Here is a 279,183-nt window from a genome sequence, read left to right as displayed (position 1 = left end):
GGAATAGTCGAGTTTGATGAGGCAAGGTGGACGGTTACTTAGCTGAAGGCTGCGCGAAGATGGAGAAGGTGCTCTGCGCCCAGTAGTGAGCGTCGAACGGGGACGCGAGCGGCTCTCAAATGTATGTGTATACGCGTGGCTGTGGTCTCATTGTAATGACAACTAGTGGAGCGCGTCGCAAGCTAGATTATAACGCGTACAACGAACGAATATACACATAGGGGATGCCATAGTGCGAGTGCGCTGACGAGCGTGGAGCTGTAATCGAATTAAGCAGTTGCCTAGTTGTGTTTCTTTTGAAAGATTGCAGCGTTATGCAGCGCGCAGTTATGTAAAACGCGGGAATGAAAGCTTACGTAAAAGGGCTGCGGCATTCTAATGAAAATATCTAATTCACGGTCAGTTTTCTGTCGCGTCAAATTGAAAAATACCCAGCAAGCCAAATGCAAATGATCGACGTGCACGTGTCAGTGAGGGCGTCGTCCGCGCAACTACTGATACACGAGAGGCCTCGATCGAGTCTATGTCGGCGATTCGCGGCCCAACTACAATCTAGCGGATTCCGTCGCGGACGTACCGCTAGAGCCCATCAGTCGACGAGGACAATGTCGAAGAATCAAGTTACGCGACAGAATCATATCGATGAATTGTAAGCCAAGCGCGTGTAATGACGGCGTACATTAGTAATACAAGTACGCTGTGCATCTGTCAAGCTCGCAGCTGCCGAGGTAACGCAAAGAGTAAACATTAGCAAGCAACTTGAAGAATCGACCGAGCAGATGTATTGTCGAATGTTGTAGAAAGCGCCTTAATTCGATAACGACATTGACACCTGTGCCTTGTAGCTCGTTGTCTTTACGCGTAACTTGACTCGGCTTCGTATTCAACGTAATTGTATTCGTTAGTCATTGTACTGCCTTCGAATTTCGCCTTATTTCTATCATCCCCTATCAAATGATACAAAGTTATCTAGTAATAATTGCTAACAGTACATACACACACACACACACACACACACACGCGCACACACATTTGTATAATTTTCAAATTATAAACTGTTTTATCGGTCATTTCGTAGTTGAAACTAGCGTATAATTAACAATGCACTGCAAGCGTGTATTTTAAGGAATAATATATATCGAGTTTATTACGAATGTTTATTTTTAAAATGAATAAATCAACTTTACTTTATATTCTACCGGACGAAATGATCTCTCTATTATCCATCCAGCTCCCGAGGCGTACGTCATTATTCGAGCAGTTGGATCCACAACTGCAATTGAGCATTAGGTAACGATAAGACGTCAAATGACAACACAGAAGACGGAAGGAGGCCGCGAGATGTGCTATAGTCATCGCAGCACGAATTTGTAGCGATACATAATGCCTGACAGAAGCAAGATGATAGAAAGAGCAAGTGACTGAACGAGTTGTGAAATTGAAAGAAAAACTCTTGAAGCGAAAAAGATGGTAGTCTACTTTACTCTCTCTCTCTCTCTCTCTAATTTTTTTCTTGGACGACGCGACAGACAAGTCATACGCCAACCGACGACTTAAAACCGTAGCAGATCCTCTTGACCAATATTAATATTAATAATCGGTTCATGAAGTATTTCATGTACTTTGCTAAAAATCATCGTCACAACTTCTTGACTTCATTTTTTTTCTTTTTGGCAATGCGGTTTTGATTTGTGCGTTCATACATTGATCACAGTACATAGGGACACTTGAATGCTGACTGAAAACTTGATTGATATCTCAGAGATAAGCATGAGATTTTCGCCGAAATACTTGTGAAACTGAGAGCAGAGCTTGGTGGTGTAGCTATAGTCATGCACATTTGTATCCTTGGACGAGCACTAAACGAACACTCCGTCAGTGGTGGCATACGAAAGAGGTGGCGTTGTGAGGGCAAATCAGAAACAAGCTGTATCCGAAGGATAACGAAAGTCAGCAGAAGAGAAGTAAGTGGAGTATTTGAGAGGTAGAGGGATGGCGGGCGTTTTCAGACACAGCTCGTAAATTACAGAGCAGAATGATTAAAAAGTCAAAAAGTCGGTAATTAAGGAGTAGACGCGTGCTAAGCAAAAGTCATTATCTGCCGGGAGAGCATCAGCCGCAGTAATTGACGAAAGCGAACTGAGCCAAGAACTGCCAAGCAGAGATGCAAGAATCATTAAGGAGAAGGCAAGCACGAGAAGCAGGCAGGTAATTTTTTAGGCGCAACACCAGCGCGTTTACAGCTCTCGTCTGGTGTTTTATTAAATTAGCCGATGACCGGTTGTGCGCGTCGGCGATCCACAAACGCTCCTTCTGCGCACTCTTTTGTGACCAATCTTGCAATTGCAGCCTTATAGTCTAGAGGCTAGAGCTCTCTCCGTTGCCGATCGAGGAGCCCCCCCCCCTTTAAGCAGTCAACTTTTCTAGACGTGTTTCTGAAAACCTGCCGCCGCATGAAACCATTAAATTCGTCGTCAGAGTACGTTTTTTGACCGTCAACTGCCAGTATATCTTCGGTTTTAACAAATATTTTTGCAGTCTTACATTCCTTAAAAGAGTAGCGAACAAGTCCCGTGCTAATATCTGCTTTTTGTATTCTTAACAGTTATAAATGGTAATTTATCTCGGCTTCAAATTATCTGCTCCGAATATTACATTCGACTACTACAAATGGAGATAATTCACGAGTGATACACGGGCTAATAAATCAAATTACTACAAAGAGTCTCCGAAAATCGTAAAAACGTACATAAAACCGTGCAGACTAGACGCACTGATATTTTAAGACCTACTGTACATTATTATTTTTATAGCGTCTCGTCAAAAGGCAACAAATGCAAAAACACGTTGGAAGCCTTGCGGACGTTGTAGAATAGACTAGTTGATCACTTTATGCCCTCCTATAAGTCTTAAATTCCTTTTCTATAATTTCGTAGAACATCGAATCAATAAATATAATCAGTCTGGAAAATAAATCGTTGTATACCTAGAATATCAAAAATCTAACTTTTATCGTACAGTTCTTATGGTTGAAAAAGATCATCGTGAGAAGCGTCATTCGCCTTGTTTCGGTCAAATAATCTCGGTGAAAATATGTGTATTGATGGAATTTATCTAGATAAACTCTAAATGTACGCTTTCTTTTGTGTGTTTCAGAAATTAACCTTAAATCTATGTTATTTTTTTTGAGAAATGGCTTATTAGTTCTAAGCCGTTGTCATTACAAATTGCTATTCTTAATCCAGTGTTCATTTTATGTTATTTATGAGCGTGACAATCATATTGAGTTTTGTATCTATTCTGTTAATAAGCTTAATCATCATGTTTTCTAATTGTGAGTGACTGTTGTTTTCTGTTGACGGTGTTGACAATTAGTGTTCGGTCCGTTTGGGTTCTTCAATTTTGTGAACACTAACCTTGCTGTGTATGCGTATATAATATTTGGTCTAGTAGTATATTTTCAAGCCTTGGCTTTGTTTTGGTTTAAGTACTGGGAATAATTTTTGCTGGTGAAATTTCCTTGAGTTGCAACCTTTACACTTCTATAGTTGGCTACGAGATTTCCGCCGCAATTGGCACATTTAAGATCTCTTGTGCAATCGTATTCCTGAAATCGCATGATTGGTGGAATATATTACTTTCTTGCGCAGTTCATTGAAAATGATTATTTTCATAAGTTTTTTGATTTCGTATATTTCTTTGTTTTCATTAGTTTTTATTTCCACGACAAAATTGCTAATGGTTGTTTCGTTATTCTGTGTTTTATGTTAGAAATACTTATTACTTTGTGATTACATGATGCATTATCTTGTTTTAAATCACGTACGTTAAGTAAGGGGTGCATGTGTTGGGCAACGGCTTTAAACGGCCTGTATTTTTTTTCTTTATTATTTTTTTCTTTACTGTTGTCAATCAATTCGCATTGTCAAATGTATTATATCAGTAATTGTTTTTATAGCCTGAAAATGGTCGTAGAATTTTTTTTAAGACGATTGAAACGTTATAATTGACCAATAAATATATAGATTAATAGGAAATTCTTAACTTTTCTGTTTTAAATTTTTCTTTTTATAAGGTATAAAAATTTATGCATTTCTTTTCTAGCTCAGCTATTGTATTGGATTGTCGATTTGAATTTTTATTTTCTTATTGCTTAGACTTTTATTATATACTCATTTTTTCCGATTTTATCGAGATCTTCAATGGATTGATATTTAAAACGTCACTTACAAATATCAGCGGTGTTTTCGATAGTTTGAGGGCTACCGGCGTTGCTGGCGTTGTATTTCCATTGCTTTTTTTGTGTTATTCTTTAATTTTTAATACTTTAAATTATTATTGCTTGCTTCAATGATTGCGTAATTAGAAATTGCGAGTCAGTAGTATTTTTTTCTTCTAGGCTATTTGTGTATAATTTTTTTTGTACACCCAGCAGAAAAAAATCACGTGATAAATCGCATAAAATATCACGTAATGTCTCGTGACAAATCACCTTGAAAAAATAATATTCGAAATTACGTGATGTCACAAAAATTTAGAACCTAATTTGAATTATAGAATCGGTACTCTTTTGTTTATTGATAACCTTCATTAAGCGTAGAGTTAGTGTAAATCGCTATCTTTGGGTTCTGAATCGCTATCTTTGGGTAACATATCACGTACTTAGTTTCCAATATTATTTTTCCTATGTGATTTGTCACGTGACTTCACGTTTTTCTACGAAATCATGCGATTCATCACGTGATCTTTTCCAGCTGGCGGCAGTATTCTATATTCTGTATCTTCTTTTCTTTTTTCATCCGTATTTCTTTTTATTATCGGCGATGTCGGCACTGTTTGATTGTTTGCAGCTACATTGTTTGGCGGTTTGACAATATAAAATTTTGAACGGATATAGTGATAATTTTATTTTACACTTCGCGTGAAACTTTTATGACACTTGCTACGTGCTACTCAGATTTTTGGGGAGCGTTTCGTTGCACGTCTTTTGAGGACGAGTGCTGCGAGACGAGTGCTCTTTATTTGAACATTCGAAAAGTCGATGTTAAAATCGTAAATTGAGACTATGAGCAGAATAAAAAATGATAGGTGCGTTTGTTTGATTAACACAGGTGACAGTATGTAGCATTAATTGGCATTTTATTCCGTGGGAGTAAATTGTATATAAAAATTTAGCGAGGTCATAATTAGTATCAAGCCATCGCCAAGGATATCATTGAATTGAAAAGTATATAGTTTCATATTAATTTTTCTAACTTTTCTGAAAAAATTATTGAGTTTAGGGAGTTAATCGTAAGGTTAGTTTTTCGATAAGTTGGGTTACTAGTTCCACATATTCCAACTGTTTCAGTCGTAATGGCGTTTTTCATTTCTTCTGATCATCTTCACGTCGCGTACAGTATAAAATAATGTCAAAATTCATTAATCAAACGACGATTCAAAATGCCAAGATAAAAATGGGAATTCAAGACATGAAATTGTATAAATGACCTAGCTTTTAATTACTGCACAAAATTATTCAGCAAAGATGTAATTTTTTTATAATCTTAAAAAGGTGAATTAGCAAGAATTATCTTTGCAGTCTGCTTAACTTGAGATTGACTAATTCAGAAGGAGATATGGGCGTGATTCACGTTTGTCTTTCAGTGCGTATCGGATATCCTTACGTTTTTAAATCTGTAATGACAGTGCCGCAACCTATCATTAAGGAACAAAGTGTTTAATTGTAAGTTCATTTACCTGTTTGTGAAGTATAGAACACTTTGATACATAGATAGGCCCTATTAACGCACAGAAGAAAATTCAGAGAACAAGTTAATCAACTAAGAGGGCTTTCTCTCCTATCGCTACTTTAACCAACTATTAGGAAGTTGGCCCCTTGAGTGTGGTAGATCGCAGCCTTTAGCTGCACTAGTTGTCCTGTGGAGTGTGAGTACCGTACCGACGGTCGGTAACCATTATCGATCCTTGGTATATCGAATGCACTCTTGTATCCGTGAATAACTAATTATATAGATGACCGCTTTAGGTAAAACCGTTAAATGACAGACTGGATATTTTTTACTCGTTACAGGCGACCAGCCGATTTTTAACAGCCTATTACTTAGTAAACATTTTCATTAAGTGTACTTTACCTTTAAGATTAATTCTATTAATTCCCTACTGGGACAGAATGATTATGGTCCGAATGTCTGAACGGCTGTGGGAGTTAATTCGCGCGTTCGAGGCATGCTGCATTGGCTGCCACCTCAGCGTTACAAAATTGCTAATTGAAATTCTACCAAGTCAGGTATCCTGTGAAATTGGCGATCTCGTAGATCGATGCGGATGGAGCTAAACGATTAGTTTCATGAAGCTTCAGTAATCGCGAAGAATTATGTAAGTGAGTATGATGTGTAGATATATAAGATATACAAGCGGTTGCATGGAGCTGAGTGTGACATCGCGGAGCTGGTGCAGCAGAGATACGCATCGTTGTCCGTGGGCGTGTCCGACTCGACGTCGAGAGTGCCGAAATTTAACAGCAGTAATATTGGAAACGCGCGAAAAAAGCTCAGAGATACATATCGCGCGTAGTAAATTGCCTTCCCCACGCTATAAAATTTATTTTTTATCTCCTTCTTCGACTTAATGTGGCTATTTCATCAGTGCAGCAAAATGTGGATGTGCCTGGTGCACTGAATATAACGCTTAGTGATTATGCCAAAACATTGTTAAGAATGGAGGAATGCAATCTCCTATTGGTTCTCTTGTGGAATGAAGCTGAAATTTTTAATTAGTTTTTCAGTTATATGGAATCGACAATATTTTACTGTGATTGGCCTATCACAAAAGCAATTAGGTTAACAGTTGAAATTTTATTTCGCTTAAACTGGACAATGACGTACGCCGAGGTCGATTCGGGATAAACAATTCAGGCGGAATAATAGAGTGGACTGCAAATAGAAAAAAATGAAGGTATTTTCGCAATGATAACTGTCCTATTTTGTTTAAACCATTCATCAGTATGATACAGTGGCATTTTCAAGCTCAATCATAAAAAGAATATTTCACGCGTAAGCATTTGAGCATTTGACGATGTTTCAAGTGAAATACGCCAACGCACTGAAGCTGTTAATGAAATCAATGAAATTCAAATTGAAACAATGTTATATTTGAAAATGACATTTGATTCGAAGATGTGAACAAGTGCGCCTACAGCCATGACGTAGCTGCTGTATAAAATCAAGAATAGAAAAGCAAAGCGCTCGCCGATCGAACAATCATTAGCCGATGGGTGCACAGCAATGCTTCAGCGTAATATGCTCTCGTGGATGAAAATAGAACGCACAAAAGGGCACAGTGGCTGTCCCATTGGGATTGTCGTGCTGCCGCGGGCGGAAGACTGGCTTATTCCGAGCGTGTGTTGCATTGCGAAACGGCCGACAAACGAGGCGTGCAGTTGCGACAGCTCGCACAGCCAGATAGCAGTTTGCAAAGCAAATCGTTGGTTGGCGTGGGCAAGGCCAGAGAGGATAGGTCGCGGTGGGACGACGCAGGACCGACGGGCAGTTGGTTCGGCTGCGACGGTGCACGGCCCGGCGCCCGCTAGCGGAAGCCGCGCCTAGGAGCAGCGATGGTCGTGGCCGAGCTGGATGGCTGCATTCCTCTCTCGGGGAGGTTACTGGCCGCGCCGAGTGCGCGCTCTGCCTGCTGCTGGCGCGCCAGTCGATCGGTCGTGCCCGAGGGCCCCGAGGCGGCCGCAGCTCGTCCCGCTCACTGCGAGCCCTGGCGCCGCCCGCCTCCGACAGGCCCCGTCGTCGCGCGCGCCCGTAAACGGCAGGCAGAAGGCCGTCGGCCGATCGGCCACGGAGCGGCGAGCAGGCGGAGAGGCACGCCCTCTGCTCTCGTCTCGCTCTACTTTCCGCTGGCCGCTGCTGGTGGACCGGCCGACTGCCTCGGACGCACCACTCGTGCGTCTGCTGTACTCGGCTCGCGCGCAGAAGCTCCAGTTTCCGAGGCGAGCTTGCGAGCAGCCATCGGGCGCGAGTCGAGGGCGACGGTCGAGTCGGGAGGGTTGGCCGGGCCGCAGGGCCGCAGGGCCGCAGGGCCGCAGGGCCACCGGGCCACCGGGCACAGCTGCCGCGCACGGCCGAAGCGACCGAGCAGCCGCCAAGCGAGCGCGAGGCGAGCAATAGTAAAAGGCACTAGCCGCGGCCGAGGCCGCGAGAGGGGGAAGCGACGTTGGCTGGCGGGGGAGCGGTCGGCACTGCAGAAGCGCTACTCCGGGGCCGCCTTCGCCTCCGCTAGTCGCGATTGCGCCTTCGAGCCCACAGCTGGCCCGGCAGCTGACTCTCTCTCACGTAACACACAGGTACGTCGCTCTCGGAGTCAAGTAGGCGCGTCGCGGCGACGCGGCTGGCACCCGCGCTCTCGTCCGGTCTCGCCTCGGCTGCGAGTGCGCGCGAGTGTCGAAGCTCCTCGTCCGGAGCAGAGCGGAGAGCGCGGCTGCGACGGACGCCACCGTCGACCGAGTGCTGGTCGTTCGCTTGGGCGTGCGCCCGTCGGTTACCGCGCGGTGACGCGACCAGCCGGCCGGTGGCCAGGTGTCGCGCGGCCACGAGTGTGGAGGGGCTCGGCCCAGCGGGCGCCAGTTCGGAAAGAAGTGGACACGACAATGGCAAGCGAGCGCCCGAAGTGCGCGCGCGCGCGCGCGCGTGAGAGACCTTGACGAACGGTATTCCGCGATCCGCGGCGCGTTCGCGCGAGCTGCCGCCGCGGCTGCTCGCGAGCTCGGCCGCGCTCCGCCGTAACGGAGCACCGCGAGCGGGCGTAACGCTTGGCGCCGCCGAGTCCGTTGCGTGCCTCTCTCGCGCACGGTGAGCGCATTGCCATTGTTGCGGACACGGCACAAGCGATGCCCGCGGCGAGCGCTGCACGTGAGCGACGGCGCAGGCGGCGCGTATCGCGAGCGCGCTACGGCGAAACCGCGCAGCGCGCGCTCGCGGCCGAGTAATGACTCGAGCGCGAGGCGCGCGCGCGGCACGGCTCTTGCGTCAGTGTCCGCGGGCAGTCGCACGCGTGGGCGCACCGCTTTCTCCGCGAGAACGATCGGCGATGGCGAGGCGAGGCGAGGGGCGCGCAAGCGTGATCCGCGAGGTCAGCCGAGGCGACGTGGCACTCCGGCGACGTGCCACCGCCGCCGCCGCCGCTCCACGGCGTCGGGCCCCTCGAGACGCGAGCAGAGAGCGAAGCCGAGCCGCGGCCGCGCGAGAAGCGAGTTTTCGAAAGCGAGCTGGCCGTAGAGCAGAAATTCACTTTCATCCTTGAGCAGAGCGGGCGCGCGAGTAGAAAGTGGCCGCGTGGGGCTCGGCAAGGCTCCGGCGGCGCTGCACGCCGACAAGCAGCGAAATTTCGAGAGCGCGTGGACGTCGGGCCTTATAAGTCGCACTCGCGCGGCAGCGCTCGTTTGCGCAACGGCTCGCGGCTACCGAGCCACACCGCGGAGGACGTCGCGGAGGACGTCGCGGAGGACGTCGCGGAGGGCGTCGCGGACGGCAGCGCGGAGGGCGCGCCCACATTCGTCCTCTGTTCCCGAACAAAGAGGCGGCAGCGAGGGAGCGCGACGTCGCGGCGTCGCGGCCATTTTGGTGCTAGGCAGCGGTGACGTCAGTGGTGCTCCGCGACTAGTCGTCGCCGCTGCAGCCGTCCGGACTCGCGCGACGCTCTGGCTTGACCATTGTATTGGGTCGGCGCGGCGTGCGCGCGTCAACGAAAGCAGCCCGCGGCCGCGACCAAGCGCGAAAGCGACCGGAGCAGAGCGTGCCATCGCGCGGCCGTCAAGTAAAACAAGTGTAACGAGTGGAGGGGAGGGAAGGTCGCGTAGGTGAGTTCGATCTCGGATCGCAGCCGGGAGGCGATGGCGCAACGGCGTACAGCGCGCTAATATCGCTGCAGTGGCCAGCGGAGCCCGCGACCCGACGCGGATACGCACACGCACGCACACCTATGCATTAGCATTTTTCCGCTCGACCGGTTTCGCAGTCGGTCGCAGTACTCGTTGGCGAGCACGCTCGCTGCGAAATTATGCTTATTACTGCTGTCGAGTTGCTTGCCATCGCCGTCGCCGTCGCAATGCTCTGCGTAGACAGTCGACATTTATGTAGTCGCGTGGGCATAGTTGGACTTAGTGGGCGTAGCTGGGACATCCTGGATTTGCCCAGCGTCTCGTCCAGGTTCGCGGCGCTATTGCGTTAAGCCGATCCGTTGTCAAGCGTAATCTGCGACCTCGATTGTACAATTTGTCGGCTGGTCAGTCAACGGCTCTTGGCGATACTACTCGAAATAATTGCGCTCACTCGCTCGATGCCTGTTGCAGCACTTTCACTGTTGTGTCTCGATTCAAGGGCTTAGGCGATGAACATCGTCAATGGGCAGCGACCACCACTGCCCACACGATAATACTTTCATTATTTCAATTTCTGCAATCAGTCGTGGTCTCAAAATGGCATTCGCTATTATCTGTAAGACCGAACAAGTTGCGCATAGCTTCAATCCCAGAATGTTATCGGCAAACACTTCGATCGACCGGAAAGCTAATGAAGCCAGCTAAAGAAAAACCAGAAGCAATCGTAATATACAGACATGCAATAATTATTGGTCACCACGAGAGCTGAGCGTAGGCTGCTAGCGGCGGAACCTCTGAAGGACGATTTGAGAGTGAGAGAGTGAGAGAGAGAGAGGGAGAGAGAGAGAGAGAGCGAGAGAGAGAGAGAGCGAGAGAGAGAGAGAGAGAGAGGGAGAGCGAGAAAGAGCAAGAGAGAGAGCCTAGACGATTCGTCATTGCAGGATGTTTGAGTAAGCCGAGGCTGACTACGCTACACTTTGTTACTCTGCTCGCTTGGCGCGAGAGATCGACAAAATGTCTGTCGCCACTTCTCGCGAATGAATAATTCGACTTAAAATTCCAACGCGTCGCTGCGTCAACGCTGAGTCTGTATGAGTCAATATTCACCGGGTTGCTTTATTAACATTGCAGGGGAGAGAGAGACAAGGACGGCTGAGGAGCATGCTTCAACCTAAATAGCCAACGTCATTAGATAAGAGCGCTACGATAAGGAGCAGCGTTCATGCCCAGTGTTGAGCAGGTGCGTATTGTGTATTGATTCTTGGGCGATCTATTAGTAATGTGAGAGCTACGTATAGGCGCAAGCAACCTCGTCTGAAATCTCGACAACGTCGAGCCACGTCACTTGCTACTGGCAGCGCGAAAGTAAGTGGCATACGTTTCGTTGTTGAACTTCACGTGCACTGGCGCATCTCCGGGCTTCGCTGAGGTCGGACTCGGGCAAGCGATCGACCAATCATTCCCGAAACGAGTTTGTTCCTAGCGCTGCTTCCGACGAAATCGCTCTACCCGTGAGAGGGAGAGAGAGAGAGAGAGAGAGAGAGAGAGAGAGAGAGAGAGAGAGAGAGAGAGAGAGAGAGAGAGCGTGGCCGCCGACAAAACGGCGATTGTAAATTCAGCCGGGTCTCTCCTCATTCGGATAGGGTCAGTTCGGAACACGGACGAGGTGGGCGCGAGGCCAGCCAGAGCGCGCGTTCGTCTCGACGCGAACTCCGCGGGTAGACTGTTGATCGCGAATCGAGTTGTCCGGAGTGCAGCGCTGCCGATGTGCAGGTGTAGCAGTGGAGACATGCACCCCGCGCGCATGGCGACGGCCAGGCGGCGAGGCGCCGTCGGTCTGCTGGCAGTGATGCTGCTGGGCGCGACGCTGCGACCGAGCCGGGCCGAGTCGCAGGAACACGACCTGAAGGGCGAGGATGCGCCGCCGCGAGAGCAGGGCAACCAGCTGGCGGAGACGGACGCAAAGGGGCTGCCGATTTACACGACGCTCAACGGCTCGGTGACGAACCTCAACGAGATCCTGCCGGCGATACACTTGAACCGCACCAAGGCCTACCTGAACTGCTCGCAGGGCAGCATGCAGGTGCAGCTGGAGTTCAAGGAGCCGTTCTACGGGCTGGCCTACGCCGACTTCGACCGCAACAGCGCCTGCGTGACCAAGGGTCGCGGACTCAACACCGCCTACATCGAGCTGCCACTGAAAGGTAGGCACAGCCGACGCCCGGCCGCCCGAGCGCGCGCTCACCCGTGCGTCTGCGACAGGTTGCGGCACCAAGCAGGACCCGCTGCGAGTCTTCACCAACAACGTGGTGGTGCGCTTCCACCCCGAGTTCGAGATCGACGGCGACGAGGTGATCACGATAGTGTGCCGCTACCCACCCGCCGTAGCGCTCAAGCCCGAGCCGATCTACCTGCCCGCCGCACCGCCGTGAGTATGGCGCGCAGCCGCGCGCGGACGCCCGCGGCCACGGCTCATCGCAGGCTCGCTCGCCGCAGGGTGCCGGTGGCCGGACCCGTGCTCAGCCCCTTCCACATCCTACTGATGATCTGCACGCTGCTGTTCCTGGCGCTGCTGCTCACGGGGCTGGGCTGCTCGTACGTCTGCCTGCGGCGCCGCCCGGTGCGCATCGTCGAGCGGACCCACCTGGCCGGCTCGGAGATCACCAAGATCTCGGGCTCGTCGGCCCTTAGCCGGCTCTCGGTCTTCGACAACTTCCAGATCCCGCGCGTCCACGGCACCCAGCAGATCTACGGCAGCGAGGCGCAGCTGGTGGTCGAGCCGTCCGACACGCTGCCCAGCGACTACCCGAGCGAGAGCCACTCCGAGGTAAGCCAGGCCGCTCGGCCGCGAGCGCCGCCCGACTGATCGCCGCCACGTGCGCAGGTGGAGCAGCGTGCCTCCAGCTCGCTCTACTCGGAGACGATCAACGAACTGGAGAGCGGCCGCGTCGGCCAGGTGCGCCAGCAGCAGCAGCTGCTGCTCTGCGAGACGCTGCAGGCGGCAGCGCCCAAGTTCGAGGTGCAGATGCGCCTGAAGCAACGCGCCCTGGCGGCCCCGAGTCCGCCGCCCTCCGAGTCGGAGGCTAGCCTGGCGCTGGAGCGCAACCTTACGACGATCCTCGAGCGCGAGGAGAGCAGCCGCAGCCTGACCAGCTTCGCCTACGCGCCGGAGCTGCACCAGCCGCCGGCTGCGGCGCCGAGCAGCCGCCAGCAGACGCCGCCGGTCTACTCGCGGATCCTGCGCAAGCAGCAGGCCGAGGCCGCGGAGATGGAGGCAAGCGAGGCCACGCATGCGAGGTACCGCGTGGCAACTATGCTGGCCCCGAGCGGCTCGCCGCCGCCGCTGCCGGCCCAGCCGCAGCCCGCCCTGCTGTCCCACCTGAGCGCCAGTGCCGTCGAGCAGCTGCGCGAGGAGGTGGAACCGTTGGTTGAGCCGGTGGTCGCAGCGAGACGCCCCGAGATCACCACCCACGAGGTAGACGACGTGTTTCTGCGCACCGTCACCGAGAAGAAGACCATCGAGGACATCGAGCGCCATCGCCGCCAAGTCACGGAGTACCGTGCCAGACAGCAACAACAAGCGGAAAACAAGGTTCGCTCGTCTCCCTCGGTCTCGATTCGCTCGATTCTCGGTTAAACATATATTTCATGAATAGCTCACTACTTGTTAGTTTTCATTCCAACGCAGTCGAGTCATCCAATAGCTTGCTCCAATTAAGCGATCGGTCACATTTCCGCAGTTTACAAATGTTAGTTGAACGTGTCGTTCGAAGAAAAATCCATCTCTAACCTTTAAAACTTTTATTTCTCGGGCCATTACGACATATTCGAATACTTTGATACTTGTTATCCTGCAAAGTGAAATGGTTCTTTCTAAGGAAAATTCAAGTTTACTATTCGAGATAATATGAAAAATTGCGAAAGCTGTCAAGTGTTGACGAACGTGCGATTAAGCGATCGTTTATCGTGCTCCGTGCAGCCGGACCCCAAGTGGGACGTGACCATCAGGAACTACCCCAGCCAGCAGCTGCCACCAACCCCGCCCGACTGGGAGAACTTCTCGGACGTGAGCTCCGCCTCGAACCTGACCTTCGGGCAGCCGCTCGAGCCGGCGGCGGCGCAGCTGCAGACGTCACAGCAGCAACAGCAGCAGCAGCAGCAACAGCAGCAGCAGCAGCAGCAGCAGCAACAGCAACAGCAGCAGCAGCAGCAACATCAGCATCATCATCATCAGCAGCAGCAGCAACAGCAGCAGCAGCAGCAGCAGCAGCAGCAGCAGCAGCAGCAGGGACGATCGCGTCAGCGACAGCCCGAGGCGGAACAGCCGCTGGACGACGACCACATCCAGCCCACTTACACCTACGGTAGAACCGAGCTGTCCCGCAGCTCGGCCAGGCTCGACGAGCGCGAGCGGGAACTCGAGTTCGAGGCGGCCGGCCTAGGCGGCAGCGAGACCAGCGGCTGGCAGCACCTCGAGCGCGTTCTCGAGCCGCAGTACGCCGGCGAGCTGACCGACGACGAGCGCTTGAAGTGGAGGGAGATCATCACGACCGAGAGCACGCTGCGCACTCTGCTGACCGAGGCCATCGTCAAGGAGGACTACGAGCTGATCAGGAAGGACGCCAGGTACACCGGCCTCTTCCCGGCGGCCAAGTGGGACGTGATCATCCGCATCATCAGCCCGCCGGGCAGCGGGCCCGCCGCGGGCACCGCGCCCGGCAGGAGCGGCCAGCGCTACAAGCGCGCCAAGGGCTCCGAGTGGGACAACCGCTCGCGCAGGTCCTCGCTGCCGACGCTCTACGAGTACGAGAGCGAGGGCGGCAGCCTCGGCCAGGAGCAGCTGCGCCAGGCGGCCGCGGCCGCGGCCGGCGTGGCGCCGGGCGCGCGCCTCAGGTAAGTCGACCAGCAGACCAACAAGCGCCGTGACAACGCCCCGCAACGCTCGCGCTCGTTTCAGGAGGCTCAGCTCGACGACGAGGGGCGGCAGCGAGGCGGACCTGCGCTCCATGTCCGAGATGACGGTGCGCGACTTCGCGCGCCTCGACAGGGACGATCAGACGAGCTTGTCCTCGTACGAGGGCGAGTCGCTGGTGCGCTCGCTTAGCCAGCCCAGTCTGGCGCGCTCGGGCTCCGAGTTCACGGAGCACTGGGCCGTGCCGGCGCGCAGTCTACCCAACTGGGCCCTCGACGACGAGGCCTGCAGCTCGCCGGAGCCGACGCCCCGGCCGCTGCGCCGCCAGCTGGCGACCGTCTACAGCGAGAGGGAGGTGCGCGTGCAGGCCAGCAGCGGCGGCGCCATCGCCGTCGCCGGCCAGCGGCCCTCCAGCTGGTTCCACGACGACTCCGAGCCCGAGATGCACATCTGAGCGTGCCTGGCCTGCCACTTGCCGCCTGTCGCCTGCCTACCTACCCTCGTCCTCGACAGTCGCTGCTGCTTGCACATATTACCACGCGCCATCTTGTCTGCCACGGCTGCGGAAACGTCTCGTGACAATGAATGCGAGCAGGGTGACGAGCTGCACAGTGCGACTGTTTGATCTCGAGCAACCGTAAATCTCGGACGTGTGCGCGACGCGTTCTCGATTAACGTTCAGCCTTGAATGGGGAATTGAAACGCGTCGAGTCATAAAGTAATTTTTGTACAACGGGTGCGGCTCTCCCCATCTCCCCCCCCCCCCCCGCCCTCCTTCTCTCTTTGCCAAACGCGTTTTCCGTTGTAGTTTCTTGCCCGTTCACCGACGGTGAATTACGACAATACGTACTTGCTGGATTTTCCTGTTGCTACTTGTGCCTTCTGTCTCTGGCGTTTTCATCACACTTACGAACTCTTTCATCCCTTGATGCTTTAAAACGAGTGGAACTGTAGAGTCCAGCGACTCGCAACGTCATTATCATTGCTTTTTCGTACGAGGCTTTCAAGCTAACCCTTTTTGTTTTGAAGCGACGCTGCCCTCGTCGAAACTTGGCTTATTATTCCTAACCGGACAAAGGACACGGCCCGCGACAATACCCGACAAGCGCCACACTTGCCGAAACTGCTCTACTGACGTATCTATTGCAAGCTCACGAGCTGCACAAATCAATGACAAACCAATTGGATCACTAGTCTAAGAATCTTGTAAATATGGCTTTAATGAAAAGAGTACGTTTCTCGAAGCGTTGTCGGGTGACGCTGGTAACCCTCTGTCTTTTCTAAGCGCATTAGTGATAATAGTTACATAAGTTGCGAAAATGAAAAGCAAGTTAATCGTAAAAAGAGAAAAAAAACAGAAAAAAAAAACAGAAACGGTGCTGGGTCTGTGCTTTTTTCGAGCTACATTAATTTTTTTACTCTGTATCACAATGTAACAATGTATACCTCTTGTCCCTAACTCGTAAGAAGTCGACAGATATATTCTTTTACATAGTTGTACGCGAGTAAGCGAGCACAAGCGACTAACGAGCGCATCTAGCGTGGAAAGAGCAACGTACGTGGCGTGCGTGCGACATTGCCTCCGATTTGGTAGGATGTATAGATGGCGGAAAAGGAGTAAAGCAAAGAATGAAGCAACGGCAATACACGGCAATACGGCCGCTCTGTGCAATATTTAAATGTCTAGCAGGCAAAATGAACGCTTGGCAGCCAAGCCAATAACACGAGCAGTTACGTATGCGATAATAACCAATTGCTTAAGAGGCCGTTGTTAATCGCACTAAATGCGCCCGAGGCGCGCTCTTGCCGAATCCCTTGGCAGTATCCTAGCTTGTCTCATCTTATTTTTTATAAAAATGCGCGACAGTCTATCAATTATCGATGTGTGATTGTTAGGTGCTAAATACTGATCTGTAAATACGGACTCTACCGCGATTCACATTCAGTGCCTCTTTATCGAATTTAGAATCGGAGTGCGACTAATCGATCAATTTAACCATTCCATTGTCGTGCTGCGCTCCGCGGCGACTTTCAAACTTTGTCATTGCAACTTCGATATAGAAACTATAGAGAACGACGATATATTACACTGACAAATAAACTGAATAATGCTTTTAAATATTTGCTGCTGTGTGAAGACATTTATTAGCCCACGAACCAAATGCTGCTTTCTAGGCGACAGCTACAGCCGAACCAATAACTAGACCGAATGCGCTTAGCTGCAGCCGGTAATGGTTGAACGCTCAGTGAAAGGTGGCTTCAAGGCTTCGAGGCCTCAAGGCTGCCTTAGGCGATCAGCAGCGCACGTCTAGGATGCTACGGGACGAACGACACCGAGGCGTCAATGCGGCTGCTGAGAGGCTCGATGCTCGGAGCAGCGCCGCTCGTGTTCGCTCTTACGGTGCACTCGGCCTGGCGTGCATCCACCCGTGCAGAGCAGCCTCGTGCCACGCATACTACTCGTTATGAATCGCCATGTCTTAGCGCTTCCATCCTTTCGTCTTTTCTTCTCAAGCACACAGCTCCTCCTGAACAATCCATACAGCTGACACGACAAATTTTTCAATCCTAAAGTTAGCTACGATCAAGACCCGCTCATTTCGTCTATTTACCAAGCTAGTCTCCCCTTCCCTTTCTCCTCATTACAGCTTTCATCATTCAGTAAGTTGACTGTGCGAACGAACTTTAAAAAGACAGTCTGGTGAGATTCAATAAAAACACGAAAAAAACTGCTAGCTACAACTATTCAAGTATTTCTGATATTAAATATACAAATACTCGTGGAGAATTATCAATGTAATTAGTACGAATCAGCGAGGATATGATCGATCTGTCAAGCTTCAACTAACTTGATGAAATTGTCTAGGCTCTCAATTCTTTTATACTTTCCAACACTGTCCTCTCAGTGTACACACTCTCACGATAGCAACACTTTTAGCTAAATACATACACGTACTTTTCGATAAAGGATAAGCTTTGATTGATATAACTTTGACAATAGGCGACAACGCTAAATTTTAACTGACCAAATTAAAAGAACGCTACGCGGAAAGTAAAATATTTCGGATACGTAACCGATGGCTTTGCCTTGGACGGTAAAAGATTTCAATATTAGAAAAATTTGCTGTATTCGAAACAAAGTCCGATTATTTATTCGATGAGCTTTGAGAAACTGATGTAAATGATTGTAGAATGAATTTGAAAAGAAGTCGTGTCTGCGTTCGAGTCAGTCAACAGCAGCACTGCGCTCGGATCGTAGGGATTGCCAAAACTTAGTCAAAGTCGAGCTGAAACTTGCACGTAAATTTGCTTGCGCTTACAGCGTATCCTATGTCCCATTTGTCTCTGTCTCCACCTCTCCACAGCACGCGCGAGCGCACACACACGCTTTTCGCGTCGCTGAGAGGCCACCAACTCGAGAGGGGATGTACTCTTCCACCGGCTGTTGATCGTCGTCACTGTTTTGCTTGCCGTAAGCCGCGCGGTTGATATTCGCGTCAGCTAATATGGACGAGTGTCAGTGAAGAGACGCTAGGCGACAAAGCAGCGTCTAGCATGCTCTGCCTGCCGAAGCGCTGCCAAGATGCTGCAGTGAATCTAAACGCAAGTTTAAAATGTTGAAGTAATCTGGCGAATGGTCGAGCTGCGGCATGCAGAACAAGTCGGACAGTACACAGCTAGTACACTACCAGGCCGCAGGCGTGAATCTTGTAGTGAGGGTTAGTCGCCTTGTATGCTCCATTGACACGTTCCAGGAGCTCTCATTCCAATTCTACCGCTAGGCTTGTCCAAAAGACCGATTCGCCTTGACGTTGACGCGAAGCTTTGCAGAAAGCTATATTTATCGGCTGTTGGATTGATAACGGTAGCATAAAGAACGTCCGTGTGCAAAGAGTAAGGATTGTTATGGAAATGTGGAAACGCGGTAGCTCGAGTTCTTGCAAATAATTATGCAGTGAGACGGAAAGATGAATTTAGCAGGCTTTTGCACATGAGGCATCTGGTGAGCAAGCGGCAAAGCAAGGTGCAGGCATGAGCTCGATAAGGAGGCCGGAGCACAGAGAAGGTATCGCAATGGCGGCCAGCACCGCTGCTGCTCGGTGTAACGCCATCTCCGGAGGTGGCTCAACCAAAACTCTGCAGTCATGTCCACGTTGGCTCGGACTCGAGTTCACCCGTCTAGTCTCTCCGACTGCGATCCAAGTATGAGCTGCGCAGCATCAGCTTCGAGGGCAACAAAGCGCGACCGCGCGTCCTCGGGTGAGATACTTATCTTTCTATACATGTATATGTGTATATATATGTGTGTATATATATATATATATATATATATATATATATATATATATATATATATATATATATATTACAGTTTGCAATGGATTCCAGTTACATACACCACATGGTTTATCAATCCAAAATATACAACTTGGACAAACGTGACATTACTGGTAGAGAGATGCAATTTTTTAGCAATCACGACTTTCAATCCAACGCCTTTCGCCAAAAGTACATAACGTTTCGCTTTTGCAGTTTCCAAATACGAGCTTTGTTTTATTTAGAGAGAGAGGAAATAATTGACTGAGCACTTGGTTGCTCGGAGAAAGAGCCTTGGCTGCGTGTAATCATATCGCGTCAACATTGTTCGTCTGCAGCATGAAAGTCTGCAAGACTCTATGATCGCCGAGAGGAAAGCCAGTCGATGTAGCGATAAAGTGCATTACCATAAGACAAGTCTCGTCGGAAGCACGACACGCCTATATTGCCAAGGTGCGCTTTGCCGATCTAGGCAAGTAACTTAGGCGTACTGGGCGTCGTTCGAACTACATGCTTGGCCGAGTGCACTGCTGCGTCTTGCACTTACGAAGAAAGACCAAGTGGTCGTCGCAAGCCAATAATTTGCTCGCTAATAATGCAGCCTGCCTCGAGCATATCGAACTCGTACGCTCTCAAGCGACGGGAAATTGGCGATGGGCCGCCGATGAGTGTTCCCGATCGAGCGAGCCCGATCCGAATGAAGCGTTCGGCCTTTTCGGGTTATTGCTCCGACAGCCCGGCAGCTCAGTGCCCAAGCAAGTTGCAGCTGCACCGGTCGGCGATCGCAACCTGGCGGCAGCCTTGAGCTAGGCGAGGCGCCCGCTGGTCCGTTTGTCGCGCTAGCCACGCAACGCCGACGCTGACGCGAGGCCTGCTCGTGACTCACAAAGCGGCCTCGGCAGTCTCCAGGGAGCTGGCTGGTCGCGGACCACGCGCCGCGCCCAACGTCAGCTCGATCGCGGGGCTCCGCTGAGATTGCATCACGAAGGGAGGCAGAATAAAGCCACTGGCACCGCGACTCGAGCGCAATCCACGGCCTGCACACTTTTGGCGGTTGTATCGCTTAGTGTCTCGGCTCGCGAGCTATTTGGACAATTGGAGATTGGAGCAGCTGGCGTACAGCCGAGGCTTTTCCGTTCGAGCGCGTATCGCGAGTGTCTTCACCAGTCCAGCGTTTTAATTGGAAACAGTCCAAGAGATTCTTGTAGGGATTGCAGACTTGCATTATTCCTCATACATTATCATACTGCCTGCTGCGTCTACTGAAAAATACAGTATACGAATGCCGAACTAATGTGAACGAGGCTCATTTTGTTCGAAGGAAGCTGCGAATAAGGGACTGGAGAAAGTAAGGAGAAAGTAGCGTTGAAATATGATCGATGCAGTCGCATCAGAAATGAAATGATAGTTGAAAAATAAATAGCGTGTCGTGAGTAGGTCACCGGTACAGACATTCCCTGCTTTACAGCTGTCGACTCACAAACCTCTGGGAAAGTGACTTTATCAACTATCTCTATTTATACAGTACGGGCCTGGCGAGTGGCGACACTTGCTCAAAATTCTGATTAGCCAAAAAAACAATGTCGATTCCGAACGAACAGTTGGTCGTCATCGACGTTGCCGCTGAAAGAATATCTCTCAGATTTCCTAAAAATTTCAAAAATCTATTGCACTACGATAAGTGGAACAATTTCCACATATCTTCCTACATTATATATAGGGATTTTAGTGCATTTTACTCCTCAGCCATGCCCCTTCTTGAGCCTGCCTTGATGTCAATTTCAATGGTGGTCTGGGCAAAAAACATTATCGAAATAATAATTTCAATCAACAGCCGTAATATTCAAAACTATTAAGCAATAATCAAAATAACATAGAGGTTGGCGGCTGATGAGCGAGCATATACTTATATTGTTATATTATTTGAGTAATATAATACTGACTTATTGCAATTAGTATTACTCAAATAACTCTTTTACACGACGTTACATGTTGCTAATAAAAATTGTACGTGTGAGCGTGAATCATGCAATTTGAAACTATGTTTACATCATTGAAATGAGTGCAACGCGAAAAATAGACATTTTTAATGAGAATCCAAAAGTGCCAACGGACGATAATTTATTCTCGCGTTTTGCTTAAACTTTAGTATCCGTAAGTTAGTCGTTCATTACATTGCCATCATTTCACTTGCTAAAAACATATTGGATTGTCATAGTGCAATTGTCAAAGAAAAAAAAATGTCTTTCACTTTTCAAAAATATTCATAAATGCAATGATGTACTTAATCGTGGAGACAAATACAGCATTTATCAATATTTTAACGTACAACTATGGAGTGCGAGTGACAAAAGTTTAATTGTTTCACTTTTATTCATTCGCGAATACACCTTTGTTAAATTCACATCAGCATTCATATATTTTTATAGAAAATATGAATTCAATAAGTAGAGACAATATCATAAATAAAATAAATCTAGTTGATCTCGCGGTGATTATCTTTGTTTTTAGAGTAAAGCATACCGCTCATGTCATTAACCGTTATTCTTATTGTGTTTGTTTATATTATGTTTGATTCCACCACTTGATCACGTTCAACAATTCCTTTATTCGTAAACATAGATATATCACGTTATATTATAGAGAAACTGTTATATATTCAATAAATAAATACTCAAGCTTGTAATGATTTATTGTATAATATGAGAAAGCAAGACATATCAGAAGAAGAGTTAGTAAGCGACTAACTAACGCTACATTCATGATAAACAAGTATGCGTAACGCTATTCAACTATTTAGAATTAATTAAAGAATCATACATTACAGAAACAAAATAAAATAAATAATTAATCTGTTAATAATTACCTTCAAGCCATTTTCTATAAATTTGTCATGTTGTTTACATGTAGGTAAAACGTTTTACTTGAATAATCTATCGAGCAGCAAAAATATCGCGATGACTGAGGAAACACACGTACACATACATCTTTATGAGCGGACTTATAAATAAGCCAACTTTTCCGTCCCCTTACGATGACTTGCATTAAAAACTGTGTTAAAAAGAAGATAAGATGTAAGAGGCAGACCAAGCTCCGCAATAAAATAGTAACGAAAGACCAAATACTGTAAGATGATTAAAAAAATGTCGGTTCGAGCATTTGCTCGTGCGTCGCAAAAACTCGAGCATCGAGCCGTATCGTAGACGGACTGGCGCGTGTTGGCGGAGTAAATGGGTTAATTGACTCGTCGCGTTCAGTAGGCCAGTAGCACACCGCGACTAGGTCTCAAACTTGCGCACCTCGCGCGGCCCAATTCACTGCGACCGGGCTTAAAATGCCAACGCGATGGCGAGCAGAGACTAACAAGCGTTCGGCCACCCCGTCGTATGGCGCTGCTCTCACGGCTGGCTGATTTTCGTGCCCGACTGTCTGCAGCCAGTCGTTGACTCGAAAGCAGTCGGATCGCGAAGCCGATCCGCGCGTTTGCGCACCTCGCGGGCGCGCGAGTAGTAGTGGTCGACGCTCGGGCCGACAGACTCGCATCGACTCGCGGGACTTTGTGCTCTTCAGAGCGGCGTCGAGTGCAGTCGGCCTCGCCAGGCACAGCTGCGATGCATGCAACAGCGCGTGCATGCCGGTGCTCACCTGGCCGCAGCTGCGGCAGCCGTCAGCTGTACGTGCCGTCGCTCTGCGACCGGTTGCCGCGATGCTCGATAGCGCGTGTTCTTTGGGGCTCGGGTACAGCGGTCGGCTGGACTCGCCAAGCTTGGTCGTCGATATGGGCCAATCCGAGGCGCGTGAACAAACAACAAAGCGCGGTAGCTGCCCTCGGCTAACTTGCACTGCTTAACTCGTGGCATTGGCAAATAACTCGTCAGCTGATTCTCTCTTGGTTCTGTTCGGAATGAGGATAGAAGGCTCACCATATCAATGCGACAGCACGCTACACGCCGCTTTTGCTCGTTTAACTCAAAGACTCGTTCGAGTACATGTGCACCAATAGGCTGCTGTGCACTCGTGCTATCTGTAGTTGTTGAAGGCTATCGCCGACAGTCGCCAACAGTGCAATTCGAGAGGTCCGCTGTCGTTAATATTATGCTACCAAGCTCGAATCTCTCGAGCAGTAATTCGTGTGGCTGAGAGAGCTCGGTGAGATTAAGAAGCAGTGCTGTACGGGCCTTGACACACATGCACACAAGCTCACACGAGTTCCGCTATAAGTGCCGAGCAAACAAAACGAATGGCTGCCAGCGTGTTCTCGGACATTCTTTCATTGTAACTTTGACTATTTCACTTGTTCACGAGGTTGCGTTACAACCTTGTCTTGTTTATCTCTCCAAATGTACTGCGAACATTACTAATCGTAAATATGAAAGTAGCGGTGCTGCAATCGATTTGATCGGTAGCTATTGCTGGCGACGCATCGGAATAAAATATATAGTGTTCTCGTAAGCAACCGACCAACTTGTTCTGACCTAGGCCGAAAATCATTGCAAAAGCATGCCCATTCACAAAAGAGGAGCCTAAGAGAATAAAAAATCAGTGATTTCGATTAGGATTGTTTCAAAATTTGGAGATTGAACACGGCATAGATGGCAGTCTTCTGACGCACACTAATTATCATTCATTAAATTGTTACATATTTTTAATATGCTTTTCATCAATTCATTAGAGTAATTAGTTCTTTGTATTGAAATCGGAAAAATCATATTTAATAATAATTTTAATGAAAATAAATCGAGATCAGAGTCTCCCCAGCGGATTTTCATCAGACTTTATTTTGTCGGTTTACGTCAAACCGATGTAAAAATTTATAGTGCTACCACAGCTAGTTTTAGCATGGGTATTATTATCGGGTGAAATGGAGTCCCTCGTTAAATCTCAATAGTTCTCAAGTAAGCAGGTTGCTGGTGGAAAGTTGATATCAAATGTTAAAGCTGAAGAGCAATGTAAAGTTGTTCCACTTTATCGAAGATTTCACTCAAAATCTCTATAAAGGTGGCTTTAGGATTGCCACAGAGCCATTTATTGAAGAGCTATTAAAGTCTAATGAATGTTTCAGGGCTATGAGATGACGCTGAAAGATATAACAAACTAATAAACACACAAGGCAAAACTTTTAGCAATTGAATGACTAGTTGTTGCTCCACTTTCAGCGTGTCAATGTGTATGTGTGTCGGCGGGTCCTCAAAGTTGAACTAGGCATAGGGTCCAGGCAAGCCTTTTTCTATATGCTCAAGTGAATTGAAATGAAAAACAGCCGGACAAAACGAGCATGTTGAAGGAGAAGTGCGTGTTACGTGATTGCTATAGATCGAGCAGTAGCTGCATCGTTGGATGCCGTTGCAGCTCAGGCGCATGTTTAGATAGGTAGAGTTTGGTGGAGAAAGGCTCGGAGAACGAGGACGTCGTGCGCAGGTCTTGCACGGACAGCGTCGGCCCACGCGGCGTCCTATCGCGGAAACTCTAGGGCAGCATGGAGCAGGTAAGCGGCTGATTGTACCTCATCAATGTCGTTAGCCTGAAATGCAGCTGGCGCAAGTTGAGCAGGACGAGCTGGACGGGCAGCCTTCCGATTCCGCCTGGAGAACGGCCACTCGGCCGGCGAGCGGCCGGGAGAGGAGGTAGGTGCGCCCAGTGAGCTGAGCCGCTACTGTGCGCGGATACTGGAGAATCGCGAGTACCAGACGCAGTGGTACTTAAAGTACTTCCCGGGCATCGAGCCCTTCCTGCGAACGCTGGGCCAGCGCGTCGGGCTGCGCGGCCGGGACGCGAAGACCGACACGACCGGCAGCGAGAGCGTCTACACGGCGTACGCCGGCCAGGAAATCATGTACCACGTGTCGACGCTGCTGCCTCACTCGAAGGACGACCCGCAGCAACTGGAGCGCAAGCGCCACATCGGTAACGACGTCGTTAACGTCATCTACAGCGACGACGCCGGCCTGCTCGACAGCTTCGAGCCCAGCTGCATCGGGAGCCGGGTCGCGCGTGAGTGCGCGTCGCCCGCCGACTCGCTGCGCTGCGTAGACGCGTTCGCGCTGGTGAGCGGCGGGGCGCACGAGAACGGCTGGCGCCTGGCCGTCTGCTGCGACGAGAGCGTGCCGCTGTTCGGGCCGAGCCTGCCCTGCCCGCCGCGCTTCCGCGAGTTCCTGCTGGCCAAGCTGATCAACGGCGAGAAGGAGGAGGCGAGATTCTGCGCGTCGGCCGGGCGCCTTCGTCGTCGCCGGGGACCGCGGGCTCGAGCACCGCTTCGAGCTGCACTGGACCGACCTCTGCGGGGACGAGGAGCTCTAGCGAGCGTCCGCGGACGCGCAGCGCTGCGTGCAGACACCTGCCACTTCCAGAAGCTGTCGGACGAGTCCACGGCGCCCACCGAGTTCGACTTTGGCTGGACCTCCGTGCCTGTGGCCGTCGACCGCCTTCAGCACCGACGCCATGGAGATCCGGCTCATGGTCAACGGCAACTTGGTGCACACGATCACCATGCCGAACCAGCGCCTGATCGCGTCCAAGCGGGACGTGCTCTTCGCCTCGAGCTCGTCGGAGCCTCAAGCAGGAGAGCAAGACGAGTGAGTAGCTCCGGCCGACCGGCTGTTGCAGTTGCCACGGGCCCCGTGCGCATCTAGCGCATTCCCCTGCTGCAGCAGCAGCAGCAGCAGCAGCAGCAGCCCGGGCTCCGGCAGCTAAACCTCGCAGCTACTCGCTGGCCGGTTCGTGCTGCTTAGCGCTTTCGCCGCTTGCCTGCAGCGTCGCACTACTTGGTTTTGCGCGCAATGTTCCCTCGGCAGTCCAGTGCACGGAGGCCCAGTTATCGCGAGGCTGAATACATTGCCGGCAGCGGCGCAACAGTCGGCTGCTTCAAGCGAACAAACAAATGGAAATATTGCATTTTCAAGTAGAACTGTTGTCTATTTTTGCAAAATATCAGCCGACATGTGTTAATAAAAGGCAAAACCAGTGCCGTGTGCGTTTATACGGTTTGTTTATCCTGAAAATCTGAAAATCTCCATGTCTCTAAATCTTAATGGTAAACAATGATTCGGAAGGTTCGCTGCACTGTGCAACTGCGTGCTTGAAACTCGAGCCAAGCTTGCCACCGGTCTTTGACACGTTCTAGCTAAGCTAATTGCGATAGTACAAGACATAATACAATCAAAACATTGGATACTGCGAGATCATTATCATGGCTGTGGACGATTAGGAAAGGCTGCAGATTGATTTTCGCTTGTTGGATTTCCGTTTGGAGCCATACTGACGGAACATAAGAAGCGACGATGTCTTGGCCGGCATGCTGTTGTATTTGTGGTTGCACTTGTTCAGACCTGTGTCCAACATAAACAATCGATTGATGTGGTGTAGTGCGTGTGGATGGTCGCTCAAAAGTCGTATTTAATTGCAAGTTGATAAAATCGTCATGTTAGTTAGGATTGTGATTCCGAATCGCTTGTGAAATATCAACGAAGCCGTAAGAGGAAAGTAACGCTGACATACCGTCCGAAGCTCATTGCAGCTAGTAGCGCGCATATAAGGTGTATCCACAGACTGTCAAAATTAGTGGTAATCATTGATGAAATAGTGATAAATCGTACTTACTCGCAAGCTGTTGAAAAGCAGCTGGTCGTGAGAGCAACAATCGAACAATCGAACAAACAAACGAACAAACGAACAAACGAACAAACGAACAAACGAACAAACGAACAAACGAACAAACGAACAAACGAACAAACAAGCAAACAAACAAACAAACGCAGGATCAATAAAGCACCGCGCAAGTACAGAGTGCCTTTCCCACAAGACGTACTGGCGTAAAAACTGAAAGTATTAGACGAGGGTTACAGAAAAAATATATAAGTCGAGTTGATTTCTCTTGACTTACAATAAACTTTATTCCAATAATAACAATTAGTTGTTGCCGATGCTGCGCTGCTGTTTCTTGAAGGCACGGTGATTTTACAAGAGATAGACAAACATAGGGAAAACTGTTAAAAAATAGTGGACTCCGCCTTGGACGAAGTATTGTTCTGTAAAACACGCACTGGTTCAGAATACTTCTCGTTCATGCAAGTGTAGTGCCTGCACCTACGACATTGGTCATATCGTTCAAGTAGGAATCAGCCCAGGATCAATGCGTGAATCGTGCACAATTTTCAACGGTCTGACAGCAGTATAAACAATTTCGAACTTCTCGTCAGATCGTCGGACTGGCTCGCAAAACATTGATTGCTCTTGACTTTCTGATATTGCAACAAGGCATATTTCGTTTCTTGGACCGACACACGTGCAAGCATTCGACGATATCGACGACACATCATGGAAACGCATTGTTATTTACAGCTTCAACATTCACTCGATTGCCCAGCACATTTTTACAAAGCGTGCGTTCGCGTCCTTGCAGATCAAGCCTTTAAGCTCAGTGAAAATTTCGAGTTTCCTTGACTAGCGCTACGCTAGCGCTTGAACATCGAGGACTCGGACTCGACGTGATCGAAGGCACTTTTATTGCGATCAGCGATTACTTACGATGCGGGCATCTGTAGAGTCTCTTACCGACTTTAGCTCTATGCACTGGTTTTCATTTTTTCTTTTTTCTTTTGCATTTCCGGCGGACTAATCAACAGCTCTGTCAATCCTCTGTACAACCCATATTTTTCCCTTATTTTATTTACTTTCCATGATTTTTTCAGAGGCTCATCGTCGGAAACTCAAAGACATGGGCAGCATAGAGGAACGAGAACCGAGACAGAACAGGTCTAGACAGAGGCTGGAAGCTCGGTCGGGCGGCTGTTTCGAAAAAGAGCTCGGTCTTGCCCGATATTTACACAGCATTCGCGCTCTTGTCAATGAAAATTCATCAAAAAGTGTAAGATCGCTCGTTAGATTCGACAGGGGAGCCATGACATGGGTCTTGCTAATTGTTTTGAAAAGTGTGAAAGCGACGTAACGATCGATCGATGAGTGCACGCGTTTACCAAGACATCCATTTGCTAAGACTATATCTATCAGGTAAATTGTGGGATTGCACGGTGCTGTGAGTTCGTATTGCTCGTGACAAGTGTATCGTAAGATGAAAGAGCGCTGGCAACAGAGAGAATGACCAAAGAGCAAGATTAAAAAGTAAAATCCGAAGGAATGTCAACGGATAGTCGGGCGTTCGCGAATCTCGTGGTACGAGTTGGCGCTCAACCCACGGCTCGCCGATGGATGAAAAACATTGGAGGGGACAATCGAAAGTAGAGGAGAGACAGGTGGCACGGTTGATCGCGAGCCCCGACACAAGTGCAGCTGGTACGGCGCGCGATGTGCACACAGGCACACAGCGCGTTATCAAGGCCGACCGGTGAACGGCTACGGCACGCTGACGAGCGCCAGGAGCAGCGCAAGGAAGAGCACAAGCAAGAGGCAAAGGTGCGCCGTTAGCTGATTAGTCATGTAACAGACGTACTTGGCGGTTAGTCGACACACGTCGTGCGAGACACTGCACACCATACCAACGCTGTCGCGAGGCCGAATCTCACCTGCCCAGTGCCTGCTGTCGTCGCTCGCGAGGCTCGTGCGCCGACCAGCCACGGCGCTGCTCGGCTCGCTGCCCGGCCACTCGGCGCTCCTCGCGGGCGGGCCACCGTCCCCTGAGTCATCCTCGCTCGGGCGCTGCTCGGCGGCCTCCGTCCGCAAGCTGTCCCCGTCGACTGGCCGCGAGTCCCGCCTCGGGCTACCCGCGGCCGAGTCCTCTGGGCCGACCCCCGCGGAGGCTGGGTCGGCGCGCGCGACGCCGCTCTGCGTCAGCTCGACGAGGGCCTCGAGGTCCCGGCACAGCTGCTCGTAGACCGTCGAGAGCTCGCGCTCGCTGAACGGCTCGTGGCTGCGAGGTGGCGGCCGGGGCGCAGGAGCGCTGCGGCCGGAGGAGCCGCTGCCGGCAGCCGAGTCGCCCTCGGCGGGCTCGAGCTCCCTGCGGGCGACACGGCGGAGAGGTGAGCGGCCCTGCCTGCAAGCCTCCTCGCGGCGGGGTACTCGCGCTTACCGGAGCAGCTCGCTGAAGCTCGCCCTGGGCAGGCTGCCCAGGCGGACGGGCCGCGGGCTGTCGTGCGAGGAATCGTCGGACGACCAGCTGTGGCTCGAGCCCGCGTCCGGGGGGCGCCGCCGGCCGGCGGGCTCCGTGGACGAGACGCGGCGCTCGTGGGCCCGTGCCTCGCGCGGCGGCGGGCGGGGCCGGCGCCGGAGCGGAGGGCGCGGACTGGACCGGCGGCTGCTCGGCAAGGCGTCCTTGCGCAGGCTGCGGTAGGCCAAGTCGTCGGTGACGAGGTCCGGTTGCCGGCGTGTCGCGCGCGGGCAGCGCGCACGCTCCGAGTCACTCGGGCGGGTGTGCAGGTAGTCGGAGTCGGCGGCCGCGGTGATGGGACCCAGAGGTATGCCGAAGGGCGGTTGCGGCTCGAGCACCTGTTCGCGCGCGCAACTGACAGTGAACAAACGGCAGAGGCGCACAGTGCCAACGGGACGGACCTTGGGCGTACTGTTGGCGTGGTGCATGCTGCGGAATACGACGTCGTCCAACGTGACGTCGGGTTCTCTCCTGCGAGCCCCGCCCGGGGCCGGCCCAGCACAGGGCACGCGACTGCGGCAGGGCATCGGCGAGGCGATCAGGTAGCTAATGCCGGTCAGCGACTGGGCGTCCGCGGGGCTCGGCCTCTCCTTGGGATGCATTCGCCTGTAGGCCATGTCGTCTTTCAGTCTGTCGGGCTCGTCCTGGTCAAGCGACAGCTTCTTCAATTTGCTCCGAGACAACTACGCGCTGCAGCGAGTCGTTACCGGGATCTGGTCCGCGCGGGTCAGGCTCCTGCTGTCGCAGGCGTCCGGACCGCAGGCCAAGCCCTTGTAGAGAAGCTCCTCCGCGGTTCTGCGCTCGGCCCGGTCGAGCAGGTCCTCGTCGCCCAGCTGCAGACTGTCGTAGATGGCCTCGAGCTCGCACAGCGCTTCCTCCAGATTCCGCGAGCTGCGCATCCGGTGCGTCCACGTTGGCTCCGCCTAGAGGGGACGATCGGTTAGGCACCTGACTGCGGCGGCGAGGCAGCGGATTAGAAGTGCCCACGTACCGCGTCGGATGGACCCGAGGGCGGCGTCGGCGGCGTCGGCGGCGTCGGCGGCGTGGGCGGACGGCGGCCCGAGCCGGTGCTCTCCAACTCGGGAAAACGCCGCGGCGCCTGCTGAGCGAGCGCGCCTGGGGCCCTGCCGCCACTGCTCACGCGCTTGAGGTACCTCTCGGTCCTGGAGGCCCGTGAGCGCTTGCTGGCCGGCGCCGCGCTGCGCCCGGGCTCGCGGCCGTCGGCGCCCTCGTCGAGGCTGCTGTCGCCGCGCAGCTGCTCCACCCTACGCGCCTCCACGCGCGCCTTCACCTGGTCCCGGCGCGTCGTCACCGCCGCCCGCCGCGGTCCGTCCAGCGGTCCGTCGCTGCCGCGCGCCAGCCGCGCGGCCAGCGGCTGCCAGCCCGCGCCCGGCGGGCGGCCCGTCCACTCGGGCTCCCCTGCGGTGCAAGCCAAGTCAGTCGGCGGTGCCAGGCCGGGCGCCCGGTCGAGTACCTCTGGGCTGGCGTCCGAGCCTGTCGGCAGACGGGTCCTCCGCCGAGGACGACGAGGACGACGACGAGGACGGGGAGGACGGCGGATCCTGCGTGCCCGCGACGGCGCCGAGCCTCCGTGCGCCGCCTGCCTCCACGAACCCACTGCAGCCGCGCGGATCGGGCGGCGGCGGCACGGCCCCGCTCCGCCACCTGTCCATCCGCACGCGTAGCAGCGAGGCAGCCGGCAGCGCAGCTCGTCGACACCAGCGCTCGGCTGCAACGAGGCGTGGACGCTGACGAGCGCATTGGCAGCGGCAGCGCCGCTAGCAGACGACGCCGGCCCTCGTGCCGTGCACGTGCGCCCCGCGAGTCCGCGCCGCTCCTCTCGCGCGCCTCCGCGCTCGCGAGCTCTGCTGTGACGTTCCTCGTCGCCATCGGCAACGGGCGACCTGCGGCGGCGCAGAGGCGCTACCCGAGATCGACCCGCCACGCGGTACGTACCTGGAGCAGCGCTCGCGACCTTCAGCTCCCGTGCGCACCTCTGCTGCGCTGGCGCATGGCCTACTCGTGTTACTTGGGTGCCGAGCTCGACTTGCGGACGCGAGAGGCACGGGACCGTGACTGCCACTCGTGTGCTGCTCGCAGGCCACTCGCCGCCAATCGCCACTGCGGACAACTCTCTGGCTCAGTACAAGTCGGCCAAGATGGCAGCTCGCTCGGCAGATGTCGGCAGTAGGCGCGCGCCGCCTCTGTACGGGCGGGCAGGACAATCTCTGCGCTTTTTTCGTATTTGCGGCCGGTTGCCCATGCGACTAATTACTCCGAGACGACCGATTACCTCGGCCTGTGATATCACAGCTGTATGCACCAGTCGATAATAATTATATTAAAGGTTCTTGTACGCGCGCTTATTTGGGCAATCGACGTTTGCATTTCCAACGGCTGGACGATGGAGTCGAGGCAATAGGACTAATAATAACATGACAATTAGAAGCTTTGTACGTGTCTGGACGAAAAACGCTACTTGCAGCTGAATTGGAGATGCGTTACGCGCGGATGCGTGGCGTGCCGCCAATCGTTCAGTTGCGGAGCATATAATGGTGATTCGCGCCCGCCGCCCCGCGCCGGAACGCGTAAGCTCGGTTAGCGTGGCGTTGAGAGCAGCGTGGTATAGGTGCGATCCGATGGGTAACAGCCCTCACCGTCTCTGCGCTTGGCCACTTTTTCTATTTATATATTTTGGAATCGTTAGCTCACTTTTGCTTCGTGCACGCTGCCATTTTATTTTCGCTTTGTCCGATTCTTGGCTGCGTATCGCGTCTTCGCCATGTAAACGTTCGAACTGCGCGTGTACGGTGCACGCTCTCAGCGATGAATCGTTGGACGCTTTCGACATCGACGCGATCTATCGTTACATACGTACTTATTACATTTGGCCGCGTCGGTTGTCACGGCCTTTTCTCGTCACGCTCCTTTCTCCGCCGGTATACCGAACATTGCGTTCGTAACATGGGTTTTTTAAAATGTCAAAAACAACTAATAAGGTCAATCTACTGACTCCAGATTCCCATTCTAAGAGTTGCATGTATGAAACGCGATAAATGCCATTGGCCGTCAGATTGGTCTATCCATTACCGTTTGCGTTCAATCGAATTCGCGTTCTTCTTTTATTGCTTAGTTTGGACTTTACTTTAGGACCAAGTAGTCGTACAGATTTCTAAGGTGCCAGCCACGAGTCATAAGTGGTGCCGAATGACGCAATAATGTGCTTTATGGCATGCGCTTATTATATGGCAGGGAGGCGAGCCTAATTAATGGAGATTTAACGAGCGGATAAATAAATAGAAATGGGCTGAGGAATACTGTAAGCTTATGTATATCGTTGCTTTATTCCAGACACCTCGCTGTGTCGCTTGAGAAAGGAGCGTTTCTTTGTCGGTTGCCTCGCATATATATATGGAAACTCAAACAAAACTTACAACTAACTAATCGAATATTAACAGTTAATTTGAGTATTTTAATTGCCGTACGAATTTCATCTTGCAAGAGTCATTTCTCCAGCACATTATATTCCTTATAAGCTCAATGTATTTTCTATTTAACGCTAAATTTGCAATTCATTCAACGTTTGATCGCTGAGGAAAGTGGACGTGTTTCCCTTACGCTCTACTCGTAAAGCTAAATATTAGCCAATCGAGTAAAGTGACTATCCGAGTTAATATAAATTTGTCTTGACAATATAAAGGAAGCAAAGTAACGGCCAAAATGGACACTCAAAAGGGGGACATAATGTCTATTCCTACTCGAAACAACACCGAAGAGTGGAAAACTGTAACCAGCAAAAGACAACGAATTAACTCAACGAATCAACTAAATACCAAATAAGAAACGGCATATCCAGCTATCGGATTACTGGCTACGTTAATCTACCTACCAAGTTCTTCGTGATAATTAATCGATAAAGTGAATACAATGAACAAGGAAATCAACACATTGAAAATAATTGTATATAACGTAGAAAATATTCACTTTTTAGAAAATCTACTGAAGACAGTCGCTGAAGACAATTATACACTTAAAGTGGTGGGGCAGAATAAAATAAAAATACAATTGACAACAGCAGAAAAATATCTACCCATCATAGTCATTGCACTAAAAGAAAAAAAAACACTCAATTTTATACATATCAGCGCAAAGAACATAAGTGATTAAAAGTGGTATTGAGAAGTGTGCACTCATCAGTAGACATAAATGATTTCAAATTTGCCATAGAGAAACACGAATACAAGGTAATAAGAATCCGTAATAATCAGCATCGTGTGACAAAAATACCATTATCTCTATTTTCCGTAGAAATACAAGATTACAATAGCCAAAACAATTATAAAGTAAACAGATTATTAAACACTATAATTAAATTTGAACCACCGTATATTAAAAGAGACACGCCCTAATGTCATATAATATTGTCAAGAACTCGGGCATACTAAAAATTATTTCCATGATAATCCAGTTTATGTCAAATACGCAAAATAACACGTAACTAAATGTTTTATAAACATTGTCAAAGAATTTCTCTGAAGCAATATTTCTGCAAGGTTTATGCAAAGTTCAATCAAAATATTTCAACGAAAATTTTATAATAAGTATCTGAAATATTTTCACAATTTTTTCCAAAAATTATTTTAACAATATTTTGGGGAACTGTTTGGGGGAATATTGCGTCCCATTGAAGAAAAAATTAAAGATGTATAAAGTACGCAATTCGCGGGGAAAACTACTCTGCAAATTACAAAGGATGTTCAGTTCGCAAACAGCTGCAATAAAAATTATTCCCTAGATTGAGAGATAAAACTTTCACTCAAAACAGAAATAACATAACTTAATTCTAAATACCAACAGAATCAGATCAAACAAAACATTTACCAAAGTAACGGCAAAATAAATTGAACATAGCAAGACAGATTTAAAATCGAAACAAATAAATACAGAGATAGAACCTGTTAAAACAAAATGATTTACTTTGTTTTTACTATGATTAACTCAGAAATAATGAGAACATTGAATATGTTTTAATAAGTTGTGTTTTATTAAAAACTGTAACACAGGTGCGTATCAAGGTTCGAATCAGACTAGATTTATAGGTTTTGTTAAAAAAAATTAAAGCTTGCTTAACAACGTAAACATAAGGAACGTTCTTGAATAAATGAATCGCGTTCTAAAATAAATAAAATGTAACACAAATGTACTGTTTTATTCTTAACAGAGCCAAGTAAATGACAGATCCCAAAAAGTACAAAATATTGCACTGAAATATTTTTAAAAAACCTGGCAAAAATATTGTAGAAATGTTTGTGAATAAATAAATTATGAAAATTTCATTAAAATATTTCATGTAATATACCTAATGTATTGCAAAAACAAAAATGTTTCACTGAAATATAACATTAGCGCAAACTATTAGAAACGCTTTTTCTGTAATATTGTATAAAAATATTCCAAAAACGTTGCCGCAATATTCCCCAAATTCCATTCCCTAAAATATTATTGATATAATTTTTGGACATAAACGAGAGAATATTTCAGAAACTTATGAAATTTTAGTAAATATTTCGATTAAACTTTGCACAGCCTTGCAAAATAATTGCTCAACATATTTAATAAAAATGTTTTGGCAATGTTTGTAGAAACATTCCATAAATCATCGATGAAACATTGCAGAAGTGATTCATGCAACATTGCCGTTCAATGTTTTAGATCAATTCTGGTAATTTGTTGCATAACATTTTTATAAAATATTTTCCAAACGTTCCAGAAAACACTTCACTGAAATGTTTTAGAAACTTTTCGTGACCGTTTCAAGAAAATATTTTGATAAAAAAATTGAATAAAATCTATTATAGAAACTTTGCGAAAAACTTGTAGAGACATTGCTCAACATATTTTATAAAAATGCTTTAACAATGTTTATAGAAACATTTCACGAATCATCGGTGAAACATTACATAAATGATTTGTGTAACATTGCAGCTAGTAATATCGTAGTAAATAAATTTCAATTCGCTCAATTAAAATATGCAAACCGATTAATTTGCCTCATTACAGTTTTCTCATAAAAATAAAAAATTAATAACAATGATTGCTATTAATAAAGATACTTCAAGCACCTCTATCTTTTTTATAAATCATTAATATTAATTTTAGAGCATTTTAAAAAGTTTCCTAGAGCTGATTTAATTTGTCCAATGAAAGAACATTATCATATGGTCGAATATTTTTTTAAATATTTAATGATTATTGCGGAGCAGATAAATTCATTTTTACTTATACATGTACCGTGCATGAGCATTACTGTGAACGATATTTTTAAATTTATACATGATAACGCAATTATAAAATTATTAACAATTTCAAATTACACTCTTTAAATAAGTAACGTATAAATTTCTCTATCACCTTTCTACAACTTTTCTGCGGCTCAAATTGCATGGATATAGATTGCAGAAATATTTAAAACCTTTTAGGAAACCTTGCCGAAAACTTATAGCAATATTTCATGTTATGTGAGATGACGTAAACATAAATAAATGTGAATGTATGATGGAGTAGCTAATGCAAAGGATAGATACTATATGCCTTTTAACTATACTAGTAAACAAAATAACACAATGAATAAATAAAAAATAGCTATCTATAGAACGCAAATGGAATTATGCAGAGACACCTTAAAGTAAGAACATTATTAATCAACCAAAACATAGACATCATGTTAATATCAGAAACACACTTTATAAATAAGAATTATTTCAACATACCAAACTATCTACTTGCATCTACTTATAAAAAAGTGATTGATACCATGTTGAAGCATTTTATTTGTGATTTGATTGATTGAGATATAGTCATGTAATAACAAACGTACTGTTAAGCAGCGGCAAATAAGCGTGTAGATATAGTTTCGAGTTGAGATTTTAGTGATAAAAATCCAATTTATCATAATTGATATACACAATTTTTAAGATAGGCTACAGTATTCTTGTTTTTACACTTATTTTATGAAACTAACAGCGAATAAATCGTTTCGTAAAAATAAGAGGTTGAAATCGTCTTTAATGTTTTCGATTATTAATCGATAATCTAGTTTTTAAATGTATACGCTTAAAATAAAGGTTGAAATACTGCAATCTTTGTTCTAAGAGTAGGATAAAAATTTAATAATAATTTAATCCATTGAAAAAAAAAATAAAAAAATAACTTATTGCGGTTTTTAATATGATAAATTATGAATTTGAAAAAGTACTTAATCACTAATACACATTCTTCAGCTGTGATATGTGTTTTGTAAGAAAATTGAAAAATCCACCTTTGAAAAAAGTAATTTATGTTCAATATGTTAATTAAAATAACAATAAGAATTGAAATAGTACATTACGATAAGTGAGGGAAAGTAGATCGTTGTCTCGGTGTGGCGTTTACGCCCGAGCGAAGCGAGGGTGGAAAGGTACACGAGACGAGAATCTCTTTCCCGAACATGTGCCGTACCGTAGTTTTTGATACGACGTGTGGAAAGTGCGATTTTCAACGCATGTTTTCTGCCGATCGTGCGGGAAAGAGGCACTTTGCGCACGGAGTATCGAAAAATAAATTACTGCATTATAAAGCTGTACTCAAACTAGTCTGAACCTATGGCATTTAATTTTGAGGTGCTGCTTCAAACTCGACTATTAAAACTTTAGAAAGATTTCAATCGAAAGTCCTACATTACGATATTTTTTTTCGTATCGTGCGGCCGATCAGTCTTTCTGAATAAAAATACAAGGTGCAACAAACAATAAAATAATAATGAAAAACTGCACTATTATTTATGAAAAGTGATGAAAGAACTTAAATTATTAATTCTAAGTTTCAATTAGACATAGTTTCATCAAATAAGTGATTTTTCCATTTTGGGCCTCATCGACCATTTTTCAGATAATATGCTCTATCTTCAGATGTAATCAACGAATAGAGCTGAAATTTGATTTCATATTTCAAATCATTGAAAGAAGGCAAAAAAATCTTCAAAAAGTAGAATTTTCATAAAATTTCTTATGTCGCTGAGAAAAAAGTTATTTTGAAATCAAATTTGAAAGATTTTATTGCCTTCTTTCAATGATTTGAAATATGAAATCAAATTTCAGCTCTATTCTTGATTACATCTGAAGATAGAGCATATAATCTGAAAAATGGTCGATGAAGCCCAAAATGGAAAAACCACTTATTCGAGGGAACTATTGATTAGGTTTATTAATAAGTTTCTATAATGCTGTTAAAAAAATATTCTTAAATGGTTTTTTATTTTAAATAGTTTTATCAATGTTTTTTGTGTACTTGTTTTCATTAGAAGTTTTTTCAATGTCCAAGATATGTTTCAATTTATTTTTTTATGAGTATCATTGTATGAATAAATTAATTTTTCGATACTCCGTGCGCAAAGTGCGTCTTTCTCGCACACTCGATAGAAAAAGTGCGTTGAAAATCACACTTTCCATACGTCGTATCAAAAAATACGGTACGGCACATGTTCGGGAAAGAGTTTCTCGTCTCGTGTACCTTTCCACCCTCGCCTCGCTCGGGTGTAAACGCCACACGAGACAAGAATCTACTTTCCCGCACTTGTATCGTAATGTACTATTATCATATTATAAATATATTTTATTTATTTCAATTATTTCAATAATAACTAAAAACAAATGTCAAGTGTGCGTAGAGAACCGGTGGGAAGTTAGGCTTATATAACATGCCAGAATCAGCCACTTAAGACACGGAAACGCGTGCGCTGGACGCGCATTTAAGACACGGCGTGCTATCATACGGAGTGTATAAAAAGAAGACACGTCAGCTTTTGTTGAACACGTTAGTTTATATGAACACAAGATCGATTTTAATAACATCCAAACTGTCAATTGTGAACAATACAAATCAAAACATTTTTTTCGAAATGTTACACATTCACAGTGAAAAAATAATATGAATAGACAATGAGATAAAATAAAATTACCTAATAGCGACAAACATACAGTAGATATTAAAAACAATCATTGAAAAAAAAAAGAATTAAGAAATCACTGTCGAGATATTGTTTGCTTACGCAACAGTAAGTGATAAGTAATAGAAACCTAGATATTTGAAGAAAATTGTGTATTGTTTTGTACCTTCTACCATACCCGAATTCCCCCTTCCTTTCCACCCTTATAAAATCAGTTGTCACTTAAACATATACGTTAATTTGTATCTCATCTCATTACCTTTGCTAGATGTGTGCAACTCAGATTAAAGCCTTACTGGTTCGCGTTGCAATATGATTTATGACTTGGTAAAGTACACGTTATAGTGTCAAATAACCGTTGACTAAAGTTGCAGCAGCCGCGCAAGTAGTCTAGGCGTTGTCATTCACCGTGCGAACTCTAGATAACATCGAGCAGCTCTCGATAGATGCATTGAGCGCGTAAAAACACAAGGAAACCCAACTGTTTCAATGTAGTATCACAACAATTGTCCGATGCCAGCTATCTATATACAGCTATGCCTAAATCTACACTTGCTCGCTTCATCGGCATTGCATTCACTTCAATTGCCTTGAATGTTAACGCGCGTTTATCTCGAAAAGTTGGCCGCAGTTCAATGAAAAACGAGACATTTTTTCAGAAAGTGTATCTCGAGCTCGCCGACATCCAATCTTATTAACTATCAGTAGCGGGCAATAATTATCGATGCAATAGGCCTTAATAGCTCTTCAAACTATTCTATTTGTTATTCAATAAAGAAACAACGCCCGACCAATAACAATTGATCGTTCCATTCCTACCTTCCATTACATCACAACGCTTTGCAGTTGGCCGTTGTCCACTGTGCACTTTCTCATTTCACACCAAACAAATTATATCTTTAAAAAATTTTAATATAATGCTTCCATTCAAACAGGAAACGAGCGATACTGTGAAAAATTATATCTCTTGAGATATTTTATATTTGATCTATCTGAATACAGAAATCTCGTTGCTATATTGGCTTGAAATAGCCAATTAATTACCTGCATCAAATATTCATCAATGTTTGTCTTTAACGTATTCTATTCTCGACTTTTCTTCTAAAATTCAAAACATTTTATTTTACACAAAGCTAAACAAAGTACAGAATTTTGCTACGCAATCCATACGTATTAATAATGAATAAATTCGTAATCGCTACGAAGATTTGATCTGCCCGTTAAGTAATGTTTTTACAAAGTTCAGTGACTTTTTTCATTTGAACAGGTTCATAAATACAATTTTTTGGTCGTGTTTAACAAATACGGCGATGTTTCAATCGAGGTTGATTGTTTGACAATTTTATGAGTAAGACAGTAATATCAGCTTATGCGCGGCTAAAACACCTAAATATGCTTAAAAATAATTATTTTTATTTATCATGTTTTAGATACAAATCATTTAAATTTTTTCAAACCAAACATATTTATATAAACAGAAAATCCTACATCAACGTAGACGATAGAGGTGACAATAAAAAAACAAGTTTATCATTTAATTGGACCTTTTCATTGTTTAAATCCAAAAAACGATTTGTAACATAAAGTATTGAAAAATGCTTATTTACGTGATATATAGCTCTGGACTTAAACTTAAAAGTATGGTATTAAAATACTCTAGCATAAATCACTTAGTTTTACAATAAATCATCTTAATCTTAATTATGTAAAATTAATCGTGTCGCCATCCGAAATAGTGTCGTCAACGTCAACACTAATAAGGCGTCATCGCACTTGTAATAATTTTCTTCTGGATTGTGGTTGAATGGTGAAAAACTACAGTAAAAATATTTCAAATCCAAATTCATCATATCGCTTATCACACCTGCGATATCTGTATTAAGCCAAATTGTGCAGAAGATTGTAAAGTAGAAGCAAATTTGTTGCAAAAGAAAATGATGGTATTTGTTGTACTTAATGATTGCTTGACAGAAATAATAATTATAATCCTAAAGGAATCTGCCATTGAAAAAGAACTTAATTAGAATATTTTAGTAAATAAATCGCATATAAACTAACATCTTGAAGAACGTTAGATTGTCCAAGTTATTTGCGTAACATGATTGTGTTGAATACGAAAAGCAAACTTGACATTTGTTATCTGTATTCGTTAATTAACAAATAGATCTGTACAATGTTACCAAATAATTCTTACAGCCTAGGCATTAAGAAAAATTGAGTTTTTGACCCCGTTAATTCGTAGCTCGATTTATCACTCGCGTCTGTGTATATATTTACTGACCCTTCTCCTCGATATAAGCCTTGATTGCTTCCTGGCACTCTTCAGAACACCAGTGCTGTATAAGAAGAAAACTTTCGGATTCAAGAGCGACATCTAATTTTTTTCGCAGGCTGTGCCGTAATAAAGCTTTTGTCGCTTCCATTGCCTGTTGGAAATAGTAGAAAATAAACATATAATAATGATCATTATGAGCACTTGAAACAAAATCCAAACTTGAAATAGAATCACGAATAAGAAAATGATTACTATGTTATAAATCACCTGTGCAGATTGCTCGCTCATGACTTTTAACGAAGGTAAGAGTTCGCCTTGGAATCTATCAGGCCACAAAACTCTTGTAACTAATCCGGCTCTCAAGGCCTCGCTAGCTGTTAATGTCCGACCCCCAAGTAATAATTCATTCGTCTAGAATACACAATAGTGTAAATTAAAGTAAAAGTCCAATAAAATAAAATGATTTTGATGACAAATGATACTGCTAACTCACCACAGCACTACCAAGACTGTGAGATAACGTTAAAACTGCAGCTCCTTCGGCTATTTGACCAAGTTTTCCGTAGGGAGTACTAAATGTTGCCTTGTCACTGGCTATCACAAGATCGAATAAAGGCAGCATTGTAACACCTAATCCTATAGCTGCACCTTGCACACCTGCCACAATGGGCTTATTAAATGCAGCTAATGATCTGACGAAATCTCTGAAAAGTATTGATCAGTCAATACAGTAAATCATTAAATAGTAAATAAATGTGTAGTAAATATGAAATCGGACTTACCTGACAGCCTTGGCCATATCTTCTGCTCGAACTTTTCGCTCCTCTCTGTTCGACTGTTGTAAATATGAAAGTTCCAGGCCCTCGCAAAAACTAGTACCAGTAGAGGTCAATAAAACAACTCTGCAATCGTTGTCGTTTCGAAGAATTGACAATGCTTCGCGGATTTCATTCATTACCTAAAGAATCAGACAAGCGAAAGAGCATTTAATTTTAAAAAGTAGGGAATCCACTGTTATTCTTAATAAGTTAAGTGATCTGAACTTACTGGAATCGTAATGGCGTTTCGAATGCCAGATACAGGCCCCGATGGAGTTAGGATTAATTGTGCAAGGTGACCGTGCTGTCTAACATTTATTTCTTTATTGCTAAATTTCCTATTGTCTAATTTTTCGTCGTCCAACTGTGTCTTCGAATGTCCTATTGCACGAATTTTCATATAAGTATGCTCCGAATGTTGGTGCGTAAAAACTATTTAACTAACAAGAGTATGTCGCATTTTTGGCTTACAGATTTGCTGTAGCTTCGACAAATCTTTTTTTGATAAATGTTGAAGAATTCACAGACATTCTATCTAATACTTGATTTTTGGAGTGGCGCCGTATTTGATAAATAAATTATAAGACGAAAATATTTTCAAAACCAAACAACGGAGGAGAACTTTTTCATTGTAAATTGAAAGTTCAAATCAAATATTTTAGACAGAAAAAGAAATTGTTGAAAACAATTAAGTGTTTAAAAGTTGTTCTGTTTTAAATTCTGTAAATTAAATCATCAATAAAATGTTTCTATCTATCGAAAATTTAACTTATTGTTCAATGAAATTTTGTTTCTGTGTAACTTTTGAATGTTTACCTTAATCAATTTTTTTCGGTAGGATTAAATCTTATTTTTTATTTTATAATAATGTAAAAATTATCTATTGTAAAAATTTTCAAGCTATTTTCATTACGAGGTAGTCTCTTATCGAATGAAATAGCCTGCAACTCTAGAAAATCGAGTATTAGACTGAATAGACATGTACAAAATAATTTTCTAAAATGATAGGCAAATTAATAACCTGAAGATAGGCACTCTCATTGAAATAACTATATATATAGTCTTCCATGCTATAATCGTAGTTTTCATGCATACCTCTCTTACGATTAGTAGATGTACTTGCTGAACGTGACGAGCCGCCATTGATACTCGATTGCAGGGCTGATACAGCTTCAGCTAAACAAGCTGATAATTCATCCTGGTCCCTCGATGCTCCCTTTACATCGTTCCACAGAGCTTCAGAGGACGATCTGCTTTTTGGCACTTTCTTGCTTTTAGGGGGCACTTTGGATGCGATAATGGCGTTTGACCTTGTGGCTTTTTTGGACGGTGATTTATCCGATTCATCTTTATCCTCCGACTCGCCTTTGCTGATAACAGCCTGAAAAATGGTACAAGCAATGATTAATTGTTCAATCTCGTATACACGTGCACGCATGTACACACTAATGTGCACGCACATTGTATAATAATCAAGGAATTAAAGACAATACATACCTTTTTTTTAGTTTTTTTTGGATCAAGTTTGTCAATCGAATCGTGTGAAAGTTTTCTCTTAGATTTAACTAAAGCTTCAAACTCGTCAAGCTTTATTGACTCCGGAGGCACATCTATACTGACACGTGGACTTGCCGAGGCACTGGAAAACGAACTCGAGGAATGTCTACGAATGATTCTGGAAGCGTCTGCTGCGTTGCGAATCTTTGCCGGAATAACAAAGTCCGTAGACTCTGACGGGGCCGAACTCAGTGGTTTATTAGTTTTAGTTACATCGCTTACTTTTTTCTCAGATTGTGGCATGGATTGATCGGACTAAATTAAGAAAAGAATTTTTCTTCATCAGAATTCACGAAAGAACTCGGTAACATTTCACAACTAGACTACTTACAGCAGCACTACGCCTGGATCTTGGTGATATCTTGACCGTAGTCGATGCTGAATTCCTCAATCTCAGCACTGCATTTTTGACGAGCTTGGTCCTGAGTTTTAGCTCTCTTTCGGCCTTTTCAACGTCCATTACTTTTTTCTGCGATTTCGTAATTGGCACAAGCCTTTTTCTAGAATCTGGTTGTTTTACGTCGTACAAAAGATTGACAACGCCTTCATCTTGGAGCAGCCTGTCGATTTCGGAAACTTTTTTGCCTTTATGAGCAAAACCCGCAGGCGTCACCGTTTTTTCTGATGTACTTTTTAACAATGTGGTATCAGCTTTTTTGGGTGAAGATGCAGCCTGGAAAGTAGAACGAGAATGTTAAGAATGCTCATGCTAAAGTTTTGTAAAACGAGATTCACAAGCAATAGGAAAAAGATAATTTACCGGAATCTTGGGCTTTGCATTCTTGCTTACTGCTTTCTGTCTCAATAAATTCTTTACTGCCAGTTTTCTTCTAGTAATCGAAGTATTCTTTTTTAGAAGTCCAAGTTTCGATTTTTTAAGAGGAAGAACTTTACTCTTGATAGTTTTAGTTTCGGTCTTCGGCGAACTACATTTAGGATCACTTTTTACTTGTTTCGTCATAACTTCAGCTGATTTATCGTCGGTTGCAGATTCTAAATCGATTCTAACTTGTTCTGATTTTGCGTCATCAACCTTTTGTTTGACCCCATCAGCATCGTCCTGTGGTAGCTTCTTACTTTCCGCGGCTTTATTCTTGAATACCTGAAATCCGATTAACACTATTCAAATCAAAAGAAAAATCAAAAGCACTATTACATTTGGTAATTTTATTAACTTTTTGTCTCTTGACAGCGAGTTCATGCTCGCGGGCCTTCTCCGTGAGTTTACGTTTTCTTCCGGATCTTGATTCTTCAATGCCTATTTCAACTTTGATTTCAGCACTATTGCGCGTATTTTGGCTGTTTTCGTTCTGAGGTTTTTTCGTCTTTTTTTGTGAATTCTCGTCAGCTAAATCTAAACTTATGATTTCACCGTCTTCTGTTGGATTTGACCTTGGCTCCTCTTTGATGGGTTTCATTCGTGTCTGCTCTTTAGGCACTTTATTCGTTGATTCTTTCTCTTTGCTAGGCATCTTTTTATTAGATTTCTTTGGTGCGCTGGAACTTACTGCACTCTTTTTTGACGTAATATTGGGTAACTCTAGCAGTTGCTTCAAGGCTAATTCGCGTTCCAGAGCTGGATCTAACTTGCCACCTAAAAAGAATGAGACTTAAAATTTATGCACTTAAATTAGCTAATAAATACAAATCGCCTTAAAATTCATCAAATAGTTCTCGATAACTGATAATTTTAGATAAGCCGGTTATGGCGTGGTTAAATGACATACTTGAGCTGGCATTTGAATTGGGATTGGACGTTTTGTTATTTTCAGGGTTCAGATTAGACCACTCGGGATCGGCATCGCCTTCCAAAATAGCCAGCAATTCGTTGTTGTCGGACACAGATGAAGCTTTGCTCGTCGCCGTGACTACTTCTTCAATGGACTTGTCCTTATCGAGGTCATTGGCTGCTGGCGTTTGCTGTCCCGCTGTCAAGGGTGGCATGGATGCTACCACCTGAGAGAGCTGATTGGACAAACGTTGCGAAATTTTTTTGACGAAAACGATGTCAGCGGTTTTTGGCACTACCAAGTCTTTCTGTTTTTCGCGCAATCGCTTGTTCAAAGCTTCAGTCACTTCTGCCGTCGATGCGATTGGACTTGTTAAATGAGAACCAGGTACCTTGACGCCTGGTCGAGGATGAACTTTCTTGGTATCATCCTGGTTCACACTTTTAGATGAATGGCCATGGGACTTATCTGAAATATAAAGGATTAAATATTAGTCAGTTATGTCTTAGCTTTCAATGACAAACGTGAGAGATGGGTATTGCGCGAGCGCGCGCACGCGCGCGTGTGTGCGTGTGTACGCGTGTATGTGTGTGCATGCGTGCCTATGAAAACATTGAAAAAAAATTATTTATATTATATTTGGAATTGAAAACATTTTTTTCTTTACTAAAGCTTCCAAACTTTGTTTCTCTCCTTATTTAAGATATATAATACCAAGAAAACACTAAAAAAGTTCAGTGAAACTATTTATTTCAGCATCTTTTATATTATAAGACAGCAAAAATCATTAAAATAAGGCTGATTTCTTTTATTCGTAACTTGTACAAGCATCTGTTTACAATAATGTTGAAAAAAATAGTTCCCGTAATCTTGTCTAAATTTACGAGCATTTTCGGTCGCTACACATTTTAAATAATAAGTAGAAAAAAATCCAAAAGTTTTAATAGATAAGACCTCAGACAATTCCATTTTTGTATAGATTTCGTCACATATACATTTACCTTTGGTTGAAGATCGACTTAGTGTCGACTTGGAGGTCTTGCCTGTAGATCTTTCAGAGGACTTCTTGTCCTGGAGCCTTGCTTTATCCGATTTTGAGCTTCTACTCTTTTCCACCAAACTATTACCACTTTGTTCAACATTATCGTCACAGCTTACGGCGTTCTCAGCTGCATTGGTACTTGAGACAGTTTGTACCTGTTGTGCATCGTCATTCAATAAGTTCTGTAGCTCTTTTTCTACAGAATCTTGATGATCTTTGAAAGTACCCACTGATTGGTTGTTATCTTCTTCACAGTTTTCATCTTGCCAGTCGTCAAAGATATCTTGAATGACCTTACGGTGGCTGTCATTCGATTGCGTAGATAAATGTAAATCAATTTCATCTTCTTCTTGACTTGATTGATTGTAATTGACTTCTTCATTGCCAGTCAATTCTAACTTACTCTCGATCGTTTCTCCCTTTGTTTCAATCACAACTGCTACGTTATTACTTTCTTTCAACTCCTTTTTCACTGCTTCTCCCTGAACATCCTCATGTACTTGCTCCTGAAGCTGCTCTGCCACTTGTTCACTTTTATCATCTTGCGCAGCTCCTACTTCTTCTTCTGCACTGTACTCTATAGTACTAAATTCAGCCATCACTGCAATGTCATCAGAATTTGTCAGAATTTGACCTTCTGTTACAATTTCACCATTTTGACTTTCTTCCATGGGCAAAGAGTTTTCAAAATGCTTCTCTGGCTCTGCATTAATACTGCCCTTGCTTACAGGTGTGTTTGTTAAATTTTCGTTATTCTCTTCATTTACAGAACCAATTTGGGAGTCAATTTGAGAATCAACTTGTAATTCTGTAATAGTCATAGGAATTAAGTTACCATCTGCAACTTCATTTTCAATCACGAGAAGATTTTCTCTAGTTTCCATATGTGCATTATTTTGTTTTGGTTTGATATCTTCTTCTTGTTCTTCTACACATTTACTTTCTTCACCAATATTATTTACAATACTCTGACCACTACTTATAATAACATAAGTATCTGAGGAGACATGATTTGTTGGGACATGAGTAGACTCACTTATAGGGATTGATGCTGTTACATGATCTGTTGTTGTTTCAGCAACAGCTCCTGCATCACGAGTATCCCCAGTGGTTATTAAAACCGAATTAGCCACTTGATAATCTTCTTGATTATAAGTAGTTTGATCGTGTAATATATATTCTTGCACTTTCACCTGTAAATTTGAAAATATTGATATGAATTGTATTTGCAACTAAAATTATATTCTCGAGTATCTTAAATTTTTCAAGATAAGTAAGAGCAAATATACCTCTTTGTGATTTTCCATGTAGTTGATACTGCTACCAATATTATTCACATGCAAAATATGTTCAACTTTTGTAGATTCGTGTAAAATTATTTGTTCGGCTTCTTTATCTTGTTCCATGCCATCTGTGTTATAGATCATAACATTCCTATTGCATTGATCTTGTACAGTAATGCAATCGTTAGGCAATATAATATCCATGCCAGCAATTTCACAGTTCATGCTTGATTCTTGATTGTTGTCATTTGGAACAACAATCTCTTGAACCAAGTGGTGAGACAAAAAATCAGAGCCCTGATTTGGGTTGCTCACATCAATAATTTGTTCGTAAACTGCCTCATGATGCTCCATGATAATGAATTATCTTATGCCTGAAACATATTTTGCAAGAAATGTAAACATGTTTGTAAACTTCAATGTACAGTAACATTAATTAATCACGGCCATAGCAAAAGCTTGCGATTATTCAAAGTAATACTCGAATATATTTTGCGCAAGTTAGTATTTAATAAATAAACGTGCATCAACGTGCTGTTTCGTAAAAATTTACAAACATGCTTTGGCGTTTCATCACAGAAGTCAGTGTTAACCAACTCTTTCAAGAGCATGAAATGGTAAAAGCAGTTTTCGTTTAACTTACCAATTTTAATTCAAGTTAATTCTCCGAATCGTTGACAACTTCAAAAACTAGGATAGCCAAGTGGGGTGCAGTGAAGGCGATTACATCTTTCGAGAAACAACTCCCACAACTTCACAGAAATTGTAATAGATTGAACTGCAGCAAGAACGTTCTTGCCGACTAAGCAGTGTAAAATCAGAGCAAAACAAAAAGTACTATGACTTCTCTTTCTTTGTTTTAAGACACACGTTAGAGGCTAAGTTGTTCGGCAATCAGTTTTCCAATAATGACGCTCAACAGCAGTCATCTGATGATTGGACTGAGCGCATGTTGTTTATCTATCGTGCGTATTCACACGAAGCGGCGGCGACAGCGGCGTGTGCGATTTTGAGGCCCTGACTACGTGGAAAAACGGGCCGTCGCGTAGTTAACCTGGAAAACTTGCGTCGTCCGTGTCTCTTTTTCTCACTTTTCCTCGTACTCGAGCACGTATCTCTATGTGAGAATACGAGATTCTTTTCTTCGCGTGCTCACTGCGTGTGCTCGATGAGTTACGATGACTGATTCCACGCAGCTCGCGCTTGTTTTTTTCTCTCTGTCGACTTATAAGATTCCTCCTTGCACTACTTTTTTTCTCTCTTGTTATACTTACTTGCTCGCAAATGCACGAGCGCCGCACTCTACTGCATGTGTACGAGACGTTTAATAATAATGCACTGAAGAGCCAGCAGCATTAGCAATCAGCACACGCAGACAAGTACTTAGATACACACGGGCTACTCAGATATTCGACTACACCGAAATATATACATACACACACACTTGCATACCCAACGCCGAATTCTCATACTATATTAAGCTAATACAATCAAAGCCCCGGTCCCGAGCCGATGACTCTCATTGGTCACTGCATCCCACGCATTTTATACACGTGACGACCGGAACTAACCTAACCTAATTATTCTGCGTTCAAACGAAAAGATGACCGATTATAGCTGCATTTTACCATTAAAATTATTTTTTTGAATGAATTTTAAATATACTATTTATCATTCAAAAATAAGTACGTTGAGAACTAACATGTATATTTTGCAATCAATGTGCAACTCAAAATTAGTTATTATTCTTTTTCTTGCTTATTATTTGAAACAATTAAATTACATTGCTGTACTATGTTTTTAAAAGTAGTTCTAATCTTTTGATCACTGAAAATTAAATTATTCTATGACTGACTTTTCTTTCCAGGGATTATCATGAGTATTGTATTTGAATCTGAGAACGGATGGATAATATCTCATCTTGATTACTTGCATAGCATTTACCAACAAGTTGAAGATGATCAAAAACTCATCAAACTAGAGTTCAATGATCAATTTTTCAAGGTTAATTCTCAATATTTTCAGCACAGTCAAACAAATGGATGCAAAGATAATGTAAAAATCAATATAAGTTCAATACATAAAAGAAACAAGAGAAAAAACATATCCACTTTACCTCAAAATAAGCTAGAACAGGTATGAACATGATTTATAAATATTTACTTGAGTTAAATAGTAACTCTACAGTTTAAATTCATTATTGATTATAATTTACTATTATTCTTTTGCATTATTACTATTATTGTTATTTACTTAATATTATTGCTATTATTTACTTACTATTATTACTTATTTATTACTATTATTTTGCACAGAATAATTTTGTCAAAGTAACCAGTGAAAAAATTATCAAAGCTGCAAGAAATTTTAATTTATTTACAAATGTAGTCCTAGAAGACAACAATGAGGAATCTAGAAGAGTATCGAAAAATTTTTACTCTGGTACATTAGGCCTCATTTGCAATTATCAAGGTTACAATAAAAAGGAAAAAGCAGTTATTGCCAAATTAAAAAATGAAAAGTATGTTTTTCCAAGGTGTTGTCAATTTTTTTGCAAAGATATTAAGCAAATAAGTGAAAAGGTTGATGTCATTGGTGATTATAATTTGATACTCATGGATCCACCATGGTGGAATAAATCAATAAGAAGAAAAAAAATAAAGTTTGAAAATAGCAGGTAACTTTCAACAAGCTATTTTTTGTGTGTTTATTATTGATTATTTTAATCATATTGATTTTTCCCTGTGAGTAACAGCTACAAAATGTTATACAACGAAGAACTTGCCAAAATTCCTATTAAAAATCTATTGAATTCCAATAGTATCGTTGCTATTTGGTGTACAAATTCTTCCAGTAATGAGAAAAGTATTTTAGAAGAAATATTTCCATCTTGGGGTCTAACTTTTCAAGCAAAATGGTTTTGGTTGAAGGTATAAATTCTTCTTAATCTGAACAGAGTAGAGTTTGCTTTGAATAAATGCTCTTTTTTGTTGATACACATAGATTACACAAAATGGTTATCCTATCTGCGATTTTAATGATAGCCATGGTAAACAGCCATATGAGCAAATAATATTTGGCTCAACAGCGTCCAACAAAAATCAGAATATACCTGATAAAAAAATTTTAATTAGTATTCCAAGTGCTGCACATTCCCATAAACCTCCTTTAACTGGTGACTTGAAAAATAATCTATTTGTAATTGAAAAATATAAAACAAATGGATTAACCTGAAAATTTGATCTGCAGAAGTCTTGAAACCATATTTGCCAAGGGATCCAAAGTGTATGGAAATCTTTGCCCGATACCTTTTACCAGAATGGACAAGTTGGGGCTTGGAAGTTTTGAAATTTCAACACTTATCTCTTTTTTCTTTAGCCCAATCAGAGAGTAAAAGGGAGGAGAGCAATGTTGAATTGAAATTAAGCAAAAGGTAAGTGCAATTCATTTTATTATTAAGTAGAAATACTTTTGAATGATAGCAGATTAAGAATATTAATTAATATAGCTAAAAATACAGATGAACGTATATTTTGTAAGGTGATTGTACATCATTTAATATTATACTGACACATGGAGAATTTGAGTTTTGCAAAAAAAAATCATGACAAAATGGAATTGCCATTCTTGTATGGAGCTCTGTATCCATTTGGATTCATCGTTTGCCACCTCCAGAAATCTATACCTGTAAGATGGAAAATGAAGCAAGTAGCGGTTGGCCTCATGGTTGGTCAATGATGAAAAAAAGGAAATAATAAATTTGATAAAACTTACACATTTGCTCAATATTGTGCGTAGCTTTCCAGCCTAACTCTTTCTCAGCTAAGTTTGTATTTGCATACATGGCCATAATGTCGCCGTCCCTTCTATCTTTAACGACGTAAGGTATACATGTTCCTGTGACTTTTTCAAATATCTTGACCAATTCGAGAACAGAAACGCCAGTTCCGGTGCCAAGATTGTAGACTTTGAATCGAGAATGGCGCTTGTGTAGGGCATTCAGAGCGGCTACGTGCCCAGATGCCAAGTCCATGACGTGAATGTAATCGCGGATGCCTGCAAAGCGAAATGGCAAATTGGCGAGTGTAACGCGATGACTAGTCTGACTTTGCAATGACCTGTTCCGTCTTTCGTGGGGTAGTCCCCTCCGAAGATGGTCAGCTGGGACTTCTGACCGAGAGCAACTTGAGCGATGAACGGCATCAAGTTGGTGAAGTGCTTGGTTGGATCTTCTCCGATCAAGCCACTCGGGTGGGCGCCGACGGGATTAAAGTACCTGAGCGAGATGATGTTCCAGAACTGAGAAAAAAGAGAAGGGTCAAAAGGACGAATGGAACGCAGGGCGAAAGCAGTTGGCCTCTGACCTTCTCGGCTCGGGATATATCTTTGAGCATCTCCTCGATGAAGTACTTGGTTCTGCCGTAAACGTTGGTAATGTTGCCAGTGGCGTGATCCTCGGTGATCGGAAGCTCGGCCGGCTCCCCGTACACGGTGCACGAGCTGCTGAACACCAATTGGAAGCAGCCGGCTGCCTTCATCACCTGTCGACCGACGTACGCGATTGACGGCTGTCGCAGCATTCGCGCCGATTGGCTTACCTCTAACAGATTGATTGCCCCGATGATGTTGTTCTTGTAATAGTGGAGCGGGACCTGCATGGACTCGCCGACCGCTTTGATAGCTGCGAAGTGGATAACGCAGTCGACCGTGTGCTGAAAGCCGAGAGGGAAGGTGGCGATGAGAAGGCATCGGGCTTGCAGGCCGAGGCTGTGTAGTGCCTACTTTGCCGAAGACCTGAGCGAGTTTGTCTTTGTCGAGCAAGTCGCAGTTGTAGAACTGCACGGCTTTGCCGGTGATGCTCTGGACGCGCTTGAGCGCCGCCGACTGGCCGGGACCTTCGGTGACGCTGTTGACGAAGTTGTCGATGGCGATCACTTCGTAGCCTGACTCCAGCAGCTCGACGATGCAATGGCTGCCGATGTAGCCGGCGCCACCGGTCACCAGTACTCTTTTCCATCCGTTGATCGGCGGCATTGTCTGCAATTTATCGACTCGCTGACTGCCGAGCAGAGCCGAGCGCGTGCGACGAGTCGCCGGCTGTCTGTGTAGCACTCGAGGCAGCGCGCGGAACGAGCGTTCACCTGTGCTCGTGCTCGGGGAAGACGAGTTCAAGGCCGCCTGGCAGTGGATTGCATCGCCATTCGCGCGGTCCGCGCAGCTTGCCTTTGAGGCCAAGAGCGCACTATCGAACGCACTCGTTTCACTTGCTATTCGTATTCAAACAGGTCTTGGTTTTGAGCGGTCTCGAGCCTGGCATCTCTGAGATCGCCCATTGGAGCGCGCCTCGTTTCCGATTGAATGGTCTTGGCACGTCAAAAGAGAAACCGCCGCGCATCTGTATCGACGACGACGTTCAGTGTGCTTCACGTTCGCACATAACGGGAATATTAACGTATGAAATTCCTGTGGCATTCCTCACTAGTAGTTTACGGATACAATTTTAGGCTCTTTCACTTCGCGGCTTCATTGCTACGAAACGTAGGCTCGCTTTACGCAAATAATGATAAAATAGACAAATAGACCAAATCTTCTGTCATTCCTATTTTATAATCAACTATTGCGAGAATTGCTGTTGCAAAAACAGAAATATTTTTTTACACCATGTCAACGGTCGATTTCCAAGGCAATTTACGACGCGCTCCTTCAACTTAACAATAAATCAAAACAAACTCACTTTGCGCTTGTGATCCAAAGATTTGATCGACAGATTTATTAAGCGATGTTGAGATGTCCTTTTATCCGGACAGCACAAATGAATTTGACAACGTCCGTCCAAGACTAATGTGACGAACGAAACGCGACGAAGATGTGCTCCTATGCATTAACTTGTCGTATCCCCTTCTATCCAACTCCCACTTTTAAAAGTCTCGATGGGCCTGGTGATGCTTATAACTTTATTTGAGAGTGAGAGCTATAGGATATGGGGGGGGGGGAGATCGGAGACATGTTACTTTTAACAAATTGAAAAGGTCAATTGCTTTCTTTAATTGTAATATTTGCATTCATAAAACTATTTAAACTCTCAAAGGTGCAGACTAAGAAAGTTTATTGAAAGTCAACTTTAATTTATATGTAATTTTTTTGGTAACTTATTTACAGAAAAAAAATGTATTATACAAGCGTGATGTTTAGTTTTTTCATCCAACTCTGACTTTGAATTGAATATTCTGATACATTGAACTGATTAGGAAAAATGTGAATTTCCCGCGTTAATGAAAGAACTGCTGCCCTCTATACAAAACAGGTCTAATAGTGAACAAGTTATGACATTTGAAAATCGGCCCATTGGCATTGAATGACATTAATCCACAAAGCCAACAGCAACAGGCCAACAGGGGACAAGTCGGTGCATATTATCGGGTATAAATAAGGAATCTGGCGCCAAATTCCATAATCCGGATTCCCTGTATATTAAAAGCCTTCCCACCACTGTTTCGTGATTGAACAAATGCGTAGCGTTAGTCGATGAGAGAACCGCGATGGATAATTTGTTTGTGAGGCTCTCGCTATACATATGCGCATATGCGCGCGTACGAGGGCGTACAAACGCGCACAAATCGCTAAAAATTTTGATAGTGCCAACAACAGAAAGTTACTACTATTCCTCGCATGCCCCAAACGAACACACTTACTCCCGGAACAAACGTATCATAACTATATTGGGGCATGCGAGGAATAGTAGTAACTTTCTGTTGTTGGCACTATCAAAATTTTTAGCGATTTGTACGCGTTTGTACGCCCTCGTACGCGCGCATATACGCATATGAGGCGAGGGCCTTGTAAGCTGCATCTACGTGACTGTAATATTATCCTCTGCGAGATGCTGGATCTCCAGTTATCTGGGTATAAAGGAAAAGAACAGAGTGAGTGCGACTGCAAAAAAGGTAACAGAACGTTCATTTCAGAGAATGGAAGATTTCTTTCTCCGATTTTATTATGTATATCAAGAATAGGATCAAAGAGGACACAGATGCGTAGCTGGGCAGACTATATTCCTGACTAGGTAAAAGAGCTCATTATATGGAAATGACTAATACATTTATTGGCACTAAATCGTGATTTCATAAGAGCGGAGTAAATAAGAAAAGAGTTATTTTGATATAAATAGGATGGAAAATGACCTCTCCAAAAAAAAGCTCTCTTATATAGGGTGAATACTACAGGATTTATCTATTGTTTAAGCTGTTATCAGGGATGCTCGCAAGCGCAAGTGATTGAACACCTTATCTGGTTGTTTAACATTAATTAGATATATATATAAACGTAGGATGTTCGGGGGATTCGAGGTTTTTAATGATATGAACAATAAGGCCGATAAGGGTGGCCAACTTCGCTCCTCAGAAAGGGTAACAAATTTGATCGAGGAACCCAGCGCCTATAATTTAATTAGTGGTAAGTAAAATTTTATTACTAAACGACCCAGTGTAACACGCAACTTATTATCAATTGATAAATCACATTATTATTAGTTTAAATTAATATAAGCAATTATAGTCAGTGTAGTTAGTAGTACCTATTATACTACCTATCCATATTTGAATTCCTTGGTCCCTTCTACATATGTTTGGCTGTCGGGAGTAGAGAGATTTGAGAGAAGATCGTGAGATCGTGACTGTGTCGATGTCGATCGAAAAAGGTTGGACGAGAACGAGCTAGCCAGGCTCGTACTCGTGAGGTAGGAAGAAGAGTGCGGTTGGTAAGGCAGAAAGCGTTTCGTCCCGGTGTTATCGGCGGGACTCGTCAGTGAGGCTCGATGGCCGATAACACCTGCCTCATATGCTCGAAGTGCGCAAGTCGCTATGCGGACTTATATGTTCAGCGAGCGTATTTCTTGCCGCTCATGGCTAGCCGATGCCATCTAGATGTGGATGGCCGAATCGGGAACCGCCACATATGTATACATGTATGTATGTACATACATACATACATCACTAGCGAAAAAAATGAACAAGAATGAGAACAACGGACATAGGAACCACATAGGCTTTTATAAACAAGAGGAACAAAAAAAAAGAATTGCACGAGTTAGCGTATACATTTCGTCGCATATTTCCGGTAAACTGCAAAAAAAAGTGAAATAACTGTTATCACTATTTGAGATTTGAAAAAATAGTACAATTGACTGTCGCAAAATTTTGTGTATCCGATAAACTGCTAAAAGGAAGAATTTAGACATGTTACCTGAACTTACGAAAGGTGCCCTCGACGTGAGTCCTTTGTCTAAAAGTATTCAGAGTCAAATATATCTTTATTGCACTGATTTTCCAATCTTTTTAGAGAATCATGTCTGGAGAGGAAGTTGAGGAACCTATTTTTCAAGTACTGGTAAGCGTCTTACACATATTAAACATCTGCTCATAATTTTGGTAATACTATGAGTACCTTTCTTCACAGGGACATAAAAGACTTGCCAGTTCAACAAGTGGTGAAAGGTACAGGCTTCTTGTGTCTGATGGAATCAAGTCTAATTCATTTACCATGCTGGCAACACAACTCAATCAATTAGTTACTAATGATGTTTTGTCCGAACATTCCATAGTTCAAATCAAACGTTATGCTATTAGTATGGTCAATAATGGAGGCACCCAAAGGCAAATATTTTGTAATTTTAATAAAATTAATCTTTTTACACCAATTTTTCTTTCTTTCATTTATAGGCGTGTTATGGTGATACTTAATATAGATGTTTTGGTACCTGGTAACGAAGTAGGAAAAGTCTTAGGTTCTATTAGTGTAGACAATACTAGGACTGAAGAAGCTGGCTCTAATACAGCTCTTCAAGCAAGTGCTGCACCTCAGTCAAAGCCTGTGATCAATAATCAAGTTGCACTAAAAACAGCACCTCGAGCCAGTAAGACATCTTGTTTGTTTTTATTAGATTTATACTCGATAGACATTCACTAATTTATCTATTACCATATAATTTATAAATGATGTTATATGCTATATATTTTTGTCAGTTTTATAAACCTCTTTGGAACTCAGAAGATTCCAAATTAATTAACTTATTTATTGAGAAGTTAGTGAAAAATGTTTCAATTTGATTTGTGAAAAATGATTTTTTTACTTGTACATTTGAGCCTTTCGACATTAATTATTATTACAATTACATTTTCACTGTTTTAGATAATACATCCAATAATCTGAATGAATCTATATCAGGTAGTGGAGGTATAAGTACAACTCCTATTGCTGCTTTGAGTCCTTATCATAACCGGTATGTTTTTTATTTTAATATTATACTAATTTTATGTTGGCATGTAAACTTTTATTTATAAAATTTGTTTTTCAATTTTAGTTGGGTTATCAAAGCTCGAGTTACAAACAAATCTAATATACGTACATGGTCAAACTCTAGAGGAGAAGGAAAACTATTTCATATGGATTTATTAGATGAGAGTGGTGAGATAAGATGTACAGCTTTTCGAGAGCAATGTGATAAATTCTACGATATGATTGAGGTAACGAACGAAAACAGAAAATCTTATGTACAAAAAATAGTGTGTTATTAATAATTTTATTTTTATTTAGATTGGCAAAGTTTACTTCATTACACGAGGTGTTTTAAAACCTGCAAATAAGCAATTTAATAATCTGAAAAATGATTATGAAATGACTATTGGGAATGATACTGAAATAGCTGCCTGCAATGAAGAGAGCCAAGAAATTCCAGAGGTTCAATTTAACTTTGTGTCAATCAGTTCGATTGAACATAAACAAAAGGATGAATTGATAGGTGAATGCACATTGGTGATCTTACCGTGAAATTAACAATATTGTGTACTTTTCTTTATGGATAATTCAAAAAAACTATTTTACTACAATATTCTTTAGATGTGCTAGGAATCGTCAAGTTTTGTTCTGATGTTCAAAGTTTGACAGCAAGAACTACAGGGCGAGAACTGAAGAAGCGAGATTTGAGTATTGTTGACGAAAATAATGATCTTGTATGTTTGGATTAGATATGGATAAAAAAGATAAACTTATCCTTTTTATCCTCTATTATAATTTTTCGAATGATTTTTTGAATTTTTTGTTCTTAGATAAATCTTACATTATGGGGCCAGCAAGCAATTGAGTTTAATGGAGACAATAATCCAGTGGTAGCTATGAAAGGAGTAAAGATTGGTGAATTTCAAGGTGGTAAAAATTTGTCTATAGTAGCTTCATCGTTATTTCAAGTTGATCCAGACCTTCCTCAAGCGCACAAGTAAGTATATAATAAAAAAATATTAAAGATTAAGTTAGAGAGAATAAATCAATATAAAATAATATAAAATAATAAAAAATAATATAAACTATAAATCAATAAAAAATAATACAAACACATTACCACTTTACTCAGACTTCGTGGCTGGTTCAAAACAGTTGGTGCTTCAGAAGAGTCTCGATCAATATCCAAAGTTTCAGCTGATGGGGGAAGTATGAATGGACCTTGGTCAACATTCAAAGAAGCTGAAGAACAAAGATTTGGACATGCGGATCAACCAAATCAGTTTATTACAAAAGCGACTGTCAACCTTATTAGATCAGAGAATGCTCTTTATAAAGCTTGTCCAACGGAGGGTTGCAAGAAGAAAGTTGTCGATCAAAGCAATGGAATGTACAAGTGCGAAAAATGTCAAAGAGATTATCCGAATTTTACGTATCGCTTGTTGGCATCTGTACGTTACAATATTAAAAAAAAAAAAGTATTTTTCTTAATCGTTAATTTTTTTGTATCTTCGTTGATTTTGTAGGCCAACTTGGTAGATTGGACTGGTCATAAATGGGCAACAGCCTTCAATGAACAAGCAGAGATTTTGGTCGGCGCTACAGCACAGGAACTTGGAGAATTGAAAGAACAAAATAATGACGCATACTTAGAAAAGATCGGGGAAGCAGCATTTAAATCCTACATTTTTAAGCTGCGTCTCAGGCAAGAAACTTACAATGTAAGTATTTATTTTCGCTGTGAATAAAACGTATACTGTTCATAGGTATTTAATTTGAAATATAATTTTACAGGACGAAAACAGATTAAAAGCAACAGTGGTTTCAATTCAACCAATTAATTATAAAGTTTACACAGAATATTTGTTGAAGAAAATCAAGGAGTTGGCTAATATAAAAAACTAGATTTAAATAATTATTTATTAGATTTTTTACTTGACAACTCCTAATAAAAATGTTGTTGGATTCTTAAAATTCGCAAAGTGACAATCTTAACTGGTCAGACTTTTTGTACTAATTTTTATAACTCACAGTAATAACTGAATTCTATACATTCATTGTTCTGTCGAAAATTTTGATATGCTTAGCTGAATAGCATTATATCCAATATTTTTTAGAATTGAATAAATTTAACTATAAGCACAATCTTAAATTATTGTAATTATTTTTAAACCATTATATACTTTAATATGTACAATCTGTGAGTACCGCTCAATTGTAAGTTTTCTTGTCTGAATAAAAATAATTTACTGATAGGTATTTCTGTACGTTTTACTCAATGATTTATAGATTGCTGCATGTATATCATATGTTTCGAATACCTCGTACGATAAAGAAAAGCACAATTGCTGTGTGTAACAGTTTCTTTCAAATGGCGCGATCACCATTTCAATTAAAAATTTCAAATTAAATGTTGTTTGTTTATATACAGTATATAAACACATCACGAGCTCCTGTTATGATTTAATTAATTATATAATTATTGATTCAAAATTAATATTAATATCGATATCGTATTTTCGAACATCGAGAATATATCGAAAAGAATTTTTCAATAGTGGAAAGTGAAAGCGATACGAGAAAATGATTATTTATTGCAAAGTAAAAATTAATTATTTGCAAACATTTTTGGATAGAAATTATTTAATTGATAAAATAACTTTTCTTTAAATTTGCTATCAAATTATCTCTCCTTTAAAGGATAAGTGAATGTTTGTTTCGCTAAAAAATTATAATGCATCATTCATTGATCGTTTCGTTGAATTAATGCGTGACTTTTTAAAATCTAGACAATTTATCACACAAGAATCAGAAGAATTTGTAACTAGGCTATATACAAAGCTGTAGTGCAGAGAATTTGGTATTTCTATATGTATAGTCTATACGATCTAAGCTCAGCTCACGCCGATTGTTAATTGTTAATAAAAGAAATGATCTGCAATATCATCTTATTTAAAGCTCGGATTGTAATTTTTTCTTTCAATTAAAAAATAAGTTTCTTATTTTGTCAATCATATTATAATTATACTTCGTTATGGAAAGTTGCTTCTCCGGTAATCTTTAAATATACATATGTGGCGGTTCCCGATTCGGCCATCCACATCTAGATGGCATCGGCTAGCCACGAGCGGCAAGAAATACGCTCGCTGAACATATAAGTCCGCATAGCGACTCGCGCACTTCGAGCGTATGAGGCAGGTGTTATCGGCCGTCGAGCCTCACTGACGAGTCCCGCCGATAACACCGGGACGAAACGCTTTCTGCCTTACCAACCGCACTCTTCTTCCTACTTCACGAGTACGAGCCTGGCTAGCTCGTTCTCGTCCAACCTTTTTCGATCGACATCGACACAGTCACGATCTCACGATCTTCTCTCAAAATCTCTCTACTCCCGACAGCCAAACATACATAAGTCAAGAAGCAATAATTTGAATCAATCGTTAAGATCAAGGAAGATATCTTATTTGAAGTTGAATTGAAAAAAAAATGTCCTCGCAAGATCAAACAAACAATAGAGCTGCTGATGGAAATGATTTTCTTTTAAAATATCATTTAATTTCTGGTAAACTAAAAAAGTAAGGTTATAGTTGAGTTGAATTCCGTCTACTTATTTTCCCCTAAATTTTTATCAATATTAATTAATTTTTATATTCAGACGCTTTTTACGTAAACCAAATGTTGCAGAGGCTTCGGATCAATTTGGTAAGTGCTGAATTGAGAATGAATAGTGAAGCAATTAGGCTAGTTGAAAATATCGATAACAGGATGGCATGTCTTAGGAATAATTATAATAAGTTGATAAGAATCATTTGAAATTGTTGGCAGAAAATTTAGCAGTTAGCTGTGAGCGAATAGAGCTGCATCAGTACGCAGGCTGGTGTTGGTTAGCAGCAGCTAGATGTCAAGGCACTGTGGGAAATGTTGTTTATGAAATAAATCTACTGACTAGAGCAGGTCGTCAGTTTATGATGGCTAACAAGAAAAGACACAAGATTGGATGCTTATCCATAGGAGGAGAAGATTCGCAAGCAGCAATAAATGCATTCAATCATGCCATTGCCAGATGCGACAATCAGGAATGTTTTGGAGTCATGTCAGCAGACCTGGCGACAGAGCTTGCCATGTTTCTGAGAGTCAATCCAGAAGGGATGGATTATCTCTGCAAAGCAATTCACTCGCATCCAACAATTAAAGCAACAAACAAACTAGTATCTTGTAATATAAAGCAGGGTAGCTATCATTTGACTAAATTAGACAGCATATGAAACTGGCATTTTGAACTTGTTATATTGTTGCTATTGGTTCTTGATTGACAGGTGACTACGTATCGGCATTACAAGTTGTCACGGAGCTCGTAGAAATGATTGAAAACCACGCCGGTCCTCGGATCTTGGGCTATTATCGAAATATATTACATTGTTGCGAAATAAGCAGAGTATTACTGTTATTGATTTTGCGGCCGACTCCACAAAGGTTGGCTCCGAGTCTCGCTCAGGTGCTTGAAAAGTATGCTTGGGCCGAGGATAATGCAACTTCGGGTAGGACTGATCTAATGAAACAAAGAAAAAAATCAACGCAGTGCGTTTAATTGAAATGGTTCTTATTGTAATTCACTTTCATTTTTTAGCGCCAAACATGACGGAAGACGAACTGTTACTGTTGCAATCCTTAGTACTTGCTTGTCAATCTGGGGATTACGAAGCTCTGTTGGAGCTCGAGATTGAGCTATGGTTCTATCTGGATACAGAGCAGAAGGAGCTTCTGCGAAAGCTCATTCAAGCCTATGCTAAAGAGTGATCAAAACAAATCGATAAGAGAATAACAATGTGTTCTTGAAGAACATCATGTTTTGTAAGAACAGTCGAGGATTGAAAATAAAGTAAAATAATTGATTAATCCGGAGGATAGCAATTTTCAATAGGTGAAGAGCGTTCATCGAATGCTGCGCAACTTGTCGACGAAAGAGCAAAAGGCCCTCGTCCGGTTGACTGCTGCGTTACATCAAGTAAAGGGAAGGAGAAGGAGTTGTTTTTGTTGCTATTGTGAGCCGCTCTACGCGCGCGAGAGGGAGAGAGAGCGCGAGAAAAGAAGAGAAGAGCGTTGGCTGACTAAAGCAACAGCGCGCCGCTTCAGTCTTTGGCGCGGCCGACGAGAGCAACGCATGTCAATCGCGCGAGTTGCCTTTCGCTCGAAGCCCTCGAGTCAGCAGCAGCTACGTATCTCGTGAGTACATCGGCTGCGAATCCATCCGCTGATCGAGAGAGAATAAGGGCCAAGAGACGAGTAGAATTATTAAAAATCGAGTGCGAGTATCGCTGAACAATCAGGCGTAACTTGTGCTCTGAGATATACGACGCATTCCAGGGTAAGAATCGCATGAGATACAGCTTGTAGCGAGTAATAGTGCACTTGCCGCGACTGTGCTACCGGCGCAGGTGCGCGTCCACCGTATAATTTCGCAGGTGATCGTTGGCTCGAGTTTCATTGCTTAGATGGCTTGGCCGGATTATTACGACGATTAGGCAGCGCGAGCAGGTTTTGTCCGTCGCCAATGGCAGCGCGCTGCCGCAAGCCCCGCAATTATTGCCAGGCGCTGCGAGACAATGGGAACGGAACTGCTTGGAGCTTATCTCGCGAGCGCAGGAAAGGAAGCGCGAGCAGTAGCGTTCGTCCACGAGGGGTTTTTGGCGCGGCCCGAGCGAGCGCAGAACAAAGGCCGAGAGCGAGGCGAGTCGGCGACGGGCACACAAGGACCACTCTGTCCGACTGCTGGCTAATTAGTGCGCAGATGTAGAGGCGTCGCCCGACTCTCGTAGGACGTGGGTTTGCCCGTTGCGTTCCGACGCGCGACCTCTGGCCCGTACGGGCGCCGCGCGCAATATTGAACTTGACAGCGGCCGAGCCGCGGCCGACGACGAGCGAGCGAGCCGATTGTTGTCTCGCCGCAGTAACTGGAGATCTGGCGTTCGGCCGTGGCGCGCTATCGAGGCGGCGACTGCCGGGGTCAGCTGGGTCAGCCGGGTCAGCCGGAGCCGCGCGAGTCGCGGCTTCGCAGCGCGAGGCCCGCTACTGCGCTCGTGGCCAGCGGGCCAGATAAGCGCGATACTCGGAAAAGCCGCGCGACGCAGCGGCTCGATTAGATAGAGCGGCGGGCAGATAGGCGCCCCGACGCCGCGAGCGACGCTCTCATCGACGGACGCGCGTGTTGCAGAGCGGCCGAGCAGCGGCATGCAGTGGGGAGGCCCGAGGGCTAGGCGGCTGCTGCTGGCCGCGGCGCTGCTGGCCGCCGCCGGCCCGCCGCGGGCGCGCGGCAAGGACATCACGTAAGTGGCGGCGCGCGATCCCCGGCGGCCACTGACGCGCACTCGCCCACAGGCACGAGGACATCAAGGACGCGATGTTGAGCCTGGTGCACCTGATGCGCGACAACACCGAGAAGCTGGAGCGTCACGAGGCGCGCGACCGCCAGACGGACGAGCAGCTGAAGAAGGCGCTGGGCCTGCTGACGAAGCGCGCGGCAGGCGCGGACGTGCTCAAGTCCCACCTGGCGAAGCTCGAGGAGCGCGTGGCCGGCGTGGAGCAGCTGCTGGCGCAGCGCGACGAGCGCGAGCGCGCGCAGCTGCAGAAGACGGCCGACGGCCTGGAGGAGCTGCAGAGCCGCCTGGAGGGCTGGGCCACGGAGGTGCAGGCCAAGGTGGCCGAGGCCGCGGGCCGCGACGAGGCCCGGCTGGAGGCGCTGGCGGCGCGGCTGCCCGACGGCGCGCAGCTGCTGGACGAGCTGCGCCGGGCGGCCCGCGTCCTCGGGCGCATCGACGAGCGCACGGGCCCCGCGGCGGCCGCCGACGCGCGCCCGCCCGCCGCCGAGGCGGCGCTGGAGCTGCTGCGCGAGCTGCCCAGGTAGGCACGCGCGCCCGCCGCGGCCAGCGCTGACGCGCGGATGCTTGCAGGGCCGGCGAGCTGCGCGCGATGCACGAGCAGGCGCAGGCCGCGGCGCTGGAGACGCGCCGGCTGCTGGCCGAGGCCGTGGGCGCGCGGCTGGCCGACGACGGCCGGGCGCTGGGCGCGCTGCGCGCCGACCTGGCCGAGGGCGCGCGCAGTCTGGGCGCCGAGCTTCAGCAGCTGGGCAAGGGCCAGGCCGTCATGATGGAGATGGCCGACCAGGTGCTCGACACGAAGAAGCGCTTGGAGCACGCGACGCGCGTGCTGCGCGAGGTGGGCGAGCTGGTGGTGGCCCAGGGCGCCGGCATCAACGAGACGCTGCACGCGCGCTTCGACGGCATCTCCGCCGACATCATGGACAACCAGAACGGCGCGCTGGCCAACCTCACGCTCAAGATGGAGCAGGAGATGAACCAGGTCTGGCGCCAGATCAACGTCATGTACCAGCAGATGATGCAGAGCGCCAAGGCGCTGGACCGGCTGCACAAGCAGAACGAGGCCTACGCCAACGGCACCACCGAGACCATGGACGGCATGGAGAGCAAGGTAGGTCCGAGTTGCGCGCCGGCCCGCGCCGTCCCGCGCCGCCCCGCGCTCCTCATCTGGCCCTCGATGCCGCAGGTTGGCGAGATCACCAAGCGCATGGCCGAGGTCGACACCAACCTCAACTACCTACTGGGCCGGTTGTCGCTTGTCACGCAGGAGTTCAACCAGATCAAGGAGGGCCTGGGCGCGGCCCTCGACAACATCAAGGCCTCTTTCCGGGAGGTGCAGCAGCGGGCCAACGACCTCAGTCCAGGTCCGCACCCGCTGCCCCCCGACTACAGCGAGCCCGTGTCCGAGTCGCCCGAGCCCGAGGCCCAGCCTGCTGCCTTCGGCGTCGAGTTGCCCCCTTCGCGGCGCTGAGCGCGTGCCTCGACATCCGCCGGATATGCGAGAAGCCTACTCGCCGATTGTATCGTTTGCTATTCTCACAATGTTGCTCTCATCTGATCAATAAACAAATTCAGTCAACAACACGTATAGCCACTGCAGACCGTTCGAACTGCCGAGTGTGCGTGCGAATAGGGCGGTTGGAGGCGACAAACAAAGAGAGCAACGTTTAGTAGGATTAAAATACTAGTATGGTGCGCGTGTGACTCTACGCTCCTCGCCAGTGTCGATGAAAGACACTATCCTTGCGCTCTCTCTCTCTCTCTCTCTCTCTCTCTCTCTCTCTCTCTCTCTCTCTCTCTCTCTCAGCCTACGGGGTTATACTCTCTTCGGGTAGCAATAGGTGCCAACTCCATTCAGTGGATTCGACGAACCTGGACTCGGACTCGCAAGGAACCCTCTACTCATCTTGATAGTCGGTCCGAATTCGCAAATAGCTTTTCGCTTCGCGCACGCCTGCTATAAGGCACGAGAGATGCTTACGAGATGTCTTGCTTGTCGAGCTTGCGCGCGCAGGCAGTGAAAGCAGTCGTTCGAACAAGCTCTGCCGAAACACAGTAGGCTCCTTGGCCGCTCGAAATTGAGAGAAATTTACGTGGGACATCGACGAGACTGAAATACGAGTCGACCACTGTCTCAAGCGATCGGCAGAAATGCAGATGCAGTGCGCAGTGTAACGATCGCGCCATCGGATGCTTCGACAAACGCGCATGTTTCAACAATATAACTATACGGTTGGATGGTGTACGAGCGCTGTGTCCGCACAACTTCCTCGCCATGTCCGAGTTATTTCATTTGACACTTTCCCCCTAGCTGCGTTTTAGAGGCGCTAAGACTTCGTTTATCTTGGTTCTCGATGCGCCGGTTAACCGTCCGCGCTGTCATCCGCATGCGACGTCCAATGGCAGCCGCGTTGCAGCAGCGTTGCAGAATGAGAATTGCAAATGAGAATAGAAAAAATCACCGAAATAACAGTTGTTATTTGTCATTGATTTATTTATTAACGTGTTTATTTTCTTTTGTGTGTGACTCGTTAAGCTCGTATACCCTGAAAACTATGTCAAGTATAATTTTCGTATATAGAATTGTCATTCGAAGAGGCAAGTATTTGGTAAATTATAGCAATTATCTTTACAAAAAAGTTGAAATGACAGCAAAATCGAGAGAAGCGAGAAAAAGCGATGGGCCGCGCTTTGTCTGTGGTCTTGGTGCCTGTTTTATGCTGGCCGATCGCCCCTCTCTTTTTCCCGCTCTCGCGCTGGCGTATCCATAAAAACGCTCGCTTCGCCGCTCAAATTTGCTTGCTCGCTGCTCTGGACAAGCGTTCACGAATACGCCTCGTGCAGTCGTCCGCGTCGTAGGCGCAACTCGCAGCACAAACTTGCTAGATAAGCGCGCGTTGGCTTTTGCGGAGCACTTGCTAGATAAGCGCCTGAGCGCCTGAGAACTGGCCTCGGAAAGCTGGGCTAGTTTGGAGGAGAGCCGAGAGTCTAATCCAGCTGGTCGCAATAGCGAGACCAGCCAGAGGCCATTCGGGGCTTATAACATTACAAGTGTCGAAATAACGAAGAAAGATAAGCGAGAATAAACGACTGTCGGCATAATCAGACGTCAGCTGAGCTTTGTTTTTCTCAATTGATTTATTCGTTTGTTCCGTTATAGATCGTACACAGCACACGAGCGCACTGGCGCTAATTCGTCGTCGCTTAGTTACTCGTACACGCGCACTTGCACGCGCTAGTGCTCTGAACAGGCTGCTCGAGCGAATGAAATCGGCGAAGAAGCGCCGACAGATGCACACTACACACACGCGCGCGCGCACACACACACACACACACACACACACACACACACACGTTTGTATCGCGCTGCCAAGCAGTGTAGGTACTAACAAGAGCCGATATCTTACAGGTTGATCGATTAAGCGTAGGTCGAACAAGCTGAGCGCAGCCGTTCCGCTCGCTCGACAACGCTGACCGTCGTATACGCTTCGTGTGCAGATCAGAACTACAGAACGAACAACTCATACAAGCAGTAGAAAATTGGCGTATCAAATGGATTTTTCCACGATTAATTGTGGACTACGTACTTCTAAAGCTTCGCTGCTGACTGCCTCTTTTTAGACTTGAACACTTGCTTGTTACCCTACCAAAATATTACCTACCTACACCTACGATTCCAAACCGCATACAAAATAATTATCTCGCCAATTCTCCGTATGTCAACAATATTCAAACTTTCCAAATTAAAGCGAACAATGACATTTCTCTTAATTCATTATTATTTTCAATCAATTAAACATATTATTCATACACGCAAAATTACCGATAATCTATAATTAATTTAGCGTCAAATATCCACAGCTGTATAAAACACTTCACTTTTATACTCAACTTGAAGACATTTTACATAAATTTACAAATCTCGAATATTGCGATATTTGATAGACGCATTTTAGTTTCAGTAAAAATTGACAAATGAAAGTCGTATTGAATGCATGATATACAATGAAAATGAAGTATCGAGGATCAGAGTTCATTTTCCGTTCGTTTTTAGTTGTTACGTGTATTTCAATGGACCCCCACTGAAAATAATTGATAATTTACACGCTATGTACATGTTTTGATAAATAATATATTGTATATATATTTCTATTCAACAAATATAAACTTAGTCGATATAATTCATTGAGAATACTTGAAAATGTTCTCAATGTAAAAAATAAGCTCTATCGGAATAGAATGGTAGAAGTGCGACGTGTGGTGCGCAGCTACGAAATGCAAATGTCACTGAATGTTCGAGTAAAAGCGCTATTATTTTACAATGATGGTCACAGAAGTAGAAGGAATAAAATTACCCCGCCACCTCATCATTACATATTTACTTTGACTTTGATTCTGTAAAAAAGGCAAAAGTATGCGTCAACAATGAATCTTGCAAAATTACTACTATAAAAATAAAATTGAAGAATAATCTAATATTTTCAAAACCTAGAGCGTCGCGTGCGCATTCGTTTATCTGACTATATACGCAGACACGCTTGCCCTTGCTCTCAACCAAGCTTTATATCAATTTTAATGTCTGCTTGTCTTATGTATATCATTGTCACTAAAGTCAACCAATCACACACCACACATTTGTATAAAGCTTATCAATCCTTCTGCCGTATATCTAGCGTTCCCTGACGCAGCTGCAAGTATAATTACTCATCCGTATGTGCTTTGGCGCGCTAAAATTCAAAAATTTTTCGGATATTGGTGACTGCTGCGCGTGCTACGTTATTTTAATATTCCTGCTCGATGCAATTCGCCTTTTACTCTTCGATATCTTTATCTTGGCTAGTATCAAATTTCGACAAACGCTAGTAAATTTACTTTACATATATTGTGTGATTAATTGTACAATATGACCGATATAGCTACTCCATTATTTTATACTATTATTTTTCTTACATCGTTTTTATATATTTTATATTCAATTGTAAATTATAATAATTATTCATTATTTCATAACAACGCTTCTCCCTTTTCTATTTATAATAGCTCACGCGCCTGATTTCTCATCATTTTTTTTCTTTCCGTCTCCTTTTGCTTGCCATTCTTTATTCAAGTCTTTCGCAACGTCTTTTCCCTACTCGTACAAATGTACTTGTTCAGTTTCCCTTTCAATCACTTACATTCTCACTATCACGCGGATTTTTTGTTCTCTTTGACAAATCAATGGATTATACGCTGCGCTTATTATTATTATCTTTTTCTTCGCAATAAAAAAATAGCAATGTTGTAATTAATCTTTGAAATAACACTTTGAAAACTTGTGATTCTTTATTTAATAAATTGTGATGCTCTTTAAATTTGTTCTCATGCCCCCATAGTCATATTTTTAGCAAAATCAAATCTTGAAAATCGCCAATAATATCATTCAGATCAAATGTATTTACAGTACTGATCTGATCGGGGAAGATAATCAGCATCTTATTTATAAGTAGAACCAACAAGAATGTAAATAACTCGGTCTTGCATTCGGAATATCGTAGCAAAATTGCGCTGTGCTCTCATTGTTGACGAATTTCAAGATTTGCACAAAGATGTTTATTTCATATAATCTCGACGTACTCTTGCACACCACGAATAAGACAATCAAATGACAATTATTGTTGGCTTGTAGTTCCTTGAAATGGGAAGTTGCATCGCTATTGTAACTAGTTATGCCCCTTGAAAAACTACATGTATAGATTTAGTTTGCTCAACTTAGATTCATTTTTTGCCAAGAGTATACCTGGAAATAGTGCTGAACCCTACAACTGCAAGTTTTTATCAATTTTTTTTCTTTTTATTTATTATTAATATTGGTATTATTATTATTATTATTATTATTATTATTATTATTATTATTATTATTATTAATTCTGGTAAGAGTCTCTCTATGGAGCTCATAATAAATAAATAAATAAATAAATAAATAAATAAATATATATATATATATATATATATGTACATGTTACGTATATATCTATATTTATATTTATGCAGACTACGAGCAAAACGGTCTGCTCTGGCAGCTTTTTTAACGGTTCGTTTCTCGACAAAACGATGACCAAAGTTTTTCCTCGACATCATTTGTTATTTCTTCGCGATGCGAGGAAAACCAAAGGTTATCCAGACACGTGTGTACAAGTCCTCTCTCGCTCTCTATCATCGAGCTCTACTTCTTCACTCGAACTAATATTCATGGATCGAGACTTTATCTTGCCTGCGCAGATTCTCATGCGTTAGTTGTCCGGAACACAAGAAAGCCGCGCTTATGATCAGCATAAAAAAAGGAACAATAGGAAACGAAGTGAGCACTTAGTGGGACGAGGACGCGGTGCTCAAATGAAACTGGAGGATGCGCGGACAGTTTTGCGACTTTGGCGAATAAAGTTACGCGAGTGTAAGCACATCTAGCCAAGGGACGCGACAGAGAAGACGGTTGCAGGCAAGAATGCCAGACCCTCTGCCCGCGGGGTGCGTCGAGTCAGTCGAAGGTGGCGGCGGCAGAGGCTCAAGGCCGAAAGGAGGCGAGAGAGCGCACCCCGGGTGACCGCGGCTAGCCCTGCGAGCCGCGGTCGGATGGGGCTCTGGAGGCGGGCGTGCTGCCGGGCGTGGGCGGCTGCTAGCTGGTGTTGCTGGAGGTGGACTTGCGCAGCGAGCGTTTGCCGCGCCGTCGCGGATGCGAGTGGTCCTAGCTGCTCGTCGAGGCGATTGGGCTGACGGGGCTGAGAGGGCTGCGCGTCGAGTCCCTCAGGCATCCGGTCAACGTCAACACGAGCTTGCGGCTGCCTGCGTGGTCGCGATGCTCGCACAGCCAGACACCCTGCCACGTACCCAGAGCCAACTTGCCGTCTGTTATGGGGATGGACAGCGAGGAGCCCAGAAAGCAGGCCTTCACGTGCGCCGGCTGCAAAATATCGCTCATTCTGAGTGCGGTGCAGTCATTGTGACCATGTACTTCTCATTTCCATGACGAAAGACAAAGAGTCATCTATAACATTGGAATAGCAAAGTATTTTACCCACCATGTCGTCTGGCCCTTCGCAGCTGTGCCTGTATGGTAGTCCTTCAGGAACTATTTTGTTCAGCATCATTTCCATATCGTCCCTCACATCCGGATCCCAGCTCTCGTTCAGTGCCAAGCTTGCAGAGGTGTGCAAAACTGCAATCAAAGTTCCAATGATAACATGACAAGAGATTTGTGTAAAGTTGACTATTGTGGCCATGATGATCAGACAATAGTCAGAGGTGACAAGACAGTTTACGTACTCTGCACATGACAGAGGCCAACTGAGAACTGGCAGAGCTCAGGGATTTGCCTGAGTATCTCCTCGGTGACCAGATGCACACCTCTGTGCTGAGGCCTGAGGTTGATTTTCTTCTGGAACCAGGCGTTGCCGATCTGTATCCCCTTCTGGGATGATGCCATGACTGCGCTTGGTGACGGTGTCTCCCGTGAGTGGCTCCGTGATTGATGCAGCTTGAAGCCTGATGGTTGACAGAGCGAGGCACAAAAAACAGCAACCCGGCTGAGACACGCACACTAAATATATACACGTACGAGTTGTACGAGCCGCCGCTGCCACAGTACTATACAACAGCACGACTGGGTGTATTCTGTGCTCGTCACACTCTAACTGACACTGGCCGGCCCATCGCCACGGAAGAAGACGTAGATAAGAGAAGTTGCAGTCGCAGCAACAGTGCCCACAGTGGCAACAGTAGAATAACGTAGCGTTGTTACAGTGAGTCTAGCAGGAGGCAAGTGTGCTCGGTGGACGACTGCCAGGTGTCATAACTAGGACAGAAGGTTAAGAGAGAATCACTGATTACTCCGTCTGTCTGCTCGGCAGTATACCGGAGGTGCACCACTCCTCTCGCGCACGCTTTCCCTCTCTCTCTCTCCCTCTCTCTCTCGTTGACGCGCGCGGTAACACCAGCACACCTCTCGCTCCTCGCGTCCAAAGAATCAGCACACAACTCACGAGTGCGAAGCTGGATTCGATCACGCAAAAGTGCCACGAAGAGGAGTCCAGGCCCTGGTCCTGGCTCACGGATAACCCTTTGCTTTACTCTTTCTTTGTGATTGACCGCGAGTATCGCGAGTAGCGCGCGCACAGCAAGACACACAACTCACAAGCAGTATGCACCTACTGCACCTCCATACGTATTAATGCAGACTCGCTAGTGCTCCCGCAATTGCTCTTTTGGGCTTTTTGTGTGTGTCTACATTGTTTTCTCGGTCTGTCTCTGCCTTACACTCTTGACCGGGTCTGTCTCGCCAGCCGTAGTCCGTGGCCCGTACGCTGCTGCACACTCCCACCCTCGTAGTCTAATAACTGTCCTCTAACCTCTTTACTTCGCTGGTTGTCTCGTACGGTGTGGTCTGCTGGACTGTGTTGCGTATGTGTCAGGTCTGATTTGTCCAGTCTGTTCGCACTACCTTGACACAAGTATAGCGTGAATGACGTAGGCGAATGCAATGTCGCCGTGGTCAGGTGTACTGGTCCTTTTGGCGTGAGAGCCCCGTGAATTGCAGTCAGATAATGCCGTGGTTATGTGCTAGTGCAGTTGCACTCGCGCGAATCTGAGCTGGAGCTCGTCAAAGCTGCTACCCCCCTGCTGGCCACCCGCTTATGCTTATCTAGCATCGCTCCCTCTTTCTCTCTGTCTTTCTCTCTCGTGCCGCGCGTCGAGAGCTATATTATATATATATATATATATATATATATATGTAGCTACCTGCTATGCTCTTCATCCTCTTTTCTCTTCTGCCTGCCTGACTCTCCACTCTATATAGTATTCCACGTTCCAAAATATTGCTTACGACTTGTGACGCATGCGTGTGCCGCTCAGCGCGTTTTACAAAATGATTGCAATTTGTGCTTACTTCTATTACTTGCTTTAACTTGCAATAGCAGTTGTGGCGAATACAACAAGTGGAATTTTACATTCTATATTGAAGTTACCGCAGCAACGTATTTTATTTGTCACACCTTAATTGTCTTCTCTGATAAGAAAATAATATAGAAATAAAATAATTTTTATTCAGTCTGTTTTGACAGCAAAATAAAAATGTCTTTTTACTTCCACCACGTTTTAACGGATGTTAAGTCTCATTGCGAACATGTTCTTGCTTATAAGATTTTATCAATAAAAAAAAATTTAATAGTTTGTTGAAATTTCATACAAGAAAGATATAGACGCTTTTTTGTAAATAATGTTCATCATTTAGGATAAAAAACCACAAATAAATGAAAAAATATTTTTAATGATCATAAATTGTAGTGGTGAGCAAGTGCGAATTGTAACGGCGGCGACTACTTATGAAAATTTAGCTTCGTACCGCTTACTCGTGATATATGTATATATACACTCAGGATACGTTGTAACTCGTAGAACGTTTAAAAAAACAAATGTTATTAGGTTAACATTATTAAACTGTCTCACTCATTGGCTAATTTTGAATTATTCTGAATTATTCCATGAGTTATACAACGTACCCTGAGTATACATATGCATGTATGTGTGTATACGAGGTAAGTGCTGCGCTTGAGCAAACTCCGAGAAGGCGTATATAAGGAAGATCCGACAATACTGACATACATATAGTCTATCTATGTAACGCATTGCGTATTACGTGTTGCGCACAAATGTACCAGTAGTAACCGTCCGGTCAAATTGAATGGCTATAGATCAAGTTTGCTTGAGAGAATTTTGTTTGTTAACTTTCGTGCAGCATAATTGATAGTATAGTCTTTGCGATGATTGTACTGGAGATAAACAACAGAATAATCGAGGAGACATTAACCAACAAAATTAAGAATGCCTTGGCAGGGTGAGTCAAATACATCTTTTTTCTTACACCTATCTTTCTGTTTTCCGCCCTCGTTATTTTCATTTCCTCAGTAAGAGAGAGAGAGCGAGAGAGAGAGAGAGAGAGAGAGAGAGAGAGACACGAGTTGAACATCCTTTTTACGTATTTAATGATTCTTGCCGACCAATCCAACATACACACTGATAATGGTTGCAATAACTGGGGCGCAACCTAATCTTATCCAAAAATGACTCTCCTGCTATTTGTTTCTTATTCCTACCAAATTGATTACATGCTTCATGATTGTTCGCCAAGTTTTTCTATTGGATAAATTTTGTTGTTGTATGAGATACTATCTGTTTAAAGATAAATTCAAGCAAGTGTCTCGTTTTGTAAATTAACATGCACAAGTTTTCTCTGAAAAAGTATTACTTTTCAGAGGTAAATTGGAGTCAACAGATGTTATGATAGCTGACTTTGATGGAGTGCTATTTCACATTTCTAATCAGAGCAAGGCCAAGTCAAAAATTAGAGTAAGGAATAACTTACTGACAAAGTAAGAGCGACACTAAGGTTTTCCTCATTTACAGATAAGTGCACTACTCAAATTTTATAAACAATTGCAAGAGCATGGAGCTGATGATTTGCTTAAAAGAGAATACGGCAGCTATCTGGTTGAGCCAGAGTCTGGTAAAAGCCTCAAATATTTAGTGCTAATATATTTGCAGATTCAGAGCTTCTTAGTTTTAACTTATCATTTGCCTTTATAGGTTATAGTGTTACAGTTATGATAGATCTTGAAAATTTGCCAGAAGATTATGAAAGTTTGGTAAAAAAAATTGGTTTATTGAAAAGACACTGCTTTGCCAGTATATTTGAAAAGTATTTTGACTTTCAAGAAAAGATTAGCGAATCCCCAGAAGATAGTAGCAAATTACAAAAGAAAGCTATTATTCAATACAGAGATCAAGAAATTATGTAATAATAATATTGTTTTGTATATTTCTTCATATCGATATACATAAACACATATCAAACAAATACATTTTTTTTTTATTGTACATTAGTTATGTGGAGGCAAAAAGTGATCGAGTCACAGTAGTTTTCAGTACGATATTTAAAGACGTTGATGATATGGTCATTGGCAAAATGTTTCTACAAGAGCTTAAAGAAGGTAGAAGAGCAAGCCACACTGCTCCACAAGTACTCTTTAGTCATCGTGAACCTCCTTTGGAATTGCAGGATGCATCTGTTCAAATCAGTGACTGCATTGGCTATATAACTTTTGGTAATTGAATTATTTTTAATCTAGTTGTATTGCAATATTGTAAATATAATTTTATTTAAACAACTTGATCTTTATTTATTGCAGTACTTTTTCCAAGGCACACAAATAAAGAAGCACGTAGTAATACTATTGACTTAATTCATATGTTCAGACACTATTTACACTATCATATAAAGTGTAGTAAGGTTTATATTCATTCACGTATGCGAACTAAAACTACTGATTTTTTAAAAGTATTAAACAGAGCTCGCTCTCAGCCTAAAACCACGGAGAAAAAAACTATTACGTATGTATTTTAATTTAGCACGTTGGTGTATTCTTCTAAATCTTATTTAAAAAACAATCTTTAATTTCTTTCCAGGGGTCGAACGTTCATTCGGAAAGAGTAAGCATTGTAAAATAATCAAAAATACAAAAATATAAAAACGAACAAAGCACGAAGTTTTGTCTCTCATTGCTTCTGTAAGATTTACAGGCAGAGAAGAACTAATCTTAATAAAAGTTTTGGTTGAGATGCCACAGATATAAGTATTGAGAAAATCACTACCTTTTGGTAATTGACTTTTCAAAGCGATACAGATTATAATAAATGCTTTTGCAGACTCGTCAGTTAGCATTCTGGGTTTTTTTTTTCCAAACCGATAAAGTGCATACGGGTTCGAGACTATATGGCGATCAATCGTTATGAAGTGTATTAAATAATAATAATAATAATAATAATAATAATAATAATAATAACAATAAAAACGATTTATCGTTCTTCTACTTGCAGTTACGTAATTCATAGTTTTGTTGTGTCGCATTTAGTCAATCGTTATTTACATTGTACTCGAAACTGAAACAATCTTATGCCGAATTTTTCATTTATCTTGTTTCAATTGTTTATAATCTCGCGAATTCTTGTGATGTTACGCAAATGTTGTCATAGATGCTCTTGCAGTGAAACAAGACTAACTCAAAGCAGAGAATCGAGTCAATTTTGAGAAAGTTAAAAATGCTTTTCACGAAAGCTTTGCAAAAATTTGATGTTGATTTATAGATGGTCAAGAATTTATCATTAAAAGAACGACAGAGAGTAACCTAACCTAAAAATTCGTAGAAAACTTATTCTCGCTTAAGTACAAGTTGATTACATTATAGGAATAATATAATTTTCTCTATTATATTTTCAATTACTTCTCAGGCTGGATGACTTCGTAATCATTGATCGAAAGTAAATATTAAATTGATTATAAAGTTATGTAGAGCATACAGCTAGACCAGCGAGAATTCGTTTTTTTTTGCTTCATATTAGTATTTAATAATTATCGTGAAATATTGTTATCCTGGAAGCTGAACATTTTTTTAATATTATTTCTTCCGATTCATTAAAATCGTATTAGTTTTAAAATATTGTGATGATGATTCGTTCAAGTGATCGAAAATTAGACATATCCAAAAAGAGAAAAAAATTATTTTCAGAATATTACGCTTACGCTTGTTATTTATAACTAAATTTCAAAATAAAATAAAGTGCAATGAAAACAAAAATGATAGTTCGAAAGATATTTAGTTCGTGAATTGTTTGGTGGAAAAATAAAACTGATAGACAAAGCCGTTCACGATATTACAGCATTTTTTAAAATTGTTTCTTCAACCTGCCAGCACAAAGCTGTCAAAAATTTTTCTGATGTTTATGTGTTAATATCTGTAGGAGGGTTTTAAGAAGCCTCCAGTGCTATGGTGGTTCTGAACAGATTCTCAACTTTGTTCCTGCACTTTAAAAAAAAAAAAAACTTTACTCTTATATTCAACTCACTGTTCAAGTACAAGTCATTGGTCGATTAACGTGGAAAAAAATACGGAGTATTCCTCATAGTATTTAGTTTATTAATGATCCCTATCAAAAGTGAATGTATATACTTTTGTTGACTCAAAAAAATTTTATATCTAAAACTGCCATAACGTGTGAATCGTATCAACAAAAGTCACTTAAAAATGTTGAAAAATTTTAATGTTATCGGTATCGCGCAAGTAATATCCTAAGACTGCATATATTTATGGTAGACTGTTGATATTCATGAAAATAAATCGAGAAGAAATTGATCGATTTTTAGATATTCCTCTGCGACATTTTCTTTAATTGAGAAATTAAAGAAGATAGGACAACACAAACCATTTGCGATGTAGCATCTGATGAAAGCTCACATTATCTATAAGGTGTTACATTTTTGTTGGGGAACTACTCGATTAAGAGATAGTAAACGATCATTTTCTAAAATATCGTGGCCACGGCCAGGGAAAAAAGTAAATTATAGCATAGTACGTTGGTTGCAGTACATGTTGGCCTATGAAAATCAGCATGCCTAATGTCCTACATACGACGATCCGCAATTGTCGGTACTTACTGATATTTGCTGTTCTAAAAGACATAAATAAATGAATGAAAAGAAAATTTTTAGCAGCCTAAATAACAGAGCCCGGAAAAAATATCCATCATTATGGATCATTGCGATTGACGTTGAAAGCAATGAGTGCGTAAATTGAATATTAAAATATAATTGTTGAGCGCACTACTATCCAGGCTTAACATTTAGCATACTTTCGATTTATCCGACAATAAATCGGATAGCCGTTGGAGCCGATGAGTTACATATGTGTGATAACGAACAATGGCTGCAGTTGGCTGCACACTCCTGCGTATTATGATATCGATTATAAATACCATGTTATGTCTGCAATATGAACTGAAGCGCCGCTCTGAATGCTTGCAGTTATGGAGAGCATCCTGTCAGCTATGTTTATTGATTTGTTACTAGACAATTAACGAGCGAGGCTTTGCTGGCGAAGGAGGGCAGCGAAAAAGCAGGGAGTGCCTGTAGACGATAATTAACCGCCACACCCTCGGCAGCCTGCACACCATCGAAAGGCTGTGGCTCAGTGAGGAGAGGTCTGCCTCGCGGCAAACAGCCGCCGCTTGCTGGCCGCTGAGAGCTGGCATGCTTGGATAGCAGAGAGCATGGAGTTGGCGCTAGACGGCGGTTTCAGCTCCTCTTCCCCGCTGTGCAATGCGACGGAGGAATGCGGCGGCGAGGTCGAGTGGCTGGAAGAAGAGATCGTTGGCATGCGGCTCTGGCAATTCGTCGGCATCATTCTCTCGGTGGTTCTCGCCGTTACAATCACGATATGTTGCTGCGTCAAGTTCCGAATACCTAGAACCAAGCAGGAGATAGAGGCGGACTACGTGCGCAAGAAGCTCACTCTTAGCTTCAGGAAGGAGCTCGCCAAACTCAACGACAAAGACATGGACGAGATGGATCTTCGCCGAGGTAAACCCAATGCCGACACTCGACCCAACACCCGATCAATAATCATATAGCCCATATCGCAACGTTCAATCAGTTTACACTCTGAAGTCATTGCACCTCTTTCGTCTTTTCATCATACTCCAATTTATTCAGAAATTAGAACGTTACAACAGCACACGCACAAATACGTGTAAACGTATTCTGTATATACACACATGATTATATAAGCTGATCGCATACAATAATTGTCTCATAAACATATAAGTATATCACAATTGGATTGACGAAGCAGGCTATAGCCAACAAAATCGTTCATTTATTTGGACTCTTTGAATGACGAATCTCGTTTATTGACAGCCCTCGATTGCATTCGCAATGCTCTGGACATAGTACAAATGAATGACTCGCTCACGCCAGAGCAGAATATTATTTGCGGAAGAACCAACAGAAGATTAGGATCGAAAATCAACTCGATGTTTCAAGGTATGAGAGTTCGATTCAACAAAGATGAGTCCGCCGAATTCAACACAATGATTTAATCGCTTTTGACCAAGCATCAAGACATTTTCGCGTCTTTTTCGAAGTATTCTTTTGTTTTTCATTTTCTCGTATACTTTTTACTTATTCATTTATGTTATTTATTTACCGCGATCCTTGAAAAATCTCAAAAATCTTGGCACGGAATGATTATTTACGCGAGTTCAACTATTAACGACGAAATGTTAATGTTTTAAAATTAATTTACAAGCTAATAGTATTATTTGTGCAGAAATATAAGGATACACCTGTTCTGTTTATTTGTCACGCTATTTGTATATGAAAATAGAATTTGCAGAAATTTATCAGTAGTACACTTGGCTCTGCCAAAGTATTCATTGCTAAACATTTACATAGCATAGAATATAAAGCAGATACATTGTACAGCGAATTTTATTAAGAAAAGATTGTTTGATTGATAAGGATGTAAGGAATAAGTCGAGTGGCTTGCGCAGCGTTCACACAGCTAAAAAATTTAAGAGAAATTTCAATCTCTCTACTCGATTTGGTATGCGTGACTTGAAAACATTGTGAGTAAGACAGACTTACCATGCAACATCGAAATATTTAAATCTACGTTTAACATGTATTCTATTATATTCGTATAGTGTAGCCTATTTTTTGAAGACTGTTCGTCAAATTTATGGTATTATACTGTGTGTCTTGCCACTGACTCGCAACAACTTGCTTGATTCTTTGCAGAGCTGGACATATAATCCTCACCCATTGTTGTAGTATATCTCTCAAAGAAAAAAAAATCGTGACGATAGATATATTTGCTTCTGTTTAAGTATTAAAATTTAGCAAGTACTTCTGATATATTTTATTGGATAACTATACATTATAAGTCCTGTCTATGACGGGAATAACAATTTGTACTTTTGAAAACATCGGCGTTTTTATTGTACGTTTTTAAAACTCACAATCAACCGACTGACGATTAAACTTTTAGTAATAATATCAATACTTGATATTATTATCGGTCATACAAGTATCGCGAAAAACTTATTGAGGTTGATCAGTTCATTGTTTGAAGTATTAAAAATATTTCTATTTATTTAAACTCATATTTATTTATTTACATAATATTCTACGATTCTACGTAGTTTAGGAGTGATTTTTTTAAGCCAAACGAGTTTCATCAAGTTTTATCGTCAAATCAGCGAAACAATCAAATTGATGATTGGAAATGAAATATATATATCATACGAATATCTAGAAATTTGAAAGAAAAGCATCATTGTATCACAAAGCTACTTTAGAATTTCATTAGTTTGGTCAATTTGAAATCTCTTTTCTCGAGTTTCTGTCACGAGCGTGTTAGCATTGTTGAACCATAAAATTTGTACAATTGGATTTGTACAGCGTAGTCAGTAATGGATAATAATTTTGTGTCTGGGTGTGTGTGTGTGTGTGTGTGTGTGTGTATATATATATGTATGTATGTATATATGTGTGTATATATATATAGATGTATGCGCGCGCGCGCGCGCGCGCGCATGTGTGGTGTACAGTCAGCGGCTACATAGCGACACGACAAACTGGAGAAATTTCATACTATACTGTCACGGACGGTCAATTTAACTGCTCAGCCCTGTTTGTGTAAACTAGTTTCGCTTATATTCAACATTGGCCTCTGATACATTAGCATTAGTTAATTAGCACCATCCGCGATGAAATACATTGATTGTTAACAGACATCGACTGGCTTGACAAATACAATTCTATGATACGAGATGAGAGTGCGTTCATAGTGTAGGATGTGCCGATTGAAAGGAAGGTGTGGTGTTGTTTTTTTTATTGATAGATCAAATAAAAGAAGAAAATGATCTTGAAACAGTTTTTTATTGTTTAAAACATAAAAAAATAAACATTTTCAAAGTACTTAATGAAAAGAGAAAATGGAAATGGAGAATAAAAATAAAAATATTTGGATCGTTTGACGATTTTCGCTTTCTCCCCCTCCTATAATGTTCGCTTCTTCTCCTTGTTATTTTCCACGCGGGTTTTAGAGTACACGATTTGAAGAGGTCTACCGATTGATCGATGGAGAAGATCGATAGATATTAATCTTGAATAATTGTCCTCTCAAGCTAATTCGTTGACTGGCACATCGTAATGTACAGAAGAAGCGAGCCAACATTGATTATAAATATAACAACTTGGATCTATCACTACCGCACACATGCGCGCGCGCACGCACATACATACACACACACACATACACAGATAGGCGCACACGCGAGTACACGTATGTCCCCTATGTCCTTTCTCGATGATCACAATGCCTGCCTGATTAGCATCCGCAAGATAAAGTGAGGCGAGCAAAGTCCAACAAGGTCGTGAAAGTTGCAAATATAATAATCGAATAATCGAAACGATAGCTGAAAGTATACACGACCAAGAGAGACTTATACTAAGGTTTGATATAATTTCCGAGCCTCAGTGAAGGGGTGTCAAGTTATCGCGATTCCAAGGTCTGACTGGACGCGCATAACGTTGTCGATGATACACGTGTCTGTTGTTCGAGGGCTTGGAGAAGAATGTGAAGAATACGATCGTAAGTCAATGAAAGCGAGCGCCTAAGTGCGATAGAAAACGGAACGTCAAAGTGAAGTTGATTTGGCGGAGCACCTCTTTGAATTTGTCGCAGCGAGAGGTATCGTCGGTGCTTTGGAATGCTTGCGAGTAGATAATCGTTGATATCCGAACGGGGAATTACCGTAGGAGTACGTACAGGCTGGCCGGCTAAAAGCAAAACAAGGTGGCCTGCTCCTTGGCTCGAGCGCCGAGGCTACCCGTTGACTGGAGCTGCTGGACCGTTCAGTTATTTGCAGAGCGCAGCGTGCTCTGCAGTTTGCGCATGTTCGCCGCGCATCGGTCCGCGAACTGCGCGGAGTAAGCAAAGCGAAGTTACTAGGGAGAAACAAGGCTCTAGACACACGTTCACGTACTACTTTGGCATGCAAAGTACAATGCAAGAGCGACGGCACAGCTAAGGGCCGCGAGGAGGCGAGCGCAGGCGGAGCTCTCGGCCACAGCCGGGCCAGGACGAGAGGTCGACCAGGCCGGGTCGGATAGAGGTCGGACAGAGTCGGAGGCCACTGCGCGACGACGCGGACTAGAGGGGCGGCCCACTCGGCGGGGCACAGAGAGGGGCCGGACCGGACTGGCCTACGCGTGTCTTCACGAGATCTTGTTCCTCCACCAGGAAAACTTGATCTTGGGGCTGGGGTACTGGAAGCTTACCACGGTGTGCGGTATCAGCGAGAGGATGGGCAGCAAGCTGGCGCAGCTGTTTTTGCTCTTGGCCTGCTGCTGGTCGCTCTGCTGAAAGTGCGGCTGGCGAGGGAGGGGCGCGGGGTACGGCTGCGCGGTGGTCGACAGCCTGTTCTCCTTGTCGCGCTGCTGGTGCTGCTGGTGCTGCTGCTGCTGCTGCTGCTGCTGCTGCTGCTGCTGCTGCTGCTGCTGCTCGGCCTTGCCGCGGCTCTGGACCCGCACGACCCGCGACTGGCCCAGCGGCGGCGTGCTCGTACCGGTCAGGGACTTGAGCGAGGCCCTGCGGTAGACCTTGGACCTGGAGCGGAGGCTCATCAGCTGGGGCGACGAGGTGGACCGGCTGCTGGCGCGGCAGTCGAGCTGCTGCTGGCCGAGCGCGCAGGAGGAGAGGCTGACGTGGCGGGCCTCGCGCGGGCGGCGGCAGGGCGAGCCGCCCGCCCTCGGGGAGCGGGGGGAGCAGGAGGAGGAGGAGGAGGACGAGGAGGAGGGTCGGGGGGCGGCTTTTGCCTCGTCGGCGCCGGACGAGGCCTCTATGAACCCTCAGCTCGGGAACTTGGAGTAGAAGGCGCAGCTCAGGTCGTAGTTCTTGAAACGACAGTACTGCGCGTCGTCGCGCACAAAGTCCGCCTCGAAGACGCCGAGGCTGGCGTCCGACTGCTCGAGCTCGCGTGGCACCTCGGCCGCCAGCGAGTCCCGGTTAGCGAACAGCGTCACCACGAACCTGGCCGGCTTAAAGGTGGCGAGCACGCGCTCGATGACCTGCCGGTAGCAGGCCGCGGGCACGTTGCTCTCGAACGACACGTAGGAGAAGTCGGGCTCGGGCGTGATGTGGATGGTCATGTAGCAGCCCTGCAAGCAGAGGCGCGGGTGAGCGCTGGGCAGCGGCGCGCCGCCGGCCGCCGGCCGCGCGACCGACACTCACGCTCTTGGACACGCCGTTCATGGAATAGCCGCAGGGCTCGAACAGGAAGTCGTCGATGGTCATGCCCGGCAGCAGCTTGTCGATGCCGGACCTGCGCGTGGCCTCGGCCGCCGAGGCGCTGAGCTCGCGCGTGAAAATGGCCATGACCTCGGGATCCAGCTCCGTCATCAGCACCTCCAGCGTCTGGTCGGGCTCGCGGCCGGCGCGCGCGTGCGCCGGCTTGTCGCGGTTCAGCGTGTACAGGTACCAGCAGTCGGCGTCCTCGGAGCCCAGGCAGTAGGCCTCACCGTCTGCGCAGCGACGAGAGCGTGAGAGGGGCGCCCCTCGCAGCCGCGCGGCGCGCACTTACCGGGAAAGAAGCTGTCCAGGAAGCCGACCTCCTCCTCGAAGCCCCGGTGCGGAGGCATCTGCAGCTCCGCTCGCTTGTAGTTTTTTCGCGAGTAGAACAGGTCCTGCGCGAACAGAGCAGCGTCAGTGGGTGCAGCTGGCGCGGCGGCCGTGATCCGCGATCGATCGAGCGACCAAGTGTTGCGCGCCTCGCGGCGGTGCGCCGCGGACACGTGGACGCAGCGCAGTTGTGGGTCAATAGGTTGTCGTGCCGCAGCGGAGGCTGCGGGCAACTACGCAAGAGCAGAGCGGGGCGCGCAAGCGCAAGCGCCCTGCGTCCGCGGGTCGCACTGCGCAGCAGGTTGCCTCGCGGCACCTCCGCGGTCGACGCGAGGGGTCAAGGGCCTGCCGCCGCGCGCCGGACGCCCGCAGCTCGCGTCCGTCGGGGGCCGCAGCGCGCCGCGCGAAAATAGCCGCGAGGGCCAGTCGGGGCTCGCGCGGGCTCGCACGGCGAGCGGACTCCGGGCTAAAAATAGGCCGCGGCGCCCGGAGCGCGGCGGCGCACCGCTGGGCGCATCGATCGCTCGCCTCGTATTTACCTCGACTTTGTCGAAGCCGGTGTAGCTCTCGACGAGGTCCAGCAGCGCCTCCAGGCACTGCAGCGGCGTGGTGGTGCCGCAGGTCTTGAGGATAAGCCTGCGCTTCGCCACGAACATGCTGCTCTCGCTGCAATCAGAAGCGACGGCTGTAGTCGGTCGCGAGCGCCGCCGCGTCCGCCGTAACTTTCCACTACGGCAGGCGCGAACGTCCGGGAAGGTTCGAGAGCCGGCCGGCCGGCGGCCGTGGTGCGGCCGGCCGGCCGGCGCTCGGTCGCCCGTCCGCCCGGCCCGCGGCGCCCGGTGCGCCTGCAGACCCGTGACTCACCTCAGCACGTAGGCGTCGATGGCCTCGCTGCTGCAGAAGCTGATGATCTCGCAGCGCACCATCTTCAGCAGCGACTCCCACTTGGGCCTGCAACAGGAAGCAGCCATGAAGGCACGGCTCGACGGCGTGCGGCTAATCGCGATCGCGATAAGCGCCGCGGGAACTCTATCTGCACGTGACGCCGGCCAGATCGCCGGCAGACACGCGCGACCGATCGGAGGCGCGCGGGTCGCGGCGACCTGTGAGGTCCGTGGCCAGATAAGCGCCCACGTTCCAGCAGACGCGACCAGTCCGGATGTCGGCGCTTATCTGCCGCCGCGGGACATTCCAGCCGGCGGCCGCAGTGCCGATCGCCCGATCGCCGACCGGCTGTTGCGCAATCAGGGCACACTGGGCGCGCGGCCGGCGGGGTGGCGCTGCGTCACGCGCGGGGCGGCCGCAGCAACGCGCCGATCGATCCGCTGGCGCGCTGCCCGGGGTGCACGGCTCCAGGAGCTAAATTTAGCGCTATCGATTGTGCAGCGCTAGCAGCATCCGCGGACGCGAGCGAGCCGCCGCAGAGACGCGCCGCTGCCGCGAGCCGCCAGCCGCGAGCCGCCAGCCGCGAGCCGCGAGCCCGGCCCGAGGGGAGGTAAACACGCGGCTGCGGCCGCGCGCGCGGATCAATGCGCGCGTGCAGCCAGAGCTGGAGCGGCGCGCCGCGGAGAGCGCGGCACGGGGGACGGCCGAGCCAAGGTCACGGGGCACGCGGCGCGACTTACCGGGGGATCCGTCGCAGGTCGTGCTGCTCGTCGCCGCCATCGCTGCTGGTGAACCAGACCTCCAAGAGCTTCTCCACGCCCTCGAAGAACTGCACGCTGTCGGCCTCGGCGCCGTCCTTCGCCGCCGCCGCCGCCGCCGCCGCCACCGCTGCTGCCGCTGCCGCCGCCGCCTGGCCCATCATCGGCTCCGCGCTCTCGGGGTCCGCCATCGCCGCGCGCGCGCCCGCCCTTAGTCTTGGCTCGGTGTGCCTGCCGAGCGCCGTTCGCGCTCGAGGTCTAGCTGTGGCCGTGCCCGAGGGTTGCTTCCGCCTTTCGGATCGCTGCCGCGTTGAGCTGCCTGGCTGCCTGCAAGCCGATCCGCTCGCTCACACACGCACGTGCATACTGCCAGCCAGCCGACTCGTCAGCCAGGCGGAGAACGCGGACGGGCGAGCGCGGGCGCCAGAGAGAGACAGGTATACGCAACGTACGTCGCACTGGCGAGCGCGCGCGCGCGCGCGCGAGGGCGCCGATAACGTCCGACGGCCGCTCGGCCGCCCCTCCCCCTGCGCGCTCACGCTCCGCTCTTCGCAATCGCGCACGCTCCCTCCTTCCGCCGCGCTCGCTGCGTCCGCGAAGCGGCCCGGCAGTTGGTGCACTTTGCACCTATCCGCCTCGAGCTTTCGATTGCAGTCCGCGCCTCGAGTGGTCCTCGTCCAGCGCGCGCTCCGACCGCCCAAACCCTCCTGCCCGCGCCTGCAGTTGTCGGATAACGACTTCGCCAGACCAGCGACTCGCTTATTAATTGCAGGCTAATTTTAGATCATCGGCTCGCCCCTTGCGCTGATTGCGCGCTCCGCCGTCGCGTTCCTCGCTTGACCCTTGAGCTTCTACGCTTCGCGCAACTCCCATACGCCTAGCCGCAGCTCGCAGCTGAGCCGCAACAAGTTTTGCGCAACTCAATTTGACACGTGCGACTACTTGAGCATAAAATTATCACTTTCTTGCTACGTTTTTGCTCGCTTTGCTAAAGCGCAAAACCTGACTCCTCCTAACGACTTGTAGCTTTGTAGTGCCAAGCTGCAAAACCAACTCATTCCTGCCTAATTTAACTTATCAAATTTTGGCAACTTGAACAAACAGGAGGCGAGTAGACGTGGATGAACAAATCAAACATTTTTATTGATACGATACACTGCAATGACAACAATTTGTTCGCATATTTACATTTGCATTTTTAGTGTTGCTGCGCCCAGCAGCTTCATTGACAAGGGTCCGTCTCAACTATTACTGATTCGAGCTCGACTGCAAGAGAGCCACGTGAATCGTCTACGCAGTAACACTCTTTTGCTGCTGCCTTACGACCTTTGGCCGAACTTTGCTTGCAGGTTTTGCCTTCCCCTTGATTCGCTCGCTCTTTTGAGCGGGCTTCTTTCTCCTTTTCAGGTTATCAGTCTTCACGAGAACGTCCTCGCTCATCGGCTCGATTATTTTGCCTATTTTCGTCTTGACGTTGGGCGTAATGAGCTTGCTGAAGGTTTTCTCGGGTACGAACTCGCGGCTTACCGGTGCCCTGATGCTGGCCTCAAAGTCTTGCACGCTGCTGAAGGGGAAGGGCAATTCGCCGACCAGATGTTTCTTAATCTTGGGGCACTTTTCCTCGATTATTACCACGTCGCCTTTATTCTCGTCGCGACGGGTGTTCTCTTTGGGCACCTTCAGTATGAAGCGCCGCTTCTTGCGCTGCGGCTGCTTCAGATTTTTACCGCCCCAGCTACCCCAACCAGGAAGTCGAAAATCGATGTCCTTCGGCTGCGATTTATTTATCTAGATAATCAAAAGTTTAATTTTCATCATGAGAACCGTTCACATTCGAGACAACCAATATTTCAAGTCAAACCATAAAAATAGCTCACCTCTTCCTCTTTCTCTTTTCGAAATTCATCCACGACGTCGTCGTCAGCAAAAGCTTCGCTGATAATCTGATACTGATCTTCGGTTTCACTATCGTCAAGGCCCTGCTCTTCTCCTCCGAGCTCGTCCGGCAACCTTGTGTTTACATGCTTCGCTTTGATTTTTATAAATTTGTTTGGATCTATTTCTATTTTACTTGTTTGCAATGTCGTTCGCTTGTTCAACTCGCTAATGTTTTTTACCTGTTCGATTACGGGGTCTTCGTTTGCTGGCTTTAAATTTGTCGTTTCTTTAATTGGTTTAGTAATTAGAGGTTTACAAATATGCGGCCCCTTCAACCCAAGTTTCTCAACGTCATCCATCTCATTTTCTATCTTTGTTCGTTTCTTCTTTTTTTCGTATTTATATTCACGTTCCAATTCACGTTTTATTCTACCAAGTTTTTGAGTAATTTTATCTTGCATCTTGTTATCGATAGAATCGAACATTTCATCTATGTCAATTTCGTTAGAATAATTTTCATCGCGATTTTTATCATTGTCAACCGCCAAATCAAAGGGGGAAACCGACCAATGTGACGTTCCTACCGGCACTATATTTTTACATTTCATAATTTTTATTTTATTTATAGTTGACTTTAATCCAAGCTTATCCTTAGACAATTTTTTTAAGCTTCTCATGTTATTACTCTTACTCGCATCATTATTCTGACTGTCTTCTACTAAATTTTCATATTCTGGTACACCCTGAATATCAAACTCTTTAAATATTTTTTTAATCGATATAGTCTCATTTTCACTCTTATCCAGTTGAATTTCATTTTGATTACTTTTGTTTTGTGATTGATTTTGTTTATCCCAATATTTACGATATCCACTGATGAAATCATCAATTTCCGATTGACATTTTACAGGTTTCATCCATGGATTTTCATTGTCATCATTTGTCTGTTGAAGTAACATATTGTTCTCGTCATCATCATCTTCACTGTCCTCATCTTTCTTGACCTTTCGAGTCAACTCTTTGTTGATAGATAATTGTGCTGCTAATACTAGCCGGCTCTAAGAAAGTTTTTTTAAGGTGGTTGAATTCAATATATTGTTTCGCAATCGTCAAAATAAAATCAAGAATGAATAAGATTAGTACCTCTTTATCATATTTAGCTCTAACTTGTTTATTTCTTGCCCACTGTCCAGTACTCTTATGTCTCAAAGACATTCGCTCCTCAGCTCTTGCTCTATCCAACTGCTCTAATTTTTCCAATGCTGCTTGTGGATCAGTTTTTTGCAACTCCTCAAACTCTTTTAGAGCTTTCTTTATCTTTTCTTTTCTCTGTATTCTGTGATACTTTTTACTCTTAATTTTGTTTTGTCTTGTTGCTTTTGCTGCTTTGTAACTCTGAACACAGATAACAAAATTCAAACTGAAACCAATGACATAAAATGTATCAAATTTAATTATTTTGTAAGACAAACCTGCTGAGCTCTAAATTTGGCAGCTTCTCGTCTTTGCTCCAGTATCTCTTGTAATGTCAAAGGAAACTCATCTTCAGTTCTTTCAATATCATCATTTTTTTCAACTTCAGCCATTTTTTTTTGTAGTTCTGATTGAAGACGAAAACGCTTAACATATTCATTTGTGCCCTCTAATTTCATGGAGGTTTGGCTCAAGGGAAAACTGACACATGCTGCTGTACGATTCCTAGCTATTATACCAGTCCACTTGCCTAGTTCTTTCTTTGTATTTTCAAATCCTACTGTACGTTTTATCTGACAATATTGTTCATATCATTATAAAATCTATCAAATACCAATTTAAACAATGTTACATACTCTTTCCGCATCTGGTCGTTCCAAAGGAGCCAATTTGAGTTTTGCTTTAATTTTTTTTTTACTGATGCCAAGAGCATCCTGATCTAGATTTTCTGTAGCACTCTTCAATGTTGAATATTCAGAAATTTCCAAACTATGTTCATATTGCTCCAATTTTTTTATCCTTGAGAAAATACAATTGTAAGCTTAAATTCCATTCTAATATTTTATAAAATATTAATACAAATTGAATAAAAGTTATATTATCTTAATATATTACTATAATATGAAATATACTCATGTGAATAATGACTTCTTTTCTACCTATATACAAATAATATTTCATTTCATAACCTTAAAATTTTTGACAAACCTTTGCCCTTTGTTGAGTTGTCTAACTGCTTCAATAAGTTCAGAGTGTTTTTCAGAAACTTCGTGATCACTGTCAAAATCCAATTCCAAATCACTCATTTTCTTGTAAAATCAGTTTTTTAATAATGAACCGAAAAATATCAGAATCTATAGGAAAATCTAAGATCACGCCATCCGCCGTCGCATCGCGTTTTCTTATTCTTCTTCGTTTATAACTGGCTTTATCTGCTGTCACATTACAGCTAGACTTAAGCCATAACCATATTAAACTTGAATAATGAGTAATGACATGACAATTTGAATCTTGATGTTGAGAATGTTGAGATTGTTGAGTAAAACTTTTTTTCTTGATACTTTCCTATCTTATATTTAATGGCGTGCAATGCTTAGGGCTTAGGCTTTGCCATGCCATCACCAGGTGTCAGTGTAAATCAACTTTTCTACATTTATTGGTCATTGGACATTGGACCTGCTTGCTTCATTTTGACTGTGCTTTGTAAATCTAAAGCTAGCAGTTAGCAGTGCTATAGCAGTGATGGGCGATTAATTATCACAAAAGATAAGATTCAAGGGTCAGAAAACCGCGCGGTATTTTACCACAGTCCGCTGTTTCGTTCTGTTTCAATTCTGTACTAATAATAGTTAAAAGCAATCTGGCAATAGCGTTGTGAGATGTCGAGGTCAAAACATGTAAACACAGTTGATTAGAAGAAAATAACTAATTAATTTACTAAATTCACTTTTTTCATTGCTATTGTTATTTTGTGTAGTTTTATAGATCAACATTATTTTTATTTATATATTTTTTTCTTCTAATCAACTGTGTTTACATGTTCCGACCCCGACATATTACAACGCTATTGCCAGATTGCTTTTAACTATTGTTGGTACGGAATTGAAACAAAGCAAATAAACAGCGGACTGCAGCAAAACACCGCGCGGTTTTCTGACCCTCGGATCTTTTCTGGATTCTGGAGAGAGCCTAATCAAACGAACACAAACGATTATCAAACTCTATTACAATCGACTAATCGATTAATGAGCTAAGATAATTGAAAACAATCGGATAATCGAATTTTTTAAATATATCTAAGTATGGGAATTTAACTTTTATTTGTTTCTTTTTTAATAGTTTTTTTAATCAGAGCATCCGCCATCTCATTACCTGTGATATTTTAGTGTGCTGGGATCCAGCATAACTGTAAAGTGATGTTTTGTTCGATTAGTTGGTATATTTTTTCTCTTATTTCAAGGATTATGTACATAGTATTTTTTGTTTTTGCAGAATTATAATTTTCTAGAGCCAAGAGTATATTTTGGGAGTCTAAGAAGATCATAACTTTGTTGATGTCTCAATTTTATGAGATCAAGGGTTTTAGATATCGTAGTTGCTTCTGATGTGAAAATAGAAGTGCTGTTATTTTTAATTTTGTGCATGACTTGTAAATTTAAGTTAGTGGAGTAAATAGTCACTTCTCAATTCTGTTTGTTAGGTCAAATTTGGGTCCATATATCCATATAACATGCATGAAAATTTTACCTACTGTAGATTGTAGAATATGCAGAATACAAATGACCTGCCGATGCTAATATAGGTATATATATGCTTAAAGGTTGTGTTTGTATAAATTGTAATAGTTGTATAGGTATATATACGAAACAACTAAATTTTATAGGTAATAATTATACTTATCAGAAATTGTTTATTGCCAAATTTCGACTAAATTTCAAGACGGTAGTTGAATGCTACATTGTACAAATATAAAAGTGTTTCATTTTACTGACATAACCTGAAACATTTAATTCCAAAACTATTAGAAATTAATAGAAATTATCTTTTCATGAATGAGAAACTTGCAATATAACTTCACTAAAATGAGTTTTCTATTTATCTCGTCAACTTTGAATTGTTTGTTCGATAGTATTGCTGCATACCTTGTACAACTTGTAAGTTATAAATAAAACTCTTCTTGAAACATTTCAATAAGAATCTTTATATTTATAATATATCTTATTTTTGAAGGTATTAGCATGGTGTTACTTTGAATCAAATTATGATAAAACTATTCACAAAGAATTGATTGCATTAAAAAAAGAAATGAACAACATATCTATGGTAGATGAATTTGCTCGATATGCTAAACTTCAACGGAAGTATAAAAAATTAAAAGATGAGGCAGAAGTAAAAAGTACGTATGAATATTTTTCTCATTCAATACTATATGGTATACTGCTATATGGTATATACAATACAACTATACTATCTATAGCTGTCACTATGCTATCATATCATAAAAGGAATATATACATTAATTTGGTTTTAGTTAATGCACGTTATGTAGCAAGAATCAAACTGAAAATGATGTTAACATATAGCTTGCGTATTGCTGCGGTACGTACACAAATTTGCTAGTCATATTAAATATTCAATGCTCTAATAAGAATGATTTGTTGTTGATAATAGGGAATTTCAACTTCAATTTTGCTGCTTCTGTATCGAAATGAACCAGTGATTGTTTTTTCAAAAGGATATCTTTGGCCATTTGAATCTGTTTTCAGTTTTCCTGCAAATGTTGATTCTTGTATATCGCTCCCAGTGTGGATTCTAATGGTGCGATTATCTATAACTCGTTTCACTGAAACTTAATTAGAAAATTAAAAATAATTAAATTCTTTCTATTAAGATGTATTTAAATAAATTTGTTTTTTTTCTAAGACTTTAGCTGAGTATGAAGAAAAGTTTCAATATGAACAAAATTTCGCGTGCCTTTTGAAAATTGGTCATTTTTAGAATGAGAAAAGTAGATATATCGTTTACTGTCTAATTGCTTGAATTGGGTATACCTATATCAAGTTTTTGAATTTATTATAACATATATTCAAAGTGAGATTATAGGAAATGAAATACCAATAATGGTACTTTTGAAAGGCAATAACCCCGCTAGTAAAACGGTGGGTGATAGGAGATCACATACGTGATATGGGAATTATATATACACCACTCGTATCGTTCAAAATCCAAATTATTTTTAACGATCGAGTAGAAGTGACATGAAATGGGTCCTTTACTGATAAGTTGTGGAGGCACAACTTGCTGAAATAAGCCTTTGACCTAACCCTCGTTAGTTGTCATTGATACTCAGTCTTCGAAAGTAATTCGGTTTTTGAACTTCGCGGGTTGCGAAATAATGTCCAGGCGCAATGCCATAGGTATATATAATAATAATATTCAAACAGCAAACATATAGTCGGTGGTAGAAACAGCTGATTCAAATCGTAGTCGACTGTGTAGCTCATGGATACTTATATAGTATCCATGGCGTAGCCCGTGGAAATTTGTGTAGCCTGTCCTTCGTCCCTCCCTCTATAGGAAAGCGGCAGAGGAGAAAGTTATACGGAAACCTGTCTTGAGGAGAGAGCACATGTTGGAGCGGCGACCTCGTTGTTGCCGGAGCAAGCCACCTCTCGGTAGTTCCGAGTTGAGTAGATAGTGGTGAGAGCCGCCGCGGCGGTGCTTCCAATTCGCAACTTGCCGGTCGCCGGCATTCGTCACCGCGTCAGCGATCGGAGAATTGGAGTGCCTGTTACTTTGCCACTCGCTAGTCGGTTCAGCTCCTTGAGCCGCTGCTCGGTTTCGCAGCTCGCTGGTCGTAGATACGGCCAACCCAACCTGCATACCAGCTTGGTGCGCTGCGCCATCCTCAGTCTCCGAGTACAGCACTGCGCCCACTTTTTGCTCTGGGCTTGAGCTCGCTGTTCCGTCGCACGCACTCCGCTTTGCCGAGGAGTAGACTCCGGGTCGAGTAGTTGGAGTTCCGATTGGGAACAGTTGAAGATTTGGAGATAATACCTGCAGCTAGTTGGAAGTGCGCGCAAAAATGGCTGACCGTGATAGCGCATCCGAGAGCGACTCGAGCTCAATCGACGGGGGCCCGATTATGATGCCACCATCGCCGGTGACCCGCGAACAATTGCAGAAGAGGATCGAGTCTCTACAACAGCATAACCGCGTGCTCAAGGTCGAGCTCGAAACTTACAAGCTGCGCGTGAAAGCTCTACAGGAGGAGAATCGCAATCTCCGACAAGCCTCCGTTATTATCGTAAGTCTCCTTTGCTTAATCCATTTCTCGAGCAACAACGATTTATCGGCAATTTTCCCTCTGCTCAAGCTTCTTTTTTTTATCTATCTATACTCTCCAGCCCCTCCGTCACTCGCTAGCCGATCATCTATTCAGCCGGCTATCTAAACCAACTTTATTACGTATTCTCTAAAGGATTGCCATTATGATTAGGGAATTTCCAAGTTCCTTTTTGTTTGTTTTTTAAGATTTATATTTTGGTTGGATTATTATGCTTTTTGTTGCACAGGCCACTCTGGTCTGTTCATTTCAAGAGAATGCTTTAAAAAATTAGTTGAGGCTTCACTGTAATTCCTTAACTCTTTCAGTCTTCTTGATGATATATTGTTATAATTTATTTTCTTTCAGCAAGCAAAAGCAGAACAAGAAGAAGAATTTATCAGTAACACATTGCTCAAAAAAATTCAAGCACTAAAAAAAGAAAAAGAAACTCTAGCCCACCATTATGAACAAGAGGAAGAGTGTTTGACAAATGATCTGTCGAGAAAGTTGAATCAATTAAGACAAGAAAAATGTCGGTTGGAACAAACTTTGGAGCAAGAACAAGAATGTCTTGTTAACAAATTAATGAGAAAAATTGAGAAATTGGAGGCTGAAACATTAGCTAAACAAAGTAATTTAGAGCAGCTACGAAGAGAGAAGGTAGAATTAGAAAATACCCTTGAACAAGAACAAGAAGCTTTAGTGAATAAACTGTGGAAAAGAATGGATAAGTTAGAGGCAGAAAAAAGATCTCTTCAAATTAAATTAGATCAACCAGTATCAGATCCTACCTCACCAAGAGACATGAATAATGGAGATACAGCTGCTAACCTTAGTACACACATACAAAATTTGAGAAGTGAAGTTGCACGCTTGAGGCATACACTGCTGATATCTCAGCAAGAGCGTATGTTCATATTGTTTGATTGATTAATTGGATCAATTTACCTTTAGGGAGTTATATTCTGTGTCTATTATAGTTTCGAGATATCCTCAAGCTAGATTAATTTTTAAATCGAAAAGAGTACAAGTTCATTAATAATCAGGAACTGAGATATTTCAATGAATATATCTATATTTTCATGTTTGTTATATTTTGTTTATATTATTGAAATAAGCATAATTTGTTGCACAAATTAAAAAGAAATCCTATTTTGAGGAGAAAATTCTTTTGATATGTTTTGGCATTAGTATGTAATCATCTTTGGGTAACTCTTATTAAAAGAAATTAATATAATTACAAAACGATTGCTGATGAAAATGATGAATTTCTTGTTGCATCAGTAAGAATTAAAAGAAATGTGCCTTTTTTCTGATTGCTGATTATAGCAAAATAGTCAAAATATCTATTGCCTTTAAGTTTGATATTTAAATATTTTATAGTTTGAATAATGAACCAATAAGTTTGTGCATGAATCATATTACATCTTAATTTTAGCTTAAAGTCATATCATTGTATATTCTAGATACTGAGAAGATGCAACGATATGTCAACGAGGAAAAAAACATTCGAGAAGAAAATCTCAGGCTTCAAAGAAAGTTACAACTGGAAGTTGAACGCCGTGAAGCTTTATGTAGACATTTGTCAGAGTCAGAATCTAGGTAATTATTGGTTTCAATGAACTTAAGGCAACAGAATAAAATGTTATTCAGTCAAATAATTTATTAATACATTGCTTATTTCCAGTTTGGAAATGGAGGAAGAACGCCATTATAATGAAACTGTGATGTCTGGTGTAGGTATTAGAGGACGAACTGTTTCAAGTCCAGTGCCGTACAATCCTTCACCAAGTTGTTCTAGACCACTCAGTCCTGGTATATTACTTTTATATCTTGTTTATGCTAAAAATGAATCAAGCAGTTCATAAAACGGCAACAATTTTACAGGAAACATTTTAGTTGGTTCAGCATCTCGAGAAAATCTAAATACCAATCGCTGTTATGCATGTGGACAAACAATTACTAACTTGCCTTTTTCCAGCTCATCTCCTCCTTCAGGAGTAAGTTCAAATTCTTATGCAATTTGAAATAATTGACTTGTAGTGTAGGCAAGTAAATTATATTTGTAGGGTCATGTGTTAGCACCAACTAGTAGACGTGCATCGGACAGATTTATCAAGCCAGCGATCCCGCCTACTATTGTGAGCCCCGGTGGTGCACCATTAGTCAACCCTCAGGTTAATCCTTCGGGAGCATGTCCTATGGACATTGCAAAAACATAAATTTATCGCAAGTAATTATTCTACCAAGATATTCATATTTTATGTATAAACTGCGTCACACGGTACTTGCTTATTTTTTAATATACTAAATAAATCAAAATGCAATTTAACTGTTTTTAAATAATTATTTTCTTTATATTTTTCGCATTTTTATAAGAGAAATCGATAGTTGCTCTTGACATTAAATTTATTTACACATATACACGCACATCCGAACCATTTGACACAGCACAACATTTTCTGAGACATTTACTTTAATTCCTATTGGATCAGTGTAAATTAGTTCACCGTTATATAAACAATAATTTTTCGATGTTAATATAGTTGTAACTGTCCACTATTAACAGTAATTTTTGTAAGAAAGAATCGCTAAAATCTTATTAAATCACTATGTTGAAATATGAAAATAAAGCAAGTACCTACATATACTGAATATTTTTGGCAAAGCTTTATGACATCTTACATGGCAATTCGGCAAAAATGATATGATATGATCTTGGAGGATGCCATTTACACTCAACATTTAACTATAATTGAATTAAATTCTAGTTAATGAAATACTTGATTTTACAATTAGCACGTAATTATAATTTTTTTAAGGTAATAAATATTTTTAGGAGACTCATAGTTTCGTCTTGATAATTCAGATGTTATGCTTGCTTTTATGAATAATAATCCATTTTTGAATTGAAATAATTTAAATGGTATCGAACATATTTGCAACTTTTAAGTTAATGGAAGACCGAGATAAATGAGTTTTTCAATTAATTTTTATACATCCTGGTGCACAGCTCTGAAACTATTATAGCTAACCAGTGATGATTAGTATTAGTAAAAGAGATTGTAGTGACATTCTTTTGTTTCAATGTATTCACATCTGCATATAACCGGGAGAGATCATGAATGAATCTTTTAAGAAATACATTACTATATAAAAAATCGTACTAACTAATTATAAAATGCAATCAATAAGATTATGAAATGATTGTCACTAGATTCATTATTCAAAATAAACTTGTTGCAAGCTATTTTTTGTATGAATGGGAAAAGCTCCTCTAATAGGACGGTTCACGACGTAATTATTATGTGTTGGGTGATGGTACGTTTATTGATTAATTCGCTAAATTCTTTTTTTCTTTGTAATTAATTTCATTGAAAAATGTATGTATTTTTATGAGATTTTTTTTCTAGTACGTCAATTGTGAAGAACGTAAGACCTGATTGTACCGATTTGAAGAGTCATTTGTGAAACTGCATGAGAGCGGTTGTTCAAAAATCAAAAACAATTGATTAAGTATTAAAAATGGAAAGCATCCTGTCACGTGGTATTATATTATACTTGTGAGAGTTTTTCTTAAATAATGTCATTTCAATTGTTTTGAAATACTACTACGATAATAAAAAGCTTGATGAAAATGTAAATCAATATATTTTGAAAAGTAACTTGAAAAAATACTCGTTAACTTCTTAAAAATGAAATCGGCATTTTTGCTACGAGCTTCATTTTTGAGCCGGTTATTAGAAGCGTAAGTTGACTTAATTAGACTTATGCATCAGTTTACATTCTGGATAAGCACCTTATACCGTTGAGTGAATAACATGAAAAGCCAACCAGATTAGAAAGTAAAAAAAAAATTGGATTCCTTCAGTTGTATTTGCTCGGACGAAGAAGTAAAAATTTTCAATAAGTTTCAATGTTACTGTCAAATTTGATAGCGTGATACTGAAATAACAGGATGATTTGTCATTGCATGAGCGCATTGCTTGAATATTATATTTTTAGGTGAAACTCGAGACATAAGACAGTTGTAGGCGAATTTTATGTTCATTTCATCATACAACATGACGTTATTATTAATCGAAAATATACGCAAATGTTTTCATTCACATATTATGTATTTTAATGATGCTTTATGAAATACACCACCTGTTTTGCTATTAATCGATTGTTTTCATTACAACCTGTTCCAATTACGTGCGATTTTAGCTACACAGTGACGATTATAGTAATAGTAAACGAGGTTGTAGTGGCATTCTTTTGTTTCAATGTAAATTTACATCTGTATATGGAATTTTCTACATGAAGGAGACATCGGACATCGGCCATCAGACGTTTACCATGGTGAAAAAAGATAATTCAATGGTATATTATTGGACTATTAGTGTTAATATATGAAACCTATATTTTTTATCATTGTTCCTGCGCAATTACGAACACACCCAGTTGTTAAACAAACGATTTGTTTTCAACATACGATGGTAATCTCTGTACACGTCTGATATCCGTTGTCCGACAAGAAAGCTTCTACATAACCTGGCAATTATCATGATTTATTTAAAAAACGAGCGTTATTTAGCGCGCTTCGCGCGCTCTTTTTTCGAAATGTTTTTCTGTTATTACATTATTTAAACTATTTGCATGCCAAGTTGAAGATTCTAATGGGTACGACTAAGTCATGCAGTTTCAAATGGACTACGTATGTAGATCAATATTCATTAATGAATAAAAATAGAATTATCACCCATTTTTTAACAAAAATCAATGAACTTTTACTCATTTCAAGATAATTTGTCCAAAAGATTAATTCAACCTAAGTTCGATAAGTTATTATACTATTATAAAACATATTAAACTTTACATACTTAATAGCAGTGATGATAGCTCCAATTATTAATTTGAGTAATAGATTTAACATTATGAATATTCTTCAAATTTAACGGAATTAATATTCTGATAATTAGTTTCCATTGTCCGCATACTTCTTAATTTGTAATGCACACAAGATAAAAATATTTTCCCCCTATTTTATTTTATTCACTTTCTCTCTTTCAATGAAATTTTAAAACAATATTAATTTGAGTATCACAGATGTTATAAAATTAACGATTTGTAATGATAATTTCAAAACATAAAGTCTTATGTTCTCAAAAAGATTTATTAACGACATATTTACATATACTTGCAGACTATTATCCACGTTTTAAAAGTATAAGGAAATTCGAAATTTTGCGTTCTTTTTTAGCATCAACCAATTACAACGCTGGATGATAGGCTATACGTCATTTTTTTAGGGTAAGATTAGTGTTATTAACGCACTTCGCGCGCTCTTTCTTTTATGTTTTTATGCTATTTATTGCATTATTTGAACCTTTTACATGCCAATTTGGAGATTCTAATGGGCACGAATAATTAGTCATGCTATTTAAAATAGACTACAAATATCAATATTCATTCATGAATAAAAATAAAACTTTCACCCATTTTTTTCACAAAAACCGATGAACTGTTACTCATTTCAAGATAAATTATCCAAAAGATTAGTTCAACCTACGATCGATAAACCTATTATACTATTATACAACACTAAACTTTACATACTCAATAGTAATGATTACACAGGCCGACAAAAAATTTTACCAAGAACCCGAGTATAGTTTTCCGAAGGTTTTTTGCGCGCTGAATCCGAATCCGAGGTCAGAATTACTCTGGTGGCTCCGGTTTTCGAGATATCCTAACCTTAAAGTGCAAAAAACGCGATTTTTGCCTATATTTGAGGTTACGTAGCAAAGAAAAGAAATTTTTTTTCAAAAAACTGTATACATCAAATTAAAGTATGAGTTTTCTTCTTTCAAATGCCGTTGAGTATGCTCGGATATCTTTTTTTTTCACGAAGTTACACAAATTTGAAATAAAAAGCACTTGGCTAACTTGCTCTACCCAGCGTCATGTGGGTGTGCCTGCTTAGGGGTTGGGAGGGCTGGTTTTAAAGGGTTGAGGAGGTATTTGGGGATGAGGCCTATCTAGATCATATTAGTACGCATACCTGTGATTAGAAAATGAGTTTTTTTATCAAAAAGCAGTTAATTAAACTTGCTCTACCCAGGGTTATGTGGGTGAGCCTGTTTAGGGGTTGGCAGGGGTGGTTTCTACCCGTAAGAGAGCATTTTGTAAATAGAAGCACGATGCTCACAATATTTTTTAGTGTTTTGTCATATTTCCAAGTTTGGTTTAAATTGGTGAGTGGCTCTTTAATATGGTTACTTGTTAGATAGCTTGGGCTGAATGATGTGGTGCTTTTTAAATTCATAAAATTTGAAATTTTCAAATTTGTGTAACTTCGTGAAAAAAAAAGATATCCGAGCATACTCAACGGCATTTGAAAGAAGAAAACTCATACTTTAATTTGATGTACACAGTTTTTTGAAAAAAAATTTCTTTTTTTTTGCTACATAACCTCAAATATAGGCAAAAATCGCGTTTTTTGCACCTTAAGGTTAGGATATCTCGAAAACCGGAGCCACCAGAGTAATTCTGACCTCGGATTCGGATTCAGCGCGCAAAAAACCTTCGGAAAACTATACTCGGGTTCTTGGTAAAATATTTTTGTCAAATTCTGTCGGCCTGTGTTATTTATGACTCCAATCTTATATTAGTATGATAGATAGTCTTTTCCTCTATTTTATTTCTATTCATTTTCTTTTTCTTTCCACCAAATTTTAATACGACAAAATTTCTTTCAGTATCACAGGTGGTTATAAAATTACCGATTTGTACTGATAATTTCAAAAGATAGCATAATGTCTTATATTCTCAAAACGATTTATTAACGGTACATTTCCATTTTTACAAATTATTATACATGTTATATATTTAATAAGCGCATCCCTGGCAAATAAACAGCGACCTGCGTCCGTCTACCTACGGTTGCTCTTTTTGTTGCTTTGGTCGCTTCGGTCGCTATAGCTGGTTGCTTACAAAACTCGTAGAAAAATCTATAATAATTTACAACATACATTTTTTATTGAATAATTATAATAAGTATTATTTGCAGTCATGTTTTAAGCATAAATATGTAGGATTAATGTTGTATAAATTAATGCTTTATGTATAATAATTCTATAGTTGGTTAGCTATAACAAAATAAGTGAAAAAGTTTAATTTAACATAGATTATACCTGATTGGAAATACCCACGTGGGAAACTATACGTGGGATCCTAGTGGATATTTCCAACCGGGTAATGTTCAAATTTGTGAAAACAGATTCATATAAGAATTGGTTGGCAAATTTTCTGACATCATTCAGAATATATAACATATGCAAACGGTACGTTTATTACAATATATTAAATAACAAAATTAAAGATGTTAATACAAAGCGAATTAAACTATTCATGGATATTTCACTTTTTTCTCTTTAGGAGTAATAATATTAGTTATCGACACGATTACAATAGAGAGTTAGAATAAAATCTTTCAATGAAATTTCAAACTTCATGAATCTAAAGCTGAAATCTGTTGCTGAAAATTAAATCAAATTTAAATTAAATCTAAATCCGTTGCTGAAACTTGGAAACAATTGAGAGTTTATTTCAGAAGTATCCAATACTGATTCACACACATAGAAAATGATAATTATGATCAAAAATTTACAAAGTTAGTATATTTACGTTATTGTCTAAATTTTTCGTAATATGAAAAAAAGTTTTCAAATTTTTGAAAGTAGTGAAATGTATCCTAAAAACGTCACGGATGCTGAAACTTACTTTCACATATTTTACATAACTAATTGAATAGTAAATTTACTCTACAACTAATCAAATGGACAGTCATCACATTTATAAATAAATATTTGTATCGCATTGGATTAAATATTGTTTTAAAAATTTTGAAATATGACAATTATGACAATTGCAATGTTGGGATACATGGAGTTTTGGAAGTAATGATAAAATGAAAATAATAGTACAATGTTTAAGTAATTTATACGTTAAAATGCTTGTAATTAAAAACTAACATAAATTTTATATAACTCATTCTTACTGAGCTTCAAATGCATAGTATGTACTTGTAAGGGACCAGTCATAGCGGCCGAAACAACCGAAAAGATGAAAAGAGCGACCGTATAATTCAGTCGCTGCTAATTTATTTGCCAGAAATTGAAAAATCGCAGGCAATGAATTTTCATCTTCACCAATCGTAATGCGAAAGAAAAATTTGATTTGAAAAAATTGATAAAATATAGATAATGTAAATTGGTCTTTTTGTGCATTTATATAAAATTATATTTTGTTTATACAAATTCATTACCCTGTGACAATTGCATGTGTTATTCTTTTGCTTAATAGACACACACCATACACACATACACACGCACACACACACACACACACACACACACACACACACACACACACACATTGAAAATTTGTGCGCTAAAATATACTGGTTTGCTATGTAAAATGGCTACAATGCATACGAAGTACCGCGATCATTTGGTAGTCAGTTTTATTGACTGACGTTTAATGATTCGCCAGTGTGAAGGGATTTGATAAAATGTATAGATTATTAAAGTTACCCGGTATTACTATAAAAAATGTCTGCAAATCTCAAGGTATTCAATATGCTCCCAGGACCTGCTCTTATTGCAATTTTTGTCATTATTACTACATGCTGAAATGTGAGTACAGCGATGAAACATATATGTAAATGTAAGACTTTGTTGATGATAAAAATCTGTGGATTATTCATGTTATTATTAGTTTGAGTTCAGTTGATTTTTTAATGCTGTCATTGAATGTTTACTCGTGAGATGGTTTAATTTACAGGTTAGGTTATCCTCGATGCAGACATGTTTTTTTTCCCATCTCAGCATGTAAATCATATCTATGACGTTCAATTAATTACTTTAATTTATTCACTTCTTCTTTTGCATGTATTTATGTTCATATAGCTTGGCAACATTTGCAAGCTAGATATCAATCAACAACTATTAATACTGTCATGCTGAATTCCACAACAAAGAGGAAGCTTAAAAGACGTGTTAAAAAATATGCAGAACTTGTGGAAGGTATTACATTTGGCTTACCTTAATCCATGTATTTATTTTTTTGCAAAAGAAATATTTGTCTTTCATTTAAATAATACAGTCACAGATTCGATAACTAGCAATAGAAAAGCAGCAATACAGCATCTCAATGCAACCCAACTTTCTATTTTAGTTGATCAACCTGATATCACATTAGATAAATTACACAAAATAAAAGATGAGCAGTTATTGAGAAAAAATCAAATGAAAAATAAATGTGTTGTTACTAGCTCAGATAACTCTGTGGATAAAATATATGACCCAGCAGTAAGTGACATATATATTTCATTAGCTTGGTATTGTATTATTATTGTTAAATTGTAAGTTCTTGTTTTGGACTAAAAGCTTTGTTTATCTTCAGAAGGATACTAATATAATTGAACAAAATCATGAGATGATACTAGATGAAGAAAATACAAAAGAAGAAAGTGAAATTCTTATAGAAGATTTGAAGTCATCTGGTATCATTGATGAAATTGCATTAATTAAAAGTTCATCGCTTTTGAATTCTATGCGTGATTCTGGAAAGATTGATACAGAGAATGCTTTAGTTTCTACAAGGTAAATTCTACAAATTTATGCAATTTTTTTGATAAATTCCAAGTTTATCAATTAGTAATCTTATTTGTTCCATTACAATCTGTTTAATAGAGAGGAATTGACTCACTTTGAAGAAGAATCGATAGGAAAAATAATTGATGAAAAAAAAAAAGCTAGAGAAGCACTAATCTATGAAGAGAGGTTAATACAATTCAATAAAGTACTTTTAGGATATATCAGTGCTTGCGTAAATAGTAGTAACCCAGAATATGCACTCAAAGCTCTTCGCAGCTTTGCAGAAAAAAAGAGAAACAAGAAAAAATTGTTGTATATAAATGATGTTTCTCTATTTAATTTGTTTTTAGAAAAATTGGCATCGAAATCAGACTTAAAAGGTATCTTGGAATTATTGCAATTTTTGAGAGAACACAATTTCAAGCTCAATGCTCAAACATATGCATATGTCTATGAATGTATTGGACGATTGGATAATGATAATCAAACAAAACTGAGTAAGTTCTAGCACATATTAATGACATTAGTTTACCCTATATAAACAAGAAATATTAAATTCACAGAAATATTTTGATTGACAGATTTATCGAGAGAAATTCATGAAGAAATGATTAAAGATGGTATATCTTTCAATGACATCATAACTAAGTCTATGTTTTTCCATGACCAAAGGGTATTCGTTGAGGATGTTATAAAATTGCTGGGCAATCAATTTAAACCAACTTACAGCACACCGGATACTAGATATGACTGCAGACTATTAGAGAGACTGAACGAAGAAGAGACGACCCCTTCAAGTACAGTAGAAGGATTGTTAAAGTTATCTGACCTAGAAGACCGATTGAAAAAGCAAATTAAAGCCGAAATTGATGGTGAACTAGTAGTTAAAAACATCTCAAAGCAGAAAGTTACAAGTCATAGTGTGAAATTCTATGTAAGTTTTTAGTAGAATATGCAATGGAAAATAAATGTTAATAACTTAAATATTTTCTGTTAGAGAAATACATTGTGTAGTATTGAAAAACATTGGGAAAAAGTTGCATTCAGCGCATTCAAAAGGCATTTTGAGGCCTTAAGGAATCGTGAAAAATTTAGGAAATCCACAAAATTGGTACTTTTTCCGTATTTAGCAGTTTTAAAGCCGGAAGACTACGTTTCTATAATCATGAGAGAAATAAAAAAATTAGGAATGGGCTCAGAAATGTACAGTTTACCCTTTTATTCATTATGTCGTGTAATTGGTAGTCAAGTGTTCAAGATGTACGAGGTAAGTCGGTACTTTGTAGCATTTAGCCATTGAATTTGTCAATGTTTTGTAATAATCTTTGTCATCTAACTAAAATACATAGGCGAAGATGAAAGAGAAGAACGGAACTAACGAGAAAACTTCAGAGGTTTATATTGCATACTGCGATTGGTTTTTAAGTAGAAAAGACAAACTGAATGGACGCGTTAAATGGACATTGCTAGAACACGAAGCAAATAAATATGGCGTGACAATTGGCGCCGCAGTACCAACATGGCCAAACTATGTACACTTGAGTGTTGGCAAATTTTTATATAATATTATTTTCAATGACATTAAAATCGATAGCAACATATTGAAGCAAAATAAAAGTAATGCGCACGCGAAGCATGTATCGGCATTCTTCAAGATATTTCGACACTGCGGAATCAGTTTGAAAGAAGAAGTTTGTACTTTGCACTAGCTACGTAGCTTCCCTTGGAATCGATAAAAATACCGCTTGAATGAATGGTTACTCTTGCTTGCCAGGTAAAGCCGCACCCTCTTGTAGCCAAACTTTACAGAGAATCGCAACCGGAAACTCTGGCGTTCGATACAACGCTGGTGCCGTGTTTGTGTCCACCTCGTCCTTGGATAAACATACGTAGCGGAGGATACATTGTTACAGACACCGAGATAATTCGAGTTAATCACACTGGGGTAAGCTAGCTAGTAATACATTTATCCTACGATTTCGCGAGCGAATCTGAAGGAATACTGACGGATTGCATTGTAATTAACGGCTAGGCTCAGCAGTGGGAGCTATTGCGTAAAACTCCAGTGAATAAGCTTTTTCCAGCTTTGGACAGTTTGAATCAACTAGGCTCCATACCGTGGGCTATCAACTCTCCTATTCTCGACGTTGCTATTAAGGTAAGACATAATGATCAAAGGAGTATCAATTAAAGGCTGCCTACTAGTAGATAACCAAGGATGCACGCGTTTGACGCAGGTGTTTCAAGACAATGGATCCAGCAAGTTGAACATGCCTCAGCCTCCTTCGGTTCTCAAGGCTATTTTGCCCGCGCCGAAGTGCGCGAGCTCTGCAGAGAAGAGACAAATAGACAAGGCCAGAATTGAGTTGAAGAGAAGAAAAAACGAAATGTACTCTCTATGGTGTGACGCTTTATACCGATTGTCATTGGCGAATCACGTAAGTCGCGTGGGAATAGATAATGGTTCTGTTGACCATGGGCCATCGGTACTTCTTGTCAATCGTTATCGCTTCAGTTTAGGAATGATATATTCTGGCTGCCGCACAATATGGACTTTCGAGGTCGCGTTTACCCTGTGCCACCCCACTTGAATCACCTTGGATCCGACTTGGCCAGGTCGATGCTGGTATTTGCATTGAAAAAACCCCTGGGACCGAAAGGTCTCGATTGGCTCAAGTTACACGCGATCAATCTGACTGGATTCAAGAAAAGAGATCCAATTAGCGAGCGCTTGCGATACGCTGATGAGATTATGGATAAAATTCTCGATAGCGCTGAAAAGCCGTTGAGTGTAAGCCTGCCATTCACGTTCACTATCCCGAATTCGTGAGTTTACGCGTACCTTGCTTTTCAAACAGGGCGCCATGTGGTGGTCGACGTCGGAAGAACCATGGCAAACTCTGGCAGCGTGCATGGAAATAGCGGCTGCGCTCAAGTCGCCAGATCCTGAGAAGTACGAAACGGGTTTTCCAATTCATCAGGACGGCAGCTGTAATGGACTGCAACACTATGCAGCTCTAGGCAGAGATGAAATCGGTGCCAAGAGTGTTAATTTGTATCCTTACGATTCTCCGCAAGATGTATACAGTAGCGTAGCAGCGATGGTATTTGACGGCTTTCTGTATTTATAATACCCGAACTGAAAGCTCGAGTGGTCAATAAGACAGTGAGAAAGATGAAATGCCGCATTAATTCTGTCGTAGGTGGACGATATGCGTAGAAAGGACGCTGCCGAGGGTAACCAGGTAGCGAAAATTTTGGATGGCTTCATCCGCAGAAAAGTCATCAAACAAACGGTCATGACGACAGTTTATGGAGTCACCTGGTTTGGGGCCAAATTACAAATTGCTCGACAATTAAAAGGTAAGTAAATCGTATGTTGGAAAGTGCAAGTGTGCGAAAACACAATGACGCTCATGCGTACTTGCAGACATGCCCGATTTTCCTCAAGAGCATTTGTGGCCAGCCTCGATATACCTTGTGCAAAAGACCTTCCAAACTCTTAGAACCATGTTCAAAAGCGCTAGGGAGATCCAAGATTGGTTTACAGAGTGTGCTCGTCTGGTGTGCGCTAGTCGCGAGCAAAACATGGAATGGGTAACTCCCCTGGGTTTGCCGGTGGTACAACCGTACAGTAAATTTTGCCAACCACCAACTAATCAAACCATTTATACGTACTTTTCTCCGGACTCTTATCGGTAATTGTACATTTTACTACGGCTTTTGATTTTCTATTTGTTCTTTCGTCTCTGTTGCTAACATCAATCTAACTTCATTTCCTTGCAGGAAGCCTAATATGATGAAGCAGAAAAATGCTTTTGCCCCAAATTTCGTCCACTCGCTCGACTCTAGTCATATGATGCTTACAAGCATCCATTGTGAACGTGCTGGCATTATGTACGTATCTGTACACGACTGCTACTGGACGCATCCATGTTCTGTAGAAATAATGAACAAAGTATGTGCAGCGCAACTAATTAACTAATAATGATTTTTTGGAATATTTGTAAATGAAGACAAACCATTTACTTTCAGATTTGCCGAGAGCAATTCGTTGCCTTACATTCAGAACCTATTTTAGAAGATCTATCAAGGTTTTTAATCAACAAATTTAGTTTCGATCAATTGTTAGTAAAAGTGTTGTCATTTGAATTTTTTTTCTTTTAAATCACGTACGCATGCACTATAATAACGATTATTATACATCATTGGTTTACAGTGAAACCCAACAGGAGAAAAAGAGCAACGCCAAGGCAATGCAGCAGAACCTTCGAAAACTTAAGTTGAATGAAACTCTAGCAAGAGTGCCGCGACAAGGCGATTTCAATCTTGAAAAAGTTTTAGACTCGATTTACTTTTTTAGTTAACTTTTAGCCAAGAAATTTTATGAATATCTATAAAGCCAATATATGAAATTGCATAAAGATGGCTTCTCATTAATTACCGAGCTTTAAAAATGTACAGCAAATAGTACATTTTTTCTCAGAAGCAGCGGAATCTGATCAGATATTTGGAAGAAATGCTCTTAGGATCAGATCTTTGCTAAAGTGACAGAGATAACAAATAAGCTCATTTGATGTGATTTGTTTTGAACTTGTTAAATTAGCCGCGTTTATCCGAAAAGCCCCATTCATTCGAATGCACATGTTTGTTGATATACTCAAGAAATCTTGAAAAACGACAATTTGGTTAGATTTGATCATTGAAGGAACTATTGCTTTACTACAGAGAAATGCATTAAATGGTGGGTTAATCATGTGATACGACAAAATATGTTGCTATATAATAAGTTTTTGAATGTAATATTTGTATAGTAGGTAATTCTGTTTTACAATCGAATAAAATTATTTTTAGAAATAATAGAACAAATGTATTATTTAACGCAATGAATTATAGTCGAGTCGGTTTACGATAAAAATTAGATTTCTTTCATTATTTGTGATGTGAATAATTTTATTAATCCATATAGATAATATAGAATTAGTCTACGATATACCACAGTATAAAAGTGGACATCTGCTGTATTCCATGTTTTTCTATAGGCATACGTAAAAATACGTAATCAATGACGCGCCGGACCTGGTCAGGCCGTATGCTGCTATACTATCTGAGATTAACAAAAGTAAGAAGTATTTGAAAATATTAACTAGTTTAAATAGAAATACGTAAAATGAGGGATATACTCTAAATAATACTATAGCAAAACGTAGCAAATAACAAACATGTATAAAAATTACAATTATCAAATAAGAACTAAAGGATGATAGAACAATAACAATTGTTATGCATTTTACAATGACGATTACAGGCCTAAATATTAATAAAGAATATCGGCAAATTGTTCTCGTTCTAATTTCTTAATCGACAAGCTACTAGCTATTAATAAGCAAAAAGTTTTATACGTGACAAGTATTAGTTATCCTAAAGAGGCTGAAAACATATTTAGCAAAACGTCGAATTTTTAAGAAGAATGTTAAGTTATTTTTTACCTCTATAATTAGAGAATACTAGTAAATGTAGATGATTTGCTTATACGCAACATAATTGGTACTTGTAAAAATTAACATTACTAAATGTTACAGTCTAGATCACGACTAATTAATTTTAAAGCTTTTTATTTAACGGTTTCGTCATAAAAAATATAAAGAAATAGGTGAAACCAACCTTGATAAATTATTGTATAAAGCTTGACTAATAAAGTATTTATTATTGAGGAAAGGTCAATAATAAATCAACTGAAGCGAATAATTGAAATTATGTCTATAAATTGTGCATAAGTTTGAATTTATTTAACAGAAAATGAGAAACTCTCTTTTGAATGCACTGTCTTATATGACGTTGTTAATAAATATAATTTTATTGAATATACGTAAAAAACGCGTATCACGATTAACAATTAAAAATAACCTTTGATAGACTAGACTGAATAACGTATATTATGAAATTTATTTTTCGACACTCCGTGCGCAAAGTGCGTCTTTCCCGCACGCTCGGCAGAAAACGTGCGTTGAAAATCGCACTTTCCACACGTCGTATCAAAAAATACGGTACGGCACATGTTCGGGAAAGAGTTTCTCGTCTCGTGTCCCCTTCCACCCTCGCTTCGCTCGGGTGTAAACGCCACACGAGACCAGAATCTACTTTCCCGCACTTGTATCGTAATGTACTATTAAAGTGCGCAACATCGTTCATTATATATGTTGAGTCGAACCTCTGTATTACTTATAGCAGTAATTGATTTTTTATGTCTGATGATCTGTAATAGTTAATTCATTAGTAAAGCATTTTATAAATACCTTGTTCAAAGTTGGAATAAAACTTGTTTGGTTATGACGTTCGCTAATATTTTGTTTTCAACGTAAACAAAAACACAAGTGACAGTTCAAAATCATTACTAATATTTTGTGAGGAAAATGCTGGATAGAATGCTCCAAAATTGATAAATTGATTAGTCGTAATCTGGGCTATAATATTAATATTATAATTAATATTAATATTAATGTTTTTAAGTAGCAACTATATGTTTCGTTTAGGCAAAGTATTTAGGGGGGGGGGGGATAAGATGCACCAAATTTTTCCCGTTCACTGTATATACTTTTGTAACTAAGTAAGCGAAAATAGCGCATTCGAAGCTCTTCATTCACTAGAGCTTGAGTTTGATGTTACATGAGATAGTCTTATAATTGCATGGTTGATAACGGTTGCAGGAATCGTTAATAGTTGTCCAGATTAAAACATGTTCAACGAGGGCGCTCAAGTTTCCAAATTCGCACTTGGTTTAATCTGCAATAAAATAGTAGGAATATGAAGTCGCACCAGTACAAGGATGCTTTCATCGACGTTAATGTATGATTGAAGAAACTAGCAGACATATCGCTGTTATTGTCTGACAAAATGTAATAGCTACGGCCACGGTGTCGCACTGTCTCTTTGAAAAGTCATGTAGCATGTATAGCTATTTCGTACAAAATTCAGGCCTCCCGGCACACGAACCGGCAATCATAGTGATAATAGTGTGCCTGGCCCACCGGGCGCTTAACACTCGTCGAACAGGTATCAGGAATCGTTGTCCGAACGTGGAATGACACGCGGTTCCTATGACCGCCCTTGCCGCCCATCTAGCGACCGCGCACTGCTCGAAGTTCGCCTCAGATCTGTGCCGCCTGCAGTACCAGCACGTGTCTTGACAATACGGAGCAGTATATTCCACGCGATCGCACCAATCAAATTAATTAAATTATAGTCGGTTGATCTGCGCTAAGGGTGTTAGCGCGCAAGTCGCAAATGTGAAAGATCGCTCGAGCTACAGCAATGAAGCCTAATTGAATGATCAGCTGACATGCCATTATGGGATGAACAATGTCGAAATCATGCAAGTCACTATTTTTTTATAGTGACTTAGGTTACTTACGGCTAAAGCATACGTGCTACAGTCAATGTTAAAAATATTAAATTGATCGGCATATTATGGAGGACATTGTCGATTTGTGTAACTACCGATTTCGAGAAACCGCGAGCTTTAACTTTGCAGCATAGTTTTTCTGCATTGTTTTTCTCGCTCTCGCAAGCTCTTTGCTAGACGATGTAACCGAGGCAGACAATACAGTTTCTTCGAAGAAAATGAACTAATAAATATTGATTTCAACAGTTTTAATGCATAATTTAGATTGCTTATTCCAACCTCTTTTTAAATTCTACTGAACGATGTATCATAAAAGAACATTTAATCGCCATCATCGGTTACGGAATTAGCGTATATTGATCATGAATTATAATTATTGAATATATAGTGTCACGTGTTGACTTTTTTAAATGAACGATCCATTTTTTCTCTTGAGATGACTTGTTGACGAGCACCGCTTTTCCAGACGAGCGTAATTAGAATCGATTATATTTCCACGATCCACGACAAAGCAGAAAGGGTCGACGTAAATGCATCAGCATTCAATAATTATGCGATGGCTAGCTAATAAATATGCCGCGAGCGCGCACGCGCAGTTCGCTAACTGCTCGCTCCGTCTCGCTTGCGCGGGTGCTGTTGGCTCTTGTTGAGGTGAGGGCCATCCAGCCATGCTTGGTTTGAACATGGCGGCCACACTCGCTTTGTAAACGGCTGCTGGGAGTGCTGTGACTCTACAAGTTGAGTTGAGAGCGAAAGCGAGGGAGAGAGAACACTGAGTGCGGATAACAGCGTGCGCGTATGTCTCCATTGCTATAATGTCTCTGACGGAATCTCCGAGTCGTTTCAGCTGTTCGCTCGTCGCTGAGGCCAAGCGCATTTACGAGCTTTTCACCGTACCCGGTTGCCTCGCCTCATTGTCGTCCTGAGACCCGTCACCTACCTCCAGCTGCTCAGCTTTGCACAACGTAGACACTCTCGTCCGTATTCGATAGTTCAACTTGTTCGTGCCCTGCTGCATTGCTGCACTGCTGCATTGCTGCACTGCTGCACTGTTGCACATTGCATCTGTAAACAATTGTCGAGGAATCAGCTTTATTGCAGGAAAAAATAGAGCCTCGCTCGTCAGTCTTTCAGTAAGTTCTACAAATCACTGCAAGAAAGAGCTGCATGTTCATTGAACTCTTTTTTTCTGGGTAACGTGTATTTTTCACAACATTATAAAAGTCTGTCCAGTTTTTATGAAATATATTGGCACTACTAATAGGCATGGCATTGTAAATGAGGAAACTTGAGATATTGCTCAAATTGTTGCATCTCTCATCTCAGACCCAGTTGTCAAACTGTTGAAAATAGGCGAGAAATCAATAACTGAATTGGCAGATTGCTCTTTCCCGCAGTTCACGCAATCAATTTATGATTTAGAGCAAGGCTAATCAATTACATTTTTCTCCTAGGATCTTTTTCAGCTATAGTTGCTATATTTAAAGTAATTGTCGACGCTCCGGTTACGTGAAAATTCACCCTTTTCAAAGACAAAACAAAACAATCTCTCGATCAATTACCGTACATGATCAGAACGTGATCTACGGTTCGCAATATAGCAATTATAGTTGGAAAGAATTTTGGGAAGAAAAATTTATTTGATCACCCTGACTTCAGATGATAAATCAATAATTGTGCCACTAAGTTCAAAGTTTAAAATAACGATGAATAGCTGGTGCAAAACGAGAAATTTAGATAAAACATAGAGATAGTCTAACGGGCGAGTATCTCGCCGAATCAGAATCGGATATAGAAACAACCCTAATAGATCAATCATCAATACTTAAGCCACACTAATGCGCACAGGTAACTAGTGTTTCACTGCAGCGTTCCACATGAACGTAGTTCTTGAAGTGATAATAACTAGCTAACTAACTAGCACCACGAGTGCAAGCTTACAAAGTAAGGAATTTGCACGCGGAAAGAATATATCCGCAGGGTGGTGCATGATACAACTGGCAATCATACAAGATTCTGTTTCGATGTAGCAAAATCGATATCGTACATTTGCTAAGAGGGTTTATCGCTCAACTATATTACAGATATGGCAGAAACTCAGCGTATAACAACTTATGGTAGAAAGCCATCTTGTGCAAACAATGCTCGATTGGAAGCTAGAAGAGCCAGAAGGTGAAAGAGTTTTAGAAGAAATCAAATCTTCTGAATTACTGATCGTTATTAACTCGTATTTTTTTCTTTATTTTGTAGGCTCGAAATGATACAAGAAAGGAATAGGAAATCCGACAAACCAGACGATTTTGTTTGTTATGAATCGAGTGACGATGAAGAGGAGTCTGTTATGGATGGCAAGCAATTTTTGAAAACGTCATTCAATTTCGTAGATTACGTAAGATCGAGAGAAACTAATACAAGAGAAATTCGGAAAATTAACCAAGAATTTGGCTCTCGTCACATATTAAGTCACGACCTGTTCAAAGAATATTCCGTTAGTTTGAATAACATGAATAAAGTCTTTTGTTCTCAGTGGCTCAGTGATAGACAAGTTGTATTTGGCACAAAGTGTAACAAACTAATGGTCTATGACGTTGCTACGCAAAAATTAGATCAGATTCCATCACTTCATGGTAGACAAAATTCGTCCAGAGGTCCGGGAAACATAGAGCAGCAATGTGGAATTCATTCTGTACAGATAAATCCCTCGCGGTATTGTAACGTCGATTAATAAAGTTGCATTTTTGTAAGTCAATATGCTAGTGCAGATATTTTTATTTCAGAACTTTGCTAGCGACTGGAGGACGGAACAGTACGGAAATAGCAATTTATAGACTGCCAACATTAGATCCCGTTTGCGTAGGAGAATCTGGGCATCAAGACTGGGTTTACGATATGTGTTGGATAGATGATGAATTTCTAGTTTCGGGTTCAAAAGATACGCGAATGGCTCTGTGGCAGATTGATAGTGATTTATCTGAGGCCCCCGATAAAGCGGATATACCATCTCATAGGTATTGATAATAATCGCTTTCAAAAATATTTGAAGGGAAATGAAGTTTCTAAAACAACAATTAGTTAAGCTCTTTCATTTCATAGGAATTAACAAAAAAATCACCAAACCTGGGGAAACCCGCTTTTAATGAAATTTAGGAAGTCTTTCAGTTTTACCTCGTAGATATCTTTTGTGATTTGCAAGGCTGTAAATAATATATTTAGCAATTACGTTCTTATTTAACTTTGAATAAAAAATAGCTGCAATTGAAAAGTCACCAATAGAAAGCTGAAATGAAATTGCTCCGTTTACGTAAAAATTCTAGAAGGTAGAATATCTAAAAGAAGCGTGAAAAAAAGGAAATGTACTAGGGATTTTATTTGTACATTTAAAAAGGCTATTGTTAACTCCGCACAAACACACGTGCGCGTGCGCGCGCAATTAAATAACTAAGTGTAAAAGACGGCAACGTGTTTATCAAAGGTACATAAATGAGAAATCGAGGTTAAATTAATTAACTAAACAAATGAGAGTCGAAGTGGAAAAGACATAACGTGTAGTAACATTATAGCAGTGTTATTTTGGAATGGTTCAATATTCGTCTACAAATGTAACAATAAATATTTTTAAACTTTCATCTGACCTTTCTATTGGTGATCTTTATCGGTGGAGAAAGGGATATATATTATTGCATATCCCTATCTCCGAGATTCTTCGATCAAGGTGGCCTTGTACTTAAAATTAAATTAATTTTGTTAATTTAAACTTTCGATCAAATCGTCATTTTCATATTACGATTTATACTTAGTTTGAAAAGTTTCATACTTCAAGTCATTTTGATAAATATTAGCAAAAGTGTTGATTGTACATGTTATGTTCAAAAAAGCAATTTTCAAAATAGTATATGGCCATACCATTATTACCTTGACCAACCAAAAATAATTTAAGAACTGCTGTTATACTAATAGAAATTAAAAGAACATTTTGGTCGAATTCTTGAAATTATCAATTGCAGGCTTTAAAAAATTGAAACATTATTTTATTCGTAAAATGTTAATGAAACTGGTATTTTTACTGACACTTATGAGCATGTAAATAAATCATTATAAAATTTTTAAAAAATAGTCAAACCATTCAAAATACATTCGAAATTTCAGTTAAATCCATATATTTCTAATTCATATAGACTGATTTGAATTTGAAAACATTGAAAGCTGAAAAAACACAGTTTCAAAAAAAAAAAAATGAAGTTTAAAAATGTTCAAGTAACAAAAAATAATGTCTTCGTTTTTACTTCAATGGTAAACATTTAAGTGCAAAGGAAATAAGGACTTAGCTTTTCAATATATTTAATATAAGAACCCCCAAGCTCTATAAAGAGACTGTGTCTTTTAAGTTTTCTATAAGTAATATTTTTCAAAAGATTAACTAAAAATGCTCTCCTGAAGGTCTGGTGATATCTTTGTGAGTTAAGTGTTATCAAAATTATGTAAAACCGTCTTTGCTTGTTCATATTATTTTTCGCTTTTTTCTGATTAAATTGTCATGTCCTTTTTTCCAATAGATTAATTCAACCAGTTACTGTGAAAGAGTGTAGATCGGCTCAAAAAGTACGATCTTTACTTTTCAATAAAGCATACAAGGAGATAGCTGTTTTGTCGATGAATTGTTTTATTCATATCTGGTCTGCCGAATCTTTCAAGCAAAAAATTTCTCGAAAGTTGCCAGCTTGCCAAGATAATGTATGCTTAGCTGTTCACGATGATGGTTTATATGCAGTGGGATGCCGATCGTATACATTACTACTTGATGCAAGAACGTTACAACCGATAAAAAAAGTACCATCAAGGTAAGTTAATTTTCTGTTTCTTGGTCAGTGGCCAAAAGTGGGCTACGTTATTCCAGTATCTGAGTAATTGTAATAATATATACGTCATATCCGCAAGTAGTTTTTTAAAAATAAAAAATAGTTCTCCTTGTGTTATAACTGAGGTGGCTACTGACGGCTGTTCTTGGTTTAGAATTTCTCTTAAATCGATCTTCTCGCTATAAGAGCTATTGTCGTAATTCTTCTGCCACGGGATGATTTGCCTGGAGAGTGCAGAGCTGTTGCAGAAATAATAAATTGCCACTTTATGAACAGGAAATGTTAATAATATTTGCAAATTACACGTTAACTCGAGAAACAGGGGCACTACTGTAGCAATCATGAATTACAAAAGCAGAACTATTCATGTTCCCTAAATATCGTCCTATTTTGCTCGAATACATCAGTAACATAAACTTTGATACAAACAGGTACAGCGGTTGCGGCATAAGATCTGCTAGTTTTCAAGGTTCCGTTTTAACGATTGGTACCGGGCTTGGAATGTTGATGTTTTACGATATAAGGGCTCAGAAATATCTGGAATCATCAATAAATTCTAACAGAACCGTCATGCTGAAGGCTTCCAAAGGCTATGTGGTAAACACACTATTGATATTCTTGTTATACTTTTTAAGCCGATTCTATAAAAGCATTACTCATCTGATCAGTATTAAGCTTTTTTTAATTTCTTAAAATTTTCCTAGTAGAGACAAGGTCAGCATGTCATATTCAAATTTTAATTTTACTTTCTTGAGCCTTTAATGGCTTTTTTGTGTCGGACTCTCCACAAGTTTTGGTGTTTCACTGAGATCTGTTGGAAATAAAAATTCTTATAATAGTTTCCAGATGAAGATTATATAGATGGATTTCAAAACGTTAAGTACACGCCTGCCATCTACACTCATTGCTATGATGCATCGGGGACTCGATTGTTTTGCGCTGGAGGTCCACTCCCGACAAATTTGTATGGAAATTATGCAGGTTTATGGCAATGAGCTTGTACGCTTCTAGCGTCCATTGACTTTCTCCTTTCCATTCATACTTTGTGCATTTCAAAGTGACAATATCCAGTTGAAGAACAGGTCAAGTTTGTGGACGTTTTATTTTTATAAAAGCGGAGAAAAATTAGCCGCAAATCTGAGTTGTGCAGTGTAGTGCTTTTATACGTTAAGGATGTTCAATGATTATATAAAGGTTAAGGGAACTTTCTAATTTATTTTAAATGCTTAACTTAACCGCTCTACGAACTGAGATGCCTTGATCACCATTTCATCTAGGCAAATTCCGATGAAAATTAAATCACAAGTTGATCTCTTGTGCAAAGACTCTTATAAAGAGCAGCTTCACAAAAATCAGTCACCTATAGAACGTAAAATTATAAATAATTGAGAGATTGTTGTCAAAAACGTAACACACAGAGAATAAATTTTAATAAATGTGACGGAAAGTTTGAAACGAGATAACCGATAAAAATCTTAAGTAATTGAATGAAACTTGAGTGGAAATTCGAGTTTGTAAGTTGTACCGGGTGGTGCGCAAGGAGCGGACCGGGACGAGCCGTGAGGCGAATACAGCTCGTTCTATCGCTCCCGCACAACACCATCGAACATCCTTAAGCCTAACTTGTAAAAATAGATTAAATTTTAAAGCTAGGTTCGTTTGGACTAGAGCTTTTGAAATCACACTATGAATTTTGCGCTTATTTTGCAAAGCTCACTAGGAAAGATTTTTATTACATGAAAATTGTTTGCATGCCGAGGAACTCGTCATTTTCAATTTTATAAGATATATTCTCATCATAAACATAGGTATAAAGAGTAGATTGCCAGCAAAACTATGCAATGTAGGTATGTAATGAAACGGCCTTGCAATTTCAATAAGCAATTGACAGTATGGACCATTTTTCATACATCTTTAATTCGAAATTCCTTAATCAGGTTTATCAATTGATTGAATTTCAATTGTTAATTTTTTAAAGTTTAATTAAAGAAACCAAGTGATTGTGATTACATTATTGAAAAACGTCGATAGACAAGTACTAAATTCTTTGCCAGCATTATAACTATGTTACTTTACTTTATTACGGAAATAATGAGTAAATTGCATTAATTAAAATTAATTTATTTTAATATCATGCATAATTATCAATTTTCATCGTATTATTATATTATATCCATGGCCAATAACAGCAACTATTTGAGAGCTGCAAACAGAAGACTTGTTTAATCGGAAAATCAACAATATGTGACGGTCTTTGCATAAATTTACGAGATTTTTATTTTATAAAAATGAAAATTCTAGTTAGAATTGGTAGGTAACTTTTGATCGCTATTTTAAGAAATGGCCACAATTGTTTTAAGACCAACAGAATGCATAAACTGTGATTGTATAAATGCGTTTTATCGAGTGCAATCGAAACAATAATTCCTTTTTTGTATACATAGAGAAACTACAAATTAATACATTATGTAACTACAACCCCCCTATTCGCAAAGAAAATATTTTTTACTTCGTCGTAGACATACGGGTGATATCTTCAAGTACGAAAAAAACCCTCATTGACGAAAGTTTTCCTCGTGCTCGTAGCTTTAATCATATTGTTTTATTATATTCATAATTCTTTTTCTTTTAATTACTTGGAGTATTTGTTATTTTTCTTATTTATTGCTGTTAATGTTTATAATGCGAAAATGAACTTATACGTTATAAATTTTAAATAATAATTCTTCTTTATCGAATCTCGCCAAGCCAATTTTTTTAATTTATGTCGCTTAAACCCGTTGAAATCGATTGTTTTTTTGCTATTGGCATAATTATCAATTCGGACATCTCGAAATGTTAGTCCTGCTTACTGCATAAACAGTACAGATATTTAACATTATGCAATAAATGTACTATTTATAAAGAACTGAACTCGAAAAAGCTTTAATCATTGTACAGTTAAAAAAGATGATTTTAATCCGGTTTACATTATAATTTAATAGTTTGAATTTAATGTGAACTGTAAGCGAAAGAGTACTGTGTATGAAAATATTTCTGTGATGTTAAACTTTTCTTTTAATTAAAAAAATTGGTTGTCTACACTCCAGTATGAGCAACGAGCACTACTTTTGGCTGTACTTTATTCGTTACTTTATTGTTTATTATAAAACATGGTGAATGCTGTCCCTGAAGTACATTATTTAAAAATGTGAACTTTTAGGTTCATGTATCGTGCGAAATTAGATTGTACATACATACATAAGTTAGTAGCTAAAAATTAAAACGTAAAATAGAGATGTGACTGATTGATGATCAAATTGAAAAGCACTCAAGACTGATGATAAAAACAGAATCATTCATGAAAGCAGAAAAAATAAATATCTTCAAAGTATGTATAAAGCACACCAAAACATATGTTTTCTCCCTTTATAAACAAGCGATGGATGCCATATTAAAACCAGTTTAAAACGTTTCATTTGTGATCAGATTGGCTAAGGACTGGCCACCTAACATACTGTTATGTGACAGTAAATAAGCGCGCATGTACGATTTCGAGTTGAAATTTTTTAATAGTAAAAATTCAATTTATCATAATTGATACAGATCATTATTTTCAAAATAATGAAAGTAAAAAAAATAGGTTGCAGTGGTATTGTTTTAACACATTTCATAGAACTAGCAGAAAATAGATCGTTTCGAAATAAAAAAAAGATTATGCTTTGGATTTGTTCTGATATAATGATGTCGCAATTTTTATTCAAAGAGATAGGATAAACGTTTAATAGTGATTTGACCTATAAAGTTGAAAAAACTAAAAGATTATTTATATCAGTTTTCTGTTTAATAAATCAGGAATTATACCAGGAACTGTTTTGCTAATAAACATTTTTCCAATGATGTGTATTTTGTAAAAAAATTGAAGAATCCATCTTCGAAAAAAATAACTTATGTAGAATATATTGATTAATATGATAAGAAATGAAAAAGAAGATAAGAGCACGCAAAGCGGGTCGACATCACTAGCACTGTAAATGGAGAAATTAGTCTTCCTGATATCAGCTTAGTTTAATATAATTTAAATCAATTTCGCCTCCTTTTGCCGATTAAAAAAAATGTTTAAACCTTTGTTTTCTGAAGCGTATAACAACCTTGATCTGTCATTCTTTTTCATTTGGGATATAGAATTCTTATTTGACTTATGAAATGATCGTTTCTTATTATGTTTGTAATACGTAGGAAAACTTTTTTATAAAATATGTGAAGTATACTAACAAGATAGTAAAAGGCGATGTCATTGTTCTGTTTGATCGACCTTTTGTCAGGCCCTATTTTCTCATGAAATACGCAACGAAAAGTGTTCGTACTTGACCAAATACTTTATTGTTAACAAATGCAACCAAGAATGGTCGACTCGTTGACGAAATCGAATACGTCTATGTATATTTTGGTGTGCTATATATTTATATAGAAGGAACTTAATGGAGATGAATGACAGCAAGTGCGTGGTCAGCTGACTGAGAAGTAGTTTGAAATTTTCAAAATTTAACGAAACAGAAAAAATGAATGAGACTAAGCAGTAAATATGACTTGCAGTGAAATTTGCGCAAGGCGAATCCTCGTTTGTGACGTGTGTTATTTTATACTTTTATGAAATTTTTTTGAAAAGCAAACTAAAGCGTATAATATCAATTATACCTGTAGGTGTATGGAACTATGTAAATAAATAGTGGAGCTATTCCCAAGAAATTGTAGTTGTTTTTTAAGATCAGTGGTATATTGTTTCCTTGGTGAATGACATTCTCTTATGTTTGATTTGACAATAATACAGACAATAATAAAAAGCACAATGTTATTAGAAATATTTTATTTAGGGTACAGCAAACACGCTATATACTACATGAAACCTTGATCGCGTTTATTGTTAAAATACCGCACCTCGACTGTCTATTTTGTACAAAAATTGATCGATACTCAAGCCTTTGCTGAAATATTGCAAGAGCATCGACCGTGATTATCTTATCGATATGGATGTGTCTGCTCGGCACTATACTCAGCCAAATAAGACTCGACGGCTCGAACAGAGGATGGGCGTCGCTCGAAAACTGCGAAAGCTCGATCGACGGGCGAGGGGCGAGCCGCGTCAAAGCTGGCCGGCCTCGAGGGCCTTGTCGAGGTCGAGCACTAGCGCGCCCAGCGCCGGCCTGAGCGCCGAACCTTGGCCGAAGACGGCTTCGAGGAAGTCCGGGTGGGCCACGAAGTCGAAGACCTGGTCGACGCGCTCGAGCGACTTGTCGCTGAGGTGGGGCCTGATGAGCGCCTGCAGCGCCGCGCGGCAGCGCTCCAGCGCGCCACTCATGTAGCCACGGTCGAAGCTGAACTCGAGCTCGTAGAACGACAGCGCGGCCAGGGCGGCGGCGCGCAGGGCCCTGCGCAGCTCCAGCACGCGGCCCGCGTCGGCCGCGCCCAGCTGCTGGCCGCGCTGCAGCAGGCCCACCTGTGGCAGAGCGAGGCGTTCAGTGCGGCGGCGGCGGCCGGCGCGCGACGCCGGCGCACCCTCACCTTCACCGACAGCTTCACCACGTTCTTCAGCACCTTGTCCGGCTGGCGGCGCAGCAGCTCGGGCCGGCCGCGGGCAGCGCGCTCCATCAGCGCGTGCAAGTTGTCCAGCAGCGCGCTCGTCGGCTCGTCGATCAGCAGCGCCTTGCCGGCCTGGGACGCCGCCAGCCGACTCAGCAGCTTCTTCTGCGCGCGCAGGCCCAGCTCGCGGGCCCTGCTGGCGCCCGGTTGCTGGCTCGCCGCGGCCTGGTCCGGCGCCGCCGACTCTATCGCTGCACGCAAGCGCTTTCATGTAGCGGCGGTCAGTGCGGTGCGCAGGCGCGCGGGCGCGACCGGCCGGTCGTACTTACCGTGGGGCATGGCTCGCCGGACGAGCGGAGTTGGCTCGGCGCTGTCGGCTGCGGTCTGGGAGCTCGCCTGCCAGCTACGAGCAGCGGTGGACTGCGTGCACGCGTGCCCTCCTCATCGGATCGGCAGACCGGGCTAGCCCGCAGTGCTGCTGCCGTCGGAGCTGCGCCCCGCGCCACCTGCAACCGCTATTTCGGTCGAATGCTCGAGGACTTGTCTCGAGTGCCTTCGACGTCTCGACGTGCTTTGGCCCCGTCGCTGGCGCCGCAGCAATCTTGATTTGCCAGGGCCTTCTGGCCGCGCTCGGCCCGCGTTCGCGCGAATAGGCTCTTCCGCCACAGTTATTAGTGGAAGGCTTATTCACCGACTACAAGCGCCGGTCAGAGCTCGAGCTCCATGATATTTGCTCCTCTAATTGCTTTATGCGTCGATGGTTAGTGCGTGACTGCAACTCAACAGGCTGGATCAGGCCTCTACAGACGTTAGTCACACGTCAGATGACGTATAATAAACGCAAATATTCGCCAAAGACTCTCGAAGGTGTGTGCGGTAACGGAGAAATTCACCAGCACTCTTGATAGAATTAGCGATAATGTAATTATGTTTCATTAAACAGCTAGCTCGTAAGCAGGCCACGGCGGACCGTTTGAAGGAGACGAGTATTTGTTTGTACAGCACGCGTGTGTCGAATCGATCAATGCGCGCGCCGCCTACAGTCTACAAGTGATCGTGAACATTCGCGTGCGAATCACCTTGGCTTTTTCCAAACGTTCGGCACTAACCTCGATTGATGTCCGCGGCCACTGGGCTGTCTGCACTTATCCGTCGTGTACTGTCAGCGCAACCACTCGCGATCGCAAGTGCGACTAATTCTCTCGTGCCTGCGAGCCTGTCATTTAGCGCACTGGGCTTTTCGAGGTGCGTTCGGACGTTGGCGCACGCTACAAGCGAGAGCCCGCGAGTACATGGCAAGTAGCTGCTGCTGAGGCCAGGTGTTGTCAGCAGCAGCTGTCGCCTAACGGCCAACGTCACTTGCAGCTGCGAGCTGCGCCTACCCTACTCTACCGCAGGCGCATTCGTCACTCGCACTGCCCGTGCTCTGTCCCTGTTCAGAGTCCAACATTATGCTGGCGGCTAGTCCTATATTCAATATATCTTCTTTTTGCCCGATCTTTATTCGACTTGCCTTGTGCTATGTGCTTCATAGCAATTTCACCTAATTAAACCGGTTTCGATCATGACTTCTAGACGTTATCTCATAGATGTCAGCAGTGTTTAGAATATCATTTGAATTGTATTTTGCTTTTTCTTACTACTCCAGTTGTGTAAAAGAGAAATGAAAAAAGAAAAACCGAAAAGAATAATTCAAATATTTGGATATAAAAGGAACAATTTTCAATCGCTGAAATAAATAATAGAAATTATTGAATAAAAGGACCATGTAACATATTGTATATACATATATTATTATTTATATATTAAACAAAGAGAACCTGACGAAGTGAAGCCAGTTTATTCATAATCTGATTTTCTAAAACATAATCTGGGATGGTATATATGTTGATCGATTGTTGTATACCCTCATGAAACATTATAATCGAGGTGACCCTGGCACAAAAATATATTATTTCATTAAAAAAATATATATCAGCTCCAATTTTATTTTTACCATCTGTAAATAAATTTACTTTAATTTGTACTCTTTTAAAAAATTAAAAAAATACAGAAAAAAATCTTGGAAAACGTATACTTCTAGCAAAAACTAGTTTATAATTTAAAAAGAAAACGATGAAACTTGGCTTAGCTCAATTTGTACCATTGAAAAATACGAATATTATTACCTATAACCTTGTGGCGAGCGCACCGAGCATTCGAACCAACATTCGAACGTGGTTGAGAAACAAAAGTGTGAGCATAGCAACGAACATTCATTTCGTTTTATAAAAAAACATTTTATAGTCAGTCTGTCAATTGTATTCTTAATAAACAGTCGTTTTATTATTAACTAATTGACTTATTACTAATAGGAGTAAACTACTTAAATAAATAACCATTTATTCCTATATTGGTGACCCCGACAATAAAATTGTGTTACAATTCAAGCCTTGGCGAGAATTGTGGTATTTTGTTGGTGAATTTTCTTTCCGCCATCGTAGAAGATTATAACCTCATCACAAGATGCTTCGCGACAAGGGTCAACTTGTGGTTCTACGTGAGGAAAACGAGCTGTTTCAACGGCAGATCGTGGAACTACGTCAACAAATGGAGCATCGAGTGCAAAATTTACAACCGCAGGAGCTGCAGGAGCCACCGCTGCAGCAGCAGCAGCTACAAGGCCTCAAGGCATCATCGCTGACACCGTCAACCAACGCCATGCAGTACATCGTGTCGCTGTGAAATTGCCGCCGTTTTGGTCAGATAAACCAAGCTTGTGGTTTGTTCAAGCTGATTCTCAATTCACGCTTTCTGACATCACTAACGAGGTAACAAAGTTTCATTATGTTGTTTCTCAATTGGACGCTCGCATTGCATTGGAAGTCGAGGATGTATTAAAAATCCTCCTCAATTAAACCCCTACACATATTTACGCACAAAAATAATTGAGCGATTATCTGCGTCTGAGGAACAACGTGTCCGCCAACTCATTAGTGCGGAGGAGCTAGGCAATCGTAAGCCTTCCCAGTTTCTTCGGCATCTCCAATCCCTTGCTGATACAACTATTGTGCCGGATAACCTCTTACGCCGGCTTTGGCTTCAACGTTTTCCGCAAAACGTCCAGGCTATCCTTGCATCACAGTCTGAGTTGGCGATCGATAAACTTTCTGAGCTCGCCGACAAAATCATTGAAGTTTCGCCTTGTCCTCCGAATTTCTCGGTTAACGCTGCATTAAACAATAAAGATGCCTCGAACCACTCTGTTGGAGCTTGTTTACAGCAGCTTGTTGGTGACGTGTGGCAGCCTCTCGCTTTCTTCTCTAAGAAAATATCAACAAAAGAAAGTTCTTGGCCTGCTAATTATCGTGAATTTCTGGCTATCTACGCTGCGATCCAACACTTTCGCCATCTTCTGGAAGGAATTTTCAACGGATATACAACTTATCAAAGGTACCGATAATGCGTTGCCGTTTCTGCACCATTTGATTTCGAGTTGCTGGTTAAATCTCAAGAAAAAGACGAAGAACTCAGGAGAATTACTAAAAAAACTCTTCTCTCAGCATTGAGCGTGTGCCGATTCCTGGTAGCTCACTTACGGTGTTTTGTGATACATCGACAGGAAAACCTCGGCCTTTCATCACACAGCCTTTTCGTCGTGACATCTTCAACCAACTGCACACTTTGAGTCATCCCGGCGCAAACGCTTCACTCAAATTAATCAGCGATCGATTTGTTTGGCCTTCCATGAATAAGGATTACCGAAATTGGGCTCGTACTTGCAGTGATTGTCAACGATTAAAAATTACTCGCCATGTTCACGCTCCACTTTGAAATTTCGAGACTCCAACGAAGAGATTTTCATACATCCACATCGATCTGGTTGGTCCACTTCCACCTGCACGTGCTTTTCGATATTGCTTGACTGTCATCGATCGTTTTACTCAATGGCCCGAGGTTTATCCTTTAGAGAACATAACTGCAGACACTGTGACTCAAGCACTTTTAGATTGCTGGATATCTCGTTTTGGCTTTCCAGAAACTTTATCCTCAGATCGTGGTCCTCAATTTACTTCACACCTCTTCAAGAACTTTATCAAACTCTTCGGAATCCGACACAACTTCACTACAAGTTGGCATCCTGCTTCGAATGGTTTGATCGAACGCTTACACCGCCATTTAAAAGCTGCAATAATGGCTCATTCTGACATCAATTGGGTTCAAGCTTTGCCTCTGGTACTTCTTGGTATTCGTTCTGCTTTTAAAGAAGATATCAAGGCTACTTCAGCAGAGATGGTCTATGGAGAAACTCTTCGTTTACCTTTTGAACTGCTTTCTTCAAACCTTGAAAACAAGAATCTCGGCGATCCAAGCAGCTTCCTCTCAAGCTTACAAGAGTTCATGTCACGCTTACGCCCAACTCAAGCATCAAGATATTGTCAACCTGGCGTTTTCGTTTTCAAGGAGCTCTCCAAATGCAGTCATGCCTTTTTAAAACAAGGACCTCTTCTAAAGGCACTCCAACCACCATATACAAGCCCATACGAAGTCGTGGATCGAAACGTAAAAACGATCACACTCAAGATCTGTAACAAGCCTACCAAAGTCTCTATTGACCGAGTGAAACCTGCATTCATTTTGCAAGATGATGTCACACCTGTTCCTGTTCCTCTTCCTTTTTCTGTTCCTTAGGGTCTGTCTCCATAGGGCCTGCCTGAGTCCGTCCGAGCCGGCCGAGATTTTTTATGGGCACGCCATCTCTATAATTTCGTGTTCATGCGTTTCTCGTATTGGCTGCGTCCGATCGGGCTCGTTTATGTAAACGCAGCCATTCACTATGAAACTCACCATTGGATACGAAATTATAGAGATGGCGTGCCCATAAAAAATCTCGGCCGGCTCGGACGGACTCAGGCAGGCCCTATGGAGACAGACCCTGATGCTGTACCTACAGAACCAATTCCTGTTCCTGTTTCTAATTCTGTAGCTACAGAACCAATACCAGTTCCTGTTCCTGATGTTGTGCCTACAGAGCCAACGCAAGTTCCCGAACGCACTACACGATTTGGCAGAAGAGTCAAATTTCGAGACATTTTAAATTTGTAGCCAAATTCTTTGCCAAGGGGGGTTAATAATAATTAAGTCAATTAGTTAATAATAAAACGACTGTTTATTAAGAATATAATTGACAGACTGACTATAAAATGTTTTTTTTACAATAGTCGTTTTATTATTAACTAATTGACTTATTACTAATAGGAGTAAACTACTTAAATAAATAACCATTTACTCCTATAACCTTTCTAACTCTGTGTTAACTGCGCTTCCCAATAAAAACAACGATGGCGATGAAACAAAAAGTTTATTATATCATTAAGCGATGCGGGGCACATTTTAACTATGGATTTCTGATCATTGAATTTGAATTCAGCATCAAATGAGTCTGAGACTTGTGAATCTGACGCCCAAAAAATTTTTGAGTTTTCATAAGCTAAAACGTTTTCTGCCTTTTTCCGGATTAAGTCTCCGCTTAAAATTTTATTTCCGGATTTTCCGTTTTTAAGAAAATTGCGAAAAAAAAATCAGGCGTTCGGACAGCGCGCAATATGCATTAAACATTTTTCTCCTGTTTAAAAAGAAACAATATCGATAGCGGATGATAGCTCCTTGTTCCCGTATTACGAAACAATTTTGCTTTTGTCGATTTTCTATCCAAAATTGAGGAAAATGTAAAGATTAGTAATATGCGGCAGTTAGTCGATAAAACAGGTCAAACATTTGCTAATCACCAGATATCCCTATATGAGTTCTACAGTGCGTACAGGGTAGTGCTGAGAATCCATATATAACTTATATAGGGATATCTGGTGATTAGCAAATGTTTGACCTGTTTTATCGACTAACTGCCGCATATTACTAATTTTTACATTTTCCTCAATTTTGGATAGAATATGGACAAAAGGAAAATTGTTCCGTAATCCGGGAACAAGGAGCTATCATCCGCTATCGATATTATTTCTTTTTAAACAGGAGAAAAATGTTTAATGCATATTGCGCGCTGCCCGAACGCCCGATTTTTTTTTCGCAATTTTCTTAAAAACGGAAAATCCAGAAATAAAATTTCAAGCGGAGACTTAATCTGGAAAAAGGGAGAAAACGTTTTAACTCATGAAAACTCAAAAATATGTTTAAAAAAATTTTTTGGGTGTCAGATTCGCAAGTCTATGAGTCTGTTCCATTTTCAAATTGAAGGCCACATTCTCGCGATTAAGCAAGGTTGACAAACACTGCAGTTATTTCAAGTCATTGATAAATGTTTCATAATCAGCAACTGGTAATAAGTATCGATATATCAGTTTTATCTACTGTGGTTACCTATCATTTTGCAGGAATCATATATTCTATGAAATCTCTTGTATTAATTATTCTGAAATAATAATAATGAACAGTAAATAACTTTTAAAAATATGTTAGGTATATTACGAAACGGTAAGTGGAACAGGATATTTGAAATGTGGCTAAAGAATTTATATGAAATCTAAACTCACTTTTGAAAACGATGCAGTAAAATAAATACTTTATTCAATCACATATATTGTACAGGAAATAAATTCATAAAACTTTCTTATTATCAACATATCATATTTCTATTGATATATTTTGTATATCTTTCTACATTAAAGTTTTATATAAGTTTGCAGTATTAATGATAACTGAAAACATATACTAAATTATTTGTCCATACACGTATATATCTTTTTTAAGTGAACAAATTATTCCTAGAAATAATAATTTTGTTTAAGAGGTTTAAAAAAAATCATTTTAATACATTTACTGTTTCTTTTATGTCGACGTCAAACTTTATCTACTTTTCAATAAACAAATTAAAATCAATTTATGATGTACATTTTTATTTTATAATTAATCGATCATTAAAGCTTTAATTTTTTCTGCATAGCGTGTACATATTCATTTTTACTTGACTGTATACATAGAAAAACTTCTTATTCGTGTTGTTTTGAAGATCATCAGTGACTGTATATCTGAATGTATCTTCAAGTTGAAATATTTTCCATATTTTATTATATAACTTTCAATATACTTACAATACCAAAATCTTTTGAAATAAGTTTATGTTTCAAGGATTATTACTTGAAGTTAATTATTCAAATTTCCTTTTTTTTAATACATAATACTTCTAAATATACTTATATTTTTACTTCCAATGCAATATTTAAAAAAAATATACGTCATATATATCTCATTGGTTCCTAGAAATAATGCTGAAAAATTTTGTAATGTATTTTTCCATGATAAGTTTTTATAAAATTCTGATGCTTTAACTTATAGTATAATTTTTAAATATTTTTTGTTTCTGAGTTATACATTATATTCATTAACTATACTTTTTAATACTGATATTTTCATTTGTATTTGAACGGTAACTAATATAACAAAAAAGGTTGTATGTTGAATTGCTTCAAATTATGAAGCATGCCTTGCAGCATTACATAAAAAGTTGAATACACTGTGCATTCTAACTTCGTAAAGGTCTATTTTTTAAAAATTCGTTAATATATTCTCAATTCATTTTCTTGCTCTAATTGATCCCAAATATTTCATATTTCAAGTAGCATACTGAATATTGTGCTAAATACAAATATTTATTTTAAGTTTTTGCAACTAAATATCTTTTTTTTAAACATTAATCTATTAATATATATGATTTATTATAATAAAACTACATGTGATATAGTTTTGATATAAAAGAAGATATAATTTTATTTAATTTTTTTACTGTATTAGTAAGGATTGAAATAAGTACTTACAATACATAATTCATTCATATAAAATAGAAAATACCACAATCAAATAATTTGAAAACAAATAATTAATATGACATTACAATAACATATTTGGCATTAAATCATTGGTAATGAAGGTAGAAACAATTGTGAGTTCTGAAATTAACTTTGATCTGTTTAAAATGCGATAATTAATTAAACAAAATCTAATATAACTTTCGTATGCGTTCCTGAGACGTTGGATATTATTTAGATAGTTAAGTATTTTGGTATGGTATATGACTTGTTTCCAAATCTTAACTTGTCGATATATATATATATATACATATATATATATATATATATATCAAATAAATGTATCTCTTTGACGTCGGTAATATAATTTTCTTCTTGTCGGTCTTATTTGAAAGACTAAACGTAATTACAGTTTAGTCTTTCAAAATGCAAAAACTTGTAAATTATTAGGCTGATCGCCTTCCACATTTATGTGTATAAAATATTTTGCTCGATCAATGTAGATTAAGACAGTGAAAGAATATTTTTTAATTTGTAAAAACTCTTGCACTGTCTTGATCTACCTTGATCAAGCACAATATTCTCCGTTTAACACAAACATGAAAGATCAATAAATCCTCAACTTCGCTCGTAATAGAATAAAAGTGAATACAAAGTAGAATATGACTGCGATTCATTTGATTACGAAACAAGGTTGCTGTAACATACACATAAAAAATCTTACAATTTTAAAAATTTCATCAGCTCAACTAAGACTAAATTGACAAAAATTATTCTTTACATAAGCAATTAATCCTCGCAGTAAACATAATAGAAAGAAAATAATAATTAGTATTAGAATTTCTATTTCTTGGAAATGTACTTGACCGTTCGTGCCTGTCGCCCTGTAAAATATGAGCTTTAAACCTTACTCAAATGTTCTATACAAATCGACGGCAACTATAAAATGGAAGTAGTAGTCATAATCTTGTTAAAATCAAAAATTCAAATAATCCTCAAAAAAATTTGTATAGACTAACATACTATTTGACATTTTTTTCACTTGTATTACGGTAATGTATAAGAAAAAAGGTAATTTTTCAAATTGCAGGTCAAAAGTTTGTTTTACGATAATAAAAGTTGTTTGAAAGGTATTACTGTTGAAGATATAATAAACAGGCCGAACTCGGAGAAGCGTAGAAAGTCTATTTGCAGATAAAGAAAAAGCGGAAAAGTCCATATTACGCTAAAACTCGATAGAAAACGTTGGGTAAGATGCGTACGAATGGCACTGGCAAATCGATTGAATAAGGGAACTGTTGGGTCTTGAAACAGACGCGCGGTTACGAGACAGCAGATAGCGTCTTTGATCATCATACGCTGCAGCTATCTGAGTAATCCGCGACAAAAAAATGTAAGGCGTGATTGCGGGATCACGTCATAAATAAACTTAAAGAGTGGGTGCAATGTGTGTGTGTGTAGGCACGCGCGCACGTGAGTTCGTACGAATGTGTGCGATCGTAACGAAGGGAAGCACTTGTAGCCCTCGAACCGACATCGTTAAGTGTAAAGTAATTTCCATCGCAAATCCAACGCTTTTACTGACTGCTCATGTGTACGTTGGTGAATTTCTGTAGCGAGAGCAGCCCGGCTACATTCACCGAAGCTATAACACCTAATAATGAAGGAGTGGGTTCCTGTTTCGAGCACGGTGATAACCAAAAGGGTTGAACCGTGGTCGATCGTTATGGGGTGGTGAGACAGCTGGAAAGAGAGACCGATGAAGAAACACAAGCAAGGAACTTGAAAGGCCCAAAAATGGTAGTGCTCCAGCCAATCGTGGGAGTAAACGGTGAAAGGTAGAGCGATGGCTGAAGGTGAGGGTGGTGCAGCGGCAGACTTTACCAAGCGCTTAAACGAACAAGTTTCTTTTCTTGTGCGTGCATACCAGAAAAAGTTGTTTTTTACTTGTATCCAAAAACTTTGCTGCCATTAAATAAACTTGTTGCCATTAAATAAACTTGTTGTCATTAAAAATACAACTCTCTTTCTACATTTCTTTCATGATACTTCACCCGAACAAGTAATTTATTCATCATAAAACGTAAAATTACTGATAAAATTGCTAACAATCTCTTTGAAAACCACTTACAATCTGAAGTTTCAACAAAAATGTTCATCTATTAAGCAGAATAGCAATAAAGAACGTTCATAAAATTTCCATGGCTAAATTGAAAATCTTAAATATTTAGCTTAATAATTCTACGTGTAAATCTGCAACATACACCTTATCAAAAATCAATTTACAAAACAATAAGCTTGCATCGTAAACAAAACAAATGACATCTGTAAATAAAAGACCTCAATAACGGCGTACCAATACGCTAGAAAACGTCTTCGTCCGTTTTCTTCGTACACACTACACCGCCTGATTATCCGTCGAGTGCACAATCAAAAGAAATAAAGAGTAAAATAAATTACATAGCGGTGTCGCGCTCTTCGTGAGCTTTCTTGACTATCGCTAGTTTTGAGTGTGGATCGGCGACAGGTAGACCGGTGTAAGGTGGCTCATGAGTTCCATGCAGCATCAATGTAAACTCACGGATCCAGCCGTTTTGTGGTACTTGTGAGTTAAAGCTCACCTACGCATATTTTTTCATTATAATTCAATAATTCGAATTTTAACCAAGTTTCTTCTTCATTGAAACGAATATCAAATTGATAATCTTATTATTTTGTACTTACCTCAAGTGTCCATGTCCCTTGTGGATATTCACCCCAAGTATGGGTAGTCATGAAAGGCCATTTCGTAAAACCGTCTCTATGATCGTCGTCGTTAACTCTCCTACTTAGTATCATTGACCTTTAACAGGTATAATAATCGTATAAGTACTTCTACCCAGTTATTAATAAAGGTTACAAGTGAAACTTAAATTTGTACCTAAATTTTATAGTAACATATCGAGAGATACTTTGATATGTTGAGAGGGTTCATTATCAAATTACCTTGTTCCCATAGGTGATGTTAAAAAGAGCTCCAAGTCACCTCTTCGTGTAGCATTGACGGAAATAACAGCTTGAACGTGCTCAAGATACTTTACAGCATAATCCGTTCCAGTGCAAGCATCCGTCTTGATCTTCAATTGGATGGATCGGTGACTAGGTACCTCTCTAGAAGAAATATAACAAATTGTAATCATTAAAGCGCATATATTTTTTCCAAAACTTCATAGATTGAGCAAGATTATAAAGTATAATAATCTTAAAGTATAAGAAACGATCATCTCTGGAAGTATTTGAAATATTACATAGAATTTTACATAATCAAATACAGTGAAAATTCGTAAAGTAAGCAAAAACTCCAGTTTTCAACGGCGCTATTCCAGTCGTTGAATAAATCCCCGCATAGTTAGTGACGCTCGTGTAAAAATCGATAAACAGGCGGAGATGAACAAGATTAGTGAGAGCTTGACCTGAACTTGGAAGGCAAACTGAACTTAATCACGGTTTAATGAGATTAAGAATTTCCGGGTTGTTGCTTTGGCAACGGCTGTAAGGCCGTCGCTTGCGTACCACGGGTGAAATATTACACCCAACTACCACCAAGCTTTTCTTACTTTTATTTTAAAAATTTCTATCAAATAACGTTAAACATTAATTTCTGGCGGTGAGCTTTGTCGAAATTGATCGAAAGTAGTTTTGATTAATAAACTTACTGCACGGTTTGAATGGTTCCCGCCTCACAATGATATCTTGGTGGAACTGTTTTCCAATTTTTAGCCAAGGCAACCATGGCACCGGCATCTAGCACACCATAACCAAATAGATGGTTAAATTCCAAACCTACTCCATTCATGGTCCAATGAAATCTGCCTTTAGCGTCGAATAACGAATTCCTCTTTGATGTCAACACTGTCAAATGCTGTATGTCCCTCCAGGTTAATTGAGGACTGGAAAGTTTTTACGAAAAGATTAATAAATTTTGCTTTCCCTTATAATTTTTACAACTTATTGCTCCATAACGCTATTGTCGCATATATCGTTAAAAAGATAAGACATTGCAGTTCCTGAGCTTGCACGGAATGCAAATAATTTTTATGTCAAGAATCAAAAACTTCTTTGAAATATGACATTGTACATGCGCAGGTTTCCAATAGACATGCACACTTTTAATGGGAATCTTTTATGAGAACTCAATGGGGTGATTAAAAGGTTTTTTCATTTTCATGAAAACGCGAAAGCATGGAACATTCGATAATTTTAAACACTGAATAAAGAACGTAAGTGATGTCGCCCATGAAAGGCATATTTATAAATTTTAGTATATCTTTATCTTTAGTACATCTATTTTAGTATATTTAAGAATTGCACTCAGAATAAGAGTTTTCTTGTTGCAGAAAAACTTTGAATATGTTCTAAATCACTGGATGAAGAAAGGATATTCGTATACTTTTTGACAATGACACTATCCTATTGTTTTAAAAAGGATTTGCTTTGTGTCGCTATTGTAAACTAAACTTCTATTTATATCACGAAAAATGATCTTATTGTGAATGTATTTTTCTAATTATACATTACACTTCATAATATTTTTGTTTTTATGTCCACAGCCGCGTGTTTTACCAGAAGATTCTCTTCATAAATACATTGTTTTTTATATTGAACACGTCGAGTATCGCTGGAACGATATTTGAAATATGACTTTCTTTTTACTTTTGTGGAAATTCAATCGCCACTGAAATTCCACGGCGTACATTTCGAGAGTACGTTTCACAATATACGTATATACGGGTATACTTTTTTTGATGAAACGTAATCAAGGTTATTTGGCATGAACCGGAAGCGAATATGATAATAAACGAATTGAGTTTACCCGTATGGATATCAAAATATATTTTTCCATGTCTTTTTGATCATTTACTTTCGAAAGATATTCTCCTTACTTTACAATTTTTCTAATGTTATTAAAAAACGTATAGAAGTATTTGGCAGATCTAGCTAATGTACATTAGATATTTCATTCTCAGTTACATCAAAAATCACTAGCAGTTCAAAGTATCATTAGCATTTCGTTATTTACTTGAATTAAAACAAATTTCAATCAAAAAAGTTTGAAGCTCACTTAGCCTCCAAAGCGAGAGCGAATACTCCGGCAGCTTCAGGCGCCGCAGCAGATGTTCCACTGTGTGTTGTAGTACACTGTCCATATAGATCAGTTGTGGCCTGAAAATATATGTATTTTTATTATCTATATATGAGCGTAATAACATAAAAATTCTCTAAATAAATTTAATTAGCAGTAAGCTTACATTTTTAAAGTTGAAATTGATTTAAAATATTTAAGTAATCATCAAATCTATTATTTTTATATTTTATCTTAACAATGATAATGAAAATGTAGAGATCATTTGCTCACATTGCCAAAATTATCACTTAAGCTTAAAAAATTTTGTCGTAGAATATTGCTTGCGAAACCTCTTTTTGTATCTTTATGTTAAGTGGGACTGCTGTAGAAAAGTACAGATTAAATTTGGTATAAGTCCGAACAACTGAAATCTATTTTACTATAAAAATTCTCTTTTACATTTTCGTTTAGTCATATTTACTTTAGCTACTGAAATTAAGGAAGCCAAAACCTCGCACTTGCATCAGCGTGTAAGGTCGGCGAACGTTTAATTAACTGTGTATATATAAAGAAATTTATAAAGCTCGACTTGATATTAATGTCGTACGTTAACCAAATATAGCCAACCCGAGTGTAATCTTATACAATTTATGGTAACAAATGGGTATCATTATTTTTGAAAATCCAATTACCATCTGACGTCTTATTTTTATAAATTACTATCCTTTTCGAATTATTATATATATATATATATATATATATATATATATATATATATATATATATATATATATCTTTATTTATTTATACATATACACTAGGGGAGTCCCCTGTTCGTTTCGCTCACCAACCCCCGCAAGGTGTAATAAAGTAATAAAGATCTGGAAGCACATGGAAATAGACCTGTCTGTTCAAAAGTTGAGATTATTTTTATTGTGTGAGCCTACGTTATCATACAATTATTATTGATTCTATATGAAGTTATGATTTCGGATCATTCTGAGGACTAGAATCAAAAATAATTATATGATAACACAGTCCCACATAAAAAAAAATTATCTCAAGTTTTAAACAGACAGGTCTATTTTCATGTATTTTTTGACGTTGAATGCACATTTATAATAAACTTAGAGAAGTAAGTTTATTGTAAAAATTTTTCAGGAAGCGTATGTTTCGTCATGTTAACACTTTCGTTTTCGATCGATGACTGATGAACGATAGACATATAACATTTCTTTTATAACCATAAAATTATCGGTCACTAAAAAGTTAACGAAAGAAAATTATGACATTGAGCGTTTATATAATATTAGTTATTTTTATTTTCTTTTAAATCTTCTGTAAAATTATTTTTGTATTTTTCGAAATTTAATTGGTTTCAAAATTGTCGGTTACTAAAAAATTAGCGAAAGATACGTAATTGGAAGAAAGTGACATCATTATTGTACATACTTCATTGAAGGTAATATATATTAAAATCTCATCAATAAATATATATTAAAATGTTTTCAATAAATCTTTGTGAGAAATTAAAGAATTAATGTGTAGTAACTAAAAGAGTAAAATTCAATAAATCTTTTACTATGGCGATACTCGCATATGAATCACCAAACTTTGTAAACATTCAATATTGATATTTAACAAGCACTGCAATCATTAAATTACAAGGGCTACTAAGCGAATAGCCTTGCGATGCTTGTGACCTCCTTAGTAATTAAAATACGAATCGAATTCCGTCTTTATTCTGTCAATTACTAGTAGAGAGAGCGACATCCTAATCAAATTGCTCTCACTCTCGAATTTCTCCATCTCTCTTTCGAGTCTTCCAATCCCTGTGTTTGTAACGTGAACGGAGAAATCCTTATTAAGGCAGTTTGTCCACTTTAAACAAACGAAACCCGTCAGTTTCCTTCCGACTGCAGTAACAAGTTAAACCATTCTACCGACGTAGTATTTAATACAAAAAAATTTTTGTAGAGCGATATTAGCAAGTTTGTTTATACTGCGTATGTTTGGCGATTGCCATCTCTACTGTGTGCATTCACGTAATTTACGACAATTATTGGCAGTATACCGAGTAGTGATATAGGTCGCTGTATGTTCAGACACGCGTGTTTATAATCAGATTTTGAATATGTTTACCATGTTTCAATAAATAAATGAAAAATTAGTAACTGAAATTTTAAAGAAAAGCACAATAATAAACACAATAATTAAAATTATTTATTAACAATGAATTTAATTAATATAAGTTACAATTAGTAAAATATGCTGATTAATGTTTTTTTGTATAAACGACGTTTATGCAATGAAAAGTCTTATTATCAAAGTGCCTTCTGAATCTGACATCTTATTATTAGAAGTTTATTGCAAGCTAAAACTCTATAAGAGAAAAATAATATTATAACGTCAAAGTTTCACATGTACCGTAGCGACGTTCATAATACTCTTATTCAATGTTAAATCAACAATTTTAAATTGGCGGATCAATTAACTATTAAAGTTTAACTATCTTTTCAGTCATTGCATGTCGAAACAATTTCAACAAGTAAAATTTTAATGAGAGAAAATCAATAAGTTTACTTCCGAACAATGAATGAAAACATTGAATTTGACAATCACTTTGCAAAAACAACGTATATTTACGTCTGTACTCAATTCCAGGAACTTTCAAACTAATTGACTGGCGCTAGGCAGGAACATTGAATGACCTCGGTGCTGTGAAGCTCAGACTTTTTACTCTGTAAACGAGACACGAACGATAACAAACTATCTCATCTTGACACATGACGGACGATGTCGAATTTTTACTGAAAAAGGAGGTCCATTATAGTTTGACGTTTACATTCGTCATTCGTACTCTCGACTTTCACAAAATAAATTTTTAAAATCATTGAAATTTTCTACAGCAATTCATACCAACGTGAGCGATTTTAGCACGCAAATTTCAGTTTCCAGTTAAAATTTATTATACCAAGTACCAACTAGATTATCAATGGGTAGAAGTAATGCATGCTAGTAAAAACGACTATTTTGACCAAACCGTCGTTAGTTATATTTGTTAGAAATTCACGAAATTTAGATATCCAAAATATCGTAAAGAAGAATTATTTTTGAGTACGAAGTTTGTTTTTTTAGCTGATAGCTTTCTGAATGATCTCCTTGTTAAGAATTGAAGAGCGAGGCAAGCACACGAGGTTAAAATGAAAGAAAACAAGCATAAGAATACACATACAGTGATATAGAATAAGCATGACTCACCACTCCGGTGTTAGGATCTTTTGCCCCATTACTGAAGGTCGAGGCAAGTGTGCTCGAACAGCTCTCATCGTAATGGGCGTTCTGTCCGTCATTGATCGCGCTATTAATGCTAACCGTCCACATGCTCGCCGCATAGCCGTCGCAATTGCAGTCGTCGTCTTCACCGCCGTCGCCCGACGCCCACACGTATATATTACCTAAGCCGTTACGCCCCTGGAAATTAATGCGGGATTCCAGGTAAATTGTCATTACCATGCCCCCGCGGCATATTTGATTTCAAAGCTATGGATTCTCCTTTCATCCTAGTCCCAGCCCCGAGGCTTTCGATTTCCAACTTTTTCCTACTCTACGTGATTCTGTTGTGATTCTGAACAGCGGTATTCATGACTAAAGGATATGATCGATTTGTGCTGTTCAAGCCAATGATATGAGGAACGATCGTTGAGTTTTCGAAATAGGATTTTCCCTCAGCTTGTCACGCGCCTTTTCGTCTCTCTCTCTCTCTCTCTCTCTCTCTCTCTCTCTCTCTCTCTCTCTCTCGATCACAACTTATTTGCAATTCCGTTCATGCCCTGGTTATTTCCACGCGTGCTTCTCAAAAACGAAACTTCGTTAAGTAGGTTTTCCTATAAAATTTGTAGCGGAGCACAGGCTGCCTGTTTAACTATTGGCTATTTTCGAATTCATCGCGACACTCTGACTTTACATCTGCGCAGCAAAGCTTTTCGATTATAAAAAAGTTCCCGAGAACTGTATAGCACGGGTTGAATAAAAATAACGAGACAGTCGCTTGGTGTAGCATTGCTAATTGCCATGCAATTTTGCTTACGATAGCTATACGCGCGTGACTTTGCCAAGTATAAAATTTGCATGTTTCCTATTCTTGAATTCGATTCCTTACGCGAATGCAATTTATAAGCAGATACATACGAAAATTTCTTCTCAAGATCGACAGCTTGGAAATATTTCAATCGAAGTTGAAGCTTTCGTCCCTTCTATTCGATAAATCATCAATGTCAACGCTAACAAAATTGCCAATAGGTATATGATTGATGGATTCCATGAGACTTAGCGCGCGAAAGGATAAACCTGTATAGAGAAGAGTGATGTGGTAAAAGCGCGCCGTATAAAAGAAAAATTTCAGTACCTGCGGCAATTTTACGCTTTAATTCATTCTCCCTTCCTGCTGCGCGCGCACGTTAACAAGTCAGAGCAATAGAGATTTCTCTCTCTCTCTCTCCCTCCGAAGCAGCTTTCACCCGTACGTCAAGAGAAAATATTCGCACGTTCCCTCGACTATTCGCTATGCAAATACCAGCTTCAATATAAGTTCTCTTATCTACGTTGATTCAGGCTTTGCTCGTTGGACGTGGATAAAAGAAAAGAGAAGAGAGTAGAGAGAATAAAAAATATACGAAAAGAGAGATACAGCCCACGCACAACTGTCGCTCACACCCATCGGAAAAAGTATCTCTGGAACTCAATGGAATCTGTTCAAAGAATTCTGTACTTGCTCCTGCTTATTTCAAATAACATGGAAAGATTCTTGTGCAACGTTCCATTTGCACGCTAGTTCCGATCTCAAAGTTATTTACGTTTTATTTTTAACGTTGTTAATGACTTTTTATAGCAAGTGAAACTCAGTTGTTAGTTATTGCTGAACTTCGTTAAGATCATGAAAAAGTTGTTACATGAATCTAATAATCAAAGGTTTACATGAAAGCTGAAGAAAACTCTTGCACGTATCGACGCTTCCGGTGCAGAAAATTCGATACTCACTGCAGTGTAAGTTTAGAAAAGCATAAAAATATATACGAATTTTGGATAAAGCACTTCTTCGAAGAGTAAACTTTCGAACATACGAGTGCCCAAACATCCGCATAGATATGAAAAGCGTCAAGGAGATAATGATCCCAAAGTATAATACGATCACGAAGAGACGTGACAATTACCTCGTTGACCCCGCGCACAATAGCGCGCATCGTGGCGTTCCTCGGTCCGTCGACGGTCTTGCCATCGTCGGTAGGTCCCCAAGAGGCACTGTAGATGTCGATGAGATGCGGTTCGTGGCCCATACTGTTCGCCTCGATAAGGTCCGTCATGTAGGGTTGATCCAGCATCCGTATGCCCGCGACCTTCGAGTCGTACGCTACGCCCACGCCGCATACTCCGTTGTCACGCGCTGCGGCCACCTCTCCTGCGCATCTCGTTCCGTGGCTATGTAGAATACATACGGTTAGATACATTTTTATTACCTGATATACATTTCTTTCTTTCCTATTACTTAATGGGAACAAAGCGTTTCGAAATCTATGCGCTGCTCTACGTTGTACTTTTTTTCCTAGTGCACGGTTATTTGCTAAGGAAATCGTTATCTATCTGTTTTTTTTTGTTTTTTTGCAACATCAACCATTAACGTATCTTACGAATTAGATGACTATGACGCGAATATGAACGATATTTTCTCATTTTCTGAATTCCTCACTAATCCGGCAAGAGCAGTTTTTTAATCAAGAGTTGTAGATTGATATGCGAATTAAATGGAATGCTCCATATTATGATTCGGTGTACTACTGTAAAAGGAAATAAACGAGTTCAGAAATAATATTACATAAAATATAAGCAGATATTAAAACCAATGGTACTATTTTCAGGAAAGGAAATTTATGTTGCTGTGCACTCCAATGATGAAAAAATTTTTTTGACATACTGTAGTGAGTACTATTATACCATCGTAATTCTGTACATAAAAATACCGCATTTATAGCCCATTGTGAACTCAAAGTTGCCCCCCGCCCTCCCCGCACACACACACCCACGCCCGCGCGCATACGTACAAAATATCGAAGACGGAATCGTAAAAATCTAATATCTGGCTATTTTATTAGCAGAAAAATAGTGCGACATAAAATTAATGGCACGCGGCTTAAAAAACCTATACCCATTAACACATTAGAAGTGCACAATATATATAGCTCCGTAAAAATATCGAAACAAAGTAGAGCTACGTAACGACGATGATGATAATGTCTTGATTCAAACTTTTGACAGCAGAAGCCGCGTATGAAAAATTTGAAATGTGCCATCGCTCGATAGATCTCATTAATCAATACAATGACAAGAAGCTTTATGGATGAGCAAAGAAAAAATGAACTTGGGAGAGCAAGCCACAGAATTGGAATTAATCAACCTGGCAATCTACATTCATAAACTTCCGCTCTCTCTCTCTCTCTCTCTTTCGCTCGTCGCGTATCTCTCTTAGAGCATTCAAATCGAATTTGTTCACTAATGGCACGCGATGGTTTCATAATTGATCAAAGCTCAGTCTCGTGAGACTCCTAGTCGTCTCGTGAGAACGAGCTGCTCCTCCATAATTTGCGAATATTTCATCGACACCCTGGATAATTAATTTCTGGATACGTAGTAGAATAATGTGTTTTTCACTTTGACGAACGCAGATTTTGGATCATTTTTACATGACTGAAATTCTTATCTATGATTTCGCTCTTTTTTTATTATATGATAATTGTATAGATGGTGCCACGTGGGTTCGTTCATGGAAATAAGGTATTGCTGATCGACGATGTATATTGAATACGCCAAGGAAGGTCTTTCCGAAATAATTTATTAAACTGAGATCATATGAAATTTATAAAATATTTGCCTCTGAAATATATATTTTGATAAATTTCAGATGATCAAGGAAATAAAATAAATGAAATAATTTAGCTAGTATCAGTACTCTGCTAATGAAATAGTAAACAAAGTTATTAATACAATTTGATCGATGTGTTAACTTGTTCAATGGCTGAGTGTTATTATTCTTTTTACCTATCATTCATATCACATTGTATATAAAGTAAAATATAGCAACGTCATGGTCTTTTACAGGGTTTTCTATTACGAAATATAATATTACATAATTACCTGTTAAACCAGTCGTCTGTATACCGCGGATAAGGATATGGATCGTTACTACTGAAGTCGTAAGAAGCTTTTGCATTCTGGAAAAAAAGCGAGGTTCATCATAAGATTATATTTTATAAGCATGAAAATAAGATTAAAGTGATGTATATTTTGCAATAAAATGAAGTAAATATAAAATTTGCCGTAAAACAAAGATATGAATAATTTATTGAAATTTGACCGCGCCTTTGTTGTTTAAAAATATGCTTCAACAAGCGGATAAAAAAGAAACTACTAGTCTCGAACCTACCCTTTTTTCTCTTATCATAATGCTTATCGATATACGTTGATGCCGACGTCAATGTTCCCATGGAAATATGATTCATGCGCGACAGTAAAAATTTTTAGATTGTGTCAAAGATTTTTGTTTCTTATACGTAATATGCTTCCACAAGCATAAATATGCGCATAATGTAATTGAAAGAATGCTTTTGTTATTACCTATTTGAATAGTCAGATCTACTAAAATAAGTTTTGGTGTACATTTTTTCACATTGTCTTCGGAAAACTCTGCGACATATGTGGAAGACAATTCAATATTAACATGTTTACGAAGTCGATCAAAACTCAGCAAATTTCATTAGCATACATGTACATAAAATCAATAAATCATTCTTTTCAGAGATTCGTCTGTAGCGCAAATGTGTCCGTTGATATAGTTTACTTTGGTTTACCTTTAGTAAATGTAACTGCAAAGAGTGTATTTGTCGAAGAAAACAATATAGTAACGTAAATAAGATCATACTTTACTTTCATACGGCAACATTAATAGACATGTGAATCTGACGCCCAAAAAAATTTTTTAATCATATTTTTGAATTTTCATGAGCTAAAACGTTTTCTCCCTTTTTCCGGATTATCTCTCCGCTTAAAATTTTATTTCCGAATTTTCCGTTTTTAAGAAAACGGAAAGCGCGCAAAATGCATTAAACATTTTTCTCCTGTTTAAAAAGAAATAATATCGATAGCGGATGATAGCTCCTTATTCCCGGATTACGAAACAATTTTCCTTTTGTCCATATTCTATCCAAAATTGAGAAAAATGTAAAAATTAGTAATATGCGGCAGTTAGTCGATAAAACAGGTCAAACATTTGCTAATCACCAGATATCCCTATATGAGTTCTACATTGCGTAATTATAATAATAAGTAATTCAAATTCTACTCAATTAACCATTCACATTTTATGTACATATACATAAATAATTTTTTCTAAGGTTTTCTATAAGTTTGTCAACATGCCAATTTTATAATTAATATTTTAACTACATAAAATAACATAATTCTGAACAAAGTAATAAAAAAATTGAATTGACTAGTTAAAATTGAAAAAAACAATCATTGATCAAAAACTTATAGCTTAGTTTTATATTTGTGGAATTATTTAATAACGAACTTAATTTTACTTCCATTCTTCTTAACAATATAAAGTAATAATCCATTGTAGCATATTATAAAAATACTTCAATTATTGAAGTATTTTCTATACTTCAATAAATACTTAAGTATTTTCTATACTTCAATAAGTATTGAAGTATTTTCTATACTTCAATAAGTACTTCAATATATTGAAGTATTTTTATAATATGCTACAATGGATTATTACTTAGTAATATGCGACTAACTGCCGCATATTACTAATTTTTACATTTTCCTCAATTTTGGATAGAATATCGACAAAAGGAAAATTGTTTCGTAATCCGGGAATAAGGAGCTATCATCCGCTATCGATATTATTTCTTTTTAAACAGGAGAAAAATGTTTAATGCATTTGGCGCGCTGTACGAACACCGATTTTGTTTCGCAATTTTCTTAAAAACGGAAAATCCGGAAATAAAATTTTAAGCGGAGAGATAATCCGGAAAAAGGGAGAAAACGTTTTAGCTCATGAAAATTCAAAAATATGATTAAAAAATTTTGTTGGGCGTCAGATTCACAAGTCTAACATTAATCATTGTGATATGTGGTTACTTAAAGTACAAACAATAACGCAACTGATTTGAATAATCGAAGGGGAAAAACTCTGATGCTTTCAACTTTTATATAATCCAAATCTGATAACTATCAATTTTTATGCTGTTTGCGTATTGTTTTTCTTGCCGTTTGATGTAAGTTCATAAAAGATGCTCGATTGATTGTTTGCTTTAACAAGTCCTGTTTATGCGCTTTTTTCTTTATATCTTTTTTGTTATTTAATACGTTATTTAATAGATTTGAACCTTTAATATAACAATTTTGAGAATTTAATGATACAAACGCATGAACAAATGATGCTTTTTAAAATACACTACATCCTTCGGTATTCATTGATGAATAAAAATAGAATTTACACCTATTTTTCACAAAAGCCGATGAACTTTTACTCATTTGGTAATGTATCGGAAAAATTATCCAAGAGATTGATTCAACCTAGGTTTGATAAAATCTATCTGAGCTATTATACTTTTATACAATACTAAAGCATACTTAATAGTCACGGTTACGACCCCAGTTTTATATTAGTATGAGTAATGCATTTTTAACATCGTGTTTTTTTTATTTCCTAATTAAAAACACCTGTTAATACTATTCAAATTTAACTGGTTTAATATTACAATAATTAGTTTCCGTTAGCCGCATACCTTTTACTTAGAATCTACAAAAGATCAAAATGTATTTTCCTTCATTTTATTCTTTTCACTTTCTCTCTTTTCTAACCAAAATTTTAACACAATATATATTAATTTCGATGTCACAGATAGTTATAAATTATTGATTTGTACTGATAATTTTAAATATAACTTCTTGTGTTCTTAATAAACGATTTATCAATGTTTCCATGCTTGCTAATTATTATTCCAAATAATTATACGTAAATTGAATTTACTGCTGAAATCTAATTCTCGCACTTCTGAATATATAATACAGCTATTTCAAAGTATACGGAAATTCAAAAATTTGTCGCTCTTTTTTCTCATCAATAACCCAATAACCAATCACAACGCTGAATGTTGGTGACTCATCAATTTTTTTGAGATGGGAATAGGATTATAAAAAATCCAAGTATTTTTCTCATCGTTGCTATGTTGTCTCAATATTTTGCATCGACACAAGAAACTAAGGTAACGCGTGTTCATCTTTTCCTACAGTGAATATCATATATAATACCAACCACCTGCTAGTGAAGTTTATTAATTTACAGCTATTAATTTATTTACACTTTCACATTGTTTAGTAACATTACAAATTCCACAGTATCCACCTATAGTTAAGAAACGCTGGAGTTACCGTTTATACGATACTGCCTCTGACAGTTGAATCATTGTTGTTACTCTCATCGACGTTCTTATCTGCACAGCACTGTGATTGGAAACACGATAGGTATAAATATGTCTTTTTCTCTACAGAATCACATCTTTTCGGGAAAGTTAGGTGTTAATTATCCAATTTAGTAAGCAGTATAATAAAAGAGTAAAACTTATCTCGACTTCTCTTATAAAATTCTACAACTTAATTCACTAAGTGGGGAGATTTTATATCGCAATGATCAACTATTAATAAACAGATCAAAAATATTGTTCAATCACCCTTTACGTTAAAATTGAAATGTAAACCTGCTGGATCATGTCATCTTCTTTTATGAATGAATTTGTCGCGCCATGCACGCAAAGTTAAGGTCACGGAGCTGTAAAATATGAATCTATTGATTTGAATCGCAAACCGTGTGTGCTGAGCCGTACAATGCTAAATCTCGCGTGAAAGCGCATATGCACTAGGATAAAAGTATAATATCATTAGTTTTGTGCATTTCATACGCCTACTCGGTTCCCATTTTATCTGGTTTCATGGTTTCCGTTTAACTCTAATCGCCTTTCTCTCTCATCTTTTCTTCTACTCATTGATTTTTCGAATCGTTCATTTGCGTCACGTTTAAAAATAGCATCTAATATCAGTTTTGCGCGCACTATTTAATTGAACGGATTTCCTTAATTCAACGGTATACTTGTATGTTATCTTCGGTTATTTTATCTTTGTTATTGACGTAAAATTAATTCGTTAAGTACCCTAATGCCAACAGCACACAAGCACTATTAATTTGAATTAGGATTGTCAAACAGATTTTCCAGTTATCAAGTCAGATATATTAAGGTGAAATGTAAGAATACTTACATAATTATACTTTAAATCAGGATGCATGTAGTCAACACCTGCAAGCAGTAAAATAGAAACAGTATTGCTTTTTGAAATCTTTCACAGATTAAGATAGCCAGCCACAAATAAAAGCAAAAAAATTGACGCACGAATTGGTTGGAAGCGCAAACACAGCGAAGAAATTTAATATTGACAGGAGAGAGATTTTCGCGAAAAACCTGTGATCGTAAATATCCAAGATGACACACACGCACACTTGCATCGCCGTGCGAGGCAATAAATAACGAAATAAAGTTTTACTTTGTGGCGCATTGAATAACGTGAACACGTAAGCGCCTTTATTACCTCACGCGACACCGGAGCAAAATTTTCGATTTCCCACCATTTTGATTTACCCTATTCCACGCGCGTTCTCTCATTCTCGTAACAATGTGTTTTTCACATAAATTACACTTCCCTATTCTCAGCCTTGTAGCGTATATCCAACTGCAAGCTGGTCACATTTCTCACCAATACCAATGAAACACTTGGGGTTTATTTTTCGCGCCATTCCCTAACGCTATTACATATTTTCTTTTTACGAGTGATACTGCTACCTATTTTCGTGAGTTTCTTATCTGCAAATTATACGTAAGATTGAGTGCTAGCGAAATAAACAGCATCAATAACTTTCCTCAATTTATGTAGAACATTAACATAGAATATTACGTTGAAAAATCTTCTTTTCTTAATAAATTTTTCTTTTGTTACATATAGTTCCGTATTACTATCCCGCGAAATGGCTGCATAATCATCTCACGATTTGCGAGTAATTTTTTCAACGAGACAAATACGCTTATATTCACTACACAGAAAGTTGTTTACGATCTGTAATTACGTAATAGCTATTTAAGTTTTCAACTGCCAAGAAACATAAAATACAGAAAAAATATTGTTACTATAGAAGTGATACGAAAAAAATTTCCTCGTCAACGTTCCAATTTCAATTTGAGCCTTCGCTCGAAAGTTTACGAAAGGAAAACTTGGAAACTCACCGTCATCCATAATAGCCGTAGTGACGTTTTTGCCGGTGACGCCCTGCGCCCAGGCTGCCTCGACGTTCAAGTCGAGCTTGGGTTTGCCACCGTTCTGGCCGGTGTTTTTCAAATACCACTGGTACTGAAAGTACGGATCCGTCGGGTCGCGACTCGCTGGATTCGACGCTGGATTCCGGATCTCGTTGTACATCGGCACCAGTTTTTCCACGCTCAATGGTTTGTATCCCCGCTTCACCCGTTTGAAACCAGTTTGCTGTACAGCCGTGTGAATCTATCAACAGAGTGTTTCCTATAGTCAGCTATGCTATTAGATCAAGCTGGCAATGCTGCTGAACATTGAATGTGACATTGTTTTGAGTTTTATACTAATGAACTGAAATTTAAGAGAATCTAATAATGAAGAATTGCTCATTCACGAGGATCGACTTTACAGAGATAGCCGCCTCAGCGCAGACCGAAAAAAAAAGCTTGACGTACGTCGTAATAACTTTCTTTTACACGATTGCGCTCGAACCTCTCTTTCTCTCTCTCTCTCTCTCTCTCTCTCTCTCTCTCTCTCTCTCACTCTCTCTCTATCAATCGTCGCTTAGTTTTTATAGGCTCGAAAGCTTTCTTTGCAACCGAAGCAATCTACTTAGCCCGAGCTCTCATTGATTTATTTTCATTGTCCAAACTGACGTAGATGTCCTTTAGCGATGATCTTTGTATCACTCGACTTATCATGATGGAACATGATGGTCACAAGCCACATTCTCCCCACTCTAACGAGCTATCGATTCTTTTATTTATTTGTTCTGCAATATTCTAATAGTTAACTGATATCATTCAGCAACCTACAGAAGATCGATTATTTCCTTTTGCTAACTCGAGTTTAATGATCGATTGTACGTCTCTTGCATTGCCTTCTATTCAAATTCCATTAATGATCCATTTCCCCTCGTTCTCTCTTCTACTTGTTGAATTTACAAGGAAATTCCAATTATTAAACACTAGTGGTTTCTCTATTCTATTAGAGTGAAAATAACGAATACGTGTAAAAACATATTATAAGTGGCCTCTACGCAATTGCCATGTTTTAATTAATTCTTCTTCAATTAATCGAGTTACCAGCAGTATTGTAATTAATTGTCGGGAACAAGCAATGTCAAGGATATTTCATCTTCATAATGAGAATCCTTTAATATCAGTAAATAAAGAAAAAGGCACATTTACTTTTTTTCTGCTCAACACTTAAACGCGTAATTGAGCTTGAAACGCTCGAACAGCCAACGCGATGCACAATCGAGTCGAGGAAAAAAAATGAAAATGACAGTTGAGGAAGGAACTATCCTATAAAACGAGCTACAGACGCAGTTATAAAAAGAGCAGTGCTCTCTTTCGCGAGGCTTGCTACAGAGTGCAAAAAGCTCTGAAAAAGAAACTAGCTCGCCTGCACTGAACGATTCGCGTTGCGAAAATAGAAGAAAGAACGTTCGAGCTGGTTAAGGGCCGTCGGCTTTATGACGTCCAGCTGCGCAGGATAGTACGAAAAGAAGAACATTTGCATTTATATCGGGTGTGAAGATGCTCCATGCAGTGTCGTAAAACCTTGCTCGACGATGTAACGATGCTTTTACACTGCCATTTGCCGCTCGAGCTTGCTTGTTACGAATCAGACTACGTCTCTCCGATACTTTCTCCCGAAATAGCTGGCGCAGATTTTAACTCTGCTTCCAACAATAGGTTGTTGTAACGGACAATTTCTTCACTGTTGCTTCGTTTTGTCCGTATCGGGTATCTTTTCAACGATGTAAGCTTATGGAGAGAAGATCTTTTTCAGACCAACTTCTAAACGGAAGAAAATTTTTAAGAATTAACTCAACACTGTTTTCTACTATTTACTGTCACTATGCAAACACTTGTGAATAAAAGTATTTCCTTTGCATTGTCTATTCGGATGGCCTAAATCATTAAGGTGAAGTTTGTATTGCTCACTGTACAAGGTAATGCGATTAATTTTAGACAAAAGCGTCGTGAATTTATACGAAACGGTATGTAGGTAGTCATTACCATTACTGGTGAAAACTATTACTACAATTCTATGCGAAATAAGTGTCAAATTATAGAGATTCCCGAGGGAATTTCTGGTTATAGCTTCATTAAAAGTCGTTTACGATCGGTACAACATAAATGTTTATAACTAGAATCATTATATTATAAATGATAACTTTTCGATATATAAACTAATTTCAGATAGATAGCTAGTTGTACGTATTTTAACGTACAACGCATCATTAGACTATCAATGTTAAGTTAGGTCAACGTTCAAGGTCAAACTTGAAACTCAAATAACACTAGTAGATATTGCATCAATATTAAACAGCTTTTATAGCTTAAAGATTTAATTAAGGGATGGAGACTGAAATTGTCAGTTCCAAATTTTTTCTTAAAAAAGCGATGAATCGCCGACATCCAGAAAATTTGAAATTTTGTATGCTTTGAAATATGTGTAATATACATCTAAGAGTGCGAAATTTATGAATAAATCATTTAAAAAAAAAAATATATTATTTCAAATTATGCTCGAATAATTAGTACTAATCAATAATTTGATTACCATCTGTGAAATGTAAAGTGTCATTTTCAAATATAATTGGATGAGAGAGAAAGTGAATAAAATAAAATGGAGGAAATTAAATTTCACGTTTTATACATCGTAAAGTGAGAGGTAAAAAAAAAAAAAAAAAAAAAAAAAATATTAAATGAAAAAGAGTGTACAAGGATGTTCCCAACGAGCAAACAAAAGAATATTCGATGTTGATTTGATTTGATTTGATCATAGTATTATATTACTAATAGTAATATAATACTATGACCGTGAGAAATCAGTGCTATTGAGTAAAGTTACGATTGTATGATACAAATAATAAATAACAGAAAAATAAGAAAAGAGCTCGCGAAGCGTGCTAAATGACGCTAGTAATGTAAAACTTTCATAAATTACTGTAAAACTAGGAATAAGTTCATATGTAATTAAATGATTAAAAAGATCTTACAAGTTCGAGAGCTACAATTAAAAAGATTTGTATTAGAAAAGACTTGTAGATAGCACAAAATTCGAGACAAGGTCACGTTTTAAGAATCCCTGTTTAGTTTGACGTTAGAGCATCAGGAAAAGAAATAAGAGAATACGTGAAATAGAAAACAGTAGATTACGTACTTAGATCGGAAAAATAGTAGTAAGTATTCTCCGTATCACGTAAGAATCGGTTTCGCCTCGGTTGTCAAACACGTGCTATGAGTATACCAATTTTCTAACCGTGGTACACAACAAACAAAATTAGCATGTTACCGATCGAGCCACGGTAGCTACTTTCGGGCCACTGGGCAAAAAAAATATATAATATGATGTATAGATTATGTGAATAAAAATGTTCTACTTTCCAAAAGAATCTCGCAATTGACGAGTTTATGATGCACAATAAGAAGACTAATTGAAACTGTAAGTGGATTGTTGCATTAAATATATGATGGACAAATGAAGATGTATTAAAAGGTGTAAGAAAGTAATAAAAATGAGTACACTAGACTACTTAATTAAAGGCCGTAGAAATTAAAAAGAAATGACTAGAACGAGACGTAGTAATTTCGAAAGAGATAAAAGGTATAGAAAACGGAAATGCAATCCGCGGCTTATACGAGAAAAAGAATACCGTAAAACATCCGATGAAAAGGCTAGGAGAAAAACTTGGAAATAAAAGATACGCTTACAGAAAATATATTACAGGGTTTTAGAATAAATGTCAGACGGTAAAAACAATAATGCTATGGAAAAAAATGGATAAAAAAATTGAACATTAACATCAACGAGAAGAATAAAGTAAGAGTAAAAATACAGTAAGGTTAAAAATACAAATATATGGGGTACTAAAAGAGTTAGCATAATAAGAAAGCAAGAGAATGAAAATGAAGAATGTAAGAACATAAAAGGCCATAAGAGGAAAAAGGTACGAACGTACGTTAAATGTACGACTGAAAATGGTAAAATGTAAAAACGAGCGCGAAAACTGTGAAATGTGAAAATATAAGCAACTATAGAGATACGAGTAGGAGACGCGAAAAATTTAAGAAGATCATCGACGATATCTCTTGTAAATTGACGAAGACTATCGGTGACGACACGCCAACCTCCGGGAATTCCTTGAAAGGAAACTCGCGCGCACGAGAAAGGACAGCGGACAATTCATTGACTTGACAGGCAATTACGCATTACCCTCACGGCTAGCGGGGGAAAAAATGAGAAAACGTTGATGCTCAATTGCGCGCGCATGCACAAAAGTACGCGGGCGACCTTCAAGCTCGCAAAGGTGTAGGAATATATCAAGTAAACATATATGCACATGACTGGCTTTCGTGACAATGCCGTCGCAGCCCTTGTCTCCAAGATTAAAGCTGAGGCACGATCGGTTCCCGCATGCGCGCTATATCTGACGCAACCGCCAGGCATGAATGAACCCGAGACTCGCTGTGCGCATGTACTCGTATAAGGCTTCCTTTTACCGTCGCACATGGCTGATTCTCTTTAAAGGGCAAAATTCCCGAATGACACGCTCGCCTTTAATTGAATTGTCATGACGGTACACAGACAATACCGAAGTACGGGCTGACATATATTCTCATAATCGTCGGGCAAACAAGATCCGCTCTGCCAAAATCTGCCTGCGTCAAAGTCGGAGCTTCTGTTTGTGAGAACTAGACAATGGTTCTTTCATCAAGCTTACCAAAGGATCCACTTTCAGTCTTCGCGTATGAGGCACGGATCTTTTGCTCCTTGCGTGTGGCAAAGCCCTGTGCACGAAATGGTACTCCGTCTCGCTACCCAAAACCTGCAGAAACAATGATTCATTTGTATTATAAGCAATTAATTATTACGCTAATTAGTAGGACTCGCCGTTCGCTTTGCGATACATCGCCGCCAGTTATAACGCACGAACAATGCATTCTGCTGTCGCGGCCATAAACCGGTGGGCGCACAGGCATTTCTCATTGTTTTGCAAGTTAAATGTGATTAAATCATAACGATGCGGTGCATTGTTCGTGAGTGCTGATAAATCATATTCTCTCTTACGAGCCGCCGTTATCAATCGTACGCTAGGTATTGAAAGTACATACACAAGAAGACACATTTACTCTTTCGTCGGGACGTAACATTATTTTCTATTTTATTCATGTTCATTCCAATGAAAATTTACAAACAGCTAACTATTACAACGTTTTCTTCGAGTTGTATTTCATTTTAAAGTTACAAATTTACTCGCATTACTTTTATCAATGGCTACATTTTTTTGGACTATGTGTGAATGAACTTTATTTCAATCAAATCCACCAATATAAAGTCGCGTGGATTTAAGGAGACAAGACTAACTGTAGTCGGACATAGAAAATAACAAACTAATATCATCGACCTGTTTACTCAATGAAATAATATAAACTCATCACAAGTATTTTCTCGAAATTGATTTCATTGCCCTAACGACGACACAAAGTATTATTGGCAATTACATACTTTGCACGAGAAAAGGCTAACGAAACCGATAGCGTAAAGCCGAAACATCAACATTTTACTAAAGTAACTCCGCATTACTCGCAATGTTTTCGTCATCTAGTTACATAAATATTTTTCAACCGCGGTGAAATAGAATTGATAAAAGAAAAGATAAGTTTGCGACGATAAAAAAAAGATAAGTCGTGCGGCGAGCAATATAACAGCGAAAATTATTTTTTCCGTAATAGTAAAAGAAATGGAAGAGAAGAAAAAAATAACGACACAAAACTGCCATATAACGTGAAGGGAAGCCATAAAAACGAACAACGACGGCTGAACGAATAAGAGATGACGTCGTAGGTGCCTCTCCTCATTCCTCATCCCTCAGTTAAGTGTTGCGTGTACACGCACACTGAGATAGCGAGCGTTGATTGCAATTTCGAGAGGGCTAATGCGGTTTATTAAAGTGCGAGTGGATAGGGCAGACATGATTGCCAGGCACGAGAGGATTCTCTCGGATGTAATTTCGTTCTCGCAAAACTGCCGCGAACAGCTGATACGCGCTGGGAGCTGCTAGCGTGAACAAATGATTTTTTTATTGTCGAGCAAAAGCTTGTCTGCAAGAGATAAATGGGGATATTTCATTACAATAGAAAATTACGAGTCACGTGTATGATACAATTTAAAAAAGTATTTAACATGATTGCAAATAAGAGGTATTGTTTGAATTAATCAAAAATTAAATAACAATTTTTTTAACACGTGAAATTTCATGTGGAACGTTTCGAAAGAAGCTCAGAGTAGTATACTGCACAACTGTTCTATTTAGCACTGGCATACTACATTTGCTACTAGTCTTGAATTTGTAGTTGACTAAAATATAATTGCACGTAAGTAAAGCTCGAACAACACTTAAATTGAAATCTCTGTAATCAGGTAGAATGGTGGAGGTATTTGAATATCGAATAAGAAATAATCGTAAACTGGTACATGCTAGGTGCAGGCGTCTATCCTGCATCCTAAAAATAAGCAAAAGGGACTTAGGAAAAGCTCGCATTTTCATTGCCGGAGAATCAGATGACGCGGACAGTAAATCTACCCAAGAATAACGAGTTCCGATCGACGTGGAATTCCCATGCGAGCCAATTTGCGAAAGAATCGTCCCGAAGTGAGCATAAATCGCTAAGTAAACGCGCGCGCGCGCGATATGGAGATATCGGTATCGCGTATTTCGAACTCTCGTTTGATTCTGATCGTTTCAACGAGCTTTCGAGCAATAAAAGTCAAATAAACTGGCTGCTTGCGTCATCGAGCAATCCTATCGAGTTTGCCGCTCTCTGTCTCCTTCTGTGCGTGCGACACGCTTGAACACGCCAGGGAAAACACCGAAGAGAGGGAGAAAGATAGAAACTTATTCGAAAATAGACACGGATCGATTACCAGCCCAGTTCTACGATGCTTTCAGATACGCGTTGGCTGATATGTCGCGCAAGAGAACCTATTGATGCGTGTTTCTTGTAGAGAAATCCATTTTCGCTGCGCATTCATGCAGCTTTGCAAATAAAATGAGAACGATTTTTCCCATCCTCGTTGCGACAAAATATCATACAGCAATAAATTGCTTTTTTCTAGGGGATGCGGGAGATAGAACAGAAAGCATAAAAGATAGAACAGTTTTTCCATTAGATACGGACCGTCTCATTTATCGTGGCAAATATTTACTAAAATTTTCACAGAGCTCTTTTCAAACGTTCACATATCTCAACGTTAACCGTCAAATGCAAGTAGCAATGTACTTTCGAATAAATATATGATAGAATCGCTATTTCTCCTTAATCATCACGCGACAATGGAAATTGAATAACGATTCGAGATATTCAATAATACAAGTTAGTAAAACGGAGAACAGTAGAAAATTAGATCCACTTTGCATTTCGATATTCCAATTGATTGCAGGCTTACATATCTTAACCATATGTATATATATGTGTGTGTGTGTGTGTGTGTGTGTGTGTGTGTGTGTGTGTGTGTGTGTGTGTGTGTGTGTGTGTGTGTGTGTGTGTGTGTGTGTGTGTGTGTGTGTGTCAAAGCATCCTGCAATGAAAATTGCATGGAAGAATAAAATCTACGTGCATTGAATTTCTCGCCGAATAGCCTTTTGTAAGCAGAAATAGTTTAGCAGTATATATTACAGTGAATATACATTAAATGCACCATATATTATACCTATAATCAGACTTGTTCCACACTTAAAAATTCAATCGTTCAATTTAAAGTGCACGTTAGTAGCGGCGGCACGCGACGTAAGGCACGTTGACAATGTGCACGTGCACGTCACGCGCACAAGAAGCAGAAAAAAAATTAGAGATCGCCCAAGCCTATGTGCAATGCAGCTCGTTAACGCGTGCGTGCTTGTTGCATTTAGAACGCTAATTTGCGGATCTGCCTGATGTCGTTGCGTCACTTGCCAGCATCAACGTGTAATATGCGGGCGACGGAGTGTAGGTGAAGAGAGAGAGAGAGAGAGAGAGAGAGAGAGAGAGAGATACGTGTTGGAGGTAAAAAGGACGACTACGCGCCTCTTGTTAAGTCGAAAAATGTTATCTCACTTGACTTGCGGTTGTCGCATTTTCTCACGATCCGTTCGTTTTTCATTTAGAGAAATAACTTCGAGAAGAAAATTTTAAACGTTTTACTTATAACAACGACGTAGTAACTAAGCCGTAAGTCGAGATTTTTTTCGTAACTTTATCGTTGTTGCATGCTGAAACTTATTTTTCTATTATTTCAAACAATTCCAATGATTTAAACGTTTACAAACAAACCAAACTCAGGTTATTTCATGATTTCATCGGAATCATATGAATTTATAAGACTTCATAATTAAATAACCGATAATAAAAGATAATTATTAGACAATTATTTTCTAGCGGATTGACAACCACAGTACGTGATCAAATTCTGGCATCATTCTACTAATAACACAAATACTCAATTAATCAGCTAAAAGGGATTGGCTCTCTCTCAAAACAAAAAACACCAATTCAATTTGTAAACCTTTCTGTAAAACAAGAAAACTTGTAACAAAAACAAAAATAAATAAAAGATGATTCTCTGTATAGCACCATATTGATAAGTTAACTCGGGGTGTGTCTAATTATCAAAAGACTATGGACGTTGAAGCGTGAAGCGACCACCCGTCGGCTCGCAGATCGAGTCTTGACGTTCGTTTCGCAATCCGCCTGCGCGCATCAACTTCTTGATCGCGCTGTGTACCTATATCTAGCGTGCGCTACCTCGTAAACACGTACGCACACTTGAAGCGCGTAAGCGCTCCGCTCGTCTTTCGTACGTGACTCCCTATACCTACGATGGCACGGGAATTGATGAGCGACTACGCACTTGCTCGGGGCAGAAAAAGGCGACCTTTTTCAATTGGATTTGACTTAGTGGAAAGATACTACTCCTACTACTCATTGTCTTGCTATTAGCGCTGAGTATTTTCCTTAAAGCTTTGAAAATCACGTGCTCGGCTTAATCAAAGAAAAAGAGAAAGAGTGCTGCTGACGCACTTCGCTCCTCGGTAATCCACTAGAGATTGAAAGAGCGTTTCGCTCCCTATAAAACGTTACATAACTAACTCCCTGTAACAATTCCTGCGAATTCAATAACCATTATGTTTGATCGAAACCTCTTCAATACTCATGGAAATGTATTTGCGAGTACCAGAAAAAATGTAAGTTCTGTCGGGAACTGCGCTGAATTTCAGCAAAGCTAAAGCTGCGTACTTTTTAGGCTTTCTCAAAACAATTATCGACATACACCGTTTTCAGCAGTATGAAATATCGAAAGTTAATTTGGTTACTTCTATTACTCCATGGATAATCCATTATCTACTTGAAGCGTACATTAAATTCAGACTTTCCATGAAATTTTAATAACAGATCAAGACAATGCAAGTGAAATCATAACAAGAATTTGAAATGTGATTCTGACACACAAGCTTAAATCATTCATTGATAGTCGCCTGCCTGTGTTAGTATCTAAATGTCAAATAAAACTTTCACAACTTTGCAATTTATTATTATTCATATTAACGAATAGCTGCAAATTGGAATCATTTCGATGGCATTTTCGACAGACATTTATTCAATTATAATTCAGCGAATAATAGAATTAACTCCACCCTTTGATCACAAGCAAAAATAGATTTACGAAAATGTATGCAAAGAAGCCAATTCCGGTGTTTCAATTCCAAAGTAGTACCATAGATGATTAGTTTCAAATTTTCCTTTGAAACTTTCAGGTTTAGAAAAAGTTAGATAACAAATCATCGCAGCGTAAAATGTAAACTGGAAATACATTCAATAACGAAACCCATTTTACCTCTAGAGTAACATGCTGCTGGAAAGTTTTCGCTTGATCAAAGTTTCAGCGCTCAATCGGATTCACTTCCCTTCTGGTATACACGGGAATGGACAGTAATCCCGCGCGCGGAGACACAAAACGCTGCTTAATTACGCTATACCCCTGCAATTCCAGGAAACCCCACGAGCTGTACGAGTCTACTTCGTGATTGTCCTCTACGTGCACCGAGAATGAATGAAGGTCGCTAGCTGCAAATTTGTTGGTTACGAAAAGAGAAGAAAAAAAGCGCAAGTAAATTTTGTAAAGTTCTGTCGTTGCAGATCACCGTACTGACGTAAGTTGGATTTCTTCACAAGGAAAAGAAAAATAAAGCCACTCTTCTAAAATTGCTTTTATTGTAAAAATGTAGCTAGCGGAAAATTGGATTGCCGTCATTTTAGTACTATTATTATTATAATGGAACACTGAAAAAAATCACACGAATGAATTGAAACGGAATTTTTTTGTACTCTCGCGACATTACTTTTTGCCTAAATTTCACAGACTCAGATTTTATTTTCAACGACGCAGATTTCAAATTCATACTGAAACATTCATTGTGAGTCTGGGATACGATTAATAAAAAAAATAAAGATTCTTTGCTCAAATATGTTGAACCGGATATATAAATCGCATGTATGTAATCATCTATAGAAGCTCGTTAAAAAAGTAATTAATGAATGTTTATTTCTAAAACTTTCAACAAATTTAGTTTGATGAAAACGAGCATTTTCGAGCATATTTCCAGTGATATTCTTAAGCAACTGAGTGAACCACATGTAAATAAACCAATTAGTATGACATTTCTCAGCCAAACCATCGAATTAAAAGTAAAACGGTTATTTGTTATTGGCGGCACACCCCGTGGCCAGCCTGGTTACCGCGAGATTACGGATTCGCTAAAGCAATTTTCCGCGGCAATTTCAGCTCGTCGACTAAAGTGAGCCCCCTACGCGACCTTTTATAAGCTGTATTGTATAAGTGCTTGTGTATATAGAAAACTACGCTTGGAGAGAATTCAGTCTTCCTAAACGAGTATATGTACCACGGTAAATAGTCGATTACGCAAATGTAGTATTCATACATCGGATATGTCAGCGCTACAGGTAGAATGTCGATAACATCGACATCGACATCGAGCGAAATGCGTGAAGCATCAACGAATTCTGAATAAGTATGCGGGAGCCCTTTCAGGCTACGCCAAACTATGGAGAGTATATTTTAGTTATTAATCTTCCCCGACAATTTTTCGTTTGCATTTTTTTATACCTATAAAAGACTTTTTTATGCTAATGCATGTGGCAAGCTTTTAGACGTGCTGACAACGAAAAGTGTTGCTCAAGTTTTATAACGGAATAATTCACGGAGAAAATTTTTAGACATGAAATCAAGACAACTTTCAAGTTTGAGTGGTCTGAGGCTTTTTAAAAATAGTTTGTAAACGTTAGTAGAGTGGCTTGACAAGACACGTCAGACATCAAAAATTGGATGAGCGTAGAAAAAATTTACTATTTATCAATTTTCTTTCTTGAAATTTTACATAATCTTCAAGAGATACAATATATTAATGTAATAATCGTGAAAATCTATTGTCATAAAGCCAAAGTCATTTGTAAGAAATAATCATTAGTGTAATTCAGTAGGTTAATTCCATTTGATAGAAAGCATACTTCTAGCATCTACTCAATCAGAGATTCCCATACTTCAACATTGCTACTAACATATTTTTCAATGAATCGACGAAATTCTGCAAACAAATATACATCAAAGTATGCCTTCAGAATTCCCTATCAATTTTTCGTAAGCTATGTGAAACTTTCTACTGAATACTTTCGAAACAAAATTAACTCCTTACTGGCATTAAAAAGCCAGTATTAATCCCCTTTCATATATTAATGAAACTTAGTTAACTGTTGTAAAACTACAATCATGGAAAGAATTCCAGAAATCGTCTGACCAAACTACACCGTAATTACTTCCGAAACTTTAAACCATAATAACGTTTTATCGAACGACAGTTTGATCGTTTTATAAGCGCAAGAAATTCGGTAAATTTTCGTGCAAAGAAATGTTCATCATATGTTACTCTAGAAACTTGCAGGAATATTATGCCCTGGCGGGCGAAAAGCGAAGTAATTTAAAGTAACGTCAACTCGTGGAGTTGGAGTGGCAGGAAAAGCGAAAACGAGGAAAAAAGAGACAGTTGAAGCTTCGAGAAAGAGACCGCTGGCTGAGCGCAAGGACGTCGCGCTCAAGTCCTCATCCGTTCCGACGGCCGGTCGCAAGCGCCGGTTCTTCGGCTCGCGAACTCCTCCCCCCCCCCCCCCCCCCCCCCTTTACACTGCTTTATTGATTTGATTCCATGAGGGCTTGCAAGGCAGTGAGCGCGTGTTCTGTTTGCTTCTAAGATCTTAAATAATTTGCTCGACGATACGCTCGAACGGCTATTGATTAGCAAAGATTGCAGATGGGCGCAAAGCTTTCTTTCAATGCTTGTGGCTCTGACTGACGTGCAAAGTAGCAGGTGCCCACGCTATTGGGTTATTGCGTGTTTTTCAGTTTCGAACAAATCCGACGGAATGTAATAAAAGAAAAAACGTATATAAGTAACGATTCTGTACAAAAAACTGATGAAATTATAAATTTATTCTATAAATGTCAAAAAGATTACACTTTTATTTTTTTGATTGACAACGGTTGCCTTAAAAAAGCCAAATATACGCCTATATAATAAATTAATATCTTTAAAAGTCTTTAACGCGCAAGTTTTGAAGATTAATGTCTCAGAAGTTCTTTAACTGATAAAAATTTAACTTGACTGATAATCAGTTAAAAAATTTAAAAAACTATAATTCCAACTTACTTTATAAATAGCATTTTCAAGAGTTGTAATACACAACTTTAATGATGTGTATTAAAAAGTTATCGTCATCCTTATTCCAGTTTGTTCATAAACGCCTAATCGAGAAAGCAGATCTAATACTGCGTATGAAATGATAAATGTTCATCGATGAATCATTCGATTCAAAAAAGTACTGAATAGTATACTTAAAATACAACGTATCACATACTTCGGCTCTGCTCCGGACACTGTACGGCTTAGATAGTAGTACGAATCAATGAAACACGAGACGTATATGTCCACTGCGAAAAGAGGGTTGCATAAAAGTTTTCTTGACAAAGTACGAAGTATATACATAGTATTGTCTGTAACACTTGCGCAGCTTTGCATATAGAAGCTTATATCGTATGTAGACCCTATACGAGAGCTTGCAGTGTCCATTGTTGCAAAGTTGTGAACAATTCACGACGCATTCCGAGGAAAAAAATAAAACCGCAAGCGAGAAAAAAGTGAAGGAAAGAAGCGGTCGCTCGGTGGCAAGAGCCTATAACCTCGCCGACTGGCGTCTTCGCTACCTGAACTCGCCTCAGTGGAAGAGCGTCGTCTAAGCAAAACAACAGCGTCGCGGTAGCACGCCCAGAAGGCGAGCGTTATACTTACCGGTCCAAGATTAACGAAGCCATTCCTGGCGGCAATCTGGTCGGCAAGTGTCCTCGCCGCTGGCCGCCTCATCTTGACGAGGAAGCTATTGGTGAATATCTCGGCGTTAGTCGGTCCGACGCCGCAGTGAGTGCCGAGGAGTATGGTGACGACGAGCGGCAGCATGAACAAGGACAGCTGGGTCGACGGTAGCATCGTCCAGCGATGCTGGGAGCGCCGGTGACAGCAGCCTCTACTATTGAGGCACGAGGCACGTGCGCTCCCCATGCTCGCCCGAAACCGACTGGTTGTCACGCCGCGCACAACTGCGCCCTCTCAGGCTCTCACTCTCTCTCTCTCACTCTCTCTCTCTCTCTCTCTCTCTCTCTCTCTCTCTCGCGCGCGCACTGCCTCGAAGAGCTTCGATTTTTCTCCTACCCTCTCAGCTGTCTGTGATGTATGCGCGACGCGCGCTCAACCACCGCCAGCGCCAAGCCGACCCTATCACGCTGCTCTTCCCTTACGGAGCGCTGCCATCTTCCTTGCCGCGATCCTGTTGTACAACTTTACACTCGGCCCACGTTGAATTTCACGCTCCGAGTTTTCGAGCGCTCGATCGGCAACTGGAGAGCAGACGTACATTGCTCGGAGATATCGATTGGCCGCTGGCGCTGGCACTGGTGCGCTCGAGCGAGCGTAAAACGGTCTGTTGTATACGGAACGCAGCGTCAAACAACTGGCAGACAAAGGAAGACAGAGTAGGCGGAGAAGGACTGAAATGGCGTAAGTCTACTACGCAGAGGGAAGAAGCACTGGCTGTTGCTGCCTCTGTGATCATCGGCGCGCTGGAGAGCTCGTTGATTTTCGCAAGGGAAGAGAAAGGCTGAGAAGGATAGCCAAGAATCTCTCTAATAACGTAGCGCTTTCTACGTCCTTGACTGTTAATAAATCTCTCGCAGCTGTCCCATCTTGGCTCTCTCGCCTCGTTACACCTTACTTCCAGCTGTCGGCAATATCCTATTATATTTTACAGTCTCGCGCCCTCATCTCAAGGCCACGCACTCGCGATTGACAGATCGCTGACGCCTTGACGTCAGCTCCGATTTTTCTCTTCTCGCGTCACTTGTTGAGCGTACACTGTTATGTTGCGTGTCGAAGAAGAGTAGAGTTATCTGCACAAGTTACACCCACCCTTCTTCCTGCTGTTCGCCCGTGAGAACATTAACGCCAGTTAGAGCCATCCTTTCACTTCAAATAGTTAGAGTAACGAGTACTGTTTCATCTAACTGTCTTTTGTACGTTCCGATCCTTCCGAATGGATGACCGAAAGATATAGTACCGAAGAAAATACAACTATACGATATGATCCGCGTCAATCAACAGGCCAATACAATTTTAACATACTTTCATTTGTTAAATACTTAGTATGTGTTTTTAGCTTTCTGAGGAGCCGAACGATCATGAACTCGTAATCAAGTCATAATTAACTAAAATTATAATCAGAAATTGTTTATGTCAAGAGTAAGTCAGACTAAACTTATTTTCTACTACTTACTTCCTCCAATTTTCGTGTGAAATGACTAAACGTAAAGTACGCTTTCATTGAAGACATTTTAGCCCTCTTTCAAGCTCTGTAAATCAAAATTAAATTGCTCTCGATAACTAAAATTCAACGAATGTACACGATGAGAAAAAAGCTAGTAAACTATAGGGGAAAACATGAACAGCTGGTACGCGGTGATCAAGGGAAAAGCGTCGAGGCAGCGTTGAAATATAAGCGCCTGCAGTGGGATCTCGTGTTGACGCTGTGGAGATGGTAGGGAGGGGCCGTGATTATATTCGAGAGTGTAGAGGTAGAGGTACTCTCTAGCTCTCCGGTGTGTGACGAGTGACGTCAACCGGTATATTGATTGCCGCAGCGCCACCGACTCCAAAAAAATACGAGAGCGCGCGCGCAACCGACCTCTGTATCTTCGTGGAAACGAACTCACACGTGCGCGCGTGGCCTATAATGTATGCGCCACGGAAGTCTTTTTCTTCAGAGAGAAATGATCTTGATAATCCTTTTTAACGACGCAGAAGCGGGCATATGATTTGCCAAGGCATTGTGAGCCCTCGTGGATCGTGAATTCAACATTCATTTCATTTTTTTAACCTTTTCACGACTGAATCGATATCTCTTACGATTATTCCAATGGTTTGCGTTAATTAATTAATTGTGATTGCATCTTATATCACTTGTTCGTTCGCTACAACGACGCCAATTTTTCAATCTCGAAAACAATGATTCTCATAATCGCTACTGATATATGCCTCGCTTTATCACTTTCAGCAAATCTTGAATAATTAGTCTGCGTAATCCGTTTAAATCCGATGTTCAAAAGTGGGCGCGAATTATAGTCGGCGTAACTGCGACCCAAATGTTTGCGATTCGAAACTCGTTCTTGATGAAAACTTTGACGTCTTGACTATATATTTTTGCATATTTAACTACTTAAATTTTAGAAAATGTTTATATCAGATTATTATAATTTATCGCATAATTTACGTATTTATTTTCTAACTTCAAAGTTTATAATAATATACGATTCATAGAAAAAGTTAGTTGGTTAATGATATTCATTATTACCGATACTATAAAGAAAACAAATTAATATAAAATATTTACATTTTTACATTTTCATACCATATTATTCAAGAAAGAGAGATCACGAGCACACTAATAGACATTTTTTATCAATTTCCCTCTGGACTTTCTGAACTCGTTCGTTCTGCAATCGTTAATGAACTAAGAATGGATGGATTTTTCATCGTAAAACAAACGCAATCATGGTTTTTTATTGTCCTATATGTGAATTACAAAATACAAGATTACGTGTGAACACCCACGAACTCTTTTAGCAAGATAGTTATGTGTATTTAGATACAAAAGTATAAATATAAAAATATATAAACTAATTAAATATTATTTTATGAAATATGAAATCCCATAGTTAACGGAGGATCAATACTTTTTTTACATTTTTATCAAACCATATGGACGCGAACTATAAAGAAATATGATTGTGGCACTTTCGTTGTAGTTATCAACAAGGCTTTTTGTGAAAGCATAACGTGATTTTGATAATAATTCGTCCTATTTTATTTTATATTTACCCAAATAAAACAATCATAAAAAGAAAAAACACTCAATATAATAGCTGTCGTTAGTACTTTTTATGAATACTTCTATAGAATTACTGTTGGCTTTTCCTTTTCAAATAAAAATATTCAAATGATAATAAATAAAATGAACGTTTCTATTAACGGTAATCGTACTCTTAAAACCATGTTCAAAAGAATAATCTGGAAAAATTTCGGAATTGTTGAAAACCTTTTTAATTTCAATCGTAGTTTGAAAACAATAACATGTTTGTTAATATAGCTAAAGAAGAAATGGTCTTAAATATGTAATTAACAGATTGATATGCTTTTAAACTCATTTATTATCCGGATCCAAGTTACAGTCTGTCTTCAAGGCAGTACTTATACAGTTAAACGACGTTAAACTTTGAAATAATAATGAAAATGTCAGATAAACAATAACATTGATAAATAATTTCACTGTGACAATCTGCGAAGCGGTCTGACTAGCACTCCCGATTGGTAACAGTGAAAACTCTGTGGAACTAGAGCAATAATCTCTTACAATAATTCATTAACCATAATAATTATTTCTTCTTCTACTGATAATGGTAATAATAATCGTATTTTCGTATTTTGATAATAATGTAATTTATCTCGAAATACGAATACATCTGTCTTAATGCGCGCATCAGAATGAGTGATAGAGGGGGGGGGGGGGGAAGACGAAAAAGGCTCTCGTCCCAAACGCAACATACACAACATTAAAATCCAAGCGCGACAATTATTCGCTTTTCGCCCTTTTACAATATTTTTATTAATACTTATTATATATATTTATGAATAATTGAACGTAAAATTTAAAGCGACGCCGCGAGCGAGCATAGAAATTCATCTCTGTCGAGGTGATGTATACTTCATTAATTTTTTCTTATATTTTTGTTTTCTTCTTGTTTCAGTTTGTGTCCCCGTAATCCTCTGTAATACCTCTTAATTACTCTTAGTAATCATTTATTTTATCTGATTTATTATATCATCTGAACGATTGTGTATATATATATATATATATATATATATATATATATATACACACACACACATATAATCGTGCTTGTTCATCACGTCGCTTTCTCACTATGTATTTCCTGATACTTAGTACAACATATGGCTTGGTCACCTCCGACACTCCTAATCTGTTTTTTTTTTTGTTTTCTTTTTGTACAATCAAAAGATGAAATTATATATACGTAACGTACAGCGACGTAAGAGATCAATCGATTACAATAGTGATCACGAACAGAAATGTTAGGCGCCTCATATACAACCAACGTGTGCTCCGCGCGCCAACATATTTAAAAAAATACATTCAGCTCTCATCGTTACGCATTTATTTTTTATTATACTTGTTATTTTGTTTGTTTCCTCGTGTGAATGCTGCTACTACTTCGTTCACAATCAACGGTCCCTCTCTTATATAACTTCAAGTGTGATTATGTGTACGATAGGTTTATCAACTTTCGACTTAATTACTATTGAATTAGTTAACTGTACTTTATTTGATCGTTCACTTTCGGTTTTTATCGATATTAACTCTGTACAATCGTCATTGACAACTCCTACTGCTTGATATTCACATCTAGTTAATTATCACGTCCGCTTAGCTCTTACACTTGTTTCTTTCCGCTTTCGCTAAATGCAAAGATATGATGAACTCGTCGAATTTGTACTATTTTAAACTTACACCAGAAAAATTCACTATATGTTGTTTGTTTGTTTTCTTTCTTATCATGTTTTTCTTCACTTTGTACAATTAAAACGGACAAGTTTTAGTGAATAGAATATTATTCAAGAAAATTTATACCATAACATTGAATTAACTGTTTAAAAATCCTTAATAGTTCAAGTTTTTTTTTTGTTTGTATATTATCATTAATTTATCATTGGAAAAGGGATGGGAGTGTACATAGAGAATTTGGATTTTCTTTTGTGACGTCTAGATCATTAACATCGACTATACAGTTATTGCTATGGAAGCAGTACGGTGTTTCAAGATCGCCGTAAATCCAATCGAACCCGACGTGCGCCAGACTTTCAGCGACCGTAAACATCCCTGCAACAAGCTAATGCTTTATCTAAGCTAACTTCTTTTTTTGTATTGAGTTTATTTTTCTTTTTTTTCCAAAATAAAAGTAGCGAGAAACAAGACTGATTACGATCAACGGCACTAAATTTTTTGATTAATACAATGTAAAACGTTTAGCTTGCAAAAATAAATGAAAGAAGCATATCCCATTCATGAAAAAGTGGGACATATTCTTTTCTCTCAACAATCGATTAATTTTCACTTAGTCATAATTATGGAGCTTTGGATTAAAATTTTAATTTAAGAATAGATTTTCACTCGTGGACACTCGGTTGAATTCTTTTCTATGGTTTTCAGTGACCATATGTATCATTTTAATAGGAATCTCGATTTTTTAGGAACTGAAATATCAACCTTCTTCTAAAAGTAACATTACCCTCGACAGGTATTCTATTACCTCGATTTGAAAAATATCATTCAGAAAATAATGATGTTCAAAAGAGTTAAAAAAATAAGTATCTTTGCTTTTGAACAATACACAACCAGTTGTTTACTTATGATATATACATTGTCAAAAATAGTAAAATAACCGACTATAGAAATATGAAAATTTGTGTACAAATCATCATGTCTACAACAAACTAGTTGCTTAAAGTGTTTTGAAAAAACTGTTTAAATTATACTCAATAATATATGCCGCATTGAATTTTTTATCAAACTTTTAAATCAAATATCGAAAATGAGACTTTTGCAATTCTGTGACAAAGTTCAAAAATATTCAACCTATTTATCGTTCCAATAGAAATATATATTTAATTTAAGTTAAAACGAAACTTTAGAAAATGAACAATTTTAACGTTCCAAGCAAACATTTCAAAGCTACGATCATTGGATCACATTATATTTTACTATTTTTATCGAAAAAGAAAATTTAAACTGATTCTTCTTCATTTGGCTATAATCTTGTCATATCCATTAACGTTTAAAACTGTCTAATTAACATTAAGGTTTGTTCTACAACAATACATGTATATATTGTCTTTAATGTGACATGCATGCCCAGGACTAAAAACATCATAGTCATTCTTACATTAGAAATGCGCACGGCGAATTCAATCGAATTTACAACAGACGCTGAAGTAGCGCAACTTACAACATATTTTTTCAATTGAATAGTTCTTTTTATAATTTTTGCGTAACGTACTGTTCCGGCTCTACTATGTTTGTTTAATCGATATATACATAACATTTCTAGCTGTAACTACAACTTTTTAGATTTTATATTATGTGAATTCATTTTTTTTTTTTCAAATTTTATTCAGTAACTTGTTACGTTGCTCTCGTGAAACGGTATGTTCCAATACGCATTTTCTGCTAATTACGTTTTTTTTTCATTAAGTTCACATTATAACCGCGAACGAAATGTACAACGCAAACGTATCGTGTCTTGAAATTTATGACCGAAGCAGCAATGACATTTGTTAATGCTCTTCCACAAGCGCACGCTGGCCATAAGTTGATTATTGTCAATACATTCGGAGTAGCGTCACTGCTGAGGCCATTTTTTCGACATTTTTTTATCCTCTTTTTTTGGTTAGCCTTTGCAAGCATATTTATAATTAAGTATAAGTAGTAATTAATATTAATAATAATTATATAATAATAATTAGAAGAAAGCAGGTACCACTACTTTGTGTATAATATTTTTTTACGTTTTTACCACATTAAAGTAAGAATTTCTTTTTACCCAAGCTAATATTTTAACTTTCAAACTGTATTGTCTGCCTACATTTATCTCACCTTTTTCTTGTGACGCTTTGCTTTTACTTAGCTCATTATTTACTTTTCCCTCTTTATAAAGTGATATAGCGTTTTAAAGTCTGCGACTCGGCTATTGTGCGAGGTCGAGGTTTTATAATTATTATTCTGTTTTGCGTTTCTTCCTTACTTGCATGGAAAAAGCAACTTTTTTACGTTTTAAGATACTCGGTACCCAAAAAATCTTCTCTCGACATTCCTCTTTTAACGAAAAATTTGACGCGTACAAAGCAAAGTACAGTTTACATACTTTGTTTTTCTTCTTATTAATTTTTTTATAAGTTGGTGATTTATCAAAAAAACAACGGATAAATTGTGTGCTTTCAGTTTCGTATTGACTCGTACAATAATAATCATCTGTTCTTATAATCATGTTCGTTTTCAGCAATCAGTAAACTCTTATACACGCACGCATCCCTCAAAATGTTATTTATTTAAGTTTTATTCATTATTTAAAATTATGTATACGCATATATATATATATATATATATATATATATAATTTTTCTTTCCATATCTAAGTTTATATGCATATATCCTGTATGTCCTTAAGATTATTTGTAATAATAGTTAATTGTCTCCGGACTCCTGCCGTCGACATTAGTACGTAGCGGGGTATAGCATGTGCGCGCGTGTCAATGTGTATCTGTGTACGTGTATATAGATTTCCTAATCGATAATGAGAACATGTTCATGCGAAAGATTTTGTGTATAATTTACAGTTACAGCCTGCTGATGCGTACATGTGTGTCCTCTAAAAATTCTTTAGCTCGACTCATTTAGTAATAACCATCGTCGTCTATCCCATTGTTAATGTTTGTGTGTCGTCTTTTAGAAAAAAAGCTTTAGCTTGAGCGTGGAATATTCGCACTTTCAGTGCCATAACCGCTCGCGCGTACGCTCACGAAGTGCATCGTAATGTATGTGCGTAAACGTTGACAAGTATTATCACTTTCTGAAAGGGTGGGAGAGGGGGAGTATATTCGATACATTGAGCACCATAGACTGAAGAAACCACCTCTTTCAGCAGACCCTTTCTCCCCATCTCTCTCTTTCTTAATCCCTCTCTAAAATCATTGTCTCAAGAAGGTCATGTGCGTAAAGGATTCAAAAACTTAAGCTAATTTATCACGTAGTCGCAAGTTGGGCTATAGAATGTTAGTTGAATATGCATAGAGGTCGAGGAAGAGAGAGCGAGAGAGAGAGAGCTCCTAAACGTCCAGCGGTTTGATTGGTGATATTAAGAAAGGAAACTAAGGTTAGAGGGATAGACAGGAAGAGATAGAGAGAGAGAGAGAGAGAGAGAGAGAGAGAGAGAGGGAGAGAGAGAGAGAGAGAGAGAGAGAGAGAGAGAGAGAGATATGATAGAAGTCGAGTGAAATATGTACAATCTGTAGTCGACCGAAAGCCGCGCGAGCTGTCGAATAATAGACGCATGTTGTTGTTGTTGCTATACGTCGGGTCTGGTGTGGCTCTCGTCGTCGTTAGTTTATAATCCTCTCTCGGCGTCGCTCAGCAACAGAACTTCGCGCGCGGGTGCACGAGAATACAACCAGCAGCAGCACAGATGCCGTTCTTGCAGATCTGTAGAATGCTATAGTTCACGATGGTCGTTTGGTTGGTTTCTCCTCTTCAATGTCGGTGCGTGTTCAACAGCCTTGTCGGCGGCGCGACGGACGCTCTCATAGCTGGTACCACTTCCTGTCCTTGTACTTGAGCATGAGCGAGTGGGCCGACGAGGCAAAGTTCTCCGACTCGTTCATCATGCGCTGCGTGCGCTCCTCCAACTGCGATAACTTTTCGCCACGTTCGACCACCATTTGATGAGCTTGCGCTACCTGCGAGTCCGGCAACAAACGCTATTAATACGCTTCACGACTACTTTTTGCTAATTACGTACTGCTCGGAGCAGCTTTTAAGCCCGTGGCTCGTTTATTATGAATTTAGTGAATGGATAACGTTAAGATGGAGAGCTTTTCTAACTGTTTAGTTTCATCCAATTTTATAGCCAGGTATATAGGAAACGAAGAAATAATTTTTTCCAAGTACGTTCGCGGTAGCACGCAAAAGCTCTTACGACTCTCAATCATCCAACAGCCGGCGAGCAAGACAATCGAACGAACAATAAAAAGAAAATCTTGATCTCACCTCGCTGGTTGCTGTGCCGACGCGCTCCCTGAGTCCCTCAGTATTAGGTCCAGGTATACGATTGGCCACACTGCGCGAGGGCTTGCCGCTCGCTTCGCCAACTGCAAACAACAACACATATCGTGCAGTGTCATATTCACGCGACTCTGATAAAAGTTCGCTTCGGTGTGCGTGAGTGTGCTTATGTATGGAAGAAATGGCTTTTTCTTCGTCGACAGTTCGCGACATCTGCTATGCTTTCGCCTATACGCGAGCGTATAGCACGTCAAACTCACACTTGGCAAAAACTTTGACCCGAGGCCCCGATTCCCGTTTTAGTTTCTATGCGCTAACTGCTGCTTCGCCAAAGTGCCGCTTGATTGCGTTTGTTTGTGTGCTAATTTCCCTGTCTCGGCAACTTTGCGCTCGTGTATCCACTCTTGTTGTGCGTTTCATCGTGTTGGAGAGTTAATTTTTGACGGAGAGAAAATGCTGATACGCCTGTCGGGAATCTCGAATGCTTTTCAATTCGCAACTTGATCTGTCTCGATGAAATGTTTGTTGAACTGATTAGACGCGGAAAATTATAATAAAAATGTACGAATAGCGAATAGGCTTCGGGCTCTTGTCTGCTACGAGATGAGCAAAAAAAATCCTGAAATTAACTTGGGACAATGTAGTACAAAGAGAGGTACAAAGCGCAGCAAAGTAATATAGGAGAGAAATAGCCGGGAGCAACATTCGTGTCGAGTTAGCAGAGTGTAATCGGTGCCTTGCGTATACTTTTTAATAAAAAAACTATTTGTCATGAGAATTTTCTTCCGTTTACTTTCCGGATACTCGTTCACAAACGCGATTACCGACGAAACCGCGATTAGTCTGGTGAGCGTGGGTGAGCAAAAAAAAAAAATTACGCGAACGATAATGGATATTTTCCATCGAGGAACGAAGTTCAGCAAAATGTTGAACAGTCGAGTGGGGCTGTCTTGCTTACACATCAGATCGAAGAAAGCGCGATAAAGAAACAGCTGTATAGCGACTATGTACTCACAGAGTTCTTCGCGATCGACGCTGCGAGTGCCACCACCGAACAGACCCTTGAAGAATCCTTCCTTTGGGGGCTCGGGCATGTCCAATCCGATGAACAGATTTCCCATCATCTCCGTCAACTCGGCGCTAGGGAGAAAACACGTTGCTTCATTAGTCCGGAGCACACGAGGATCAGTTTTCTTTTTCGACGAGGTTTACAAGTCGCGAACAAAACATCGCTCAACTTTTTTCATTAATTATCCACAACGCAAGGAGAATCTTCATTCAATGGACTCTTTTTTTCCTATCTCTTTTTATTGATTGCAATACAGAAAGGTATTTGGCTGCGACCCTGGCTGCGAATGATATTGTGCAAAAGAAAAAAAGGCAGCAGCCGATCGATTTGAAAAACAAAAGGCGAAAAAGTATGCATTGTCCTTTATGATAAGGAAATGTTTAGTCAGACATGACCTACAACAGCTATTCCTATTGCTATTTACGACGGATAATAAAGACTCGCTCGAGCTTTTTTACGCTCGTAGTAGACGTCACGTTACATGTTTTTTTTTTCTAATAACAATCGCAATTGAAATGATTATTGAGAAAAACAAGAGATCCAAAAGAATTTAATAAAAAATATATGATTACATTTTCAATTGCTAAGCGTACTCAAGTGGATTCTTCTGATCAAATGCAGCATCTAATTATAAGGAATCAATTCGACAAATAGGTTGCTATACTTTTAACTTATTTGTATTATGCAGAAGAAATAAAAAGTTGAGTAGAGGCAGCTTATTTATCTTGTCTATGTGTAGAATAATTATTAAATAAAAAAAGACGATTAAAGCTCACCAAAACTCGCTGGAAACTGTAAATTTTTGAATTTCAGTTGGCGACGACAAGTAGAGCCCGTGGCCTCTATTACTGAAGGAGAATGTCCTGGAGATTCTAAAATAAGAAAACAAAGTTAGCAAGTCCTTCAGAAGTCCAAACTAACATCTCTTCAACACCCGTATAGGTGTTTATATAAGTAAGTATATATACTCGTGAACTTTTAATCTCTTATTTAAATAAATTTGGTATTGCGAAGCGAAAAGACCATCGACTATTCTATACAAATAAAACGAGTGCAAATGGGGAGCCAAAAGGAAAAATGATAAATCAGCTAATAGCCTTTATCTACGTAGGATGTGCTAATAAAACGTGAAAGATTAAATATATTATTCGAAAAAAGAACAAAATAGAGTTAAAAAGAGAGAGGGGGGGGGGGGAGGGAAAAGACAAAGAGTAGAGATAAGTGAGAGAAACAGAAATTCAAATAATAATAATAATAATAATAATAATAATAATAATAATAATAATAATAATAATAATAATAATAATAAGAATAATAATAATAATAATAATAAAGAATTATCAAATCTGAGGTGATAAGCGAGGTGATCCAATGACAATTTAGCTACAGTGTTCACTTGTTGTCCAAAGGAATTACTAGTGGCATTATATATTATTATTACATATTTATGATGATAATGAATTTTTGGTAGACGACTTACTGATCAGTATCGCCATTAACAAAGAGTTGATGACCCCATATGGACAACATGGGGTCTACTATTCCGTGTTTAGTAGTCTGAAAACTGTTAGAGATTACAGAGACAGGAGGACTAGGGACAATGACAGCAACATGGTGCGCGATTCTTAAATTGCAAACAAGTTCAATTTTTCGACTTTCACTTTATCTGCACGGTGTTGTCGTGGACTAGAGTGGTGGTCTGGTAACTTGCACTATTTTGTGAGGATATTGAATGATCAAAGAATCGATTCTCCCACCGGCTGTTCATAACTCGACACGACACACGATCCGTGACAAAAACAAGAGAGTTGAATATCAGTGGTGTATCTCGATCGTAAATGAAGCATGTTTCTGAGTTTTTCTTGGATAAAATGAGTTTGTGAAAATCCATTTTTATCAATTTCGAGAGCGATTGTTTTATGTTAGTACAGATTTGAAACTGCAATTGAAATGACTTGAATATAGAGAACACAATCTCGTGAAAGAAAAGACTGTGCCAAAAAAGTGTGCTATTGAAAAAGAAACATCTACATCGAACATGCCTCGAGCCTTTTTCATTGCAATATTATAATAGCCATATAGAGAGAAACAATATTTAGTGCAGAATGAAGTGTGTCTGTAGAAAGAAAATCATACTAAAGAATGCCAGAATGAAGAAATTCGCTTGAAACATGCCGAATCGATCGTATCATTTGATCACTCAGGCGTCACTTTCACATCTACGTAATAGTTGAAAGAAAAGTTGCGCAAAATGTATTGTTATTGATCGAAAGAAAAAAAATACGAACGAACGACACATAGTAAATATGTGAGCTCTAAAAAATGACATTCGCTATCGACTGAGATGCGTTGAAACATAATGTGTAATAAATATATACGCAAAAGAAGGAAAATTCTTGCGCTTCTAAGCTCGTGTCAGTCAAATCAGTCCAATGATATAAAAAGAAAGTGAACTAACATTCACCTGGCAGAACTTTAATAAAACGGACAAAAAAGTAAAGCATCTTGTGTGAAATAGCTCGTATGGGTTATCTTTTGATTGCTTTAGATCGTGATTTTTTAGCACACTTGCATGTACAAACATAGGATGTATATTTTTTTAATTGATTGAATTGATATGCTTGATCTCAGCCTTTTTTAGAGGTAATTTGTAGAATAAGCATTAATGAACTGCGGTAAAAAATCGTGCGCCATCAGATTAATATGCCAGACAATTGTGCATACGTCAGATATAGTGATTAGTGGATTATTTTGATAAACACTCAAGTAAAATGGTCATTTACAGAGTTGGCCTTTTTTCAGCATTCAGCTGGGCCAATCTTACCTCAAATCGGCGACTGGTACGAAATCCACGTCGATCAGTGGCCTCAAACTCGGTAGACTGAAGGTAGATATGTGACCGTTCGAGACATAGCAAACCAAGCAGACGCTATCTGCAAGAGGTCAAGCAAAAGTTTGATTAGACTTTGAATGACAGCGCGCCCGCCACGCCGCAATTCGAGACACATAGTTTTGATCAGAAATATCGATTTCCAAACTGTCAACGATTCTTTTTCTTTCAATGTCCAATGGCATTGTTCAAGCTTACGTTATTAAATCCAATCGAGGTATGAGAAGCAAAGGAGCTGCATTTGGAGATGACCGATTGCCTGAGACGTCAAGGTTTTACCTTTCATAGACGTTATTTCAGCTTTAACGACGTTGCCGCCATCGCCTATCTGTTGTTTGTAGACACAGTTGTGCGATGGAAGAGCAACCACTCTGGCCTGCTTCTCGGATGTCAGCACAACAAATTGCCTATCCTCGTAACCGTCCGTTGCGGATCCTTGAGAATTGATCGAGGGTGAGGTCCGTGTACTCGAAAATTTCCCTTGATTCTCTGTAAAACGCAGATCAGTTCGCCTCGTTATAACTACGCGCGCGCTCTCTGCTTCATTTTTCCTCCGATAGAGACATTAATCAACAATGCAAATGTTTAGTTTGCTGCTTACAATTGTCGATTCATCGAAGCGCATTAGCGCTGCAGAACACTGGATAAACAGTTTGCTGTAATTGAGATTTTAATTAAAAGTAAACCTACTATTGCGATCCTTCCCGTCTGCGTTCTCGTCCTTCCAAGATTCGTAGGAGTAAGGAATCAGGGCCCCGTTGCAGTCCAAGAAGGACATCGTTAAAATACATCCTTTCAGTTTAAACGTAGAGCCATCTGCGCGCCATTAAAATGATGAGTTCGCGCTAACGTTTACATGATTTCGCTTCGACCATTGCTACTTACTACAACTAGAGATAATCACAGGCTGTGCGTGTCTGTCGCCAGAGGCAGGTGTGTTAAAAACAATAGTCTGTACGGAACCCGAAGACGTGCCAATCCATAAAGTCGGTAAGGCATTGGAATCTGTCGATGCATAGATACGTAATTTTAATTTTTAATTTATCTTGTCGCGACGTTCGCCATCGGGAAGGCAAACCGCGCTCCGCTTACCGCTCTTTTTCGTGTAGGAATCGGCAAAAGTAAGGCAGCTGACGGTTTCAGTGGCAATGTTTTCCAGCGAGGACATACTCGAACTGCGCGATCGTTGGAACGAACTGTCGAGTTTGTCTATACGGCCAGCATTTGTAAAAGAAATTGGAAGCAATCGATTAATTGTTGAAATGGAGCACTTTGCTGCGTTGATTTCTGGAACTCATTCTACTGAAGCATGCATGAAGAGAAGTCATAGATAATTTTTTTATATATAGAAAGTTTTTTTCAAAAAAGAACGTCTAACGTAGCAACAATAATTTATATATATATATATATATATATATATATATATATATATAGAGAGAGAGAGAGAGAGATATATAGTGATATATATATAAGATTTTTTGTTTCATAATACTGACAGTGCAGTAATAAATTGTACAATGACAAACCCAACAACAACAATATAACAAGAGTAATAAACAAGAACGTAGTATACATTTCATAAAAAACTCTTTCAAACTTCAACACAATTATATATATTTTTTTCATACTACATCATCGAGTAATGCTTACGCTTCCGGATCGAATAGACCGATTTAACGAACCTTTTAAATCCTGTACACTTTCACGCAAGTTATCGCTTAAATTATTTTAATTGCCAATCAACGTTCACACATTCGATTGGCGATTCTCGTATTGGTGGAAATTATTATTTCATGGTATAAAAACGAGGTCTAATTACGATAGCTTGTCAATAAAAAATAAAAAATTTCATTAAATTATTCGACTCGACTACAAACTCGACGCTCGATTTTTATGGACTTTTCCCTTTGCATTTTATCCAACAAACATTAATCGTTTCAATTGAACAACTCTACGATCAGTCACGAGGCACCAAATAAATATCAAATTTCACAATAGCATGGTTTTCCTACAGTACCGCTCAAATTTTAAGAAGCTGCACAAATGAAGCTTTTATGTACATATTTTTTTATATTTACAAGTAACGTATAGCTATCTAATTGCAAGCACTCCTCCAATTATTTTTTCTTACATTTATAGCACTATAAACTACTTTTCGATATATTATGTTTATAATCAACAACCTCATCTTTAGCGCGAATCACGTTTCTCCTTTCTAAAAAGACCAGAATATTTCATTCACCCTCCTTCCAATTATTACTTACTGTCCGATTTTTAATATTACATTTTAAAGGGTTCATCAAAGATTCTCTTGTCAAGTTATCACGAGCAGAATACACACATGTAATCATGTCTCAAACCGAACTCAATATTGAAAGCAGTATTAATTCGAGACAGTGTAAGCAGAGGTGAAAAGTTGCTAGAACAGACAAAAAAACTCAGAATAATATATATTCCATTGAATGTGCGACATTATATAAAATAGAAATAGGATGAGTCACCTGAAAAGGGTAACCCATGGAAAGTAGTGCACTTTCATCATTAACAGTAAACAATTGCATGTTTTGTTTTATCAAGCATTGTTTAATTATATATTTTTGGATGTTCTTTTTTATTTAAATCACTTTCCTTTTTTTACTGTGTATTCCATTTCAAAGTTCACACAACTAAACAGTAGTGTAATTGGAACGTCTAACGCAAACAAGTGAACAAACGCACAGAGATTACATTAGGTAATTTAAAGGCAAACAGAAGAAGAGAGCTTGTATATAGGTATTATAATTATATGATCAAGGCAGAAAAAAAGAGCAAGTGCACGCACGTGAGCCAGGAGATGCAATTGCCGATCATTCCTTTTTTTATTTATCGCATAGACGCTAACCAGACAGTATTTAGTTAATATCTATTAATCCTACTTTTATTATAGATTAGCATTGCATTTCTTCGTTTTCAATCTTCACGATTGACAGTGGTGAACTTGACTTTGCATTTACATAGATTAGTACATTTTTTATAGTTTAAAACATTGGTTTAAGTAGCTTTTATTTTAATAGTTTAAGTGCAATGATTTTATAACTTTGAAAATATTATCATAAACTCGTAACAAGCAAATGTCAAGTTTCTCCAAGAAGACATCACAGTACCTCTGAATACAATACAAGTTTCTAGGCATACGTCATTTGCTTCAAGTGATAATTATAAAATCATGTGCACAGTGTTATAAATCTTTTTAAATTATAATTTTATCATTCATTTACATTTATTATAGAAAGTACTTTAAAAACACATAATTCTGAAAGGAGAATGATCGCACAGATACATTAAAAGCTTACCTTGAGGTTGTCATCATCAAGAGCATAAAGAGCGTCATAGAGCAGAGAGAGAAAAGCAAGGCTATCATAAATACAAGCAAGATCAAGTCACGCACTGTCATTCGCATGTATATCAAAAACTTCATGTTTTTCTTTTCTTTTTACTCTCTTCAGTACAATGTCGGCGAAGTGTTATTAATACACTATATACCTCTAAGACTCGCTACAAAGCATTGTTTCGAGTAAAAAGAACGGAGAAAGTGTGTTTTTCTCTAAGAAATAGGAGAGACAGACAGAGAGCTGACTACAAATGTGAGGAGGGTTTCATCTCGGAATATACCTCTCGATCGCACAATAGCTTGCGTGTATAGGTGTGTGTTTTTCTGTATGTACACTATGCAGACGAGACAGTCATTATCATCGGCACAGTTGCTAACAAGTAAGTGATTATTATTTTTTCTTCGAGAATATTTTGTATATTATTGGATTGCATTTTGTAGTGCGAGGAAGTTGAAAATAGTGAAATAATTTGTCAGAATTTCGGGTATTGAAGTTGCACATCCATTGTAAAAGAAGGTGTGAGAACTATGATACGCAGATTGTTACAGAATTAAAGATTAAACAGGAAACACACGTTGTATCGAATAATCATTAATCACACAAAACTCATCGGAAACATCGAGGAAGTAATCATTCGATTGAAAATAGTTTACGAGAAAAGTTGATGCTCGGTAATATATACAATATATCTATAGAGGATATAACGAAAGTTATAGTACGAGACATGACGTTGTGAAGAGTAAAAGAGTACTACGGTTAACTTCTAAGAGTGATAAAGGTCAACGATGAATGGTAGATCCGTAGTGTAGAAACGTTAATGAAGAGGAATGGTGAAGAGAGAAAGAAAGAGAGAGAGGGAGAGAGAGAGAGAGAGAGAGAGTACAGGGTGGATAGTGAAGTAGAGAGAGATAGATTGCTTTGTTGTTAATAAGTTAACGTAGTTAATACTACCAAAGCTGCTATACTGTCTGGTGAGGTTATACGGGGTAGTCAGAGAAGCCTGCGAGAAGACGACACCAGCTTGTGTAGTCGGGGGTGCGTAGCCGCGGACGTCAACGCTGCGCTGAGCGTGGAGCGGGAAGTGTCCCGAAGAAGCCGTGGAGGATTCGGCCTCGCCGTAGTGGCTGACCGAGGTGCTCAGACACTTCTGCAATTTGCGTATACCTTGGCTGCGACCGCCACGCGACGACAAGCCGCCGCCGCCACCACCGCCAGACGACACCGACGACTCGGCGGCGGTCGACCGGCGGAATAGCGAGCTGGCCGCCTGGCCGAACGGGCTCTTCTCGCCGCCGCTGCTGCTGCTGCCCTCGTCCTCGGCCGCGCCCACCTCGCCTCCGCCGTCGCCGTCCGTGGACTCCCCGCCACCGGCGCTGCGCTGCTGAGCCGTCGGCGAGACGCACTGCCCGTTCATCTACAAACCAGCCAAATCTTGCTCCTGACACTCATTCGCCAGCTCTCTGCTCATTGCCACGCAGCCAATCTTTCGCTTTCGGTAGCTCGTCGCAATTTCAGAATCAGAGACAGAACAGAGAATAGCGACAGACGTAGAAAAAGACGGATAGGGTTTGCCTTGAAAATTGCCATGGGAGTTGTGCTAGTTTTTGCGATTTCGCGGACCAGGCATGTTTTCCGGACAGAAATGGATGCCGTGGAAGAGTACAAGAGCCAAGCCTCGGCGCTTACGTGTCTTCATCACAGACATATATCGCTCTATCCTTTTCTTTGTTTGCCCTCCCTAAAGCTCTTTGAGTAATTACATGCTCAGTACGATTGAAAGACAATCGATTTTTCTCCCATCTCTTCGGACATACACATCTCGTTGACCAAGCAGCAAGTTATACAACAGCCAAGGGCACGCACCTATTAAGATTATCGCGTCTGTCCTTAATAAAACGGCCTGTCCTGAGTGAAAGCAGCTAAGATTAACTTGAGTAAGTTGGCAGTCGAACAAAGCACCGCAGCAGAAGAACAAAGCTCGCGCTCCTCGGAGACGCGGTTGACGCTTATATAGAGTGCCGCGGCACTGCATATCGATCAGACAGGAGAGAGAGAGAGAGAGAGAGAGAGAGAGAGAGAGAGAAAGCTTTAACAAAAAGGCTACATCCGAGGGAAGAAAGAAGCTGACCGAGTCTCGCGTGAATTGTATTTCATCGTTATTTATAGATAGAGGCGAGTGCTGTTGCTTTTTTCTTCAGTGTTCGCTCGAGCTCGGCATTAGGGAATCCCTGGAGAGCCCTCGTGTGTCATTAGCTCTCTCTCTCTCTCCCTCTCTCTTTCCGAGGCGTGGCGGTATTGCAGCACGTGTCGGGAAAAGATTGTTAACCAGTGCCTTCTTCGCCGCTTCGTCAACTCTGCGCGCGATCCCTCAAGACTTCTCTCTCTCTCTCTCTCTTTCGCTGTAGCTTTTCTAATGAGAGCTGCCGCTTGCGTTTTTCAAGGCCCCTCGAGCGGCGCGCGCTCGCGCTTAACTCGTTGCCACCAATAAACGCGCTTGCTTCTGCTCGTATCGCTCGTCGGTCGGTGCAACTTTTCGCGTTCGTCGGCCCGCTTTTTCTTTTTTTTTCTTTTTGTCTGCCTTCACAACTTTTGCACTCTGTCTTTCACCCTGTCCAGTGCGTCTTATCGATAATACTCGATCCTTGAGCCTTTGATTTGTTATTAGAAAAGTATAGTGTTTTCACATGCTCTCGTGCGTTATTCTTCATACAATCTTTGTATGCTTTGAGGATTCTTTTTCGATTCGCTCTTTGGGGGGGGGGGGGGGGGGGGTCAGAGCAATAATGTGGCAGGGATCGGGGTAAAGGGCTTTTCATCCGTAAAATAAGATTTTCGTGTACAGAAGCGTGCATCTGTTCAAATGAACTTGTTCTAGCAGGCAATTCTTTACGAGCTCTATCATTCTTTTACATTCTGTAGCACTTTCAGTCGATTGTACAAGAGGAGAGAGAGATAGATAATAGATAGATAGAAAGTAAGTTATAGTTCTTCAAAGATCTCTAAAAATAAACGCCTTTGTGGATTATATATCCGATCACCTCGGTGTTTTCCTTTTTCACTCGCCACATCGGAAATTCAACAAGCGTGACGCTGGCACATGGCAATTGCTGCAACGCTGCACGATATATATAATCCAAAAAAGCTCTTGAGGTTACACCACACATATAACCATCAATGCTATGTGAATGCATACGTCTCAAAAAAGAGCGTAAAAGGAAGCTGAGATGTGTTGTTTAATGCTTCTACTTTCGTCTAAAAGTTTCTCAGTTTCATCTCCGACCTGCGCGGCTAAAATTTACAAGTGAATTAATTACAATGTCGCTCTCTTGTGCAGAGTCTCGTATAACAGTCAGTACATTCCATTCGGTTCATTTACAGCTGAGTTCGAGTTTTCTCTATGGTTGACATTCCTCATCAAAACTATGTATGTGTCAGTTTTCATTTTACACAGACTAATGTAGGACTTTCATGATGTGCTTACATGTCAACAGATAAGTGTGCTCTTTGTAACTATGTAAATACTTTTAAGTATAAATGGGTTGGGCTAAGAACTACCTATATGGTTCGTGAAATAGCTATCAGTATTACGATGCTGGTGATGGAAAAATATACAGGAGGCTTTCGGCAGATTTTATTTGTACAAATTCTTTGGTTCTCGTAGAATTCATCGTTATTTTTAGCATTTTTGGATGAAATTTACATGAGAATAGAAATTATAAACAGAAAGTATTGAACAAAGTACCATTGGGATCGTTAATATGATAAAAAGAATATATAGAATATTTTCATCGCTCATGGTACTCTGCTTTCGAAAAAAGAAATTTGAACAAAGCACCAGGAAACTGTTTTTTTTTTTTTACCTGAATCTTGTTTGCTGTCTGTCGAGACTGCGAAATTGAATTGAACCTGAAAAATGGTTCAAGTAAACAATTCTCTTCTCATAGACCTTTCGCAAGGCTTTCATAATAGTGATATAGCATTCCGTACTTTTCCATATAACTTTCGACTGAACTTGTTGCAGAAGATTTTTTTATTTTATCGCTTTTCACCTAATTAAACATATTCTTTATTTGTTATTTCGTTACTGCGAAAGGTCAAAAACAGGTGCAGTTGATCATTAGAACAGTGAACCTTGACACGATGTACGTTTTTATCACTGATTGTTATTTTCAAAGCAGGTTTCATTAGAAACCGCTTTTTCGTGACAAGCGGCACCCTCTACTCTTTCACGCTTTCACGAACAAAACAACGACTGACTAATATATTAGACTCTGCACCTGGTGCGACCAAAAATATGTTCTGGCGATCGAATTATCAGAACGAGCTTATTTTCATAAATACATTCAGCAATCAAAATTTTGGTGTAAAAACGCAAACGAAACAACGCGATTGAATTGAAATAAAGAAAGATTAAAATCATATCGAGTCAAATAAACAGAAACAGCTGTTGCCCAGTCAAAGTAACACAACTACGCCTCGACAGTGCTACGTAACGCAAAAGAAAAAAAAATGTTTGCTCGTCGTTTTAAAACGCAAGTATGTAGCTCATCCAAAAAAGAAAGAAAAGAAATATAATTCAATATAATCGTCAACTGAATAGAATCGTAAGAGTGCTAATACTACAAATTATAAGGCAACAGCAATGCTAACAAAGCTCTGGCTAATAACCAAAACATTAATTATAACGAACAGAACGGAAAAATGAAAAAGATTGATAATACGAACTCTTGAGACAATTTCCACATAACCAAAACCACGTAAAGACACCATGCATCCCCCACGTGATTGGATTGAGGAACAAAACTGCAATTTCAATAACAATAACAATCACTTGCAAAGAGTTTTTCATCGTATAATCATCATCAACGTGTTTGTTTATATGCCCCCCTCTCCAAAAAAGGTCGCTTCCTCCGCAAAGGAGATTGCAGCGTAATTATCATGTCCCGCCGCTGGCTGTCGCCACGGCAACAATCTCTTTAGCGAGGCCATCACCGGCGAGCTTGTGAATACGTACGATCGAAAATTCAATCGTTTCAACGAGCTGCTTCCTCGCCCTTGCCACCCCTCGCCCTATGCACACACAAGCAACACATACACACAAATCATCCGTCCCATACAACAGCAGCAGCAGCAGCAGCAGCAGCAGCAGCTCGTTTTCTCGCCGATCGACTTGATGGCCCGGCCCCTGAGATTTATGTGCTCTCGTTAAATGCCCTCCAGTATCCTACTTCAAAATTATACATACACACAGATACACGCATACTGCCACATCAATGTATATCTACGAGCATCCTAGGCCTTTTTATCTCGTTCTCGTTATCGTTATTTTCTCTTTCTTTGTCTTGTTCTTTCTCACAAAGTAATAAACATTGACCAAATAACAAAAAAAAATAATACATCGATAGACACACAATAGTAATAATAAAAAAAACAGTTGCGAAAGAGATAAAGAAATAGATAGTATACGTTATAACAACGGGGGTTACATAAGGGAATATAACAACACATCACGAATGCGTGACGAATCGTGATCGTAACAACATTAGTATAAGTAAAGGTGTGTATGAAAAACAAAAGAACGAATCATTCATAGAACTCGAAAAAAAAAAATATATATATATATATATATATATATATATAAATTTTTTTGCTTCGGTTGAGCCGTATAAATATGTGCGAGAAGCGATAAGTTATCGACGCGTGATCAGATGTCCCGGTGCGCTCGTGTTTCGGGCTAATGGCGTGTTTGTATGGGGGCGCCTGTTAGTGTGTATGTATGCGTAATGAGAAACGGAGCGAAGGTCAAGGCCGGTGGTGCTCTGCTGTGCGGCCACGAGCGAAAGCTGCAAATCCCCCCCCCCCCCCCCCCCCACCCGCATATTTGTGTGTGCTAGTGTGTTAATGTGCGCCCACGCGGAAATTTATCGAGCAAAGCCCCGAAAAGCCAGCCAAGTAATCCATCTCCAAATAATATACACACACGCACACACACAAAACTCGATTTACGTAGCTCGGTTGCCACGACCAAATTACACCACGGTGCTCTCGCGCAACTATGTATGTACCTTTCAGTCGAAGGTATATTTTGAGTGGTGGCTGAACAAACGAGATAAAAAAAGAAAAAAAAACGGAAAAAACAGACGACATTGTATACATTCGATACAACGGAGAGTTTTTATATGTATGCTACAGCATGCGACTCTATCACAAATATTCACCAAGTAAAAACGTCCAAATATATAATGATCGTCGACGTTGAATATATATGTACATGTACATATATAAATATATATTGTATTAATGTTTCTCAGCATGATCGTACAAGTTCAGCGTACTTTTTTGGATAATTTGGTGATTCTGTGTACAACAACCTTTGCGATGATTTTCAACAAGCAGACACAAGTCTTGGTAAAAAGTATGGCCATATGACAATCAAGAGAACAACAAAATCCCGATTAAAATCGTGATATATACGTTGTAAACAAGCAAGCAGATATATAGTGACCATTAGTATCATACTGTTCCAGATGTATTATATAGGTGATATCATATCGCTCTTGAGGCGTTTTATGTAAACGCGATTGATGGAATATGATCGAGTAAGTATATATCAAAAAGCGTAAGTCAAAGTATGTGAACATACTGTTGTATGTGTACCAATAGATATACATAATGTGACGATAATAATAGAAGTAAGTACGAAAGATGTGTAAGTTTGTAATAATCGTTGGTAATATATAATGACAATATGTATCTATTATGCACATACGTATTATGTTAAGTTAATAATCAACCAATAGATATCAATGAAATACATGGCACGTCCACTAACTGATAGTAATATATATGCGTATGTGTATGTTTGTTTTAGTTATGCGGTATATAACTGCGATTCTAATGGTGTTTTATGGATCAACTTACTGAATCTTCTGAGAAAATTGGCTCCCCCCTGATCGTCTTGGTGCTTGGACTGGTGATGCTTGGAGGAGGCGTTGACAGCCTGAGCGGCCCCCGTGCTCGAGTCCTCGCTGCTGCTGTTCTTTTGGCACTTGGAGTTGGACGCGGAGAGTCTGCCTTCGGCGCGCATCGCCTGCAGGCTCTTTACCACGAGTTTGAATCTGAGTGGGGGTTTCGGGGGCGGGGGCGCAGCGTCGAGAGCCAGGTTGGTCGGCCGCTCCTCCTTGCTGCGACTCGGCCTCGCGGGCGGCGCCGCGGCCGTCAGATTGCTGGTGTCGCGCTGTTGGCACGCGAAATCCGAGGCTCGAGTGCCGGGCTCCGGCACCCTCGGCACTTGAGACGACGAACTCGACACTGTGGGACACTCGGGGGATTGCGGCGACTCAACGTCTACGCTTTGCACTGGGGACAACGTCCTTGGGTGGTTATCGCTCGACGCATGATGCTGCTGCTGATGCTGCTGCGACTGCGACTGCTGCTGTGCACACAGTGACCATACTGATCAACGCTTTCTATGATCGCGCGCCGCGCGAGTCTCGCTGACTTTTGCGCGCATCTACGCTTTTCTATTCTTTTTTCACTTTTATATGTATCAACTATGTATCAACGCTTTCTCACTCGAGCTACTTTTCCTTTCGATCACTGCTAGTCTTGCTTAACGAGAATCATTACACACATGTATGCGGGCTTGCTTTATAACAGACCTTACACAACTCAGCAACACAGCAATTCAAACAACTAGTAAGTCATGAAGGAGAGATGTTAATATGAGTTATTCATCGACCATGTTCGATGTATTGAAATGAGAATCGGGCAATGAGCTTTTCTCTTTCGTTAACTGTTTACAGAGCGATGGCAATGGAAAAAAAAACAAACACGTTATTAGGAAAAGAGATAGCTGCGAAGAGTCGACAGATTAGTTCTATGCTGGTTCTACTCTACTTTGTTAAAACTTTTTTTTTTTCATTTAGCGTGTGCATTCTTCTCGAAAGCCCTTTTCAACAACGTTTGCACATACACCTATTGAAAAGACTTTTCGATCAACACTATTAGGTTACACTCAGTAGCTAAAAACCATCAATGAAAAAAATCCACACAGAGGATCCTGGTGAAAAATATTTCCCCCGGACTTTCATCATCGATGTAGTGTTTTATGTAGTGTGTCTGGACGTGTGTTTTTCTGTGCGTCAAGGTAATTTACGATCGGGATAAATGCATGTTCCACCTCGTTCGATTGGGAGGAGACGAACAAACGAGAAAATGGATCGTTTCACGCTTTATCGAAGCATCTGTACAAATTTGTGGATTGATTTTGAAGTACGTAGAAACGGGCAAGTGGCAACGACGTTTTGAGTGAGCTTTGACGTGAATGAATTGGCTTATTATATAAATACTACGTTCAATCGAAGGCTTGCGGCGCCGGCGATTTTCGCGGCTGCCAGCTTTTAAAAGACAGCGTGTCCATTGTGGAAAGTTAACGGAGCCGCGCGCTCTTTAAAGCTGGCAAAAGCCAAATCCCAAATCCCTGATTGTAAGCCGGAAGTGTCCGTGTTGGAAAAGACCAAACACAATAGAGAGAAACTTTTTCACCAGGTTGTTCGTTCTTTACGTTAACTCAGGCAAGCTTTGGAGAAAAGTACATAGAGAAGAGGGCGGGCGGGAGGGCTACAGTGAAAAGGGATGTGGGTGAATCACGCATCCCCCTGGAGTCTCGCAAAAATGCTGTGGAACACACGAACTGGAATGAGAAGGGGGTGGAAGAATTGGCAAAAAGGCGGAGAGAACACATTTATATACACATACGTATCGAAGAGTAGATGAGGTGAAACACTGGAAAAAAGAATCGAGGGTAACAGCTGGAGGTGGGGGGGGGGGGGGGGGTGGATCGAGCGAGGATAGATACAGCAAAAGAAAAACGAACGAAGAGAGAAAGAGAGTAGAGCACGAAACAAGGAGAAAGGGCAAAGAGAAAAAAAAACAAGTACCAAATCTTGGGAGGTAGGCGTCGGCGTGGTGGCGAGACTACCGCCGGCGCTCTTAATCTTGAGATCGGCCTTGCTGGACTGTCGCTTGAGCCTGAAGCCCTTCCATCCTCGCTCCTCGTTTCCCGCTTGCTGCTGTGTGTTGCAGAAGAACGATATATACCACCGCTGTCTCTCTCTTTCGCTCTCTCCATCGCCGCCTCATTCCACTCTCATTCTCATTTGCTCGATCGATTAATTGAAAGCTCGCGTGGGATTGACCACACGCGTGATTGGCCGAAAATCCGCCTCGTTCGCGCGCGCGCGCGCGCTCGCGCACCCTCGCGCACGTGGCAGGCAGAGGGCTGTAGCGAGCGTAAACCTTTTGGGCGCTCTAACCTACTTTCGAGCCCGGGGGCCACCGGGTCTCGAGATATACATCTGCGCCACTCGTAAATTTGACGACTCTGCCGCGCGCCGGCTCTGTCTGACGCATCGCAATCAACGCTTTACGATTATGTATGTCCCGGCGCTCAGCTTGCCTACTTCTTCCTGTCGGCTTCGCCCCCTAGGCCGCTTCCCATAATATCGGCTTTTCGAGCTCCGTTCGCTTCGAATACGCGTCGTCAGAGAATGAAATTCGCGCTGCGCACGTGCACACTGTTACCTTAAACCTTATCATTGCCAGATAATTTTTCACGGCTTAACGGCTCCTTCTACTTGGCAAGTCTCGGAAGTTATCATTGTTTCCACTTAGAATAATTGAAATAATGACGTCGAGTGCTGCTCTGATGTACCGTCGACTGATGTATACGTACATATATATGTATATATATTCGGATAATCTGCAGCAAAGACGCTTAAAGGTATATATTGTAACATTTGAGAAGGCGCGACTGCGGCTAAAGTAGCTCGAGACTTGAGAAAAGACTTGGTCGCGCGTCCCTGGACTTGAGCTGCAGACGTCAGCGTGTCTCAAAGCAATTTGAAAAACCGATATTGTCCGGAAAGCTGCTGCGAGCGAGCGTGCACGTCTTCTCAGCTGAAAAGACATCTCTCTCCGGCGCGGATTGATGTGCACGCCAGCCAGCGAGGCTTCGACTGGCAGCGAGAGATCGAGGCACAAGCCTTTCCGGCTTCGCTCTCCGCGAAACTGAACTTGCGCAGCGGTCTCGATCTCGCTCCGTTACTCGTCAGCTGTATCGCGCTTCATTTTTTTTTTATTTTTCGGAAAATCATCGCAAAGGCAAGGCCACTTGTCACTTCCCAAGCGCGCTTATTTCTCGTCATAAGATCAATACTAAACGAAGCCTTTCAAACTTTATATTGCTTTGGAGAGAGACAGATATTCGATCAAATAATCCGCCTCCACTCCAAATTCTACTTTACGACCAAAGATGCTCACAGAAAACTCGATAAGACCATGAGACATTACGTTTCGGGAGCAAACTCAATAAATAGATGTCTTTACAGTTTAGGGTGAGACTACTAAACCCAAATACTTATATCTCCACTACTATACACTTTCAAAATTCAGAACGTATTTACAATTGGCTTAAAGATAGTATTTATCATTGTGCATTTAAGGAAGCAGCTTTTATCATCAAATCAAATATTTATTATCATTGCTATAAAATTGCAGTATTGTTCGTAAAGAAAACAAACGAAAAAGAGAAACTTTTATCATCAATTTAAACAAATGTATTCATTATTTCAATGACAGGCTTATACATTTTAATATGGGGCCAATCCAGTATAAACAAATGTTTAGCCGCTATAGCTTAGTTTTCACCGTGTTACACGCGACGATCAGAAAATATTTGATCAAACGTTCAAGGTGAAGCTCTCGTCGAATCTCGATTGAACGTCGATGCAAAAATATTTCGAGATATATGTACATCGGACTTTTCTCAGCCGCATCAAAAAAATCTTGGTGAACTATAGCATATAACGGCAATAAGTCGAAGGAGAAATTTGAGGGAATATCAGACATACATTTGAAAAATACACGATGCGCATGCAGAAAACGTCGGAGCGTGCAAACACATAAAACATCAAAACAGAAAAGCAGTTTGAAAGAATTCGTTGGGCTATGTTTAATCATCTTTTCGGTATGCTAGTGCAATCATTTAAATAAGGCGTAGTATAAGTTTATGAGCAAGGAACATATTCAAAAATATTAAGCCAAGTGCAGGCAGTAAAAGTCGTGCAATAGCTGCTTATTTCCTGATACTATCTCGCGTTACCATTGTCGTTGCTCTCGCCGTCATTTGTATTCCTCTACATTTCGAGCGTCATGCGATGAAAACACGTATCATATTTTTAATTTCTTATCTTTTCCTTTTTTTCTTAAAAAAATCATTGTAAATATAAATATAGAATATGTGTGTTATGTTAATTAATTGATAATGCAGCACGCCCATTGCGATTAACCGAACATTTTGTCATTTATGGTAATCGCATGAACATGACTGAACGACATTATCTATTTGATGTTTCGAATATACAAAATACGTGGCAAACGTGTTGTTGTAAAAAAATTGGCCACGGTATAACAATGACGAGTAGATATGACATATAGGTGTCGTCCGCATGCACCTACGTATATATTTATATGGTTATAAGTGTGAACTAACACGTCGTCTATAGAGCGAGTCTCATCTAATATATCGGTAATCTATACAATAAAAAGAAAAGAAAAAGTGAAAAAGCAATCAATCCGTAAAACCTCACGTTCACACTAGGATGCACAAAGAAGGATTACTAGACGAAGCCACGATAAATGGTGCTCTTCTATATACAGTCGGTCGAACGATGGCAGCCATTTTTCGAATATTAACTCTCGATCTTTTTCTTTCATTTTTAAGTGGAAAGCAATAGCCGCGTTTTTAAAACCTCGTAGATTGTTACAAAGTGCTTCGGACAAAAAAAATTTCGTACAAGCTTCAAGCGTTCGAGTAAAAAACATTATTGCTCAATTGACATCACAAGTGAAATAATAGAACTTTGCCATTAGTTAGGAGCCATTACAATAACTGCCATTTTCAACGGACTTATTGGTAACAGTCTCGTCAAGTTTCGTCAGTGGATGATTAACGCCACATCACTACCTTTTATACAGACGTCTAAATTCAACAAAATATATAATGTTGATCAACTACTTCTTTAGTGCACTTTACGAGCAGAGTGAACATACCACACTTATTTTCACGATCGATTTTAGCAATATGTACTCGACAAATACCACCGACTGAAAAATGCGGCCAAAAGTAGAATTTTTTTCGTTACTCGCCGCTGCCGTTTTCGTTTCTCAATTGGTTTATATATCCGACAAAAAGTGCAATCCATTAGGCTTCTCATCACCCAAAAACTACATGGCCAATTAAAATTGCAGTATCAAATGATTTCTTCCGTAAGAGCGGAGCGCTACGTAAAAAAGTTAATGATAATTCTTTCGAGGCACAAATACCACTCAAATGTAGACTTTAAAGAAGTTCATTTGTATAGCCTGAACTATAAATATATTATACACATTAATATGATCTTCGTGATGTATACACGTTTTTATTTTTTAGTAGGATGTTTAGCTTTATGACATTTCACACTCACGATCACAAGATAAAAAAAATTTTATAAAAAATAGCTTCACAGCAATTGTTACGGAATCTATTCAAATAAGACCAATTCATCGCAAATGAAAAAAGTAGAGTTGAACTTATCACGCACAAGAATTTAGTATCATCTAAACCACAGATATCATGCAGCTTATGACGTATTCTTTTTTCATTTCAAAGTGGATATTTGAAAAAATTTATCGGATCCAAGGTAGAGAACCATTCCTCAAAAGATATTTTAATTTTGCGAGGTTTGCGCTCCGTGGAAAATGACAAGTCGACCCGCAATTGCGAATGACATACTATGTGATCACGCGCGAAATAATTGTGTTTCATAGCAAATGGATGGCACTTCTTTTAAACACACGCTCTACGCGTTCAATGGTCTTGGGTGTGTTTTATATGTATTTGCTAGGTGTCAATTTTAAGAGGTAGAATGACAACCTGGCTCAACATGTGTCCTCTTATTTACACGACTACTTAATCAACAATAAATAATTTTCTCTCCGAGGCGTTTTCCTTTTGAATGTGCACTTGTATTCTGTACAAAAGAGTCATCTGAACAACTACGTATTTAAGTATATCTACACAGAATTTTAATATAGACTTTCGATCGTCCGTACCATCTAAAAACAATTAAGGTTTAAGTGCTATTTGGCCTATACATGGTACACATAGTTTCCATGAATATGCAGACTGAGTGATGATCTATAAAAACTGAGGATACACGATCACAACATGAATATTATTTTGGCGAAAAACAGTATTACAAAAAGTTATCTCATTTACGAAAACAAGAACGAGGAGAAGTAAGAAGTAAGTTGAGGTGGGTTTTTATTAATAATAATAATAATAATAATAATAATAATAATAATAATAATAATAATAATAATAATAATAATAATAATGATAGCAGTATTAATAAGAGCTGAAAGAATAAGTATGACATCTCACAGATGTTCTCTACGATGATGAGAGATTCTTGGACTACAATAATAACAATTATTAGAGCCTGCATCTCAAGGTGTTCATCGTTTTCCTACGATTAACGATTTCTTACACAATACCTCTTACTCTAAGACTGAATATGCATATATAGTATATGTCAATACCAAACAATGAGTATTATATACATATATGCACAGTTAAATAGTAAGTATGTAGCGTCATATCGTCTGTCACTCACGCGTTTTTGTTCGTACTTGCTTTTCGTTATAGGTTAATATCATTGTAAACTCTAAGGCTAAATGTACATTGTTAGATAATGAAATAAATGTGGGTTCAATGTACAAAAAAATAATAACAACTGTAAGTTTTGTTGGGATTTGGGATTTTGTTTTAGAATTGGATGGTTTTCGATGCATTGTGGCGCCTTCTGGCATTTGGCTACTTTCGAGTGAATACCATTTGGATTTGAATTGAGTCGTGGCGCGCTACGTGTAAACAGGAATGAGAGACAGATAGTCAGAGTGAATGGAAAAAGCAAGTAACTGCATCGATTACATACTTGGGAATATATATTAATATATCTGCACGCTAGTCGAATAAAGAAGGGTAAATGCGAAACGGAAAAGCCAGGAATAGTAGGAATCTTCATTTTTCCGAGCACGAGTCTGAGGCACGGTATAGACTGGTCTGATCTCGCGTGGAATATATTAATTATCTTATACATCGCCATTGGAATCAACTAGCTCTTCCTCGAAATATCGATTTTCAATGTATTCAGCGAAAACTAGGTCGAAAACGATATTGAATTTTGCACGAGAGAGATATTTCAGTTAATAATGTCTATAGCTCGAAATAAACCCCCTCGCGGCGCGCATCGCGTTCAAAGACCAATGAGTTTTTTTACTTATCATCGATGAGCAGAGCACTTCAACACAGAAATCACGACATAAGTTTTTAATTAGAATATCGAAAGCTACGTGAACTTTCAGCATGGAGCGTGATCTGCACTAATTAAAAACCTGGAGAGAAAGCCTCAAAGTGGAAGTCGTGGCTAGCTGTCAAAGGATATAATCAGCGCTTCGAATCAAAATGCCCGCTCGACCGTTAAAAAAAGAAAACGGAGAAAAGCAGAAGCCAAGAAAGAGTGCGAGCCCCCAGGCCCCACCGCTAATGAAAGGAACACAGCCAGCCGATAAGAATTCGACCTCACGGCAGATTATGGAAAAATTGAGCGATTGCGCGAGCTGCGCCTCGACGATTAATTAAAAATAATATCCTGTGAAGCGGAGAGGGAAAAAGCAAGCGCGATCTTTCCCACGGATTTTAATGAGGGATTTTGGAAAGTCAGCGATCCTCGCATGATTCGCGCAGCAAGGCCAGCGAACATATTGTCGTTGTCTTCGTCGTTGTTGGAGAGGGATGACTGTAGCGACGAGGTTAGTCGTGCGATATTCGAAATGGCGGCTAGAGAGAGAGAGAGAGAGAGAGAGAGAGATAAAGAGGAAAAAAGGGTCGGCGTGGAAAAAAAACGTCCGAGGGAGGAAAAAAAGGGGGTCATCCGAGAAGAAGGCGTGCGCGCGCGCGCGTGTGAGTGTATATGTTGGTGTGTGTTTCCTCGTAAATATAAAGTATCAATTTTTTTTCTTCGCGCTTCGTCGTTTGTTGTGAGCGAGAGAAAGAGAGAAGAGATAGATAGTTATAGTAGAGGAGAGTAAAGTGAGCGAGAGAGTGAAAGATAATAGATAGAGATAGAGATAAGAGTAACGAGAACTCGAGACGGCTTTACCTGATCGACACTGGGACTCCTGGCTTTGTCGTCGGCGTCGCGTTTTGCATCGTCTTGTCGCTTGGGACTGCGCAACGCCCGTTGAGGATCTGCACTACCTCCCAACTCCGACGTGCACATTACTAGTAGTGTCACCTTCTGCACGATATCCACCACTACCAGGCCTGAGTCGTTGCCGTAGGCCATGCTATTGTGTATGGTTGTTTTTCATTTTCAAAAAAAGAAAGAAGAAAAAGGACGTGTCGTGACGTTGGTTTTTTCATAGATCTTTCGACGCTCTGTATTGTATGTACTGTGTAAACAGCATTTTAAAATTCCGATTTTCCTGCAATCATTTTTTCCATGCACGTATACCGCGCACGCGTATTCACGCTTCGTGCTCTAATAACTAAGTGGTATGCAGGCTTTTGCTCACGCAGCTCAACTTTTGAGTTTAACAAACCATAGAAAGTAATTGGAACGATATATGCATGGCAGTCGAGAAAGAAAGCATCAAGGGATTTATATGCATATTTTGTGCGAATCTATGCTTTTAAACTTTCAAAGCTGCTCGTTTCTTCAGGAAAATATAATATTTATAAAGGACAAAAAGCTTTTAGGCTTCCTCGAAAACGTATAATCTCTCGTTTCAACAGTTTACAAGAGAATAGCATGCAACGTTACTTTAAAAATGTATACTTTTCCAATGACTCTAAACTTATGTGTCGCACGAGTACTATGACGTTTTGCAAACACAAATATATAATATTTACGAAAATAATTTGAAAAATGACTACCATTAAATCAAAACTTGGACTAAAACGCAGTGTGATGTAGATTGATGTAGAGCCGAAATCTGATTAGTCGGTATTATTATTTCAAAGCTTCAAGTAGCGGAAACAAAAAGGAACTGACCAATTCATATTAAACGTAATTTGAAGTCAATTTCAAAAACGAATGTTAGCCGAATAAAGCCGAAAGCATCAAACGATGTATAAATTTACGTAAACTTTTGACAACATTCGTTGCAGGTACGACTATCCATTGGCTTGTACCATTCATGAATATGCCAAGCTCCTAAGGTATTGGTATTAGAATGATTTATTGCTGCGAATGTTGAAACCATGATTAACATGCCAATTGCAATGTAATTACTTCGCTCCAATTGAATACACGCAAGCAACCTGATTTATTGCGCGAGGTTATAATTTTGCAATTTCAATCGATGACGTAATAATGCGGCCAACCTACGCACGTAAAATAAATTGATAATCATCGGAAATGCTTTGAAGAGCAAAAAAGCCTCGAGAGCTTTCAACGTTAAATTGGTACGAGAGTAGCAATCCAGAGATCAAAGCAAAACTCACAGTCCGTAAGAGGAATTGAGACTGAGAGCAGTGATGGCCTCAGGGACCTCGCCGTTGGGCCCGTGAGTGAGGCAAATGAGACTGGCCTGGAAGCCCGGGGCTCGCTTCTGCAGTCCCTGCCTGACCCTGAGCGGTTGATTCTTCTCGGCGTTGGCCTTGGCGTCGTCGCCCGTATTGGAGAAGTCAAAGTCGGGCGAGCGCTCGCTGTCCTTATTCGGGTCCGCTACCAGGAACACGTCCAGCGGCTGAAATTAGCTCGACAAGTTCGGTGATTAAAATCCTCATAGAGTTTCCCGCAAGTGACTTTATACTTGTTCGCGAGGTGGCAGATGTAATTTTCACCGCGGTGTAGCAGTTTGATTGTGTCGTTCGTTTTCCAGAGATCGCGGGCGCGCGTGAGTAGTTCGAAAATAGAATAGGGGATCAATCGACTCCTTGCTACGTGATTTTGGCAAGAGAGACAAGTCCCGACTGAATAAACGGAAATGATGGGCGACACGTAGACTCAAGAGAAAGACGTGGCTTGGCTTGTTCTCAAATCCCGAAAAGCAGAACAGGGTATCTTTCCTTGTCTAGTGTCTAAAGGACACCGAGAGAATGAAAAGAAGCCAATCGATTTTAGGATTTTCGGAAGGGCAGATGGATTTCGCTTGAAAATCGTAATAGTCAAGAGCGCAAAAGCAGACTCAAGGGCGTATCTTTACATTCTAATGAGTTTAACGAGTTTAGCAATTATTTCGTTCGTTTACGGCGAAAAAGCCACCCTATTCGATTGGAGGGCGACAAATGTTTTACGATTATTGGAATCGTGCCTTTAATGCCGTGACCGTATTCAAAGAAAATAAACTTGCTTTAGATACGATTGTACGGTCGGTTATGCGCTCAGAATGAGTGTAAAGCCGTAAGGCCGAACACGAATGAACGTGGATAATAAAGGCACTATTAAAATAGGCGAGCACCCGTCGACTTTTCCCAGCGCCGCACAGGACTTGCGATCACAGTTGACAGATCGACGGAAAAGCAAGCACTCACCACAACTTCGGACATGCCCTCGGCCTTCTTGAACTTGAAGAATACAACGTGCCTGCCGGCCGCAGCGATCGCGAGCTTGCGACTCTCAGGGCACAGGAATATCAGTTGTATGGCGAGTGGATCCTCTTCGTTGTCGAGGCTGCGCGTGCGGTTCTTCTCGAACAGCTTAGCTGTCTTCAGCTTGTACAATACCTGCAGGGTGCCGGCCGAGGCGTCCCAAAACTTTATGCTGCCGTCGGCGTGACTGCAAGCGCAATCCGTTAATTCAGCCAAAGCGAGAGCTATTTATCGGCCTACGTTGTTGTTTTTTACGCGGTCGTCGCCGTCGTCGCCGGTCAAATATTCAACGTTGATTTATCCGCTCCGTCATAACTTTTTCAACTCGCTGCTCGGGGCCGCGGTCCGATTTACATTTGGCCGCGGTATGTAAGTTTTATATTCTTTTATGGCACTTCTGAACTTTCGTCTGCCATCGTGTGTCAATAAAAAAAGATTTCCCCTTGAAAACATATTCAATTACTTTCCATCGGTAAATTATGTCAGCAACCTTTTCATGCGCGCTTTTTTTTCTCGGTTCAGGGGGATCGCATGCGCTCCTTCAATTAACATTAAAAGGGCTATAAAGTTTTGTAATGCTTCGACGAAAAAGTAATTAAATTTCAGCGACGTAAAAGTGAACGCGGAACAGCGAATCCTGCGTGATTGGAATTTCCATTAAGGGGATAAAAGAAGCCGCCCTTTATTTTTCTCGGCTGCGCGCGCAATCGTCTTTTTTCTTTGGCCGACACAAAATAATCAATTTTGACAATGAGCTTAATCGCCAATCCGCGGAAAATGCATTTCGCTAAACGAAAGAGTTTCGTTTAGCCGCGCATCATTCTTAGCCGTATCGTCGAATGTCAACGCGGGGCAACACATTGTGGCGTCTGACTAAACTTGCTGTCGTTCCACTGCGCCGTCACGCTAAGTGATTAAAGAACATTGTATTTCGGAAAAAATAGGAAGCACTCTTAATCTCCGTTCGAAATTTGTCTTGTTCGAAAATAGCACTGGTCCAGTGAAGATATTTGTATCGTAAGAGATACAATAAAGGGAACAAGAATTAAATACTCACCCGGTGAGGATAATCTCGTTGTATCCACTAGAATTGGGATTCCACTCGCCGCCGGAAAGTGGCCACTCCTTCTCGCTAAATCCAGTTTTCTTCTGAGACTTGGATCCAACGGAGTAGAATGCCGGAACAAGATCGCCAGGACAGTCGGCGAAATAGGCGCAACACGTCACCGGCGACTCGTGCAAATCCATCGGATATGGGTTCTCAAAGCACGGAAAGCCCGCGGTCAGCAAGTCGATTACCACCAAGTCATTTTGCAGCAACACCACCACTGCGTACGGATCTTGAAAGTCTGCAATCGGCACGTTTTACCGCAGGATCAGCGTATCGTTTCACGCGGCCAGTTGCGCGCTAACTTTGTCAACTGACTCCCTTTTTTACGAGGCCGTGAGCTAACCGAACGCGCGCGATCGAGTCTACATACACACTTGCGCTTCGTCGCGTAAAGTCGCGGAGCTATATCATTTGAATCCGAGCGTTCGCGTTGATCAATGCGCAGCGATATCTTGTTATCGCCAGTAAAGCTAGCATAAAACTGATGTATAGTTTCGAGTGCGCAAATAGGTCTGTCCAATAGTACAAGGCTTATCCACTGTTAATCCGATAGCTATCAGTTTCGCCCAAAATTCTTTGAAAATCCACCGATCGAATTCACATAAATCCGTCGACGGCAGGTCGCCCTCTTCATCTGGAATGATATACCGGCGAGATATATTTCACGATACTTTTTCTTTCGTTTTACTTGTTTTTTATGTAAGCCGGGATATAACAAACGATAAGAAAATATCCAGCAATTTCCAAATTGAAATCGAGTTAATAGCAAAACTTTGCGCGAGCGGCGATCGGTAAAAATGATAGCGGCGATCGGCAAAAAAGATAGATGGCAAAACTTGGACAGGCGGCAAGGGCGCCCGCAGTGACATTCAGCAATCACGAAAGTTAGTAGTTTGTCAATTATCGAGGATAATATCAGCGCGAAATTTGCTAGAGGCTCTGTTTATATTATTACCAAGTTTAGACCGGCTCTCTCGCAATATCATAACCAGCCTATTTACCTACATACACAGGCTTATATGCGTGGCCAGAACTAAACGGAAACACGTTTCGATCATGTAGAAAGGACCGTTACTGTCACTGACACACGCGCGCACACATGCGAACAGTATGGGACGAGCGAAGCGGCAAAGGGAACATTACGGTCGAAATGCCAATAACGCTTCACGATCGTTATTCGCGGACCATAGTCCGAATTCGCCCTTGCAAGCGGATGCACAGAGACATAGTTGGGGGGCGGGGGGGGGGGGCAAACAAGCTGAATTTATGTATGTATACGTACCGCTAGTCCAAGGACTCTCACAGAGCACGATAAAGTCCACGACATTGTGCTCCATTTCGAGGACCGTTGTGGTCTTGCCTTGTATGACGGTGATGCTCGGCGTCCGGCCAGTCGTCTCGAAAGCCAGCCCGCCGGAAAATACAACGTACGCCTCCCTGGAAGGTATTCACCAGCACTTTCATCTCGAGCACTTTACACCCGAAGCTCATTTTCTTATGCCGCCCTTCCGCTTTATCGTCGTCCTTTTTATAGGCCACTTTCCGGATTTGCATATACTCCCTCCCTCCGCGAGGGCCCGCGAGCAAACGCAGCGCTCGTTACTTTTACGAGCAACCAAAGCGACCGGGTTATTTTTTACTTGTCTTTGAATTAAAGCCCAAATGCTAAGCGGGGCTTTGTCGGCCCACTTTCTAATCGCACACTTGCAAACGACATCAATGCGATTCAATGTGATGACGCATACGCGAATCACCTTGGAGAATTACGACGAGTTCGTTTGTGCAAGTCTTCGGCATTATAACTTGGACGTTACTCCAAAACTCGATTTAATGCTCAATGTAAGGTGATAATTATTGAAAGTAGTGTTATGGCCACCTCACGAAACTTTTAAAATTTGTTAGAAAAGTTTGAAACTTGGAGGAAATTCAAGCGAGGGAGAAAGAAGGAAAAAGAAGAAACGTTATGTAGGAACACTGGCAACAGTTGGTTTTCATAGTCGTCGTTGGCTGTTATTATGGCCATAAGTGTAAACACGCATAAAGATGTCACATCTACATGGCTCCCTGATATTTTCTGAAAAATATACAGCGACTTCATTCCGACGCTTTTTCTTTTTCAATTGTCTCGTCGGCAGCGCGCCGTATTTGAATCGCTTTCCAGCCGAATACGCAAGGGTATCCCATTAGCCGCGAGAGGCATCGAGACGAAGAGGTCGCCTCATTACAAGCAAAAACGTCCGGTCTGAAACTGGATTGTCAAGGCGACTAGTCGCCGAGCTTTCGAAACAATGATATCCTCCTACGAAACAATGAAAAGTGGCGCTGCATTGCCGTCGCTGCTCCTTTGAGAATAGGAGGAGCGCGCGCATAAGTCGTATAGTCTCGCAGTGACGAGCGTGAAATTATGCCGATCAAAAGGCCGCAACTCGGCCGTGAAACAATGCAGCGCGCGCGGCGCGCCGAGCAGAATTCCGCACCGCAGAGGAATACACCGTGGCTCGCGAACAAAAACGTCTTTGTCGCGCGCCAGCTTGGCGCGTCCAAGTTTCAAGTTCGCCGCGGCAAGCCAAAATCGTAGGCGTACAATGCCAGCCGCTGCTCCTCGCGCATCACTCCCTTTTCATTTGCGCGCGCGCGCGGAGAGGAAGGGGCGGCCGACCTCTCTTGAAATATGAAAACGACGCTCGCTCGTATAAATATGGCAGCGCGCTCGAGCCCGAAACTGCTCCGTAATAAGTTCCGCACCCCCGCTCTCTTTTTCTTTTCTTCTGGAGGTTGGAGGGAAGATGGATTGCTCCGGTGCTCGCGTGAAATCTCTTGGGTTAGCTCGTTATCTATCTTGCGAACGTCAAACGTCTATCTGTCGTATAATGTTCCCAGAGACATTTGCCGACTGCTTAGGAGATTTATGCTTATAAATAAATCACGGACGAGCGCCCCCGTGAAAGCTGCGGATGGCCAGGCTCGTTCGGCATCGCTACACGGCAATATCAAGCAACAAGGGATACATGTGTTTGCAAGGTGCACAAAACTGTGAAAAGGATGAAGGATCATTATCAAGATTAGCAATGCAAATGTGTGTCAGACAATTGAACAGAGCGTAAATGACACTTTAATCTCATATAAGACGAAAGTTTGAAAGACAAAGGGGTGCAAATACACAGAGTAGCAGCCTTAATCCCTTGAAAACTAACCTCGCGACAAGGGCCCTCTCTATTATACACCCAGCTCCCTCTGCCCGTCTCTTTCTTTCCCAGCCAAGTACGCTCGACGTCAATGCTGCGCCTTCATTAAACTACCTAATGAGAATGGCTCGCTGGCGTATTGAAGGCATATTTCGTGCAGTTTTCGCGCGCGCACAAAGGGCAATGGGCAAAGGGCAAAAAAAGGACAAGGAGACGCAGCAAGTGCATATCCACGTGAGAAATCAGACATCGTCCGCTGCAGCAAACGCTCCCAAGTGGCCAAAACCGCGCCGCGCGGCGATAAATGACAATGAATTTTTCATCGCTGATCCTTACCCCGATCGGGAAAGCTTCCACTCGACTTTCTGAATGGCTTTGCATGGCTCGGGCTCGCCGTCCTTCGTGTTTTTTGCTGTCAACATAGGCAAATACACGTTCGCGCGTAAGTACAGGTAGCACCGGAAAGAGGACAAAGCACGTCGGAAACGTATGGGCAGACTGAGAGAGAGCAAGAAAGAAAGTGCCGCGTGTATTACCCGAATGGTCCGATCGACTTATCTCGCGCGCGGGTTGCTCGTCCAGTGGCTCGTCAAATGGAAAAATGCTCGTGAAATAAGACGCGCGACGATAACGATCCTTCGCAAGCGTCGAAGAGACCGCGTAACGCCGAAAAGTCCCACGCGCGAACAGCTCTTCCGCTCTTCCGCTCTTCCGCTCTTCCGCTCTTCCGCTCTTCCAGAAGAATCACGAGCGCGCGAGGGGGAATGAATGCAATTGTAGCTCAGTCTAGGAAGAGCCCTCGAAATTCCCAAGCACGCTCGGGCTTCTCGGCAAAAGCGCCGCGATGTGCCTCGACTGATATCGAGTGCGCCGTCTCGGGAATGACGGAATACGCTTTTCATCCGCGCGTGCCCCTCGTTATTCGCAACGCGCGCTCGAACTTCTTGATACGAAGCGTAAAAACACCGGATCGCTTCGTTTCCCATAGGCGAACGGAATCGCATTGCAGCTGGCACGCGGACGCGCGCGCGACGAGAGCGGAGAAAATGGAGGGGAGGGAAAAAATGATTCTCTTTTCGCGAGATTGCCCGAGACCCGGGCGACAGTGTAAGATGTTCCGCTTTCTTCTCGCTTTCTCTCAATCTCCTTTTGCCTCTTTCCGCGTGATACGCGTAACAAAAGAAGCGATTCTCCTTCTCTCACCGTGGGGATGCGTCACGTTCACGGGTTTAGCCTGTCTAACGAGCCACGTGCTTAGCGAGCCGTCGGTATGGCTGCACATGAATTGCTTGCCCTCGTGGTGCCATGATATTGATCTGAGCGGCTCGTCCGTCTGCCACCTGAATTCGGCTTGTTTCAACTTTAGATCCCAGAACACGATTTGACCTGAATCGTATCCTATCAGCATCTGTAAAAGGCAAAGCGGTACGGTTCAATGACGGCGACAATGTATTTCGTAGACGACGTGCAGCGTAGCCCCCCAAATCAATGTGAGCAACCAATTTAATCATCTCTCGCCAAATTCTCGGGGGCCATGAATATTCATACGAAAAAAGAAATCCAAGAGCTGCGCACTATATATTGCAACGCGAAGTGTGAGTGTTGTAGCAGCTCTGTCGAGCTGTTAAATATTCACAAGGCGCCGATATACACCCGTATAGGAGCTTCTTTGAGTAAGGTAGAGTGACTGGGGCAGTGAGCAATTAAAGCGTGTTAGCATTGGTTTGGCGTCTCGCGAGACGGCTTTCGCTAGTCACTAATTCTCGATACTAGTCGTGCTCGACGCTTATTCAGCCTAATTCAATCACTTTTATCTCATTCGATCTGTCGTCGTTATATCAAATCACTGCCATTGCAATTTATCGCGCGGTTTTTATTTCTTTTCTTTTTTTCTTATTTCATAGAAATATCCCGTGAATAAATCGCCTCCAGTTAATTTTTTTCTCTAACGACATCGTTTGTAAAACAAAAAAAAATTTGAAGATCAAGTAAGACGGCCGAGAAGATTAAAAGAATGTTTATTGCTGATAACTCACTCGAAACACGTAGGAGCACGCAAGCTACTTAAAATTAATTGAATCTAGTCGAGACTGCGCGAGAGATAATCCGTAGCTTTCATCTGGTTTTAGCAAGTTTTGCCACACGATATTAGTGTGCCGAGATATTACTATTGCCGAGGATTGAGAGAACGTTGTATGTTTATATGTGTGTATCTATCTATCGACTGAAAACGTATTCTGCTGCAGTATGGAATTAACAGATCAGTTTACATATTAACTAGTTTCCATAATTTATACCGAATCCACTTGCCCGTATGTACATACATGCAGCACATGTGGAGTGTGTGTGTGTGTGTGTGTGTGTGTGTGTGTGTGTGTGTGTGTGTGTGTGTGTGTGTGTGTGTGTGTGTATTTTAATCGCGAATGTTTATTCCAATAGTATCCATCGATCATATTCTCAGTAAATCAATGAGTTTGTATTTTGTACAAATTGTATTTTTAATCATTATATTATTTTTTTCTATAAATAAATTCGCTTATAAGTTTCAATATTTTTATAATTACGTTTTATGAAATTCATCTCGTCATCAAAAATGTAAAATGAAAAAAAAAGTCATTTCGCTGAGACCTCCGAAGCACAGAAATATACATAATTGTGAACTGTAATTTCTCCGACAAAAAAATACTTTGAACCTTGCCATGTCATAGCAGAGCCTTTTTCCTGTCAGATGTGGAAACTACAAAAGGAAAAAATTACTCAGGTAATAAGATGTTATATCTTTTTTTATCAAGCTAATACACCAGCGTAATTATATATTTGTCAACGTTGCACAATGTTAATCTCTCTATATTTAAATTGTTGAAAAATGTACTCTATGGAAGACATCTGCTCCCATTATTTTCCTGATATGTAGTATGACATTTGAAATATGAAAAGTAGAACTTGAAATCACAATATCAATATTTTATCCGATATAATTATAATCGAAAAAGATACGCTTAATATTTTATCATATTTTCAATTTGTGTCCAATTTTTCGTAGCGTATAGCTTATTATAAATGAATTGAAAATGTCTATATTTCTTGACATAAGTAAAACATAATAATGTTAAATTCCCTTCAGGGAATGTTTAGACACAAAATTTTAGGAAAGGGTTCAGCTAGTACGTAATAAAGTTAACGAAAACTTGATCTGAACTTTAGTTACTGATCAGAAGTTGAGCGTAAATTCTCGATGGCCCTTAGGCGAATCGTGTAATGTATATGCAGTTCTACGAACAAAACTCCTTTGCAAAGTATCTTCGGAATAAAATTAATGATTACTCACTTTACTTATGTCCAAAGGATTATCGCTCAAGTGAACAACTGCCCCAGGATGGGTTTGTCTCGTTCTGCAAATAATAATGAAATGTATTATTCAAAAATGCATAACTGACGTAGACGAGCTCTTGCCAATGTCATAGATTTCAAAATAGAAGATTTATTCGGCCTACAAGTCCAAAAGTCTATTGTAAAAATGCTCATCGTTGAACGAAAATTACCGATGGGTAAAAAGAATTCGAATAACTAAATCAGTGGCACAAGAGGAAAAAAATCACAGAGGCGGCAAGCAGATAAACAATAACAACAGAGCAGCCGGCAACAACTGTATAGCACTCGGAGCGCGGTCTGGACGGCCAGAGAGCATTTTACTCGTGACCGCGTGCGACCATTCTCTCTCTCTCTCTCCTTCCCAACGCGCCACTTCATCCTCGGTTGTAAAGCGTACGCAAAAAGTTTGAAAGAGAGCGATCGCAACTGCCGTGGGCACTTTTTTAATCCGTGCACAATTGAAAACCGAGCAACGATGCAAAATAGAGGAGGCAAAAAAAAAAAAGGAAAAAAGAAAAAACAGGCGAGCGCTTTGTGGAGCAGGTATCGAAAAGGGCACCATCGACACATATTCGCTCGGTCGTCCATGAATTAGCGCGGCAGAGCCGCGAAAATAGCACGTGTGTGTATGCATCTTGCAACATACGGTTTATGTTGCGATGATGTAGAGGACAATGCGCCGATGGCAGTCCGAAGCAGATGCCGAGGTCGCGTACGCAAGCAAGCACACAAACGGATGATTATAATTTACACAGAGAGATGGTGGGAGAAAAAGAGAGGGGGGGGGCAGTTATAAATTAACTGTGTTTACATGGTTATTCAATTTATCGGCTGTGACTTTATTTTCACCCACACGCATTCGTAAGGGGTTTCCGACGGGAGGAAAGGTCGAACTGATTTGAATTTTTCAGACGCGGTATTAGTAAGGAGTGAGCACGAGGAATAGCAGAAAAGCTTTTTTCTCTCTCATAAGCGCCCCCTCCCCCCGCCTCTTCAACTTCCGATTCCCCGCGAGGAAAACAGGTTCAATCGCTCGAATCGCTTTTTAGATGAGCCGATGAATCTTCAGAACTGACTATTGATGCATCTCTCTTTTTCTCTCCCGCAGCTTTCCACTGCTCTTGTTAGAAAGTATTTTTAGAACAACAAAGTATTCGAATTCAGGTTGAATATCGATTCCCAACTGATTGGAAATAAAAAAAAAAAAGTTGAACGCTGATTTGCGTGCCGGACAATGTATAACTCTTATAATCCATTAAAGTCCTTGCGCATACTTTGCACTCTTCGTTGCTCATGGTCAAGTGCTCTTTTTCATCGACGACAGGCAGACTTATTTTCGCTTGTTTCCATTATTCTAATTCCGTATATCGCCTCTCACGCTGCAGCGAAACACACGCGCTGCGTAAACATTCACAAGACTTTTCAGCGTCATTTATCAGCATTAAAAATGATAATGCGTCGGTACTTTTATCTGATCCCGAACGAAAGAGAAAAATATTGTTTAACCAGCAGCGCGTTAATGTTTTATGCAAAGCGTCAAATTATGAGAATGACAAAAGTACTCAATTTATGCACTGAGAAAGAAAGATAAAGGGAGGACAAGAAATCAAAGGGAAAATCAGGAAATCACTTAATCGCGCAGCTGTAACTTACGCAAAAAGACTTAAATGTGTCTGAATATCCAAGCGGCAATTCAATCAAGCCACTGGTTGCGTGGCATGTTTTCCAAAAACAAAAAAAAATCGACACGCCACAAGATTCGCCTGCTAATTTCACCCGATAAGCTTGCTCTACTGCTGTGGTCTTTGTCACTTGATATGTGCGTCTCTCTCTCGGTTTCTGTCTCCGCTCGCCGTTCGGTCGTAGATTAAGTTTCCCCTTGAGAACTTGGCTCCGCGCGCTCTTTACGGCTACTTGGGGGAGGGGGGACATACTAACGACTTTCAATGTATTTTACGCGGTTTTTCGAATTACCTACTTTAGCAGAAAAGAAAAAAAAGAAAACATTTCAGATCCGATTGGCAACATAAGAAGCTTTATTATTTCGGAAAGCGAACGTTGTATTATTCGGGCTATTTTGGTGTCCGCTGAACCGACATCGTCGAGCTGGTGCTCGCGCGTAAACGACGTCAATCGCAAAACAATATTGCAGCGAAACGCGCCAGCGCAGTTCAGTCTCTCTGTGAAAACTTGTTTCTCGAGATAAGAGAACGATAATATGGCGCAGAGATAGTGCACGCGCTGCAACTTTTACGAGTGTCGTTTATATGCGCTCAATAAACAATATAAAACTTGAAACGCGCACTCGCGTGCGTGCTGCAATCGAAAAAGTTGCTCGTGAAAGCGCGAGAGGCAGAGCCTCGTTTCAATAATTCCTCTGCTTCTCTTTTATATCGAACTCACAAAAGCTGCGCCAGGAAGGAGCAAATTGCTTTGGACTCGTTATCCCTTTGACGAGTGCCCCCTTTGATCAGAGAAAAAAAAAAGAGAAAACTTGGATGGCTCGTCACAGGCACGTCAGTTTACTCAAGGATCACTCGTGTTTTTGGGCTTCGACACGTGGAAAATGGTACTCGCCATCCGTGACGCGGGCGTGCCTAGCGCGTATTCCCTCGCGTTGTTTTGACAGCGCAGTCGAGCAATATGCCTTTCTTTATCGAAGAAAAACATCTCTCGTTATTGTCAGCGAGCGCCGAAGCCCATTTTTCAACTCGTCCTTCCATGCCTTCTTCAAATTCATTTTCCGCGTTGCACAGAGTCAATCAATTTTCCTCTCTCCGAAAGAGGGCTAATCTGAGGCCGTGCGTATGAAAAGCTTTCGATAATCAATCAATTGGGACACATTCGCCAGCAAAGAAAAAGCTTGCGCTTGTACAGCGAGGGAAAATAACGCTCGAACAAGTCTATCATCGAGGCTTTCCGCGTCGGTTCCCGCTTTTTCTCTTTCGTTTAAAGCGGCCAAAGTTTCGACGAGAGAGGGAGGCTCGGTTGAGAGCTTATGAACGAATGAACCCGATATTTCCGCGTGTCAGTGTGTGGCGCTTTATGTAGGCAAGGGAGAGGCAGAGCCGCGATCCGCGCCGTCATATACGAGTACACACCCGAAAAGTTAGAACGCTCCGACGAGCAAAATTCTCCCGAGCGAAACACGCGCATACCACCAGAGGGACTTGAACCTGCCAATACGAGTATACCGTGTATATCAGCGATTCTATACTCCTCCTGTCTTTTCCTCAATCTTTATGCCACTCGGCAAGCTCCTTTTCAAATTTCTTTCACTTACGAATTGCCGATTTACTTCGAGATCGAGATCCATTCAATTTCTTTCTGTACATATGCCGATTTCTCATTCTAATGTCAATTTTATGTCATTCTACTTTCCTTCCAAATAATTTACATTAATTTTGACCAAGACAGGTTCCGTGTAAGCTTTTAGCTATTGAATTTCGTCTTGAAATTTTACTTATTCCTTTGCATAAATCTTATCTAAAATATCAAGGGCGAATTCAATTTGACGGCAACATTATTGCTCGAGAAAAAAATTCCACGTCGTAAGCAACCTATTTTCAAAAATTCAAATCTTTTCTCACTCATCCTTAAAAATAATACAAACGCGCGCAATAAATATGCAAATTTTCAAAGTATACGTTGCGAACTAACGAATTTTTCGAATAAACCAAAAAATAAATCCTGCTGGCCTAATTTTATTCGCTTCATTACTCTCTTCTCTCTCAACAGTCGAATTATCTTTTCGCAGGTGGAGCGAGAGTTTATTTTATTAAAACTAACTGAATGTTCCGTGGGAGATGTAAATTCATACGGCAATTTCAAGTTTTTCTTTTGCAAAAAAGAAATACCATTTAGATGCAATGCAATATATTTCAGAAAAATCCTATTTACTTAAGCGAGCAAAAAACGGTAATAATTGCGCAAAGCCGCGGGCTCACGTCGGCGCGGGAACAATAGTCTACTTTTATCTTGACTCGCGATTTAATAAGCCCGTATCCGTGCCGTAAAAGCTAATAAGCAAAACGTCGAGATAATCATCGAAACAGCCATTCGTTAATAGTCGCGAGCTTCTCAAACAAAACTTGGCAATCACAGCTTGCATGCAGAATGCAATGTAGCTTCGTCCTAGAAAATAAAAAGCGAAGGCGTTCGCGCGGTTAATTTAGTACGTTGTTGTCGAAATAAATATTTTGTCAGCCAAGTGTACCTCGTTACGAAGTGTTTACCGACATTAGGGCACGGGAAAAAACTTTGGTCGCTCGCACGCGCTGCGGTAATATCACCCGTCGCGGTTACTGCTCGTAAAAGAACAAGAGCAACAAGGAGGAGGAGGCTCAGTGAAGCGAGAGAGCAAGTTTTATTCGTTCACACGGAGAAGGCTCGTCCGGCGAAGAGCAAGAATTGGGGGAAAAAAAGAAAAACTTACACTTCGATGGCCTTGTTCCAGTTGATAACGTAGCCCGAGAGCTGGAAGGTCTCGATGTGAAGGACGTGGATGTTGCCCCGCTCGGTGCCTACGTACAGCCATTTGCTCTGCAGCGGCAGGTGCATACACGTTATCCTGCAAACAAACGGGCAACAGCGGAATAAGACTCACGCGAGATGCATCAATCTTGAGAAGGGAAAAGCGGGATAAGCTCGTTGGCGGGAGTGCTCGCGAGCTTCTAATTTAGAGCGGTGGAAAACAAGCCGAGAGCGGGCTTTTGTTGAAAAGCACTATCGCGCGCACAAAAGCCGCGCAGGTAGTAGTGTCGGAAAAACACACACGTACACACAGCGCGGAAAAGAAAAAAGAAAAAAGAAAACGCTTCAAATTTCCAAGTGACCCAGTGGCCTTGGCCCAGGAGGATAGCTGAAAGCCAGAAAAAGGGTGCAACTGACACCTTTCATTGCTTTTCTCTGCGTCGCCAGCCACTGATTTATCTCGTGCACTGCTGCCAGCTCGCGCGCGCCACTGTTTCGTTCCTGCGCTCTCCCCCCGGGCCCCTCTGTTGCACGCCGCTTTTTCATCAATTTAATGTACCCGCCAAAGAATGAAATTTATCCGGAGTGGCCACTTGTTTGCCTGATTTTTCACGACGGCGTGCCAATTACGGCAGCGAGTTTCTGCACAGCTTCGCCTTTAATTACTATATTATCGAGCGACACGTACCTTTATGTTCTCCTTTCATCCTCTCTCCACCGTTTTCTCACTGAAATTTCTGTTCTGGCTATGACAAGTGCTAACTTTATTGTTATCTTGACACTTCGCTACGCCAATAGATCACTGATAAAATACTCGAACAGACGATCGCTTCGATTCAGAGCTTATTGCAAAATTCGTTTCACTTCTCGGGAGTATCGTTTGAAAAAATCCATTTCTGATCGTACGTACATGAATCTTTATGGCCATGATCTGACATCAAAGAAGGCACAAAATTGTTCCCGAGTGAGCATCGAGTGAGCATTTGTTTGTTTGCTCGTCCTTTCTCGAAATTCAAAATAAAAAGCAACGTCTAACGTGCTGGCTCGCCGAACCGACACTCGATTCAGTAGGGTATATGTTCGACAAAAGCTCTGAGGGCACACGGGTATTCGCGTTTGTTGTTTGGCATTCAACAGCAGCTATTATTACATATCAGTCGCACATTAGCTCGGCGATCTCCGGAGAAACGGGAGAGGGAAATTCTTCCGACCTACGGCAGTGTATATTTGTTTTCAATTTCCTCGTTTCGCTGTCTCGCGTCCGTCACAATCACATTCCATTGGATCACGCAAGGTACAGATAATAATCAAGCGTTTTACAACGTACGTCGAAACGCCGACAAGCTTGTCTTCCTTCAATCGCACGTAACCGCGACAAAGTTCAATCGCTTGCAAGCCATTATTCATCGTCGAACCGTAACCCGGCGATAAAGCTCGCGCATCTTTCGACGAACAGCGCAGCTCGCACAGGAAACAAAGGACTCGACGCCGGGTATATATTGGCTGAAAATGTTAACGATTCGTTGCAGAACTTGTGCAGAATAACGCTGCGCGAAAGCTTTCTTTACAGTCCATAAAGTGCATTAAGAGTTTTCAACCCTTAACCCAAAAAGCCCAGAGCAGGCGCTTACAACGTTTTCCCTCGTGAAGTGCACGCGGCGCGTGTGGGGCGTCCACCACGTAAAACCCACTTTGCTCGTGCGAAATTTACAGCCGGAGCTTTACATCCGCGCGCACATACGAATATAGCGAAGCCTCTTTGTTTGACTCGAGCTGATCGCTGCTGTCGATTTCATATTTTGTCTTTTCAATTTTGCGCACGCGTGTATAAAGCGACGCTCCCGCTCCGACAACACGTGTCGATTATGGCCTTTGATGGAATCTGACGAGCCAGTGTTGCACGATCAAGCGCCAATTTTCCAATTTCAAAAGTTTTCAGGCGAATCGACGTCACACTAATAATATAACTTGAAAATTGATGATTCATTCGATTAAACAGCTTCAGCGATCGCCGATAGTACCGAGCTCGCGCGAAGAAAAAAGAAAGAGAGATTTAGCATAGCAGGTCCCCCCCCCCCCCCACCCTTCGACGAACGAAATTTATCGACGCGTTGAGTGGCCAACCGAAAGTTTTTCAATGAGACGCCTCAAAAAAAAATGACCTGGAAATTCAAGCAACGTAGCAGCCGCGGAGGATGCTCCACCGCGTCTCACCGGCAGGTTCGGCAATTCAATTAAGCTCGTGTCGTTACCGCCGCGCGAAAGCGCAAAAGCTGTGTCGCCCGTGACTAATTAACGAAACGAGCTTACGAGCTTGCGAATAACTTTTAGCGAGCTAATTACGGCGCGGACAAAGCTTTGTAATCAGACGTACGCATGCGTAGCGAAAGGAATAAGGCAGGACTGTAAGCGTCGCGCGTATGGGAAAAGGAAGAAGCCCGAAGAATTAAAGCTTGCAACTTTGCCGTGGATTCCATCTGCCTGACGTTTTGAGCGTTCAAAGCGACCACAAAAGTTTCTCAGATCGGAGAAACTGCGCTCACGCGTGCCCGCAGACACACGGGCAGCGGCAAATTTCACAATTAGGACAACAAAGAGCTGCTCTCCGACGGTTTGGAATCCGAAGGCCAGAGATAGATGTATGTATGTATACTCACCTCTCGCGTTGAAACTTGAGACTCTGCACGACCTGCGGTATTTTCTGTCGGAAATTCCATAGGTGAAGGATGTCGTCGTCGGTGGCCGAGACGAGGGCGCCCTCGTTCACGAGGAACTGCAGATGCGTCACGGCGTGGGTGCCTTCGGACTTTACGTGCACGTCCACGCCGGGACTGCCAAGACTGCGCCAGCATATCTCGCGTTAAGGAAAACGATTAACTAAATTTTTCTTCTTCTTCGTTACTTCCTTTACCCGCGCGGTTCTCGCGTTTCGCGGCGCTCCGACAGATTTCAGCGATAGGCCGCCTGAGCCAGCGTCGTGCCACTTAACTTGGACTCGACTGGCGGTTCGCTTTAATGAACTTTGTCGAGCTTCAGGTCGCGTATACGTCGGAGAATAGCACTAGCCGAGCACCTAACTTGATAACTTAACACCGTGCGCTACGACGCAATGTCGAGACATACGAGTACGCCCACCCTCGAAAACCCGTTACGCCTCGCCTCCCAACGTTGTTACAACGAATCAATTATTCGTAGTCCTCGACAACAGACTTCGCCGAGCTTTATATCAATTATTACTCCTTTTCGCTTGATGCGGGCAAACCATTGCAAGAGTGCGATCGTTATATCGACAACACTTGAGATCAGCAGTATTCGCTAATTGAAATTGCAGCTATTCCTGCGCTGAATCTCAGCCTGAATTTCATGTATGCGAAATCTTTTAAAGAGCTTGCAATTAATAACTCAAATGCTCGAATCATTTTCCGGAAAAACAACATGAGTTTTAAATTGCCGATGATGAAAACTAGAATGTGAAGATCAATCCATAGTTGTTGAAATCGACAAACTTGTTCTCCTAAAAGTACCGGAAACATTGCACTGGAAAAATGAGTTCAGTAATGCTCAAGCATCAGTGTAGTGTAGTGGAAAGAGAGAGAGAGAGAGAGAGAGAGAGAGAGAGCAGCTCTGTGTCTCTCTCGAACGTACGAGCGTATTGATCACCAAGTGGAATAATAAAGAGAAGAAGAGAAAATGGAAATATAATTGGTCGTTCGTGTATTTATATTCGATGGGCAAGAGCTAACGAGTTGCTCGTGCGCCAAAGTCGTTTCGAGTGTGATTCATTGATGGGAAATGTAGCAGCAGCAGCTATTTTCGATACACAAACGCGCGCGTCTCTGAAATTCAGCAGAATACGAGGTCGGTCAATCGAATCAATTAAATCCCGACGCACACTGGAGGAGAAAAGCGAACAGTTTATATTAGATTGCCTTCCTCGCTCGCTCGGCACCATTCGGAAAACCTGCCCTCGAGGTATCTGCCCCAAAGCAGTGCTCGTGTATACTCGCGTGCATCAACCGCTCCCTCCCGTTTTCATTTCCCGGAGAGAGAATTTTCATGCCAGCTCTAATAGCTACGGCTCGTAAATTTGGATTCACCTCGTCCGATCAAATGCTCTGACAATACGCTCTGGAACTCGCCTCAGGAGCCGATTCCTGAAAACTTTTTTTTTAACGACCTCCCATTCAATTTTTCATGCTATCCAACCGCTGCGCGCCGCATCGTTTCTCATATTTTCACTTGAATAATTTTTCCATCGATTTATTACTCGCTTTGAAAGCAAACCTTCCACGCGCCACGCGGCTTATCGCAACGCTCGCTGAGTTATGTAACCTTCCAATCAGCCATTTTGCGGTTTCGCTGAGCTCGCAATTTACTTTTCCTTTCCTTAAAAATAGCGCGGGCAAAAATACAACGTGTCGTAAAAAACAAATAGAATAAAAGAAAACGACTCAGATGAACAAGTAGACGCGCATCGAGGCTCTACGCCAAGGACAAAACGATATTACATTTAAAAGTAAAATGCCTATTTACCGGCTTAGATGCGCGGCGACAGTAGATATTTTTCTTACAAAGAATTTCACAGTAATGAAATAAAAATTACATTGATATCCAGATTAAAAAGCGCTTGGGGTTAACGAGCAGTTTTAATCACCGTGCGCACTTGTGCAAAACGAAAAAAAAAATAAAAAGAAACTCGAAATGCATACTCTTAGGCTCGAGCGAAATTCATGAGTGGGAATATAAGCTCAGTTGATTCAACTAACTGCACGTCGTTTTAATTTAAAATATCCCATCCACTGCGTCGTGTTGTGATTGCGCGCCTCGGGCTCTCGAAACTTGTATCTCACGCTCGTTTACATTCCACGTTCGTTGGTTAAACATCGCTATTTTTTTCTCCTTATCTTCTATTTTTCTCGGACGATTTTCGCACTTCTCCGCGACGTAACGTGGAATGAACAACGTTCGTTAATTGCTTCGGAACTAGACTAACATTCAAATTCTCGCGGAATTACTTTCGACAGTCCGACGTCGCATTTGCCTATTGGTAACCTGTTTTTTGAAAGCATTCTTTCATTTGAGAGACTTGAGCACGTTAAATGACAAATATGACGCGCTTGGTTTTATAGGATGCAGTAAATTACAAACTTCACGACATATTATTCCACGAGAAGACAGGCGCTTGAGGTAATACAAGTATACCCTATAGCTGGACGTAACCTATTTTTGTTGTATAATATGCTTGCACGTTTTACGATCCACGAACAAAAAAGAATCGACGCGAATGCCACGCAACCTCGTCGCTGTAAAATACTCCATTTTCTCTCTTTTCTTTTTTCATCCCCGCTTTCAAGGATGTGAAAATCTGTATGATGAAAAGCGCTACTAATTGACAAACTCGTGCGATAGACTTGCGAATTGCAGGAGGCGGTGAGAAACGGCGGAGGAGGCGCCGAACGGAAGAGGAGTAATCGGCTCTGGCGAGCTCGAGAGCAGAGGAAGGGTCTAACATTCGGCGAGGCACACAGGGCGCCTCGTTTCAGCTACGCTCAAAGCGATCTTTCATCTAGCACTCCTCGCCGCTCGTTTTCCATTTTGAATTCTCTCCGGCGCGGTATGTCGGCTGCTTCCACTGGCGCTATCACGTCGAGAGCCTTTGCGCGTCCGCGCATACGCAGCATCCGGCTCCCTTATCCAACACTGGCGCTCACAGACACGCCAAGCGTGCGCAGTAAACGCGGAACTACCAGCGGCAGGATCAGGCAATAATGACTCGGCGGGCCGAGCTCGCAATCGCAAAGGATACATCCTGAGGGATCCTGATTTAGTGCCGATGGCCAGCAACCTCTGCACGGGGTCGAACGCCATGGCACTCGGCTGATATGGGAAGCCATGCCTGAACGTCTGCAACAGAGAGAAAATAGGCGCTCCATCAGACATCGTTATATTCGGGCCTTTACAGAGCTGTCGAATATATAGTCGAGTTTCGGTCGGTCTCTTGTATTCACGCGACTTTTGGCGGCGTAGGCCCACCAGAGACGCAGGTCATCTCGATCGGGTCCGCCCGCGCCCACCTCTTTCGATATTTCATTCGATAGCTCGATGCGGCCTGCCGACACTTATCAATTATCTTTGTATCTTCGAGGGGTGTATACCCGACTCTCGCCTCGTGATCCCTCCTTCGGATCGTCGGATCGTCGGATCGCAATTACATCTCGAGGGTGATGTGTCGTTTGCTCGTCGTATTTACCGCCTAGCGCAAAGAGACCGACTTCATTCGTTGTCACGTTTTGGTCGATACGCAAGTAAATCGACGCGCGTAATCGAAACATCTGACCGAAGAATATTACTACGCGTAACTCGGTCTTTCCGGAATGTCCGAGCGTAAAGATGCGAAAACACGAGTCTTTCGCTTTATCGAGTTTCGCAGATAAAAAAATACCATCTTGCGACACGACGCCATTCCAAACGTAGCGAAAAACCGCACTTTTCGCGGACCCGGCTGTAAAAAAAATACACGATGAAATTCAGCTTCTTTACATTATTCACGATTACTTTTCCCGATATCAACAGCTAGTCGCTACATCGGGGACTCTCTAATGGATAGTATTTGAATTTGGCCGACAAAGCACTTTTGTACATACGTTAAATATCATATATATAGAGCCTACGCGCGACGCTGAATTTTAATGCATTTCATCGCGTAACAGTATCGGAAACCAATAGTGGTGGACGTGCTCATACCAAGAAACTAAATAATAAAAAAAAAAAGGAGCCTCTGCATCGAGTATTCCAAACTTTGTAATTCCGGACGCAATAATAAGCGTGAAATCATCGTGGGCAATTATCGAATTATTTGCTTCGTTTTTTGGGTAGCTACGCCAGTCGAGAGAGTAATTGAAACACAAATGTGCGTATATATAGGTTGAGGAAGCGACGTCGTTTATTGGCTCGTAAAATTCCAACTCGCGTGCTATTTGCGTTGGGTATCGACGAGTGAACTTTGAATTATGCTCCATCGAAGCTCGTTATTCAGTATACGAATTACTTCGACCGGCTGCACGACGCTGCGTAAAAAAAAGCGGATTGTCGTTTCAGCTTTTCGCTCGCAATATTAAATTTCAACTCCAACTGATGAGGTTCAAAATCTATCGAATATCCGGGCCGCGTTCGAATATTTTTCACAAAGTACTGTTTTCTTCGAAAGCTTTCTTATGTCTCGTATAAGCAAACTCGATGTTATGGCGCAAACTTAGCTCTTTCGTAGCATTTAGTAGAACTTGAAATATTGTAGTAACGAAACTTTGTTGTTTTCCAAAATAAACTGAGTACTGATTAAAAACTGTGAAGATAACGACACTTTTTTCGATCTTGTAAACTTATCAGCAATCAGTGGGCTTGAACTTGAATCCGAAATCAAAGATCCCATACATATGCTATTGGTAATCAATGCTCGATATCCCTATATATCAAGTTTCTACAAAGGTTTCTATGGAGAAAAATGAAATATATCATCTTGAATCGAATGAAAATTCAAGACAATAAACTGGTCACGTATCATTTTGCGAGTGGATGAGAAAATTAACGTTCGAAAGTTTTACATATCCTTTTTGTTTGATTAATTTTAAGCCCTAAGAAACAAATTTTAGTATTCAAAATACCGTTCATATTTTTCATAAAGCTCTTTTGTATTTGATTCGTGTACTATAGAATGCAGAGTACGAATATCGATATACCGAAAAGTAGGCTGACCGGACAATGTTACATAGAGTAAAAGCCCTTTAGAGCAAACGCACGCGTACACATATCTATCGGCTTTCCTATAGAATGCATTTGGCTCAGGCACAAAACTTTCATTCGAGACAAGAGAAGAGAACTTTTCGTTTGTCTTTGCCATTTGAAAAGCTGCTTAACTGCGTTAGTCCGCGCGAAAGACACTCGAATGTACTTTTCTCGCGATCAAACGAGAATTAGCAAATAAGAAAGAAACGCGTCAGTAAAAAAAGACCACATCCACTTCTCCTGTCAATAGAAACAGAATAGAAAGGCATTGAAAGGCATTTAAAGGGAGGAGGGGGTGAAGGAACGGTTTTCGGAATTTATATCCTTTCCGTGCACGGCCTTGCTGGTTTTTTAATCGTCGCGTCCGCGTTTAACGAGCGCTCATCGGTGCCTGCTTCGCCACTTTCTCGCGCTCAATTACCACTTAACTGTTCTCGCGACAAGAGCGCGCGTTTCTTCTTTAATTAAAGATTTCTTCTCGCGGCGTAGTTCCTTAGTTCGCCCGTCGTTTTTAAATCCGTCGCGCAGTTTGATCGCCTTTACAGATGCCACCGACTACTGCCAGCTTGCCTTGGTCTTTTATCTCCTACGAGAGGCATCGACAAAGCCCAAATGACGTCCCTTCATCCGCGCGACTAACAACACTCGCAGATAGAAAATAAAAAGGCCATGTTCTTTTTACAGTCCGAGGCATTTATCATTCGTGATCTTCCATTCCTGTTTTACTTGATAAGCTCGAGTATTGACATTTTTTTTTATTAACTAATACTAAAAAGGAGTTTCGGTTAAATTGTTAACTAAATTTCGCGTTCCGAGATTCAAACTCTACATCAATCGACGCTCAATAATTGCAATAGAGTTACAAAGTTTTCCAAGCTCTGGTGGTGTGAAGCCGAGTTCTTGGAAAGCCAAGCCGTTTAAATGATCGAAAGCGCTTTAATCCGCTTGAACGTGGAGGCATAACGCGTGGAAATTCATCGCAAACACGAGAACTTTCTCCCTTGCGCCTGCTGAATTTTCAAATGTGCTTTTACGCTGATTGCAAAAAAAGCATTCGCGCGCGCATCTCGTCGAGATGAATTTTTAATCTGGCCCATTTGGCCAGCGTGTCACTCGTCGCGTCCGTGATTTAACGCAATATCATTGCGCGCGCGTGTTCCCAAATTGATATACGACGCGCGCGCGCGAGCGCTCTGTTGCACACTTCTCTCTGTCAGCCTGCCAAAGTGGTGCAGTGCGAGCTGTTAGGTATTCGTATTGCAGTGCGTATTCGTCGCGAGACCCGTCAGCGTGCGCATGCTCGTTGGGAAATAATGCGAAAACTGTTGCCACTGGAAGCGCAACGCCGAGTTAAAAAAACAAAAAAACAAAAAAACAAAAAAAAAACAAAAAAAAACAAAAAAAACAAAAAAAAACATGCAGCAGGATAGCCCCGCGTCGTCTTAGCGAATCGTCGCGCCTCGCCTCTCGCGCGTGGACATAAGCCGTAAAAAATGTACGAGGGCGCCTCGCGCGCGAGCGACAAGAAACCGCACAAGCGGCAGCCCATTCTCTATTCTCGACTCTCGTCTGAAACGCGATGACGCAGGCCGCGCCTGCATTGCATTCAACGCACAGCTCGAGCAAGAGCTCGAGTCACCCAGCGTAGTGTCGTCCCGGCACGCGAGACGCCCGCAGGCAGAGGTCAACATTATTTGCCGAAGTTGAAAATTCCCTTGTGTGCGTGTTCTATTATGAGCTTGCAAACGTCTTGTGGCCCTTGGATTTTTATTGGCGTCAAAGAGGCGGCTGCTATGTCTGTAAACGCGGCATTACCGGCGCCCATGCTATGAGAAAGAGAAAGAGAGAGAGAGAGAGAGAGGGAGAGAGAAGGATCCTAGTGAAAAGATGGAATTTTCAATATTGAAGCTAGCAGAGTGCAATATATATGTAGGCTGCAGCTTTCTCGCTTGCATGTACATTTCTTTCTCTTTTTCCCTGCCTCGGCTTGTTTCTCTTTGAGCGCGAAACCGCGCTAGCGTGGCCTCTTCAGACGTTTGCGCTTAAGTATATTCGAGTGAGACTTTCAAGTTATCAGGTGCAGCAAGCTATACATTCGAGTATGACTCTATCGAGCATTGTTGACACTACACCAGAACACGAAGTCAGAGATTTCCTTTATCGTTGTAAATACGTGCCCTCGTTGCCACTTCATCAGAACTTGCTCTCTAACCATTTTAGTTTTCTTTTTTTTCTTTGCTTTTTACAGTTTCTTTGTTTCAACGATTTCTTCGACTTCCGACTTCGTAATCTTGGAATATGCATAGAGCAAGCGCAACATTTCTAAAAGAAGAAAAAAGGGAGGTTTTTTTTCCTTCCTCAACAGAAGGTCTGACATAGATCTTTCGGATGTTTTTCCGAGAAACGAACCCTTTTGATATTTTTTTTTCAGAACTTTGAACTTACTTTTCCTTTTTTCAATCATTAAAAGTTGATAATAAAACGTATGCTGTAGAAGTCCGACAAAAGGGATGTAAGTTTTTTTACTGTCCACCGAGTACAACAATAGACTGCCGTTCGGTTTGTACTTCTGAGCAAGAATTATTGAAAGATATGTAGATAGAAAAACTTAATTTATCGGAAAAAAAGAAAATTTTTGAATAATTTTAAGAGCTTTATAATCGGATGGATTGTAAAAGTTGCTGCAAGCCTCAAGTAGTAATATTCAATTTACGTCAGCCCGGTTAGGTAGCATATAAAGTTTTTACTTACACTTTGCGAAAAATCATACCCTCGCGTCGAATTTTTCAATTTCAATCAAAATTTCCGCACAGTTTACCTTCTTTTCTTCGTTGCTTGGTAATTACGAAACTGTGGCAAGCTTAAATATAGCCGCTAGCACGCTAATTTCCATAACATTAAAGTTCCTTTTTTTAATGTGATTCAAGGAAAAGAGTATCAGAAAGTCAAGTTTTAGTTGTGGGAGTTTCTTTTTTCTCGTTCTTCTTCTCGTTGCCAACTGTCCAACTGTATACGTGATCGAACTGCACAAGCTTATTGGTTATTCGCTCGATTACGCGGGCAGTTATGAACTCTTACCGCTTATTGATTGCAAAGTCGCACGCGTACTTTTATTTATCGACTGGCGGCCGTGGAAATAAGCGAGGAAAAGTCAAAGAGAGTGAACAGCAAGCTCTGGATGCATTCTTCATCATGAGACACAGGCTAAGGCACGGCTATTGCTCGATTGCCGATGATTGCGATGAGCTATCGAATCTCACGCGTTGCGAGCGCGCGAGCTACCTTGACAGTGAACAAGCGTGAAAAATCAGCTCTCGCGTTGATGAGCTGCATTGTCCAGCGACGAGATCAATACAAAAGTGAACGAGAGCATAGCTTGCTTTATTTATTTAACCACCCTCCTCTCGAGTTAGTCGAGGCGGAGTGTCCTCAGCAGCGATGATAATGATAGCGACGCGCTGCGCGCGCCAGATAACAGCTCAGGGCAGTCAAGGAAGTGAGAGAGACTATATCGATTTTTTCGCGCCTGCCTCTCTCTTTCTTTCTTCGTGAAAACACATTCGGCTCTGTTCCTCGTGTGCTTTTATTTCTCTCTTTTCCTTGCTTCCCTTTCCACGATTTACACGGGCAGCCGTATTTTTCGGGATTGCCATGCCGAATAAGTACACATACGCTCGCGCGTGTTGAAATGGCCAAGCTGGTCGGCTTTGGATCGATATTCATTATTTTGAGCCCGCTACTAAATTCAAATGGCCTCGATCATTAAAATGCACCACGTTTCAACTTTACGTTATTCTTCTTACAACGTCGCTGGTTTTTCTTTGTTTTGTCCTTTCGATCTCGTGATTAAGCAACGATATTTTCCTTTCCTCTCTGCATATATCTAAAAAAAGCCAAAGCGTTCGGCAATATTTGACATCAATAATTTTCAATTATGCACGCATCGTCGATACAGCATGTATCCTCGAGATGTTTTTTTTTATTCTGAAAATAACGCGCACAAGCCAATTTCGAAAATGAAAAAAGGGAAAGAAAGGGAATCGCGAAGACTAGTAGCAAATAATGAAGAAGCAGTTATTCGCTACTAGTTCGGACGGAATTTACGAGGACAAGAGAGAGAGAGAGAGCTTTTTCCGCGTTTGACAAATAATCGTACAGTTAGGGGGGGGATGTTTTTCTGACATTCAGGACATAACAAAGGGACATCTGACGGTAAATCTCGAGTGATTTGTTAAAAACAAACACAACAAAACGAAAGGACGGCGTGTATTTACTTGCAATCAGCGAGCTAACGAGAGAAAAAAAAACAATCCGCTTGCGACTGTTCAAAAGCGTGCGAAAATCCGCCGTAAGCTCGATCCGTCGCTAATTCTCGGCTGCCGATAAAACGTCAAGATGGACGCGCCCTTTCTTCGACAGCCCGCGGCAAAGAAGAATATTACGTGCAGCATTGACGTCGTAATGAAGTATTGAAAGGCCACCACGGATCACACTTCCCTATCAGTCCAGGGCCACTTCGGCAAACACGCATACAGTTCGGCTTGTATTTTGCGCGCGGCGCCGATGGCGTTCGCTTCCTGGTTCACTCGCTCAGCTTTAATTTTCATCAGCCCGTGGCTAAATATGAATTCTGCCGGGTCACGACGCCGGCACGTGCCGACTGGCGAGTTAACAAGGATGAGCCGATTAGCCTCTCACAGCACGCGGCGGCTGCGTATAGCAAGCCGACTGGCGAGAGGAGAAGGGAGCTAAAAGCTTTTTCGGGCTAGACAGGTTGTTATCTTTGTCAGATTTCACGACCGACTTGGCATCACTCTTGTTTTTCTCATCTTCTCCCTCTTCTTTCGTCGGAGGAATTGGCGCGAAAGACTCTTTGTACCGGGCGCGCGCCATTATTGACGCTGCGAGCGGGATCTTTGACGGGAGAGGTTGTTGTGCCGGCGCCGCCGCTGCCCTCCACGGGGGGATTACGTATACTTCGCCCGAGCTTTCAAATTAATGCCCGCTGACGAGGCTTTAGGCAGTTCGCGCGCCCGTCAGCTTCGATCCGACTCTCGGTTCGCCGCTCGCGATCGAAAATTTCGTCTCTCTAATTTCGTCGCTACTCGAATTACGTCGCGACGCGCGTCCGCGAGCCCGTCAATTGTTCCGTTCTTCGCCTCTCGATCGTCGCGAGCGGATCAAAGTCGGAGCGCGCGGCTGAAAGCTCGGGGAATTTGTAGCCCGAGAGAACGCGGCACCGGGACAGCGCGTTCGGCCAAGCGACCAGGGAGGCACGCCATTGTCGCGAGGATCGGAGTCCCCGCGGAGACGACAGTGGCACCGAGCGCGATATCCCTTTGATCCGGCGCCTCTCGCCCGCCAGCCTTTGCGCGTCTCTTTTGCAGAGCGAGTGTCGTTCGAGTTTCCAATCGTCCGGGCCGTTTATCAATGCCAGCAGGAGCAGCGGCACAGCAGTTGCCTTTCACATGCTCGCGCGCGTTTTCATCTTTTAGCCGGTAGCTCTCTGTTTTTCCCCTCCGGCCTCCTCCTCTTTCGGACTCGGGATTAGCGCGAGCTGCGCCAAAATTGCGTTAGCGTGATGTGGGTGTGCGCGTATGCTGCTACAAACCACACAGGCGTCTAATGCTTGATTGCGACGTGAAAATTGCATCGCGCTCTAGCGTCTACGGCTTATTTGCAGCTGGCGGAGCGGCGCTGCCGGCCCGTCGAGTGGCACGTTATTCTCGCCTACATTGCGAACGCCAAGGAATACGAGCTTGCCGAGAGGCAGCTCAGCTCTTCGATCTCCTTACCGAGCACCGGAACGAGAGACAGGATTCCCTAATGCAATTTCCAAAAGTTTTTCAATTCTCTGACTTTCCGATTAGAGGATAGATGCCGAGGATTTCTTTCTGCGCCCGAGTGTCTTTATGAGACGACCGACTTTCGGCAAAACGGAATTAAAAAGTTCGCCTGCCACTCGTTAGCCGGCGAGATGAACATTGCGCATTGTGCGCTCATGGTTGCGCGAGCGGCTGCGAGTTCGGATCGAAAGCAAGGGCAACCGCATCCCTGTTACGAATAACAGGCAATCCCGTTGATAATTGGGACGGCGGCTCTTCTTTGCCTGGCTGTCCGCGGCGCAAAGGCAATTAGCGAAAACGAATTAGCGAAGCGTTCTCGACGCCCGGGCTACGCGCGCGTCCGTGTGTCGAGGAGTTCGGTTTCGCCTCGCGGCTTCTTCCACGGGGAGCTTCGATCGCAACCGAGACCGCGCAGCAGTCTCCGCATCCTTGATTAGGAAACCTTTTGAAAGGCCGCGCGCACTAGGCCGAAAGCTTCACTGTCCGTGATTCCACTGAATCCACTGATTCCACTGATTCCACTGATTCCACTGATTCCACTGATTCCACTGATTCCACTGATTCCACGAATGCGCGCCCTGCCCAACGACATTTCAACTTATTTCGCGCTGCTTTTAGACGAATAATGTCATACCGAGCGTGAAATTCTGAGTAAATTTCGTCGGACCGATTAACGAAAACCTTTCGACCATTGCCTGCGTAAATTTACACCCGTTACGACCTCGATGCGTTGGAAATCTTAATATTTTGCTAACACAACGTTGTAATCCGAATAAATTTGATGACGGGCACGCCTTATGGAAAACGAACACCCATCCCCCATTGCCATGAAAGTAATATGCATAAAGAGCGAAAGAACAACAAGATGAAACGCGCATGTAATTTCCCATTTTCATCCTTCTTTCTTCCATTAAGGGCAAAAAGGCTGGCTATTTGAAATACCCCCTCCTTCCCCCGGACTTTTCTTCATGGAGATCTTAATACATAGTTGTAACGCGCGAACGATAAAGTTGCTTCGCACAGCACGAGTCCTTCCCGATATAGAGCTCAACCGCCGCAGTCGATCTCTCAGCGAAGCTCAAGCCTCTGTGCAAAGTTCGCAAACTTGCCCGAGCTAACGTCATAAAAAAGAAATAACGAAATAGCCGTGTTCGCAGTCGGTAGTGCGCGCCTGTTATGCAGCTGATTTACAGTCCTAAACGCGTCGAGCAGCAGAGACGCCTTATATTAGAAGCCACCGCTTACGGCCCATAAAGGGCGTTAATTAAAAGTAACGACTGGCGGCCAGTCTCTGCGCGCCTTTCTTTCTCGCTTTCTTTCTCGCCCACCACTTCGCGTAAAGCTGCTCTGCGCGAAGCACCTTTGTAAGTCGGCGCGCGGAGCATTTCTGGGCAATGTCTGTGAGACGCATCGATTACCGGCTGCGCTACGTTCGAAAGCCGCGCGCCGTTACGATAAAACGCGAAGATGCGCCAAGGAACACTCGGGCGACTCGGCCAGGCGAAATAGCGCGTTGTATCCGAATCGCACTCGGGCGAGTCGTGTAACGAGAGCCACGCGGGAGTGACGACGGCAATTATTTATCGGGCCCAATTACCGAACGGCGAAACGCGCGCACGGGTAAACGTCGTCGAGATTTTCATTTTATTTTTGTCTTCCTCGGTTAGTGGCCTGCGGGGAGGAGGCGTCCTCGTCGTAGTTGCTTCTTTATACGTACGCTTATGCGAGCGCGCGAATTTCTACGTACAACGCGGAAGCTTGCGTGGCGTGCCGACTCGTCAACGTGCTTACTGGCCGGAAATGGAACGGCGCCGATTCGCTCGATACGAGGAGAGCTTTATCTCTAAACTATACGAATCATTGAAACGCCTCGAATGACGCTTTCGACTCTCTAGCTAGCTTTTGTACTCACGCACGCTTGCTTGCGCTCGCTCGCTCCATTGTGTTGCTCCGAGAGGAATCGCGCTTCCTCGCTCCACCTCGCCCTGCTGCCTACTCGTTCTCGTCTTCTTTTCCCATCTTTATTATCAAAATGAACTGCTTTTTGCCGCTCGAATCGACAATCGCGCGTTTCTTTCTCGTCGACCGCTTTGCCTATTCCAGCGAACGTTATCGGCGTCCCATCTTCGTACTCGCAACGCGAGCGCGCGTTACATTGTCGATTCGCAACACGCAACGTTGCACAAATTATCCTTGTACTCGAGGTTTAAGCCTCATCGATGCTTCAACTGACTTGTATTGCTAGACTCGATTTAGTAACTTGCCGCTAAACAAAAATAATGCCACATTTCGCGTGCAATCATGGCGCATTTTCATCTCACATTCTCTACTGTGCGACGGAAATTTTCTCGTCCGCTGAATATCCGGTTAGGATGGAAAAAAGCGGCGCGACTCTGCATCACGGCAGAGAGCTCATTTAATATGAAGCGCCACAAAAGAGTAGTTCTCGGGAGTTTGTCCGCTGACACGGTGACCAAAAAGTTTGCCAAACATAGGTTTAATAAAGCAGAGCTCGACGCGTGGACGGAATTTCATCATCGCCGTAAAAAGTATAACGCAAATGCGAGGACCAGTCGTACGAGTGGGATTAAAAATAGCTTTGTACATGTACGCACATCTATAGTGATGTCGCGTTCTTGGTGCGAGATTATGTTCTTGGCGTCGGAAGGAGAAATGATTGGATTCAGGGTCGCGTTATGGACAGCGCGAGACGTTTGAACAGGCACGAGAGGGACTACGTACACGGATACACATCGCCACCGCGACATTTCCACGGCGTATGCTTTTCGGCCTCACTTTTCAAACTCCAATTTTACGCAATTCTTTTCCCGGCTGTTCCGCGCACCTGCACGTTCATCCGAGTGTGCGGCTAAAGACTGCTCAAGGCTGTTTGCCCGCTCGTGAAAGCATCAAAACCAGCGAATAATGTTTTGCGATTTATAGTGATATGTAACACAGATTCCACAGAACGATGACGAATTGCATGATTTTACCGTATGGTTTTCAATGGAAGAAAATTGGGTCGACAAATGTTTTCCGCGGTAGAGCATTGAGTAGAAAAGACGCTTCCGTCGAAATGGATCAACAGGCTTCAACAGCAATTTATAATGACTTTCATGAACAATCAATATTGAGATTTTTTCGAATTGGATTTAGTAATACCAAGTAGCGTGTAATGAGATTGCGAGGTCGATTTAGCAAAGCTACAAATCCAATGTAACTCAACGCGCGTTCGAGTCCTCCAAATGGCGGTTCCGGTTAATTAGCAATAAAGGATTGAAAAAGAAGAGAAATAAAGGGACGAACTCTATCGCATTACCGGCGTTTACGTTGGAAAGCTTAATTTGCTGATTCGCGTAAATTAGGTTAACGTTGCGTGTCCAGCAGAACACACAGCCCGCGGAAAATTCGTTTAGCCCATCCCGCGAACAAGCCAATAAGCCGATCCACGGGCAGCTAGTCGAATCATTTCGTCCGGCTTTCATTTTTCTTGATCGCTCTCGCCGCAGTATGCCATTTAATATTCACTTTTCTCACCTTCGACGCACTGCCAAGTTTTAAGCTTATTTGAATTGGCTATCGAAGTTGGACTTGGTTCAAGAGCGTATATGAATATCGAGCGAAACATATCGCCCATTGTATTCTTTTTACTTGTTATCTTTAAACAGATAATTCATTTATTCATTTATTCAGAAGATATCGAGCCGATTTATTACAAAGTGCCCCGAAACTTCAGGAGCACAACGGATCTATATGATAATTGAACGCATTGCACGGCGCTCAACATTTTACTCGAAATATTTTTCTACTCGTTTCAGTATAATACGCTCGTAAAAAAACTAAGCAACATGTCGGATTTCACTTCGGACTAACGCCACCGGCTACGAGCATCGCGACTTATCACACTTAAATATAGCATATCTGCGCTATATACTGAAACGTTTTTCTTTTACAGGCAATAGCAGCGCGATAACGTATACAGAGTGCTAACCTACACGCCATTACAGCAAAAACAGTAGCGTTGCATTAACATGGAGAAGCACAAGTCTGCGCGCGTTATGCCGAAATTCCCGAAATCAATAGAGATTCATAACGAAGTCTCAATCGTACCAACGACCGAGATAACGAAGAGTCATTAATTTACATAGAAGCCTGTCGCGACTCGGATAGTTTTGCGCGGAGGCTTAATTCAATCAGCTGTCGAAAACAGCAGCCGCACGGCGACATTTATCATTTAGCATTCCAATTGGAAAATGCAGAGAGTCGCTTGCGTAACGACAGTGACTAAGCTACGCTGTTTTCCTTGGGCGATAGCAGTTCTTGTTTTTCGCAGCTTCTCGCGACGAAACAAAAACAAAACTAAAACTAAAAAATAAAACGTTTGACTTTTCATCGCGTCTCACTGGAAAAAATGCGCGTATTCACTGCAAATTCCAATACGGACGTCTGCTGCTGCTGGTGACCGACTACTTTTTCAAAGTGCCACTCGCCATCTATATAAAAGCTTACTCTTGTTTAATAGAGTCCGCGTTGTGAAATAAAGCCTGCACGTCGATGCCTTCGTTTGTAAAAAATATTACGATATGTCGGCTGGTCAGTCGAGCGACGTGCTCGCGCCGTCGCGTTGCCGAGCGCGAACGACGCGTAACGAGGAGCAAGCCTAAGCAGAATTTCAAGCGAATTTCGCAGCGGGAATCGGGCCGAATGAAAAGTCGACGGAAGAAGGAGCGGCGACGCTTGGCCGAATACGTAGCCGAAGCGCGCGCTGAGCTTCGCGATCGGCTCGCAACCAGACGAGTTACGAGAGATCCGGCCGGGCGGCGATCGCCACAAACATAGCAATTTCTTCCGCGTTTTCGGTTATCGAGGGAACGTGCCGTCCGCGGTGCGCCGCGCGACTCCCGCTACTCTCGCATTGCCCGTTAATTTGCTTCTCGCGCTCGTGGCACTCCCGTAGCGTGTGTCGCTGTGAACCTAACGGCGCAAACTTGCCGGGCGCTCGCTTCTCATCTTTCGAACGCAAAATAAACACGATAAAATGTTGATCGCCGTTGCGCGCCAAGACCGCTCGTCTCGCGCCCTTGCTGCCGTTATTGCCGGTAGTTTGCGCAGACGAGCTCGCCCGCGCTTTCTCTTCCCTCTCTAGCTCTCTCGTGTCACCTCTTCTAATTTCAATGGAACGCACTGTGAGAGACACTTGAAATTTCTTATCTGCACGATGACACTAAATAATTTGTCGTATGTCCACGTGCACAGCTGAAGAAGAGGGGGAACGTGCTATTGCTCGACTCTAACTAACGTTCATGCACGTTGAAGTAAATGGATTGACTCGGACCAAACGCGATAGACCATAAATATTAGCAGGTGTAAAAGTGCAATTAATCTCAGAACAATTTACGCCGTGTGAAACATCTTGCACGTGGCTACTTAAGAAATTACGTCGCTAATTTCATTTTAGTTTTACGTCGCGAGAGAAGGAAGAATGATTAATTAATGTTGTAAGTGTCTGTTGCGAGTCTTGATTAAATTGCATTGAAAAGGTGCCTTATCCCTCGGAAGAAAACGATACAAAACGTAGTACCAATTGTTATTTGGAATATGGATGTTCGCGCGATGACGAGAGAAATGCTTTATATTCTTGGTGCTTTTCGAATGGGAAAAAAAGCTAAGAGCGTGTTTCAATACACGACGGCAGACGGCGGTTTTCTAAGAGTAATTGTTTGCTCTAACGAGGTTGGCTTTTTTTCCTCAAGCTTTTTCTCTCGAAATGGAATGAAAAAAAAAGCGTTCTCGTGAAATTGTTCTCTCGCACCCGGGATCTCGATAAAAAAAATAATAAAAAACTTTACATTACACACAATCAGAGTTTTGCGATTTAATGGGATTACGTGCTTTACGTGTGTTTGTCTTTTATTGAAAAGTCAGATAAAAACAAAAACAATAAGCAGCTTTGAATATTAATGATTATTTTTATCTACGGATAGAAAAGGCACACGGAAAAATATTAAAAATGAGCCTTATGCGGGGAATCTAGATATATAAGCATTTAGCTACCTTCCCGAATAAGTAAGTAGCGCAGAGTTAAGTAGTTAAACCGCACGGACAAATGTGAAGGTAATATCCGGCTTAAAAATACTCTTCATCTGAGAGAGAGAGGGAGAGAGAGAGGAAGAGAGAGAGGAAGAGAGAGAGAGAGAGAGAGAGAGAGAGAGAGAACTGTTATTAAGAGCTTTTAAGCTTCTTCATATACTGAATCGGATCTACGCGCGAGATTATAGCTAAACGAAATGTTTGTCGAAAAAAAAAGACAAACATAGCAAAAAAAAGCAAAACAGTTTTTCAACTGCGTAGAAATGAAAATCAACGCTAATCCATTTCATCTACATTTTTTTTCTCTTTTTCGGCACAAATTCAAAAAAACATTCTTTTCCATACTTTGAAATCGTCCGGCTAAATGTGAATTAACGATGTTCGATTGCCTTAATCCGTGCGTTGCATGGATGCTTCCCGCTCGATAGCATTGCCTGCGTATACGGCACGCGCTCACACTATCGATTGCTTCTTTATATAATTAATGGCTTCATCATTTATCAGTTTAATTCTGAAATGAACCAATGTAACACTTTTTGCGCGTCGAATCAACGAATATTGAACATTCCCTATTTCGTTCTAATTTATCAAGCTACCAATTCACTAACGAAAGCAATGTTATTCTATTTAAAATTCATAACTTCAACCTTTACCAATGCGTCTGAAATTAATAATACTTCTGCAATTGATGCACAGTTCTTTGCAAAACTTTTGTCAAAGTTTACTACTCGTATATATAAAACACTTACTTAAATTCGAATTGACATCTACATCCGGATGAAATTCATGCTACATCAGAACGGCCTTTTACATATCTAATTACTATGTTGGAGTGCTCAACTTGATGTTACACGTGCGCATAAAGTTTTGTCACATTTGCAATTCCTCTGCACAACCATTTTATTATATTCAAGTTCCTGATATTCACGCTCATGAATTTCGAGTACCGACCACTCGAAAGTTTAAATTCGAACCGAAGTGGAAATAAACTCGTAACTAATGGAAAACAAAAAAGAAAAAGGAGAGTAGAAGATTAAAGTCAATCCGCGCTCAATTTTTGTGCAATTACCAACTCGTTCGGAATTCAAAAGCAAAAGTTGAAAGTAGCTGCGAGAAGTCCGTCCACGAGAGAGAAAAAAGAAAACACGAAAGTCGCGCGTCGGGCAGCGGCTTTGAGGTATTAAACAGTTAGAGAGTAAGAAAAAAACACCAGCCGAGCTCTTTTATTTTTCAGCCGTTTATAGGCTCGAGAAGATACGAGAAAAAAAGAGAAGAAGCGGGCTTTGCGCGCCTACGCTGATTCGTCTCGTTAATTAATTAGCTGGATAAGAGCTTTATCGATTTTGCCCTTCGCCCCTTCCAGGAACAAAGTAGATATTCGGATTTGGCCGTTTAGCTGCTTAATTAATTAATTAGTTTAGCTGGTAGGCGCGCGAGGGGAAAAGAAAGAGAGTGAGAGAGAGAGAGAGAAAGAGCTTTCACTCCAAGGAGATGGTAAGACGCTTTATAACGCCTTTGCCTCGCTCAGTGCTGGCGGCGGCGACTTGTACTTAATCCGTGGCAGCCGCCAGATGCGTCTCATCCTCCTTCTCCTCCTCGGCTGCGACTTTTTGCTCGCACCACGGATTTATGCAGGAAAGCTTATTTATTATACGCCATTTATTTGCTACCGAGCTTATCTATCATCTCTGCAAAGTTAACTGTTCAAGATTGATACACTTGCACTACTTACTTCTAATACTGTTATTCAGCCTGACACATATATATATTTATATTCGATATCTCACCTATTATAATGTCCTCGTTTAGTCATTCTATTTTATCCGAGTTTTCTCCAACTACGCTATTACGATCAAAGCAAACGAAGATTACGCGAGCTTTGTCATTAGCAGTCTACGCGAGAGTAGAATGCACAAGCGCGCAGCAGCATAGTTCCGTCATATCCCGAAGTAATATAGTTTCCGTGATTACCTTGTTGAAGAATAATCAGCGACGAGAGCGAAACCAACGCGCTGCACCTGGTAGAGCAAGGGCAGAGAGGAAGAGAGAGAGAGAGAGAGAGAGAGAGAGAGAGAGAGAGAGAGAGAGAGAGAGAGAGAGTGAGAGAGTGAGAGAGAACAAACACACGACCAATCATTTATTCACGCCGCCAGATTGGCTGTGACGCTTGCGCGAAAACGGAAAGACGGCGGCAACCACGAGCGCGGGACCGCCAAGACGACCTGTTTTTCTTAATCGCTCGTGTGTTCGCGCGAACTTTTTTCCTTTTTTCTTTTCCATTTCTTTTTTGCAAAACGACGACGCGCCGAAAGAATTTCGCAATATGCGCGCGACTAATGGCGTTCAAATTAGATCTCGCGCCACGACTGCGACAGACGCGTCGAGGCATCGTACCATCGGACATTGCGACAAGGCCTGAGCATGGAACGCGTCGACTGCGGCATGGGCCCAGAATCTCGAGAGAGCGCGGCGAAGTCAAGGACGTTTTTAGGGCGCTCGCCAAGAGTCTAAACATATTGGAAGTTCGATTTCCAGCTCCCGTCGGCTATCCAGCATTTCTCGTATTCTCGGGTAGCAGGGACGAGACTGCCCGTGTAAGAAAGTCAAAACGGCCCAACATTGGCACAGCAACGTTAACCAAGACTGCCGGTACAGGCCGCCAGTGCTGGTCCAACGTCATCCGGGTAACGAAATGATAAGAATAGGCCAAGGTTATATTTTCAGTAGTGAGCCGTTGCCGACGCATTGACCATGGCTCAGTACTGGTAACGCAATATTTGTTGTCATTGTCGGACAAGCACACTATCAAACTAATAAATAAGAACGCATTTTTTAGCGTCAACGTTTTCTTTATTTATTATTGAATTATTTTACATACTACGATAAGTAGTACTACGGGATAAGTCAAGCGCATCAAGTTTTTTTATAAAAATATTGCCATTGTCGCTACAGCTGGTGCTCGACGATGAACAGAGAATTTTCCTTTTCAAGGATCTTGATTTTTTGAGATGTGAATAACTGTTCAGCATTGCGTGGTATAATGAAAACTACTCGGAAAACACGATACTTATCATATATTTTAGGTTAAAATGTTATTATTAATATTCTTTATAAACATGCGCATCATGATTAACGATTAGTATTGGGCCAGGGCCGGAAAACAAAATATATTAAAATCGCTCAAAAATAGATTATTGGTACGGTATTGGCTGCCGGTGCTCGGACCATTCTTATCAATTCAATGTAGGCTCAAAGCCGGTCCAGTGCTTGACAAAACTAGGTTCGGTTGCCAGTGCTCCAACAGTATTGGGCCGTTTTTGCAGTCATGGCAATTCTTACACGGGTGGCTTTGGCGCATGTAAATGACGGCCCCTGCTATATCTCTCGCGCACTGCGCCCGCGCGGCTGCCAAATATTTACAGAGGTTCCCTTCTCGAACGTTATTCCGCAGCGTCGTCGCGCTCTTCTGTGCACGTGGATAGCGTTAATTATCGACTGCAACGGAAGCGTCAGACTTTTCGCCGCGAGAGCTTTTTATAACGAGTCTACGTCGTACGTACTAAATGCATGATATCGTATTATTCGCGCCAATCAAGAATAAAAAAGAAAACTCAAAGCCTTCGTGACTGTCGCAAGCTCTCAGATTTAATTTTCATACACTAGCGTATGCCCTTACCTACGTACGACAAGTGTATGTTAATCAGAAGAGCAACCCTCGAGTAACAACTTGGAATCGCCGTTATAATCCACACGAGTGTACGTTTCACTGGCGCACAATCGCGGATAGTTTGCAAGTATAACTAGAAGAAATCGAGTGCAAAAGTTACCTATACTCTCTTCGTCCTCTGCGACTCTCTTTAAACAAAAGGCTTCTATATGGGTATCTTTCATTTTCCGCAGTAATACAATGGTATTTCTTATTTCACGTGTACTTATTTATTTTTATTTGAGAAACTGCATTACACGGAAGAGTTACCGACGGTTTTATGTATTTTTTTCATGCGACAACAAAGTAGAGGAAGAAGCTTCGCTGGAAACTAACGCTACGGTTCAATTAATTTTTATTTATTAATAAAGCATCGCTCTCGCACGCGTCTCCGTTAAAGACGTTGTTTATTATCCTCCAACGCGTTTTCCCACTTTCGAGACAATCTACGGTCGCACTCAAAAGTGTAATATTCGCGTTGCCTGTGTTAGCGAGCCAGATGTTTAATTGGCTTTTCGGCCATTCAAACGCGGCGAGGCAGAAAAATTTCATAAAGGTGTGTGACGAAATCGGCGGTCTGCCTCGTTATCCGACCGGGGGATACAAGGGATGCCGTCTCTAGGCTCATTTTTCATCAAGCCAGCAAATGAAGCCTCGCCGAGTAGTGCGGCGTCGTTGTCGTCGGTGCAACGTGAGCGAGAGAAGAAACGCGTCCTGCTCGCGTCCTCCCCACTTCTGCGTAAGAGATCCTGCTCGTGTCGCTGGGATACACGCGCGCGCAGGTATGCAAGAACGTATAAAGCGAGCAAAGTTGCTCAGAGTTACAAGCTCACAAGATCACTCGTAAATCGCTACGTGCATCGCTCTCCGCTATTTTTATCGTTGCTCCTTTTTGCATCGCTTGCCGTTTTTCTTTGCCGTAGTAGCCCCGGACGCAAAACTTTGAGAACGCTCCGTTGTCCCCGATTATCATCACTGCGCACGACGCACAAAGTATTTGTTCCGTTTGGCTCGAATCTCCTAATTGTTAAAAGTTCTGTTAATTAAAACGGCTATCCGAGTTTCCGAGATATAACTTTTGTTCAACTCGATACTCCCGTCGTAATTTCACGTTATTTTTTATTTACTTATTTTATTTATTTATTTATTATTATATGTATAAGAGGTAACATCGACGTCCGATATTTCAGTTATTAAATGGAATTGAATTGTCAGTCAAATAAAGTCAAGATAAGAAGTCAATGCCAAAATCCGATTATTATGTTAAGATAAAAAATAAGTGGAAGTCACTTTCGCTCCAAGTTCGCATTTGTCGCCAATGAAATACAACAATACGCGCGTGCGTGCGTGTGCTGTAAATTTTCGTACAAGCCTCTAATTATTCGAATATAACGACGTACTTCAATCATGACGTAATAAACCAAAAATGGAAATAGCTAGTGTTTCGTTTGAAGGAAAATTTGATAGATTTTCAATTTGTTTCGAAAGAGAACATTGCGGAACGAGTCGAGTTTGAAATTCGAAAGGAAACTTTGTATACGCGTATGTCGATAATAAGTTGCACGCGCACTGGAAACCGCAGTAATGTTGTTAAATGTCGATTGGCCTTTACATCATAAATGTTAACAATCTAAACTTACGTAGAATGGCTCCGCGTAGCGCATTGAAAAGGAAATGGAGGAATTCACACAAAGGTTCGAATGCCTCATTTTTTCATTTTTTTTAATCAACCAGTTTGCAGTGCTAACGAGACTACATGCAATTTCCACGTCAAAGAACACGCTGCTGCCGTTAAATTTTGTGTTGACCCAAAGTTCTATCCGTCCTGATAGACTGACTCTGACGGCTGTTTCAGTTGTGCAAAATGTATTCTTACACGAATTTTGATGAGCGAAACAAGAGACAAATTTTAAGGAATATAGAGCAATGCGAAGGGTAAATTCCATTGGATTTTCGCAAGGTTGTAACGTAATTTAAGGGGAAGTCTGCACAGAGGTAAATTAATTTTCGACAGAGTAAATATGCCCCGCGATAAATCGAGTTATATACAGCAACTGATATCAAACAGTAAATTGTTTCGATTCACGAAAGGATTTAATAAAATGAGATCATTACCGCGAAGGTAAGCGAGCAAGCGATTTGCATGTCGAGCCTTCAAGTCTTTTTTAGAAATCGCATTTCCCAGGCCACCGAGGGTTTCGTTTGAAACTGCAGATTAACCGGGATTCGCATCGCGCGCATGAAAAATGCAATGGTGCGCAATGGGACAAAGGGCTTCTTTTTTCTCGCGCAAGATGCATTTGAGAAGCGGAGAATCCCCGGTTGACCGGGTTAATGCTTGGTTAAAAATTGATGAAAACGGCGGAACGCTGCGTTTTGCCGGGCTTTAAAATTCTATAAATGTATAAAAGATTTCGATGGATCGATTGAAGCGCGCTCGCACGCCGGAGATGAAGCTCTCAAAATGTCGATACGAGGCTCGCGGGGGTGGAGGGGTTGGGGTTGGAGGTTGGGGGTTGGGGGGGGGGGGGGGGTCGCCCGGACAACCTGGGCGTAATCGTGCGGTCGCTGTCGATCGGTCGCGACGCGGTCCTCGATAAAGCCAATAAGAATCTGAAGTAGTGAATGAGCAGTGCGGTCCTCGAAGAAACAAGGTCAGCGACGAGCAGCCAGCCCGACGAAAAGAAGAAAGAAAGCGTACCAAAGCAAAATCTACGCGCCGGACGCAGGCGGAAGCGTTGATTAACGTGCGTGCGCAGATTTTCACGCGCCGCAATAACAACAAAGAGGAGTGGTATAAGTGTACGGTAGAGTCGGTGTATAGGTCGGCGGTGCTTTGTCGATTCCTCGAAGGAGAGGATGTGCTCGCGTGCCGAAGGTCGCCGAGGGTCGGCAGTGGGTATCAAGTGTTGGTTATATTCGTGGCCGCTTGCAACACACGACGAGGAAGTAAGGTGGGTAGGTAGGGGAGGTGGGCGGCTAATGTAAAAATCGTTAGCTCGCGTGAGCTGACTGGAGGGGGCAGGTTCGAATTAGCTTCCACTGATCGCTGAATGGAGCGCGAAAGACTAGGCCTACGAGAGACCGCGCTGGCAATCGCGCCCGGACACAGATCGTCCGATGCTGATACTACGACGGCGATGACGACGAGTGTAAACGATGCACGCTAGCACGATTTCGACGCTCGCGTACGAGTCGGCTTATTGTTGTTTTTTGGCATGCGGACTGACCTTCTTCACGTGAAAGTGATCGGAGCGCAGAGTTTCGACGATCTCCTGCTCGGGCCTGTTAACCTGTTGAGGCGAGGCCGACGAGCGGAAACCGTCGAGCACCCCCTTGAACGTGAACTTCTTCATGGTGCTGGCTCCTGGCGATACTGCTGACACTCACCGCCGCAAGTTCGTTTTCTTTCTCTCTCTCTTTCTCTCTCTCGGTTCGTGTCTCTGTTCGCTAGCGTACGCACTCACAACTCACATGTGTGTGTGGGTGTGTGCGTGTCTAACCGTCTGTCAACAGCGGGCAGCGAATATGGGCCAACAGCGGCAACAGCAGCTTTGGCGATGGCTCGCGGTTTCGTGCGAGGACGAGTTCAACTTTATTTCTTCGGCATGTTTGGCCGCACTATCGCGCGCCTGCGTGTCTGACCTTCCCGACGCTGCTGGCTGCTCGTCGCAGCGGCAGCGGCAGCCCGTGTGTAGTTGGACCCGAGCCGAGCCGAGCCGAGCGAGACGGAGCAGTGTCCCCGCCGCGGCCGCCGTCGGTGCGCGCCAGCGGCAGTAGCAGCAGCCTCCGCACAGCTACACCACTACCAGCAGCCAGCAGCCACCACCACCACCTCGAACACACACGTGGCACGATAAGCGACCGAGAGAGCTGCGAGAGACAAAGCTAGTCCAGCGCGACGACGTGGTCGACTACCGCCAGCCAGGAGCAGCAGACACTGCCGAGCGGCGTGCGCGCCACACCGACTCTCCGCGGAGGAGGAGGAGGAGGAGGTACTCGCGCTCGCGCATAACGCGCCGCCAGCGATTCCGAGCCAGCCGTGTTTGCTCGCAGCAGCGGCACGGCAATGCAGTGTTGTTTAATCGTGCCGGATCAATAACTGGCAACAGGCTCGTCTGCCCACTGGACAGTCCGCATGCCGGACTCCGCCGCCGAGTACGCGCGACGTTATTTGTGTGCCAGCGAAGGCCTCTCGCGCACCTCTATATTACGTCGTGTGCTTTATATCGCTTTCTGCGCTGCTGTCTTTCGCGAGAGCTCGTGCCAGGCTGACGTCACCCCCCCCCCCCCTCTCCTTTTCTCACAATGCTTCGCGGACGAAACCCTGACCGTCGCCACCTCGGTCACGGCTGTCGTCAACGTCGCTTGCCAAACTCTTCGCTCGGTTCGCCCTCGCGCTCCTATTCGCAGTTTTTCAGCGAACCGCGGCTCAATACACATTTGGATAATGAAGCCTCCTGCTGTGCCGCGCTGGCTGTCTGCCTTCTGCAACGTTCGCTTGCTTCGACTGACGTCGCGGTCAACTTTTGGCTTGTCGCGCTTCGTCGCTGACTATAGCATTTACGCTTGTTAGATCGTATACCTTGCGTATACGCTCGAAATCTGACGATGACGATGCACTTCGTATCCTTCTTCCTTTACCACAGCTAACACATTAAATTATTAATGATCCGGAGCTTCTCTGCGCCGTAATGCAATAATCATCGCGGACGAATCTCATTTGGCTTTATAATTAATCCAATACTACAAATGCGTATTTAACGAAATTGGTTTTGATGATTTTAATTAACGGAGCTAATTAACAACTTTTCAAGCGCATCTTTTGTTGTGATGGATGTGTTTCAGCAAAGAAAGCTGTTTGCTATTTACTATTCGTTATAAATAGATAGAATCACGTATGACTAGATATTTACATAAGAAAACATTGCAGAGCATTAGATATCAACCATCAAAAGGGTACTATGGTGAAAAATGATATTGCTAAATATTATATATTACTAATAACGTTAATATAGTAAATCTACATTTTTATTATAGCTTGTATCCTGAGCAATTGCTGACACATCCAAATGTTAAACAAACAATTAGTTTTTTACCTTGATAATCCTGACACACGACCGATGTCGGTTGTCCGACGTTCGATGTCTCCTTATGTAGTAAGCCTCAAAGGCAGTTGTTCGTGGTACTAAATTTCTTGCAAAACAATCAACTGCTTATAGTGCATACGTACTCTAGAATTTCAAGTACTTTACGAATACTTACCATATATTATAAACAACATTAATCGCCGTGTATTTATGAAAACCGTTTACTTAAAAATCATAAAATAAAAATGTTTCATCACTACAGATTATATAAATATATTTCTGAAAACAATCTAGAATTATTGCTAGAATATCTATAAAAGATTTATTATCTGAAGAATTTGTACATTTTTGCATTATCCGAATATTTTTTTCGACCAATTTCAATTATACAAGCTTTAAAAATTGACGTGACTGTTTTTATTCAAATAATTTGTGAATGATCATCTTATGATTTATGACAACAGACGCGCACTGTTATCAATAAAGTATTTACTATATACGTCTAATCTATTTAAAAAGTATTTAAACACGCATTAAATTCTACAGGAATATATAATAATAAATTATTAAATGAATGACATTGCTTGGAACGCTTCAGCATTTCACTTATTTCTCATCAATTCTCAATTACATTATTTCATATGCGTATCAAAATACTATAAAATTGAAAATAAAGCGTTTAGTCTAATTAACATCTACAAATAAAAACGTAAAATATAATTTTTTGAAATTCCGTCTCCTGCTTCACAATGAGTATACACAGTAAAGAATGAAGTATAACTTGATTGCCATTTCAGGATAAATAAGCCCCTTTAATGACTATGTGGAAACACGTCTTACCATATTCAGAAGTATATATATTTAAACAAGAAACGTGCTCACACAAAAATTTCACTTTTCGTGCACATAATGTAACAACTGCAAGTCTTAATTTAAAATTTTATTTTCGGTATTTTATTTTCTTTGCATATATACGCGCATTGATTTTATACCAATTCATATATTTTATAACGTGATATTTATCCAGCTAACGCCAACATATTTTTAGAAACTGTTTAAATAAACTGTATTGACACAAAAAAAGTTGGTTCATAATATCAAGGAAGCTAATTGTTGCATTATTGCGAAATTTACATTTTTTTATAGGAAATTATATTCACGTTCAAATTTTATCGCGCGCTAAAGATGAACAATTAGCTTTCAAACATAACCTTTAAAAAATACTTTGATCTCGTTGCAATTATCATTGCGGCAGCAAATAGTGCTAATGATATTTACATGATTTGGATAAGATTTTTAATTATTTACATGATTACGTTTTAAATAATTCATTTTTTGACGCTAGTTAAGCTAAAATAATTTATGTTTCCAAAAGTTTGAAGTCCTCTTACATGCGCTTTTTTTGAAGAAATCACGTTTTAAACTCTTATCTAGCATTGTTATAATTATTCAGATACATTACGTACAGATTACAAATTCATTCGTTTATGCATATTTTAGTATGGACTTCATGGTAAGAAGATTGATTAGAATGTCGATGACATTCAGAAATTTAGCTTTTGCACAAGTTCAACGAGTTATATTACCAAGATTGTTTAATACATCAGGATTTCATAAAGGTAATAAATTTACTAATCAAAATATTGAAATTATTCTAATATTTTTTTATGCAGATAGAGTAAGTGGGTACTATGATTTAAAAAGTCCAAAAGAAGATTTATTGCTCAAGACCTTGCAGCAAGGTCTATGTCCATCCAAACTTTTAAACTATATTGATTCTAATAAACATCATATCAAACAAGAACATGTCATTGCTGCCTTATCTTCATTGCACAATTTTTATGAAAACAAGTGCCGATCACCAGAAAAAGTTCATGAACAGATAGATTTTACAAAACTATACATGTGTTTCAAGCCACAAATAAGACAATTAACCTCATCTGATGTTATTGAAGCATTGAAAATACTTCAGTTTTTAAATGTGCCAAGTTCAAATATATTTTTTGTAACACTTCTTCAGCAAATACAAGAATCCATAAGAGAGTTATCCTTTCAAGAAATTTGTACATTATCAGATTTGCTTACGAAATGTACAGTAACAGATTTAAGCCAATCAATAATGAGAGAAATGACAGATTATTTTTTAACAAAAATATCTCAATTAGACAAAAGTGATATTAGTAATTTAATTTATGCATTAAGTTTTGCATCTAAAAATATTCAAGATACAGTAATGCTCAATTTTTTATTAGACAGTATTACTCACTGCAAAAGAAGATTGGAATGCAAAGAAGCTTACAATACCTTATGCTCTTTGTGTGATGTCCAAGAACTTCCATATAGCTTTACAAATTTAATACAACGACTGCAGGAAGATCTCATTGACAATATAGACAAGCTTCAGCCTGACCAGATCTTGTATATGGTCAAAGTAGTCTCAATAAAAATTAACACTGGGTAAGTGAATAAAATCATTTTGAATTTCAAACTACAATTCTATTATATATTACTTTTTATTGTTTTAGCTGTGAAGAATTTTATAATGAAATATTTATTGATGAACTTATTGATAAAATTATTTATGAAAACTGCAATTTTTATCAAGTTATTGATGTACTCTCCCATTTGAATTCTATTCAACATGCACAAATGGATTTATTAGATTATATATCTGCTCTATGTTATGAAGATCCTAATATTCTGAATTTAGATTTAAATTCATTGCAGCCTATAGTTACAGGATTAGCATTGGCTGACTACAAACCTGTTTTTTGGGACATTATGAAAGAAAATATTTTGAACAACGTTATTTCTAAAGCAGAAAATTTACAAATGTGTTATTTTGCATTGCATTTAGCTTGTTTGGAGTGTTTTAATAATACTCTTTTACAAGAAGTATTTTCTATGAATAATCTTTATTCCAAAGACCATACAAAAATACTCTTGCAGTTATATCAAATGGTAAAAGTTTTGTATCCTTCTTACAAAGGACCATGGCCATCCAAAGATGTACTTGTAGCTTTTAAAACTGTACAACACAACGACAATAAAGATTATCCACTTTTATCTGCCTTAGAACAAGCCGTTGGAGGGAATGCTTATATCAAAACTAATGTTCGGACAACTTTAGAACACTGTATTGGTCAGTTGATAATTTTCATAAAATTTCTAAGCTTGTCATTAATTTTAAACCAAATGCTTATTGCGCTTTTATGTTTTAGACCATATGGTTATTATGAATAAGAGTGGCTGTCCAATTGCAATAAATTCTTATGAAACTATTACAAATAAAATATCTGATAATGATATTATTTATTTAGAAGATTTAACTATTCCTCCGGGTAGCCAAATGTATGGTGGTTTTATTCAATTTTTTATGTCTTCAATCATTTTCAAGGCAAATTCATATATCAATGTTTTATTTTAGATTTCTAATTCTCAATGCACGACCTGAATGGTATACTAGAAATACACAGCGAATACTAGGCCCTTACTCACTATTTATCAAAACCTTGGAATCTATGTCATATAGAGTAATACCTGTAGATTGTAAAATGTGGAATAAACTACCAGAAAATGAAAAGACTTCCTACTTAGTACAGGCTATCAAACTTAAATTTAAAGATGATTGATTGTGAAATACCTAATAAGACTATAAAGTAGACTACAAATTGAAACTTGTATCAGAATGAAAGTTACTGTAAATACTATTTTTAAGATAGTTGTATATAACTAAAAAAATTGAAAACTACTGTTAATTTTTTTGTATAAAATTATTACAAAGTTTTTAAGATATTTTATAAAAATGAAATGAAACTCATTTAGAAACTTATTCTATAAGTCTATATGAGAATTTTTAATAAAAAATATATTTTATAATAACAGTGGGCTGTTTTTAATACCATGTAACTTATATTTTTCCATTCAACTCAACAACATCATTTCTCTTCCATAATAATTTATTTTTATGAAAATAGGCAATATATCAACAATAGATTTTACATATTTCCATTAAATAACGGCTTTTATACATTTCAAAATATATCATTCAGTCCAAATTCAATATAGAAATACATTCTTTGTCATATTTTTACAACATACTAAATTCAATAAAACATAAAAGCTTTTAAAAAAATATGTTATACTTAAATTTTTTAAGCATCAAAGACAAAAAAGTGATTCAATAAAACAACTTGCTTACAATAAGGACACGAAAATTAAATAAAGATCAATATGAATATAAAAATTAGTATTATAAAGTCTACATGCTTGTAAAATATAAATCGTTAACCGCAAGTGAAAGCGTAAAAAAACTATAATATCAATGAATGACAATTATTTTGGTAACGCCATAAACTAGCACCAATAGCGCGTCGTTTTATCGACCATCATTGATCTAGACCGAACAATTTTAGAGCATTAAAAGCGGTAGCAAGCGCTACTTCTTCCGGCGATTTGCGCATAAAAGCTGCGACCATTTCAACTATAGCGGGTAACGCACAAGGCTCGTTACGCTGAAAGGTGCAGTAGCGTAGTAAAAATGTCAAAGATCGCGCCGTCAAAGCGTCCTTAACGTGGGCCGGTAACTTACTTGCGCGAGTATTAGGGTACATGAAGGGCGCATCAGTCTCTACAAGAATTCTGTCTAATGGCACAAGACCCTCCTCCAACAATTGTCTAACACCACTGTCCGATTTATCTTTACACAAATACCCTGTGATACCCAAATAAAAACCTTGATCAAGATAAAGTTGCGCCTCCTCTGCAGTGCCAACAAAAGAGTGAATGAGAACTGGAGGCAAGCATTTTATGTAGCGATTCAAAACTTCTAAGACATCTCCTTGTGCTCCCCTTTCATGAATAATAAGAGGCTTATTCAACCGACAAGCCAACTCCACTTGCTTATCAAAAACAGATCTTTGTATTTCTGGTTCGGAGAAGTCTCCTACAAAACAATATTAATACCTTTAAAAAAATAGTTTCTTTACTATTGTCTATTATATACTACTTACTATTGTAATCTAATCCACATTCTCCTATAGCAACACACTCTGGATTTTTAGCTATACTTTCTAACTCTTCCAGTGTTTCTGAGTCCTCCCAAGATTTAGCATCATGTGGATGAACCCCAGCAGTCGAATACAAATTGCCAGGGTAAATTCTTGTCAAGCGCAATGCTTCTTTGCTAGAACGTATACTTGCACCAGTTACCATTATTTTTTGTACTCCTGCATCTTTGGCTCTTTGTACAACACTATCCAAATCACGGTTGTATTTTTTATTAGTAAGGTTTGCTCCGACATCAACTAGCACATAATTTTCATAGCACTGAGTCATAGCAGATGAAGTTTTGTCATCTATGTTTGAACTACTTGCGTTTTCAGACATTTTCAAGTATGTACCTGTAAGTACAGAAGCTCTAATTAGAAATGTCAATTTTTCATTTATTTTTGGCATATGAAATCTTTTTGGAATTCACTTAAGATAAAATTACAATAATACAAATACTATTATACAGTAATCTAAATCAATGAATTGAATAAAATCAGTTATTCATATTGAAATTAGTGTTACTTAAACTAATTTGTCCTACCATTAAACTGGACTTTAAAAATTTTTAAGTACTAAAATCAACTAACACTGACAGTAAACTGACAAATAAATGAAATGCATGTATTTACAATAAGACTTGAACCAAAATTAGTTTTAAAAATAATATGACTTACAATTCTGGCAGTACCCGAGATTAGAGAAAAACTCCGTTCTGACTCTTTTTCGCGAGTGTAATGCGCTCAAGTTCGAATCTTAGAAAAATAAATAGAAAAAAGGTGCTGGGTGTCGGCAATGACGTGAGCTCCAAAAAAAAGAATCATGCACAAATAGTCCGCGAGGGCAGAGGAACACTTGTTTCTCGCGATAAAGCAAAAAACTAAAATGAAAAAAAAACATAAACAGAGATTGCGGAAACAATATTATTTGCGAGTGTGTGTGCACCAAAAGATGGCTAGCCAGAGATTAATTGGAGGCAGTCAAATCGAAAACAAATAATAATAACGCTGCCACGAAATGAGTCATAACTCCTTGTTAGGTTAATGAAAAATTCTTATTCCTTTCCCTTGTTCTATCTATTGTTAGCATTTATTTCACCCACTGTGCATTATTACGTGACTATGACCTGCATGGCGACTGTCTTACTAAAAATAATTAATAAGTATAAAGGAGTACCACGTTGCGTCATGTTTACAATAAAATACAAAACCGAACCTAACCCAGACTAAACTGGACAGTGCGGCTTGGCTTGGCATCATTTCGAATTCAAGTACTCTTTAAATTTGAAAGGTTAAATTGACAATATACGGAACAAAAATGTGAAGTATTGGAAAAAATTCACGGTCTCAGGTAAAATGTTTGTTGCATAAAGTTTTTGCGGTTTATAATTATATAATTAAAAACTTGTAATTACGTATGTATTAAGCGGCATCGATATATATGTCTATATCAATCGCTAATGTGGATTGTGAAATTCAAGTCCATTAACCTTTAGACGGCCGGGATTTGTCAGTTGCAATCGCCCTTGAACAGTGACTAAATTAGTGTCTGGTATCGTTATCAACTATATACAAGATAATGTCAGGGTGATTCGATATATTGGTTTTTCGGCTTGGTAAGAGTTAAACAACTCATTTGCAAAATTAAGGCAACTTAATTTTTAACATTTTTAAAATTATGTGATCGATATTCTTATTTTAATTCAATAAAACAAATTTCCGACTTATTTTATGTCCGTAAAATTATTTTCATCTTTATATTTCCTGCTTTCTTTTCAGACTTTACAAATTAAATTTATTTGACATTTTTAGTCAACAAAAAAATCTTAAAGTAATGATTTATATATCAAAATTTTAAACTTCTCTCACTTCTCGTGATAATTTTGACGTCACATTTACTGAGAAGATGAAGTTGATGATGAATTTGAAGTGAAATTGATGGAAATCATTAGAACACTTTTATAGGTGAGCTGCGAGTGATCAGCAAAGACAGGCAATTCAATTAATACATTCACGCAACTAGATTTTCATTATAAATAAATCCGAAAGTTGAATATCTCAAGTTCATTATTCATTGGACTCTAAGGTAAAAAGATTATGACGAACAAGGAGAGCATATCAACATCAATCCAGTTCATCTCTTCGACCTTTTACCCCCCCCCCCCTCCCCCCTCCCCCCAAGCCTCTATTTTATACCGAAGGCGCTGCTTGTGCTTTTGCTCGCCTCCAGCTGCAATTTGTATCTCGCTCATGTCGTGACCGGGCTTTCATAGATCTGGGCCATGGAAACTGTATACAGGAGGCGAGGCAGGCCTATACCGCCCGTGTTAAAGCGTTCGGCAAACCCAAGTCACAGTCCCAAAGTAATTAGCCGATTTTAGCACTGCGTGCGGTAGTTAGTGAACTACTAGAAGACTTACAATATGAGCGCAGCTTATCGACCATGGAGACGTATACCCGCCCTTGCATATCTTTTTGTAAAAAGGAATCCATTAATTTTATAAAAAATGAATACTATTTTACGATGAAAAAGTCTTGCAATATATCGTTTTTGTTATTTTTTTGAAATGGTAGAATACGCTTTTTGATCACTCGATTTTAATAATTTTATAGTTGTTTTTGTTTTTATATTTCCTTACTAAGCAATATAATGTCTAATAATAAATAACATTCGATATACTTAACTTTAATGATAGTTACGATGATTAATGTGGTCATTGTCAACTATCCACGAAATTTTTACCGTGTAAAATAATTATCTTTTTAATAGAAAAATATTGTTACAAAAGCCATAATTCAATTGTATAAAAAGCATAGATTTTTAACATAAAAATTTACAATAATTATAATTATTTTTTAATTTGTTAGTAATTGTCACCTGTTTTGAATTTAGTAAAAACTAAATGTTGGCAATTACTTTGATTTTGAATGACAACAAAAAATGAATCAATTATCTTCTTTAGATTGGGAGACGCGACATTTGGACAACGAGTGCGAAAATTGCAATCTGCATTTGGAGTCGTTCTCCAGTGATGCTGCACGCCATCAACTTACAAATGCTAGAGAGAGTTTTGGTGGCTAATTAAGTCTAGCGACAATGTTTTTGAATTAATTAAGATGGTTGAAAATTGTGTGACCTTTATAATTGAGTGTAATAATGGCATGACTAGAGATAGTATGCAGTTCGTTGTTCAAAAAATAATAAAAACAAACTCTCTAGCGTTTGTTGGTTGTACAGATCATGTAATAAAATTAACATACAAATTCATAATTTACTATTTAGACAGACGAATGAAAATAGCGTGCAAGCGACACAATATTGTCCATGATGCAAAAAAATTAAAATCTAAAGAACTACGCAAACAGTCAAAATATTAATTTCAGTTTTTATATTCATTATTTAATTATTTATATTAAATATATGCGGGAACATCATCATCAATCAAACCCCACACATAATACCTCATCTAAACGTAGAATTTCCCGTTATTTCCAAATCTGAAATAAAAAATAGGGGTTCCTATGCAAAAAATCACTGTGACCTTCAAATGACCTTGAAAATCATTCTAAGTGTGTGCATGTGTGTAACAATCTCACTTAAACAAACTTCTAAAACTTTTTCGACAAATTTGTATATATATATTTTTTTTTTCAAGATAGGAAATTCAACGTTATTCACTCAACTTTGAAAATGTACATTTACGAACAAAATAGCAAGACTTTTTTTATCGTAAAACAGTATTCATTTTCTATAAAATTAATTTATCCCTTTTTATAAAAAGATATTCGCGTGCGGGTTATCTTCGTCACCTACAGTACCATGGTCGATAACATGGAAACTATATGTTATCTGGGGGGTTATCTTCGTCACCTACAGTACCATGGTCGATAACATGGAGACTGTATACATCTCCATGGTCGATAAGCTGCGCTCATTATAAGTCTTCTAGTGGTTCACTAACTACCGAGCGCGGCGCTAAAATCGGCTAATTCCCTCCGAGAAAAAGAGAAAGTTGCCTAGATAAATCGTCTCTGCCTCGCCTCCTGTATACTGCAGTCTCCATGATCTGGGCTCATGCGGTGTATTCAATCTGCTAGTGATGACATATTTTCTTGGCCTGTAACTGGACCGTCACATTTCGTTCAAAGTTCGTTTCCGATAACATTTTGCGACGTCAAAAAATGTCTGAAAAAAATTAGGTTAATTATAAAATACCGGAACAAATTCCGTTTCTATAACGTCACACAAACGTAATAAAATGTTTTCAAATGTTGAAAAAGTCGGAAATCGACGTCACAGCGACGTCTTCGAAAGAATTGTTATGGATCTTAAAAAATTAGCGCTTGCATTTATTTTTTTAGATAATGATAAAAGTAATAATGTCATTAGATTGTTCTTCAAATTTGTAATCAATTGTCTTCTCAAACTTTTTTTGTTCGATCACAATCGATCATATAAAAAGGAAAAAATAGGTTTAAGCGCCAGCTTCTCAGTGAGTAGTGTGCTTAAAAACAAACTTTTAAAATGCTAATAGATAAATCATATCACGCAATGAAATCAGACCTAGAATCATTAGTTTGATAGTTATAAATAAAAATCAATGTGGGACTACATTTTTCCCCACTAGCCAGGTGGTACGCATGCGCATGCCAGCTCATTCGTAACTCCTATCAAGGGCACTACTTGTGAATTGTCAGCAGACATCTGCAAATCTTGAATTTGTTTATCACTTCTTTTCATTTAGCCGGCTAGGGTTGGGTTTGCTCATAAATTATCGGTGCCCCAGCCGGCAGTTACATAATTGTTGCAAGATAATCGTTACTCCAGGTAAAATAAGGCACCTATAATTTATTAGCAACCCCCAGCCGACTAAATGAAAAGATATGATAAACAAATCAAAGATTTGCAGATGTTGACTGCTGACAATCCAGGAACGGCACGTGGTGTCAGCAATAGGGACGAAAAATGAGCTGTCATGCGCATGCACACCAGTTGAACTAGTGGCCGTTAATCTTTAAAAATATCATATTGATTTTTATTTATAACTATTATTAAACTAATTTATTAAAGTTATGATTCTAGCCACGATTTTATTGCGGGCGCTATTTTTGCATGATACGAACTATCTATTAACATTTTAACATTTTGTTTTTAAGCTTTATAATGATTTTCACCGAAATAATATTTGGGTGCTATTTTTTCCTTTTTTACGAGGGTGGTCCGATAAGTACTTAGCCTCACCGCCTAACGGCGCCACTCTCGCAAAAGAAATATTCTATCACGCAGTACAACCTTCTCGATGGTTACTGTCAAGATTTTAGCCGGATTGGAGTTGTAGTTTATTTTTGAGAGCGTGTGAAAGCAAGTGTGTCCGTTGAATTTTGAAAATGGAAAAAGAGCAGTATCGGGCGGTAATTTGATTCTTGTTTTTGGAAGGGAAATCGCGCAGCGAAATCAAAAAGCGCTTGGATGCTGTGTACGGTGACTCTTCTCCTTCGATAGCGACCGTCAAAAATTGGTTTAACGAGTTTCAACGTGGTCGCACGTCAATTTTTGATGAGCCACGTTCAGGTGCTCCGAAAACGGCTACCACGGAGGATAACATGACAAAAATTCATGATCTCGTATTGGCAGATCAACGATTGAAGGTGCGCGAGATAGCTAAGATCGTAGGCATCTCAAAAGACCGTGTGGGTCATGTCCTGCATGAAATTTTGGACATGAGAAAGCTGTCGGCGCGATGGGTGCCGCGTTTGCTCACTCCGCACAACAAGCGCAACCGTGAGACAACTTCATAGCAATGTCTGACGCTGTTTAAGCGCAATCCGAAGGAGTTTCTGCGACGTTTCGTGACAGTCGACGAAACATGGATCCACTAGTATACACCAGAGACCAAGGAACAGTCGAAACAGTGGACTTTACCCGGCGAAAGTGCTCCGAAGAAAGCGAAGACTGCCCCATCGGCCGGAAAGGTGATGGCCACCGTTTTCTGGGATTCACAAGGTGTGATCTACATCGACTACCTGGAGAGGGGCAAAACGGTCACAGGTCTGTACTATGCCGAATTATTGGGCCGATTTGACGTCGAATTGCAGAAAAAACGGCCCCATTTGGCGAAGAAAAAAGTGCTCTTCCACCATGACAACACACCGGCCCACACCTTCGCCGTCGCCATGGCCAAATTGGTCGAATTAGGCTACGAACTGCTGCCCCATCCACCGTATTCTCCAGATTTAGCCCCGTACGACTTCTTTTTGTTTCTAAACTTTAAAAAATCACTCGCCGGGCAGAAATTTGAGTCGAATGAGGAGGTGATCGTTGCCACGGAAGCCTACTTTTCAGACCTCGAGGAAACGTATTTTTCAGATGGGTTAAAGAAGTTGAAGCATCGCTGTGCCAAGTGTATCGAACTAAAAGGAAACTATGTTGAAAAATAAAACGCCACTTTTCCAAAATTTTCGTTTTTCTTTTGTAGGCTAAGTATATATCGGTCCACCCTCGTAGAGATCGATTGCGGATGAATAAATAAAATTTAATTAGGCAATTGATAATAAATATGATGAACAATCTAATGTTATTATTACTTTTACGATTGTCTAAAAAAAGTAATTATGGGCGTTAAATTTTGAGATCCAATTGGCACTAACCTTGAAGGTACATACATACTAGGTCATGACTGTCATGAACATAAGTGTCAGTCGTCAGCTTCGAGGTGTTAATTAGTTTTGTGACGGACACGATCAACGTACATGTATTGCATAACGTCTAAGTGCGCATGACCATCATCACAATAAGGCCTCTGTTAATTACGAATGGTTAGCGATATTAGGATATTAATTAGGATATGAACATCACTTAACAAATCTGTGGGATCAGGTTTTCATTAAAAAAGAAAATCCGAAATTTGAATATTTCAAGTTCAGTATTCGCTGAAGTTGCGTGGATTCTGATAGTAGCTAAATGTCAATAGAAATTTTCAAAATTTCAAAACAAAAAGTCTACGTAATTTTTCTGTACTTTTGAGTTTTTGATCAGATGCTTGGTTCATTAATAAATAATGATTTTCATCTTGTTATATTGGCTTATTTGCCAAAATAACGAAGCGAATCTACGCATGCGGGCTGCGGCAATGGACTTCCACTTTCAAAATTTCTAGATACTTTTTTCCACAATTTTCGTAGTAATTAATAATCGCAAACGAACAGTGCAGAATTTGTTTCTCAATTTCTATAGACGGCATGGTCGTTTGCATGGTTGTTTTAAATTACTGAGATTCTATAGTCAGATGTTAATATTAATGTAATTGTTACAATTATATATGATATTCATCATACATTTGAAATATTTTTCTTAGTGGATGTTGACGGATTCGTATTCATTTTTCTCTTAATAATTATAAAGTTCAATTATATACACTTCATCATAGTATCACTGATACACTTTTCGGGTGATTAGTAAGACAGTTCTATTTTTAATATAATAAGAATTACCATTGACATCAAGTTATTAAATTGAATTTGTTTACATTTCAAAGAAATTTCACATTTTTTTGGTTGTTACTCTACTTGCTATTTATTACTACCATTAATTTCAATATATTGCTTTTATTGACAAATTTTACTCCAAGTGCCATGAGTATAACAAAATCCAGTGTAAGTTAAGTTACAACAATGACTTCCCACTATTGATATAACATCATTTTTCAGCCACTGACTTTGGAAGCTGTGCGTGCGGTCAATTGGTACATGAAATGAATAATTTTGTCATGGCTTTTGCATACTAATGAATCAGTTTATATAAAGTGTTTTATTTCAAGCACATGGGCAGAAGGCAGAAGTTCGAAAATAATTATATGCTTAAATTCAGGGTATTCTTGGCCTTTTTCTCTATATAATCTTGACTTCGATTTCATGCGTCAATTTATGATGAAAATCTACAAAAAATGTTTGTAAAAAGCAAAGATTCTCGGCATAAAATAATACTGTAATATTTTAAATAGTTATTTATCTGAGATTTGAATGATAAATCAACACAAAGAAAACTGATTTACGACATCTTAGAAATTAGATACCTAAAAAAACGAATCAGATTCGGATTATAAACGATTTAATTATTAACAATAATATTTGAAATATCTACTAAATGTAGCGATGTTGTAAAAGGATTGCCTGAATTGAGGTGTAGATAAAACTATTTTTACATAATACTTATTTATAGTAAACACGAACTTTCAAGCATCTATGATAGAGTATGATTTGCCATCATTTTTTTAAGATACTGATTTGATAACTATTGAAAGTGGTATAATTATCGTTAATAATCGAAAAATAAACTAAGAAAATTGTAGCATACCTAGAAGATGATCCAAACAAATATTTTTCCTTATCCCTTGGCCGAAAGTGCCTATTTCCCGGTCTGATTTCGCTCCGGGAAGAGGGACTTTTGCGGTCTGTTTGGGAAAAGCGGCGCTGATTGGCTGTTTGGGAAAGGCGGCGCTGATTGGCTGAAATGCTTTTTTCTATCCAGGCGCGGAAAGGCTTCGGAAAGAGTGTCCTTTGCGGCGTTTTTAAAAGATGTAGACCCCTGATAGGCAAAATTAGAGTTTTTTTTTTATCTTTTGACCGAAAGGCTAAGAAAAATACTTTTGTTTTTCATGCCCGCCCTGACCAGTAAAACCTCGGCTTCGCCTCGTTTTTACAAAAGTCAGGCGGGCATGGAGACACCTAACCGTACTGCAGCTAGACCAGCTTAACATGATTTAAGCGAGGGGTTTCCCCGGATTTTCCCCAAATGTTTTTTCTGTCCGCTATAGAGCAGCGGCATTAGACGCGCGACGCGCATGCGCAGCTGTCATTCCCGCACACTCGGTTAGCCTCTAAAAGTTTAGGTATTTCAACTTTACAAAACGATCACCATAATTTTTACTCTCTCCGTGTACACGGCACTTTCGGCCAGGGATAAGGAAAAATAGTATACGACACACGGCCAGATAGTTGGATGCCCAGGCGTGCGTAATATGACGGGCTCGCCTTCGGCTCGCCCGTCACTTACGCACGCCCCGGAAATCCAACTTTCTGGCCTAGTGTCGTAATGTACTATTACTCGAAGAACACGTTTGAATGATTAGCAAAGAGTTTGTTGTCGAATGATATCATTCCATAGATTATGCATCAACATTTTAGCATTCAAATTTTTTTAGCTGCTCTTGACAGGTTGAAATAATTAGTTGAACTCCATGAATAAAGATTGCACTAACTTACCGAACGTTTATTTTTCATCCGATGGCGCAATCTCAAAAATAAAATGTTACTTGTACTTCTCCTTCGCAACAATCTATTCTGGATTTTTTATTAAAACAAACTGATAATGAATCTTTTTTTACACTGCCATATTGAATAGCTATATTTTACTACGAACATGCAGAAAAAAAAGTCTAAGAAGTTTGGAAATAGGAGTGCAGTACCGTATACTTAGATCCGTTCGGTTATTCCGACAAACAAGCCAAAATATCACAAGAAAATAATTACTTGTCAACGAACCAAGCATCTGATTCAAAAACCAAAAGTACAGAAAAACTGAACGGACTTTTTACTAAAGAAAGGGAAAATTCCTTGTGACATTCAACTACTACAGCATACACGCACATTCAATGAATACCGAATTTGAGACATTCAACTTTTGTATTGTTTTTCAATGAAAACTTTGTGTAGATTTGTTAATTGATTTTTCTATCCTTGACAACAACTCGCAGTTGACCTATGATTTTTCTAGAATGATTTCCATCAACTTTTCTTCTTCCCGTTACATCTCCAATCGAGATATACGGCACATGATTCGAACTGGCTAACTATAAACTCCCAATTACGTAGTTGACATTCTCACAATGTGATGTGAATGCAATAGGAATAATAGATTTACTGTCATGTTTAAGCTCAGATTTCCCATCCTTCACCTTAAGAAGTGATAAATATTGGAATGAGATCACAGAGTAATCCGGTGCACCGCCAAAAACGAAGGAATACGCACCAAAATGATAATGATCCGAGGTTTGAATATAGCATGACTTTGGGGTCACTGCCAGACCCAACATACGATACCTCGTCTTATCGTAGAATTTTTTGCTATTTTAAATCCGAGATCAAAAATAGGCATTCCTATATAACAAAATAAAGTTCACCTCAAAAATAAAATTTGAGGTCAAAATTGTCATTAGTTGGTCCCATCTGAACCATAAAACTTTTACCCAACTGAAAACATTTTCCAAATACTTTGCAAAGTTTTCACTTATTTTACTGTTAAAATTAAAATTCTATCACGCACTCTCAGTATGATAAAAAATACAATAGGATATATAGGAATAAATAAAAGTAAAATGCAGCACAAAACATAATGAAACAATAATCATACATATATTTAGAACTTACTGAAGTGAATAGAGAAAGAAACAACCTCACTAGAAGAAAGAATAGATAAAACAGAAGTTCGCTTGCGGGATAAAGATCGCAGTCGTCACAAAAGGGACAACTTCTCTCTCTTTGCATAAATGACTTTCTGTGTGAGCAATGTATTTTCTATAAATTTTATCTGCAAAGAAAATGAAAGGAAAATTAATAATATTTGAGCTATAACGTGATAAAATATATACACCCATGGACTTCGAGCTTAACTTGGCTTAATTTTGAGCTAAGATAGTGTCTTTTAAAATATACCGTAGGTGACTAGTTGATTATCAATTGTTTTCAACTTTAATAGGTACGTAAGTACATAAGTATTTACGTGTTATTAATACATCTTCAAATATAAGCTTCGAATATATATTGATTATTGTCTCATCGAGCTTTACGTTGCATTTTACTTCTTTTTTCTTTTCCTATGTACTGTACTGTATCAGCCCATTTCTAAATAATAAAATACATATATATCATCTGCATAACAATACTATTACTTTCTTGAATAATTTTTTTATAAATAACGACATTAAATAAAAAAATACAATTAGGAGAAAAGCTATATAATTGTTTTATTTGGCATCAACAGAAGAATTATGTTGATTAAAAAAAAACTTATATTTTAACGGATAATTACACAAGGCACAATAAAACATTAAGTATTTTAAAATACTACTTTTTTGATCATTTTAAAGAAATATTGCATTTTACATATGCATTTTATTAAACTGCATGTAATTTTATACATTATATTACGCTTGCCAAAAAAGTACTCACGTGATTCCGTGAATACTATAAGGTTTCTTTACAAACGAATCTCGGATAAGATCAGAACTCATTAATAAAAATATTAAATACGGAACATTCGCTTTCCGATTGCCTATCAGTTGACAAAGTAAGATCATTGAAATATTAAATCACAATAATGACAAATAAGTAAAGCTATAAAAAGCTCTATTCTTTAAATCTGTCTTAAAACAATAAATAGCTCACAAACCTTCGATATCAACTTTATTCGAGTCTAAATAATAAATCTAAGTTATTTACATGGTCAGAATTACAGTAAATATAATATCGACGTTAACAGAAAGAATTACTCGTAGAGCCTTTAACAGCACATATCACAGTATCGTATTCCAAAGTGTTTGTTCTCAAGCCTTCTGCAATTATGAATAGGAAGCACACTTGAGCACACTTAAATTCTTTTGTATTCGGTTCCTTACTAATCAAATCTTCATTTTCTATTCAACCATGATTATGCATATAATTAATTACAGTCACTGCAGCTGCCTTAAAACTTTTTTGTATTTTTGGAACAGCTATAATTTTACAGTTCATCGATCAAGTAATTATGTAATTTATAAAACAAAATCCCAAGAGTGTCTTTATTCACGTTAAGCTAATTACAGCTTTTTATTCAAAAAGAACCTCACAGTCTTTTTTGAATTTTGATCGTACTCAGTTTCACACTAAAAATAATTTTCAACAAAGCTTCGGCTGAGAATTGATTTGAAATTTATCTGGAATACTATGAAAAACTAAAATATAACAATTATTATTTTCCTTAAATTCTGCTCTTAGTCGTTTTACTCTCTAATTTAGTATTATAATCTTACATTGCCTATTTAACCGAGGTTCGAGTATTAGTTTGTTTCGGACCTCGCGGATTATTTGGTGAAGTTTCACTTTGTGCAGGCCACCTCATTCATTTTTACATTTCTAATTACGATGAATCTTGTGTATACATAAAAGCTTTATAGCGAGGTGCGAGTTCACCTTGAATAGTCCAACAAGTAGGAAGCTGCCCGATCCACATCAAATTCAGAACGTTTCAATGCAATCTCGCATTGCTTTCTAGTTGCAAGCCCCAGCCTTAAAAGAAAAAAATGCGATCATTTTACGTACACTGTACTCAAAACACTGATCTACTCCGTTCAGTGAACACTAATAAAATCTAATTAATCTTTCTCTTTGAAATGTAAGCAATCACCCTTAACAACGAAGACACCAAATCGGTAAACCTACCTCGAAAGCGTTTCAACCTTAGTCAATCGATCTTTGATTATTTGTTTAGCTGCTTGACTGATATCCCAGCCAGTCGCCTGCAGAGCAGCAAGTGCCTCTTGTTGCGAAGCGTCCGGAGTCTCCTGCTGTACTTTCATTACTTTGCTGACACGGAACTCGTCGTTTAATGACATAACCAACTGCTGCGAAGCCCCGGTCAATGGGGGACTAGCTCCGCTCGGGTATTGCGAAGGTCCAGGCCCTAATTGCGTGTTTACCATTGTTTCGTTCAGCTGAGGCAGTAAACTTCTCGCGGCATTTGATGGTCCAACCGGCTGTGGTTGAGATACTTGGGGTCGACTGGGCGTGAATTGCATGAGGTTCGGGCTGCCACTCGCGACATTCACTGTTTTGTTGGGCTGAGTTTGATTTTGGACAAAACCGTTTTGGATAGGTTTTAGTGGGGAGAATGGGGGTGGTGGATTGTACTGAGGTGGCTGTTTCAGATTTGAACTGAATTCTCGAGGAAGAGTTTGCCTGGTGTTGACTTTTTGAGATGGACTTGCTGGGATACAGTGGCTAGCCTATTGATAAAAAAAAATTTTTTATCAATCTTTGTTTAATAAAACTATGACATTTTTTTGAACACTAAAAATTAATAATTATTTTTAAATATTATTGAATATCACTTGAATCTACGATTTAAGAATGAATAATCAATTTTATTGCTGTTATAAAACTATGTAATTTCGAAAATTATTTAACTTTCCAAACAGAATAGCTAAAAATATCAAGACTTTAAAAAGATATTTACTTACCATACTATTACTCGCACTGGCCAAGGCATTGCTATTGGCATGATAACTTCTGAGTATATTCTGCTGGACGGTCTTATTATAAAGAGTATTGAATTCGCTTTGTGACAGCTGCTCTAGGTTCGGCACTGTCTGTTTGAGCTCCGCGTAAACTTGCTCGGAAAGTACGCTGCCGGCAATCGAAGCTGGTCTGGGCAACGTCGACGAATTTTGAACTGACTGGTTCGGTTGACTGGGAAGACTTGGGAACTGCTGATGGTAGGCTAAAGCAACGTTATGCGCTGCAACCTCTAGATTACTCGGCACATGATTCGACGCACTTTGGTGTAAGTTCGGCGAAGGCACAGCTACTGCTGCAGCTGATGCATTTTGGTTCTGATGCCAGACTTGTGCAACCACTGCTTCCGTATTGCTGCAAACACTAGTAGTACCATTCTGCGACAGTTGACTTGGAAATCCGATTTGACTTCTCGGTCGCTGAATATTTGTGCTTTTATTCTGCCAAGAGTTCTGCACCTTGTTCGGGAAGCTAGAGCCACTCGCTCCTTGATCGACATTCGGCGATTTGGGTTTGATGGATTGCGGTGGTGGCCTGAGCATCGGGATCACAGTATTGTCAGAGTTCTTACTGATAGACTGCTGCTGTTGTTGCGTTGCATTTGTATTCTTAGTTGCCTCCTTCTCCCCTAAATGCTTCTCTAGCTCAGCAAGGAAAGCTGGATCGAGTTTCTTCGGCGAAGCCTCTGTTAACGACAAGTCGTTCATAGTTTGCGCAATGTCGACGTTTGACGATTTGGTCGGACTCTCGTTGGGGCCGACCGACGGAGGTGGCGGTGCAGGTACATTTGAAAGATTTCGACTGACGACGTTTGCGTACGACGGCAAAGTTTGTGCCTCATTGTGTTGCAAATCTTCCGGCCAGCTCTGAGGATTCGGAGGCGGACTCGATGTACCGCTTTTGTCGATCTCGCTGTAGTGGTCACTACTGACGTATCCATTGCTCTCGATATTCACGTTGATATTCGTATTTTCACTTCGCAGCTCTTTGCTAAGCGTATGTTGTAATGACGAGGCTTCTTCCTGTACGTTGCCGTACGTTTCCTGAACGACAGATGCAGTCGAGTAGTATGTAGTCGGCGAGGAAAGTGGCAGATCCGGCGTAACTTGGCTGTAGTATCTCGACTGAGGCGGATTGGTAAATACTCTAGAAGTGTCGAACGGATCAGGCCCGAGCGGTAAAATTGCACTACCATCGCTCTCTGGATAATTAGCGTATGTACGCGGGTCGTCTTCCTGCGTTGGTGGCCAATACTCTTGCGGCATCGAACGTTCAACGTCGATCGGCTCATCCAGAATGTTCACCACTCGCCGATAACATGCTGCATCTGATTGACTCGAGGCTACCGCTGCGACATTAGCTAACTCTTCTGGAGATAAATCTATTAGAGTACCTTCTTGATTGCTTGAACCTGCAACTGTGAATTAAAAATTTTCTCATTTTATACTCCGCATTATTATTTCCACAATAATTAAATTTATAACCAATAATAGAATATTTAATTGATAAACATTAATTGACCAATTAAAATAATCTGCTAGAGTAATTAAATTATTTTTCATATTTATCGCCTAGATTACGGAAAAAAGGTAAGGCAAAACTTATCTTTCTCAACTGTATGCAAAACAAACTATGAATAGAATAACGTATGCTACTAGAAATAGGCAGAAGTTTCCTTCCTGACAATTTATCTAGCGAATGAAAAAAAATAAGTGGCAAAGTAACGCAAGTGCGATAAGATAGCCATGCTCGTTAAATCATTAACAGCGCGCGTATTTGCTTAATCGTTAAATGATTTGCTATAAAGCAAACTTGGATTTACCGGCCGTTGATGTATTAGGTACTTTAATAGGGCTGCTCCTGAGGTCATTGTGTAGCTTAGTGTAATTGAACTGTTTGCGCTGTCGCTGATGCGCCGAACCAGGAAATTTGATGCTTGTACACTCGGTTGTACCGACAACGTCGGGTGGCTCCATGGGATTCCTTAGGTACACGTCATCGATGTAAATTGGACTACCCCAACTCTTACCGAATGGCGCTCCATGACCAGTATGAATGAATGAGTTTTCTAAAGGCTTGCTGATATCTTCAGCTTGCTTTTTTCGCATTGGATCGACGAGGCAACGTGGGAAAAGTCCAACTTGGAAGGTACGCTGATTCTGACCTTTCCACCAGTAGTTTTCAGGCTTGCCATCGATTATAACAATTTGGTCGCCGTGCTCGATTTGCATTTTGTCCGGCTGCGTCTCGTCGAAACGATTTAGAGCTTTCATTACTGGCGGTACCATGCCTGGATAGAGTGAAAATTTTTTTTTAGTACACTCGAAATAAATAACTGATCACTGAATTTTAAATAACATTATAAAAATAATTTATTTCAATTTATTTACTAGTGCAACGTAGAAAAAATGTTTGTAGAATTATATATAAATAGTTTTTATAAGCTTTAATAACCATAAACATTAACAAACTTATCTTGAATAAAGCATTTTTATCAAATATCATTTTTCTTATAGTTCAAACACGGGTAATTACTTCGATATCCTTATAAATGGTTTGAAATAATTAAACTAATTGGTTTATCACCTGATTTTCTCGACATTGAGAAATTAAGTATTAATAAGATTGATGAATTGTGAAAGTGATAAGATTTAATCTCTATTAAAGGTAGCTGTCAACTTTTAAAATATTTGAAACCGAACGACTGGTGGGGTCAGTTCTATTCACGTCGTCGTGAGCGTACGATGACTTAAATAATTTTGGTAAGAGTAACAGCATCCTTCACTAATCAATTTGTGTGTTCTACGTTTCATTTCGACTTAAAAAAAAAAGTATTTTACGTGCTCCGATAAATATCTTCGCTCATTACAAGGAAGAAAATTCCTAATTAGCTTTTCATGAAGCAGATAAATCGAGCAAAGTTTCATTATGGAGCCAGTCTTGTTTCGTAATCACTTATCGTCAAAAAAAAAACTGATAAAAAAGTCGAAATAATAATCTGACCTTAAACTTGGTCGGAAAGTCATGAAAATCAAGAGTGTATCGAGCCATGGCTGCAGGCCAGGAGAGAGGAAAACGTACAAGGCAGCTGGTATCCTCGCCAGGATGATTGGTTGTCTTTTATTAGCATACGCTGTCTTCGGCGACGCGCCGCCAACAGACGCGAGCCTCAAGAAAGTATTATCGTGAGTAACTCGAAATTTTTAGCGCATCTTAGCGATTGTTTCCTATCATTGTCACAAAAATCATTATCACTCGATAGTAGACTGTTTGAGTACCAACCGTCGGAGTGATTTTTACGAGAAGCGACTTTGAAAAAGAGCGGCACTGATTTTCGCACCTGTAAAACTTTTACCTCGGATAGACGCTTGGATTAGTATACCTCGTTGACGCTAGGGCGCTAACCTTGACGAATAGACGTACCGAGAGTGCTGATATAAGTTCGGTTTAGCTGTAAAATGTTGTACGACCCTCGATAATCGAGTGGGCCACCGTTGCACGTCGTGATTATTGTCGTCGAATTGGCGGATTTTTAATATTAAATTGTTTGTTTTTTCTTATTTTTCTTTTTTAATATCAGGTTTTTCGTCACGGCGAGAGAAATCCTACGGAAACGTATCCAAACGACCCGCACTTGAATTATCCATGGCCAGGAGGATGGGGAGCATTAACGAAGGTTTCAATCTCAATTATAGACTTCGAAAAATTCTACTATTGAAAAATTACACGTTACGACGCTCCGGTTGACCGCCTTTCAGCGAGGAATGCGGCAAATGTACACGTTAGGCCAATGGATCCGCAAAGAGTACGGTTGGATCAGCAATTACACCTACGATCGAAAGAGCGTGGTCGTCAACAGCAGCTACTCGGATCGTTGCATAATGTCGACTCAAGCAATGCTAGCTGGCCTGTTTCGCGAGGAAAATGCTTTTGTCAAGGGTTTACCTTGGAAGCCGATACCCGTGCATTACTTGCCTGAATACATGGACCAGGTATAATTTTGCCTGCCAGCTAGATGATTGACGGCTTTGAAAGGTTCGCTCGCAAACATTCTAGTTGTCGGCAAGGATTGTCCGAGGTTGGCGGAGGCCTTGACCGAAGCGTACAGGAATGAGTCCCGCAGGTCTGACGCCGAGCTGCAATCTTACTACGAGGAGCTGACAAATATCACGGGGAAACCAATCAATGAAAACTATCACGGACGTCAAGTTTCTGTACTATACCTTAGAAATCGAGGTACGGTCATTCGAACAAAAAATTGAATGGGGCAAGTTGCGAACGAATTTGTTGATCGCAGGTGATGAATGGATTAGAGCTTCCAGAATCAATCAAAAAATACTACAACGCATTTATGCGAGAACTCGCCGCAAGAAGTTACGCGCTATTCACCAGCAACACATTGCAACAAAGACTTAAGAAGGCGAGTAGCTCGTATGACTATCAATAAAATATCTCCCACAGGCCCATTACTCAAACACATATTGGACAACATGAGAGATGGCGTGGACAACGAGAAAATGTTCTTATATAGCACGCATGACATTAACGTAGAAAATACTTTACGAGCAATGGGATTCACTGATGAACTTTTCAAGTTAGACCTTGGCGTTACTCTTGTTTACGAGCTGCGAATCGCCAATGGAGGCCAGTCGCCAAAAGTTCGTGTGAGTATAGAGAGAATAGTCAATAACTTTAGCCGGTTTTTCAACTTTTTTCTTGTAATAATTTTGAGCAAGAAACAACTATTTAGACTGTTTAATAATTAATTTGTCTAAGGTTTCAATGTTAAATAATACGGATACCACGAGGCTTCATAAATTAAGGATTTCTGGTTGCGAAAATTTTTGCTCGTTGGAAAATCTTTATGACATTTGGAAAGATGTACTTTCGGAAAATTGGGACAAAGAGTGCCAATTAACAATCATAAAATACTCCTTCTAAGTATAATTTTAATGGAAGTTATAGCAATATAAAATAAAAAAAAATCTATTTTTCTGTATCGGTTGTCCATGAACTAACATTTAACAATTTGACAAAGCACTTACTGGTAAGATTCTCCTTAAGCGAAGCAAAAGTCGGACGCTCGGCGGGATCCCTCGCCCAACAATGAAGCATCAGCTGATACATCGGCGGTGGACTGGCATCTGGTTCGTGTAATCGCTCGCTCTCTCTATCAATCTTCCTCAAAATTTCCGAACCATTCAATCCGATCCATGGCTCTTCACCAAACGTCAGCATCTCCCACAACGTCACCCCAAACATCCATACGTCCGAGGCGTGACTAAACTGCCTGGCTTTCAATGACTCGGGTGCGCACCAAGGAAAAGGGACTTTCTTGTGTTCGGTCATGACGTAGCAGTCCTCTTGCTGCGGAAGCGCTCGCATTAGACCGAAATCGCCGATCTTGATTTTGTCGATCGAGCTCAGCAATACGTTGCGACAGGCAAGGTCCCGGTGCAAGAAACGCTTCGCCTCCAAGTATGCCATTCCCGTCGCTACTTGCAACGCGTAGTTGCATAGAGTGAGCACCGAGATGTGACCGCACTGCTTGCGCAGGTAGTCCAGTAAAGCACCCAGCGGAGCTAATTCGGTAACCATCATCATGGGCTGGGATAACACTACCCCGTATAATCTGTGAAAATAATCAAACTGTTTGGCTCAATTCCTTTTCATTGGTACTAAACATTATCGTCGATCAGCGCGTACCTAATGAGATTATGATGATCCAACGTGTGCATGGACTGCACTTCCGAGACGAAGTCTTCGACAACATTTGGCTGTGTCAAGGCGTCAGCTTTCAAAACCTTAACGGCAACTGGCAGTGTTCTTCCCGTAGGTGACGTCCACTCACCTCTTCTCACCACTCCGAAGCTTCCATCGCCAAGTTTGACCGATAACGCGACATCCTTCTCTTGTATCAGGCACGTTAATATCGAGGTGTTTTCCACTGGTTGCGAAGCTCGCTTATTGCTCTTTTTATCGCTGCCAGGTCGGATTTTCGTGATAAGGCTCTTCTTCCACTGAGCGGTGCGCTTCTTTTTAACAGCGTCCATCAGCCGACGAATGCCCGGCTTGCCGAGTCCAATCTTCTCCAGATCCTCCGCTTGGACATAGTCGAAGTGGTGGAAGCGCGTCACCTGCAGGTCGTCGCGGATCCGCGTGAAGAATTGGGACAGCTGTACGTCGCGCAGTAGCTCTTGCAGCCACTCCGTGCCCTCCTCGTCCGCCATTGCCACCGGTTACAGCTCTCTGAATAACCGTCAATTCGTTCGATCTATAAGTCGTCCTATCGCATTAATACGGCGAAACACGCAACAGTGCACCTCTTATCCTCAAACGTGCGTGATTTTCACAACAACAATATTGATAATTCAGCGATAACGCGAGCGTCCACTTACGCTCGAGTAACGTATCGCTGTAATGCATATTAGTAATCAGACAAAACGTATTGAAATTAAATATCTTCTCCGCTTGGCACAAGTTTGAAACGCCCGAGGAATCGCAACCCTTTCCTCGCCTCGTCTAATATGCCGAGCGATCAGTTATTTTAATTAGCGGGCATCTTCAGCGAGTACAAGTCTGTGAGTTGAATACAAGCTGATCAGCGTGCATCGGTCAAACATATTAGATCCGTCGACTCGGCAATGAAGCTTTTCCGTGGCAAATTAACGCGGACATTCACGAGGCGTTGCACGCATGATGTACACGCGTCCTCAAAGTCGCGACAAGTGCAAGTGCAATGGGACACTCGCTCGCCGGCAACAGCCACCAACGAGATAATGATAATGCCACCGCCGCCGCCGCGCGCGCGACTCTATCTGTCGCTCGGTCAATTTTCCAATTTGGCCGCGGATCAAAAGCACCGGGAAAATCCTGCAGAGACAAGCCACGATACCGGCGATTTTTCTTAGCCAAACAACCTGCTTGGTATTTTCCTTATTTTTATACTAACCGCGTGTCCTTCCTCTCGGAGAAGCGTTATCGCAAGACACGCGCGTGCGAAATTAATGAATTGTCCGTTCGGAGGCTCATCGATTGCGCAACAACGAAAAGAAAAATAAATTTATAAATCACCGAGAGCAGAGGTCGCGCGAGTGGCCGAGGAGGAGCAAACAAAAATGTCCGGCTGCGCTTTCGTTTTTCCGCCAGCGTATGGACAGAACTGCCAATGCGTGCCAAGGATCACACGGCGGCGTCGATAATAATCATCATAAAGGAATGAAACGCTCATTAACAGAAAGGAGCGCGCGCGTTCGTTGAAAAAGAGAGAGACAGCGAGAGACAGCGAGGAAAAACTGCTGCAGACGAAGGTCACGGGGAATAACCGCAAGCCTCGGAAGATATAGAGCATACTTTTTGAATGATGCACGCACATACGATGCGACGTATCAACACTGAGCTTTATCTAATTCTGGAAGAGTGCTCTACGATAATCCTAAACTCGTTTCTCAACCACTGTTATCAACGAGTTTAAGCACTGATAATCCTTGTTAATTGCTATCAGCAGTACTTCTGACAACTTTTGGCAATAATGGTTATTGTTGGTTTATTTCTGTTTATATTGGCAGTTATGGTGGTTTGATAAATACCTCTTATCTGAGGGACACTTCAGATATTGTATCTAAATAAAAAAAGTCTAATCGAATACTGTCCTGTGTTTTTTCTTCCTTAGCAAAACTTGCTTTGTCAAAGAAAACTATTATGCGTAACAGTGCCAGAACTTTCCTAGTGATATACTCGAGTTGGCTTTTATGAGACTCGAGACAATTAGAAATTTAAAAGAACAGCTGTCTACCTCAGTCTTGAGATAATCTGCCTGACTCAATTAGTGCAGTGCACTTCAGTTTCATGCTTAAAAAACAAGATTAAAACATCAATCAGAATTAACTTGCCTTGTTTTATCCTGCTACTTCAGTAAGCACACACAAAGTATCAGAGTATAAGATAGTCTGACGTTAAAAGTACATCTTGAAAATAGTACAAACCAGAATTGTACTCTTCATTAAACCCATTGTTAATTGTTCGACAATTTCAGAACTACTGATTGAAATGGAAGGCTAAAATCATTGATAATGACAGGTCTAGCTATCCTTTCACAATCCAATAGAATAAGTACTAATGCAATCAGAGCATAAGCTTTGCTACACTGATAGATCAACAATGACATTTGTAACTCTATTGTAAGTACAGTCCAATGAAAATGCAAACCTATTTACTATGTTACACGCTTGCTCTCGCGCTCTCTCTCTCTCTCTCTCTCTCTCTCTCTCTCTCTCTCTCTCTCTCTCTCTCTCTCTCTCTCTCTCTCTTGCTAAAAATCTGATCAATGCAGCATCATACACTTTCGATTTCTCTTCCTGAGAAAAAGAGAGGCAACAGACCGCACCAGGCAAACAAATCATCGTGATAATTACGTACCACCAAGAAAGCCAGTGTATCTCTTGTCTTTTAAGCCATCATCGTCGCTCTGTCTGTGGTACAGTGAAGATCGGGTTGCACGAAACAAAAAACGGTTACGAGTAGACACTGCACTGACTACTGGCACACAAAAGCAGATGACTTTTTTCTCTCTCTCGTCTGTCTTTGGCTGCGAGTGCGATATACCTCGTCACGACTCGTTAACCATAGTCGTCGTCTTCGCTCGACTTTCACCCTGATACGAATTTCTCGCGTTCCGACGCCGCATCGTGAAGAACAGAGATCATATATTTTGATACTACACGGGGGCGGAGGTTTCATATGACGACGCGCACGGAGAGAGGAACTACAACTGCACACACGACAGTTGAAAAGCCCAAAGCTATGCACACAATCTTTCACAAGCACGTATATACACATGCACACCAGTGCAGAGTGTCCCTTGGCTAGATCGCGAACAGTACTGCTACACATGCGCTTGCGCGGTTTTCGCTTCAACGGGCGTTTTTTGCTCTCTCTCTCTCTCTCTCTCTCTCTCTCTCTCTCTCTCTCTCTCTCTCTCTCTCTCTCTCTCACTCTTTCTCTTGCTCTTCCACCACTTGTGATTGAGCAAAACTGTGTGAGTCATGTAAGTGTGCGACCATACGGGCGCTCTCGCGCTAACGCGATATGGATCGTAAATAAAGGCGGTTCACACGTGTGGACTGCTGCTCAAGTTTTTTTATTTTCGTTATTTTAATACTCATTAAGATCGCTTTGATGTTAAAAAATTATAAAATAAATTATCAATGAGTTGGATCGATTAATAAATAATATATTACGTGAATAATAATAATGGACTCTGGCTTCAACCTACGGATTTTGTCCAAGATGATTTCCATAAAGCAGCAGATAAGATTTTTTCAATCTAGTCAAGATAATAGTTTTACAATTTGAAATAATCAACTTAATTCTAGTGTTCAAAAATGTTACAACGTTAGCAATTGGCAAAAAAATGAAAGCCGTTATCATAAACAAACAGAAAGAACGAAATTTTCTAAAGTGAACTTACAATTGACAGGTTATACAAGTCATCTAACAATCTTATCTCATCGAAAAGTCTTATTCCTATAAATATATCCACCAGGGTTAACCGGAAGTCCACTCTACTCCATCCAAGGGACGCTTCGTCGACAGTTCCATAGGATTTGCGAACGTTTACGCATTTCCCTTCTCAATATTTTCATTACAACATTTTTCGTCGTATCGGTGTAACTCCGAATTGAAAAAGCGTAAACACCACCAAATACAGCACAAAAGTTGTTTATAAGAGAGAGAAAGAGAGAGAAATCTGGCTAGATTGGTGTAAGTGCAAGCTGAAAAGTTGTCCAAGGTACGAAGTATTGCAAAAGATTTTTGCAAAATTTTTGGCATAAGGAAAGACGAGTGAAGTGCGACAGATACATAGATCAACGTCGGCGGGAAAGAGAGTGCGCAACTTGTCATCAGTTGCATCAACCTGGTAATTACTCACGTACACGCGACGACATTTACGCGCGGGCGTGATGAAAAGCGCGCGTTGATCGAACCAATATATAAGACGCTTACTTAGTGCTGATTGTTTTCATTGCAGTAGATAATGTCAGGAATTGCGATTGCCAGGCTCGCTGAGGAAAGAAAAGCATGGAGAAAGGATCATCCTTTTGTAAGTGATTTCATCCTTTAATTTGAGCATGCTTAAATTGGTTTTTCGTTACTGCTGTCACACCGCTACTGCTTTTGAAGGTTAAGATTTCGGCGCTATAAGCTGCCACCCACGAGACTTCCTCATGGCAACATTCACTACCGTTGATTTTATATTGCAACTTTTTTGTTTTACTAGCTGCAAATTAGACTGATTATTATAATTAATGTTATTTTGGTAGTGGGGCTATATAGTTTTCAACATAACCTTACTTTTTCAAATAAATCTTGTTCAATTCCAAATACGAAAACTGTATACAGTTGCAAAAAACTATAATATTAGTTCATTTCATAATCATGTGTTTTGATCTAGAAAATAAATTCTGGATCTTTCTTCTCAAACTCGCTTCATCTAGATTATTTTATATTAGAAGTTAATCTAAAAAAAATTTCTTTTTACAAAGTTTTCTTTGTTTACTTTTTAATAACTTATTTGTTAGAAAATGTATCTGAATTAATATTTTTTAAATAGTTGTGACTTGAATGATCAATTCAAAAAAACTTGACCAATGATAATTTTGAGCATTATGATATTATATAATTTTGCTAAATGAAACTCAAATAATTTGGTAATATACTATATCTGATAATTATTACTTTTAGTCAAAGTTATTTTACTAATACATAATATGATTTTCTGTAAATTAATTCTTTGCAATCATTATAGGGATTTGTAGCTCGTCCAACAAAGAATCCTGATGGCACATTGAATTTGATGAGCTGGGAATGTGCAATACCAGGAAAAAAAGGAGTGAGTTTTATTTAAAAAATCAAATGACTAATCAGTATATCAAAATTAGCAGAAAATTAGACCGTTCGTTGAAAATTTTTAGACTCCTTGGGAGGGTGGATTGTACAAGTTGCGAATGATCTTCAAGGATGACTATCCTTCAAGTCCACCAAAGTGCAAGTTTGAGCCACCATTATTTCATCCAAATGTTTATCCATCTGGCACAGTATGCTTATCCCTTTTGGACGAGGAAAAAGACTGGAGGCCAGCAATAACGATTAAACAAATCTTGCTGGGTATTCAAGATTTACTAAATGAGCCGAATGTCAAGGATCCAGCACAAGCAGAAGCTTACACAATTTACTGGTATGTATTATATGTATTTGAATATTCTTTCAATATTACTTTTCTAATATATGTTCGAATATTCTTTCTGATGTCTGATTAAATGTTGTTTCAATACTACTTTTCTTAGCATTTGTATTTCTTTATATTGCAGCCAAAACCGTTTAGAATATGAGAAGCGAGTTCGAGTCCAAGCAAGAGCAATGGCACCTCAAGAATAAGACATGTACCATATGCTGATATAATATGAACATTATGCTTCGCTCTTGGGATTTTATACATTTTGCTTCATGTGTGTAATTCTGTGTACTGAAGCAAAATGACGGTCACATCCAATCATTGTTTTGGTAGTAACATAAACTTCTTTCACCTAGAGCGACGGCAAGTTATTTTGGATTTTTCTCTCAATCTTCTGTTACTATTTATTTCTTCTTAACTGATCGGCATTCAATATTGATCAAATAAAAGTCGAAAAGGTACCTTGTTTGTATTGAGCGTTACTTGATTTAGTCGAGAAACTCTCGGTTAAAAGTACATTTTCATCTGTTAGGCTTATTAGCTCGCTGGTCATCGAGTTCTAGAATATGTTTTCTATGAATCCATTAAATCAACCCAGTTATAATAGGATTCATGCTAAGAATTTTTTCTTTCCTTTTAAGACACAACGCAAAATTTACATAAAATTTGATAGTGCACGAAAATTGGTTGTACAAATTTGACCTGTTTAAATTCTTAGAGTCAAAAAAATAATTCAGCGTTTTTCATTTTTGTATTTTAGGTAAAAGTATTTTTTATAATAATTATAAACATTAATCTTAATGACTATCACGTATAATAAAGTAATGTATTATAGCGAATGTTTGATATACTTATTTTGGATTACATCCACTACCATGTACATACATTAAGTTTATTGAAACATTTTTGATTGATACTGAAATTCGATGTATCCTACTAATAAGTACTCTCGTAAAATCACTGTTTCTATGTAATAAATTCGATATGTAACTCATGGACTTTATTTATCTACTTAACATTTCATCTTAAACTTCCTAAAAATAAAATTGATTCAAAGTAATCAATATACATTGTCGAAGAATATGAAATATTTTAATATTTCCATCATCCATAACGCTTAATGGAACGTTTAATAAAATAATATAATAGAAATTATTTTAATTTCTCATCAACGGATTTTAACAAACCTTTTAAACCTTTTCATATCAATAAAAAACGAGTTTTTTACTTGTGTATCAAAAAATTTAATGACAGTTGAGTTTTATCGAGTTTTATCACACTGGAAAAGATCATGGGTTCATTTGGACTTAGAGTAACTTTGAAGGACCGATTAATTTTTTAATAAATCATGTTATTGTTGAATATTTTTATGAGTCTTTCCAATTTGATCAAATTCAATAGCGCCACCTCACTACTAAAATAACTGTAAAGAGAAAACAAAAACTTGAATAAAATTATCTGTCATTTATTTGTTTTATTTAAGTGCAATTCAGTCTGAAAAGTTTTACAAAAAAAATTATTGAAGAGAATGCGTCCAATTCTCTTTCTTCTTCTAATTATATTATGTGTATTAGTTTCAACATTCAAAATAAAATTTATATTTATTATTTTGTGTTTTTCCTTTTGTATTTGATATTTTACGTACACATTAAATAAATGTAGGGTTCTTATTTCATTTTATTTGAAAAGATTAATAAAATGAGATTTATTTTAGAAATTGCCCCCCTATGATTAAAAAAATACAGAACATATTTTATAAAAAATAATATAGCGATAGTCGTGTCAGGTTTTTCGAAGATAATACATTTATAATCATGGTAATTTCTCGAAATCAAATAGTCACGGTCAAACGTGATAAATAAATATTTTAATATATTTTCAGTTATCTAAGAAGGAAATTACCCCAGGTGTGCCTCACCGATTTTCTTCATTTTTTGATATATTATTGTACATCGAAAAATATTTGACCCATGTTTTTTCATTCGTGTTAATTTGGCTATTTTAAAGTTCACCCCAAAAATTTATAAAACAAAGGAATGTAACTCTTATACAAAAAATAATACACAAATACTTGTTTTTAAATAATAATTAATATTTATTTTGTTTCACTAAGAAATTCGAAATAATTTCCAGGAAATGTAGAAAAAAATCATTTTTGGGGGTTAATTGTAGAGATGGTTTTCACCCCTTAAATCGCCGAATTAGCACGAACGAAAAGACACGGGTCAAATATTTTTCAATGCACTACAACATATCAAAAAACGAAGAAAATCAATGAGATACACCTGGGATAGTTTCCTTGTAAGTAAAGTGATAAAGCTGTCGTATAATTGGTGAAATTATTTGTTGATCGTTATAGACACAAAATTCATAAATATGATATCGCACGTGATATGCCTGAAAAATATCATGTCTACGTAAATCATTGAAGTTCATAATCGCATCACACGTGTTATTTATTATGTCGATTTTGTGGTGACAAAAAAACAGAATGAAATTTCCATCCTCAACTATGAGATATATATGATGGTTTGCTTTTTTGAAAAAGCTATTTTATAGGTTTATAACAAAACCTTTTTCGAACTTTAATTTAGCCGACTTTAAAAAGGAGGAAGTTTGCTTTTTGTCATTTTCCCAGATAACTAGACCATCTGGCTTCGAATCATTTTAAAGAGTATTCTTTGCAGTTGGTCCTGTGTCATTTATATTGAGTTTGTCTTTTTTATATGTAAATTATTTGTCGAGAAATAATATTCAGCGTTGAAGGAACGTATATCTCTGGTGACATTTTTTGAAACGAAGTAATACATATCTTGTAATGCTCATAAGGTTTCGTATTATGCAATATCAATTGTTTGAAAAAATACAAGCGAATGTGAGCGAATGAATGAAAAGAATAAAACTTGTATAAAAAAATATTATTTCATCATACCAACGTATTACAAACAATATGGATATTATCATTTTTCAATTCGCTAATAATTGAAATCATTTTACCGTACCGATTTACGACATTCATATTGAAGATTTCGAGTGTTGCGCTAAACGTTTGAACATTTGTGAAACACAGTAGACATGCCAGCTATAAAAATAATTTAAATATTAGTCGAAGTTTGTCGCTGAACCTGCGACAGTCTTACTTTCCGTACGACGTCTTGAAAAATTTCACGTCATATACCCTATCCTGCAAGATTTTTCCATGCGGATGATTTCATTGAAAGATTAATTAACTTATTTAAGCATTTCAAGTAGAAGACGTTTTCTTATATTTCATGTACTGGTATGCAACAGAGAAACCTTTAAAAAACCGGTAGGATGGGCTTTCCACACATAACAATTCCACGAATTTTAATTCGACGTGAACATTTTAGAAACTTATTCAACGTCATGTTTTACAAACAACAATAAAAACCCGTGAGTTAAGAATAAAAATAAATATCGCTTTTAAAAATTATCTACACACTATTAAATTATGTTACGATTGTGCCACACGAGGAGTTCTAATCTGTACTTGACAATATTAAGTGGCTCCGTAAACATTTGTTCGTGAAACTTGATCTCGACTAAGACAAACACGTAAGTGCATACTTATTGATGACTTCAAATAGAATTTACGTGATTACTGTACAAGTTAAACCTACTTATTAGTGTTTTCAAATCTAATTTTTGTAATTATTCGAGAAGGTAAGCCTATCTTGGAAGCACCCCACCCCCACAAAAATCATCTAGGCAATTCTAAAAATATGCGCGGACATGTGTTTGATGTCGAAAAGATATTGACTTATTGCCTTGGTGTAAAATCCCCTCTTGACAAACCTGAGAAATTATGTTTATTTCGAAATGTTGCTATCACGAGTTGTAATGAAATTAACGTTGAAAATTTGTTGACTCGATTCATTGATAGAGAGAAAATGGAATAACATGTAACCGTGGATTAATTTGTAAGATAGCGCAATGAGATTAAAGTATTATCAGAAATAAGCAACTATTGCTCAGTGGTATTGGCTGTAGACCAACTGCATCGATAAGAGTTACTTTTTTATCGAAATGTTGTATATTGCTTTTGTTGAATTGTCCCTGTTAAACGGAAAAAAACAGGACACAAAATCGACCTGAATCGTAATCTTCTAAAAGAATAGTAACGATTATGATTCAAGAAAATGTAGCATTATTGTTTACATGAAATTTCAACATTTACGAAAACTTGATACAAAATATTCTTTTAACTATGTTTTCTCCAAACGAATTAAAGTGAAAAAATTCACAGTTACTAGATGTAATTTTATCCAAGTATTATCTTAATATCACATGTTAGCTCTACATTCATGATTTTATTTGGAAACCCATGCACATTTGAATCTTTTAGATGGGAACTGTTCGTACTATTTTTTGTGGTGATGTTTAGTGATGAAGCTATCGCAAAGCAACGAATATGTATAATTGGAGCAGGAAGGGCTGGCTTTGTCGGTATAAAATTAACTGCAAGCCGGTCAGACCTTTTTGAATTGATTGCCATTGAGCGCAATTCGGATGTCGGTGGTGTATAGATTTACAGGGATGATCCGGAACTGGATGAGCATGGTTTAAAAGCGCATAGTGGCATCTACAAACATCTAAGGTATCGAAAAATTCTACATTAAAAATAATTATAATACCATATGATTTTATAAAAAGTAGGTATACAAATTATTTTTTTTTATAATTTTGTAGAACAAACATTCCTATAAAATCTATGCAGTATCCAGATTACCCCACTAAAATCAATGGTTCCGTTTCCCACGACGTGTTTCTTCAGTACTTGCGTAATTACACCGATCACTTTCAGCTTCGTAAATACATTCAGGTATATCCATTGAAATTAATGTATAAATTAACTTGTAAGGAAAACTTTTTTACTAAACTTGGATTTTTTCGTAGTTTAACACGCTAGTCACAAAAGTATTTCCCGTGAAAGGCAACGGTGGTTGGAGGACAGCTACATGGCAAATGAAGATGCGAAACTTGAATACGAACAGAAAGAACGTGACGATTTGTGACGGCGTGATGATTTGCAATGGGTCAGTAAACAAAGGAATTATTTATAAAAAAACATCTAATCCAAATGAATGTTCGATCAACTAGACATTTCGCTAAACCATACATACCAGAAATTCCCGGACTGAAAGAGACATTTCCTGGAAAAATACTGTATAGTCGTAATTACCGAGTACCAGAAGTTTTCACCAACAAGACAATTGTGGTGTTGGGGTCAGGTAATTCCGCTATAGACATTGCCAAAGACCTTGGTAATTATACCAAAAGGATTTATCTGAGTTATAGAAGTTATAAAAATAACGTTACCCTGTAAGTATCATATTATTTATATTATTCAAAACTAATTGTATCAAATTTCAATCGTTAATGTTATAAAAATGACCGTCACATTACAGTATACACGACCTGCACAATCCTGGTAACGTGAAAGAAGTATTAAACGTTCTATCCGCCAACGGCAGCGAACTCACCCTTCAAGACAATTCAACCATAAAAGTCGACAATTTTATCTTCTGTACGGGCTATTCGTTCGACTTTCCCTTTTTGGACAATAGAAGTGGTCTTGTTTTCGAAAAAAACGCCGTACGCCCGTTATATGCTGAAATTTTCAATGTGGAATATCCATCCATGGGCTTTATCGGATTGACCGACAATATTTACTATAATGACTGGTACTATATACAGGTATATTTAAATTTTGTTCATTTACAAATTAAATCACTTCGAATGATGACGATATAATTTATGTCTCTCATTTTAAATACGCTAATTCTTGTCATGGTCATATTTAATACCTTAACTCCAGAGCCGAGTTTAGGCATGGGCCTACCTGGGCCCAGGCCGGGGCCCCGCCGTGGAAACCAGGCCTCGCGAACATGAAAAATATCAGCTAAGTAGGCCCCGCCGTCTTTTTGGCCCAGGGGTAGGGAAAGGTCTAAACTCGGCTCTGCTTAACTCATCGCTATATGGTAGAGATATTGCGAACACTTTTTGTGCCTCGTTAACGAGTATAACCATTTTCTCAAGGCTGCTTCTTAATACTTGAATTCATTCATAATTACGATAGTTAATGATGTAGTAAAATTTTTATATATTAAGTTATATAATTTTTATATTTGAAATTTTAGGTAGAAGATTTCGCGAGCGTAATGATAGGCATTGTGGAATTACCAAATTATCAAACAATGTTAAAGAATTCCAATATGATATAATGGATCATCTTCGTGTATTTTGAAGAACGAACTTGAATCATTCTTACTAAATAAATGGTTGAATTTTATGAATGTAAAGAACATAAGATAACTCTCGCAAAAGAACTTTACTCATCCTATAGTTTAAGAATATCCTTCATATAAATTTATAAAATTTTAACGTGTTCGTTTTTTAAGTTTACTATTTATTTAGAAATTGTCAGCTTCAAAGAAAAAGAAACTATACAAGTAAATATAGTTTTCAATCATAATCGGTTATTTGAGGATTTTGGACATTGCGCATTTAAAGAAGTCATTATCCAATCAGCAGATAAATATCCGAACAGTAAATAACTGCCTAAATATTAAAATATGCCAAATTATATCAGATTTAATTTATGGCAAGACGACTGGCATAATTTTTTATGTAAAATAAAGTATAGATAATTTATTATAACAGTCACTAGACATAAAACTCAACATAGTATCAACAGGAGTTTTATATGTCGCGCTTATTACGTTAACAATAAATATCAACTCGTTGAAAAATAATTATTTTCGTTGTAAAATACCGCATCTAGTTCTGTACCTGTCTATTTTCATGAAAAACACTTATTTGTTATTCAAAGAATGTGCGTCATTAATAAAATTGTTTAAATAATGTATAAATAAGTCGACTTTAAAAACGAGTATTAGATCATATCATATATTACTCCTTAATTTTATATTCAATCACTCATATCAGTTCGAAATATTTAAGATGATTTGTTCATTGACTGTTCTACGGTGTAACTCACTGAAGATGTCACTATTCAAAGAGATGTAAACAATACCATTCATTCAAATTTTACAGATTACAAAATATTATGAAATCTTTTAATTCATGGATTATTCGAAAATTATATTGAAAATCAAAACTTGGAATACGTTTTACAATAAGTCACACTGAGGAATGAAGATATGACAGCGAATAAGAAAACCACTTTGAAAAGTGCTAACCCGAATAAACGACTAAAAAACAGGAAATAATGGATAACGAATTTATCAATGCAGAAAACCACACTTATCTACCAAATCTTTATTGTGCGCCTAAAATTTTCTCATATAATAGTTGCTACGATTAAAGCTTTAATCATGTGGAAACGCTGCGGCTAGGTATGAACGCTACAATAAATAACAGCATTATCTACAGAAAAAAACCACGAAATTTCTATCGAACTGGCTATAAATATTAGCAGCAAAATACATAAGCTATCGTTTGTGCTTTCTGCTCCAAAGAGGTCACTCAGAGCTTCGTTTCAGTTTCAGAGAAATTCAGCTGTTACTGTGAAATTCGGAAATATATTCAAAAGTATAATATTTTCTTGAGATCTTATTAAATCAAGACAACATGGAGAAGAATTTACTTCTATTGTTCGACCGCCCTAGCGAGCCTGTATTCGTACCAAAAGGCGAAAACAAAGTTGGTTTTGAAGTACCGGCGAGCTATTTGGTAATGTAATTCTATAATATTCAAATAATATATTAATTTGATTGAAAAATCAAAACTATTTGTTTTACATGGATAAGAGAGTATTATTCTTAGAAAATATCGTTCAACTTCCAAACAAAACTGTAACACGATGTTTTTAATTTTTATTTTACAGAAAGAAGAATACCAGCCAATCGCACAGAGAATTCTAACACGATTTGGCGAGGAAGCTAATACAACTATTCCTATCAAACAAATTGCCATTCCAGATTTAAAAATACCTTTGTCCGTTGGACGCTATGAAGCTTTCTCTCTGTTCATCCCTCGTCATCAGAAAAGTGCTGCTTATTTAACCGAACTTTTCTTAGGTATGAATCAAACTCATCAGTCGAACTCACATTCAGTATTTTTTACAAATATAACTACAATTCTTTTTTCAGGAATGAGAACTGTTGAAGATTTAATATCTTTGGCTGCATACTGCCGCGATCGCATTAATCCCGAGATGTTTACGTACTCATTGTCCGTTGCGATTCTCCATCGCTCGGACACTAAACATTTACCGATCCCGCACCTTTCCGAAATCTTCCCTTCCAAGTACTTGGATAGTGGAATATTCAATCGTGCTAAGGAGGCTGCCAATGTCGCACCTGTTGGAACAAGGGTATGTTCTATGTGCATTTCAAATATTTTCGGAACAATACAAACTTTTGAAATTATTTGAATAATTCAGCTGCCGATTGAAATTCCTCTGACCTGGACTGGGTCGAATTCCAACCCGGAACAACGAGTCGCGTACTTCCGCGAAGATGTTGGCATTAATTTACATCATTGGCACTGGCATTTGGTATATCCTGCTTCCGGTCCTCCCGAGACAGTCGCCAAAAATCGTCGCGGTGAACTGTTTTACTACATGCACCACCAAGCCATGGCAAGGTAATTCTTAAATTTGTTGATAAATTTCTTCATCAACGATTTTCACTTCAAATATTTGTTTGCGTTTGTCGTAGATATAACACCGAGCGCATCTGCAACGGATTGGCCCGAGTTCAACCACTAACGAATTTCCGAGAGACAATCTCCGACGGCTACTTTCCGAAATTGGAGGAAACCGTATCTGGTCGTGCATGGCCCAGCAGACCAGCTAACATGAACCTTAGTGACATCAATCGGCCGAGTGACGATATTAACTTTACCGTCGATCATCTCGAGACATGGAGGGATCGTATACTAGAGGCAATTAGAAATCGTGCTGCCCAAAGTTCATCTGGTGGCTTAATCGCACTTGATGAGGAGACCGGAATTGACATTCTCGGAAATATGGTTGAAGCCAGTATTCTTAGCCCTAATTCCGATTATTATGGAAGCGTTCACAATTCCGGGCACGATTGTATTGCATTCATCCACGATCCCAATCATTACTACTTGGTACATAATGAAATTTACCGATCGTGTTCATATTTTTACATGTTGAATAAGGTACGATTTTATCGGTGATATTGTATTGGTAGGAAACATTTGGCGTGATGGGAAGCAACACTACCGCTATGAGGGATCCAGTTTTTTACAGATGGCACGCTTTTGTCGACTGGCTCTTCCATCAATTTTTGGACAGTCTGCCGCCATACACGGAACAGCAATTGAACTTCCCCGGTATTATTGTTCAAGACATAAGAATCAATAGCCCTAACTCCAATCCCAACACTTTGAATAGCCACTGGAGCAAAACGGACATTGACCTATCGCGCGGCCTCGACTTTACTCCGCGAGGTGCCATTCTTGCGCGCATACAGCATCTCGATCACGATGCTTTCTCCTACAGCTTCACTATCAATAATTCCAATAATGTGGAGGTCACGGGAACGATTCGTGTATTCATTGCGCCTAAAACCGACGAGAACGGGCGCCAGTTGAGCCAAGATGAACAAAGAATGCTTATGATTGAAATGGACAAATTTACAACTAGACGTGAGTACTATGCCTTCCTATATGATATGGAATATATCTTTCCAATGATCATGATATTAACTATCTATTGTAAATTAAGTAAGAAGAGGACAAAATATCATTACGAGAAACTCCACTGAATCTGCTGTGACGATTCCGTTTGAGGCTACGTTCCGTGACCTTAATAATAATCGTCCACAAGACAGTGATCTACAAAACTTTGATTCCTTCAACTTTTGCGGATGTGGATGGCCACAACACATGCTCGTCCCAAAGGGTACTGAAAATGGATTCGCTATGGATCTCTTCCTAATGGTTTCCGACTATCAGCAAGATAAGGTAATTATTATAAAAAATATTTCAGCACACAACTTTCTAATAACGCTCACTTAATTATAGATTGATCAAGCTGAACCAACTGGATGCCGGGACGGAGTTAGCTTCTGTGGTTTAAGGGACCTCAAGTATCCAGACAGACGTGGAATGGGCTTCCCGTTCGACCGTAAAGCTCGAGCAGGTGTTTCTTCAATGACAGATTTCCTCACGTCTAATATGAAACTTCAGCAGATCACAGTTCGATTCTCTAATCAAATCCGCTCACGTCAGTCAGGCAATATTCGAAGAGTCAACTGGCAGTAATATGCACTTCATTAGAAAATTTGATTCAGAATTAAACAATGCCTTGCGATTTGAATTATCGTCGGCGATGAAAGCAAATTTTCAATAGATGTACGCTTTGATTCCTTAAAAACTCCATTATAAATTGCAATGTAATGCTAAATATATTATTATAGAGGCAAAAAGATATTTTGATATTTCTTAAAATTCCAGAATATAAATGAAAAAAATATAAAATAAAAAAAGTTGTTTAAAAGTATATTTTCTTGTCAAAGATTAAAGATGTTACATTTTTCTAAATTATAGAACAGTAAGCATATTGTAATATCATAACGGCGTATATGTGACTATTTGTCACTTTCTACTCCACAATCCCCTGTGTTATAAACCGCATTATACATGCACTTATAGAAAACAGCTGCCTAATAATAGTATGTGGTTTCGTCAGTCTTATAATCATTATTGAAAAATGTCACAAATATACAAATTTGAGAAATGGAAATTGATAATAATAAAGGAATATTAATGTATCGTTTTGATGATGATCAAACAAATAACTTATGAAAATATAGGTATAATGTGGTAAGACTTGATTAAAATTAGCTTGAATAATACGACAAATATACAGTTAGAAAATAGCAAATAAAATATATTTTACTTTCAAACGTTCGTGATGAGTCATTATTCTACTCTTTTCGGACTTATATATATAAAATTTGTTTATACAATTTCGCAGAGTTAGATAATTATTGTCAAAAAATATGATATTTGTTTAAAATATCATAACTTTTTCTTATATAAATGATTCTGTTATTAATTACTAATATTCATATGCTTCGACCCTTCAAAATATTACTTTGTTTACAGCTATACTAATTATTTTAGAGGTTAAAATTTAAGTAATAGAATAAGACGTTTCGAAATTTTATCAAAAAAAAAGTAGAAACACCGTAAGATAGATTTTTCAAATCTATGTAAAATTATCTCTGCAATTTTATTTTAAAGTACATAGAAAATATAAAACTTAGCGATTATACTACAAGTACAGCCGTGACAACAATGAACTTGAAAAATACTGTTATCATGCTCGTGGTATTACGGTTATACATAAACCATTCAAATAAAATATTGTTTTTCTACTTTCCGTTACACAAATCAAAATTAATAGTGAGATAGGAATTTTGGCTAGACAACTGATAAATGCCCATTATACTTATTTATTTACGTGTCGTTTTATAATTTTTCTACCTATTATTTCTAAGATTGATGAAAGTAATGTGGCATTTATTTATTTTTTATTTATTTAACCAGAGTAACATATATTACTTATATAATAATAATAAATATAGATATACATTACACATGCCTGTAATCCAGCAGAGGAAATAGTTTTCTGTTCGCTGGTCTGGCATTGAACTTAATAAAACTATAATGAAAATATATTCTTATGTACACAAATAAAGTTCTACTTTTCCCGTGCTCAAACAGTATGTCACTACTAGCTCAACATCGGCGTACTAATTGCACTTTTGTCGTTTATCTTTCTTCACCATTATCTGATGAGTATCAATCTTGCAGTTGTACACCGCCCGACGGGTACTTTCTTATCTCTTGCATAAATTATTCTCTCTATTGTGAGGCCTATTGCACATGTAATACTATAGTGAGGAAACATAATTTTACGTTGTAACGATGAGTCGCACATGCAAGGGACATGTCACCCACTACTGCCAGATCTTTATACTTCGGTTGTTGTTTCAATACATTTTGTTGATAACAATTTTTTGGGGTCTCTGGGTTTCAATGATAATAAAAGAATATAAGCGTAATTTCAAATTTTATTTGATTTTTTTTCATTAATGAAAAATCAGAAATAATTGAAAATGTGCTGTAAATAGACTAGCACTGCAAAGAAATGTTAACAGATATTCATGTACAAAATCTTGGCTTCGAAGATTTGAAGACGGTGAATCGGCATTGTTCACTCTCTTCATGCAGATGTACATCCTTATAGTATAGTTTTCCTTATCTTTTTCCAAGGAACATTTTTTATTACTCTATCCACTTGAAGAAGGTGAAAGAAATCTGCAGTAGGCCTGGCAGCAAGGCACAGCCGAAAACGGTCAATCAAGATTTATAACTTGTGCGTGCCTAGGAGCGATAATTGCCTGTAGTGTTAGAGTTTGGTCGGTTTTATTTTTATTTCCTTTTTTTATGATACGGCACGGAAAATACGACAAAGAAAAAAAAAGAAAGAACAGGAAGATAATCCAAATATGTGGGGCGCAGGCTTTGTATAAAAACTGCGACCCTACAAATTTTGTTTGTTTACCTCTAAGCCATCTATCAAAATAGCATATTGCTCAGCTGTTACCTAAATAATTCATGTTCTCATAGGTCATACGAATACTTCGTGACTGAAGCATTGGTTTTCCGAGGGCAATCCCTGCATTAGTTGCCGTTATTCTGTAGTGGTTTTCTTTTGCTATTTTGTCTATTCTGTTAAATAAATATAATAAAATAAATTATTGTTTCCTTTCTTTGACTCGATATATGTGATTAATCTTTTTATGAAGCGCATATGCTTGTTTTTTGGTTTTCTTATTTGTTGTGAACTTTCTTTCCTAACTAGTTAATCCGTTCGTCGGCTATATAAGTTTGCTAATTAGGTTTCAGTGGGAAGTTGTTGCATTTAAAAAAAATTGTATACTGATAATTTTTGATGGAATTTGTCGTAATATAACTGAAAATTCCTTTCTGCGCGCACACACACACACACACACACACACACACACACACACACACACACACACACACACACACACACACACACACACACACACACACACACACACACACACACACACACACACACACACACACACACACACACACACACACACACACACACACACACACACACACACACACACACACACACACATGTAAACGTTGTAAAGTTTTTGATAACTTAAATATTATACCATGCTACAATTGTTGCAGATTTTGGCACAGTGGTGCTAAATATAGAAATGAAAAGATATGTCTTAGATGCGTAGGACCTCATTGTATCAAAGATTGTGATAGTATTAATAGTATTCAGTGTGCTAACCGTATCTACGGTAATAGGAGCTTACCTACTGATCATTCAGCAACTAATGCGAACAAATGTGATCACTTTAAATTCAGAATAAACAAGAAAATTAATCAAATGGACTATAGCATGAAACCTTTGATACCAAAATATTTTTGTTACAACAGGAAAGCTATAAGTAATTTTAACCATACAGATACACTAAACATTCACAAGAGAGATCAAGCAGATATATCGGTATCAAGCGTAGATATATTTAAGGTTAGTATGAATAATTTAACTCCACATATTAACAAGATTAATGGAAACAATAATATGTAATCACATAACGGGATATCTGATGTGAAGGTGACTTAGAAGATTAGTAATGCTCAAAGATAGAAAAAATGTTTCATTTTTCGAGATATTCGAAACCAACAATATAGAGGCAGTTAGCCGATTTACACACACACACACACACACACACACACACACACACACACACACACACATGTAGAAATAATATCCGTGGCGTGGTACTTTTCATTGATGATTGCTAAAATCACAACGTTGTTAAGGAGTAAATAGATTTTTTGAATGCAATTAGTTGTATCATACTTGATGATAATATCACAATCAAAATAACTGACATTTCAGATGTCACGATTTGGTAGAAAAATATTTATTAAAAATTTTAATGAATACCTCCTTTTGAACAAGGATACTATGAATCATTTCATTATTGATGATTTTAACATAGATTTACTGAAATATGACAATGATGCGATGGACTTACTGTTGGATGTATTGGAGCAAAAATATATCTATCTTTATAATTTGGTAGTAAGGCCTAGTACTATTAATGTAAATATGGGTACCTGTGTTGATAATATTTTTGCAAAGACTGATATAATAGTTAATCCAATTATAATAAATTTAGTTTTTACCGATCACTATCCGCTTATATTAGATATTGAAGCTAATAATACAAAGCTGCGGGATCGTGTTAATTCTAGTTGTATCGATTATAATAAATAAAAAAATTTTACTAGCTATATTGATTAGAAAACCATAGCGATACATGAAGATCCAGATACAGCATGTAACCGGTTAATTGATACTATTAAGTATATTATTATTTTAGCTACCAATAATACAAATTGAAAGAAAAATAATAATAGGCAGTGTAAATCCTGGATTACTAAAAGAATAATTAATTCATGTATAACCAAAGAACAATTATATTTAACTTGACACTAAATTAGGAGTACAACAAATTTAACAATGTCTTACGTAAAGTGATTCTGGACGGCAAAATAAATATAAATGGAAACGGTTCAATAATATAGGTCATGACAATAAGAGTATCTGGAACTATATTAATAATAGAGTATATATTAATAATAAAAATCAAACAAAGCGTGAATTGTTTTCAACTATACAAAAAAATGGTATCAGTTTCACAAATCCTGTGTATTTTGCTGGTGTGTGTGTGTGTGTGTATCTTTAGAATAGTTGTGGAGAAATAAACAGGGACTCATTTTAATGGGTAGTATAATATTTTTCATATATACTCAAGTTAAGACAAAATAAAAAACTGCGTTTTTACAGTAAAAAAACCAAACCAATTGTTTGTTATTTTCTTCAACTTGCAAAAAACACCTTTTAACTTTTGAATCACTCGACTGTTTTTTAAAAATTTCAATGGAAAAGATGCGTATTTGATATTCCTTTAAAATGAGGGCAACGATTTTTGTTGAGCCGATAATAAATTATGTTGATTTAAAAAAAAATCATATATTTTCAAGTTTTATTATCTCCGATTCTATGGACCGTAGAAAAAAAAACTCCAGAGAAAGTAAGTGTTTGCTTTTACATGTAAGGATTTACTGTTAAAATTACATTTCAGAATTTTTTTTTTCATTCCGTTTTCTCCAAGATTTTTTCAGAACGAATGTCAATATTTTTGAATAACCAAGTCATTTCTTGGATTTAAATTGAATCGAACACTTGCGAAAGGTATTGAAAGTGCTAGTAGGCGTAGATTGTTGGAATAAAAATATCTTACGAGAAAGAATACAAAGCGAAATAATTGAAAAACTAATCGTATCAATGCCTTACTATTGTGCAATTGTGATAAAATCGAAAGAAATGTTAACAAAATATTAAATCAGGTTTGTTATAAAATATTTTTGACGCAAAGTAATTTTAGTTTTGCGTTGATTAATTTTCATTATAAATTATTATTTACTTGACTAAAAATAACACAGTGTATTTACTTAGTTATGAAAGTGTACAGTTTCTTTGTGTAGAATTGTGTATTTTGAAAATATGTATTAAATTGAAATAACTAAAAACTTTTAAGTACAGGCAATTGAATATGAAAGTGTTTATCCGGCCGGAATCTGTGTAACAATCGAGTCAGTATACGTGTAGATTCGACTACACGTATACTGCACATCCGCACGGCCTCTCAGCCAGACACACGGAATTTTTACGGACATAGAATCCGCATGGAATCCATATAGAAGAGTGCACGCAGAACGGCTTCACAACCAGCCACACAGAATCCGTATGGACACGGAATCCATACGGAGGTATAGTCTATGGTCGGATCTACACGAATAGATATCAACAACTACAGATAAGATAAAACGAACAGATAATGAACTGACTTTTTTGATATGGCTATTACATGGATAGACACTTTCTTTGAATAATATAATACATTATAAATTTATTTTGTTATTAAAATATATAAACTGTAGTTTTGAATACATAACAAAGTCAGAACCTAATTGTAACCAATATATTTTTTTTTGTAATACATTTTCTTATACAGAAAAAAAATTCGAGGTAAAAATTAGTTTATTCGTGAATTTTTGGGTGCAAATCTTCCACATAATTATATATATAAAATAAATGGTTTTTAAATATTTACTTGAATTTTTCGCTTATACAAGAATTCCTTAAAAAAATTGCACGATAAAAAATAAACATTTTTTCCATAATTTATTTTAATAGTAATTATTTATCACGCAAAACCAAACATTTTTCCTTTCTGGAATTTTTCTCTATAACGCATAGATTTGGAGATAATGAAACTTGAAAAACAAGTGATATTTTTTAACAAAAAATAACATAACTTTCATATGAATCCGGTTGCGCTCATTTTAAAGCAGACAAAATATATACTACGTATTATATATAGCACAATGTAAAGTATATATATAGTCGCTGTTCGAAGCTACTACTATACTATTATATTCTCTAATTTCATC

At 40.2% G+C, this 279,183-nt stretch overlaps 27 protein-coding genes and 1 pseudogene across 75 annotated transcripts in view; 16 read left to right on the top strand and 12 right to left on the bottom strand.

Annotated features, from left to right (window-relative positions):
* Window positions 1-1,187, top strand: part of LOC131672110 (innexin shaking-B) — a 12,958-nt gene extending 11,771 nt beyond the window's left edge. For both annotated transcript variants that reach the window (XM_058949084.1, XM_058949083.1), the window contains one exon: window positions 1-1,187. This exon is cut by the window's left edge and continues 875 nt beyond it. The gene's annotated coding sequence lies outside the window, so the exon portion shown is untranslated.
* Window positions 1,188-8,297: 7,110 nt separating this feature from the next.
* Window positions 8,298-16,904, top strand: LOC131672132 (uncharacterized). The gene is made up of 8 exons (XM_058949147.1): window positions 8,298-8,353; window positions 11,018-11,126; window positions 11,660-12,090; window positions 12,149-12,314; window positions 12,383-12,713; window positions 12,771-13,478; window positions 13,866-14,747; window positions 14,785-16,904. Exons 3-8 carry the CDS (start codon window positions 11,676-11,678, stop codon window positions 15,250-15,252), a joined length of 2,970 nt encoding a protein of 989 aa, XP_058805130.1. The 5' UTR covers window positions 8,298-8,353; window positions 11,018-11,126; window positions 11,660-11,675; the 3' UTR covers window positions 15,253-16,904.
* A 9,303-nt stretch (window positions 16,905-26,207) lies between these two features.
* On the bottom strand, window positions 26,208-31,328 carry LOC131672118 (serine/arginine repetitive matrix protein 1-like). Its single transcript, XM_058949105.1, has 8 exons — window positions 31,171-31,328; window positions 30,689-30,943; window positions 30,206-30,633; window positions 29,922-30,137; window positions 29,616-29,858; window positions 29,137-29,552; window positions 28,634-29,064; window positions 26,208-26,440 (listed from the first exon to the last, which is right to left on the bottom strand). Exons 2-8 carry the CDS (start codon window positions 30,885-30,887, stop codon window positions 26,316-26,318), a joined length of 2,058 nt encoding a protein of 685 aa, XP_058805088.1. The 5' UTR covers window positions 30,888-30,943; window positions 31,171-31,328; the 3' UTR covers window positions 26,208-26,315.
* A 6,073-nt stretch (window positions 31,329-37,401) lies between these two features.
* On the bottom strand, window positions 37,402-48,273 carry LOC131672128 (uncharacterized). The gene is made up of 14 exons (XM_058949132.1): window positions 47,546-48,273; window positions 46,909-47,276; window positions 45,579-46,812; window positions 44,575-45,045; window positions 44,023-44,441; window positions 43,608-43,949; window positions 43,179-43,520; window positions 42,788-43,102; window positions 42,386-42,671; window positions 41,520-41,671; window positions 41,255-41,430; window positions 40,966-41,176; window positions 40,740-40,883; window positions 37,402-40,623 (listed from the first exon to the last, which is right to left on the bottom strand). The coding sequence occupies exons 2-14, from the start codon at window positions 47,254-47,256 to the stop codon at window positions 40,471-40,473; spliced, it is 4,593 nt and encodes a 1,530-aa protein (XP_058805115.1). The 5' UTR covers window positions 47,257-47,276; window positions 47,546-48,273; the 3' UTR covers window positions 37,402-40,470.
* A 208-nt stretch (window positions 48,274-48,481) lies between these two features.
* On the top strand, window positions 48,482-50,666 carry LOC131672155 (N(6)-adenine-specific methyltransferase METTL4). 4 transcript variants are annotated; one of them, XM_058949187.1, is made up of 7 exons: window positions 48,482-48,587; window positions 48,770-49,038; window positions 49,218-49,579; window positions 49,658-49,832; window positions 49,906-50,077; window positions 50,152-50,335; window positions 50,443-50,666. In XM_058949187.1, the coding sequence occupies exons 1-7, from the start codon at window positions 48,551-48,553 to the stop codon at window positions 50,444-50,446; spliced, it is 1,203 nt and encodes a 400-aa protein (XP_058805170.1). In that variant the 5' UTR covers window positions 48,482-48,550; the 3' UTR covers window positions 50,447-50,666. The 4 variants fall into 4 exon arrangements, with proteins under 4 accessions (XP_058805170.1, XP_058805172.1, XP_058805171.1 ...); XM_058949189.1 differs by having other exon boundaries at window positions 50,423-50,666; XM_058949188.1 differs by having other exon boundaries at window positions 50,411-50,666.
* On the bottom strand, window positions 50,427-54,821 carry LOC131672152 (UDP-glucose 4-epimerase-like). Of its 8 annotated transcripts, none has more exons than XM_058949179.1 (8): window positions 54,476-54,689; window positions 52,044-52,297; window positions 51,685-51,939; window positions 51,501-51,614; window positions 51,267-51,443; window positions 51,021-51,201; window positions 50,677-50,958; window positions 50,427-50,587 (listed from the first exon to the last, which is right to left on the bottom strand). In XM_058949179.1, the coding sequence occupies exons 3-8, from the start codon at window positions 51,934-51,936 to the stop codon at window positions 50,505-50,507; spliced, it is 1,089 nt and encodes a 362-aa protein (XP_058805162.1). In that variant the 5' UTR covers window positions 51,937-51,939; window positions 52,044-52,297; window positions 54,476-54,689; the 3' UTR covers window positions 50,427-50,504. The 8 variants fall into 8 exon arrangements, with proteins under 8 accessions (XP_058805162.1, XP_058805161.1, XP_058805163.1 ...); XM_058949178.1 differs by having other exon boundaries at window positions 52,044-52,449; window positions 54,488-54,689; XM_058949180.1 differs by lacking the exon at window positions 54,476-54,689 and adding an exon at window positions 52,637-52,836 and having other exon boundaries at window positions 52,044-52,144.
* A 155-nt stretch (window positions 54,822-54,976) lies between these two features.
* On the top strand, window positions 54,977-58,424 carry LOC131672150 (replication protein A 70 kDa DNA-binding subunit-like). The gene is made up of 12 exons (XM_058949172.1): window positions 54,977-55,169; window positions 55,240-55,287; window positions 55,357-55,553; window positions 55,620-55,813; window positions 56,089-56,179; window positions 56,261-56,423; window positions 56,494-56,698; window positions 56,797-56,909; window positions 57,006-57,172; window positions 57,308-57,626; window positions 57,702-57,896; window positions 57,970-58,424. The coding sequence occupies exons 1-12, from the start codon at window positions 55,137-55,139 to the stop codon at window positions 58,078-58,080; spliced, it is 1,836 nt and encodes a 611-aa protein (XP_058805155.1). The 5' UTR covers window positions 54,977-55,136; the 3' UTR covers window positions 58,081-58,424.
* Window positions 58,425-59,500: 1,076 nt separating this feature from the next.
* On the top strand, window positions 59,501-61,080 carry LOC131672158 (40-kDa huntingtin-associated protein-like). The gene is made up of 5 exons (XM_058949195.1): window positions 59,501-59,750; window positions 59,831-59,877; window positions 60,001-60,405; window positions 60,492-60,713; window positions 60,803-61,080. The coding sequence occupies exons 1-5, from the start codon at window positions 59,662-59,664 to the stop codon at window positions 60,970-60,972; spliced, it is 933 nt and encodes a 310-aa protein (XP_058805178.1). The 5' UTR covers window positions 59,501-59,661; the 3' UTR covers window positions 60,973-61,080.
* A 177-nt stretch (window positions 61,081-61,257) lies between these two features.
* On the top strand, window positions 61,258-64,351 carry LOC131672151 (kinesin-like protein K39). Of its 2 annotated transcripts, none has more exons than XM_058949175.1 (5): window positions 61,258-61,398; window positions 62,387-62,498; window positions 62,551-63,072; window positions 63,123-63,660; window positions 63,736-64,351. In XM_058949175.1, exons 2-5 carry the CDS (start codon window positions 62,404-62,406, stop codon window positions 64,018-64,020), a joined length of 1,440 nt encoding a protein of 479 aa, XP_058805158.1. In that variant the 5' UTR covers window positions 61,258-61,398; window positions 62,387-62,403; the 3' UTR covers window positions 64,021-64,351. The 2 variants fall into 2 exon arrangements, with proteins under 2 accessions (XP_058805158.1, XP_058805156.1); XM_058949173.1 differs by having other exon boundaries at window positions 61,310-61,540; window positions 63,736-64,346.
* Window positions 64,352-68,459: 4,108 nt separating this feature from the next.
* On the bottom strand, window positions 68,460-71,261 carry LOC131672159 (UPF0047 protein YjbQ). 5 transcript variants are annotated; one of them, XM_058949199.1, is made up of 4 exons: window positions 70,141-71,261; window positions 69,849-70,067; window positions 69,605-69,741; window positions 68,460-69,486 (listed from the first exon to the last, which is right to left on the bottom strand). In XM_058949199.1, exons 2-4 carry the CDS (start codon window positions 70,006-70,008, stop codon window positions 69,271-69,273), a joined length of 513 nt encoding a protein of 170 aa, XP_058805182.1. In that variant the 5' UTR covers window positions 70,009-70,067; window positions 70,141-71,261; the 3' UTR covers window positions 68,460-69,270. The 5 variants fall into 5 exon arrangements, with proteins under 5 accessions (XP_058805182.1, XP_058805180.1, XP_058805181.1 ...); XM_058949197.1 differs by having other exon boundaries at window positions 68,462-69,486; window positions 69,849-70,377; window positions 70,717-71,260; XM_058949198.1 differs by having other exon boundaries at window positions 68,462-69,486; window positions 69,849-70,377; window positions 70,730-71,260.
* A 733-nt stretch (window positions 71,262-71,994) lies between these two features.
* Window positions 71,995-76,672, top strand: LOC131672157 (probable actin-related protein 2/3 complex subunit 2). Of its 2 annotated transcripts, none has more exons than XM_058949192.1 (8): window positions 71,995-72,417; window positions 72,836-72,929; window positions 72,987-73,086; window positions 73,167-73,374; window positions 73,464-73,684; window positions 73,769-73,970; window positions 74,046-74,069; window positions 74,152-76,672. In XM_058949192.1, the coding sequence occupies exons 1-8, from the start codon at window positions 72,344-72,346 to the stop codon at window positions 74,210-74,212; spliced, it is 984 nt and encodes a 327-aa protein (XP_058805175.1). In that variant the 5' UTR covers window positions 71,995-72,343; the 3' UTR covers window positions 74,213-76,672. The 2 variants fall into 2 exon arrangements, with proteins under 2 accessions (XP_058805175.1, XP_058805176.1); XM_058949193.1 differs by having other exon boundaries at window positions 71,996-72,417; window positions 74,160-76,672.
* Window positions 76,673-78,952: 2,280 nt separating this feature from the next.
* LOC131672134 (probable serine/threonine-protein kinase fhkB) lies at window positions 78,953-81,321 on the bottom strand (the record flags this gene model as incomplete). Its single annotated transcript, XM_058949149.1, has 1 exon — window positions 78,953-81,321. A coding segment is annotated over one exon (627 nt), but the record flags the coding sequence as incomplete, so codon positions are not given.
* On the bottom strand, window positions 81,177-84,066 carry LOC131672156 (S-adenosylmethionine decarboxylase proenzyme). The gene is made up of 6 exons (XM_058949191.1): window positions 83,722-84,066; window positions 82,961-83,047; window positions 82,636-82,762; window positions 82,059-82,161; window positions 81,710-81,999; window positions 81,177-81,636 (listed from the first exon to the last, which is right to left on the bottom strand). The coding sequence occupies exons 1-6, from the start codon at window positions 83,928-83,930 to the stop codon at window positions 81,328-81,330; spliced, it is 1,125 nt and encodes a 374-aa protein (XP_058805174.1). The 5' UTR covers window positions 83,931-84,066; the 3' UTR covers window positions 81,177-81,327.
* Window positions 84,067-84,186: 120 nt separating this feature from the next.
* LOC131672149 (U3 small nucleolar RNA-associated protein 14 homolog A) lies at window positions 84,187-88,366 on the bottom strand. The gene is made up of 6 exons (XM_058949171.1): window positions 87,799-88,366; window positions 87,447-87,609; window positions 87,090-87,383; window positions 86,761-87,012; window positions 85,617-86,675; window positions 84,187-85,527 (listed from the first exon to the last, which is right to left on the bottom strand). Exons 1-6 carry the CDS (start codon window positions 87,894-87,896, stop codon window positions 85,030-85,032), a joined length of 2,364 nt encoding a protein of 787 aa, XP_058805154.1. The 5' UTR covers window positions 87,897-88,366; the 3' UTR covers window positions 84,187-85,029.
* LOC131672133 (guided entry of tail-anchored proteins factor 1) lies at window positions 88,203-90,553 on the top strand. Its single transcript, XM_058949148.1, has 6 exons — window positions 88,203-88,223; window positions 89,436-89,473; window positions 89,720-89,744; window positions 89,821-89,986; window positions 90,122-90,189; window positions 90,262-90,553. Exons 1-6 carry the CDS (start codon window positions 88,203-88,205, stop codon window positions 90,442-90,444), a joined length of 501 nt encoding a protein of 166 aa, XP_058805131.1. The 3' UTR covers window positions 90,445-90,553.
* A 132-nt stretch (window positions 90,554-90,685) lies between these two features.
* On the top strand, window positions 90,686-96,095 carry LOC131672153 (coiled-coil domain-containing protein 6). Of its 2 annotated transcripts, none has more exons than XM_058949186.1 (6): window positions 90,686-91,897; window positions 92,285-92,825; window positions 93,385-93,520; window positions 93,606-93,733; window positions 93,818-93,918; window positions 93,988-96,095. In XM_058949186.1, exons 1-6 carry the CDS (start codon window positions 91,676-91,678, stop codon window positions 94,138-94,140), a joined length of 1,281 nt encoding a protein of 426 aa, XP_058805169.1. In that variant the 5' UTR covers window positions 90,686-91,675; the 3' UTR covers window positions 94,141-96,095. The 2 variants fall into 2 exon arrangements, with proteins under 2 accessions (XP_058805169.1, XP_058805168.1); XM_058949185.1 differs by having other exon boundaries at window positions 93,806-93,918.
* A 3,273-nt stretch (window positions 96,096-99,368) lies between these two features.
* LOC131672117 (DNA-directed RNA polymerase, mitochondrial) lies at window positions 99,369-107,025 on the top strand. Of its 6 annotated transcripts, XM_058949104.1 has the most exons (19): window positions 99,369-99,379; window positions 100,484-100,599; window positions 100,873-100,989; window positions 101,069-101,274; window positions 101,369-101,568; window positions 101,659-102,059; window positions 102,144-102,496; window positions 102,560-102,829; window positions 102,912-103,253; window positions 103,337-103,507; window positions 103,595-103,720; window positions 103,800-104,000; window positions 104,078-104,353; window positions 104,421-104,666; window positions 104,766-104,925; window positions 104,993-105,260; window positions 105,349-105,520; window positions 105,598-105,689; window positions 105,782-107,025. In XM_058949104.1, exons 2-19 carry the CDS (start codon window positions 100,590-100,592, stop codon window positions 105,927-105,929), a joined length of 3,759 nt encoding a protein of 1,252 aa, XP_058805087.1. In that variant the 5' UTR covers window positions 99,369-99,379; window positions 100,484-100,589; the 3' UTR covers window positions 105,930-107,025. The 6 variants fall into 6 exon arrangements, with proteins under 6 accessions (XP_058805087.1, XP_058805086.1, XP_058805082.1 ...); XM_058949103.1 differs by lacking the exon at window positions 99,369-99,379 and having other exon boundaries at window positions 100,406-100,599; window positions 101,141-101,274; XM_058949099.1 differs by lacking the exon at window positions 99,369-99,379 and having other exon boundaries at window positions 100,406-100,599; window positions 101,372-101,568.
* A 2,600-nt stretch (window positions 107,026-109,625) lies between these two features.
* Window positions 109,626-118,503, top strand: LOC131672121 (DDB1- and CUL4-associated factor 12 homolog). 4 transcript variants are annotated; one of them, XM_058949117.1, is made up of 8 exons: window positions 109,626-110,097; window positions 110,229-110,812; window positions 111,049-111,136; window positions 111,215-111,670; window positions 111,742-111,972; window positions 113,518-113,802; window positions 114,252-114,417; window positions 114,660-118,503. In XM_058949117.1, the coding sequence occupies exons 2-8, from the start codon at window positions 110,803-110,805 to the stop codon at window positions 114,813-114,815; spliced, it is 1,392 nt and encodes a 463-aa protein (XP_058805100.1). In that variant the 5' UTR covers window positions 109,626-110,097; window positions 110,229-110,802; the 3' UTR covers window positions 114,816-118,503. The 4 variants fall into 4 exon arrangements, with proteins under 4 accessions (XP_058805100.1, XP_058805098.1, XP_058805099.1 ...); XM_058949115.1 differs by having other exon boundaries at window positions 110,189-110,812; XM_058949116.1 differs by having other exon boundaries at window positions 109,626-110,157.
* Window positions 118,504-118,649: 146 nt separating this feature from the next.
* On the bottom strand, window positions 118,650-120,809 carry LOC131672122 (tumor necrosis factor alpha-induced protein 8-like protein). 3 transcript variants are annotated; one of them, XM_058949120.1, is made up of 4 exons: window positions 120,489-120,809; window positions 119,709-120,151; window positions 119,362-119,630; window positions 118,650-119,296 (listed from the first exon to the last, which is right to left on the bottom strand). In XM_058949120.1, the coding sequence occupies exons 2-4, from the start codon at window positions 119,716-119,718 to the stop codon at window positions 118,943-118,945; spliced, it is 633 nt and encodes a 210-aa protein (XP_058805103.1). In that variant the 5' UTR covers window positions 119,719-120,151; window positions 120,489-120,809; the 3' UTR covers window positions 118,650-118,942. The 3 variants fall into 3 exon arrangements, with proteins under 3 accessions (XP_058805103.1, XP_058805105.1, XP_058805104.1); XM_058949122.1 differs by having other exon boundaries at window positions 119,709-119,894; XM_058949121.1 differs by having other exon boundaries at window positions 119,709-119,885.
* A 5,125-nt stretch (window positions 120,810-125,934) lies between these two features.
* LOC131672120 (neuroendocrine convertase 2) lies at window positions 125,935-158,443 on the bottom strand. Its single transcript, XM_058949114.1, has 12 exons — window positions 158,111-158,443; window positions 149,438-149,542; window positions 144,675-144,948; window positions 143,659-143,696; window positions 139,471-139,547; window positions 137,496-137,760; window positions 135,544-135,756; window positions 132,280-132,380; window positions 130,874-131,107; window positions 130,164-130,328; window positions 129,903-130,020; window positions 125,935-129,799 (listed from the first exon to the last, which is right to left on the bottom strand). The coding sequence occupies exons 1-12, from the start codon at window positions 158,375-158,377 to the stop codon at window positions 129,635-129,637; spliced, it is 2,022 nt and encodes a 673-aa protein (XP_058805097.1). The 5' UTR covers window positions 158,378-158,443; the 3' UTR covers window positions 125,935-129,634.
* A 3,829-nt stretch (window positions 158,444-162,272) lies between these two features.
* Window positions 162,273-232,914, bottom strand: LOC131672129 (syntaxin-binding protein 5). Of its 7 annotated transcripts, none has more exons than XM_058949133.1 (24): window positions 231,103-232,914; window positions 210,255-210,352; window positions 207,106-207,288; window positions 204,411-204,545; window positions 199,932-199,995; window positions 197,807-198,011; window positions 196,940-197,015; window positions 194,701-194,855; window positions 193,365-193,656; window positions 192,251-192,494; window positions 191,219-191,463; window positions 189,873-190,059; window positions 183,549-183,680; window positions 181,528-182,041; window positions 172,328-172,453; window positions 172,121-172,240; window positions 171,926-172,051; window positions 171,515-171,724; window positions 171,170-171,278; window positions 169,826-169,909; window positions 169,122-169,217; window positions 168,292-168,416; window positions 167,262-167,362; window positions 162,273-166,951 (listed from the first exon to the last, which is right to left on the bottom strand). In XM_058949133.1, the coding sequence occupies exons 1-24, from the start codon at window positions 231,226-231,228 to the stop codon at window positions 166,796-166,798; spliced, it is 3,909 nt and encodes a 1,302-aa protein (XP_058805116.1). In that variant the 5' UTR covers window positions 231,229-232,914; the 3' UTR covers window positions 162,273-166,795. The 7 variants fall into 7 exon arrangements, with proteins under 7 accessions (XP_058805116.1, XP_058805117.1, XP_058805118.1 ...); XM_058949134.1 differs by having other exon boundaries at window positions 172,328-172,444; XM_058949135.1 differs by lacking the exon at window positions 181,528-182,041 and adding an exon at window positions 175,558-176,020 and having other exon boundaries at window positions 172,328-172,444.
* On the top strand, window positions 230,429-236,772 carry LOC131672131 (uncharacterized). Of its 6 annotated transcripts, none has more exons than XM_058949142.1 (6): window positions 230,429-230,826; window positions 234,463-234,581; window positions 234,636-235,419; window positions 235,488-236,104; window positions 236,184-236,313; window positions 236,390-236,772. In XM_058949142.1, exons 1-6 carry the CDS (start codon window positions 230,732-230,734, stop codon window positions 236,592-236,594), a joined length of 1,950 nt encoding a protein of 649 aa, XP_058805125.1. In that variant the 5' UTR covers window positions 230,429-230,731; the 3' UTR covers window positions 236,595-236,772. The 6 variants fall into 6 exon arrangements, with proteins under 6 accessions (XP_058805125.1, XP_058805123.1, XP_058805129.1 ...); XM_058949146.1 differs by lacking the exon at window positions 230,429-230,826 and adding an exon at window positions 231,733-231,867; XM_058949140.1 differs by having other exon boundaries at window positions 234,463-235,419.
* A 184-nt stretch (window positions 236,773-236,956) lies between these two features.
* LOC131672119 (3'-5' ssDNA/RNA exonuclease TatD) lies at window positions 236,957-246,470 on the bottom strand. Of its 7 annotated transcripts, none has more exons than XM_058949111.1 (4): window positions 239,426-239,495; window positions 238,689-238,891; window positions 237,975-238,364; window positions 236,957-237,907 (listed from the first exon to the last, which is right to left on the bottom strand). In XM_058949111.1, exons 3-4 carry the CDS (start codon window positions 238,348-238,350, stop codon window positions 237,351-237,353), a joined length of 933 nt encoding a protein of 310 aa, XP_058805094.1. In that variant the 5' UTR covers window positions 238,351-238,364; window positions 238,689-238,891; window positions 239,426-239,495; the 3' UTR covers window positions 236,957-237,350. The 7 variants fall into 7 exon arrangements, with proteins under 7 accessions (XP_058805094.1, XP_058805092.1, XP_058805096.1 ...); XM_058949109.1 differs by lacking the exon at window positions 239,426-239,495 and adding an exon at window positions 239,114-239,235; XM_058949113.1 differs by lacking the exons at window positions 238,689-238,891; window positions 239,426-239,495 and adding an exon at window positions 246,364-246,470.
* Window positions 246,471-249,022: 2,552 nt separating this feature from the next.
* Window positions 249,023-260,254, bottom strand: LOC131672125 (activated Cdc42 kinase Ack). Of its 2 annotated transcripts, XR_009302599.1 has the most exons (8): window positions 259,755-260,254; window positions 257,043-257,585; window positions 256,382-256,968; window positions 253,159-253,626; window positions 251,282-252,753; window positions 250,485-251,047; window positions 250,076-250,331; window positions 249,023-249,997 (listed from the first exon to the last, which is right to left on the bottom strand). XR_009302599.1 is itself a non-coding variant. In XM_058949130.1 (7 exons), exons 2-7 carry the CDS (start codon window positions 257,564-257,566, stop codon window positions 250,232-250,234), a joined length of 3,714 nt encoding a protein of 1,237 aa, XP_058805113.1. In that variant the 5' UTR covers window positions 257,567-257,585; window positions 259,755-260,254; the 3' UTR covers window positions 249,023-250,231. The 2 variants fall into 2 exon arrangements, 1 of the variants encoding a protein (XP_058805113.1); XM_058949130.1 differs by having other exon boundaries at window positions 249,023-250,331.
* On the top strand, window positions 254,358-256,333 carry LOC131672126 (prostatic acid phosphatase-like; annotated as a pseudogene).
* Window positions 260,255-260,880: 626 nt separating the features above from the next.
* On the top strand, window positions 260,881-264,074 carry LOC131672148 (SUMO-conjugating enzyme UBC9-B). 2 transcript variants are annotated; one of them, XM_058949170.1, is made up of 5 exons: window positions 260,881-261,255; window positions 261,370-261,438; window positions 262,144-262,227; window positions 262,310-262,572; window positions 262,706-264,074. In XM_058949170.1, the coding sequence occupies exons 2-5, from the start codon at window positions 261,373-261,375 to the stop codon at window positions 262,770-262,772; spliced, it is 480 nt and encodes a 159-aa protein (XP_058805153.1). In that variant the 5' UTR covers window positions 260,881-261,255; window positions 261,370-261,372; the 3' UTR covers window positions 262,773-264,074. The 2 variants fall into 2 exon arrangements, with proteins under 2 accessions (XP_058805153.1, XP_058805152.1); XM_058949169.1 differs by having other exon boundaries at window positions 261,367-261,438; window positions 262,706-264,072.
* Window positions 264,075-266,064: 1,990 nt separating this feature from the next.
* Window positions 266,065-268,877, top strand: LOC131672147 (uncharacterized). 2 transcript variants are annotated; one of them, XM_058949168.1, is made up of 7 exons: window positions 266,065-266,145; window positions 267,117-267,187; window positions 267,280-267,412; window positions 267,487-267,626; window positions 267,691-267,912; window positions 267,999-268,287; window positions 268,731-268,877. In XM_058949168.1, exons 3-7 carry the CDS (start codon window positions 267,302-267,304, stop codon window positions 268,812-268,814), a joined length of 846 nt encoding a protein of 281 aa, XP_058805151.1. In that variant the 5' UTR covers window positions 266,065-266,145; window positions 267,117-267,187; window positions 267,280-267,301; the 3' UTR covers window positions 268,815-268,877. The 2 variants fall into 2 exon arrangements, with proteins under 2 accessions (XP_058805151.1, XP_058805150.1); XM_058949167.1 differs by lacking the exon at window positions 266,065-266,145 and having other exon boundaries at window positions 267,049-267,187.
* Window positions 268,878-270,183: 1,306 nt separating this feature from the next.
* LOC131672146 (phenoloxidase subunit 1-like) lies at window positions 270,184-273,098 on the top strand. Its single transcript, XM_058949165.1, has 8 exons — window positions 270,184-270,285; window positions 270,440-270,632; window positions 270,705-270,928; window positions 270,998-271,200; window positions 271,275-271,692; window positions 271,776-272,232; window positions 272,312-272,550; window positions 272,611-273,098. Exons 1-8 carry the CDS (start codon window positions 270,184-270,186, stop codon window positions 272,848-272,850), a joined length of 2,076 nt encoding a protein of 691 aa, XP_058805148.1. The 3' UTR covers window positions 272,851-273,098.
* Window positions 273,099-279,183: the final 6,085 nt, after the last annotated feature.

This window comes from Phymastichus coffea, unplaced genomic scaffold, assembly GCF_024137745.1.
Source record: "Phymastichus coffea isolate CEN01 unplaced genomic scaffold, Cenicafe_Pcof_1.1 PCOF00143, whole genome shotgun sequence".
Lineage (NCBI taxonomy): Eukaryota > Metazoa > Arthropoda > Insecta > Hymenoptera > Eulophidae > Phymastichus > Phymastichus coffea.
Note: the sequence above shows the minus strand (reverse complement) of the source record. Positions and strands in the feature narration are given on the sequence as shown.

What these genes read in the sequence shown, in the direction of transcription:
- LOC131672131 (XM_058949140.1), top strand. Translation starts at nt 230,732, where the DNA reads ATGTGCTCGCGTGCCGAAGGTCGCCGAGGGTCGGCAGTGGGTATCAAG. An exon ending in AACTTTAGAACACTGTATTG is followed by an intron (nt 236,105 to 236,183) that starts GTCAGTTGATAA and finishes TTTATGTTTTAG; the next exon opens with ACCATATGGTTATTATGAAT. An exon ending in ATTCCTCCGGGTAGCCAAAT is followed by an intron (nt 236,314 to 236,389) that starts GTATGGTGGTTT and finishes GTTTTATTTTAG; the next exon opens with ATTTCTAATTCTCAATGCAC.
- LOC131672133 (XM_058949148.1), top strand. Translation starts at nt 88,203, where the DNA reads ATGCCATCACCAGGTGTCAGT. An exon ending in TGCCATCACCAGGTGTCAGT is followed by an intron (nt 88,224 to 89,435) that starts GTAAATCAACTT and finishes AAATTGTAATAG; the next exon opens with TTGTATAGGTATATATACGA. An exon ending in GAAACAACTAAATTTTATAG is followed by an intron (nt 89,474 to 89,719) that starts GTAATAATTATA and finishes TTTGTTCGATAG; the next exon opens with TATTGCTGCATACCTTGTAC.
- LOC131672120 (XM_058949114.1), bottom strand. Translation starts at nt 158,377, where the DNA reads ATGGGGAGCGCACGTGCCTCGTGCCTCAATAGTAGAGGCTGCTGTCAC. An exon ending in ACAGACGACTGGTTTAACAG is followed by an intron (nt 137,761 to 139,470) that starts GTAATTATGTAA and finishes TATTCTACATAG; the next exon opens with CCACGGAACGAGATGCGCAG. An exon ending in AAGATCCTAACACCGGAGTG is followed by an intron (nt 132,381 to 135,543) that starts GTGAGTCATGCT and finishes ATATATTTTCAG; the next exon opens with GCCACAACTGATCTATATGG.
- LOC131672129 (XM_058949133.1), bottom strand. Translation starts at nt 231,228, where the DNA reads ATGAAGAAGTTCACGTTCAAGGGGGTGCTCGACGGTTTCCGCTCGTCG. An exon ending in GAACGTGACGCATCCCCACG is followed by an intron (nt 197,016 to 197,806) that starts GTGAGAGAAGGA and finishes CTATGTTGACAG; the next exon opens with CAAAAAACACGAAGGACGGC. An exon ending in TCGGCACAGCAACCAGCGAG is followed by an intron (nt 166,952 to 167,261) that starts GTGAGATCAAGA and finishes CCGGACTCGCAG; the next exon opens with GTAGCGCAAGCTCATCAAAT.
- LOC131672119 (XM_058949106.1), bottom strand. An exon ending in ATGTGGATTAGATTACAATA is followed by an intron (nt 237,908 to 237,974) that starts GTAAGTAGTATA and finishes ATTGTTTTGTAG; the next exon opens with GAGACTTCTCCGAACCAGAA.
- LOC131672132 (XM_058949147.1), top strand. Translation starts at nt 11,676, where the DNA reads ATGCACCCCGCGCGCATGGCGACGGCCAGGCGGCGAGGCGCCGTCGGT. An exon ending in CATCGAGCTGCCACTGAAAG is followed by an intron (nt 12,091 to 12,148) that starts GTAGGCACAGCC and finishes CGTCTGCGACAG; the next exon opens with GTTGCGGCACCAAGCAGGAC. An exon ending in CGAGCGAGAGCCACTCCGAG is followed by an intron (nt 12,714 to 12,770) that starts GTAAGCCAGGCC and finishes CCACGTGCGCAG; the next exon opens with GTGGAGCAGCGTGCCTCCAG.
- LOC131672122 (XM_058949120.1), bottom strand. An exon ending in TGGTGAAGCTGTCGGTGAAG is followed by an intron (nt 119,297 to 119,361) that starts GTGAGGGTGCGC and finishes GCTCTGCCACAG; the next exon opens with GTGGGCCTGCTGCAGCGCGG.
- LOC131672117 (XM_058949098.1), top strand. Translation starts at nt 100,476, where the DNA reads ATGTATAGATTATTAAAGTTACCCGGTATTACTATAAAAAATGTCTGC. An exon ending in ATAAAATATATGACCCAGCA is followed by an intron (nt 101,275 to 101,368) that starts GTAAGTGACATA and finishes GTTTATCTTCAG; the next exon opens with AAGGATACTAATATAATTGA. An exon ending in TTCGAGTTAATCACACTGGG is followed by an intron (nt 103,508 to 103,594) that starts GTAAGCTAGCTA and finishes ATTAACGGCTAG; the next exon opens with GCTCAGCAGTGGGAGCTATT.
- LOC131672149 (XM_058949171.1), bottom strand. Translation starts at nt 87,896, where the DNA reads ATGAGTGATTTGGAATTGGATTTTGACAGTGATCACGAAGTTTCTGAA. An exon ending in CAACTCAACAAAGGGCAAAG is followed by an intron (nt 87,610 to 87,798) that starts GTTTGTCAAAAA and finishes TATTTTCTCAAG; the next exon opens with GATAAAAAAATTGGAGCAAT. An exon ending in GAGCTAAATATGATAAAGAG is followed by an intron (nt 86,676 to 86,760) that starts GTACTAATCTTA and finishes AAACTTTCTTAG; the next exon opens with AGCCGGCTAGTATTAGCAGC.
- LOC131672151 (XM_058949175.1), top strand. Translation starts at nt 62,404, where the DNA reads ATGCAGTGGGGAGGCCCGAGGGCTAGGCGGCTGCTGCTGGCCGCGGCG. An exon ending in GCGCGCGGCAAGGACATCAC is followed by an intron (nt 62,499 to 62,550) that starts GTAAGTGGCGGC and finishes ACTCGCCCACAG; the next exon opens with GCACGAGGACATCAAGGACG. An exon ending in CTGCTGCGCGAGCTGCCCAG is followed by an intron (nt 63,073 to 63,122) that starts GTAGGCACGCGC and finishes GGATGCTTGCAG; the next exon opens with GGCCGGCGAGCTGCGCGCGA.
- LOC131672147 (XM_058949168.1), top strand. Translation starts at nt 267,302, where the DNA reads ATGCAGTATCCAGATTACCCCACTAAAATCAATGGTTCCGTTTCCCAC. An exon ending in TATAAAAATAACGTTACCCT is followed by an intron (nt 267,913 to 267,998) that starts GTAAGTATCATA and finishes GTCACATTACAG; the next exon opens with TATACACGACCTGCACAATC. An exon ending in ATGACTGGTACTATATACAG is followed by an intron (nt 268,288 to 268,730) that starts GTATATTTAAAT and finishes TTGAAATTTTAG; the next exon opens with GTAGAAGATTTCGCGAGCGT.
- LOC131672152 (XM_058949176.1), bottom strand. An exon ending in CCCCACGAAAGACGGAACAG is followed by an intron (nt 50,959 to 51,020) that starts GTCATTGCAAAG and finishes TTCGCTTTGCAG; the next exon opens with GCATCCGCGATTACATTCAC. An exon ending in GCACAATATTGAGCAAATGT is followed by an intron (nt 50,588 to 50,676) that starts GTAAGTTTTATC and finishes TCCATCTTACAG; the next exon opens with GTATAGATTTCTGGAGGTGG.
- LOC131672150 (XM_058949172.1), top strand. Translation starts at nt 55,137, where the DNA reads ATGTTACCTGAACTTACGAAAGGTGCCCTCGAC. An exon ending in AATTCTACGATATGATTGAG is followed by an intron (nt 56,424 to 56,493) that starts GTAACGAACGAA and finishes ATTTTTATTTAG; the next exon opens with ATTGGCAAAGTTTACTTCAT. An exon ending in TTGACGAAAATAATGATCTT is followed by an intron (nt 56,910 to 57,005) that starts GTATGTTTGGAT and finishes TTTTGTTCTTAG; the next exon opens with ATAAATCTTACATTATGGGG.
- LOC131672156 (XM_058949191.1), bottom strand. Translation starts at nt 83,930, where the DNA reads ATGGCGGACCCCGAGAGCGCGGAGCCGATGATGGGCCAGGCGGCGGCG. An exon ending in CCGGCTTCGACAAAGTCGAG is followed by an intron (nt 82,162 to 82,635) that starts GTAAATACGAGG and finishes CTGTTCGCGCAG; the next exon opens with GACCTGTTCTACTCGCGAAA. An exon ending in TGAACGGCGTGTCCAAGAGC is followed by an intron (nt 81,637 to 81,709) that starts GTGAGTGTCGGT and finishes CTCTGCTTGCAG; the next exon opens with GGCTGCTACATGACCATCCA.
- LOC131672128 (XM_058949132.1), bottom strand. Translation starts at nt 47,256, where the DNA reads ATGGAGCATCATGAGGCAGTTTACGAACAAATTATTGATGTGAGCAAC. An exon ending in GATCCAGGCGTAGTGCTGCT is followed by an intron (nt 43,103 to 43,178) that starts GTAAGTAGTCTA and finishes TTCTTAATTTAG; the next exon opens with TCCGATCAATCCATGCCACA. An exon ending in GATATGGCCAAGGCTGTCAG is followed by an intron (nt 41,177 to 41,254) that starts GTAAGTCCGATT and finishes AATACTTTTCAG; the next exon opens with AGATTTCGTCAGATCATTAG.
- LOC131672158 (XM_058949195.1), top strand. Translation starts at nt 59,662, where the DNA reads ATGTCCTCGCAAGATCAAACAAACAATAGAGCTGCTGATGGAAATGAT. An exon ending in ATTTCTGGTAAACTAAAAAA is followed by an intron (nt 59,751 to 59,830) that starts GTAAGGTTATAG and finishes TTTTATATTCAG; the next exon opens with ACGCTTTTTACGTAAACCAA. An exon ending in CGAGGATAATGCAACTTCGG is followed by an intron (nt 60,714 to 60,802) that starts GTAGGACTGATC and finishes TTCATTTTTTAG; the next exon opens with CGCCAAACATGACGGAAGAC.
- LOC131672146 (XM_058949165.1), top strand. Translation starts at nt 270,184, where the DNA reads ATGGAGAAGAATTTACTTCTATTGTTCGACCGCCCTAGCGAGCCTGTA. An exon ending in TCGCACCTGTTGGAACAAGG is followed by an intron (nt 270,929 to 270,997) that starts GTATGTTCTATG and finishes TGAATAATTCAG; the next exon opens with CTGCCGATTGAAATTCCTCT. An exon ending in GGACAAATTTACAACTAGAC is followed by an intron (nt 272,233 to 272,311) that starts GTGAGTACTATG and finishes TTGTAAATTAAG; the next exon opens with TAAGAAGAGGACAAAATATC.
- LOC131672118 (XM_058949105.1), bottom strand. Translation starts at nt 30,887, where the DNA reads ATGGACAGGTGGCGGAGCGGGGCCGTGCCGCCGCCGCCCGATCCGCGC. An exon ending in GCTCGGACGCCAGCCCAGAG is followed by an intron (nt 30,634 to 30,688) that starts GTACTCGACCGG and finishes CTTGCACCGCAG; the next exon opens with GGGAGCCCGAGTGGACGGGC. An exon ending in CCCGCGCGGACCAGATCCCG is followed by an intron (nt 29,859 to 29,921) that starts GTAACGACTCGC and finishes TCGCTTGACCAG; the next exon opens with GACGAGCCCGACAGACTGAA.
- LOC131672153 (XM_058949185.1), top strand. Translation starts at nt 91,676, where the DNA reads ATGGCTGACCGTGATAGCGCATCCGAGAGCGACTCGAGCTCAATCGAC. An exon ending in GACAAGCCTCCGTTATTATC is followed by an intron (nt 91,898 to 92,284) that starts GTAAGTCTCCTT and finishes ATTTTCTTTCAG; the next exon opens with CAAGCAAAAGCAGAACAAGA. An exon ending in GCTGATATCTCAGCAAGAGC is followed by an intron (nt 92,826 to 93,384) that starts GTATGTTCATAT and finishes TGTATATTCTAG; the next exon opens with ATACTGAGAAGATGCAACGA.
- LOC131672148 (XM_058949170.1), top strand. Translation starts at nt 261,373, where the DNA reads ATGTCAGGAATTGCGATTGCCAGGCTCGCTGAGGAAAGAAAAGCATGG. An exon ending in CAATACCAGGAAAAAAAGGA is followed by an intron (nt 262,228 to 262,309) that starts GTGAGTTTTATT and finishes GAAAATTTTTAG; the next exon opens with ACTCCTTGGGAGGGTGGATT. An exon ending in GAAGCTTACACAATTTACTG is followed by an intron (nt 262,573 to 262,705) that starts GTATGTATTATA and finishes TTTATATTGCAG; the next exon opens with CCAAAACCGTTTAGAATATG.
- LOC131672125 (XM_058949130.1), bottom strand. Translation starts at nt 257,566, where the DNA reads ATGGCGGACGAGGAGGGCACGGAGTGGCTGCAAGAGCTACTGCGCGAC. An exon ending in GATCATCATAATCTCATTAG is followed by an intron (nt 256,969 to 257,042) that starts GTACGCGCTGAT and finishes TTATTTTCACAG; the next exon opens with ATTATACGGGGTAGTGTTAT. An exon ending in GCTTAAGGAGAATCTTACCA is followed by an intron (nt 253,627 to 256,381) that starts GTAAGTGCTTTG and finishes CACTCTATCCAG; the next exon opens with GCATGGTACCGCCAGTAATG.
- LOC131672155 (XM_058949187.1), top strand. Translation starts at nt 48,551, where the DNA reads ATGAATTTTAAATATACTATTTATCATTCAAAAATAA. An exon ending in CTCAAAATAAGCTAGAACAG is followed by an intron (nt 49,039 to 49,217) that starts GTATGAACATGA and finishes TATTTTGCACAG; the next exon opens with AATAATTTTGTCAAAGTAAC. An exon ending in ATAAAGTTTGAAAATAGCAG is followed by an intron (nt 49,580 to 49,657) that starts GTAACTTTCAAC and finishes TGTGAGTAACAG; the next exon opens with CTACAAAATGTTATACAACG.
- LOC131672159 (XM_058949199.1), bottom strand. Translation starts at nt 70,008, where the DNA reads ATGGCATCATCCCAGAAGGGGATACAGATCGGCAACGCCTGGTTCCAG. An exon ending in TGGCCTCTGTCATGTGCAGA is followed by an intron (nt 69,742 to 69,848) that starts GTACGTAAACTG and finishes CTTTGATTGCAG; the next exon opens with TTTTGCACACCTCTGCAAGC. An exon ending in GCGAAGGGCCAGACGACATG is followed by an intron (nt 69,487 to 69,604) that starts GTGGGTAAAATA and finishes GATATTTTGCAG; the next exon opens with CCGGCGCACGTGAAGGCCTG.
- LOC131672121 (XM_058949117.1), top strand. An exon ending in GAAGCTAGAAGAGCCAGAAG is followed by an intron (nt 111,137 to 111,214) that starts GTGAAAGAGTTT and finishes TTTATTTTGTAG; the next exon opens with GCTCGAAATGATACAAGAAA. An exon ending in GTACAGATAAATCCCTCGCG is followed by an intron (nt 111,671 to 111,741) that starts GTATTGTAACGT and finishes TTTTTATTTCAG; the next exon opens with AACTTTGCTAGCGACTGGAG.
- LOC131672157 (XM_058949192.1), top strand. Translation starts at nt 72,344, where the DNA reads ATGATTGTACTGGAGATAAACAACAGAATAATCGAGGAGACATTAACC. An exon ending in ATTAAGAATGCCTTGGCAGG is followed by an intron (nt 72,418 to 72,835) that starts GTGAGTCAAATA and finishes ATTACTTTTCAG; the next exon opens with AGGTAAATTGGAGTCAACAG. An exon ending in TCTGGTTGAGCCAGAGTCTG is followed by an intron (nt 73,087 to 73,166) that starts GTAAAAGCCTCA and finishes TTGCCTTTATAG; the next exon opens with GTTATAGTGTTACAGTTATG.